Source organism: Rhinoderma darwinii, chromosome 1 (genome assembly GCF_050947455.1).
Source record: "Rhinoderma darwinii isolate aRhiDar2 chromosome 1, aRhiDar2.hap1, whole genome shotgun sequence".
NCBI classification, from domain to species: domain Eukaryota; kingdom Metazoa; phylum Chordata; class Amphibia; order Anura; family Rhinodermatidae; genus Rhinoderma; species Rhinoderma darwinii.
In genome coordinates this window covers 470,674,438-470,962,795 of record NC_134687.1, presented here as the reverse complement: position 1 = coordinate 470,962,795, position 288,358 = coordinate 470,674,438, and positions in this window count along the sequence as shown.

Below are 288,358 nucleotides of genomic sequence, written 5' to 3'. Positions count from 1 at the left end.
CGTGGCAGACCCATTGTTTCAGGCATTAACAATTTAACTCAAAATGTGAGTACTTATGTTGATCAGGTGTTGCGCCCCTTTGTCTTAAGTCTTACATCATATGTACGTGACACCATGGATGTCTTGAAACAGATTGATGGTATTTCTCTGGAGAAAGATACAATCCTGGCTAGTTTGGATGTTGAGGCCTTGTATTCATCCATACCTCACAAATGTGGCTATAAAGCGATTGAGTACTATTTGGGATCAAGAGGTACACAGTTTGCTGCTCATAACCAATTTGTTTTGCAGTTATTACAGTTTGTTCTTGAAAAAAATATATTTATATTTGAAGATAAGATCTTTCATCAGCAATGTGGAACTGCAATGGGGAGTCCCGCTGCTCCCACCTATGCAAATCTATTTCTTGGCTGGTGGGAGGAGACAATTGTTTTTGGTGACAAATTTGTAAATTGGACTTCATCCGTTGGACTGTGGATTAGATATATTGATGACGTGCTTATTCTCTGGAACTCTTCAGTAGACGAGTTCCATAAGTTCGTAGCAGCCCTCAATAAAAATGATGTAGGACTTAGGTTTACATGTGAGATCAGTGAGAATGAACTGTCCTTTCTAGACTTGAAAATTATAAAAACGGAAGGAGGTACAATTCGCACAAAGGTACATCGGAAAGAGACAGCAACAAATAGTTTTTTGCAATGGAATAGCTGTCATCCTTATTCCCTCAAACGTGGCATTCCGAAGGGCCAATTTATGAGAGTACGTAGGAACTGTAGCTCTATGGGTGATTTTGAGTGCCAGGCCCAGGAACTCAAAACAAGATTGAAGGATAGAGGTTTCCCCAAGAGTGTTATTAGAAAGGCCTATGAGGGAGCTAGGGATGCAGATAGGCAATGTCTTCTGGTCCCTAAAAAACGGAAAGAGGAACAAGTTACCAGACTCATAGGCACCTATGACTCAAAACAGAATGACATTATGCAGATACTGAATAGGTATTGGCGTATTCTCAGTTCTGATATAGATCTAGCAGATCAGATCACACAGAGGCCTTCTGTCACGTATCGGAGAGGGAAAAATATAAGGGACAGAGTCATGCACAGCTGTTTTGACCCCATTTCACCTAGGGGTACTTGGCTGGATAGACAAACACCAGGCACTTTTAGATGCGGTGGTTGTAAAGCCTGTGATTTCATTCTTAAAGGAAATAGCTTTACCAGTGTTGTCACCCAAAAACAATACAATATTCGGGACTACGTCAATTGCAAGACAGCTGGAGTAGTCTACCTTATTACATGCCCATGCCCCCTAAATTATGTGGGTAAAACAGCACGACAACTTCGTCGTCGTATTAGGGAGCATATTGGAGACATTATTCATGGTAGGGACACTCCAATATCCAAGCACGTGCATGCAAAACACCAAGGCCAGGCAGCAGTGTTAAAATTTCAAGCAATTGAACTTGTCAGACCCCCCAAGAGAGGAGGGGACTGGGATAACCTGATTCTACGGAAGGAAGCGCAGTGGATCCATAGACTGGAATGCATACAACCACTAGGTCTAAATGAGCAGACTAACTATACATGTTTTATTTAAAATGTGTGATACCATCCCCCTATAGGTGTTTTACCTTGGGGTGGGTGAGTGTTTATCTGCATTTGTGCATTACTTATTTGAGATGGCTATACTTGTTAGCCAACATACTAAGAGATCGTTTTGTCAGTTTTTCTAAGGAACAGGGACCTCAGCAATTTCTTCCACCTCATATGTGTCTTTTTTTCTTGAGTTGCTTTGTGAGGTTGCCCACTTGCGGTGGTACACTGTGCCGCAAGATATACTTACAATATATTATCTTTTAGCGCTTACCTCCTCGTGTTTGGCAGTCCGGGCGACACGTCCTTGGCTTCCACTGCGCCTGCGCGTTCGGCTTGATGCGGCCGATGATGACCCCTGGCTGTCAGCTGACGGCGGGGGGTCACATGGGCAGGTGTCACGAATCGAGAGGGTGTTGTGATTGGTCAATTCATGTTTTGCCGCCGTACACGATGGGTGGAGTTTAGCGTTTATAGTAACCTAGCGCCTGCTATGGAGTATGCCGTTGACATCGATACGTGCATCTTCCCGTGACGCACAGCGGAATATCCGCTGTTGAAATACTAATATCGCTGGTGATGAGGCCAGAGTTACCAAGATACGGACCCCTGAGGATGAGTATCTGAAACGCGTAGGGTCGTTTAATGTTTAAGGAACGTGTGCATTGGGGACAATATATTGTGTGAAACCCAGCGTTAGGAGATCCGTAATTGTCGGACACCTATGCTATAATTAGGGCTTGTACTACTGTTGTGCCCTGGGTATATGCTGATTCCTACAAATATCGTTTATACACAGAGATATAGGTATCATAATAACTCAGTGTTTCCTTGTTTAATACATTTTTTAAATTTTCACGGTGGGGCTTATGTCACAGTGGTGTGTTACCCCTGTTTTTAAACTAGTTACTATTAAAGATATCTTTTTACTCAGTTGTCAATTCAGTGAACCTTATAATTTAAATTCTTTATATTGTGGGAGCACAATTAGATTCTATCTAACTATACAGTGAAACTATATTTAATCTATACAGTCAATAATTTTGTTTTATCTGGGTATGGCAGCCTTTGCACTCTCAGATTTAAACACAGAAGGGTGGATGAGTGAGGCTAAAAGTGTTTTCTCTGAATGTGAACTGGTGTATACAGTTCAGGGTGCGTCTCTTAAATCTACCTTTAAAAACCTTAATAGATTGCATAAAGATTATACGAGAAGTTGGTGGGAGATCCAGAGTCTGGAAAATTATTTAAAGAACAAGATAGTTCCCAGAGGCCTCAGGGTCCCCATTGTCCCAGCATTAAGATTAAGAACTGCTAATATAAAAGAAAGGTGGGAACAGGAGATTACAGGGAGTTCACTTAGGCTTATGCAGATTTTGGTAGAGGAGGAAAAAATTCAGTTCGACTTTATTAGTGCTGAGCTTAAAAAAGAGATTGAGGCAGTTAAAACCCTGGTAGATACCCCTGGTTTTGATAAACGGGATAAAATCCTTCAACAAACCTTAGAGAGATTTACCAATCATCTTAAGGAACGCAAACACTTCCAATTCCAGAGAGATCTACAGGAATTTAGGGAGAAAAAAGCGTATGATTTTGTCCATACACAACAACAACAATATCAACAGACCAATAGGGGGACGAGGGAATCTGACCCTTCCACATCAGAGAGTGAAACCACAGACTCTGAAAGAGTGGGCCCATTTTTCGGTGGTAGCGGTGGGAAACAAAAGTTTAGGGGAGGAGCTAGAGGTAGAAATAGAGGCCGTGGTAGAGCCTCTTCTAATAGTGGCAATAATTTTTTAGCCAACAATCCTCCCATTTCCCGCTATATGCTGAGGGGACAAAAGGATTAATGAAGGGAAAAAATATGGATAGACTACAAATCATTAACCTATCTGAATACAATTTGAGCGCATCAGAGAACACATTATTAGAGAAAGGACTTTCCTTTGTCCCCACAGTTAAATTTGACTCTTTCTCGTGGATAAAAGATCTTAATTTATTTGCTCGCAAACTCAAATGGATTAAATTTTTCAAACATCATAATAGAAAAAAATGTATGGAACTAGGGTTGGAAGAGTCTGATATGGAAGGCCTTGTAGCCTTAGAGGGGTTATTAGAGGAATCTGGAAGAGCTCCAGGTCTAGGTCCCTTTACCAACCTAAAAATGAAGAGTAGAAAGCTGCCACCTATAGGAGATTTTACCAATGTGGATTTATTTGTGGATATGGTGGGAGATGAGATCAAAAATCTTAGTCAGGATAGTAGGGGCATGGATAACAATTTGTCCTGGTCCGAACGATTAGCTCTGACCACTCTAGAGAAAAAACAGAACATCGTGTTAAAAGCATCTGATAAGGGTGGTAACATTGTGGTCATGAGTAGGGATGATTATAAAAAAATGTGTGAGGACATATTGTTTAACCATAATTGTTACACCATTTTAAAGGATAACCCCACAGCACTATTCAAGAAGGAGTTGCTGAGCATTCTGAGTGATGCAAAGAGCAGATCCTTGATTAGTGCAGGAGAGTTTGGGTTCCTGTACCCACAATTTCCTGTTATGGCGTGTTTCTATAGCCTGCCCAAAATCCACAAAGGGTATCCTCCCTTACGTGGCAGACCCATTGTTTCAGGCATTAACAATTTAACTCAAAATGTGAGTACTTATGTTGATCAGGTGTTGCGCCCCTTTGTCTTAAGTCTTACATCATATGTACGTGACACCATGGATGTCTTGAAACAGATTGATGGTATTTCTCTGGAGAAAGATACAATCCTGGCTAGTTTGGATGTTGAGGCCTTGTATTCATCCATACCTCACAAATGTGGCTATAAAGCGATTGAGTACTATTTGGGATCAAGAGGTACACAGTTTGCTGCTCATAACCAATTTGTTTTGCAGTTATTACAGTTTGTTCTTGAAAAAAATATATTTATATTTGAAGATAAGATCTTTCATCAGCAATGTGGAACTGCAATGGGGAGTCCCGCTGCTCCCACCTATGCAAATCTATTTCTTGGCTGGTGGGAGGAGACAATTGTTTTTGGTGACAAATTTGTAAATTGGACTTCATCCGTTGGACTGTGGATTAGATATATTGATGACGTGCTTATTCTCTGGAACTCTTCAGTAGACGAGTTCCATAAGTTCGTAGCAGCCCTCAATAAAAATGATGTAGGACTTAGGTTTACATGTGAGATCAGTGAGAATGAACTGTCCTTTCTAGACTTGAAAATTATAAAAACGGAAGGAGGTACAATTCGCACAAAGGTACATCGGAAAGAGACAGCAACAAATAGTTTTTTGCAATGGAATAGCTGTCATCCTTATTCCCTCAAACGTGGCATTCCGAAGGGCCAATTTATGAGAGTACGTAGGAACTGTAGCTCTATGGGTGATTTTGAGTGCCAGGCCCAGGAACTCAAAACAAGATTGAAGGATAGAGGTTTCCCCAAGAGTGTTATTAGAAAGGCCTATGAGGGAGCTAGGGATGCAGATAGGCAATGTCTTCTGGTCCCTAAAAAACGGAAAGAGGAACAAGTTACCAGACTCATAGGCACCTATGACTCAAAACAGAATGACATTATGCAGATACTGAATAGGTATTGGCGTATTCTCAGTTCTGATATAGATCTAGCAGATCAGATCACACAGAGGCCTTCTGTCACGTATCGGAGAGGGAAAAATATAAGGGACAGAGTCATGCACAGCTGTTTTGACCCCATTTCACCTAGGGGTACTTGGCTGGATAGACAAACACCAGGCACTTTTAGATGCGGTGGTTGTAAAGCCTGTGATTTCATTCTTAAAGGAAATAGCTTTACCAGTGTTGTCACCCAAAAACAATACAATATTCGGGACTACGTCAATTGCAAGACAGCTGGAGTAGTCTACCTTATTACATGCCCATGCCCCCTAAATTATGTGGGTAAAACAGCACGACAACTTCGTCGTCGTATTAGGGAGCATATTGGAGACATTATTCATGGTAGGGACACTCCAATATCCAAGCACGTGCATGCAAAACACCAAGGCCAGGCAGCAGTGTTAAAATTTCAAGCAATTGAACTTGTCAGACCCCCCAAGAGAGGAGGGGACTGGGATAACCTGATTCTACGGAAGGAAGCGCAGTGGATCCATAGACTGGAATGCATACAACCACTAGGTCTAAATGAGCAGACTAACTATACATGTTTTATTTAAAATGTGTGATACCATCCCCCTATAGGTGTTTTACCTTGGGGTGGGTGAGTGTTTATCTGCATTTGTGCATTACTTATTTGAGATGGCTATACTTGTTAGCCAACATACTAAGAGATCGTTTTGTCAGTTTTTCTAAGGAACAGGGACCTCAGCAATTTCTTCCACCTCATATGTGTCTTTTTTTCTTGAGTTGCTTTGTGAGGTTGCCCACTTGCGGTGGTACACTGTGCCGCAAGATATACTTACAATATATTATCTTTTAGCGCTTACCTCCTCGTGTTTGGCAGTCCGGGCGACACGTCCTTGGCTTCCACTGCGCCTGCGCGTTCGGCTTGATGCGGCCGATGATGACCCCTGGCTGTCAGCTGACGGCGGGGGGTCACATGGGCAGGTGTCACGAATCGAGAGGGTGTTGTGATTGGTCAATTCATGTTTTGCCGCCGTACACGATGGGTGGAGTTTAGCGTTTATAGTAACCTAGCGCCTGCTATGGAGTATGCCGTTGACATCGATACGTGCATCTTCCCGTGACGCACAGCGGAATATCCGCTGTTGAAATACTAATATCGCTGGTGATGAGGCCAGAGTTACCAAGATACGGACCCCTGAGGATGAGTATCTGAAACGCGTAGGGTCGTTTAATGTTTAAGGAACGTGTGCATTGGGGACAATATATTGTGTGAAACCCAGCGTTAGGAGATCCGTAATTGTCGGACACCTATGCTATAATTAGGGCTTGTACTACTGTTGTGCCCTGGGTATATGCTGATTCCTACAAATATCGTTTATACACAGAGATATAGGTATCATAATAACTCAGTGTTTCCTTGTTTAATACATTTTTTAAATTTTCACGGTGGGGCTTATGTCACAGTGGTGTGTTACCCCTGTTTTTAAACTAGTTACTATTAAAGATATCTTTTTACTCAGTTGTCAATTCAGTGAACCTTATAATTTAAATTCTTTATATTGTGGGAGCACAATTAGATTCTATCTAACTATACAGTGAAACCCCAGTAGATAGTGCCCACATAGCCCCTTGTAGATAGTTACCCCCATAGAGCCTCTGTAGATGGTCCCCTACATAGAAGCCCCTGTAGATAGTGCCCCACATACAACCCTCTGTAGATAGTGCCCACATATGGACTCCAGAGCTGAAAGGCAATAGTGCTGCCCTACATATAGCTTCCCCTATAGATAGTGCACCACATATAGCCCACCCTGTAGACAGTGCCGTACATCTAGCCCCCTGTACATAGTACCCTACAAATAGCTCCCCCTATAGATAGTGCACAACATATAGCCCACCTCTGTAGATAGTGCCTCACATATAGCTCCCCCTGTATATAGTGTCCCACATATAGCCCACCCCTGTAGACCATGCCCTACATATAGCCCCCTGTAGATAGTGCCACACAGGTAACCCACCCCTGTATATAGTGTCCCACATATAGCCCACCCCTATAGATAGTTCCCTAAAAATAGCTCCCCTATAGATAGTGCTCCACATAAAGCCCACCCCTGTATATAGTGTCCCACATACAGCCCTCCACAGTAGATAGTAGTAAGTTACAGCACAGCGTGATCTCGCGAGAGCACACTTTGCTTTGAGTACAGCTGGACATGAATGAAAAGAAGTGTCAGCGTCATACTCTTCTCTTTACAACGCCCACTTGGTCAAAAGTAAAAAAGCGCCCAGTTGGGCATTTAGAACAAATTAGCATAAAACGAAAAATCGTCATAACTCGGTCAAAAATACAAGTTTTTAAAAAAACAAAAAAAAACAACAACTGTTGTTATCTACATTACAGCGCCTATCAGATTAGGTAGGAGATAGGGCACTTATTAACCACTGACAGAGCCTCTTTAAAATGGATATCCAAGCTAAAGTAAAAATCACTATAATGTTTATTATTGTATTTGTTGGTCAGCCCCACTATTCAGTAGAGATGTTCAAACAGAAAGCTGCTCAAAACTTAAACTGTTGCCAGATAAAATTTTAGTGAACAAAAATATTGTGATATTAAATATGCATATGTGAAAATGGCTTTTAAGTGAAAGTCTTCAGATGGAGATTTCATCTTTTGATTTAGGGTGTTAATGGACCAATCTTGTCCTGAACCCATCACTCTGCTAACAATAAGGTACTTCATCCCAAGGTACATGACTAATGCAGTAAACATTTCACGTTTCTAAAATGTAAAATCTCCCATGCTACTACCTGTTAAATTGAGGCATCCAATAAAAACAGCACAATAGAAAACCAGCAATCTGCCAACTGTAAAAATTATTGAAAAAGTGATTTTTTTTTTGCGCTATTATCACCTCTAAATATAGGTTACAGCACTTAGTACCATTAATCTTTAGTACAGAATCCAATCATACACATCGCATTAAAAACTGGAATGAGAGCTATAACTTTGGGAAATAAAGTTATATATAAAGAACACACGCTATACCGGTTCTATAGGTGGAACTTTTGTCCTCCGTTGGGCTGGTATATGTTAGTGTAACACAAAAAAAGAGGATAGAATACATTAGTTAACTACACTTTTCCATCTAATCCGCCACTGCATATATGGACATTGATGTCAGGAGCTTTGTGATGCCGGAGTTCCCGACTAGAACACTTCCGATGCTTTGGCCAGGAACTCCGGTATTGAAAGCTCCTGATATCACTGTCCATATATGGACAGTGACATCAGGAACTTCCCCAGGCCTGAGATCCCTGGCCAGAGCACTTCCAACACTCTGACAGGGGACTCACTGTCCAAATATGAATTGTTACGTGAGGGGCTTCTCCAAAACTGGAGTCCCTGGCAACAGCACTTCTGATGCATCGCAAAGCATTGCAAAGCATCACAAAGCTCCTGTTCAAATATGGACAGTGACATCCCTGTACACAGCACTTCAGGCAGTGCTCTTCTCAAGGGTTTGGGCAACGTATCCCATTGTGCATATGCTGTCAGAAGTCCCTGACGTATACCGCTGAAGGAAGGAAAAAACGTAGTGTGAAAGGGTCTTACTTCCAAAGAGCTTAAATTATTTTAAACATTTTCAAAATAAAAGCTTAAAAATAAACACATACATTTTTATTGTATAATGAAGATTTGCAGCTTATCAATGTGATAAAAAGGTTTAACAGAATTAATATGTAGGGTCATTTTGCCACAAGCAGGTTTTATATGCTGACAGAAAAATACCTTGATGAAGCTGCTTCTATTCCCACCTATATATATGTGCAGCCAAATTTTCCCTTATAATGTTACCTTTTTCTTGTCCAAATAAGACAGCCAATTTATGATTCGCTCTTTCTTGCAGAAAATCAAATCCACCCCATCTCAATTCTCAGCTGACAGCAAGGATGAAACCTCCACGGTCCTCTGATTTTCTGGCTATGTTCACACTTATTAATAATCTTTTTAAATTTGATGACAAATACAAGCACTTATGTAGTCCTAGGGCTAAATTCATGAGATACTTTTAAGTGTAAAATAACAGCTGGGAAGAGGCACACAGCAGCTGTTAATATAAATAATTTACAGTTAATTGGTTATAAGAGAATTCTCAAATCTGTCATAGAAAGCAGTTGTGCAATAGGAAGATCATGTCATAAACAATAATAGGAGAGAAAAGATATGACATTTTCATTCCATTGTAGACAGTGTTGTCAATGTTTTGTTTTATCCTTATGTCTAAATATGCTTCCTAAGCAGCTATCATTGTGTAGGCAATCCTTGCAAAGCAGGCCAAGCCTGGGAGAGGAATGGGGTAATTGCTATTTCTTATTGGTTTTCATTTTGCAATGTTGCCCAAGGAACTTTAAGGTTGCATATATGCTTCTAAGACCCTCTAAGAGGTTCAGTTTTTAGTGACCCTTGACCCTGACATGGGACTCCATCCAAGGATGGAGCAATGATGGAGACAGGAAAAGTACAGTTCAATGAAAAAATACTTTTACAACAGTGGTACTTAGCATAGTGGTTACAGGGTTGGCAGTTGTAGTCTCTGAAGGGCACTTATGTTGGCAGTTCCAGTATTTGAAGGGCACTTAGCTTGGCAGCTACAGTCTCTAATAGGCACCTAGCTTTGTGACTACAGTCTCTGAAGGGTACTGAGCTTGGAGGTTACAGTCTCTGGTCTTTGGTCAAACTTACAGGCAGGGATGACAAGGCCTTTAACTGCTCTTGTTACAGAATTCACGCCGGAAGGAGTCTAAAACCACACACAGGGCCTTTTCAGGACATGGAGCACAGTTTTCAGCAGACCCAAGTTATACAGCAGTCCGGTTAGAGTCAAGATGCTGGAGGAGAGCCGAAACTACTCAACAGAACATACAGGGTCTGCCCTTTCAGCAGCGAATGCTAGCACAACCCAATCATATTTACAGATCTCTACTTGCTTTCTGCCACACTGTAAGTCCTGTGAATTACTTCATATGAACCTGACAGACTCTCACTGTATGCTCTCCATTACTGTAAGTCCTGTGAATTACTTCATATGTACCTGACAGACTCTCACTGTATGCTCCCCATCACACTAGACAACGAGTCGACCCGAAACACCTCCCTTATAATTTGGCTCCACAATTGCATGGAACCCGTGTGGCACCAAGCTTCTGTGTCCACACACATTACCAAAAAATGAACATAGCGAGACAGGTCTCAACAGTCCTGTTTATTTCACCCTTAGCAACGTTTCAGCTATAACTAGAGCCTTTTCTCACATTCTCGACCAGAAACCTCACCAGCCCACTGTACCCGCCTGTAAATAGGGCAAACATCACAACACATTTTAAGGGCACAATACATGTTAGAACATGGCACACTGCAACATGACAGACCGGTTAACTTCACTGAGATATTAACAGCACATGTGCACAACAACATGAGAACAGTTCAAGTGCATTACTGTGTAAGGGATTCCAAACAATGTCCAAGTTCACTTTTCTGAAAGTACCCCTTACAGCCTCATGCACACAAGTGTATTATGGCTCCGTTCAACCTAAGAGATGTACAAACCTGTAATACAGCACCTATAGACCCCTATGGGTCTGTTTCAGTATTTTCCCCTTTAAGTATTGCTAGTTACCCCTAGATGCTGCAGGGACGTGTGCTTCCATACAGCTTCCGTGCAAATGACTCTACTGTATGCACAGGGACTTAGACAAAAGGGGTTAGTATTATCAACAGAAATCGTTATTTTCGGTGTGGGGTGCGGTTGAGATGGAAGAAATATGACAAGCTCTGTTTTGATCATGTCGATAATGAGGACGACATAAGAGAGAAAACAGCCTAAAGGAACAGGGTGTCGGGTGTAGGGTATCAATACTGGGAAATCAAAGTTAGATTTGATTGTTATCAGCAAATACGTAACATTGAAACCTATTTAACTGATGAGTTAGCCAGGACTGTAGCTGTAGATAGAAAAAAGGAAAGGACCAAGGATAAGGATAATTTAAAGTCACTGTCATTTCAACAAACTTTCTATAAAGCAATAGTACAAGCAATAATAAGAAACGTTGCAATATATCTTATTACAGAAAAAGGCCTTTTTTTCCTCTTATCATTCACTTCTTCTGCTCCTCCTTCCTTTTTATCAATATACAATACAATGAATACAGAGAATACAATGCTGTCCATAGAAGTCTAGGGATAGTGTGGGGATGTCAAAGCGAGCAGCTGCAAAGAGAAATGCATAGACACACAAAGATGCTGCTGCTGCATCTAGTATGTGTTCTACTGTCTTACCCCAGTGCTGAATCCAAAACGATACTGCTACTTGCGCTAGCTGTCTGCCTTCTTGTAATCTTCTGTCCACCCCCTGTTGTCAAGAAAAATCCATCCCTAGTTACAGACGGACTGCAAAAAGTGGGAGTGTGTCACTTCATTGCCTGCCCATGCAAGTCTATGGAGAGGGTAAAGGGGAGCAGGAGGAGGGAGCAGAGAGAGAAAGACACACTGCCAATACAAGTTTATGGAGAGGGGACAGAGGAGCAGGAGCAGAGTGAAAAAGACACACACAGACTTGCTTCAGCTTCTGGTAAGTGCTGGATTCTTAGCTACACTTCTCATTACTGCTGTATATTCTCCTCCATGCTGCTGCAGCTTCTAAATATATGTGATACGTAGTGATAGGACAGCAGGATTCTCCTCTTCTATAAGTATAGAAGATATGATAACCGTTAGGCTCCACCCAGTAACTCAGAGACAACTGAGAACTAGAGATAGAGCCGACAGAGGGGAAAACTGCTATTGCCACATACAAGTCATATAATGGCAAGAAATTGTGTTATTCCTCATGTACACACATATGACAGCTTATTCTAAAAAGTCATATGAAAAGTTAGGTACGTTTTACGCTGAAATAATTAAGAATAAAATATTAACAGGAATTAATCTTTAAAAAAAAATTTGTGGTCACCTGATTGATTAATCCTTTACAGCATCAAACCTTGACAACATGATGTGTATGTCATTCACCATTGTCTTTGCTCAAATTTTGAGAAAATTGCATTACATTTGCTCTGTGCTCCATCAAGCACTCTTAGGCTATGTTCACACGGGGTATTTTGCCGAGTTTTTTGACGCGGAAACCGCGTCGCAAAACTCGGCAGAAACGGCCCGAGAACGCCTCCCATTGATTTCAATGGGAGGCGTCGGCGTCTTTTTCCCGCGAGCAGTAAAACTGCCTCGCGGGAAAAAGAAGCGACATGCCCTATCTTCGGGCGCTTCCGCCTCCGACCTCCCATTGACTTCAATGGGAGGCAGGAGAAAGCGTATATATCTCGCTGTTTTATGCCCGCGGCGTTCAATGGCCGCGGGCGAAAAACGGCGCGATAATTGCCGCGAAAATCGGCGTGCAGGGAGAGGAATATCTGCCTCAAAGTTCCAAACGGAATTTTGAGGCAGATATTCCTCCCCCAAAATACTCCGTGTGAACATAGCCTTATAATTCTCATATCATATTGAATTTATTTTTGTTTCTGGTAAAGTGGTTCAGCAGGAAAGCAGAACAAAATTAAATACTTCACTTGTGTAGCTTAAAAGTGAAAGACAGCCCCTGAAATCAAATATGGGGCTGTCAAACATTTAAAGTTTGCAATAGCTACCTAACCTAACAAGTGCTGGAAGAACAAGTACTTTGTGTATTTATATCTTATATTGAAACATTAGATCTACTCATTTAACCCCTTAATGGCCGGCCTATTTTAATTAAAGAGGCTCTGTCACCAGATTATAAGTGCCCTATCTCCTACATAATCTGATTGGCGATGTAATGTAGATAACAACAGTTGTTTTTATTTTGAAAAGCGATAATTTTTGATCAAGTTATGAGCAATTTTAAATTTATGCTAATTCGTTTCTTAATAGACAACTGGGCGTGTTTTTACTTTTGACCAAGTGGGTGTTGTACAGAGAAGTGTATGACGCTGACCAATCAGTGACCAATCAGCGTCATACACTTCCCTCCATTCATGTCCATTTGTACTCACAGCACAGCGTGATTTCGTGAGATCACGCTGTGTTGTCACATAAACCCACATTAACTTACTGAAGTGTCTTGAGAGTGACTAGATATTGCCTCCAGCCAGGATGCGATGTCTATTCACACTCCCGACACTTCGGTAAAGTTTTTGTTGTTCACAGCGTGATCTCGTGAGATCACGCTCTGCTGTGATTAAGTCCCACACAAACTTTACCGAAGTGTCAGGAGTGTGAATAGACATTGTGTCCTGGCTGGAGTTGATGTCTATTCACTCTCAGGACACTTCAGTAAAGTTAATGTGGGTGTATGTGACAGGTCAGCGTCATAAACTTATCTTTACAAGGCGCACTTGGTCAAAAGGTAAAAAGTTGTCTATTAAGTAACTAATTAGCATAAATCTAAAATTGTTCATAACTTGCTCAAAAATCATAATTTTTCAAAATAAAAACCACTGTTATTATCTACATTGCAGCGCCGATCAGATTATGTAGGAAATAGGGCACTTATAATCTGGTGACAGATCCTCTTTAATGACCAAGCTATTTTTTGCATTTTCCCATAGCTATGACTTTTTTATTTTTGCATCGACATAGCTGTATAATGTCTTTTTTTTTTGCAGGACAAGTTATACTTTTTAATAGCACCGTTTTGGGGTACATATAATAATTTTTGACCAACGCCCATCAAAAATGATCGTTTTTCAAAATAAAAACCACTGTTGTTATCTACATTGCAGCGCCAATCAGATTATGTAGGAGCAGGCATCCACTACAGGCAGACCTGGGGGCCTTTTTTAGGCCCCTGGCTGACATAGAAACCATTGGCACCCTGCGATTGCAGGGTGCCGATGGGGTGAGAGAGGGAGCACCCTCCCTCCAAAACCACTTGGATGCGGCGCTCGCTATTGAGCGCCACATCTAAGGGGTTAAACGGGTGAGATCGATGTTAAAATTTATCCCACCCGTTAGAGCAGGTGTCCGGCTGTCTTCAGACCACCTGACACCCGATCTAGCCGGAACAGGACTCCCGTGCCGGGCTTATGTCAGAGCGCCGGGAAAAGGCGGCGCTCTGGCATAAGTACCCTTAACGGCCGCCGTGACAATATTGGCGGTCGTTAAGGGGTCACAAGGAGAAAATGAATTAAATGTTCCCCTCCACCACCCGCAACCTGGTTCATACAAACAGTCTCTAGACAAGTGGTGACCAAATAGTAGATTTTGATTTAACCGTAAACCTCAGAGCAGGGATCAGTAGATAACCAGACTATTGCCTCTTCATAGCTTTGTGTTTCAGTTTGTCAGTCACCACCCTTTTCTAGTGAAATACTCGTTGGTAAATTTTGCAGGGACTTGTGAGTTTTGACCAGTTCTATTAGCTAGTCCAGGTCTCACACATTTCCTAACTGTAACTCTATACACTCTAGCACAGGTCAGGGCTAGGTAAGGGTCTTCACATCAGTGTTGACCTTCCTTTTGGCTTTCCGTTCATCTATTCCGTCAGAGAAGCAGACAAGTGGAAAGTATAGTTTCCGTTTGCATTACCATTGATTTTAATAGTATTTTTTTCGCGTTCAGTTTGTATCAGTTTGCCTCCGTTCTGCTCGGTTCCTGTTTTCTTCAAGGAAACAATAGTGCAGCACACTACGCTATTGTTTCAGTGAATAAAATAGAAACCTAGCGTAACGGAGGCAATCTGAAACCAAAGAAAATACCATTGAAATCAAACGCAAACAATACTTTCTGCTTGTCTTTCCGTTCATCTTTTCCTCTGATGAAACAGAAGAAAGGAAAGCCAAACAGAAGCCCCACACTGATGTAAACAGGCACTAATAAACATATATATGTATATATACACTACCGTTCAAAAGTTTAGGGTCACTTAGAAATTTCCTTATTTTTGAAAGAAAAGCACAGTTTTTTTCAATGAAGATAACATCAAATTAATCAGAAATACACTCATTACTTTGTTAATGTGCTAAATGACTATTCTAGCTGCAAACGTCTGGTTTTTAATGCAATATCTACATAGGTGTATAGAGGCCCATTTCCAGCAACCATCACTCCAGTGTTTTAATGGTTCATTGTGTTTGCTAACTGTGTTAGAAGGCTAATGGATGATTTGAAAACCCTTGTGCAATTATGTTAGCACCGCTGTAAACAGTTTTGCTGTTTAGAGGAGCTATAAAACTGACCTTCCTTTGAGCTAGTTGAGAATCTGGAGCATTACATTTGTGGGTTCGATTAAACTCTCAAAATGGCTAGAAAAAGAGAGCTTTCATGTGAAACTCGACAGTCTATCCTTGTTCTTAGAAATGAAGGCTATTCCATGCGAGAAAGTGCCAAGAAACTGAAGATTTCCTACAACGGTGTGTACTACTCCCTTCAGAGGACAGCACAAACAGTCTCTAACCAGAGTAGAAAGAGAAGTGGGAGGCCCCGCTGCACAACTGAGCAACAAGACAAGTACATTAGAGTCTCTAGTTTGAGAAATAGACGCCTCACAGGTCCTCAACTGGCAGCTTCATTAAATAGTACCCGCAAAACGCCGGTGTCAACGTCAACAGTGAAGTGGCAACTCCGGGATGCTGGCCTTCAGGGCAGAGTGGCAAAGAAAAAGCCATATCTGAGACTGGCTAATAAAAGGAAAAGATTAATATGGCAAAAGCACACAGACATTGGACAGAGGAAGATTGGAAAAAAGTGTTATGGACAGACGAATTTAAGTTTGAGGTGTTTGGATCACACAGAAGAACATTTGTGAGACGCAGAACAACTGAAAAGATGCTGGAAGAGTGCCTGACGCCATCTGTCAAGCATGGTGGAGGTAATGTGATGGTCTGGGGTTGCTTTGGTGCTGGTAAAGTGGGAGATTTGTACAAGGTAAAAGGGATTTTGAATAAGGAAGGCTATCACTCCATTTTGCAACGCCATGCCATACCCTGTGGACAGCGCTTGATTGGAGCCAATTTCATCCTACAACAGGACAATGACCCAAAGCACACCTCCAAATTATGCAAGAATTATTTAGGGAAGAAGCAGGCAGCTGGTATTCTATCTGTAATGGAGTGGCCAGCGCAGTCACCAGATCTCAGCCCCATAGAGCTGTTGTGGGAGCAGCTTGACCGTATGGTACGCAAGAAGTGTCCATCAAGCCAATCCAACATGTGGGAGGGCCTTGTGGAAGCATGGGGTGAAATTTCTCCCGATTACCTCAGCAAATTAACAGCTAGAATGCCAAAGGTCTGCAATGCTGTAATTGCTGCAAATTGAGCATTCTTTGACGAAAAGCAAAGTTTGAAGGAGAAAATTATTATTTCAAATAAAAATCATTATTTCTAACCTTGTCAATGTCTTGACTATATTTTCTAGTCATTTTGCAACTCATTTGATAAATATAAGTGTGAGTTTTCATGGAAAACACAAAATTGTCTGGGTGACCCCAAACTTTTGAGCGGTAGTGTTTATATATATATATATATATATATATATATATATATATATATATATATATACTGCATATATAAAGACATGATTATTAAGTCAGTGCAATAAGTAACTAACTGTGGCTGCTATCACCATTGCGTGAACATTGGGGCACAGGGGCGTAGCTAAAGGCTCATGGGCTCCGATGCAAACATTCTTACTGGGCCCCCCCCCCGCAAACTCCTCATGGCCGACGGTCCGCAGCTTTCAGCTGCATCGGTGGGTCTCCTAAGTGACCCAACAATGCAGCACTAGCAGCCGGGGCGTCACTAAGGCTGGGTTCACACACCCTATTTACGGACGTAATTCTGGCGTTTTAGCATTGAATTACGTCCGAAAATGTGGCTCAAAAGCGTCGGCAAACATCTGCCCATTCATTTGAATGGGTCTTACGATGTTGTGTGCCGACGGTCATTTTTTTTTACGCGCCGCTGTCAAAAGGCGGCGCGTAAAAAAGACGCCCACGTCAAAGAAGTGCCTGTCACTTCTTCAGACGTAAATGGAGCCGTTTTCCATGGACTCCATAGAAAAACAGCACCGTAATTTCAGCCGTAACAGACGCTGCCGTGTGAACATACCCTCAGGGCTTAAAATGTCAGGGATATAGCCCCAATACATATGTGTCCGCCCAAAAAAAAGTGTGTATATGAGACAGCTTAGCATATCTATAGCACTACGACCCTACTATGGATAGGATTAGATGCAGTGGCTCAGCAGACAGTATCACACATGATAGGATTAGATACAGTGGCTCAGCAGACAGTACCACACATGATAGGATTAGATACAGTGGCTCAGCAGACAGTACCACACATGATAGGATTAGATACAGTGGCTCAGCAGACAGTACCACACATGATAGGATTAGATACAGTGGCTCAGCAGACAGTACCACACATGATAGGATTAGATATAGTGGCTCAGAAGGCAGTATCACACATGATAGGATTAGATACAGTGGCTCAGCAGACAGTATCACACATGATCGGATTAGATATAGGGCCCAGCAGACAGTATCACACAAGATACGATTAGATACAGGACCCAGCAGACAGTATCACACATGATTGGATTAGATACACAGCTCAGCAGACAGTATCACACATGATTGGATTAGATACAGGGCCCAGCTCGCTGTCATTGCGTCTCCAGCGCTGGACCCAGGATAGGTAAGAATAATAATTTTGTTTCTTTATGTGTTACTGATTATTTTTGTGTGTTTGTGTTTTTTTTACAGGTTCGGTTGTTGGACTTCGGATTCGAGGACTTCAATGACAGCGTTTTTTTTATTCTCAATAAAATGGTTAATGAGGGTTGTGTTTTTTTATTTCAATAAAATATTTTTTCTATGTGCTTGTATCTTTTTAAACTTTATTATCACCACCTTAGTAATGGCCGCTGGCTGATTGACAACCTCCATTGCTAAGGCGAGGCTTAGTGTTAGCCGGTGCAGAGGCTACACTAACCCCCATTATTACCCCGGTACCCACCGCCACCAGGAGTACTGGGAAGAGCCGGGTACGAACCAGTACCCGTCCATCTGTAGTGACGGGCAGGCAGCGGGGTGGCCGCAGGCTGGTAGTATTAGGCTGGGGAAGGCCAAAAACAGTGGCCCTTCCCACCCTTGTAATGCTGCCTGCTGCTGCTGTGTTGTATCTGGCTGGTTATGAAAATTGGGGGGGACCCCACATCGTTCTTTCCAATTATTTATTTTTTTATTTTTTTTTAAATGACGTGGGGTCCCCCCCATTTTTCATAACCAGCCATATACAATAAAGCAGCAGCAGCCTAGCATCACCAGGGTAGGAAGGGCCACTGTTTTTGGCCTTTCCCCTCCTGATAATACCAACCTGCGGCCACCCCAGTGGCCGACCATCACTACAGATGGTCAGGTACTGGATCGTACCCGGTTCTTCCCAGCACCCCTGGTGGCGGTGGGTACCGGGGTAATAAAGGGGGTTAGTGTTAGCCTCTGCACCGGCTAACACTAAGCCCCACCTTAGCAATGGATGCTGTCAATCAGCCGGCCGGCAATTACTAAGGCGGTAGTAATATAGTTTAAAAAAAAACACAAAGACATAGAAAAAATATTTTATTGAAATAAAAAAAAAAACACACAGCCCTCATTAACAATTTTATTGATAATTTAAAAAAAGCTGTCATCGAAGTAGTCCTGGAATCCGCCGTAGTCTAACGACCGAACCTGTAAGAAAACACACAAGAAATGATTAGTAACACGTGTGTTAGGCTTAGATACAGGGCCCATGTGTGATACTGTCTGTGGGACCCTGTATCTAAGTCTACCACAACGTAGGCTTATATACAGGGTCCAGCAGACAGTAATCTTATACAGTATAAGATTACTGTGTGCTGGGGCCCTGTATCTAAACCTACAGTGTGGTAGGCTTAGATACAGGGCCCAGCAGACAGGATCACACATGGGCCATGTATCTAAGCCTACCATGTGATTGGCTTAGATACAGGGCCCAGCAGACAGGATCACACAATCTGTGATCCTGTCTCATGGGCCCCCTAAGCCTGCTACATCGTAGGCTTAGGGGTTGTACAGTCCTAAACATTGATGGCATATCCTCAGGATAGGCCATCAATAGCTGATGTGTCTCCCGGGACCCGCCAATCAGCTGTTTTGAAGGGGCCGCAGCACTCGTACGAGAGCTGCTTCCCCTTCATTTCACTACTCGCCCACACTGTGAATCGCCGACACGGATTCACAGTGTGACCGGAATGAAGTGACAGGAATGAAGGGGAGCAGCTCTCATACGAGTGCTGCGGCCCCTTCAAAACAGCTGATTGGCGTGTCCCGGGAGTCGGACCCCGCCAGTCAGGGCTAACCTTACCTTCTTCTTCAGCCGCGGCGGGAGTTCTGTCGTCTCGATGCTGTGCGCGGCGCATAGCGCTGTGACGTCATGCGCTGCGCACAGCGCTTGACGTCAGGACCTCCGCTGCGATCCGGAACCAGGAAGGTAAGTAAAGTATGTTACTATAGTAACAGGGGCCCGCGGCCCGAGTTACTATAGTAACTTTTTATTGATGTGGTGCGGGGGGGAGCCGTGGGCCCCCTGGCTTCGGGGCCCGGTCGCAATTGCGACCGCTGCGACCCCTATAGCTACGCCAGTGTTGGGGCATCTGAAATAGGGGCTTGCAAAAAAGAATTATTGCAGCAGTATCATCTGCTGACCACCTGTCCCTGGTTTCTTGTAGGTCACCAAGATCAGGTTCCACAATAATAGACTCTATACTAGAAAAGTTTGCAAACTTTTGTTACTGGGTCTTTTAAGGGCTGAATTACATCAGCCCTGTTAAAGGTAAAACATTTTTTATTTTTTTTAGTTAAACAGTTAGTGTATAAGTGATTAAACATTGTTCTAAATTTTTTAATTTTTTCACGAGTCAGGAAATATTATAAATTATATTCTATATTTCCCAGTGCTGGTCACTAGATCGAGCAATTCCCAAAATTGCAGCATTGGCATGTGGTAAAGCAACCACATTGCTTTATGCTGCAAAATTTGAGAATACACACTCGCTCTAGTGAGCTCACAGAATCCCCCCTCCTTCATCCTGGCTAGTGCCAGGAGAAAGGAGGGGATTGAACGGTCAAACCTCCTACACTGTGTGTCGCCATTTTTTGAGCTAACACACAGTGTAGTAGGTTTACATACAGTAGTAATCACACACTAAAACATGTACATACACAGACCTAACTTACCTGCTCCTACCGCCGCCGCTCCCTCCGGTCCGTCCGCTCTGTCTGCTACCGCCGCTCCAAGTGCACAAGTCCAGAAGCCGTGACCGGAAGTAGTAATCTTACTGTCCGCCCGCGGCTTCCGGTCCACAGGAAAATGGCGCCGGACGTCGCACAGTTCAACTTGGACTGTGTGGGAGCGGCGCATGCGCCGTTCCCACACAGACGGCGTACAGCATAGTGGATGGAACGGGCCCTGTTCGCATTCACTATGGGGCTGTATGTGCCGTATTCCATTTCTGTATGTGTCGTTAATCGACACATACAGAGATGGAAAAAAAAATGGCAGCCCCCATAGACAAGAAAAAGTTAAAAAATAAAAAAAAGTAAAACACAAACACACAAATATTATTATTTTTTTTTTAATAAAACACTAAAAGCAAATTGATATAAAAATATTTTTTTTCGCAACACTCGTCCTTTAAGTGTTGGTCATTCCTCCAGTGCAGAGTCTTGTGCATATGTGCCCCAGAATAAAGAAATAGCAACTGATATCACTTACATTGCATACATCTTGCAAAATCATTTGGCTTTCCAAAGTGTGGAGAGTATGGGAGGCAGTACGTAGAGCTCCCAAGTCTTCTTAGGGAAATTAAATTCTGTCTCATGGCCAATATACTAGAATAATGATAATTGAAAGTGACTTAACCAACTAATTTAGTTTGTGGGATGTAGAAAAACTATGTTAAGACAGTGATTAACAAAAGTGAACCGGACTATTGAATGAGTAATATTTTACAAAAATAGTCCTTTGGCATATCTATGGCCATGAGGAGAAGAGGCAATTGTTCCAGCACTACCCATATAGCAGTAAAACACGCGTTTCATGTTCTCTGATGTCCCCCTTCAGTTTGACATAATGTTCACTGACATCCAGTTACAAAAACTAGACAGAGAATGACTGATCATCAGTTTTCACACATACTGCAAGCATCAGAACAACAAACAGCGTAAGCAGTACAGTGCAGAGAAACACTTCAATGCTCCTTGACCAACTCGTAACCCCTTTCAAGACTTTGTAACATCAGACAACAGTGTGCAAGAATAATAAATCAAACCGGTGACTTGTCTCTGCACTGTTTTCTGCTTAGATAAGCAGATTTTCTAGCTTCTTGTTTCTTAAAAACATTTAAAACACTGGCTTAGCTGGTTTAGTCCTAACTGACGAAGAGGGATATTACTGGCAATAAGATAAGGAGAGGGTAGATTGACTACCAGATTTTTGTGAACAGCATCTATCATGATATTGTAGAAAAATTGATGCGTGTACATTCATTTATATAAAATGTATCTTTATTAAAAATCATGAATTTCAATAAAGATTAATTTTATATAAATTAATGTACACGCATCAATTTTTCTATATTTTTGTATATGTATCCCGATGCGGTTGGATTTAACCCTCAGGTCACCCCTACAGAATTCAGTGACTAATTTTTGACATAAAGGTACGTGGGGAAATTGACCTCTGCTTTTTTTTCAATTTTAATTATCATGATATTGGTACATTTATTCTTCATAAACAGTATTTTTTTTTGTGGGTACATATCTAAAAAAGGGGATTAGAGCTTAGATTTTTGCTTGGTTGAATTGCAGAATATAAATATTTTTTATTTTTTTTTAGATACAGTAGGTGCAGTTCTTGACGTATGATAAATTCTAAACACATTTACAGTACATTAGCAATAAGTTGACAATTGAGTTGCTAAATTTGGATGATTATAAAGTAGTCTTTTCATGTATATCTTTCTATCAAATAAATGCATAAACATAGCAGCAATACAGAAAAGGCAGACCGTTCCTGTAGAGTTGTAACTTGAAGCTCTAAGGCCCCAATACAAAAATTTTAACAGGGCCCCCCGCCACCTACCATGTGCCACTTATAGTACTGAGGTTGTGTTATGTGGCAGAGGGGTCTTTGGACTGCTACCTCTGAACCCCCTACAGCTATGTTCCTGAGTTTCTGAGACAATACAAGCCTTATTACATATACATATAGCACTATACCTTCAGATATAACAGGTTTTACTTGACCATTGCACTGTTACTTAATTGCATCATAATATCTCAGTGCTCTGCTACACTTTAAGCCACACTAGCCTAAACTCCCTATCTTCAGTAGATTATGAATATACACATTGTCTTTGCAAACTTAGTTTTTAAAACTCTTTAGGAAATTTGGGAAAGGGCTCCTACTTTTTGAGGAACTAATACACTTTGTTGCATTAGAGCCTTGAAAATGTCAAAAAGTTGTTTTTAGTCCTCTTCTTTTTTTATATATATATTGCTTACATTCGGCCATGTTTGCATCTGGATAGTCAGCAAATCAATACCAGGTCTGGGTTAATATCATAAGCTGTTACACTGAGGGGTTTAATGTTCTGTATCTGCTACCAGTGCTGTGTTAGTATGTTTCACTTTTTTCTCCGGAGCTATTAATCCTTGGCCTATTTCCGCTGGTGTTATCTCCCAATACACAATCTCCTACAGACACCCATGCTATATCAGTAAATCTCATTGACTTTTATTACTCACTAAAGAACAGGTTTTGACAGCAATGTATTGTGAAAAAGTTTTGTGGTTTATGGAGCATTTTATTTACTGTATTTGTTGTTTTTTTTACAATCCAAAAGGTATTCTTAGTTGTCAAAGTGTATTACAAAATATGATGGGGTATTTGGGCGTAACACCTTAATGACCATGAAATGGTAAGCAAATCCAATGTACTGTATTAAAAAAAACTAAAAAAAAAACACAAAAGGTGAGAAGAGCAATGTCTGCTATGGAAATATTTTTTGTCATAATGGATCCTTTTAGTAGATAAAACATAGGAACTGCCTCTGAACAGTGAGGTGGTATTAAAGCACAGTTGTAGAAACCATAGCTACTCTAAGAAGCTCCATCAGATCCTTCTCCATTGGATTTAGTGAGGGGTGAACAAGCATCAGATCTCTAATATACTGTATGTGCCCTGTGTCTGGACGCAAACAGATGGTGACTGGTGACAAGACTTTCCTGCTACTTCTGCATATCTGTCAGGGTGCATCACTTATTCGGAAATCGCCTTGTACGCTCAGAGAACATCTCTGATCTCAGTTCCATATGTAATTGTACAATGTGTATAAGTACTAAAAACTTTTTACTATATCCTCTTCTTAGATGCCTCTTAGACGCCACTGTGGATGATTCAGTCCTCAGTGGTGGAGTCTACCCCCCCACCCCTACTAATTCAGACGAGGGCTCTAAGCCAAAAAGCGCATCGAAGTGGACACAGTTCTTGTGGTGTAATCAACATGGGTATGTACATCTACAACGAGTGTTTGACTTCATGATAGTGGGTATCAGATTTTTGCACTGTGGTACTTTATAATCCGGTTTAACTCTCTGGTAATTTGGGGAAATTATATTAAGCATATAAATTTGGAATATAATACATGTACACCACTCATTGGCATCCCTGTTTGTTATTGTAGAACTAATTTATTTAACCCCTTAACCCCTCAAGGACAGAGCCATTTTTCATTTTTTTATTTTCGTTTTTCACGTCAATAGAGTGGTGTGAAGGCTTATTATTTGCGAGAGGAGTTGTAGTTTCTTATGGCACCATTTAAAGTACGATATAATGTACTGGGAAACAGAAAAAAAATATTTGTGGGCTGAAATTGAAAAAAACTGCGATTCCTACATTGTTTTTCGGTTTTCGTTTTTACGTCTTTCACCGTGCAGTAAATACGACAACTGAAATATATTCTGCGGGTCAATAAGATTACGTCGATAGCAATTTTTATATCGTTTTTTTAAAATATATTACAACTTTTAAAAAGAAAAAACCTTTTTGTTAAAAAAATAATTGTTTTGTTTCACCACATTCTGAGAGCCAATACGTTTTTATTTTTCCGTGGATTGAGCGGTGTGCGGGCGAGCTGTAGTTTCTATTGGTACCATTTTTTGGTATGTACAACTTTTTGATCACTTTTTATTAAAATACTTTTGCGAGCTAAAGTGGCCAAAAATCTGCGATTTTGGCGGTTTCAATTGTTTGTCTTTTACTGCGTTCACTGTGTGAGTTAGATATATTGTAATATTTCAGACTTTTACGGACGCAGCAATACCAATTTTGTTTATTTTTTATATTACTTTAGAGGAAAAATGGGAAAAGGGGGGTTTTTTGAACTTTTAATATTTTTTTATTTTTTTTGACTACTAACAACTATATTAAACTTTTTTTTTTACACCATTTACTACTCCTCCTTGGGGACTTGAACCAGCCTATTGTTAGATCGCTGGTTCAATATACTGCAATACTAATGTATTGCAGTATACCGTGATTTTCACAGGCTTCTGTTAAGCCGTGCCAGAGACACGGTTTAACAGAGGCAGACAAAAGGCAGACCTGGGGGCCTTCATTAGGCCCCCGGGCTGCCATGACAACCACCGATCACGGTGTGGGGGCGCCGATGAGCTGTCGGGGGGGGGGGGCGCCCCCTCTCTATAACGCCTCAGTTGCTGCGGTCGCGATTGCCCGCAGCACTTGAGGGGTTTAACGGTCAGGAACAGCACGATCGCTGTTCCCGGCTGTTTGTCCGGGTTGTCAGCTGTAAAACACAGCTGATACCCGCAGGGTATGGAGGGCGCTCAGCCCGTGAGCGCCCTCCATACTTCCCCATGACACTTATCACGTGCATGTTCGTGATAATGCGTCAAGGGGTTAAAGTCCAAGCGATTTTTGGATTTTTGATTTTCGCTTAACACTCTCCGCGTTCTATGAGTCATAGCTTTTTTATTTTTCCATCAATAGAGCGGTGTGATGGCTAGTTTTTTGTGGGAGGAGATGTAGTTTTTATTGGTACCATTTAAAGTACCATATAATGTACTGGGAAACTGATAAAAAATTCTATATGGGGTGGAATTGGAAAAAACTGTAATTTCTCCATTTTCTTTTGTTTTTTGTTTTTATGTCTTTCACCGAGCGGTAAAAACGACATATTAACTTTATTCTGCTGGTCAATACAATTTCAGGGATACCAAATTTATATAGGCTTTTTTTTACGAAGAAAAACTATTTGTTAGAAAAAAAAATGTTTTGTTGCCATAATCTGAAAGCCATATTTTTTTTATTTTTTGTCGATTGAGTGGTGTGAGGTCTTATATTTTGCGGCATGAGCTGTGGTTTTTATTGGTACCATTTTTTTAGTACATACGACTTTTTGATCAGTTTTTATAAAAAAAAAATTCACAGCTAAGTTGACCAAAAAAATATCGATTCTGGCGTTTTATATTTATTTTTTTAAGGCGTTTACCGTGCACATTAAATACTGTTATATTGTAATAGATCAGACTTTTACGGATGAAGCAATAGCAATATTGTTTATTTTTTTTATTTTTTTACATTACTTCACAGGAAAAAAGGGAAAAGGGTTTTTTACTACTAAAAACGTTATTTAACTTTTTTTTTACACATTTTATTAGTGCCGCTAGAGGACTTGAACCAGCAATCGTTGGATCGCTGGTACAATACATTGCAATACTAATGTATTGCAGTGTACTGTCATTTTTACAGGCTTCTGTTAAGCCCTGCCACAGGCCACAGGCAGGGCTTAACAGAAGCAGAGTGAAGGCAGTCCTGAGGGCCTTCAATAGGCCCCTGGTCTGCCATGGCAACCATTGGCACCCCACGCGTCATATGGGGGCCGAAGAGCCGTCGGAGGGGGTCGCTCCCTCTTTATAACGCCTCAGATGCTGCGGCAGCGATTGACCGCAGAATTTGAGGGGTTAAACGGCCAGGAAAAGCGCAATACACAGCTGACACCCACAGCGTATGGAGCGGGCTCAGCCCACAAACATCATACGTAGTGGAGCATTATTCCCCCTCCACTAAGCTTTAAAGTTGGCACAATGCAGTCAGGCAGGTGACGTTCTCCTGGCATTCACCAAACCCAGACTCGATCATCAGACTGGCAGATAGAGAAGAGTGATTTATTACTCCACAGAACGTGTTTCCACTGCTCCAGTGTCCAGTGGTGACGTGCTTTACACCACTCCATATGACACTTGGCATTGTGCTTGCTGATGCAAGACTTTCTTGCAGCTGCTTGACTATGGAAACTCATGCCATGAAGCTGAGTTGCTGTGGTTCATAAATGCTTCTACTTTGCAATAATATCACTCACAGTTGATCGTAAATAAATAGGAGGGAATAAATTTAACAAACCGCAACAGTGACATCCTATTACAGTACCACGCTCAAATTCAGTGAGCTCTTTAGAACGACCCATTCTTTCCCAATTTTTTGTAATGTCAGACTGCATGGCTAGGTGATGGATTTTATAGACCTGTGGCAATGGGACCGAATCAAACACCTAAATTCAATGATTAAGATGTATGTCCCAATACATATGTCCATATAGTGTAAGCTTCTGTACTTGCATTTCTCACATATACAGTACTTTGATTTTTGTAGTTTTAGGTTGTCAATGTTGGCTTGCACTTATAAGTTATAACTAATAAAAAGATATGTTAAAATAACAATAAAAAAAATCAGATTTGACAAATATGTGCTTTTATAGTATATATTATGCCTTTAGTGCAATTTGTGTGAGACAGTTCACTGGAATTTATGATAACATACCACAGCCCCCCCCCCCCAAATAAGTAAAGAATATTTTATAACTGTCAATTTATATTATTCAAGACTAGTAAGTGTATGTCAAGCTTCATGTCGCAAGGGTCTGCAGCCTCAGTCTCTTTGTCTCCTTCTCAGCCTACAAGTCTGCTCTCTATTTGATAATATCACCTTATTCTCTAGGCTCTTTTCCCTTCTCTCTCAGGCCCCATGCACATGACCTTAAATCACCCGTAATTACGGACCGCAATTACGGTCCGTAATTACGGGCCCATTCAGTTCTATTGGCCATGGACACCTTTCCGTATCGCTATGGATGGGTGTCTGTGCCGTAGAACTGTGCTGGGAATTATGGAGAGTGTCCGTTTTTTTGTGTTTTACGGGCTGTGCTTCCATGCTTTGTATGAGGGCACGGCCCGAAAATGCGGGCGGCCATCAGCAGCCAGCCGTGCCCACAATCATAGGCTCTGATTACGGGCACGGCCGTGTGCATGTGGCCTCAGTCCATGTGTTAATTTCTTAATCCATTCTACTTCCTATTTGGTAAAATTATACCACTTGTACCAGTAGAAAGACAAGCAGAGCCCATATTGTCTGGGATTGGCTACGTGCCCATGCAAAGGAGCTGTAGTTATAGGGTGATATCATTAACCCTTTAGTGACCAGCCTATTTTTGAACTTAATGGTCAAACAATTATTTCATGTTTTTTTGTCTCCACATTTTAAAAGCCATAGCTATCTTTTTTTGTTTTTATGTAGACATGTGAGGGCTTATTTTTAGCAGGACAAGATATATAATGTCACCATCAAGGGGTGCATTTAATTATTATATTAAAATGTATTTACTATTTTTTTTTTTGGGGGGGGGGGGGATGGATTACAAAGCAGCCATTCATTATGCTTTTGTTTTTTGCATTTTAAATTTAAGATTCACTACTTTTGCACCAAAAATACTTGTATCCGTTTTTTGTTTTGCCATATTCTAAGAGCCATATCATTTTTTTGTTCAGTTGACGTAGCTTTATAAAGGCTTGTTTTTTGTGGGATGGGACAACTTGTAGTTTTTTATTGGTTCCATATGACTTTTTGAACGCTTTTTATTGCAATTTTTTAAAAGGAAGGATGAACAGAAAACAGCAGTTCTGCCATTGTTTTTTATTTAAATATTTTTTAAGTTATGTTTTTTTTGTAAGTCAATGCATTAGTCTTGTGCGTTATATAACGTAATAGTTTTATAGTTCGGGTCGTTACAGAGGGGGCGATAATAATTATGTGGAGATTTTTACCTTTTATTTTCCATAATAAAGCATTTTGTAAGGAGAAAATAAGTTGTTTTTTTTAGTTTTTTTTTACTTGAGATTTTTTCTTTTTTTATTAGAAAGATTCTTCCTCTATTTCTTACTCCTTTTTTTTCCCCTTATGGGACTTCACTAGCAGTTGCTAGTGACTGCAGCATCTAAGAGGTTAAATGTCTGTCATCGATTCCAAGCTACTCTAGCAGGCCCCAGGAAAAGATGGGGCTGTGGCATAAGTACCCTTAATGACCGCCGTAATAAAGCGTATTGGCAATCATTAAGAATAATCTTAACAAGGCTTTACCTAGATATTTCTTATTACAATGTCTACAGCAATCAGTAGAGTTTACAGCCTGAAAATAGCATTTAAAAACCAGGTAAGATAGATTTTAGATTTAAAAAAAATGAAAAAAAAATAAAAATCATATAACCAGTGACACACTGTTCTATTAATTATATTTTATAATGTCAAAAAGCACAGTGGTCATTTCAATAAAGCATTTTGTGCATACCTATCAGGTTATTCAGATTGTATAGAAATAAAATGTTGTATCTACTGAGTCTAAGGTTATGTTAACACGCCCTATTTACGGACAAAATTCAGGCGTTTTTCGCTAGGAATTACGGTTGAATAAACGGCTCCAAACCGTCGGCAAACATCTGCATTCAATGGGCCTTACAGTGTTCTGTGCAGACGGGCTTTTTTTTACGCGCCGTCTTTTGACAGCCTCCTCAAAGAAGTGCATGTCACTTCTTGGGACGTAATTGGAGCCGTTTTTCATTGACTCCATTGAAAAACAGCTCCAATTACGTCCGTAATGGACGTCGCGAAAAATGCCTGCACTTGAAAAAACTTCTGAAATTCAGGAGCTGTTTTTGCCTGAAAACAGCTCTGTAATTTCAGACGTATTTTACATTTGCGTGTGAACATACCCTTAGGGTATATGCACACAACCTCTTTTCAGACGTAATGGAGGCGTTTTACGCCTTGAATTACGCCTGAAAAGATGGCTCCAATACATAGGCAAACATCTGCCCATTGCTTGCAATGGGTCTTACGATGTTCTGTGCAGACGAGCTGTTATTTTAGGCGTCGCTGTCAAAATACGGCGCATAAAGTGAAGTGCAGGACACTTCTTGGGACGTTTTTGGAGCCGTTTTCTCATAGACTCTATTGAAAACAGCTCCAAAAACGGCCTTAAAAATGCAGCGAAAACGCAGCGAAAAACGCGAGTTGCTCAGAAAACGTCTGAAAATCAGGAGCTGTTTTACCTTGAAAACAGCTCCGTATTTTCAGACGGATTTTGTTAATCGTGTGAACATACCCTTACAGACAGACATATAGGTATATAGATAGAACACATAGTTTGATGGATAGACAGATAGACAGACAGATAGATAGATAGATAGATAGATAGATAGATAGATAGATAGATAGATAGATAGATAGATAGATAGATAGATAGATAGATAGATAGATAGATTTAAAAACAAGCTATCTACTGTAGGCAATTAAGCAGATAACTGCTGAAGATAACAGGTTCTGTATCTAGACTTTAAGTGAAAATGCTGAAATGAATCCATCAAAGATGACAGGTTGTACACATACCAAAGATGAAGGAATCAGCCTTGTACAAAGGTTTAAACTACTCAAAAAAATCCATGCATCAATCAGAATTAATTAGGACAAGAGACACGGTATTACTAGACAAGACTGATGTGATCTACTATGTGCAATGAAAAACTTTTCTAAGAAAAGTGCTGTAAAAAGGAGAAAATTCAAATTGAACTTTTCCAGCATGTTTGTGTTACAAATCCATTTTACAATTTGAATGACCTTCTTGTACGAGTTATTTTTAAAGGTCATTTTCTTCCCATCACCGACATTTCCATCACAGGATTATAATTTGGCAAAAAATTCACTCTTCTTCTATACACCTGATCATTTTAGTAAGAGCTCATATTATCAGTCAATATAGAATTCCTTCCTTTCCATTACACATCTTAGGCTGGGTTCACTCTCTGTGTTTTTGTTGCGTTTTTAACAAAAACAATTTAGCTCTTTTTGTTTTGGTAGATAAAAGTTATCTCCCCACGGCATTTGATAAAAAATGTGTAATACATTTTATTAACTTCTGTTTGCTGTTATTTCCATTTCTTAAAGGGGTTTCCCTGCCTTAAATATTTATGGTATATAAATTATGACATGTCCGTTAGGAGGGGGTCCCACTTTTAAGAACCCCATCTATTGTGAGAATGGGTGTCCAAGCAGAGACTGAATGGAGGGGTGTAAGGGTACGTGCATGGCTCTCTACATTGAAGTCTATAGGATTTAGAGAAATAGCTGAGCAAGCTTTTAAGCGACCTACTGGGAGTGACATAGTTAATTCTCCATCACAGAATCTAAAGAATACTGCCTTTTGAGAGACTCTTTATATTAAAAATAATAAGCTATCTATGAAATGATGAGGGGGTCCTTGAGTGCTTTCACAGTCTCAGTGATACAATCAGCTGAACTGTCATATTGTTTTGTTACTCGCTAGTCTGGGTTCCTTGCAATATTTTGTATATATCTGTGTTCTTAAGAGAGCTAAAAAAATTTGAGCTGCACTATTAATACAACACATTTATAACCCCATAAGAATACTATATTAACCCCTCACATTATAAAAAATCCCTTAAGTGAAGGAACAATGGCTCACATGCGCTTTATTGTGATCATGGGGGCACAGAAACTATGGCAAAGAGATCAACAGCGGGAGTCCGGCGGTGATTCATAGCCAAGCTTCTGCTGTCCTCATGTAGCGACCGGTACATCTAAGGTGTCTGACAGAGGCATGGGGCTCCCTCAGTCAGCCCAATCATGCTCCACGATGAGATCGTGAAGCGCCGATGGGTAACCCTGGCAGTGAGGACCTAACAAAGTCCCCCAGGCCTGCCATAAGCATCTGCCTATTAGGTCTATTAGGTCTCATAGTTTGCCTATCAGTGTAACACAACAATCAAGCAAATGCTGTCTCAAGTCCCTTACGGGAACAAAAAACGTTAGAATAAAGTTTAATAAAGTTTAGCAAAAAAAAATGTTTCCCCCCCCCAAAAAAAAACACCTTTTTTCATTAAAAATTATTTAAAAAAAAATAGATCACCATTTAAAAAAATAAGTATTTAGTTTAGCAACCATCGAAACAGCCTGTAGAATAGAGATAAAGTATTATATATACCACATGGCACTTGAAAAAAAAATGGCAGATTTACTATCCTCCAAGGATGGAGGATGAGGAGGAAGAGCAGAGAAGTGGCGCATGCTGTTGCATTGCAAGAAAGATGGACATATGGGGGGAAGAAGAGACCGAAGGGAGCGCTATTATAAGGCTGTAAGTACTATAACTTTGCAAATAATTATTTATTACAGGGTTTCAAAATAAAATATGCTTGAAATACGGTGTTTCATTAGGTTTAATATAAAATTATTCGTAGGATAACGCCTTTTAGTAAGTTACCTGACATTCTATTTCCAACATAACATTCAAAAAAAATAATGAAACAAAGCAAAATTGATTTGCTGTTGGACATTTAAGACATAAATTAAAAATAAGAAAATAATGATAAAGTGTAAACTTATGAAGTGACTGAGAGCATTTTATAGACTTAAGGACAAATCATCATAAGCTCAATTACATTTAAACTAACACAAATCGAGTTCAATGTATACGTAAATCTATATATGTACAGTGAAATTGCTACAAAAGGCCACCCCTTTGTGAAGACCACTCCTTTATCTAGACCAGATTTTTTTTGACAGATTTCAGTTCCATCATACCCATGTTATTGGCCATCTTCTTTGAGAGGACTACCCCTCTAGAAGAACATTTTTCAATGCAAATTTGGGTGGTCGTTTCACTGTATGTATGTTCATGAAATTTTATGATATAATGGGGCCTGGAAAGTGCCCAAAGCAGTACTAGTTAATTTAAGCTACCACAGTGAATGTGGCATGATCATTATGGTATTTTATTTAAAGAGAATATCTTTAATTGTATGTGTGTATTTATTGTTATTTCATTACTAAGATTTAAAGAGGCTCTGTCACCAGATTTTGCAACCCCTGCAAACGCTGATGCTGCTGCAGAATCAACTGTAGCCTCTGGTGCCGATGTGGCCGACACGATGCAGGACCTGTGAGTGACGTCACAGATCTGCACTGTCAGAAGCTGGGCGTTCTGAAGAGAAGTGGATGATGCTTCTCTTCAGAGCGCCCAGCTAGTAAAAGTATTAAAAACGCCCCGATGTACGCACATAATACACGCCCACTTGGACTTTTACTTTTAAACACACCCACTTGGACTTTTGCAAGCCTCATTTGCATAACTACAAAAATGGTCATAACTTGGCCAAAAATGCTCGTTTTTTAAAAATAAAAACGTTACTGTAATCTACATTGCAGCGCCTATCTGCTGCAATAGCAGATAGGGGTTGCAAAATCTGGTGACAGAGCCTCTTTAAGTATATAGAGGAGAAATAATGGCTCTCATTTATTAAAACTGTCTAACCGAAAAGCTGTCGTTGTTGATCATAAGGGTATGTTCACACGCAGTGGTTTCAGACATAATTTGGGCCGTTTACGCCTCGAATTACGAGTGAAAAAGCGGCACCATTACGCCTCCTTCCATCTGCCCATTGCTTGCAATGGGATTTACGGTGTTCTGTTCCCACGAGACGTAATTTTACTCGTCGTTTTCAAAATACGACGTGTAAAAAGATGTCGCGTCAAAAGAAGTGCAGGTCATTTCTTGGGACGTTTTTGGAGCCGTTCTTCATTGACTGCAAGAACGGCCGTAAAATATGCGGTGAAAAACGTGAGTTGCTACAAAAACGTCTGAAAATCAGGAGCTGCTTTCGCTTGAAAACAGCTCCGTATTTTCAGACGTTTTTGAGTTTGCGTGTGAACAAAAGAGAATTCAGCCTACATATGTCCCAATGTGTTTGCTCTTTTTATGTTATAGCTATTTTCTCTTATTTGTTAAAACTTCCTCACTTTGTTATCTGTAAGGACAGTACAGCCGGGTGTGTGCTTCATGGCATATTAAATGAATGCAAGTTAAGGGGGTTTTATACTGGGCGATTTATAGGGCAGACAATCATTCATAGAACGCTCGTTGCCAATAATTGCCCTGTGTAAACAGGGGAATGATCAGCAGATGAACGAGCAAACGCTCGTTCATCTGCTGATCGTATCGTTTTAAAAAAGTTAAATATTATCGTTGTCGGCAGCACATCTCCCAGGGAGACGTGCTGTCAACATGATAATAACGCATCGAACGAGCGATCGGAGTAACGACTGCTCGTCCCCATCCATAGCTCCTTGTGACAGGAGAAAACGAGCGCTGATCAATGATGTTTCGTTGATCAGTGCTCGCTGCACCAGCCGATTATCGGCCGGGATTATCGGCCGGTGTAATAGGGCCTTTATTTGACAGAGAAATGTCATAGACTATTATACTCTCCAGGAAGTGATAAAGTACTGATAAGGGAGCAGCATACAGATCCTTATCTGTATGTATAGGGCTGATATTCTGCCCTAGATGAGCCCCCAACAGTACAATAGAGCAGTCATTAAGTCCCCTGCCCTCTCTTGATCTGACCATGTCCCGTTCTACACAGCAAAGCCGTGAACTCCAGAAAGCAGGAAATACTGGTTATTGTGTGTGCACTAGTGAGCAGTGCGAAAAGTTAAAAAAACAACCCAAAGATGTGTTTATAATAAAAACCTGATTAAAAATGTAACTCATATCTAGCTAAGTTAATTAAATGAAATGTCACAAATGTAACCTGTTGTTATACATTTACAATAGATAATCCGGTAGACATGCATATGAGTTTTTCCTAGCAGAAGAGTCAGTGAACACGTTTGCCATCTTGTTTCATAGGTCAAAGTATGCTGTAACGAACATTAGGACATCCTATTTCCATTTTGCTTTGTGTTCAAGAAACAATTATCTAACACTACGTATAAACAGATGAATATATTCCTAATTTGTCATTTTTAATTGGCGATCAGCTGTGCGTAATTACATGTATCTGATATGTAATTTCATAACCAATTATGCTGCCTAGGGATTTTTTTTTATCACATTGTAATTTAATATATGTAAGTACGTTATCAGGAAATTCTGAAAGACAGTAGTATAACAATCTTAATTTAAATTGCTAGATAAAACTGTAGCGGTTTTCTTAATAAGCAATGTAATGTAAATTAAAACACTTTCTAGTAATAATGCCTCAACATAAATTCAAATGGGAAAAAGTAATTTCGCTCATGACATCATCATTTTCTTTTGTAAATTCCTGAAAATGTGAAATGTATATAAATAACCTAATAGTAATCCCACAGATGTTTAACACCTCCAGCATTTCTCAGTTACCAACAGGAAAACAGGACAATATAACATCACATCGAGGGAGACATGTGTAGGTGAACGGACATGCGGTCGGAAGCCCCCCATCCCGTTACTCAGCCTTTCCAATGCTGTCTGATACTCCGTCCGATGCTTGCCTGCTGTTGCGCAACTAGCAGGGACCTCGGCCGCCTGGTAATACATGCCTGTGTATAGCATCTGATGCCAGCTCCCTCCTACAGACACTCCACACCGCATGTTGTATATAGTTGCTGCAGCTCAGCTCCGCAACTTAAGCTAGCCAGCTGATTCTACATGCTGTCAGCTGCTTAGTCAGCAGTTCCCAGCTTATTTAAAATTATTTAAAATTCAGTTACCCCTGCATCCTCCAAAACCTCCTCTTGTCATTCACTTGTCCCTTATCCTCACCCTCACCTTCATCCTCTATGCTTTTTAAAAAAAAGTATTACCTCTTGTAAAAGGGGCAAGAAACTGACAAATCCAACCTTGAAAAATTCCAGGATTTCAGGATTCAAGACCAGGACTCGTTGAGAGTGTTCAGTGTGTATAATCCTGTGTGTATAACTAGTGAAGTGTTCTCAGGTCAAGCGTTCCTGTATTTCCCTGTTTTTGTGTGAAGTCTTATTTGGAATTGGGACTTAGTATTATTTGGTGTTGTTTACAATTGTTATATACTTGAATTCGACATGCCTCCAAAAAAACAGGACAAGGACAGTGCTCATATAAATAAAATATATAGTGGGGTTCTGGGGGCAAAATGGCACCATCTAAGATGGATAAGTTCTTATTATCCCCCACCCATCTGTCCTGCAGAGTTATACAGAGTAACATGGATGAGCATTACATTCTAGCAGAAGAGGAGTCAGGGACTGCGCATGGAGAGGGTGAGAGCCTTGGCACTTTGTCTGAGACCCCAACCATTAAAGCAATTTTGCAGACAGTTAAAAATCTGGAGAGGTCAATGGCGGGATTGACTGTTCATATAGGGGGAGTACAGGCGGACATGAGTCTTATCAAACATGACTTGTCGAAGTTAAGAGAGAGGATGGAAGAAGCAAAGGAAAGGGTTTCCACTCTTGAAGATACTGTGATTAAGTAGGAAATCGAAGGTCGCTGTCCTGGAGAAAGATGTTAGAGATTCTGTCAATAAGCTGGTAGACTTGGAGGATAGATCCAGGAGAGCGAATATTTGCTGAATGGGATTACCTTAAGGGATAGAGGGGGGAAATGGCCGTGGCTATATCACCAATTGGTTGTTGGAGATGTTTGGGGAGGCCGCCCTGTCAAAAGCTTTTGCAGTGGAAAGGGCTCATAGACTCCCGTTTACACCCAGGGCTATAGGCCAGGCCCCAAGACCTATCCTGGTCAAGTTATTATGTGGAGGAGACATCATTTTGAGAAATGCATGTTCAAGGGAGGATATCGTAGTAAACGGAGCCCAGATAATGCTCTTCCGGTTACTCATTGGCCACCTCTAAAAACAGGTTTAAGCTTGTGGAAATTAAGAAACGCTTGAGAAAAGCAGAGTTACAGTACTCTTTGCTATTTCCAGCAAAGCTACAGGTGATTCATGTGGGCAGAACCTGTTTTTTCTTTTCTTCTAAAGAGGCAAATATTTAACCCCTTAGGGGCCAGCTTATTTTAGGACCTAATGACAAAGCAATTTTTTTCGATTTTCTATAGTCGCATTCAAAGAGCTATAATTTTTTTCTTTTTCCGTAGACATAGCTGTATGAGGACTTGTTTTTTTGTGGGATTAGTTGTACTTTTTAATGGCACCATTTTGGGGTACGTTTTTTGATTAACTTTTATTAACATTTTTTTGGGGGGAATAGAAAAAAAAACCTGAAATTCTACCATTGTTTTATGCGTTTTAAATTGACGCCGTTCACTGTGCGGCGTAAATAACACATTACCTTTATTCTATGGGTCGGTACGATTACGGCGATACCACATATGTATAGGTTTTTTATGTTTTACGACTTTTGCAGAATGAAAACCCTTTTGAGCTAAAGTTATTCGTTTTTGCATCGTCGCTTTCCACGAGCCGTAATTTCTTTATTTTTCTGTCAATGTAGTGATTGTTTGGGCTTGTGTTTTAGCAGGACGAGACATTGTTTTGATTGGTACTTTTTTGGGGCACATGGGACTTATTGATTAACTTTTATTATGACTCTTTTGGGGGGCAACGGAAAAAAAAGAGCAATTTCGCCATGGTTTTTTGCGTTTTTTTTTATGGTGTTCACCTTGCGGTTTAAATTACATATTAACTTTATTGTTTGAGTCATTACGGTCGTGGCAATACCATATATGTGTACTTTTATTTATTTTTTACACTTTTACTAAATAAAACCACTTTTTATGGGAAAAAAAAATTACTGTCATTTTTATTAATTTTTATTTCACATTTATTACTTATTTTTTTAGTCCCACTAGGGGACTTTACTATGCAATCTTCAGATCGCTGCTATAATGCTTTGGTATACTTAGTATACCAGAGCATTATTGCCTGTCAGTGTAAACCATTCCTGCTAAATGTGAACTCCAAAAGCGAAATGGTGCTCCATCCCTTTTAAGCCCTGCTGTGTGTCCAAACAGCCGTTTATGACCACATGTGGGGTATTGTTTTACTCGGGAGAAATTGCTTTACAAATTTGGTGGTGCTTTTTCTCCTTTAGTCCTTGTGGAAATGAGAAAAAATTAGCTAAACCTACATTTTCTTTGACAAAATGTAGATTTTTATTTTCAGGGCCTAATTCCAATAATTTCTGCAAAAAACCTGTGGGGTCAAAACGATCACTATACCCCTAGATAATTTCCTCAATGGGTTTAGTTTCCAAAATGGGGTCACTTGTGGGGGGTTTCCACTGTTTTCTCCCCTCAGGGGCTTTGTAAATGTGACATGGCCTCCGCAAACCATTCCTGCTAAATGTGAACTCCAAAAGCCAAATGGTGCTCCATCCCTTCTAAGCCCTGCCGTGTGTCCAAACAGCCGTTTATTACCACATGTGGGGTATTGTTTTACTCGGGAGAAATTGCTTTACATATTTGGTGGTGCTTTTTCTCCTTTACTCCTAGTGGAGAATGAGAAAAAAAAATCGCTACACCTACATTTTCTTTGACAAAATGTAGATTTTAATTTTCATGGCCTACTTCCAATAATTTCTGTAAAAAACCTGTGCGTCAAAATGCTCACTATACCCCTAGATAATTTCCTTGAGGTGTGTAGTTTCCCAAATGGGGTCACTTTTGGGGGATTTCCACTATTTTGGCACCGCAAGTGCCCTTTAAACCTGACATGGTGCCTAAAATATATTATAATAAAAATAAGGCCCCAAAATCCACTAGGTGCTCCTTTGCTTCTGAGGCCAGTGCTTCAGTCCAGTAGCACGCTAGGGCCACATGTGGGATATTTTCTAAAACTGCAGAATCTGGGCAATAAATATTGAGTTGCATTTCTCTGGTAAAACTTTCTGTGTTATAAAGAAAATTGGATTAAAAATTAATTTCTGCAAAAAAATATGAAATTTGTAAATTTCACCCCTACTTTGCTTTAATTCCTGTGAAAAGTCTAAAGGGTTAAGAACTTTTCTAAATGCTGTTTAGAATACTTTGAGGGGTGACGTTTTTAAAATGCAGTGTTTTTTTGGGGGTTTCTAATATATAAGGCCTTCAAAGCCACTTCACAACTGAACTGGCCCCTGTAAAAATAGCCTTTTGAAATTTTCTTGAAAATGTGAGAAATTGCTGCTAAAGTTCAAAGCCTTGTAACGTCCTAGAAAAGTAAAAGGATGCTCAAAGAACAATGCCAATCTAAAGAAGACATATGGGTTATGTTAGTTAGCAACAATTTTGTGTGTTATAACTGCCTGTCTTACAAGTAGAAACATTTAAGTTGAAAGAAATGCTAATTTTTGCAATTTTTCGCAAAATTTTGGTGTTTTTCACATTTAAATACTGTACATATCGAGCAAATTTTGCCAGTAACATAAAGTCCAATGTGTCATGAGAAAATATTCTCAGAATTGCTTGGATAGGTAAAAGCATTTCAACGTTATTACCACATAAACTGAAACATGTCAGATTTGAAAAATGTGGCTCTGTCAGGAAGGTCAAAAGTGGCTAAAGAGGGAAGGGGTTAAAGGGGAGGTACACATATTTTTAAAATAAATGGAGAGGATGGATTGATCAATTAGATCCTGGGGATTGAATTATTGCTGTAAGGCCCCATGTATTATATTGGAAACATTGTTTTTTCCATGAAAAGGTGTTTTGTTTTCCTTTTTTCTTTTTTTTTTCTCTTCCTCTTCTTCTTGTTCGCCAGGCTGGGAAGGGTTCGGTGGGTGCTACATTGATTGTGTATTTTTTGTATTATTAAATTATGTTAATGAAAAAATATGAAAACAATAAAAAGATTTTATAAAAAAAAACAAAAAAACATCACATCAAAATCTTATAATTTTGTCTTCCCATAACAAACAATCAGTAACGTGTGCGCTAGGATTAAAGCTTTGTGCCAATTGTTAGGTGTGAGTGAGGTTCCAAGGTCCTACTCCCATGACCGCTAGAAGACAGGTGTAATGGCACAATTTTAATCTATGAGGAGACGCTGCACTGTGAAAAGCAGGCAAGTCGGAGGGGAGGACTGCAACAATAGTTATTCAAATGGAGTGCAAGACCAACAGAGGTCCTACATGGAGCACAGAAAGCCAAAATAAGGCGTAATTGTCCATATGAAAGTCACAATAGATACCTCCCCGTATAGATGTTTTTAAGAGAGGCTAAATTCGGGAGTGTACAGTTATCAGAAAGTACCTGTTGCTTAGTGGAGACAAAAATGGGACATATACAGCGCTCCCCTAGGGTAATAACGTTTGGACCGTGGGTGCAATGGTTAAATGGTGATACATAAAGGCTCACCTAATGAGGTTGTGCTGGATGGTCGGCACAACTCAACTTTTTCGCATATCGGATCTCAAGAACCTCTGTACACTGTTTTGCTGGTCTCTGGAGCTGACTCTGGGTATCTGTTCCCTGGAGAAAGGGAACCTTCGAGCGTCCAGTAATTGTAGAGTGGCGAAAAAATTAAATAAAGCTCCTTCGTGGGGCGCTCCCGTTGGCGAGATGTGCACAATTTGCATTGACCGAGAATAGGCTTTTTACTTATTATTTGTCATCAGGCTTAAGCCTGATGAAGACCTAGGTCCTAGGTCGAAACGTATAGCATGTTGTACTAGTGTTTGTTATTTTTATTTTTTTATTCATTTGAAACAAACAAAGTAAAAAGCCTATTCTGCGTCATCGCAAATTGTGCACATCTCACCAACGGGAGCGCCCGACATAGGAGCTTTATTTCCTTTTTTCTCCACTCTACAGAAAGTACCTGTGTGAGTTGTGTGTGATGTTTAGAGGACCATACCAAAAACTTATCGCTGATAGAACTCCAACGATGTAAAGGGGCCTTGGTGTGTGAATATGGAGATGAAAGAAATGAAACGGTCCCAAAGCGTCAGAAAGTGTATGATTTGGATCTTTCCATCCATTAGAGAGAAGTCAAAGATTTCTCCAACCCAACTCATTGAAGGATATCCCATAAGTGGAAGAAGACAATCTCCCGCACACTCAACACCGTTTGGCAATATAAAGACAGGATGCCTTGCTACCACAACAATTTGGGCTGGAGGAGTGGATGAGAATCCAGCATTTACAGGGACCCGGAGGCGTAGCTAGCATGGGGCCAGGGGGCGGTGATCCCAGGCCCACTGAGATGGTGGGGCTCAGGGCTGGCTCCCCATCGGTGGCATGTTTTGGTGTCAACTGTATCTGCGTCTTCAGGACGCAGATACAGTTGAATTCAATGCTGGAGCACGGAGCCGTCAGCTCCCTGCTCCAGCATTCATTGTGGAACGCTTGCCATGAGCCACTCAGTGCAGACAAGCGCGATGCAGTGATGTCATTGCGTCTGTCTGTGCTGCACAGACCGGAGGAGCAGAGGGATCTCCTGCACTTGTCATGGAAATGGGGTTAGGTGAGTATTTAATGTTTTATTAGGCACTACGGGGCCATTATATTGTAAAGGGGCAGCTATGGGTGAATTATACTCTTTGGGGACAGGTGTGGGGGCCTTATACTGGCTGAGGGGGAATTATACTGGCTGGGGGGGCAGCTGTAGGGACATTATGATGGCTGTGGAGGCATTATACTGGCTTTTGGGGCATTGTACTGAATATGGGGGATAACTATGAAGGCATTATACTGTGTGGGGGACAGCTATGGGGCATTATACTGTGTGAGGGGCATTATACTGTTTGAGGGGCATTATAGGGTCATTATCTTGTGTGGGGGAAGCTATGGGGGCATTATACTGTGTAGAGGGAACTATAGGGGCATTATAAAGTGTGGGCAGCTTTAGGGGCATTAGTCTGTGTGGGGGCAGCTATAAAGGCATGAAACTGTGCAGGGGCAGCTATATGGGAATTATACGGTGTGGGGTCCACTATAGAGGCATTATACTGTATGGGGGAGAAATTGGGGCATTATTATGTGTGGGGGCAGCTATGGGGCATTATTTTATGTGAGGGCCATGAAAGGGGCATTATACTGTGGGGGCAGCTATGTGGGCATTTTTCTGTGTGGGGGCTGCTATAAGGGCATTATACTGTGTCGGAGGCACTATATGGGCATTATTCTGTGTGGGGGCCACTATGGGGGCATTATACGTTGTGGGGGCCACTATAGGGGCATTATACTGCGTGGGTCATCTATGGGGCATTATTCTGTGTGGGGCAGATATGGGGGAATTTTACTGTGTGGGGTAGCTATGGGGGCGTTATTCTGTGTGGGAGGCACTGTAGTGGCATTATACTGTGTGAGGCCACTATAGAAGCATTATACTGTGTGGGAGACACCATAGGGGCATTATACTGCGTGGGTCATCTATGGGGCGTTATTCTGTGTGGGGGCAGATATGTGGAATTATACTGTGTGGAAGCAACTATGGGAGCATTATTATGTGTGGGAGGCACTGTAGGGGCATTATACTGTGTCGTGGCCACTATAGGGGAATTATACTGTGTGGGGGACACTATAGGGGCATTATACTGTGTGGGGCAGCTATGAGGGCGTTATTCTGTGTGGAGGCTGCCATGGGGGCATTATACTGTGTGGGGGCCACTATGGGTGCATTATACTGTGTGGGAGGCACTATAAGGGTATTATACTGTGTCAGGAGGCACTATAGGGGCATTATACTGTGTGGGGCAGCTATGGGGGACGTTATTCTGTGTGGGGGCCGTTATGGGGACATTATTTTGTGGCACTATAGAGGCATTATACTGTGTGGAGAGGCACTATAGGGGCATTATACTGTATGAGGGCCACTATAGTGTGATTATACTGTGTGGGTACCACTAGAGGGGCATTATACTGTGTGGTGGCCACTATAGGGGCATTATACTGTGTGGGGAGGCACTATAGGGGATTATACTGTGTGGGGAGGCACTATAGGGGCATTATACTGTGTGGGGATGCACTATACTGTGAATGGAAGTTATGTAAACAGTGCAGCAGTCACGTAAATGATGTAGCTTGCTATGCTACACTATTTCCGTAACACTCTTTCACTTCTATGTAAGTTTACAGAAACAGTAGCACAGCAAACTACGCTATTAACAAAAGCCTAACCTAACCTTGCCAGATGCGCCTCTGAAGTTGCAAACATGCGTTAGAGAAGCCCACTGGGTTGGGGCCCACTCAGATCTTTTTCACCCCCCCCCCCTCTATGCTAAAACCCTAGCTACATCTCAGGGACCCAAATAACTCGGTTGACTAAAAATTAGAAAAAATCTGATTGGTACGTGTATAAGGACAGTTTGAAAAACATACAGAAAGTGAGGCAACACATCCATTTTTATAGCATTGATGCGGCCAAACTAAGATAAATGCTTTTTGTGATAATTGATCCTATATCATTTGTTGTAAGACAAGGACATAATTGAAGGAAAAGAGGTTAGTCAATTGAGTAGGGATTTAGAAACCCAGAAATACAAGAGGTGTGTCTGTCTACTAAATGGGAAAGAACATGAAAGGTTCTAACTCTCTGCAGTTAAATGATATGTCATAGTTCATCATAAAGAGAATTCGTCACATTGAACAGTTGTTCAATCTACTGGCAGGCCGTTATAGAGTAGGAGGAGTTGAACAGATTGATTGATATCAAGTTTTATGGGAAAAGATTCAGTATAACTTGTAATTTATTCATTTAAATCCATGCTCACAGATAGACAGTTATTTCGGTATACATACACATACAAGGAAGGATGTCAATCATTGAGTAGCACCACCCATTGGACTCTTTAGCCCAGACTGAACAGGGACTTATATAAACAAATTACAAATTATACTGAATCTTTTCCCACAAAACTTTATATCAATTTGCTTACTTACTTATCCATTTTTCTCAAAATCCCGCAAGACAGAGGGAAGTGTGAGGATTGGTCACATAGAAAAACAGGTCGTTTGTGTAGAATGCCAACTTGTACATCTGGGAGCCCAAAGTAATACTGCAGACCTTGGGTTTCCTCCTCAAGCGTATTATTACATGTTCCATCATGATGATGTACAACAATGGGGAAGCCAAGGCCCGCGTGCCAGGCAGGAAGGAAGTCGAGGATATACTAGAAGTATGTGGGAGGGCCTCGAGCCACGGTCTGACAAAAACCTGTGGATACTGCTGATTCTGGAGGCTGCAGACAGCCAGGTAAGTGTCTGGAAGGATTTCTGTCCCTTCTTGGTGCCCATCGAGTAGGTGCAAGATAGCTAATGCAAGGTGAGCCAGGGGAAGTAGGTGCTCTTAGCAGGCACGTCCGCTTGGTGCCATAACCAGGCAATGCCCTTTTGCACTTAATCCTTTTTGACATTAGCTATAAGCAAAAATGCTGCCTAGGTTTTTTTTTTTAGAGACTAGCCAATCACATTAGATGAATTATTGAAAATCTATCCGTACACAGTCCAAACTTGGATGCATTATTTACATGTCTTTGCAGTTGAATATTCATATGAAATCTGTGGTTGGCAAATCCAATATGACCTTATGAACAAAAAAAAATGTGTATGTTATTCGATGGAGAGATAGATTACATAGATAGATAGATAGATAGATAGATAGATAGATAGATAGATAGATAGATAGATAGATAGATAGATAGATAGATAGATAGATAGATAGATAGATAGATAGATAGATAGATAGATAGATAGGTGATAGATTGATACTAAAGAAAATTGAGAAATGGATTTAAGAACACAAAACTGATTTTGTCTTGGAAAGCCTTTGGTTACACATTAGTTTAGCCGCCCTAAAACACTATTTTTCCAAGAGAAACAGAAAATCCCAATATTATTTTTCCATCAGAGAAGCATTAAGAATTAAATATGCAAATTAATTTATAAAGCTTCTGTACAAATTTGTCCTTGCAGACTCCCTTTGAGATAAGACGAAATGTGTCTGATTTAATTCCACACTTCATTTAATAGAGATTTTTATTCCAAACAATTACCTTAGTGTTTCTGTAAATTAACAATTCTTAGTCCATGTATTTCTTCTTTTTGACCTGGACTATGGTTGACATAGTCTCTTAAATACATTTATTTATTAATAGATATTGGTTACATTTTTTTATTTTCTTACAATCAACATAATCACATTTGGAGGGGCTAATCGGAAAAATTTTAGTTTTTCAGATTACTTTCGCACCCTGGTGGTCAAGGACAGTAAACGGTTTAATGTCAGTTTCCCTGGTGGTTCATGATAGTGAAGGGGTTAATTTCAGGATGCCCGGTGGCCTAGAGCAGCGAATGGGCTAATCTTTAATACCTGGTGTTCAGTGGTTTTCTCATTCTTCCAAGCCCGATTGTTGCACTGATCATAGTGATCAGTACAAGGTAGGGAGACCCAAGGCTGTGCCGCAGTAAGGGTATGTTCACACGCTGAGTCAAAAACGTCTGAAAATACGGAGCTGTTTTCAAGGGAAAACAGCTCCTGATTTTCAGACGTTTTTTAAGCCACTCGCGATTTTCGCTGGATTTTTCGCTGTGTTTTTTATGGCCGTTTTTGGAGCTGTTTTCCATAGAGTCAATGAAAAACGGCTCCAGAAACGTCCCAAGAAGTAACCTGCACTTCTTTTTCATGGCCACGTAAAAAAAACGGCCCGTCGGAACAGAACGCCGTTTTTCCCATTAAAATCAATGGGCAGAAGTTTGGAGGCGTTCTGCTTCCGATTTTCAGCCGTTTTTCGGGCGTTTATGGCACGAAAAATGGCCGAAAATAGGCCGTGTGAACATACCCTAACTGACCAGCCACACAGTTCTCTCTGTGATAGGGCAGAGCACTTTAGGAGCGCTCCGCCCGATCATTATGGGAGGGGCTCGGGGGGCGGTGCAGTAGCAAACTTTATCAGTGCGGGGTAACTTCTAGGTCGTTCTTGATGAGCACTTGTGCTGCGTAACATATGACGTCCTGGCTTCATCATACACCTACAGATGCAGAAATACAAACAGCTAATGAAAATCAATTCACTCATTTGTTTATTTTATTTGACATAAAGTGTTAGTCGGTGGTAGTGCTCCTACTATCTTCAAATATTCAAATTAATTATTATTTTTATAGAAATTGACGGCATAGTTTGTGGTAAAAAAACCATAATTATCAACATTTCTCCTAAAGTCCGTAGCTGAGGACACTCGCGAGATCACGCTGTGCTGTGTGAGTAAGTCCCACAGAAACTTTACCGAAGTGTCGGGAGTGTGAATAGACATCGCGTCCTGGCTGGAGGCAATGTCTATTCACTCTCAAGACACTTCAGTAAACTTAAAGTAGGTGTATGTGACAGCACAGCGTGATCTCGCGAGATCACGCTGTGCTGAGTACAAATGGACATGAATGGAGAGAAGTGTATGACGCTGATGCATCATACACTTCTCTTTACAACGACCACTTGGTAAAAAGGTGAAAAACGCCCAGTTGTATGTTAAGAAACTAATTAGCATAAATGTAAAATTGCTCATAACTTGCTTAAAAATGATCTTTTTTCAAAATAAAAACCACTGTTGTTATCTACATTACAGCGCCGAGCACATTATGTAGGCGATAGGGCACTTATAATGTGGTGACAGAGCCTCTTTAAGGACCAGGCCAATTTTTTCAAATCTGACATGTGTCATTTTATGCGGCAATAACTTTGAAATTCTTTTATGTATCCAAGCGATTCTGAGATTGTTTTCTCATAACACATTGTACTTTATGTTAGTGGTAAAATTTGGTTGATACATTCAGTGTTTAATTGCGAAAAATTCAAAATTCAGAGAAAATTTGCAAAAATTAGCATTTTTCTTTAATTTAAATGTATTTACTTGTAAGACATATAGTAATACCACACAAAATAGTTACTAGTTAACATTTACCATATGTCTACTTTATGTTGGCATCGTCTTTTAAAAGTTTTTTTTCTTTTTCTAGGATGTTGCAAGTCTTAGAACTTTAGCAGCAATTTCTCACATTTTCAAGAATATTTCCAAGCCTTATTTTTTTAGGGACTAGTTAAGTTCTGAAGTGGCTTTGAGGGGCCTATATATTAGAAACCCCTCATATATCGCCCCATTTTATAAACTGCACACCACAAAGTATTCAAAACAGCATTTAGAAAGTTTCTTAACTCATTAGGCGTTTCACAGGTATCAAAGCAATGTGGAGGTGAAACTTACAAAATTATTTTTTTTTAATGAAATTTCATATTAATCAATTTTTTTTTGTAACAGAGAAGGTTTTATCAGAGAAACACATCTCAATATTTATTGCACCGATTCTGCAGTTTTTATTAATATCCCACATGTGGCCCTAGTGTGGTACTTGGTAATGGACTGAAGCACAGGCCTCAGAAGCAAAGGAGCACCTAGTGGATTTTGGGGCCTCCTTTTTATTGGAAAATATTTTAGGCACAATGTCAGGTTTGAAGAGGTCTTATCATGCCAAAACAATAGAAATACCCCCAAAAAGACATTTGGCAAGCCACATCCCTCAAGGAATTTATCGAGGGGTATAAGGAGCATTTTGACCCCACAGGTTTTTTGCTGAATTTAGTGGAATGAGGCAGTGAAAATAAAAATCTAAGCTTTTTTTCAAATAAAACGTAGACATTTTTAACTTTTACAAGGAATAAAGGAGAAAAAGCACCACAATATTTGAAAAGCAATTTCTCCTGATTATAACAACACCCCATATGTGGTAATAAGCCACTGTTTGGATATACGACAGAGCTCAGAATGGAAGGAGCGCCATTTGGCTTCTGGAGTTCAAGTTTTTCTGGATTGATTTTTGAGTGCCATGTCACATTTGCAAAGCCCCTGAGGGACCAAAACTGTTTAAACCCCCCGAAAGTGACCCCATTTGGGAAACTACACCCCTTAAGGAATTTATCTAGAGGTATATTGAGTGTTTTTACCCTACAGGTTTTTTTTACAGAATTTATTGGAATTTGGCCATGAAATTGAAAATCAAATTTTGTTTGTAATAAAATTTCGTTTTAGCTCAGATTTTTTCATTTTCACAATAGTTAAAGGAGAAAAAGCACCCCAACAATTGTAAAGCAAACTCTTATGAGCACGGCAGTAACCAATATGTGGTAATAAACTGCTGTTTGGACACACTAAGAAAGGAAGGAGCGCCATTTGACTTTTGAAGCTCAAGTTTTGCTGGAATGGTTTTTGGGTGCCATGTCGCATTTGCAAAGTCCCTGAGGGACCAAAACAGTGCAAACCTCCAAAAAAGTGACCCCACTTGGGAAACTACACCCCTCAAAACAATTATCTAGAGGTATAGTGAGCATTTGGACCCCACTGTTTTTATGCTGAATTTATTGGAATTAGGCAGTGAAAATGAAAATTTTAATTTTTTCCACTAAAATGTTGCATTTTTTAATTTTCACAAGGAATAAAGGCAAAAAAGCACCACAACACTTGTTAAGCAATTTCTTCAGAGTACGGCAATACTCCATATGTGGTCATAATCTGCTCTTTGGACACACGACAGGGCTTAGAATGGCAGGAGTGCTACTTGGCATGCAGATTTTGCCTGATTGTTATTTAGGTGCCATGTCGCATTTACAGTGCCCCTGAGGTACCAGTACAGTAGAAACCCTTGAGAAGTGACTCCATTTTTGAAACTACACCTCTCAGGGCATTCATCTAGGGGTGTAGTGAGCATTTTGACTCCACAGGTGTTTCATTGATTTTATTAGAATATGAAAATGAAGTGAAAATGATAATGATAATTTCCACTGATATGCCATTTTAGTGTCTAATATGTTGTGCCCAGTTTGTGCCACTGCAGACAAATACCTCATAAACTGTTAAGCGGGTTCTCTGGGTATGGCGATGCGATATATGTGGACGTAAACTGCTGTTTGGGAACACCATAGGGCTCAGAAGGGAAGGAGAGCCATTTGTCTTTTGGAGGGCAGATTTTGATTGGTAAGGGTATGTGCACATGACCAATTTTCAGGCGTAATGGAGGCGTTTTATGCCTCGAATTACGCCTGAAAAGACGGCTCCAATACGTCGGCAAACATCTGCCTATTGCTTGCAATGGGTCTTACGATGTTTTGTGCAGATGAGCTGTCATTTTACGCGTCGCTGTCAAAATACGGCACGCAAAATGACGGCTCGTCAAAAGAAGTGCAGGACACTTCTTGGGACGTTTTTTGGAGCCGTTTTCTCATAGACTCTATTGAAAACAGCTCCAAAAATGCTCGTAAAAAACACAGCGAAAACGCAGCGAAAAACGCAGCGAAATGCGCGAGTTGCTCAAAAAACGTCTGAAAATCAGGGACTGTTTTCCGTTGAAAACAGCTCCGTATTTTGAGACGTTTATGACTCTGCGTGTGAACATACCCTAATAGTTCTGTTCAGGGTTTTAATGGTATTTCAGTTTATAATGTGGGGACATATGTAAGCGTGGCAGAGTACATCAGGGCATAATAAGAGGGTATAATAATGTGGTAAATAAATAATAATCCAGAGATGTGTGGCCAGTGTCGCAGTGATAAATGATGCCCAATCATATCGCCATATACTGAGAGACAGAACTTTTTTATTTTTTCTCCAACAGAGCTGTGTGAGGGCTCATTTGCTGTGGGACAATCTGTAGGCAAGCAAAGAGACCAAAAACCAGCAATTCTGACAATGTTTTTTATTTTATTTTTTTTACGGCGTTCACCGTGGGCTATAAATGACATTTTACTTTATTCTGCTGGTCAATACGATTACGGCAATACCAATTTTATATGGTTTTTTTGTTTTACAGCATATGCACAATAAAATCACTTTAAAAAAAAACAAAAAAACAAAAAACATTTATTTTTTGTGTCACCATATTCTGAAGGCCATAAATTTTTTATTTTTCCATCAAAAAAGATGTGGGAGGGCTTGTTTTTTGAGGGACGGGCTGTAGTTTATATTGGTACAATTTTAGGGTACATGCAACTTTTTGATCACTTTTTATTCTGTTTTGGGAGGGGTGGTGACCAAAAGACAGCGATACTGGAGTTGTTTTTATTAATTTTTTTTTTACGATGTTCACATTGTGGGAAAAATAACAAGATATTTTTATAGTTTGGGTCGTTACGGACGCGGCGATACCAACTATGTGTACTTTTTTTATTAATGTTTTCCGTTTTTTCCTATAATAAAAGACTTATAATGGTAAAAAAGCAGTTATTTGTTTTTTAAACTTTAAACTTTTATTTATTTACTTTTTTACAACATTTGTATTAACTTTTTTTTGTCCCACTACGGGAACTGAAGGCATGAAGCCCTGATCACTATTCTAATACACTGCACCACCCATAGAGTGCAGTGTATTAGATCTGTCAGTTATTCACTGACAGCAAGCCTATTAGGCTTTGCCTCCGGACGGGGCCTAATAGGCTTCCGTACTAGGCAGACATAGCAACCATGGGTACCCCTGCAGGTGCCGGTCATTGCCATAACAACCATCCACAACCACGCGTGTGCGATCTAACCACCTACATGCAGCGATCACTTTTGATTGCTATATCTAAAAGGTTAATTGGCCAGATTGGAGGCTAGCTCCCATACTAGCAATTAGAGCAGGGTGTCAGCTTTGACAAACAGCTGACAGCCGCGGCTGATGGCGCAGACTCAGCTTCTGAGCCTGCGCCATTTTTTTGGCCCTGTCTATCTGGCCATAGACCTACAATAGCTCTCAACCACAACTAAGGTAAAACATATGGAGTTATATAGCTCCCCTTAAATTTAATGTGAGAAATTTAAATTGGTATGCAATGAGTAGTAGTAGTGGCGGTATTAGAAGTGCCTAAAAATATTATTGTATTCTATGATGAGAAGTAGCAGTAAGAGACACCCTTCAAGGTTTCCAAACTGGCAAATGCACAGCTGTTTTTAGGTTATCAGTCAATTTATGTAATATATGCATACAATATCATATTGGCAAATTACTGTATAGCCAATTGCTATGTGGGTGTTTCTGAAATTGTGTATTATAACATAGTAACATACACCATATGGCCAAAAGTATGTAGATACACTCCTAATTATTGAGTTCAGGTGTTTCATCCACACCCGTTGCAAACAGGTGCATAAAATCAAGCACACAGCAATGCAATCTCCATGGACAAACATTGGTAGTAGTATAAATTGTACAAAATAACTCATTGACTTCAAACGTAAAAAACTCATAGGCTTTAACCTTTGCCTCAAGTCAGTTTGTGAAATTCCTAATCTGCTAAATCTGCCCTGGTCAACTACAGAATGGGTCATGAAAAAGAGAATCTTGATTTCCTTGTGTGGTTTGTACAGAATTATGTACTTATCAGTAACAGGAGATGCTGGAAGTGGTTTACGCCAGTGGCTAAGCAAAGTTGTCCCTGTCTTATGTTTAGGAACACCTGCCTTTCGGCTGATCACCATAGGGGCGTTTAAAGGGGCCGCCTGGGCCCAAAGCTCCCGGGGTGCCCATGCCTTCCCAAAGAGTAAAAGCATGTTGCAGTCTTGTCCCATTTTTTTGCGGCATAGATTGCGGCAAAGCTGCTTTGTGTCTGCAAAAGGACAGGCAGACATAAGGTCAGATGACCATGTGGGCAGGTCCTGAAACAAGAAAGTAGAGCAGCAAGACTTCATATAAAAGCGCATGAGCTGCTATGTGTAAATATATGGGGTCTGATCTGGGGTCTGTATTTAGGGGGCCTGGTCTGGGGTCTGTATTAGTTTAGGGGTCTGTATTTAGGGTGTCAAGTCTGGGGTCTTTATTAGCCTGAGGCCTGTATTAGTTTAAGGGGTCAGGCTTGGGGTCTGTATTAGTTTAGGTGGTCAGTTCTGGGGGTCTTCATTTAAGGGTCTCGTCCGGGGTCTGTATTAAGGGGGTATGGTCTGGGGCCTGTATTTGTTTAGGGTGGTCTGGTTTGGTGACTAATAATTTAGAAGGTCTGGGTATGTATGTGTTCTAGGGTCTGGTCTGGTGTCACAGTTTTTTGGTCTGAGTTAATGTATGGAGCTGGGGTCTGAATTTACTTAGGGGTCTGATCTGCAATCTGGAATAATTTAGGAGTCTGGTTTGGAGTCTAAAATAACTTAGCGATCTTGTCTGTGCTATGGAACAGTTTAGGGCGTTTGGTGTCTGAATTTTTGTGTTGCTATAGAGACTGGAAATGGCTGCAGAAGCGCATAGGAAAGAGGTCTGGGCAGGTAACTCTGCAGTCATCAGAAAAGGTCACCATAACTGTCTGTGTCAGGTGGAGAAGAAAAGAAAAGAGACTGACAGGTAGGAAGGAAGGAAGGCAGCAGACTACACATACAGTGAAGGAAATAAGTATTTGATCTCTTGCTGATTATGTAAGTTTGCCCACTGTCAAAGTCATGAACAGTCTAGAATTTTTAGGCTAGGTTAATTTTACCAGTGAGAGATAGATTATATATATATTAAAAAAAAAAAAGAAAATCACATAGTCAAAATTATATATATTTATTTGCATTGTGCACAGAGAAATAAGTATTTGATCCCCTACCAACCATTAAGAGTTCAGCCTCCTCCAGACCAGTTACACGCTCCAAATCAACTTGGTGCCTGCATTAAAGACAGCTGTCTTACATGGTCACCTGTATAAAAGACTCCTGTCCACAGACTCAATTAATCAGTCTGACTCTAACCCCTACAACATGGGCACGACCAAAGAGCTTTCTAAGGATGTCAGGGACAAGATCATAGACCTGCACAAGGCTGGAATAGGCTACAAAACCATAAGTAAGACGCTGGGTGTGAAGGAGACAACTGTTGGTGCAATAGTAAGAAATTGGAAGACATGCAAAATGACTGTCAATCGACATCGATCTGGGGCTCCATGCAAAATCTCACCTCGTGGGGTATCCTTGATCCTGAGGAAGGTGAGAGCTCAGCCGAAAACTACACGGGGGGAACTTGTTAATGATCTCAAGGCAGCTGGGACCACAGTCACCAAGAAAACCATTGGTAACACATTACGCCGTAATGGATTAAAATCCTGCAGTGCCCGCAAGGTCCCCCTGCTCAAGAAGGCACATGTACAGGCCCGTCTGAAGTTTGCAAATGAACATCTGGATGATTCTGAGAGTGATTGGGAGAAGGTGCTGTGGTCAGATGAGACTAAAATTGAGCTCTTTGGCATTAACTCAATTCGCCGTGTTTGGAGGAAGAGAAATGCTGCCTATGACCCAAAGAACACCGTCCCCACTGTCAAGCATGGAGGTGGAAACATTATGTTTTGGAGTGTTTCTCTGCTCTAGGGCACAGGCCTACTTCACCGCATCAATGGGAGAATGGATGGAGCCATGTACCGTCAAATCCTGAGTGACAACCTCCTTCCCTCCACCAGGACATTAAAAATGGCTTGTGGCTGGGTCTTCCAGCATGACAATGACCCGAAACATACAGCCAAGACAACAAAGGAGTGGCTCAAAAAGAAGCACATTAAGGTCATGGAGTGGCCTAGCCAGTCTCCAGACCTTAATCCCATCGAAAACTTATGGAGGGAGCTGAAGATCCGAGTTGCCAAGCGACAGCCTCGAAATCTTAATGATTTACAGATGATCTGCAAAGAGAAGTGGGCCAAAATTCCATCTAACATGTGTGCAAACCTCATCATCAACTACAAAAAACGTCTGACTGCTGTGCTTGCCAACAAGGGTTTTGCCACCAAGTATTAAGTCTTGTTTGCCAAAGGGATCAAATACTTATTTCTCTGTGCACAATGCAAATAAATATATATAATTTTGACTATGTGATTTTCTGTTTTTTTTTAAATATAATCTATCTCTCACTGCTAAAATTAACCTAGCCTAAAAATTCTAGACTGTTCATGTCTTTGACGGTGGGCAAACTTACAAAATCAGCAAGGGATCAAATACTTATTTCTTTCACTGTAGGTCAGGGAGGACACACAAAAAAGGTGTACGGCACACACACATACAGGAGGAAGAGATCAGGCACCGACAAACACTAACAGGGCTGACTAAGGCTAGGTTCACACAACAGTTTTGCATCTGGTTGATAGATACTATTTCTTTTTTTGGGGATTGGTAAGGTGAGACCTAGATATTCTCTAATAGGAATGTTACAGCAAAGATGGTATAAAACTGTTCTTGCAGCAATGTAACTTATTTTCAGACCGGCACTTAGGGCACACCGCCAAACGATAACTTCATATCTTTCCAATGTTGGAGGCACTTGTTTAGACACGGCTCAGGCAGGTGTATATGGCTGCTTTATTATTGCACTATGGCTGCAAATGTCTAACTGCTTTACTTGCTTTATGTGGGCAGTACTCTTGCTCGTACCCACCACTGCTCACACGATCAGGAACACACACAGTGGAGAGACTCCTGCCTACCACCTAAAACTCGCTCCAGGATCTCTGTCAGAGGCCCAATGACGTGTTGCCACTTTCCAGCAGCTCCAGGTGCCACAGTGCCCACTGTAGATAGTCCCCATGTAGATAGTACCAGTGCCCACATAGATAGTGCCCACTGTAGATAGGGCCAGCTACTAAATAATAGCAACACCCACAAAATAATTATAAATTCAATTAAAAAGTTTAATTAATTAATTTAAATTAATTTAAGAGTACATATAAAAAATGGAAAGTGCAAGTGCTACACAATGTAAGCCATAGGACTCGAGTTAAGTATAAAGTACAAAATGCATACAATATGTAATATCAGGATAGGGAGACAGACAGGTGAGCCCTAATCTACCCGCCACTCAGTCCCTGCCTACTTGCACAGCCCGTCCTAGACGACGGCGTACAACTCGGCTACGGTCCCTACGCTCAATATGTGCACGACAGACAAATAAGACAAGGGAACACAAAAACAAAGGAATGTGGGGCAGTTGCCCATGGCAACACTGTGAGCAACAGAGTAGTGGACGAGCCGAGTCAAACCAGGAATGTACGTGGTAACAAATGCAAAGCAGGAGAATAGTTAGTCAAGCCAGGGTCAATATGAAGCAGAGGTCAATGGTAACAGCAGGAACAGCAGAGCCAGGAAACAAGAGAATCACAGGCAAAGGACAAGCAGCAAATGAAGGTATAAGTGGACCAAGGGCGGGAGCTAGAACCGTCTGGACAGGCTGCGATAAGCTCTCCCACTCCTCAGCCTACCAGCCTGAGTGGTAGCAGATCGAGTTACTCTAGCAGACCTAGGAGCAGATGCAGACTGATTAACCACGAGCGTCGACACAGAAGCTGTGTCAGGCAAATCCTTCACACAATAAGTCCTAGATACAAAATACCTAGCTACAGGAGAAGCGGCACATACAAACCAAGAGGTAACACACACCCTGACACGTGTTTCGCCCTACTTCTTCTGGAGGGCATGGTGCCTACAACAAAATTTTGTGGAGGAGGGACAAATGTCTAGAGCTGTTTTTCAGGGTATGGGCTTAGTCCCTTATTTCCAGTGAAGGGTAATATTAATGAAAGAGAGGGTTCTGCATGAGATTACAGACATCCCTAGGTTATAGTTAGGTAGTTGGCAGGAGTTTTTTCTACCGGTATCAGGGCAGACTAGGTAGTCTGCCCGGTGATAACTGTCATTGGGCCACAGCTGTGGCCTATGTGACAATTAAAGAGGCTCTGTCACCACATTATAAGTGGCCTATCTTGTACATAATCTGATCGGCATTGTAATATATATTACAGTAGTGTTTTTTATTTAGAAAAACAATATTTTTTTACGGAGTTATGACCTATCTTAGTTTTATGCTAATGAGTTTCTCAATGGACAACTGGGCGTCTTTTACTATATGGCCAAGTGGGCGTTGTACAGAGGAGTGTATGACGCCTTTTTAAGCTGAATGGGCACAAATTCCCACAGACACACTTCAAAATCTTGTGAAAAGCCTCCCAAGAAAAATGGAGGCTGTTATGGCTGCAAATGGGGGCCCAACTCCATATTCACGCCCAAGGTAAAAAAAAATATCTAAAGAATGTTATGGCTATAACTCACCAGCTGGCAGTATTGCGCGTGCTTGGTGTATTGTTAGATTGAACATGATTTAATAAACCTAAATATATATATCTTCAGGGCCATTTGGCCTCTGTCATTGATGTGCTTAAATGACAGTTACTGTTAAATGCTGTTAGGGCAATAGAGAATGGTATTTGCTTGTGGAGTGTATTGAATATTTTTCAACTGCTATAGTTTTTATCAAAAGACAAAACCGTGGAGAGAACTCATTACCCCCTGACGTTTTAATGCTTTCATCTGGTGGAGAGCAAATGCATGTGAATATGTAAGAGATTCAAATAGCATTTCCAGGCATTCAAATAGCCGTGTTACAAAGGAATAACTTTATTGTTTGCCACAATGAAAGCAAAGTTTGTCATAGAAGAGAAACAGATTGTAATGGCTCCTCTACTGAGGATGGTCTAAATAGTGAGCTGTCAGTGTATTCTATAAGAAGAGAATAACTGGAAAATGTGGTTAAAGAGAAGACAAATGCCTTTCCCAGAAATATTACAACTCCTTTTTTTTTTAACAGTACTAGTTAAAAGCTTTTGTGCAAAAGTCTATTCTATTTATAGAAACATCCTCACAATGTTGGTAACCCCTATCAATTAAGAAAGAAAAGCTACAAAGTTGGAGTGTATAGTGCAAGGGAAGAGTGGAGGGGATAGACTAGAAGGGATCAGCATCTATTCCCTGTCTAGATGTCCCTTCTCTTTGTTAGGCTCTGTTCACACCATGTTTTTGCGTCCTGTTGAACGGTACTCTTTTTTTTCTTTTTCAAGATTGGAAAAAATATACCTTTAAAACAGAATGCACCAAGATGCCTATCCAGTTGCATCCTGTTGCCATTGACGTCTTTTGTACAAAAAACAGATTCTGTCTGGGACCTGCATCATTTTTGTCCATTCGCATCCTGTTTTATTGGTAAATTTGACTGTAAAATGTGGGGACAGCAAGTCTTAAAAGGGACTTTACGTTATTTTATTGTATTTTGGACCCTTAGTGACATTGTACCCCTGCGGATGTCATAATCTGTGCTCTGTGCCTTTACCTGTGTGCTGTTGCGTCTATGTTATGTTTTTCCCCCTAGGGAGCGTTGCAGTGGTCAGTCTGGCCACTGTCCTGTATTTAATTTGTATTGTGTTGCACTGTAACATTTTGGTTGTTCATTTGCAGGTATGGCAAATGATGGTTAGCTTGCTGGCTTCTAAAGTTGTTTGGCCGCTTTGCCGCAGTGTAAGGCTATGTTCACACGGGGTATTTTGCCGAGTTTTTTTACGCGGAAACCGCGTCGCAAAACTCGGCAGAAACGGCCCGAGAACGCCTCCCATTGATTTCAATGGGAGGCGTCGGCGTCTTTTTCCCGCGAGCAGTAAAACTGCCTCGCGGGAAAAAGAAGCGACATGCCCTATCTTCGGGCGCTTCCGCCTCCGACCTCCCATTGACTTCAATGGGAGGCAGGGGAAAGCGTATATCTCGCTGTTTTATGCCCGCGGCGCTCAATGGCCGCGGGCGAAAAACGGCGCGATAATTGCCGCAAAAATCGGCGCGCAGGGAGAGGAATATCTGCTTCAATGTTCCAAACGGAATTTTGAGGCAGATATTCCTCCCCCAAAATACTCCGTGTGAACATAGCAGAGCTGTGGGGGAAGTGATGGCCCGTCGAGATCCTGGAGCGAGTTGTGGGTGGTAGGCAGGAGTTTCCCCACCGTGTGTGTTCCTGATCGTGTGAGCAGTGGTGGTTTCAGGCAAGAGGACTGACATTTGCAGCCTACTTGGCCTTAATTGCATGACCAACCCCTCTACCACGGAGAGGAGCGCTTGGTCTTGTGTGCCATAGTGCAACAGTAAATCAGTCATTATATATACCTGCCAGAGCTTTGCCTCCCACATTGGGAAGATCAGAAGATACCGTGTGGCTGTGTGCCCTTAGCGCCGGTCTGAAAATAAACATTGCTACAAAAACTCTTGTTTTATACCATCTTTGCCACGACATTCCTCTGAGGGCATATACCATTTAGGCCTAATCTTACCAGACCAACAGAAAAAAAAAAAAGTAGTGCCTTTCAACCGGATGCAAAAACTCAGTGTGAACCTAGCCTTAGTCAGCCATTTTAATGTTTGTCTGTGCCTGTCCTCTTCCTCCTGTATGTGTGTGCTATGCCCCTTGTTGGTGTGTCCTCCTTGTCCTCTGTGTAGTCTGCTGCTTCCTTACTACCTGTCAGCTGGGAGAGCTGTATTCAGTAAGCCATGGTTAACTTGTAGCTCCGCCGAACACTTGTACACGTCAGTTGGCTTCTATGGAAACGGGGGTTCCCTTCACCCAGCTAGAAGGAGCAGTGTGTGTTCATCAGCCTGGGCTCACTCTGAACACAAGTTCTCTCCACCGCAGCGTAAGTAAAGAATAAGAGGGAGCTGCGAGCGCAGAGTGGGAAGTTGCGTGAGTTGGCTTAAAATCCTGCTATAATGCCAGAATTAGGGTAGGCCACAGGTCGCTCTACAAAAAAAGATTCTGTGACAGAAAAGTGATTAAGACAAAAGAGCTGTCTCCCCTAAATCTGCCGCTGATCCCTAGGGTCACTCTATGGGACTGCTTGAGATAGGGACTGACAAGAAGATCTGTGAGTGTTCTGTAAAAAAGGGGTTAGCAAAGTAAGAGAACAATCCTATTACCCTGCTCCTTCATGTGAATTTGGGATGAAGCGGTCTTGTTATCCAATTATGCAGTGAAATGTTGTCCGTTACTTTGACATTAGCGTCCCTAAAAGGGACACTGTTCTCCTCTAATCTATTAAAAGGGGTATTCCACTTTCAGCAATGAATGTTATTTTTTTCTTAATAAAAAGTATATTGAATTCAGTAGGAACATTCATTGTTCACATCCTCTGTCCATGGTCGTGTAAAGGACACACAGGTGCAGGGCTCACTACAGTTACATTATGTATATTAATCACAGCTGTGTCTTCTAACTATCCCAGCACCTGTGTGTCCATCACATGAGCATGGACAAAATTTTATCCACTGGAAGTAAATAGTGAATGTTCCTTCTGAATAACAACAAGCAGAGATCTTGAAAACCATGGGGAATTAATACAGAAAATATATCGGAGAATTGCATAATTTTTAATTATACAAAAACTAACATTAACCCCTTCCGGACTGCCATACGGCTATATACGTTCCAACTGCCGATGCCCCGTGCAGTTGTCAAGTATATAAATGTTGGCAGCCTGGAACGGGTTTTAACCCCTTCCCGCTCCGGGACGTACTATTAGGTCATGGCAGCTGTATCGTTCGCGCTCCATGACTGAATAGTACGTCTCGGGAGTAACGGCCATTTCGGCCGTCCTCCCGACACATACAGGAGCTGTGACAGCTGCTGTCTTGTTCAGCAGCTGTCACAGCTCCTACAGCGGGGACCGATCGCTGTGTCCCCGCTGATTAAACCCTTAAAAGCCGCGTTCTATAGAGATCGCAGCTTTTTAGGGGTTAAGCTGCCATCGTCGGCCTGCTACGCGATAGCGGCCGGCGATGGTGACTATGGCAACTGGACACCAAACAATGGCGTCCGGCTATGACAACGTCAGGACCCACTATGCTTGCTGTCAGTGAGTAGCTGACAGTTCTAATACACTGCACTACGCATGTAGTGCAGTGTGTTAGAATTGCGATCAGGGCCTCCTGCCCTCAAGTCCCCTAGTGGGACAAGGTAATACAGTAAAAAAAAAGAAGTTGTGTAAAAATAAGAAAATAAAAGTTTTAAAAGTATTAAAAGTAAAAATCCCCCTTTTTCCCTTATCTGTCCTTTATTATTAATAAAAATATATAAACAAACAAATAAACTGTACATAATTGGTATCGCCGCGTCCGTAACGGCCTGAACTACAAAATTATTTTGTTATTTATCCCACACGGTGAACGCCGTAAAGGAAAATAATAATAAACCGAACCACAATCACAATTGTTTGGTCACTTCACCTCCCAAAAAATGGAATAAAAAGAGATCAAAAAGTCGCATGTACTACATGTACTACAGTTCGTTACGCAAAAAATAAGTCCTCGCACGGCTTTATTGATTGAAAAATAAAAACGTTATGGCTCTTAGAATAAGGCAACACAAAAAGTAAATGATTGTTTACAAAACGTATTTTATTGTGCAAACGCCATAAGACATAAAAAAAAACTATAAACATCTGGTATCGCCATAATCGTATCGCCCCGCAGAATAAAGTGAATATGTCATTTATAGCGCACGGTGAACGCTGTAAAAAAAAAAGAATAAAAAACAATAGTAGAATTGCTGTTTATTAGTCACCACGCCACCTAAAAATAGAATAAAAACTGATCAAAAAGCCGCATGCACCCCAAGAAAACTACAATGCATTCCTCAAGGGGTCTAGTTTCCAAATTGGGGTCACTTTTGGGGGTTCCCAATGTTTTGGCACCACAAGACCTCTTCAAACCGGACATGGTGCCTAATAAAAAAGAGGCCTCAAAATCCACTAGGTGCTCCCTTGCTTTGGAGGCCGGTGCTTCAGTCCATTACCGCACTAGGGCCACATGTGGGATATTTCTCTAAACTGCAGAATCTGGGCAATACGTATTAAGTTGCGTTTCTCTGATAAATCCTTTTGTGTTATAAAAAAAATGGTATAAAGAGGATTTTCTGACAAAAAAAAAAAATGTAAATTTCACCTCTACTTTGCTCTAAATTTCTGTGAAACACCTAAAGGGTTCATAAACTTTCTAAATGCTGTTGTGAATACTTTGAGGGGTCTAGTTTCTAAAATGGCGTATTTGATAGGGGTTTCTAATATATGGGCCCCTCAAAGCAACTTCAGAACTGAACTGGAACCTAAAAAAACAAATAAATGAGGCAATACTTCGCTTCTTACATTATACTGATAATGAGCCGTGCCCACCCCGAGATGACCCCAGTTTTGACCGTTTGTATAAACGGAGACCCCTATTAGACCATTCCAGTGCCCGGTTTTCCCAAGCATTCACCCCCGAGAAGTGTATTTCTATTGATGAGTCCCTGGTACATTTTAAAGGGAGGGTTCAATTCTGCGAGTACCTGCCGGGTAAGAGGGCAAGGTATGGCGTGAAGATGTATAAGCTGCGAGAGTGCATCCGGGTATACCTACAGGTTTAGGCTATATGAAGGAAAGGCCACCCCCAAACCAGACTGCATCCTGGACTACAATAGGTACATGGGAGGTGTGGACTTGTCAGATCAAATCCTGAAGCCCTACAGTGCCATGCGGTGTGGTATAAGAAGCTGGCCGGGCACATCATACAGATGGCATTGTACAATGCGTACGTGCTACGTCGATGTGCAGGCCAGACGGGAACTTTCCTGGAATTTCAAGAGGTGATTATCAAGAACCTAATCTTTAGGGACCAAGAAGGGGGGGCACCCAGTACTTCTGGAAGCGGGGCCACACACATCGTACCAAGGCGGCGGAAAAAAGTCCAAAAGAGGTGCAAAGTCTGCTATAAGGGATAACACAATATATCAATGTGACACGTGTCCCGAATAACCAGAGCTCTGTATGAAAGTCAGTTTTAAAATTTATCATACATCCCTTGGTTTATAATTTACCCCAATTTTACTTACCCTGATGCACTCCGCACAGCTTATCCCCCCTCGTCTTTCCCCTCTGAGCCCTGCTGTGTGTCCAGGCAGCTGATAACAGCCACATGTAGGGTATTGCCATACCCGGGAGAACGCACATTACAGTTTATGGGGTGTAGGTCTCTGGTCAAAATGCTCACTACACCTCTAGATGAATGCCTTAAGGGTGTAGTTATTAAAACGGGGTCACTTCTTGCGGGTTTCAACTGTACTGGTACCTCAGGTGCTTCTGCATACATGACTTCGCACTAGAAAATCCCCAGTAGGCCAAATGGTGGTCCTTTCCTTCTGAACCCTCCCATGGGCCCAAACGGCAGTTTATCACAACAAATGGGGTATTGCGGCACTCAGAACAAATTGCGCAACAGAATGGGGTATTTTGTTTCTTGTGAAAATAAGAAATTTTCAGCCAAAACTACATATTATTTGAAAAAAATAATTTTGTTTTCATTCCCAGCCCAATTCAAATAAGTTCTGTGAAAAAACTATGGGGTCAAAATGGTCACAACACCCATAAATGAATTCCTTGAGGGGTGTAGTTTCCAAAATGGGGTCATTTATATTTGGTTTCTATTGCTTTGATACCTCTGGCGACATGCCACCCGAAAACCAATCCAGCAAAATCTGGACTCCAAAGAACACACAGCGCTCCTTTCCTTCTGAGCCCTCCCATAGGCCCAAACGGCAGTTTATCACCACAAATGGGGTATTGCCGCACTCAGGACAAATTGGGCAACAAAATGGAGTATTTTATTTCTTGTGAAAATAAGAATTTTTGAGCTAAAATGACATATTATAGGAAAAAAATATATATTTTTTTAATTCCCAGCCCAATTCAAATAAGTTCTGTGAAGAAACTATGGAGTCTAAAAGGTCACATTACCCATAAATGAATTCCTTGAGGGGTATAGTTTCCAAAATGGGGTCACTCCTGATGGGTTTCCGTTGCTTTGATACCTCTGGGGCTCTGCAAATGCGACATGGCACCCGAAAACCAAACCAGCAAAATCTGTACTCCAAAGAACACACAGCGCTCCTTCCCTTCTGAGGCCTCCCATGGGCCCAAACGGCAGTTTATTGCCACAAATGGGGTATTGCTGCACTCAGGAGAAATTGGGCAACAAAATTGAGTATTTTGTTCCCTGTGAAAATAAGAAATTTTGATAAAAAATTACATCTTATTGGAAAAAATGTCATTTTTTTAATGTCACAGCCCAATTGAAATAGGTGCTGTGAAAAAACTGTGTGGTGAAAATGCTAACAACAACCATAAATGAATTCCTTGAGGCGTGTAGTTTCCAAAATGGGGTCACTTTTGGTGGGTTTCCATTGCTTTGATACCTCTGAGGCTCTGCAAATGCGACATGGCACCCGAAAACCAATCCAGCAAAATCTGGACTCCAACAAACATATAGCGCTCCTTTCCTTCTGAGCCCTCCCATGGGCCCAAACGGCAGTTTATCACCACAAATGGGGTATTGCCACACTAAGGACAAATTGGGCAACAAAATGGGGTATTTTTTCCCTGTGAAAATAAGAAATTATGATCACAAATGACATTTTATTGGAAAAAAATGACATTTTTTTTCATTTCACAGCCCAATTCAAATACGTGCTGTGAAAAAACTGTGCGGTCAAAATGGTAACAACAACCATAAATGAATTCCTTGAGGGGTGTAGTTTCCAAAATGGGGTTTCTATTGGGGGATTCCTACTGTTTTGGCACCTCAACACCTCTTCAAACCTGGCATGCTGCCTAAAATATATTCTAATAAAAAAGAGGACTTAAAATGCACTAGGTGCTTCTTTGCTTCTAGGGCTTGTGTTTTAGTCCACGAGCGCAGTAGGGCCACTTGTGGGACATTTCTAAAAACTGCAGAATCTGGACAATACATATTTAGTAGTGTTTCTCTGGTAAAACCTTCTGTGTTACAGAAAAAAAATGAATAAAATTGAAATTCAGCAAGAAAAATGAAATGTGCAAATTTCATCTCCACTTTGCTTTAATTCCTGTGAAATGCCTGAAGGGTTAAAAAACGTTCTAAATGCTGTTTTGAATACTTTGAGGGGTCTAGTTTTTAAAATGGGGTGTTTTATCAGAGTTTCTAATACATAGGCCCCACAAAGCCACTTCAGAACTCAAGAGGTACCTTAAAAAAAAGGCTTTTGACATTTTCTTAAAAATATGAGAAATTGCTGTTTATGTTCTAAGCTTTGTAACGTCCAAGAAAAATAAAATAATGTTCAAAAAACGATGCCAATCTAAAGTAGACATATGGGAAATGTGAACTAGTAACTATTTTGGGTGGTATAACCGTCTGTTTTACAAGCAGATGCATTTCAATTCTGAAAAATGCAATTTTTTCAAAAGTTTCTCTAAATTTTGCAATTTTTCACCAATAAACACTGAATATATCGACCAAATTTTACCACGAACATGAAGCCCAATTTGTCACGAGAAAACAATCTCAGAATCGCTTGGGTAGGTTTAAGCATTCCGACGTTATTACCACATAAAGTGAAATATGTCAGATTTGAAAAATGGGCTCTGAGCCTTAAGGCCAAAACTAGGCTGCGTCCTTAAGGGGTTAATGAGTGCAGTGCTGATTAATTGTAAGCAGCGCTGCACTCTCATGTCTGCCGGGGCTTTGAGAGTGCACCCCCCCCTGTAGATAGCGCCACACACAACCTCCTGTACATAGCGCCACCTAAGCTCCCTCTAGGTGTGGAATCCCCTGCCAGAGCACTCTGGCCGGGTATTCCGCTCCTAGAAAGAGCCCCCAATGTCTCTTCATCCCTCCTGTAGATAGCGCCACCCCCTGTAAATAGCAATCCCCCTGCAGATAGCATCGTTGCCCCCTCCCCTGTACATAGCGCCAGCTAAGCTCAGGAACTCTTTCTAGGAGCGGAATCCCCAGCCGATGCCCTGGGCGGGGATTCCGCTACTGGAGAAACCCCTGGCATCACTATCCATATATGGACAGTGACGTAAGGGGCTACTCCTGGAGCGGAATCCCCGGCAAGCGTGCTGCCGATGCTCTGGCAGGGGATTCCGCTCTTAGAGGATTCCGCTTCTTAGAGGAAGTCCCTGATGTCACTGTCTATATATGGACAGAGACATCAGGGGCTCCCTCTAGGAGAGATTCCGCTCCTACAGGGAGCTACAGTGGTGCTATCTACAGGAAGGGGGTGCCATTTACGGCGCAGTGCTATCTACAGGGGGAGTAGCGCTATCTGAAAGGGTGGTGCCACTATCTGCAGGAGGGTAGCACTATCTACAGGGGGGATGTTGCTATCTACAGGGGGGATGGTGCTAACTACAGGATGGTGGCGCTAACTACAGGGGGAATGGTGCTATCTACAGGGGGGATGGTGCTATCTACACGGGGGATGGTGCTAACTACAGGAAGGTGGCGCTAACTACAGGGGGGATGGTCCTATCTACAGGAGGTGGCGCTATCTCCAGGGGGTGGCACTATCTACAGGGGGTGTGGTGGAGCTATCTGCAGGGGAGTGGTGCTACCTACAGTGGGATAGTGCTGTCTACAGAGGGGATGGTGCTATTTACAGCGGGTGGCGCTAACTACAGGAGAGATGGTGCTATCTACAGGAGTGATGGTTCTATCTACAGGGAGTGGTGCTTACTACAGGGGGGGATGGTGCTATCTACAGGAGAAATGGTGCTATCTACAGGGGGTGGCACTATCTGCAGGGGGAGGCACTATCTACAGGGGTGTGGTGCTATCTACAGGAGGGATGTTATATACAGGGGGTGTGGCACTATCTACATGGGCACTGTGCGCGGCACTATGTGGGCACTATCTACAGTGGAAACTGTAGCACTATGTGGGCACTGTGGCACTATTTACAGTAGGCACTATCAATGTTGGCACTGGCACTATCTACAGTGGGAAATGTGGCACTATCTACATGGGCACTGTGGTGTTTTCAGGTGGCTGGGACGAAAACCCCATACAAATAAAATTCATCAATTTTTTTAATGTCCATGAAAAACGGATGGCAAATGGCGGTTAAAAATGGTCAGACAGCTGGGAAATGGATTCAAATTTTGAGACACATTGATGCAAAACAGCCATGAAAAACCTGACAGATGATCTGTTGTTAACTGCCCTTTTTTTCCCACGTCGTGTGTGTATATAGCCTTACAGCCCTCCTCACTCTACTCACAGTGATCCAGGGAGTGACAGAAAGAGAAGAAGGCTAATTGTTAAAGAGCTGTACAGCGTGTGTGTGTATATATATATATATATATATATATAAATATCTATATATATATATATATATATATATATATATATATTAGTGATTTGTCTGCTCATAATACAAATTAAAAATGGAATTAATTAAACTAATCTAGAAAATTAAAGACTCATAAGTCATGTAAAGGACGAAGTAAAAAAAAATTGTGATATTCAAAGCAATATTATCGTTTAAAGAAGTGTATATAAGAAATGGAAAATTTGACCTGGACACAGGTGCATCAATGACCCTTGGTCATGAAAGGTTTAATTTGCTAAAACCGAACAACCCTATTAAGACTTTATGCAGGCTCTGTTTTCAAGGAAACAGTTCCTTAATCTCAGGGTACATATTTGGTGGGACATTTGTTATTATGCCATGAAAGGTAGTGATGCAACAACCACTAGGATTCACGGAAGCGCTGTTTGATCCTACGAGGCGACTGGTGCACCTCCATTGTAAGCTGTGTGAACCATAGCGGCACAGGTTAGGTTATGTTATGTAGCCTACAGTCATTGTGCTGCACTCTGACATGTTGAGACTTATCTGGGGTAAAGGTCTCCAACTCTGGCATAAGGGCTACTATTACCACTGTTGATGGGCACCTGGTATTCAGGGTCAGGATTAAATTATAGGTCATGCAGTGGTTGTTTGTGCTATTGTCTACATTTAGTATTATACATACAGTATGTGATATCACGTCATGATGTTATTGCTGTGCACTTAAATGTAATGTGCTCAATATTTGATCTTTGGTCACACTTGCAGAAAGAGGTGACACTTGCAGGATATACACGGCACGCAGCACTCTCCCCGACAGACGCAAGTAATTCAGCAGTCCGGCTATTGTCAAGGTGCTGGAAGAGGTTCGCAACCGCCCAGCAGGATACACTGGGTCGCTGCATTTTCAGTGACTAATACTAGCACAGCTCAATCCTCTCCAAAGACCTCCCCCAGATCTCAGCTACGTCAGTCTTTTGCGGGGCGAGCTGTAGTTTTCACCGATATCATTTTGGGGCACATGCGACTTTTTGATCACTCTTTATTTCTTTTTTTTGGAGAGCTAAGGTGACCAAAAAACAGCAATTTGCATGTTTTATATTTTTTTTTTTTACGTCGTTCACCAAGCGGGTTAAATAATGCTATATTGTGATAGTTATGACTTTTACGGATGCGGCGATACCAGTTATGTTAACTTTAATTTTTTTTTACATTGCTTTAACCCCTTCCCGCTCCTTGACGTACTATTACGTCATGGTAGCTGTATCGTTCGCGCTCCATGCCGTAATAGTACGTCTCGGGAGTAAAGGCCGTTTCGGCCGTCCTCCCGACACATACAGGAGCTGTGACGCTGCTGTCTTGTTCAGCAGCTGTCACAGCTCCTACAGCGGGGACCGATCGCTGTGTCCCCGCTGATTAACCCCTTAAAAGCCGCGTTCTATAGAGATCGCGGCTTTTTAGGGGTTAAGCTGCCATCGCCGGCCTGCTACGCGATAGCGGCCGGCGATGGTGACTATGGCAACCGGACACCAAACAATGGCGTCCGGCTATGCCATAGACGGAAGCCTAGTGGGTCCTGACAACGTCAGGACCCACTATGCTTGCTGTCAGTGAGTAGCTGACAGTTCTAATACTCTGCACTACGCATGTAGTGCAGTGTATTAGAATAGCGATCAGAGCCTCCTGCCCTCATGTCCCCTAGTGGGACAAAGTAATAAAGTGAAAAAAAAGTTACAAAAAGATGTGTAAAAATAAGAAAATAAAAGTTTTAAAAGTAATAAAAGTAAAAATCCCCCCTTTTCCCTTATCAGTCCTTTATTATTAATAAAAATATATAAACAAACAAATAAACTATACATAATTGGTATCGCCGCGTCCGTAACGGCCTGAACTACAAAATTATTTCATTATTTATCCCGCACGGTGAACGCCGTAAAATAAAATAATAATAAACCGAACCACAATCACAATTCTTTGGTCACTTCACCTCCCAAAAAATGGAATAAAAAGAGATCAAAAAGTCGCATGTACCTAAAAATGGTACTGATCGAAACTACAGTTCGATATGCAAAAAATAAGTCCTCGCACGGCTTTATTGATTGAAAAATAAAAAAGTTCTGGCTCTTAGAATAAGGTAACACAAAAAGTGAATGATTGTTTACAAAACGTATTTTATTGTGCAAACGCCATAAGACATAAAAAAAAACTATAAACATCTGGTATCGCCGTAATCGTATCGCCACGCAGAATAAAGTGAATATGTAATTTATAGCGCACGGTGAACGCTGTAAAAAAAAACGAAAAAAAAAACAATAGTACAATTGCTGTTTTTTAGTCACCACGCCACCTAAAAATAGAATAAAAACTGATCAAAAAGCCGCATGCACCCCAAGAAAACTACAATGGATTCCTCAAGGGGTCTAGTTTCCAAATTGGGGTCACTTTTGGGGGGTTCCCAATGTTTTGGCACCACAAGACCTCTTCAAACCGGACATAGTGCCTAATAAAAAAGAGGCCTCAAAATCCACCAGGTTCTCCTTTGCTTCGGAGGCCAGTGCTTCAGTCCATTACCGCCCAAGGGCCACATGTGGGATATTTCTCTAAACTGCAGAATCTGGGCAATAAGTATTAAGTTGCGTTTCTCTGATAAATCCTTTTGTGTTATAAAAAAAATGGTATAAAGAGGATTTTCTGACAAAAAAAAAATGTAAATTTCACCTCAACTTTGCTCTAAATTTTTGTGAAACACCTAAAGGGTTCATAAACTTTCTACATGCTGTTGTGAATACTTTGAGGGGTCTAGTTTCTAAAATGGGGTATTTGATAGGGGTTTCTAATATATGGGCCCCTCAAAGCAACTTCAGAACTGAACTGGAACCTAAAAAAATAAATAAATGAGGCAATACTTCGCTTCTTACATTATACTGATAATGAGCCGTGCCCACCCCGAGATGACCCCAGTTTTGACCGTTTGTATAAACGGAGACCCCTATTAGACCGTTCCAGTGCCCGGTTTTCCCAAGCATACACCCCCGAGAAGTGTATTTCTATTGATGAGTCCCTGGTACATTTTAAAGGGAGGGTTCAATTCCGCGAGTACCTGCCGGGTAAGAGGGCAAGGTATGGCGTGAAGATGTATAAGCTGTGAGAGTGCATCAGGGTATACCTACAGGTTTAGGATATATGAAGGAAAGGCCACCCCCAAACCAGACTGCATCCTGGACTACAATAGGTACATGGGAGGGATGGACTTGTAAGATCAAGCCCTGAAGCCCTACAGCGCCATGCGGTGTGGTATAAGAAGCTGGCCGGGAACATCATATAGATGGCTTTGTACAATGCGTACGTGCTACGTCGATGTGCAGGCCAGACGGGAACTTTCCTGGAATTTCAAGAGGTGATTATCAAGAACCTAATCTTTAGGGACCAAGAAGGGGGGGCACCCAGTACTTCTGGAAGCGAGCCCACACGCATCGTACCAGGGCAACACTTTCCAGGGGAAGTTCCCCAAACTGGCAAGAAGGGAAAAAGTCAAAAGAGGTGCAAAGTCTGCTATAAGAGGGGGATAAGGGAGGACACAATATATCAATGTGACATGTGTCCCGAATAACCAGAGCTCTGTATGAAAGTGTTTTAAAATTTATCATACATCCCTTGGTTTATAATTTACCCCAATTTTACTTACCCTGATGCACTCCGCACAGCTTATCCCCCCTCGTCTTTCCCCTCTGAGCCCTGCTGTGTGCCCAGGCAGCTGATAACAGCCACATGTAGGGTATTGCCATACCCGGGAGAACCCACATTACAGTTTATGGGGTGTAGGTCTCCGGTCAAAATGGTCACTACACCTCTAGATGAATGCCTTAAGGGTGTAGTTTTTAAAACGGGGTCACTTCTTGCGGGTTTCAACTGTACTGGTACCTCAGGGGCTTCTGCATACATGACTTCGCACTAGAAAATCCCGAGTAGGCCAAATGGTGTTCCTTTCCTTCTGAGCCCTCCCATGGGCCCAAACGGCAGTTTATCACAACAAATGGGGTATTGCGGCACTCAGAACAAATTGCGCAACAGAATGGGGTATTTTGTTTCTTGTGAAAATAAGAAATTTTCAGCCAAAACTACATATTATTTGACAAAAATAATTTTGTTTTCATTCCCAGCCCAATTCAAATAAGTTCTGTGAAGAAACTATGGGGTCTAAATGGTCACATTACCCATAAATGAATTCCTTGAGGGGTGTAGTTTCCAAAATGGGGTCACTTCTGGTGGGTTTCCATTGCTTTGATACCTCTGGGGCTCTGCAAATGTGACATGGCACCCGAAAACCAATCCAACAAAATCTGTACTCCAAAGAACACACAGCGCTCCTTCCCTTCTGAGGCCTCCCATGGGCCCAAACGGCAGTTTATCACCACAAATGGGGTATTGCCGCACTCAGGACAAATTGGGCAACACAATTGAGTATTTTATTTCTTGTGAAAATAAGAATTTTTGAGCTAAAATGACATATTATTGGAAAAAATATATATTTTTTAAATTCCCAGCCCAATTCAAATAAGTTCTGTGAAGAAACTATGGGGTCTAAATGGTCACATTACCCATAAATGAATTCCTTGAGGGGTGTAGTTTCCAAAATGGGGTCACTTCTGGTGGGGTTCCATTGCTTTGATACCTCTGGGGCTCTGCAAATGCGACATGGCACACGAAAACCAAACCAGCAAAATCTGTACTCCAAAGAACACACAGCGCTCCTTCCCTTCTGAGGCCTCCCATGGGCCCAAACGGCAGTTTATTGCCACAAATGGGGTATTGATGCACTCAGGAGAAATTGGGCAACAAAATTGAGTATTTTGTTCCCTGTGAAAATAAGAAATTTTGGTAAAAAATTACATCTTATTGGAAAAAATGACATTTTTTTAATGTCACAGCCCAATTGAAATAGGTGCTGTGAAAAAACTGTGCGGTCAAAATGCTAACAACAACCATAAATGAATTCCTTGAGGGGTGTAGTTTCCAAAATGGGGTCACTTTTGGTGGGTTTCCATTGCTTTGATACCTCTGAGGCTCTGCAAATGCGACATGGCACCCGAAAACCAATCCAACAAAATCTGGACTCCAACAAACATATAGCGCTCCTTTCCTTCTGAGCCCTCCCATGGGCCCAAACGGCAGTTTATCACCACAAATGGGGTACTGCCACACTAAGGACAAATTGGGCAACAAAATGGGGTATTTTGTTCCCTGTGAAAATAAGAAATTTTGATCACAAATGACATTTTATTGGAAAAAATGACATTTTTTTCATTTCAGAGCCCAATTCAAATACGTGCTGTGAAAAAAATGTGCGGTCAAAATGGTAACAACAACCCTAAATGAATTCCTTGAGGGGTGTAGTTTACAAAATGGGGTCACTATTGGGGGATTCCTACTGTTTTGACACCTCAACACCTCTTCAAACCTGGCATGCTGCCTAAAATATATTCTAATAAAAAAGAGGACTCAAAATGCACTAGGTGCTTCTTTGCTTCTAGGGCTTGTCTTTTAGTCCACGAGCGCAGTAGGGCCACATGTGGGACATTTCTAAAAACTGCAGAATCTGGAAAATACATATTTAGTAGTGTTTCTCTGGTAAAACCTTCTGTGTTACAGAAAAAAAAATGAATAAAATTGAAATTCAGCAAGAAAAATGAAATTTGCAAATTTCACCTCCACTTTGCTTTAATTCCTGTGAAATGCCTGAAGGGTTAAAAAACTTTATAACTGCTGTTTTGAATACTTTGAGGGGTCTAGTTTTTAAAATGGGGTGTTTTATCAGGGTTTCTAATACATAGGCCCCACAAAGCGACTTCAGAACTCAAGAGGTACCTTAAAAAAAAGGCTTTTGACATTTTCTTAAAAATATGAGAAATTGCTGTTTATGTTCTAAGCCTTGTAACGTACAAGAAAAATAAAAGAATGTTCAAAAAACGATGCCAATCTAAAGTAGACATATGGGAAATGTGAACTAGTAACTATTTTGGGTGGTATAACCGTCTGTTTTACAAGCAGATGCATTTAAATTCTGAAAAATGCAATTTTTTCAAAATTTTCTCTAAATTTTGCAATTTTTCACCAATAAACACTGAATATATCGACCAAATTTTACCACGAACATTAAGCCCAATGTGTCACGAGAAAACAATCTCAGAATCGCTTGGGTAGGTTTAAGCATTCCGACGTTATTACCACATAAAGTGAAATATGTCAGATTTGAAAAATGGGCTCTGAGCCTTAAGGCCAAAACTAGGCTGCGTCCTTAAGGGGTTAAGGAAAAAATGGGAAAAGGTTTTTTTTTTTTACTTTTAATATTTAATTTTTTTTGGAACATTATAAAAATCTTTATTTAACAGTTTTTTACTTTCTTTATTAGTCCCCCTAGGGAACTTGAAACAGCGATCGTTGGATCGCTTGCATGATATACTGCAATACTAATGTATTGCAGTATTTCGTGATTCTGACAGTCTCCTTTGAAGCACTGCCGGAGGCAATACAAAGATGGCAGACCTGGGGACCTTCATTAGGTCCCTAAGTTACCATAATAACCATCGTCACCAGCCGATCCCGTCACAGGGGGAGCGCAATGTCTTGTTCGAGGGGGTGCCCCCGTGATTCAAAGAATTTAACCCATTAGTGACCGCCAATATGCCTTTTCACGGCGGCCACTAACGGGCTTTATTCTGATACATATGCCTTTTTACGGCACTGCATCAGGATAAAGTAAACAGAGCAGGGAGCCGTCAAATCTCTCTGCTCTCAGCTGCTAGAGGCAGCTGAGGGCTGGGGGCGTCCCTGCTCTGCCGTGTGAGATCGATATTAGTATCGATCTGACCCGTTTAACCCCTCAGATGCGGTGCACAATAGCGTGCACCGCATCTGAGTGGTTTTGGAGAGAGGGAGGGAGCTCCCTCTCATCCCACTGACACCCGGCGATACGATCGCCGAGTGTCTGTGTCTCCAATGGCAGCCGGGGGCCTAATAAAGGCCCCCAGGTCTGCCTGGAGCGAATGCCTGCTAGATCATGCCGGAGGCATGACCTAGCAGATGCCTTTCCGTTTTAAACGGACAGGCAGTAATACACTGCAATACAAAAGTATTACAGTGTATTATAATAGCGATCGGAGAATCGCATATTAAAGTTAAAAAAGTTAAAAAAGTTTAATAAAGTTAATTTAAAAAAAAAAGGCCCCCAGGTCTGCCTGGAGCGAATGCCTGCTAGATCATGCCGGAGGCATGACCTAGCAGATGCCTTTCCGTTTTAAACGGACAGGCAGTAATACACTGCAATACAAAAGTATTACAGTGTATTATAATAGCGATCGGAGAATCGCATATTAAAGTTAAAAAAGTTAAAAAAGTTTAATAAAGTTAATTTTAAAAAAAAAGAGAAAAAAAATGAAAAACCCACCTTTTCCCCTTACAAAATGCTTTACTATTAAAAAACCAAAATAAAGTAAAAAAGTTACACATATTTGGTATCGCCACGTCCGTAACGACCCCGACTATAAATCTATTACATTATTTAACCCGCACAGTGAACGCCGTAAAAAATTTAATAAAAAATGTGATAAAAAGTGATCAAAAAGTCGCATCTACGCCAAAATGGTACCAATAAAAACTACAAGTCTTCCCGCAAAAAAAAAGCCCTCATACAACTGCATCGGCGGAACAATAAAAAAGTTATGGCTTTTCAAATATGGAGACACAAAAACAAATAATTTTGAAAAAAAAGTGTTTTTACTGTGTAAAAAACACAAAAATGATACAAATTTGGTATCGTTGCAATCGTAACAATCCGCTGAATAAAGTTATTGTGTTATTTATATCACACGGTAAACGGCGTAGATTTAAGACGCAAAAAAGTGTGGCAAAATTTCAGGTTTTTTTCTATTCCACCCCAAAAAAAAGTTAATAAAAGGTAATCAATAAGTAATATGTACCTCAAAATGCTGCTATTAAAAAATACAACTTGTCCCGCAAAAAACAAGACCTTATACAGCTATGTCGACGCAAAAATAAAAAGATTATAGCTCTTGGAATGCGACGATGGAAAAACGTAAAAAATGGCTTGGTCATTAAGGTTTAAAATAGGCTGGTCATTAAGGGGTTAAATGCAGTGCTCGCGATAGCCCATGGCATTTAAGGTGTTTTTTTATTCCGCCCGTTGCAGTGAGGTGTCGGCTGTATAACACAGCCGTCACCCGCTGAGTGTGGAGCGAGCTCAGCCCGTAAGGCCGCTCCATACTTCCCTTTAACGGCTGCCACGTACCAGTACGTGACATGTCATTAAGGGGTTAATTGTACAATACTTGTAAAAGCAAAAGAATATTAGTAACATCCTAACACAATGCAAAAACACAGTTCATGTGCAAAGCAACAACAGTCAGCTTGAGTCAGCTTGAGTGCACTAGTGTGTAAGGAGCGCTAGTCAGCTCTATTATTTTGACTTAACTGTTTGGCCATTTTACATAGTTATAATGAGCAGTATGATGAATGTTGTATTTCCAGGAGAAATTCTTTTAAAATGAAACTATTTACAATTCTGCAATCTCATTCTTTTCAAGAAACTTTCAGTTATGACTGTAAAGGATCTGCCAGGCACAGCTTCTGTGTCAACGTCCATAGGTAATCATTCTGCACCTGCTTCTATGTCTGTGAGACTGACTCCATCTTCCACGACTCAGGATGGCAGGCTTAGGAGTGGGAGAGCCTATCACAGCCTGGCCAGACGGAGCTAGCTCCCGCCCTCTGTCCATTTATACCTGCCTTTCCTGTTCCTCCTTGCTTGTGATTCTTCTTGTTTGGTTGTTTGGTTTCCTGGCCCTGCTGCAGCTTCTTGAACTATTTGTCCCTGCTTCATACTGACCCTGGCTTACTGACTACTCTCCTGCTCTGCGTTTGGTACCTCGTACACTCCTGGTTTGACTCGTCTTGTTCACTACTCTTCTGCTCTGCGTTTGGTACCTCGTACACTCCTGGTTTGACTCGGCTCGTTCACCACTCTTGTTGCTCACGGTGTTGCCGTGGGCAACTGCCCCATTTCCCTTGCTTCTGTGTACCCGTGTCTGTTTATCCGTCCTGCACTTATTGAGCGTAGGGACTGTCGCTCAGTTGTACCCCGTTGCCTAGGGCGGGTCGTTGCAAGTAGGCAGGGACTGAGTGGCGGGTAGATTTGGGCTCACTTGTCTGTTTCCCTACCCCCTTTCATTACATAATCACAAGCCCATATACCTAGTCTACCCTGGTCCCTGACACTACTATGGACCCCCTTGAGACCCTGGCTCAGCAAATGCAGGGTCTCTCCCTACAGGTCCAGGCCCTGGCTCAGAGGGTCAACCAGCCTGATGCTACTATGGTAGTGCCCCTCACCTCACCTCTTGAACCCCACCTCAAGTTGCCTGACCGGTTCTCAGGGGACCGGAAGACTTTTCTCTCCTTTCGGGAAAGTTGTAGGCTCTATTTTCGCTTAAAGCCCCACTCCTCAGGTTCTGAGAGCCAGCGGGTGGGTATAATTATGTCCCGGCTCCAGGACGGGCCCCAAGAATGGGCCTTCTCCTTGGCTCCTGACGCCCCTGAACTTTCCTCTGTTGATCTTTTCTTTTCTGCTCTCGGACTCATTTATGACGAGACTGACAGGACTGCCTTTGCCGAGAGTCAGCTGGTGACCTTACGTCAGGGTAAGAGACCTGTTGAGGAGTATTGTTCTGACTTTAGGAAGTGGTGCTTAGCTTCTCGGTGGAATGACCCTGCCTTAAGGTGCCAGTTTAGGTTGGGTCTGTCGAACGCCCTGAAAGACCTGCTAGTTAGCTATCCCTCTTCTGACTCCCTAGCTCAGGTTATGGCTTTAGCGGTATGACTTGACCGACGTCTCAGGGAACGTCAACTTGAATGTTTTTGTGTTTTCTCCTCTGACTCCCCCATGATGCCTCTCGAGATTCCGTTGCTTCGTTCTTCCACGGAAGACTCGGCGGTACCTATGCAACGCGGGGCCTCCGTGTCCCCCCAACAACGTAGAGAGTTCAGCAGGAAGAATGGTCTCTGCTTCTATTGTGGGGAATACAAGCATCAAGTGAACAACTGTCCTAGGCGTAGGAATAAGCAGCCGGAAAACTTCCGCGCCTAAGTGATCATCGGGGAGGTCACTTGGGTGCACAGGTATCTCCCGTAAATATGAAACGTAATAAAATCTTGCTTCCCTTTCAGGTCTCTTTTGGTCGTAGGTCTGCTACCGGCAGTGCCTTCAAGGATTCAGGGTCTTCTGCTAATATCATGTCTGTGGAATTTGCTATGTCTCTAGCTATGCCTTTGATTGATTTGCCTAAACCAGTCCCTGTAGTGGGTATCGACTCCACTCCTCTTGCTAATGGTTATTTTACACAGCATACCCCTGTTTTTGAACTCCTTGTTGGCTCCATGCATTTGGAGCAGTGCTCTGTACTGTTGATGCAGGGATTATCGTCCGATTTGGTTTTAGGCCTTCCCTGGTTGCAGTTGCATAATCCCACGTTTGACTGGAATACTGGGGATCTTACCAAATGGGGTAGTGAATGCTTGACGTCATGTTTTTCTGTTAATTCTATTTCTCCCCCTGAGGAGGTGAACACGCTACCTGAGTTTGTTCAGGACTTCGCTGATGTTTTCTCTAAGGAGGCCTCCGAAGTGTTACCTCCTCATAGAGAATACGATTGCACTATCGATTTGGTACCAGGAGCTAAGCTCCCTAAGGGTAGGATATTTAATCTGTCTTGTCCCGAACGTGAAGCCATGAGAGAGTATATCCAGGAATGCCTGGCCAAGGGTTACATTCGCCCCTCTACTTCTCCGGTAGGTGCTGGATTCTTCTTCATAGGGAAGAAGGATGGTGGTCTTAGGCCATGCATTGACTACCGTAACTTGAATAAGGTCACTGTAAGGAACCAGTATCCCCTTCCTTTGATTCCTGATCTCTTTAATCAGGTTCAGGGGGCCCAATGGTTCTCTAAGTTTGATCTACAGGGGGCGTAAAACCTTATCCGCATCAAAGAGGGGGATGAGTGGAAGACTGCGTTTAACACGCCCGAAGGTCATTTCGAATACCTCATCATGCCCTTTGGGATGTGTAATGCTCCCGCGGTCTTCCAGAATTTCATAAATTAGATTTTAAGAGATTACCTGGGGGTATTTCTGGTAGTGTAGCTTGATGACATACTGGTGTTTTCCAAGGACTGGTCCTCCCACATTGAGCACGTCAGGAAGGTGCTCCAGGTCCTTCGGGAAAACAAACTGTTTGCGAAGACCGAAAAATGTGTGTTTGGGGTGCAGGAGATACCATTTTTGGGTCAAATCCTCACTCCTCATGAATTCCGCATGGACCCCGCCAAGGTCCAGGCTGTGGCGGAATGGGTCCAACCTGCCTCCCTGAAGGCGTTACAGTGCTTCCTGGGGTTCGCTAATTATTACAGGAGATTTATCGATAACTTCTCGGTCATCGCTAAGCCTCTTACGGCTCTCAATCGCAAAGGTGCTGATCTCCTCCACTGGCCTCCTGAGGCTGTCCAGGCTTTTGAGATCCTTAAAAAGTGCTTTATCTCGGCCCCGGGGCTGGTTCAGCCCAACCAAATGGAGCCATTTATCGTGGAGGTTGACGCGTCCGAGGTGGGAGTGGGGGCTGTCTTGTCCCAGGGTACCAGGTCCCTCACCCATCTCCGTCCCTGTGCCTACTTCTCCAGGAAGTTTTCGCCCAATGAGAGTAACTATGATATTGGCAACCGCGAACTCTTAGCCATTAAATGGGCATTTGAAGAGTGGCGCCACTTCCTGGAGGGGGCTAGGCACCAGGTAACGGTCCTTACCGACCACAAGAATCTGGTTTTCCTAGAATCTGCCCGGAGGCTAAACCCGAGACAAGCTTGATGGGCGTTATTTTTTACCAGATTCAACTTTTTCGTTACCTATAGGGCTGGGTCTAAAAATATTAAGGCTGATGCACTGTCGCGTAGCTTCATGGCCAGCCCTCCTTCGGAGGAAGATCCTGCTAGTATTTTGCCTCCAGGTATAATCATTTCCTCTATTGATTCTGATTTAGTCTCCGAAATTGCGGCTGATCAAGGTTCAGCTCCCAGGAACCTTCCTGAGAACAAGCTGTTTGTTCCCCTGCAATTCCGGCTAAGGGTACTTAGGGAAAATCATGACTCCGCACTATCTGGTCATCCAGGCATCCTGGGTACCAAGTACCTCATTGCCAGAAACTATTGGTGGCCTGGGTTGCCTAAAGACGTTAAGGCCTACGTCGCCGCTTGTGAAGTTTGTGCTAGGTCCAAGACTCCCAGGTCCCGACCAGCGGGCTTACTACGTTTTTTGCCCATTCCCCAGAGACCTTGGACCCATATCTCCATGGATTTCATCACCGATTTGCCTCCATCTCAAGGCAAGTCGGTGGTGTGGGTTGTAGTAGACCGCTTCAGTAAGATATGCCACTTTGTGCCCCTCAAGAAACTACCCAATGCTAAGACGTTAGCTACCTTGTTTGTGAAACACATCCTGCGTCTCCATGGGGTCCCTGTCAATATTGTTTCTGACAGAGGGGTACAATTTGTTTAATTGTTTTGGAGAGCCTTCTGTAAAAAGTTGGAGATTGATCTGTCCTTCTCCTCTGCCTTCCATCCTGAAACTAATAGCCAAACTGAGAGGACTAATAAGTCTCTAGAACAATATTTAAGGTGTTTTATCTCTGACTGTCAATATGATTGGGTCTCATTCATTCCCCTCGCCAAATTTTCCCTTAATAACCGGGTCAGTAACTCGTCAGGGGTCTCCCCCTTTTTCTGTAATTTTGGGTTTAATCCACGGTTCTCCTCCGTTTCACCTGGTAGTTCCAACAATCCCGAGGTAGAGGTCGTTCATCGGGAACTGTGCACAGTCTGGGCCCAGGTTCAGAAGAACCTAGAGGTGTCCCAGAGCATACAAAAAACTCAGGCAGATAGAAGACGTTCTGCTAACCCCTTGTTTATGGTCAGGGATCTGGTGTGGCTATCGTCTAAGAACTTGCGCCTTAATGTTCCGTCCAAGAAGTTTGCTCCCCGGTTTATAGGGCCGTACAAGGTCATTGAAGTCCTCAATCCTGTCTCCTTCCGACTGGAGTTGCGCCCATCTTTTCGAGTACACGACGTGTTTCATGCCTCCTTCCTTAAACGCTGCTCCCCGTCCTTGGCTCCCTCGAGGAAACCTCCTGTCCCCGTTCTCACCCCTGAGGGGGTAGAATTCGAGGTGGCCAAGATTGTGGACAGCAAGATGGTCCAAGGCTCCCTCCAGTACCTGGTCCATTGGAGAGGATACGGGCCTGAGGAGAGGACTTGGGTACCCGCCCGGGATGTTCACGCTGGGGTATTGGTCAGGAGGTTCCACCTTCGTTTTCCCAATAAACCAGGTCCACCTAGAAAGGGTCCGGTGGCCCCTCATAAAAGGGGGGGGGTACTGTAAAGGATCTGCCAGGCACAGCTTCTGTGTCAACGCCCATAGGTAATCAGTCTGCACCTGCTTCTATGTCTGTGAGACTGACTCCATCTTCCACCACTCAGGATGGCAGGCTTAGGAGTGGGAGAGCCTATCACAGCCTGGCCAGATGGAGCTAGTTCCCGCCCTCTATCTATTTATACCTGCCTTTCCTGTTCCTCCTTGCTTGTGATTCTTCTTGTTTGGTTTCCTGGCCCTACTGCAGCTTCTTGAACTATTTGTCCCTGCTTCATACTGACCCTGGCTTACTGACTACTCTCCTGCTCTGCGTTTGGTACCTCGTACACTCCTGGTTTGACTCGTCTTGTTCACTACTCTCCTGCTCTGCGTTTGGTACCTCGTACACTCCTGGTTTGACTCGGCTCGTTTACCACTCTTGTTGCTCACGGTGTTGCCGTGGGCAACCGCCCCATTTCCCTTGCTTCTGTGTACCCTTGTCTGTTTGTCCGTCCTGCACTTATTGAGCGCAGGGACTGTCGCCCAGTTGTACCCCGTCGCCTAGGGCGGGTCGTTGCAAGTAGGCAGGGACTGAGTGGCGGGTAGATTAGGGCTCACTTGTCTGTTTCCCTACCCCCTTTCATTACAATGACACTGTGAGACCAATGTTATCAAACTTTGTAATGCTATCCATTTATGTAGTGATCCTTTAGGGTAAGGCCACACGGGCCATCGTTGACGCGTTTTTTTTCCTCTTGAAAACCGCATGCGGTCAACTGCAAGCGTTTTTTGTCTCTGTAATGCTGCAGTTCTGTTGCGTTTTTAAAGGAAATAATTGATGGACGTAGTTTTCACCCGTGTTGAAGTTTGTTAGGTGCTTCCTGTATATAGTTCATTACAATGCATTTCAGAACTGTTAGCAAAAACACAAGCGGCTAAGCTACAACTTTGCAGCGCGGTAATTAACTGCATGCGGTCGGACATTATGAAGGTGCGATCAACCGCACAAAGAACACATTGTTATAGAATAGCAGCAGTCTGTCCATAACAAAAATTTCCCCATTGACTTCTATTGAAAAATCATTTGTTGCAGTTTAAAAACGCAACATAAATGCAACGTGGCCGCACCGTGCGGCCTTACCCTTAAAGAGTACCTAAACTTTCAGGTAACTTTCAGAATAAGCCGTCATATGTGTGTACATGAGGAATAAGACTATTTCTGGCCATTATATGATTTGTATCCTGCATTAATTTTTGAATTTTTCCCCTTTACGGGTTTTATCTTAAAATTTTCAGATATATCATAGATAGAAAGGAATGGATATTTATAAATTTGACTTCCTTATTAATGCCCCAGGAAGAAAATCAGCCCAATTTAGTTTTTACCTTGAACTGGTAAATCAATTCTTTCATCTTATATATATGAGCAAATAGTTTAATATTCCCTTCTCCAATAATATTCCAAGAGTCGAAGGAGCCTGATTCACTACAAACCTTTAATCTGGAGAACTAGTCCTTCCATCTGTAATCTTGATACTCTCCTTGTCCAACTCAGATTACCCCCCTTGCACGCAAGACTTTGTATGTAAAGATTTACAAAGCTCTTTATTCTCAAGATTTCATTTTTACTGTAGAGAACTGCTTGCTGATACTTAGCAGCATTTTGCTGTGCAAATATCAACAGATGGTCTGAAATTGCCTGAGTCTTTTTATGATCAAAACCAATTAAAACTGATTTTGTTAGTAAAATAAAGCTGTTAGAATGTCAAATAAAACTATAAATTGCAGAAATGCACAGCACAATCTAGTAAAGTCACAGCACACAAGAATATTATGCAGTAATTTGTATTGTATGGTGTATTAACCATGGAGTAAGAATTATAGTGGGTGCATTACATCACTGGTAAATATAAAACAAAGCTGCTGCCCCACTCAGTAGGCGCAAATTGTGATAAGAAGGTGAAGAGTATATCTATTTTTAGTGACTCCTTTTTAATGCTAGTATATGGACTCGCAAGACAATGATACCCTTTACTTAGATTGCGAGCCTTCGTATCTTACCAAAATTTCCACAAAAAACTGATGTTTATCCTTTTCTTTATTATCATTTTTGCAGTCTGGCCTTGTGATGTTGTGGGGAGAATGGGGTGTCGTTACTTTGGCTGCTTTCACACATCCATGTTTTTCTGTCTTTAATACAGTTAATATTAAAAATTAAAGCTGGTACTTGAACTTGCCCATGTGTCAGTAAGGCTACATTTTCACTGCATTCTGTTTACCTTCTGTGGGACCATTTGAAATGTATGTTTGCAAATCTATGCCTATACAGTTGCCTTCGTCTGCCATTGACTGCAATTCAAAAAAATATACGTACATATGCTTTTTGGTTACAGTTTTATTGAAAAAGCACAGTCAGCTTCACTTTTCAATAAAGTTGGGGCTACGAAATTCCAAAATTTGCTGGCTAAACATATGCTTAAAGGAAGTAAAAACGCTATAAACTTGTCTGCGTACACGTCAGGAGATTTTCCCAGGATATATGTTTACAGTACACAACAGGCATGGTATAAATCAAGCATTAGTATGGCCTCTATTTTCAGAGACATAAAGGAATTTTGATCCCCCTTTCTATTACAAATATAGGATGTTCTCCATGCTCGGCTGGCGGGTGCCAAAGATTTCCTCTGCTTGTACGCACAGTCCCTGCTACAGGATCGGAACCCGATGCTGTGTGTGATGTCACTCTCCCTGGGCCTTAAGAGGAACTGCTCCAGTGTTGCAGTGATTGGTTATCAGCTTTAGTGGACATTTTTTTGGTATATTTTCCTGTTATTTTTACGTGACTTTTGTCTTGAGCCTGCTTAATACTTATCCCTGCCTCAACCTCTGCCCTGAACCTAACTTTGTCTCCTGATACCAATTGTTGGACCCGCCTGTTGCAGACCCAGATTTGTTTGACCATGAAATGGATAACACCTGCTATCTACAGTCCGATCGTCTATTGGGGGACTATGGGAATCTTACCGGAAAGTCTGCACCTCCTTGAAGAGCAGGGGAATGCTTAAACTCCACAACACAGGTCTGGCTGCACCAACTTAAAAAGGTTTTCCAACTTATTGAAAGAAGTGGCCAAAGAAAAAAAAAAAAGCATTACTTACCTCACAGATCCCCCGTTGTTCCAGTGCTGCCGCTCTGGTCCTCCCTGTTGCTGTTTATTGACACGGATGCAGCGATGACGTTCCAATATGCCCACGTGATCGCTGCAGCCAATCACTGGCTTCAGCAGTCCTGTGCCGTATACCCACTGAGACCAGTGATTAGCTGCAGCGATCACGTGGGTGTACAAACACATCATCTGCAACCATGTCAATAAACAGGGATGGGGGATCACCAGAGTGACGCTGACAGAAAGAGTAACTATATGCCTGCACTGACTTTGCGAACAGGTGTTTTTCGGGGTGTTGATTATTTGCTTTTATTTTTCCAATTGTATTGATGGTGTGTCTTTAATTTACTTTTTTTTTTTTAAAGTTTGGTACAGTGGAAATGACTGGTTGTTAGGTATGTGCTGACTGGCAATCTAATTGAAAAGATTGTGGTTGTTTGGCCATAAATCTTTAGCAACCTGTGTGTCTTATATTACTTTTAGCAGTGTGCTTATAAAACATTCAGGGAAAAGCAACTTTGCAACAGTCCCTATTCCATGATGTGATATCAATTAGATGTTTTTTTTTCATTATCATTTTTATAGGGATACACTCTTTAAGATCTCCCAAAGATGTTAAATGTTTTTTTAAATGTAGAATGAAAATAATGTTTTATGGCATCTAACTAAAATAAAAAAATATGTATATATTTATAGTCTACATTTTTATATTGTATATTTCTGATCATAACTACAAAGTTTTAGCCCTTTTTAAATTCACTATTGCTGACATTTAATCACCACCAATTACTTTAAATTTGACACTGACACAAACTCTATTGGATACTGACATACCGTTTCTATAGATACATACATCCTTGCAAAAAGGACATTTTGTCTGAAAATCATCCAAACATTTATTACAAATCATTTTTTTGCAAATGACTATTAAAAACATTTTAAGAAAATGCGTTCATTTTATTTCATATGCTTCCACAATAAGTAATTAGCAATCGGTGAAACAGAACCAAAGAAATAACTCAAATCTCTTTGTTACTTGTTTACTTAAGGGAAAGAGAAGGAAGGCAAACAGATTCTTGACAGCAGAGGGAACAAATATAATGACTACTCAACTCAAAGCAACCCTCTATAGCTAGTTACTAGTCCTGTCGCACACGTGCCCTAAAATGAACTCCAGTCTCTTAAAGGGATTGTTCAGTCACGTGTACAGTAAATAAAATTTAGTCTTTGTAAAAGATGTGGTACTTGTTAATATACTCACTATTTGTAAGACATCTGCTTGTGATCAGTGAATGTAAATATTATTTCAGTTTAGACTCAAAAACAAACCTGATATAGGCTTGTTCACTCAGATATAGGGGCTTCTTGCAATCTTTTCATTCTCTAACAGCAGGAATAAATCTTGAATAGGGTAAAGAACTAGACACAAAGTTTATTAGACAGTTTCCAAACTTTTCCTTATGATCAAGCTATATTAGGATAAGCCTGTAAAACCATTTACCATAACCACAGTACTAAGCATTTTTGCTACACAATCTGGTGACCAATATCAGCTTACGTGGGCAGTAGCTTATGGGAGTGACTGATGGATATTGTTGAAAATGTCTTTCCCTTGCTCCTAAGGGCATGGCCAGACGTGGCGGAATTCTGCAGACACTGTCCGCATCAATGCCGCACATAATCTGCATTGCAGATTCTGTTGCGGCTTTGCCTAAATTGTGCATTAAATTGATGTGGATTAGCCGTTGCGTATTCAGGTGAAGAGTACTTCCCTTCTCTCTATCAGTGCAGGATAAAAAGAAGGGGCAGCCCTTTCCCTAGTAAAAGTAAAAGAAATTCATACTTACCTGGCCATTGTCTTGGTGACGCGTCCCTCTTTCGACATCCAGCCCAACTTCCCTGGATGACGCAGCAGTCCATTTGACCGCTGCAGCCTGTGATTGGCCTGTGATTGGCTGCAGCAGTCACATGGACTGAAACGTCATCCCGGGAGGCCGGACTGGAGGAAGAAGCAGGGAGTTCTCAGTAAGTATGAACTTCTATTTTCTTTACACGTTGATCTATATTGTGATCGGTAGTCACTGTCCAGGGTGCTGAAACAGTTACTGCCAAACGTTTAATTCTTTCAGCACCCTGGACAGTGACTATCTCCTGACGTCGCCTAGCAACGCTCCCGTAATTACGGGTGCACACAGTAGCAGACTTCTATGGGCCTGCCCGTGCCGTAATCATGGCCCGTGATTACGGGCGTTTTGACGTTCGTGTGCATGGGGCCTCAGTCTGGCTATAGACCTAGAAATACATAGGTCCAGCCAGAATGAAGAAATATCCTGTTCGGAAAACCAATAAGCAACGCAACACACATAACATCTGCGGATTTCATTGCAGAATTTTGAATCTCCATTGAAGTCGATGGAGAAATTCCGCAATAAGTCCGCAACAAGTCCGCTACACGTCCGCAACAGCCAGTGTATGCTGCGGACACCAAATTCCGCACCGCATCCTATGGTCCGCAGCGGAGTTTTCCGCAACGTGTGCACGAACCTAACTGAAAAGGTGTGGAAACCAACGGAGAAAATGTCCGCTGCAGATTTCCGAGGCGGACTGGCCGCAGCGTAATTCCAGAGCAATTCCGCCACGTCTGGCCATGCCCTAATTCATACCAATGCAATCACAAATATTAACCCCTTTAGGACACAGCCTGTTTTGGACACAGATGATTTTTTCAAATCTGACATGTGTCACTTTATGTGGTAATATCTCCGGAATGCTTTTACCTATCCAAGCGATTCTGAGATTGTTTTCTCGTGACATATTGTATTTTATGTTAGTGAAAAAATGTAGTCGATAAATTCAATATTTATTTGTGAAAAACTTCAAATTTTAGCAAAAACATTTTTCTAAATTTAAATGTATTTGCTTGTAAAACAGATAGTAATACCACACAAAATAGTTACTAGTTAACATCCCCCATATGTCTACTTTATGTTTGCATCATTTTTTTCACGTACTTTTATTTTTCTAGGACGTTACGAGGCTTAGAATTTTAGCAGCGATTTCTCATATTTTCAATAAAATTTCAAAAGGCAATTTTTTCAGGGACCAGTTCAGTTCTGAAGTGGCTTTGAGGGCCTTATATATTAGAAAGTCCCCATAAATCACCCCATTTTGAAAACTGCACCCCTCAAGGTATTCAAAACCACATTCAGAAAGTATTTTAACACTTTAGGCGTTTCACAGGAATTAAGGCAAAGTAGAGGTGAAATTTACACATTTCATTTTTTTGGCCGAAATTCATTTGTAATACAGATTTTTTTTTAACACAGAAGGTTTTACCAGAGAAACGCAACTCAATATTTATTGCCCAGATTCTGCAGATTTTAGAAATATCCAACATGTGGCCCTAGTGTCCTAATGGACTGAAACACAGGCCGCAGAAGCAAAGGAACACCTAGTGGATTTTGGGGCCTCCTTTTTTTAGGAATATATTTTAGGCACCATGTCAGGTTTGAGGAGGTCTTGTGGTACCTAAACAGTCGAAACCCCCAAAAAGTTACCCCATTTTGGAAACTACATCTCTCAAGGCATTTTTCTAGGGGTATAGTTAGCATTTTGACCCCACAGTTTTTTTTGCAGAATTTAGTGGAATTAGTCTGTGAAGATGAAAATCACCTATTTTTCTGTGGAAACATAGAATATTTCATTTTTACAAGTAATAAAGGAGAAAAAGCCGCCCAACATTTGTAAAGCAATTTCTCCCGATTACGGCAATACCCCATATGTGGTCATAAACTGATGTTTGGACCCACAGCAGGGCTCAGGAGGCAAGGAGCGCCTTTTGGATTTTGGAGCGCAGATCTTGCTGGATTGGTTTTCAGTGCCATGTCGGGTTTGCAAGGGACCAAAACAGTGGAAACTCCCTAAAAGTGACCCTATTTTGGAATCTACACCCCTCAAGGAATTTTTCTAGGGGTATAGTGAGCATTTTGGCCCCTCAGGATCTTTTTTAGAGCTAAGGTGAAAAAAAAACAGCGATTTTGGCGCTTTAAAGTCTTTATTTATTACAGCGTTCACCGTGCGCAATAAATTACGGTTTAATTTATTCTGCCGGTCGGTACGATTACGCCGATACCATATGTGTAGAGTTTTTTTCAAGTTTTGCAGCGTTTGCACAATAAAATTAAGTTTCTATAAAATAATTTATTTTCTGAGACACGCTATTCTGAGCCGTAAGTTTTTTATTTTTTCGTCAAAAAAGCTGTGGGAGGTCTTGTTTTGAGGCCTCCTTTTTATTAGGCACCATGTCCGGTTTGAAAAGGTCTTGTGGTGCCAAAACAGTGGAAACTCCGCAAAAGTGAACCTATTTGGCAAACTACACCCCTCAAGGAACTTATCAAGGAGTTTAGTGGGCATTTAGATCCCACAGGTTTTTTGCTGTAGTTTGTGGAATTAAGCTGTGAAATTGAAAATTACATTTTTCCGGTAAAATGTACACATTTTTAATTTTGACAAGTAATAAATGAGAAAAAACACCCCAACATTTGTAAAGCAGTTTCTTCCAATTACAGCAATACCCCATATGTGACCATAAACTGCTGGGTGGACAATTGGCAAAGCTCAGACATGCAGGAGCGCTATTTGACTTGTAGATTTTGCTGGATTGATTTCTGGGCGCCATGTCGCATTTGCAGAGCTTCTGAGGTACCAGTACAGGGGAAACCTCTTTAAAGTGATCCCATTTTTGAAACTAGACCCCTTGAGGAATTCATTGTAGTTTTCATGGGTTGCATGCGACTTCTTGTAAAGGTTTTTATTCTATTTTTTAAGAGGCATGGTGACTAAAAAACAGCAATTCTACTATTGTTTTTTAATCCTGTTTTTTACAGCGTTCAGAGTGTGCTATAAATGACATATTCACTTTATTCTGCGGGCCGATACGATTATGGTGATACCATATGTTTATAGTTGTTTTTTTATGTCTTATGGCGTTTGCACAAAAATATACTTTTTATAAAAAATCATTTACTTTTTGTATTGCCATATTCTAAGAACCATAACTTTATTATTTTTCCATCAAGAAAGCCGTGTCAGGGCTTGTTTTTTGCATTACGAACTGTAGTTTCGATCAGTACTATTTTTACATGCGACTTTTTGATCTCTTTTTATTTTCATTTTTTTGGGAGCTGAAGTGACCAAAAAAATTGTGATTCTGGTATGGTTTATTATTATTTTCTTTCATGGCGTTCACCATGCAGGATAGATAACTAAATACTTTTGTAGTTCAGGCCTTTACAGATGTGGCGATCCCAATTATGTACAGTTAGTTTATTTATTTTTTTAATAATAAGGACTGATAAGGGAAAAAGGGGGATTTTTACTTTTAGTACTTTAAAACTTGTATTTTTTTATTTTTACACTACTTTTTTTTTTACTTTTTTACTTTGTCCCACTAGGGAACTTGAGGGCAGGAGGCCCTGATCGCAATTCTAATACACTGCACTACATGCGTAGTGCAGAGTATTAGAGCTGTCAGCTACTCGCTGACAGCAAGCATAGTGGGTCCTGACTTTGTCAGGACCCAACTAGGCGTCCGTAGATGGCGTAGCCAGAGTCCATCATTAGGTTACCATAGTAGCCATCACCGCCCACTATCATGTATCGGGCCGTCGATGGCTATTGAACGCGGCTTCTAAGGGGTTAATCGGTGGAGACCACCGCGATCGGTCCCTGCACACTGAGCTGTGATAGCCTGCTGTTGGAAACAGCAGCTATCACAGCTCATGAACGCGCCCGGCACGAACGACGCAGTGTTTCATCCATGACATCCTATTATGTAATGGAGCGCGAACCATGCAGTTACCATGACATAATAGTATGTCCTGGAGTGTTAAGGGTTTAAGTTATGACTAATTCAGCTCTGCCACATATAATAACATTTGACAACATTTTCAAACAGAAAGGTTTAAAGAGAGAACCTGTCAGTACTCTACAATTTTACCATGAAATAAAAATGCCGGGGCACCTTTTATTTAACTCTGCCTTTTGTCATTCCTCTTTTATTTTTCCTGGAAATGTAAGAATAAGTTAACCACTTGATATTACCATTCCCCTTGTTAATAGGATGTGTCCATACAATGTGTGACATGGCACTGATTGGACAGTGTCAGAGTGTGTAGGGACATGCCCAGTTGAAAAGGGAAATGGTAACAACCAGTTGTCAATTTATTCATACATTTCGAGGAGGAATAACAGAGAAACGGTACAAACTAGAATTATAACAAAAGATGCTACAGAATTGTTCTTGGGAACGGGTGCAAGTATTTTCTATAACAGACATGGCAGGAGAGATGGCAAGTCCTCTTTAATAAGAGCATACTGTACATTTCTATGTTGGTTAAGTGGACTTTTAGGGTTCAAGGCGCATGAATTGGCAAAGATTACAAATTCGTTTTTTTTAAATATTTTAGGGGTTGAATCGCAAATACCCCAATTTCCCTGTTTGACTCTCTGATGTCTTCTAGGACTGCATCCAACTTGGGGTGCCGTGTTTATTCAGACCAAATTAAATTGGACAGCTAATTCAATAGAATTGGCCCTAAAATTAATAGCAGGAAATTTGCACATATTTAGATATGACACAAATATCTAAGATGAACATTATTGCAATTGTTCTGGGAGAGTAGGAGTGGAGTGTGTCACATAAATACTGCAATAGTGTTGGGACTGGATAGTGGAACTGGAATATTTAACACAGTAATGTTTTGAAGAGTAACAGCAGGGTTCTAGTGTTTTTGTGGGCAATGGCAGAATCTTGTGGTGTGGGAGAATTAGTCAGAACAGGAGATATTTCCAGTCACATAAAATGACATATGTCTCAGTCAGGCAATGTATGTAACTGTGAAGAGGAGAATAATATAGATTTATGAGCATATTTGTAGTCATAGTTTTCTAACCCAATGTAGTAGTAGCATTATTTGATTGCTTTTTGTAGAGTAACCATTAAATCATTAAACATTAGGTTATGTTCACACGCAAACTCAAAATACGTCTGAAACTACGGGGCTGTTTTAAGGTGAAAACAGCTCCTGAATTTCCGACGTAATTGCAAGTAGTTGCGTTTTTCGCAGCGTCCATTACGGACGTAATTGGAGCTGTTTTTCAATGAAGTCAATGAAAAACGGCTCCAAAAACGTCCAAAGAAGTGATATGCACTTCTTTGACGCGGGCGTATTTTTACGCGCCGTCTTTTGACAGCGATGCGTAAAATTACACCTCGTCTGAACAGAACATCGTAAAACCCATTGCAAGCAATGGGCAGATGTTTGAAGACGTAATGGAGCCGTCTTTTCAGGCATAATTCGAGGCGTAAAATGCCTGAAATACGTCTGAAAATAGGTTGTGTGAACATAACCTCAAAGTACTATTGTAAAGTTTCCCTCCATATATCTATAGGCAAAAAATATTAGCTGCTCATGGATATTGCAGACCTTTCTATCAAAACGGGACATAATAGAAGTAAAGCTAGAAGGATCATTTTTATCATACAACAGTATTCTTCTATTCTTGGAAGATCTTCTGGGCGAGTGTATTAGATTTTTTTATATGTGATAGGTTATGGAAAATGTGTGCAACACCTTAAAAAAAACATAAAACCCTTTTGTCAACTTATGCTTTCCCTAAAAGTTGCCAACTTGGTCCTCAAACAAATGAACTTCATAGGCCGCATAGAAAAGGCTAGATTATTCATGAGGCATAGAAGGCTTGTGTCTACAGACTGCATAGATACATGTGGTATTTTCTTAAACTTCTACAGAAAATGGTACCGATACTGGGGTTAGCTTAGGTGCAGTGAAATGAGTATATCAATGGGACTGTTGTCGGCAGTCTACTGCATTATAAACACAACCTTAGGAAAGTAACCTTAAAAATAAGCATACAGCATTCGTATCAAGAAAGAAAAGATTACCTTCATATGTCTCGAGAGAAGGCCCAATCTCAAATTAAGGACTTTGCAAAATCCTTGACATGTCAGTTGCATGTCTTTGCCAAAGTTTTACCAGTCACATTTGTCGATGGTGAAAAATGTTAAAACTGAGGGTTCAAAACACACTCTGTACAGACATAAGTTACTGTTCACTGACCCTCTACTGAGATTTGTCTTCCTTTAGCACCAGATGAGTACATTCCGAAGCAAATTCTTAAGGGTTTGTGTAACATTCATGGCCGCGGACCGTCAGGTTTACTCACCCCCTGACGGCTGCAGCCATGGTCCTGTGAGCGCTGGCCCACATCTCCTCCTCACGAGACGCCAGCACTCACTTCCGCTTCGCTCTGCTGTGTCCCGTAGGGTGCATGCGCACGCTCGTACCCGTTCTTAAAGGGCCATCGCGCGCACCTGAATCTGTTAATTAATTAGCCCATGATCCTGGACTATAAGAAGGGATCTGCCCCTTTCTGCCTTGCCTGAGCTTTGTTTTCATTACCTATGTTCGTCTATGCAAATAGTCCCTTAAGTGTCTTCCAGTTCCCAGTGTTCCCGTTCCTGCTTTCTGTAACCTGTATCCCATGTTATCCTGGTGCTGTATAGTATTGGAGTCATGCTGCGCTGAGTCTACGCCTGCTCCGCTACACCAAGCCTGGTGTCTGCCTGCTGCCTAAGTCCCGTCTGAGTCTGTCCAGCTACCGTCTTAAAGTTACCACAGGTACACCTATTGAACTATAGACTTTGTCCTGTGTCCTGTTGATCAGGTGCCATACAGTCAAGGCTGTACAGCACAGTGGGTACAGTTTGGATATACTTAAGCAATTATTTTGTACCAGGAGCAAGGGATATGCAAGTGATATTGTGACATGCAAGTGGGGCTGCCTTTGCAAAACTTTCTGAACCCTGCAGGGACTAGACTTCATTATGATATCAGAACATAGGCTAACCAGATGATTATTTTATCCTTCTGTGGAAGCCTGCCTTTTACTTTTATGGCTCAAAGATAAAATTTACGGCAAACACATTTTCTGGCGTATTAAAATGTGTCTAGTATACGTTTATGATTGCACATTGTAATTGTTCCAATTTGCCGCTAAGGTTTACAAAAAAAAACAATTGTTGCCTATTCAATAATAACAACAACACTGCTAATAAATTATGAATTAATACATCTCTATGACTGAGTCAGCCTTAACTTCTTAACTAAATGAGAAAAAAATAGCAATTCCTGTTTTATACAGAAATATCTAGATTAATGAATGAAACTGTGAAATTATTCTCTTTTATCATCGTTTGACATCGACCCAATTAGCAGTAAGAGACTGCTGTAACTGATAAATGAGGTCTTATACCCTGCTCTAAAATGGAATGGAATGAAGAGCGATATGCAGCCTGAGAAGTCATAAGCCCATTTACTTAGTACAGTTTGACACTAAAATGGTTTTAAATGCATTCATTTAATAAATTTCATCTTTTGTTTGGATCTCTTCTGAATGTAAATTAGAACATCCTTATAGCTAAGCTTTGGTTTGGTGCCACTTAAAAATTAATGTTAGACACCTACATTATCAACAGTTTCCTAGTAGAATGTCTTTTTTTTAAAATTACTCCCTTAGGCTATGTTCACACGGAGTATTTTGGGGGAGGAATATCTGCCTCAAAGCTCCAAACGGAATTTTGAGGCAGATATTCCTCCCCCAAAATACTCCGTGTGAATAGCAATGATCGCGCCGTTTTTCTCCCGCGGCCATTGAGCGCCGCGGGCAGAAAACACGCTTTCTCCTGCCTCCCATTGAAGTCAATGGGAGGTCGGAGGCGGAAGCGCCCGAAGATAGGGCATGTCGCTTCTTTTTCCCGCGAGGCAGTTTTACTGCTCGCGGGAAAAAGACGCCGACGCCTCCCATTGAAATCAATGGGAGGCGTTCTCGGGCCGTTTCTGCCGAGTTTTGCGACGCGGTTTCCGCGTCAAAAAACTCGGCAAAAGACCCCGTGTGAACATAGCCTTAGGGCTGTTTTACACGAACGTGTAATACGTCCGTGCAACGCGCGTTCTTTTCACGTGCGTCGCACGGACCTATGTTAGTCTATGGGGCAGTGCAGACGGTCGGTGAATTTTGCGCAGCGTAAGTCCGCTGCGTAAAACTCACGACTAGTCCTATATTTCTGCGTTTTTCGCGCATTACGCACCCATTGAAGTCAATGGGTGCGTGAAAATCACGCATGCCACACGAAGGTACCGCCGTGTGACGTGCGTAATTCCCGCAACAGCAGGCAAACTATTATTGCAAATAGAAAAGCACCACGTGCTTTTCTGGTAACAAACATCCAAACAGAGTGTCATAATGATGACGGCTGCGCGAAAAGCACGCAGCCGCGCACCATATGATCATGACACACAAAGCTGTTAAGTGCCTTTTGCGCACACAAAACGCTGCGTTTTTTGCGTGCGCAAATTGCACATGCTCGTGTAAATCCGTCCTTAGAAATAGCGATTCCATTTAATAAACCTACAAAGCTATGCACAATTCAAACTCCCTGCTGCTGCCCGATGACTATATCAGAGGCATAGTTTATAGGCTGTGTAAACCTTTGAGCTGCTTTTTTTGAATTTTTATAAACAGGTCATTCAGTGTGTTTGGTGTAACTTTTTAATTAGCCTTTATTAATAATTTGTTTTACTTTTTGAGATACAGCTGCTCTGTATTCTCTATACAGATCAGCTGTATCGTTGCTATTATCTGAATCAGTGACAGGATCCACCTGTAATCTCTCACATCTAAGTTGTGAAGTTAGATGTGATAGATAATAGGTGGTTCGTGCGTGTCAGAGAAACGCAGGACCCGCTGTCAATGATCCCATCAGTCCCGCGGACCTAGCTGGAACAGGCTTTATTGCTACATACAGCTGCTCTGTAAAGACTAATTATAAAGTTACACCAAAGACACTGAATGACCTGTTTATTAAAAAAAATAAAAATAAATGCCCATCAAAGGTGTACATTAAAGTTCTTCTCCCTGACCAAAGTATTTACTTGGACCCATGGGCCAACGTAGGTTTTTCAAAGGAGGATTCCCAGGGGCTGGATATCACCAAACAATACTCAATAAAATTTCAAAAACTACACCCAGACAATACCACACAGTACCCAGAAGAAAGGTGCCAAACAATTCCCTGATAAATCATGACATAAGAAAAAGGTACACATAGTGTCCTGATGAATAGTGGTATATAGTGCGTATAACCGTACAGTGCCCATAATTGCCATACAGTCAGAGGCATAACTTGACTTTCTTAGCTCTGATGTAAAAAGTGCAGCAGGGATGCTCAATTTTACATGAACTTTAGGGTCAGTTCACACGTTGCGTAAATACTGCGGATTTTCCGCAACAGAATTCATTGTGGAAAATCCGCAGCAAATACTGTAGCAGCAAAGTGGATGAGATAAAACAAATCTCATCCTTACACTGCGTAAATACTGAGCAGAAAAAACGCTCGGAAATTGACCTGCGGTGCGGAATGTCAACTGTATTTGCGTAAACATTGCCTATTTGTTGCGGGTTTTTCCCATCTAATTCAATGGGGAGGTAAAACCCACAAGAAATACCAGATGTGTTCTTTGCGGCGTGTTCGCAGCCATTCCGCCGCAAAAATCGCAACTCAGAATTTTTTTTTTTATACTTAGGCCTCATGCACACGACCGTATTTTTTCCCACCCGTAAATACTGGCGTAAATACGGGTCCGGTGTCACACGTATTCGACCCGTTTTGCACCAGTATTTACGAACCCGTGCCCGTCAATATGGGTCCGGTGTCACCCGTATTCCACCCGTATTTACGGGCACGTTTTTGGCGGCAAAATAGCACTGCACTAATCGGCAGCCCCTTCTCTCTATCAGTGCAGGATAGAGAGAAGGGACAGCCCTTTCTGTAATAAAAGTTAAAGAAATTCATACTTACCGGCCGTTGTCTTGGTGACGCGTCCCTCTCTTCACATCCAGCCCGACATCCCTGGATGACGCGGCAGTCCATGTGACCGCTGCAGCCTGTGATTGACCTGTGATTGGCTGCAGCGGTCACATGGCCTGAAACGTCATCCAGGACGTCGGGCCGGATGTCGAGAGGGACGCGCCACCAAGGCAACGGGCGGGAGACCGGACTGGAGGAAGCAGGAAGTTCTCGGTAAGTATGAACGTCTTTTATTTTTATTTTTTACAGGTTTATACTGATCGGTAGTCACTGTCCAGGGTGCTGAAAGAGTTACTGCCGATCAGTTAACTCTTTCAGCTCCCTGGACAGTGACTATTTACTGACGTCGCTTAGCAACGCTGCCGTAATTACGGGTGCACACATGTAGCCACCCGTCATTACGAGAGCTCCATAGACTTCTATGGACTGTCCGTGCCGTTATTACGGCCTGAAATAGGACATGTTCTATCTTTTTCAACGGCACGGGCACCTTCCCGTGAGAAAACGGGAAGGAACCGTCGCCAATAGAAGTCTATGAGCCCGTTATTACGGGTCGTAATTACGACCCGTAATAACGGGAGTTTTTACGGTCGTGTGCATGAGGCCTTACAAAGGAGTCTGTGTTTCTTCCCCCAGGCCGGCTTCCTCAGATGACGTTTCATCCCATGTGACCGCTGCAGTCAATCACAGGCTGTAGCAGCTGTCACATGGGATGAAACATCATCCCAGGAGGCCGGCCTGGATGACGTCAGAGGGCCGACCTCCTGGAATGATGCTTCATCCCATGTGACCACCGCTACAGCCAATCACAGGCTGTAGTAGTCTCCTAGGATGAATTGTCATCCCAGGAGGCCGCCCGGCTAAGTGCTGCAGTTTTTCACAGTGGACATTCAGGGCAAAAAACTGCAGCATAGTTTGGTGCTGTTTTTCACCCGGAATTTTCTGCGGCGCACAGGGCGGATATGCTGCGTAATTTTGCGCAGTGTACCGCCCCATGTGAACTCAGCCTTATAGTACTGGTTTTCTCTTATGTGACCGAGGAACCATTGGGCCAACTAAAGCATCAGTTCCCAAATGCAACTGCAAAACTTTCTACCGCATATAATTATTCTTCTTAAAATACTTAGTGATGTTACTGCACAGGAATAATTCTTACAGTTATGTCCATGATATACCACCACAGTACAGGGATAATGAGCACAGTGGTGTGATAGAACATGAATAATAAATGCAGTGATGTTACAAGACAGAGATAATAAACAATGATGTCACAGAACATTTATAAGAAGATAGTGATGTCACAGCACATAATTTTAATGGCCAAAATAAAGTGACAGAAATTATAGTCAAAGTAATGTCTCTGTGCATGGATAATAAACACTATGAAGTCATAGGATAGTGTAATTGCACAAGGTTACTCACAGTATGGTAATAATGCACACAGTGATGCCACAGAACAGGGATGATAAGGATAATGATGTCACAGCACATGAGTAATGGCCAAACTGATGTAACAGCACAATTAATAAATGTCACACTGATGTCACAGTGACGAACAATGCATACAATGCTTATGGTCACAGTGTAGGATTATACAGAAATAATGCATACAATTAAGTCAGAGAACAGGGATTCTAAACAGTTATGTCACAGATAATGGTTGAAGAGCATAGTGATGTCACAGCTTAGAGATAATAAACTCTGCATCATAACTAATTACATCATGCTATAGGAACTATAGAAGAATAACAGAAACAAGTATTTACAAAAAGTAAACACTGCTTCTGTTCTATGTTGAATGGGGGCCTATGGATCCCCAGCAACAGGACCAAGAGGTTGCTACCTCTGCAGCAGCTACTTTATCAAGATATTTGTAATAATAATTTCCCTAATATAATATTAAGGAGCCCATACCAACATAGATAGTGAGTTGAAAAAAAATATATCTATCCATTGAGTTCAACATTTTATACTTACAAATCAAAGTTAATACTGAAATTGACCAAAAAAACGCTATCCTTACTGACCCCCTGTTATCAATCGGAAAAATCTCTGGCCTAACATTTTTCTGATACTCCAGGAAAAACCTGAAAAACAGCTAGTACAGCCTGAGGTTTCACTCAGGGCCAATTCTAGCTTTTTTGCTGCCTGAGGCGAAAATATAAATGGCTCCCCCAAATTTTGATTAACATCCCCCTGTTCTTCATCACTATCAGCCTCCTCCAACTCTTGCGATGAAGCCGAGCAGAGTACACTTCGCGTGCCCATGGAGAACAAGGCAATGGCGCCTCCGAGAAAGTTGGAGGAGACTGGTAGTGATGTAGAACAGCCAGGAAAATGTCAATCAAGCATGGAAAGGTGGATTTGTAGTTAGGACTATGTCTGTAGTTAGGATAGCTGCACTGCCCCATGACCTTCAACCCCTTAAGGACACAGCCTGTTTTCGCCTTATGGACCAGGCCATTCTTTTCAAAACTGACATGTGTCACTTTATGTGGTAACAACTTTGGAATGCTTGGAAGATAAATAGTACCACACAAAATAGTTACTAGTTCACATACCCCATATGTCTACTTTATGTTGGCATCGTTTTTTGAACGTTCTTTTATTTTTCTAGAACATTATAACTAGGCTTAGAACTTTAGCAGCAATTCCTCACATTTTCAATAAAATTTTAAAAAGCTATTTTTTTAGGGACCAGTTCAGTTCTAAAGTAACTTTGAGGGCACTATATATTAGAAACCCCGAATAAATCTGGCAATTTTGAAAACTGCAGCCCTCAAAGTATTAAAAACAGCTTTTAGAAAGTTTATTAATCAGTTAGCTGCTTCATAGGAATTACAGCAGATTGGAGGTGAAATTTAATTTTTTTGCAGAAAATCAGTTTTAATCCATTTTTTTGTAACACAGAAGGTTTTACCAGAAAAATGCTACTCAATATTTATTGCCCAGGTTCTGCAGTTTTTAGAAATAATGGTAATGAACTAAATAGTGGTAATGAACTGAAACACAGGCCCCAGAAGCAAAGGAGCACTTTGGATTTTGAACCTCCTTTTTATTAGAATATATTTTAGGCACCATGTCAGGTTTGAAGAGGTGGAAACCCCCCAAAAGTGACCCCATTCTGGAAACTACATTTATCTAGGGGTATAGTGAGCATTTTGACTTAACAGGTTTTTTGCATAAATTATTGGAAGTAGGCGAAGAAAATGAAAATCCAATTTTTTTTTTCTCGATAAAATGTAGGTTTAGCTAACTTTTTCTCATTTCCACAAGAGCTAAAGGAGAAAAAGCACCCCAACATTTGTAGAGCAGTTTCTCCTGAGTAAAGCAATACCCCATATGTGGTCATAAACGGCTGTTTGCACACGTGCTAGGGCTGAGAAGTTAAAGAGCGCCATTTGACTTTTGGAGCTCAAATTTAGCTGGAATAGTTTTCGGGTGCCATGTCGCATTTGCAAAGCCCCTGAGGAGACAAAACAGTGGAAACCCCCCAAAAGTGACCGCATTTAGGAAACTACAACCCTCAATGAACTTATCTAAGGGTATAGTTAGCATTTTGACGCAACAGATTTTTTGCATAAATTTTAGAAAATCTACATTTTTTCAATAAAATGTAGGTTTAGCTATTTGTTTTTTCACTTCCACATAAACTAAAACAGAAAAAGCACTGCAACATTTGAAGAGCAGTTTCTCCTGAGTAAAACAATACCCCATATGTTGTCATAGACGGCTGTTTTGACACACGGCAGGGCTCAGAAGGGAAAAAGCGCCTTTTGGCTTTTGGAGCACAAATTTAGCTGAAATAGTTTGCAGAGGCCATGTCGCATTTGCAAAGTCCCTGAGGTGACAAATCAGTGGAAACTCCCCAAAAGTGACCCCATTTAGGAAACTACACGTCCCACATCCTCCTGTAGCAACGCAGGCTTGGTCTCTTCTGACCAAGTCTGCTGGCGTGGAATGACGCAAGCGGTGCGATGACATAGCCAACTATGCTATTCATTCTGTCGAAACGACAGAACCCTTGCACAACTGAGACAAACGGAAACCATTAGCACCGGATCCGTCGCCATTGAAATTATTGGTGATGGAAACCTTTAGTTTCCGTTTGTGTGAGTCAGGGTCCCGTTCCGACAGAAAAGCTCAGACGGAACATCGGAACGGGAACCTGGCGCAGAGGTAAAGGAAGCCTAATACCAGTAGCCCTGTATATTGTGTTTCTCAAAGAACTACTAACCCTTTAATTATACCTATAGAGGTATTGTATTGCATTTCCTTATCTGAAAGAAGTGACTTTGTGCACACTGTCAGGTTCGTAAATGTCATGTTATCAGTAAAGTTAATGGTAATTTTCATATCTCCCTAAGGGCATGTTCAGACGTGGCGGAATTCTGCAGACACTGTCCGCATCAATGCCGCACATAACCTGCGTTGCAGATTCCGTTGCGCCTTTGCCTAAAATGTGAAGTAAAATGCAGCGGATTAGTCGTTGCGGATTCAGATGAAGAGTACTTCCTGCTCTCTTTTAAAACATTCCATCTCAGTCTGGCTATAGACCTCGAAACACATAGGTCCAGCCAGAATGATGAAATATTATGTTCGCTAAAGCAATCCACAACGCAACACACATAACATCTGCGGATTTCAACGCATAATTTTGCAACGCCATTGAAGTCAATGGAGAAATTCCACCACAAGTACGCATCAAGTCCGCAACAGCCAGTGTATGCTACGGACATCAAATTCCGCACCGCAGCCTATGGTCCGCAGCGGAGTTGTTCGCAATGTCTGCACGAAGATAACTAAAAAGGTGTGGAAACCAATGGACAGACTGTCCGCTGCGGATTTCCAGTACGGACTGTCCGCAGCGGAATTCCACAGCAATTCCGCCACGTGTGAACGTGCCCTTAGCCTTCTCTTCTAAATAAATAAATTTATTTGTGATAGGTTTCTTTATAGCTTAGATCTTACATACCCCTTTTTAATTTGGTTACCATTTTTGAATCTTTTTTTACAGCTCCCTGTCATCCCTGCAATAGCACATGTGTGTTAGCTGTAGTGCATATATCATAGTAGTGCATATATCATATTGCTAGTAGTAGCACATACTGTATATAATAATGCCAGCTGGTATATAACTGGTATATAACAGTACTGGCTATAGTTTATATATAGCAATTTCATGCATTTACAATACTAAAGCATAATTTGCAGTACCGTATTTTCCGGACTATAAGGCGCACATAAAATGCTGAGAATTTCTCAGAAATAGAAAGTGCGCCTTATAATCCGGTGCGCCTTATATATGAACCCGACAGTAAAGAGAGGGGTTCATACAGGATCCTTTACCTCTATCGTGGGCGGCAGGGGTCGGCGGCGGCATACCACAGCACACACCATGCTCCTCCCCCCCGTGCGCCTATGAATTTATTCTTCACTTGGGGGTTATGCCACTATGTGCCAGTGGATCGTGGATGCCTGGAAGAATGTATCAGTCTCCAGTGTCATCCGAGCTTTCAGGAAGGCTGGAATCACCACTGAAGAGCCTAGCAGCAGCAACGAGACCGACTCGGATAATGAAGAGGAGGACCCCATGCTTGATGCCGAAATCGCCCAACTGTTCAACTCCGACACTGAAGATGACGGATTTGATGGATTTCTGGTGGAGGAATGAACTGAAAAAGTACGGTAAGGGTATGTGCACACACACTAATTACGTCCGTAATTGACGGACGTATTTCGGCCGCAAGTCCCGGACCGAACAGTGCAAGGAGCCGGGCTCCTAGCATCATACTTATGTACGATGCTAGAAGTCCCTGCCTCGCTGCAGGACAACTGTCCCGTACTGTAAACATGATTATACTACGGGACAGTTGTCCTGCAGCAAGGCAGGGACTCCTAGCGTCGTACATAAGTATGATGCTAGGAGCCCGGCTCCTTGCACTGTGTTCGGTCCGGGACTTGCGGCCGAAATACGTCCGTCAATTACGGACGTAATTAGTGTGTGTGCACATACCCTAAACGTTTTGATTTGCAATTACAGCTGAACCAGTTGCAAGTTATTGTTAAAAAGTGTAATAAATTTTGACTTGCAGTCTGAGCAATGGTTTATTTAACGGTAATGTGCTGCGCCTTATAATCCAGTGCGCCTTATATATGAAACATGATTGCTTATAAGGCGCTCATAGAAAGTGCGCCTTATAATCCGGTGCGCCTTATAGTCCGGAAAATACGGTACATAAATAGCATAATTATATACAATAGTGTAATAATAAAGCACATATAATAACACAAGCTATATTACATAAATATCAATATTATTTAAAGCATATACATAACAATATCAGCTGTATGGCATATATTGAGCCATACTGCATAATATGACAGTAGCGGCCTATACATGATACATAGAAGCTGCATCTTAAAAAGTAAAAACAAAAATGTAATTAAATTCAATAAAAAAAGTTGCTGGAAATCACCTAAAACATTGTTTCATTTAAAAAAAATTGAGTTCAAAGGTGTACAAAGCCTTTAACCTCTAGTGACTAGCCTACTTTGGGCCTTAATGACAGAGCGATTTTTTCAGTTCTTTCATTGTCGCATTTCAACTCCCATATCTTTTTTATTTTTCCATGAACATAGCCAAGTGAGAGCTCGTTTTTTGCGTGACAAGTTTAAGTTTTAATTGTGACCATTTTAAGATTCATATAATTTATTAATTTACTTTTATTAACTTTTATTAACTTTTTTGGGGATTATGGAAAAAAACAGAAATGTCCCCATTTCTTTTTGGCGTCTTGCCATCTACCGTGTAGTAATAATAACTTCCAATATTGTTTTTTATTTTATTTTTTTTACAGCCTTCACCGCGCGGGTTAAATAACGTAATAGTTTTATAGTTCAGATTGTTTCAGATGCGGTAATACCAATTATGTATAGCTTTTTTTACTTGGGATTTTTCATTTATTAAACTATTATTTCATTAACTTTATTAAAATATTTGTAACCTTTTTTTACTTCCACTATGGAACTTTAATATGCGATAATTTTAACGCTTTAATAATACACTGCCATATTTCAATATGGCAGTGTATTGTACCTGTCAGTGTAAAACTGACAGGCATTCGATTAGGCCCTGTCAAAGGCAATAGGCATATATTAAAGGCAGATCTAGGGGCCTTTGTAAGGCCCCCGGCTGAAATAAAAACCAGCGGCAAACCACGATTTCGCCGCAGGGATGCTGATGGGGTGACAGAGGGAGCCACCTCCCTCTGAAACCACTTAGACGCCGCTGTTGCTATTGACTGTGGCATCTAAGGGGGAAATTGGTGGGATTAAAGAAAACTTCAACCCCACCCGTTAGAGCAAGAGCCCAGCTGTCTTTAGAAAGCCCAAAACCTGCTCCCATGCTGGCTCATGTCACCTTTTAATGGCGTTGTGGCATAAGTACTCTTAATGACCGCTGTGAAAAGGCGTATGGGCGGTCATTAAGGGGTTAAACTACAATTCTTTTTTGTGTCATGGGTGCTATGGTGACATCAGTGTTGTACAATTTTTGGACATAGACATATAAAGGGTAAAAGCAAAATAACACTGCATAATTAAACAGTTATGGCGTATATTTATTACGAAAATTGCTTACTGCCTCGACCACAATAAAGGTTTAAATACACTATTTGGTATCTGGCATTCTTTGAGAGCTAAATTATATTGCCCATAAAAGTTCCTATGAGTCAATGCAGTAGTGTTAACTTTCATATAGCAATGTATAATTCAGCTGTTGTCCAAATAAAAAAAAAAGTATCACAACCCACAGAGAATCCAATTTCTTCAAGATTAATACGGTTACTAAAACTCAATACTGTTTTCTTCTTCCAATCATGTCCAGAAATAAAATATCTCAGACACCAGCTGATTGAAATGAGGATAATTTGACCCTGGTGGGAGTTGCAATTTGTGCTCTAGTTTTATGAGCCTGTAACACTTAAAGTGAAATTTAATACTTATAGTTTTAGAAGGGCCTAGATTGATTATTCGCTACCAACATTTATGCAGTCAAATAGATGGCCAAAGTACCCTGCACAGCACAATTGCTTAAAAATAAGTTGCCATTCTGGTTACCACTATACAGTACACAGTATTAGGCGAAATTCCCACGAACGTGTGCGTTTTGCTTGCGCAAAAAACGCTGCGTTTTTTGCGCGTTGCAGTTCCATGTGTCATAAGTGTTTGGTGCGTGGCTGCGTGATTTTCGCGCATATGGCATCATTATGACACTGTTTTTATGTTAAGGCTGGGTTCACACGACCTATTTTCAGACGTAAACGAGGCGTATTATGCCTCGTTTTACGTCTGAAAATAGGGCTGCAATACGTCGGCAAACATCTGCCCATTAATTTGAATGGGTTTGCCGACGTACTGTGCAGACGACCTGTCATTTACGCGTCGTCGTTTGACAGCTGTCAAACGACGACGCATAAATTGACTGCCTCGGCAAAGAAGTGCAGGGCACTTCTTTGCCACGTAATTTGAGCTGTTCTTCATTGAACTCAATGAAGCACAGCTCAAGATTTACGAGCGTCTCAGGCGCCTCGTAAATTACGAGGAGGAGCATTTACGTGTGAAACGAGGCAGCTGTAAACAGTCTGTCTTTTCACACGTAAATGCCTCTCATCGTGTGAACATACCCTTAGGCTGGGTTCATACGACCTATTTTCAGACGTAAACGAGGCGTATTATGCCTCGTTTTACGTCTGAAAATAGGGCTACAATACGTCGGCAAACATCTGCCCATTCATTTGAATGGGTTTGCCGATGTACTGTGCAGACGACCTGTAATTTACGCGTCGTCGTTTGACAGCTGTCAAACGACGACGCATAAATTGACTGCCTCGGCAAAGAAGTGCAGGACACTTCTTGGGACGCTTTTGGAGCCGTTTTCTCATAGAGGGTATGTGCACACACACTAATTACGTCCGTAATTGACTGACGTATTTCGGCCGCAAGTCCCGGACCGAACACAGTGCAGGGAGCCGGGCTCCTAGCATCATACTTATGTACGATGCTAGGAGTCCCTGCCTCGCTGCAGGACAACTGTCCCGTACTGTAATCATGTTTTCAGTATGGGACAGTAGTTCCACGGAGAGGCAGGGACTCCTAGCATCGTACATAAGTATGATGCTAGGAGCCCGGCTCCCTGCACTGTGTTCGGTCCGGTACTTGCGGCCGAAATACGTCCGTCAATTACGGACGTAATTAGTGTGTGTGCACATACCCAGACTCTATTGAAAACAGCTCCAAAAACGGCCGAAAAAACGGCATGAAAACGCTGCGAAAAACGCTGCGAAAGACGTGAGTTGCTCAAAAAACGTCTGAAAATCAGGTGCTGTTTTCCCTTGAAAACAGCTCCGTATTTTCAGACGTTTTTGGCTCAGCGTGTGAACATACCCTGAGAAACAAAAATGAAGGAGGTGCTTTTATTTTTCCCTTCATGTCTTGAACAACTGTTTCGCGAATCACGCGCAGCAGACGTAAGTGCACCCATTGACTTCATTGGGTGCGTGATGCGCAAAAAACGCAGAAGTATAGGACATGTCGTGAAAAACACGGAATCTCTGAATGTCCCCATTGCCTTACATAGGTCCGTGCGACGCGAGTGATTTAGCCTTATATGAACTGCAATATTTTCTTAGCGAGGAATAAAAAAGAATATGATTAATTACCCAAAAATTTTCCTAAATTCTATGCTGCTTTTCAGAAATACAAATAATCTTAAAATCGATAATATTTTAACCCCTTTCCACCGCAGCCATTTTTCGGATTTACACCTACCAAAAGCCATAATTTTTTTATTTTTCCATCAATATGGCCGTATGAAGGCATGTTTTTGAGTTGCAGATTTACAAGGCATCATTTATTGTACCATATAATGTGGTGGGAAACTGGAAAAATTTCTTTGTGGGGTGTAATGGGAAAAAAACAGTAATTCATCTATTTTTTGGGGGGTTTCTTTTTTACGGCGTTCACCATGCAGTAAAATGGCATGTTAAGTTCATTCTGCGGGTTAATACAATTAGGGTGATACTAAATTTATATTGTTTTTTTTTTATGTTTTACAACTTTTACAATGAAAAAACTGATTGTTAAAAATAAAATTTGTGTTTTGTCGCCATATTCTGAAAGCCATAACTTTTTTTCCTCAACTGAGCAGTATGAAGGCTTATTTTTTGCGGGCAAAGAACAGCGATTCTGCCGTTTTCATCTTTTGTTTTTTACGATGTTCACCGTGCAGGTTAAATAATGTTATAAATAAATAATAAATAATGTTATATTGTAATAGTTCAGACTTTTATAGACGCAGCGATACAAAATATGTTATTTTTTTTTACATTGTGCTTTTTGTTTTAATTTTTCATATTTTTATTTTTTATACAGTATGTATTACAAAAACTTTATTTAACTGTATTTAACTTTTTTCTACTGGTCCCCCTACGGGATTTGAACTTGGATTGCTTGCATGATTTACGGCAATACTAATATATTGCAGTACATCATTATATTGACGGTCTCCTGGCAGGACTTCATAGGATTACAAAGATGGCAGACCTGGGTGCCTTCATCAGGCAACAGACTGCCATGCCAACTATCGACACCTTGCAATCGCATAGCGGGGCGTGGGCAATGGCAGTTCAGAGCGTGCCGTCCCCCTCTTTCTAACCAACTAAGGGGATCCCACTCGTTACACTGAAGTGTTGGCTGTTACACGCATTCGACACACTCATTTTAAAGAGCGTGCTCAGCCTGTGAGCCTGCTTGATACTCCCCCACTTGACCTGCGCCGTAAATATACGCCGGATGTCGGGAAGTGCTTAAGCATTAAATAAAACTTCAATGTGTGGTCAAGGTGGGATAGAATTTTCTTTATTATGTACAATACTGCTATGTCCGGGTATCTCCTCATAGTCATTCTAATTCTAATTTATACAGGACTGAAATGGAACAGGGTTTGCATCACCCTTAGTTGTCTACATAATTTCATAACCTCTTAGAATTACTGTTACATCATATCCTATAGTATCTTAATGTTAGCATTAAAGAACAATTTCCCAGAGCATAGCTTAAAGACCTGAAATTTTGACCTACCCCAGATCATTCTTACCACAATACAAAGCCCCATAATACTGCCATACACAGCCCATCTTATACTGTTGTACATAATTAACTTAATATAACCATAGATATGTTAAATAATACAACATAGCTGTCAACAGTCCCGAATTTGCCCAGACTGTCCCATATATACTGAGACACTCCCGGCAAATTACTGTCCCGGGACGTGTCCCAGCAACTGCTACATCCAATTGTATGTGCGTCCTCAGGACGTTATCCACAGGAAGCAGTGCGTGGCATTATCTACTGGGGGTAGTATGGAGAACCATCTAAAAAGGGCACTGAGTGTGGCACTATCTACACTGGTTTTTACGTCACCAGTAGTGGTACGCACATATCACCAAACCCTAGTGATAAAGTGAGACATCACGCACCCTAGGGGATGGTGCAGAGCGGGCATAAATGCTGGCTTCCCCTAGGAGGGAGGCGCTGGCCAAGATACAGAGGTTCTGTGGTCACGGCCGTCGACGTGTGAGTGACCGCGACCACAGACGTTACATGTATCTCTCTCACTCCCTCTCTCTGTATGTATATATATATATATATATATATTTATATATATATTTATATACATATATAGATAGATTGTAACGTCTGTGGTCTCTGAGCACGAACTCCTTCCATCCGGTCGACGCCCTTCTCTCCAGAGATGTCTGCACATGCGGCCGTCCTGTTCCCCAGTGACCACCAGGGTGCGCTCGCGAGCTCAGTAAGCCTTCGAGCGCACGCTGGTGTGAGATTGAGCTGATTGCTTCCAGAGCACCCTGGACTATAAGAAGGGCTCTGCCCCTTCCTATCTTGCCTGAACATTGTTCTCGTTATCCTAGTATGTCTGTGCAAATGGTCTCCAAGTGTTTTCCAGCTCCCAGTGTTTCCCGTTCCTGCTACCTGTAATCTGTATCATGTGCTATCCTGGTCAAGTGCCGTGTTGAGCTGTATTCGTGCTGTGCTGTGTTTCACGCCTGTCCTGCTACACCACGCGTGACACCTGCCTGCTGCCTAGTCCCAGCCGAGCCTGTCTTGCTACTGTCTGAGTTACCACAGGTACACTATACAAACTATAGACTGTGAACTGTGTCCTGTTGGCCAGCTGCCATACCATCAAGGCGGTACGGCCCAGTGAGTACACGTACCCCGCGTGACAGTAGGCTAAGGCCATGGACCCCGCTGGTCGATCCAAGACCATGACGACGTCACAGGAGATGCAAGCGGATATGCTAGACCTCCGGTCTCGACAGGACAAACTCCTCCAGGCATTGAACATTATTGCACATCAGCTGGAGGTGCAAACTGCCATTCCTCCTACTACACCTCCTGGCAGTATAGATCCTCCAGCTACACCTCCTGGCAGTGCTGACCCCTGATTTTCTTTGCCGCTTCCTGACCGCTATGATGGAGACATGAAGACCCGCCTTGGATTTTTAAACCAGTGCCAGATCCACTTTAGCCTGTATGCAAGGGCATTTTCAGCTGACGGCGCAAGGGTCGATTTCATCATCTCTCTCCTCACTGGCAGGGCTCTTGCATGGACGAACCCTATCTGGGAGAGACAAGGACCAGAAACCCGTGACTTCCAGGGGTTCCTATGGACATTTCGCACGGTGTTTGAGGAGCCTGGACGAGTCTCATCTGCGGCCGCCTCCTTGCTGAACCTACACCAGGGGGAAACCTCCGTGGGCGAGTACGCCATCCACTTCTGCACCCTGGCGGGAGAATTGTTGTGGAACAATGAGGCCCTGGTGGCTACATTCTGGCAGGGACTGTCTCCTGAGATTAAGGACGAGCTTGCCGCCCAAGATCTACCATCTCCCCTGGATGACCTCATCATTCTGGCCGCACGGATTGATATAAGGATCCGAGAACGGTTCCAAGAAACTCGTCAGGAGGGACTACTCCCTAGCCCGGTTCCTACTTTGCAGCAACCCCTGTTGTCCTCAGATGCTGATCCTCCAAAAGAGTCTGTGAGGACGGATCAGTTTAAGCTGTCTACCCAAGAGAGACAACGCAGATGCACCTCGGGACTCTGTCTACATTGCGGCCTCGGAGGCCTTTGTGTGCGTCTGTGCCCCCAAAAGCCTTTGGTGGTTGGTGGGAGAGACAACCCTGGGCAAAACAGGACTTTTGTCTAAATTGTCCATTCCATTGACCATAGTGTCCGGCGAAAAAATGCACCAGGTTTCTGCTTATCTGGACTCTGGATCCACTGCTAATTTCATTCGAAGAGACCTGGTGGATCTTCTCCAATTTCACACAACCCCTTTGGAGAGGCCTTGGATGGTTGCATCTGTGAATGGGCTACCTCTGCCAGACCCGGTTGTAGCTGTGACCAAGCCACTGAGGCTCCAAGTGGGAGCCCTCCATTCCGAGCTCCTCTCGTTCTTTGTCCTGGCTTAAGCCGTTGACCCTGTGCTGCTGGCACTGACTTGGCTCCGACTACATGCCCCAGTCCTGGACTGGAATTCTAGAGAGGTTCTCCAGAGGGGTTCCGAGTGTCTCAACCGCTGCCTGGTGCAGGTTAATCGAGCCGGTCTCCTCTGTCTCGGTCCTTGGCAGGATTGTCTTGTCATTATTCCACGTTCCCGGATGTCTTCAGCAAGAAAAAGGCGGAGACGCTGCCCCCACACCGGGCGTATGACTGTCCTATCGAGCTGATTCCTGGTGCATCTCTTCCCCGTGGTAGGGTATGTCCTCTTTCCTTGCCAGAGACTCAGTCCATGTCCGCTTATATTAAGGAGAACCTGGAGAGGGGATTCATATGGTAGTCCTCCTCTCCGGCAGGAGCCAGGTTCTTCTTCGTCAAAAAAAAGGATGGTTCTGTGCGGCCCAGCATCGATTACCGGGGTCTCAACCAGATCACAGTAAAAAACAGATATCTGTAATGATAGGGGTAGGGAAACGGACAAGTGAGCCCTAATCTACTCGCCACTCTGTCCCTGCCTACTTGCAACGACCCGCCCTAGGCGACGGAGTACAACTGGGCGGCAGTCCCTACGCTCAGTAAGTGCACGAGACAAACAGACAAGGGTACACAAAGCTAAGGGAAATGGGGCAGTTGCCCACGGAAACACCATGAGCAACAAGAGAGGTGAACGAGCCGAGTCAAACCAGGAGTGTACGAGGTACCAAACGCAGAGCAGGAGAGTAGTCAGTAAGCCGGGGTCAATATGGAGCAGGATCAAATAGTCAGGAGCTGTAGCTGGGCCAGGAAACCACACGAGAAGAATCACAAGCACTGGAGGAACAGGAAAGGCAGGTATAAATAGACAGAGGGCGGGAGCTAGCTGAGTCTGGCCAGGCTGCAATAGGCTCTCCCACTCCTAAGCCTGCCAGCCTGAGTGGTGGAAGCTGGAGTCAGTCTCAGAGACATACTCTCAGGTGCCGACTGATTACCTATGGGCATTAACCCCGCTGTGCCTGGCAGATCCATTACAGTACCCCCCCTTTTATGAGGGGCCACCGGACCCTTTCTGAGTGGACCTGGTTTATTGGGGAAACGAAGGTGGAACTTCCTGACCAATACCCCAGCGTGAACATCCCGGGCGGGTACCCAAGTCCTCTCCTCAGGCCCGTATCCTCTCCAATGGACCAGGTACTGGAGGGAGCCTTGGGCCATCTTGCTGTCCACAATCTTGGCCACCTCGAATTCCACCCCCTCAGGGGTGAGAACGGGAACAGGAGGTCTCCTCGAGGGAGCCAAGGACGGGGAGCAGCGTTTAAGGAGGGAGGCATGAAACACGTCGTGTATTCGAAAAGATGGGGGCAACTCCAGTCGGAAGGAGACCGGATTGAGGACTTCAATGACCTTATACGGCCCAATAAACCGGGGAGCAAATTTCTTGGACGGGACCTTAAGGCGCAGGTTCCTAGACGATAACCACACCAGATCCCCGACCATAAACAAGGGGTTAGCAGAACGTCTTCTATCAGCCTGAGTTTTTTGTACGCTCTGGGACGCCTCTAGGTTCTTCTGAACCTGGGCCCAGACTGTGCACAGTTCCCGATGAACGACTTCTACCTCGGGATTGTTGGAACTACCAGGTGAAACGGAGGAGAACCGTGGATTAAACCCAAAATTACAGAAAAAGGGGGAGACCCCTGAGTTACTGACCCGGTTATTGAGGGAAAATTCGGCGAGGGGAATGAATGAGACCCAATCATATCGACAGTCAGAGATAAAACACCTTAAATATTGTTCTAGAGATTGATTAGTCCTCTCAGTTTGGCCATTAGTTTCAGGATGGAAGGCAGAGGAGAAGGACAGATCAATCTCCAACTTTTTACAGAAGGCTCTCCAAAACAATGAAACAAATTGTACCCCTCTGTCAGAAACAATATTGACAGGGACCCCATGGAGACGCAGGATGTGTTTGACAAACAAGGTAGCTAACGTCTTGGCATTGGGTAGTTTCTTGAGGGGCACAAAGTGGCACATCTTACTGAAGCGGTCTACTACAACCCACACCACCGACTTGCCTTGAGATGGAAGCAAATCGGTGATAAAATCCATGGAGATATGGGTTCAAGGTCTCTGGGGAATGGGCAAAGAACGTAGTAAGCCCGCTGGTTGGGACCTTGGAGTCTTGGACCTTGCACAAACCTCACAAGCGGCGACGTAGGCCTTAACGTCTTTAGGCAACCCGGGCCACCAATAGTTTCTGGCAATGAGGTGCTTGGTACCCAGGACGCCAGGATGACCTGATAGTGCGGAGTCATGGTTTTCCCTAAGTACCCTTAGCCGGAATTGCAGGGGAACAAACAGCTTGTCTTCAGGAAGGTTCCCGGGAGCTGAACCTTGATCAGCAGCGATTTCTGAGACTAAATCAGAATCAATAGAAGAAATGATTATACCAGGAGGCAGAATACAAGCAGGATCTTCCTCCGAAGGGGGGCTGGCCATGAGGCTATGCGACAGAGCATCGGCCTTAATATTTTTAGACCCAGCACTATAGGTAACCAAAAAGTTGAATCTGGTAAAAAATAGCGCCCATCGAGCTTGTCTCGAGTTTAGCCTCAGGGCAGATTCTAGGAAAACCAGATTCTTGTGGTCGGTAAGGACCGTTACCTGGTGCCTAGCCCCCTCCAGGAAGTGGCGCCACTCTTCAAATGCCCATTTAATGGCTAAGAGTTCGTGGTTGCCAATATCGTAGTTACTCTCAGTGGGCGAAAACTTCCTGGAGAAGTAGGCACAGGGACGGAGATGGGTGAGGGACCTGGTACCCTGGGACAAGACAGCCCCCACTCCCACCTCGGATGCGTCAACTTCCACGATAAATGGCTCCATTTGGTTGGGCTGAACCAGCACCGGGGCCGAGATAAAGCACTTCTTAAGGACCTCAAAAGCCTGGACAGCCTCAGCAGGCCAGTGGAGGAGATCAGCACCTTTGCGAGTGGTCCGTAAGAGGCTTAGCGATGACCGAGAAGTTAGCAATAAATCTCCTGTAATAATTAGCGAACCCCAAGAAACACTGTAACGCCTTCAGGGAGGCAGGTTGGACCCATTCCGCCACAGCCTGGACATTGGCGGGGTCCATGCGGAATTCATGAGGAGTGAGGATTTGACCCAAAAATGGTATCTCCTGTAACCCAACCCCACATTTTTCGGTTTTCGCAAACAGTTTGTTTTCCCGAAGGACCTGGAGCACCTTCCTGACATGCTCAATGTGGGAGGACAGGTCCTTGGAAAACACCAGTATGTCATCAAGGTACACTACAAGAAAAACCCCCAGGTAATCCCTTAAAATTTCATTTATGAAATTCTGGAAGACCGCAAGAGCATTACACAACCCAAAGGGCATGACGAGGTATTCGAAATGACCTTCGGGCGTGTTAAACGCAGTCTTCCACTCATCCCCCTCTTTGATGCGGATAAAGTTATACGCCCCCCGCAGATCAAACTTAGAGAACCATTGGGCCCTCTGAACCTGATTAAAGAGATCAGGAATCAAAGGAAGGGGATACTGGTTCCTTACAGTGACCTTATTCAAGTTACGGTAGTCAATGCATGGCCTAAGACCACCATCCTTCTTCCCTACGAAGAAGAAGCCAGCACCTACCGGAGAAGTAGAGGGGCGAATGTAACCCTTGGTCAGGAATTCCTGGATATACTCTCTCATGGCTTTACGTTCGGGACAAGAAAGATTAAATATCCTACCCTTAGGGAGCTTAGCACCTGGTACCAATTAGATAGCGCAATCGTATTCTCTATGAGGAGGTAACACTTCGGAGGCCTCCTTAGAGAAAACATCAGCAAAGTCCTGCACAAACTCAGGTAGCGTGTTCACCACCTCAGGGGGAGAAATAGAATTAACAGCAAAACATGACATCAAGCATTCATTACCCCATTTGGTAAGCTCCCCAGTATTCCAGTCAAACGTGGGATTATGCAACTGCAACCAGGGAAGGCCTAAAACTCAATCGGACGATAATCCCTGCATCAACAGTACAGAGCACTGCTCCAAATGCATGGAGCCAACAAGGAGTTCAAAAACAGGGGTATGCTGTGTAAAATAACCATTAGCAAGAGGAGTGGAGTCGATACCCACTACCGGAACAGGTTTTGGCAAATCAATCAAAGGCATAGCTAGAGACATAGCAAATTCCACAAACATGATATTAGTAGAAGACCCTGAATCCACGAAGGCACTGCCGGTAGCAGACCTACCACCAAAAGAGACCTGAAAGGGAAGCAAGATCTTATTACGTTTCATATTTACGGGAAATACCTGTGCGCCCAAGTGACCTCCCCGATGATCACTTAGGCGCGGAACTTTTCCAGCTGCTTATTCTTACGCCTAGGACAGGTGTTCACTTGATGCTTGTCATCCCCACAATAGAAGCAGAGACCATTCTTCCTGTGGAACTCTCTACGTTGTTGGGGGGACACGGAGGCCCCGAGTTGCATAGGTACCTCCGAGTCTTCCGTGGAAGAGCGAAGCAACGGGACCTCGGGAGGCATCATGGGGGAGTCAGAGGGGAAAACACAAAAACGTTCAAGTTGTCGTTCCCTGAGACGTCGGTCAAGTCGTACCGCTAAAGCCATAACCTGGTCTAGGGAGTCAGAAGAGGGATAGCTAACTAGCAGGTCTTTCAGGGCGTTCGACAGACCCAACCTAAACTGGCACCTTAAGGCAGTGTCATTCCACCGAGAAGCTACGCACCACTTCCTAAAGTCAGAGCAATATTCCTCAACAGGTCTCTTACCCTGACGTAAGGTCACCAGCTGACTCTGGGCAAAGGCAGTCCTGTCAGTCTCGTCATAAATGAGTCCGAGAGCAGAAAATAAATTATCAACGGAGGAAAGTTCAGGGGCGTCAGGAGCCAAGGAGAAGGCCCACTCTTGGGGCCCTTCCTGGAGCCGGGACATAATTATACCCACCCGCTGGCTCTCAGAACCTGAGGAGTGAGGCTTTAAGCGAAAGTAAAGCCTACAAGTCTCCCGAAAGGAGAGAAAAGTCCTCCGGTCCCCTGAGAACCGGTCTGGCAACTTGAGGTGGGGTTCAAGGGGTGAGGTGAGGGGCACTACCATGGTAGTGTCAGGCTGGTTGACCCTCTGAGCCAGGGCCTGGACCTGTAGGGAGAGACCCTGCATTTGCTGGGCCAGGGTCTCAAGGGGGTCCATAGTAGAGACAGGGACCAGGGTAGACTAGGTAACGGGCTTGCGATTATGTAATGATAGGGGTAGGGAAACGGACAAGTGAGCCCTAATCTACCCGCCACTCTGTCCCTGCCTACTTGCAACGACCCGCCCTAGGCGACAGGGTATAACTGGGCGGCGGTCCCTACGCTCAGTAAGTGCACAAGACAAACAGACAAGGGTACACAAAGCTAAGGGAAATGGGGCAGTTGCACACGGAAACACCGTGAGCAACAAGAGAGATGAACGAGCCGAGTCAAACCAGGAGTGTACGAGGTACCAAACGCAGAGCAGGAGAGTAGTCAGTAAGCCGGGGTCAATATGGAGCAGTATCAAATAGTCAGGAGCTGTAGCTGGGCCAGGAAACCACACGAGAAGAATCACAAGCACTGGAGGAACAGGAAAGGCAGGTATAAATAGACAGAGGGCGGGAGCTAGCTGAGTCTGGCCAGGCTGCGATAGGCTCTCCCTCTCCTAAGCCTGCCAGCCTGAGTGGTGGAAGCTGGAGTCAGTCTCAGAGACATACTCTCAGGTGCCGACTGATTACCTATGGGCGTTAACACCGCTGTGCCTGGCAGATCCTTTACAATATCCTTTGCCATTGATCTCTGAACTGTTGGATCGCATACGAGGAGCCAACATTTTTTCTAAGCTAAACCTGCGGAGGGCTTATAACCTAATCCGGATTCGCCAGGGTGAAGAATGGAAGATGGCATTTAACACCCGTGACGGACACTATGAATATCTGGTAATGCCCTTCGACCTGTGTAACGCTCCCGTGGTCTTCCAAGAGTACGTTAATGACATCTTCCGTGACTTCCTCTATGTTTGTGTTGTGGTCTATCTTGATTTTTTCTCCAGATCCAATGATTCATCAGAGACATGTCCATCAAGTTTTGCTACGATTAAGGGAGAATCGCCCGTACGCCAAGTTGGAGAAGTGCGTGTTTGAGAAAGATGCTCTACCCTTCCTGGGCTACATCATCTCGAATCAGGGTCTCAAGATGGATCCTGAAAAGGTAAAGGCCGTCCTGAAATGGCCACGCCCTCAAGGCCTGAAGGCCATACAGAGCTTCCTGGGATTCATCAATTTCTACAGACAGTTCATTCCAAACTTTTCCTCACTAACATCTCCTATTTCTAACCTCACCAAGAAAGGCATGAATGCCAAGGTGTGGACTCTAGAAGCGGAGGCCACATTTAATAGCCTGAAGAGTGCCTTCACGTCAGCCTCTATCCTCCATCATCCAGATGTTTCTCGACAGTTCTCGTTGGAGGTGGATGCCTCCTCTGTCGGTGCTGGTACATTCCTGTTCCAGAGAGGTTCCAAGGGCAAGTCAACGGTATGTGGCTATTACCCCAAGCTCTTCTCTTCTGCAGAACGCAACTGCTCGATTGGGGATCGGGAGTTACTGGCCATCAAATTGGCTCTGGAGGAGTGGAGACATCTTTTAGAGGGCGCAGTTCATCCCATCTTGATATTCACAGACCACAAGACCTCACTTATCTGCAGACGGCCCAACGACTGAATCCCCATCAGGCTAGGTGGTCACTGTTCTTTGCCTGGTTCCAGTTTGAGTTCCACTACCGTCCGGCCGACAAGACTGTGAGGGCCGATGCCTTGTCCAGGTCGTTCGAGACAGAGGACACTATGGAGTCTCCACAGAATATTATTAATCCATCCTGCATCATCCCTGTCAACCCTCTGTGTGTTAGAGACATTCCAACGGGGAGGACTTTTGTGCATCTGGCAGACAGAAGAGGAATCCTCCGCTGGGGACACAATTCCAAACTGGCAGGTCTCGCGGGTGTCCATAAGACCAGAGACTTCATCGCTCGTCAGTTCTGGTGGCCCACTCTGCCCAAAGACATCACGGACTTTGTCTCCTCCTGCACGGTGTGCGCAGCAAATAAAGTTGCCCACTCCAAACCGGCGGACCTGTTTCACCCGCTGCCTGGGCCCGATGCCCCCTGGCAACATATTGCTATGGACTTTGTCACGAACCGGCCTCCCTCTGCGGGATGCAGTGTGGTCTGGGTGGTGGTGGACCGATTTTAGAGAGGATCAATCAAATCATGGAGAACTACCTACGACATTTCATCTCCAAGCAGCATGATGACTGGGAGCAGCTTCTTCCTTGGGCCGAGTTCTCATAAAATAATCATACTAGAAAGTCCACGAGTAATACACCATTCTTCATAGTTTACGGCCAACACCCACGTCTCCCGCTTCCGGTGTCCGTTATGTCCGAAGTCCCCGCAGCTGATTCTGCTTTTAGGGACTTCCTGCGGATCTGGCACCAGACCCGATCCTCTGCTGGTGGTGGACGGCATGAAACGTAAGGCAGACACAAGGTGAAGAGAACCTCCCCAGTTTTCTCCAGGTACCAAGGTCTGGCTGTCCTCCAGAAATTTCCGACTGAGTGTGCCATCTGACAAGTATGCTCCCAGGTTCCTCGGACCTTTCGAGATCTTGCAACAAATTAAAGCGGTCTCCTACAAGCTTTGGCTGCGTCCTAGCCTCTGGATTCCCAACTCCTTTTACATTTCTCTCCTGAAACCTGTGGTCCTGAACCGCTACTCTAAGACTCTTAGCCGTGCAGTTGCCCCCAGCGTTTCTTCCGAGATATTTGAGGTTAAGGAGATCCTGGACACTAAAAAAGTAAAAGGAAGAACCTTTTATGTAGTAGATTGGAGGGGGTTTGGTCCAGAAGAGAGGTCCTGGGAGCCAGAAGAGAATCTCAACGCTCCTACCCTCATTAAGAAGTTTCTCTCTCGTTCTGGTCCCAAGAGGAGGGGGTGTAAGAGGGGGGATACTGTAATGTTTGTGGTCGCTGACCACAAACTCCTTCCATCCGGTTGACGCCCTTCTCTCTAGAGATGTCTGCACATGCATTCGTCCAGTTCCACAGTGACCACCAGGGTACGCTCGCGAGCTCGGTCAGCCTTGGAGCGCACACTGGTGTGAGATTGAGCTGATTGCTTCCAGAGCACCCTGGACAATAAGAAGGGATCTGACCCTTCCTATCTTGCCTGAGCCTTGTTGTCGTTATCCTAGTATGTCTATGCAAATGGTCTCCTAGTGTTTTCCAGTTCCCAGTATTCCCCGTTCCTGCTACCTGTAATCTGTATCATGTGCTATCCTGGTCAAGTGCCGTGTTGAGCTGAAGTCGTGATGTGCTGTGTTCCACGCCTGTCCTGCTACACCACGCCTGGCACCTGCCTGCTGCCTAGACCCAGCCGAACCTGTCTTGCTACTGTCTGAGTTACCACAGGTACACTATAGGAACTATAGACTGTGACCTGTGTCCTGTTGGCTAGCTGCCATACCATCAAGGCGGTATGGCCCAGTGGGTCCACATACCCCTCAAGACTACCGTTCAAAAGTTTGGGGTCACGCAGACAATTTTGTGTTTTCCATGAAAACTCACACTTATATTTATCAAATGAGTTGCAAATGACTAGAAAATATAGTCAAGACATTGACAAGGTTAGAAATAATGATTTTTATTTGAAATAATAATTTTCTCCTTCAAACTTTGCTTTCGTCAAAGAATGCTCCATTTGCAGCAATTACAGCATTGCAGACCTTTGGCATTCTAGCTGTTAATTTTCTGAGGTAATCGGGAGAAATTTCACTCCATGCTTCCAGAAGGCCCTCCCACAAGTTGGATTGGCTTGATGGGCACTTCTTGCGTACCATACGGTCAAGCTGCTCCCACAACAGCTCTATGGGGTTGAGATCTGGTGACTGCGCTGGCCACTCCATTACAGATAGAATACCAGCTGCCTGCTTCTTCTCTAAATAGTTCTTGCATAATTTAGAGGTGTGCTTTGGGTCATTGTCCTGTTGTAGGATGAAATTGGCTCCAATCAAGCGCTGTCCACAGGGTATGGCATGGCGTTGCAAAATGGAGTGATAGCCTTCCTTATTCAAAATCCCTTTTACCTTGTACAAATCTCCCACTTTACCAGCACCAAAGCAACCCCAGACGATCACATTACCTCCACCATGCTTGACAGATGGCGTCAGGTACTCTTCCAGCATCTTTTCAGTTGTTCTGCGTCTCACAAATGTTCTGCTGTGTGATCCAAACACCTCAAACTTCGATTTGTCTGTCCATAACACTTTTTTCGAATTTTCCTGTCCAATGTCTGTGTGCTTTTGCCCATATTAATCTTTTCCTTTTATTAGCCAGTCTCAGATATGGCTTTTTCTTTGCCACTCTGCCCTGAAGACCAGCATCCCGGAGTCGCCTCCTCACTGTAGATGTTGACACTGGCGTTTTTGCGGGTACTATTTAATGAAGCTGCCAGTTGAGGACCTGTGAGGCGTCTATTTCTCAAACTAGAGACTCTAATGTACTTGTCTTGTTGCTCAGTTGTGCAGCGGGGCCTCCCACTTCTCTTTCTACTCTGGTTAGAGCCTGTGTGTGCTGTCCTCTGAAGGGAGTAGTACACACCGTTGTAGGAAATCTTCCGTTTCTTGGCAATTTCTCGCATGGAATAGCCTTCATTTCTAAGAACAAGAATAGACTGTCGAGTTTCACATGAAAGCTCTCTTTTTCTAGCCATTTTGAGAGTTTTTGAGAGTTTAATCGAACCCAAAAATGTAATGCTCCAGATTCTCAACTAGCTCAAAAGAAGGTCAGATTTATAGCTCCTCTAAACAGCAAAACTGTTTACAGCGGTGCTAACATAATTGCACAAAGGTTTTCAAGTGTTTTCTAATCATCCATTAGCCTTCTAACACAGTTAGCAAACACAATGTACCATTAGAAAACTGGAGTGATGGTTGCTGGAAATGGGCCTCTATACACCTATGTAGATATTGCATTAAAAACCAGATGTTTGCAGCTAGAATAGTCATTTAGCACATTAACAATGTATAGAGTGTATTTCTGATTATTTTAATTTTATCTTCATTGAAAAAAACTGTGCTTTTCTTTCAAAAATAAGGACATTTCTAAGTGACCCTAAACTTTTGAATGGTAGTGTATATGTCACGGTCACAGGGTATGTGGACCCACTAGGCCGCTCCGCCGTAGCGGGGAGGTAGCTGACCAGGTCACAGTCTACACGAACGTGAATAGCAGATAGCAATGCTTGGGTACCTGAACTAGTCCAGACGGTGGCTGTGGCTTCAGCACGGATGGAGGCCGATGTGGCAGGTAGCGCCAGACATGGCAGGCAGTATCCGATGTAGCAGAAGATACTGGACATGGCAGAAGACACTGGATGTGGCAGATGACAATGGATGTGGCAGAAGACACTGGACGTGGCAGAAGACACTGGACGTGGCAAACGACACTGGACGTGGCAAACGATAGCAGGTGCAGTAGACACGAATCCAACACTGGTAGGCACAGGAACAAGAACAATACGGGATACAGGAACGGGTAATAGGGAATAGGTAACAACTGGAACGGGGAAACACTAATGGAACATTTGCGAGACAGACTGGGACAGACTAACAACGCTCAGGCAAGGATCAGAAGGCCTGGAGCTTTCTTATAGACCAGGAAATCATGGCAGTTCATGATAATGACCATTTCCTTTGTGCGCGGGCACGAGCGTGCGCGCGCACCCTACAGGACACATCAGAACGGGGCGGAAGTGAGCACTGGCGTCTCCTAGGAAGGAGATGAGGACCAGCGCTCACGGATCCATGGCTGCGGGCGTCGGGAGGTGAGTAAACCCGACGGCCCGCGGCCATGGACGCTGCAGTATCCTCCCGCTTACGCCCCCTCTTCTTGGGGCCAGAGCGAAAGAGGAACTTTTTAATAAGAGCAGGAGCACTGAGGTTCTCTTCTGGCTCCCAGGACCTCTCCTCAGGACCAAACCCTCTCCAGTCCATTAAATAGAAAGTCCTTCCTCCTACCCTTTTGTAGTTCAGGATCTCCTTTACCTCGAATACATCAGAAGGACCGCTGGGAGCAACTGTGGAACTAGAAGTCTAGCTGAAGCAGTTCAGGACCACTGGTTTCAGGAGGGACACATGGAAGAAGTTGGGGATTCTGAGGGTAGGAGGCAGCCGCAGCTTATAGGAGACAGGGTTGATTTGTTGCAGAATCTCGAAAGGACCAAGGAACCTGGGAGCAAACTTGCATGAAGGCACCTTCAAGCGAATGTTCCGAGAGGACAGCCAGACTTTAGTCCCCGGAAGATCCTGAGGCGGCTCTCTTCTCCTAGTATCTGCCTTTCGCTTCATGAGATCTACCGCCAGCAAAATAGAGGACCGGGTCTGTTGCCAGATTTGCAGGAAGTCCCCATATGCAGAGTCAGCAGCGGGTACCAGAGATGAAGTCGACACAGGAAGAGGGACTCTAGGATGTTGACTGTATACAATGTGAAATGGAGTGGAAGTGGTGGACTCACTTGTGTGGTTGTTGTATGAGAACTCGGCCCATGGAAGAAGCTGTACCCAGTTATCGTGCTGTGAAGAGATGAAGTGGCGGAGATAATTCTCCATGATCTGGTTGATCCTCTCAACTTGCCCATTGGACTGGGGGTGGTAGGCTGAGGAAAAGTCCAAACTCACCTACAGGAGTTTACAGAGGGCTCTCCAGAACTTGGAGGTAAACTGAACCCCCCTGGTCGGACACAATGTGAAGAGGCAAGCCATGCAAGTGAAAGATGTGTTGAATGAAGAGACTCGCCAGTCCAGGAGCAGAAGGTAGGCCGGTCAGCGGGATAAAATGTGCCATCTTAGAGAACCGATCCACCACCACCCAGATGGTGTTGCATCCTGCTGAGAGAGGAAGGTCTGTGATAAAGTCCATTGCAATGTGCTGCCAAGGGGCATTGGGTACAGGCAGAGGTTGAAGCAGGCCAGCAGGTTCGGAGTGAGAAACTTTGTTAGAGGCACACACCGTGCAAGAAGAGACAAAGTCCAGAACATCTTTAGGTAGCGTGGGCCACCAGAAGTGACGAGCAATCAGGTCTTGGGTTTTACGGACACCAACGTTCCCACCCAGTTTAGAACTGTGTCCCCAGCGGAGAATTCTTCTCCTGTCTGCCAACCGAACAAAAGTTCTCCCTGGAGGGATGTCTCTAATCTGCAGCGGATTAGCGGTGACAACGCAGGACGGGTCTATGATAGTCCTAAAGGGACTCCACCGTGTCTTCCGTCTCAAAAGATCTGGACAGGGCATCGGCCCTCACATTCTTGTTAGCGGGACGGTAGTGGAGCAGAAACTGGAAATGGGGGAAGAACAGCGACCACCTGGCTTGACGAGGATTCAGTCTTTGAGCGGACTAAAGGTAGGTAAGGTTCTTGTGGTCGGTGTAGATCAAGATGGGGTGAGCTGCACCTTCTTGAAAATGTCTCCACTCCTCCAGAGCCAATTTGATGGCCAGTAGCTCCCGATCTCCAATAGAGTAATTGCGCTCAGCAGAAGAAAAAAGTCTTGAATAGTAGCCACATACTACTGCCTTTCCTTTGGAGCTCCTCTGGAACAGAAGTGCACCTGCACCAAAAGAGGAAGCATCCACTTCCAGTGAGAACTGCCGAGATACGTCAGGGTGATGGAGGATCGAAGCTGAAGTGAAGGCTTTCTTGAGGCTAATGCATGCGGACTCTGCCTCTGGAGTCCACAACTTGGCGTTCACACCCTTCTTGGTAAGGGTAGAGATGGGAGCCGTCAGAGATGAAAAGTTTGGAATAAACTGCCGGTAGAAATTGGCGAATCCCAGGAACCGTTGTATGGCCCTTATGCCTTGAGGACGTGGCCACTCCAGGACAGACTTTAGTTTCTCATGGTCCATCTTAAGACCTTGATCCGAGATGACGTAGCCCAGGAAGGGCAAAGACTTCTTTTCAAAGACGCACTACTCCAACTTGGCATATAAGCGATTCTCTCTTAGTCGCAGAAGAACTTGACGGACATGCCTCCGATGGGTCATCGGATCTGGGGAGAAAATCAAAATATCATCGAGATAAACAACAACACAGACATAGAGGAGATCTCGGAAAATATCATTGTCAAATTCCTGAAATACTGTGGGAACGTTACACAGTCCGAAGGGCATCACTAAGTATTCGTAGTGCCCATCGTGGGTGTTAAATGCCATCTTCCATTCACCCCGGCGAATCCAGATTAGATTATAAGCCCCCCGCAGATCTAGCTTGGAAAAAATTTTGGCTCCTCGTATGCGATCAAACAGTTCAGATATAAGTGGCAACAGGTATTTGTTCTTGACCGTGATCTGGTTGAGACCACGGTAGTCAATGCAGGGTCAAAGAGATCCATCTCTCTTTTTAACAAAGAAGCCTGCCCCAGCCAGGGAGGAAGATTTTCGTATAAAACCCCTCTCCAAGTTCTCCTTGATATAGGCTGACAGAGATAAAGTCTCTGGCAAGGAGAGAGGATATACTCGTCCACGGGGAAGAGAAGCATTAGGAACCAGTTCAATGGGACAGTCATAATTCCGATGTGGAGGCAACGTCTCAGCCCCTCGATTGCAGAAGACATCTGCAAAACTGGCATACTGAGATGGTAGACCGGAGAGTGATTGAGGCAGAGGCAGCATAACAGGACGAACTTGTGACAGGCAATGGCTATGGCATCTGGAACCCCATTGAAGAATCTCTATGGAATTCCAGTCAAGGACCGGGGTGTGTAGGCGGAGCCATGGCAGACCCAGCAGGATAGGATTGATAGCCTTAGGTAGTACCAGGAAGGTGATCTGCTCTGAGTGAAGAGCTCCGACCTGTAGTGTCAATGGCTCCGTGATGAGCATTATTGGATCGGGCAATGGTAGACCATTCACAGAGGCAACAGCCAGGGGTCTCTCCAGATAGACTGTGGGTAGGCGTAAACGATCCACTAGATCCTGCTGGATGAAATTAGCAGCCGCTCCAGAATCAAGATAGGCGGAGGAAGGATTTGACATTTCTCCGGAGACGATGGCCACAGGAATCGATAATCTGGAAGAGGTTTTAACGTTTGGAGACGTTCCACGTAGAGTTGCCTCTCCAACCAACCCTAGGTACTGGAGTTTCCCGGTTTCTGTGGGCATTGGCGCACAAAATGACCCTTAAGGCCACAATACATACATAGTCCAGGGTAGCGTCTGTGCTGCTTCTCCTGTTCAGATAACCGGACTCTGTCTACCTGCATGGGTTATTCAGGGAGCGCACTAGGGGAAGACAATAGTGGTCTCTGGACCGGGGGTGCTGGTCTGTGGGCCCTGCTCTCCTGTTAAACCTCTTGAGTGCGCTCCCGTATTCTCATATCAACCCGGGTGGCTAACAGGATGAGGGCATCCAAGGTAGAAGGAAGGTCGCGGGCCGCCAGTTCATCCTTGATGTGAGAGGACAGTCCCTGCCAAAAGGTTGCGACCAGTGCCTCATTGTTCCATGCCAGCTCGGCTGCTAGGGTACGGAAGGAAATAGCATACTCCCCTAATGTGGAGCCCTCTTGCTTGAGGGTCAACAGAGTGGCTGCGGCAGAGGATGTTCGACACGGCTCCTTAAACACGGCACGAAAGGACTGCAGGAACAAGGCTAGGTCCAAGGATACAGGTCCTTGTCGCTCCAAGATTGGGTTCGCCCATGCGAGGACCTTGCCAGCGAGGAGGGAGATAATAAACGCCACTTTGGCCTCCTCGGAGGGGAAGAGATGAGGCCGCAGCCTAAAATGAACCGTGCATTGATTAAGAAATCCTCTACATGCTCTGGGATCACCGTCGTAGCGAGGAGGAAGAGGAAGAGGAACTGTGGATCCGAAACAAACAGGAGGAGCAACGGGCAGTGGCACAGGAGGAAGAACCGGGGGTGGAACAGTGAGTAGATCCAGGCGGACCAGGATAGAATTCACAGCCTCAAGGAGTTGATCCTGACGTGTGCGTAGGTCATGCCTCTCTGTCTGTATCTTCTGGACTGCGGTCTTGGGCTGGCCAGCGGGTTCCATGGCCTGAGCGTACTGTCACGGTCACAGGGTATGTGGACCTACTAGGCCGCTCCGCCGTAGCGGGGAGGCAGCTGACCAGGTCACAGTCTACACGAAAGTCAAAAGCAGATAGCAATGCTTGGGCACCTGAACTAGTCCAGATGGTGGCTGTGGTTTCAGCACGGATGGAGGCCAGTGCGGCAGGTAGTGCCAGATGTGGCGGGCAGTATCCGATGTAGCAGAAGATACTGGATGTGGCAGAAGACACTGGACGTGGCAGAAGACACTGGACGTGGCAGAAGACACTGGACGTGACAAACGACACTGCATGTGGCAAACGACACTGGACATGGCAAATGATAGCAGGTGCAGTAGACACGACTCCAACACTGGTAGGCACAGGAGAAAGAACAATACGGGATACAGGAACGGGTAACAGGGCACGGGTAACAACTGGAATGGGGAAACACTAAGGGACCATTTCCGAGACATACTGGGATAGACTAAGAACGCACAGGCAAGGATCAGAAGGCCTGGGGCCTTCTTATAGACCAGGAAATCATGGCAGTTGATGATGATGACAATTTCCTTTGTGCACGCACTGGCCCTTTAAGGCCGGGCACAAGCGTGCGTGCGCACCCTACGGGACACAGCAGAACGAAGGCGGAAGTGAGCGCTGGTGTCTCCTAGGAAGGAGATGGGGACCAGCGCTCACGGATCCACGGCTGCGGGCTTCGGGAGGTGAATAAACACGACGGCCCGCGGCCATGGACGCTACAATATATATATACAGTGAAGGAAATAAGTATTTGATCCCTTGCTGATTTTGTAAGTTTGCCCACTGTCAAAGACATGAACAGTCTAGAATTTTTAGGCTAGGTTAATTTTACCAGTGAGAGATATTATATATATATAAAAAAAAAAAAAAGAAATTCACATAGTCAAAATTATATATATTTATTTGCATTGTGCACAGAGAAATAAGTATTTGATCTCCTAGCAACCATTAAGAGTTCAGCCTCCTCCAGACCAGTTACACGCTCCAAATCAACTTGGTCCCTGCATTAAAGACAGCTGTCTTAAATGGTCACCTGTATAAAAGACTCCTGTCCACACACTCAATTAATCAGTCTGACTCTAACCTCTACAACATGGGCAAGACCAAAGAGCTTTCTAAGGATGTCAGGGACAAGATCATAGACCTGCACAAGGCTGGAATGGGCTACAAAACCATAAGTAAGACGCTGGGTGAGAAGGAGACAACTGTTGGTGCAATAGTAAGAAAATGGAAGACATACAAAATGACTGTCAATCGACATCGATCTGGGGCTCCATGCAAAATCTCACCTCGTGGGGTATCCTTGATCCTGAGGAAGGTGAGAGCTCAGCCGAAAACGACATGGGGGGAACTTGTTAATGATCTCAAGGCAGCTGGGACCACAGTCACCAAGAAAACCATTGGTAACACATTACGCCGTAATGGATTAAAATCCTGCAGTGCCCGCAAGGTCCCCCTGCTCAGGAAGGCACATGTACAGGCCCAATGATGAATACCTATACGAGTATAGACCATTGGCATGCGCCAAACAATAATGCGTCCACACAAATCTAAAGCAAATATCAATACCTATACCAGACTGTGAAGACTACTAGTATATCCAGAAAATGAAACACGCATAGCACAAGTCATGTAACATGACAATATAAAATAAACTTTATTGAAATATACATAACACATTGGCCATCAAAATATAAAAACAATATAGCACACAGTTAAAAAGGAGAGTATGGAGGAGCTGCGTGAATAATCCAATATATATGCTACCATACTATAAACATCCTGTGATGTGGTAACAAATGCAGATATCTATAGAAAAGATAATCATATAGATCAAGTATTTGGACAACAGAAGCACATAAATATATTTAGCACCTAACAGAAGAGCACACAATTGTGCATACATATAAGAGTATACAGCTAAAGCTCCACGTTGCACCCAAAACAAAGACCATGCTTTATAAATAAAGGATATTGCACAAACCCATGGACTGCATGATAGGAAGCACGCAGGAACACTCCACACTGACCGCCCCCGACGCACGTTTCGCCATCAGCTTTCTCAAGGGGTACTGACTGATGGGATAGTGGTTGTTTTAAATATAAAATGCAGAGGGAGGGGACTACACGAATAGCCAAACACTAAGCAGTGTTCACAGCATATGGAGATCTGCAATCACAGATCAAATTACACCTACCATGCTGCAGGCACCATTAGGCTATGTTCACACGGGGTATTTTGCAGGAGGAATATCTGCCTCAAAACTCCGTCTGCCTCAGACTTCCAAACGGAGTTTTGAGGCAGATATTCCTCCTGCAAAATACCCCGTGTGAACATAGCCTAATGGTGCCTGCAGCATGGTAGGTGTAATTTGATCTGTGATTGCAGCTCTCCATATGCTGTGAACACTGCTTAGTGTTTGGCTATTCGTGTAGTCCCCTCCCTCTGCATTTTATATTTAAAACAAATCCTGCAAATTCAACAAATTACCATTTTAGTTCTCTTTACAACCTTTAAAATGTTTTGATATCTGTTGTGCATAATAATTTGATGCAGTGCTTTTTGAGTTTTTTACTTCTAAAAAAAAAATCTGTTATCATTAGGAGATTTGTTCAATAAAATTTGCATTATACTCCAACGGTTGATGGCTTGAAGATTATACTGACTGTCATTTGCATCGACTATTTAGGAAAATCAGCAAAAAATAACATTTGCATAATAATTTTGAATGCGGTGTATAAAGGAAGGACTTAAAGTGTGTCACGTTGGGTACGTGGACCCACTGGGCCGTACCGCCTTAACGGTATGGCAGCTGGCCAACAGGACACAGGTCAAAGTCTATAGTTCGTATAAGTGTACCTGTGGTAGCTTCAGACTGTAGCGAAGCAGGCTCGGAAGGCACTTTGGCAGCAGGCAGACACCAGGCCTGGTGTAACAGGACAGGCGTGGTACACAGCACAGAACGACTCCAACTCAATACGGCACTTGACCAGGATAGCATGGGATACAGGTTACAGGTAGCAGGAACGGGAAACACTGAGAAATGGAAGACACTAGGTGACCATTTTCAGAGACAAACTAGGGTAACGACAACAAAGCTCAGGCAATGCAGGAAGGGGCTGGGCCCCTCTTATAGTCCAGGGTGCTCATGGGCTAATTTGGAACTTTAACTCAGGTGCGCGCGCTGGCCCATTAAGAGCGGGAACGAGCATGCGCACGCACCCTATGTGACCCGGCTGAGAGAAGCGGAAGTGAGCGCTGGCGTCTCCTGAGGAGGAGATGGCGGACAGCACTCACAGACCCATGGCTGTGGCCGTCAGGAGGAGAGTGAGCCTGACGGCCCGTGGCCATGGGCTTGACAACGTATCTCCTTTTCTGGATATAATTCTGGTTCTGCCTTATAAAATGCATGCAATATCTGCATCAAATCTTCACCGCATGAACAAGCCCTAAAGTTTGCTCCCAAGTTTAGCCCTATGGCAAATCCGTTGCCAACACAGTGGGTCCACACCCTCCTCTGTATGCCCTGTGACAGTCATTACTTCTACGGGTCTCGTGCACTGTTTAAAATTTTGCACCCAGTACTCTGGACTATGGAGGATTTATTAGTAGCAGACTGTAATTTTCCTTAGCCCTGAAATATTAGATCAGGGCTTTCTAGCATACTAAATAGTAAGAAGATATGAGGTTGAGGGGTGCGGTAGAGATGGAGGACCAAGTCTGGGAAATGTGGCTTGGCTCAGAAAGGAAGGACTAAGAATGGCCTAAATGGACAAAGGCCTACCGAGTCCAGAATGCTTTAGTGCTGCCAGCCTCCATCACAGTTTCCCTGGGAGTTATGTGTCCTCTTGGTCTCCGGGGGAAGGTACAAGGTACAGAGTATAACTAGTCCTCTTACCGGAGTCAAGGTAAAAAGGTGGGCTGTGGTTGGTCTCAGTAATTGCGGAGTTTGGAGAGTGTCAGCTGCGTGATCACGATGTCAGCTTTAGGCCACCGCACCAGTCGCGGAATTGACCCCAACGATAGATCGATTGCAAGTGGGTGTCAAGCGGCCAGAAACACTGTAAAGCTAGAGGACTGGCCAGTTACTTCCCTCAGGGGATCTTTTGCAGATGGTTAAAGAAGTGTGCTGTTGTTGCTGCAGAATTCAACTGTTTTCTGTGGCTTCTGTTGAGTAATAAGCCACAATGTGAGTCTTGCCCTTGGAGCAGCAATTTCATCTCAAAATGTTCCTGGTGATCCCAGCGGTATGATGGGACCAAAATTATCAGAATCTGGTTTGTGGATGGGGATGTTTGCTGCAGATTTGACCACTGTAGACAGAGTATTATGCCAGTGCTGCCGCTCTTAATTCAGCCATGAAGTAGAAAACGTAACGCCACATTTTTATACAATGTCAGAAGTACTGATTCCATAAGACAAAACGTATACAGACTTATAGTATACTGTACTCACAATCTTCTATTGGCGGCTTAAGCCATTGGAACTCCATGTGCCACAATACAGGGTCCATACACATGGCTTTGCCACATGCATGAGCCCTAACTACTTTTTTATTCCAATACTATTTACATGTTTTAAGTTTAGAATATCTTTAAACAAATAAGCTCATTAGGTCAATGTTATGTCTAAATGTTTGGAAATCATAGAAAATTTAACAGCTCATTTCAACTTCTCCAGACTGTTTTAGAGATGGTGGAAAATTACATCAAAAGAAAACCACAAACAACACTTATGGAAATGGGTGTCATTGTAATAAAGACATAAAGAGCAGAGGAGAAGTAGTTCATTCGGGCAGTCAATTAAGGACCTTTAATGGTATACAGATGTTAAAAAGATATGCATATGGATGTAGGTATAATTATTGCTCTTCTGTCCATTAAAGGGGCAAAGCTTGAGTCTTTTGCTGCAAAGATAATTTTCACTCACGTTTAATGGAAACCAATCAGTGCGACTAAGAAGGAAAAAGCATGAAATGTAGACTCTTGTCTTTGATAAGTCACACTAAGGTCATATGCAGATGCTAATTACAGTGCTCGAAGGGTTTTATGTCCCTGGATAGTAAAATAACAGTTGTATTACTGTAGAACTTGTCCTCAACTGACACTTGGTCTTACACTCCTCTACAAAAACAATTGTGTAGCTCTTAACCTATTGAAAGCCCTTGCTGATTTGAATAAAAACTGTAGTGACAAAATATATTATAAGATCCATTCCACTCTAATAATATATTCACAATGTACTGTCATTTATTCAAGGCAAAACTTTAATCTAGCCAGAACACAGAATTTCATGACCATCGAAACAGGTATTTAGGTTTTTGGTTTAATAGTTGCTATTTTCAATATGTGTATGTGTAGGCTAATTTGCATTTTTGAAGACTTAATTTAAATGTAATGTTTGCAAACTCTAGATGCGTATGGGAGGTCACAAATTCTCATTTACACATGTAATAATAATAATAATCTTTATTTATATAGCGCCAACATATTACGCAGCACTTTACAATTTAGAGAGAACATGAAACAGACAATATCAGACATTACATAGTGACAAAGCTAATTTACAATTCAGACAGGAGGAGTGAGGACACTGCTCGCAAGAGCTTACAATCTATGAGGAAATAATGGAGACAAAAAGTGTAAAAGTGTTTGTTCAGTATAATGGTCCAGCCATTTTTTATACACCTGGGGTGGTACACGTAAAGCTGTATGAGCCGGTCACCAGCCAGTATCCGAGTATGACGATTTGTTTGATTTGTTTCCCTGTAAAGCAAAAACTGTCTACAATTGCCTATGGGGTTTCGTTTTTCAAGATCAAATAAATGGATTTGTGAAAGATCATACTTAGGCCTTATTCACACGAACGTGTATTACATCCATGATACGCGCGTGAAAATCTCGCGCGTCGCACGGACCTATGTTAGTCAATGGGGCCGTTCAAACAGTCCGTGATTTTCACGCAGCGTACGTCCGCTGCATAAAACCTTACGACATGTCCTATACTTGGCTGTTTTTCGCACATCACGCACCCATTGAAGTCAATGGGTGCGTGAAAATCAAGCAGGGCACACGGAAGCACTTCCGTGTGACGCGCGTGATTCGCGCAACAGTAGATAAAGAAATTAAGGAAAAAATAAAAGCGCTTCCTTCATTTCTTTTTCTAAACTTCAAAACCGCGTGTCATAAGCATGGCATATGCATGAAAATCACGCAGCCACGCAGCACATACTGATGACACACGCAACTGTAATGCGCAAAAAACGCAGCGTTTATGCACGCGCAAAATGCACGCGTTCGTGTGAATAAGGCCTTAATGACATGTCTATCTACTACCTAAGTAACTATGTTGTGGCAGTCAATGGCACATATATACACCTATATGGGTTTACAGTTGTATATATCTGGGACATATATTCAGCAAAACATTTAAAATAGTCCTACTAAGCATAATGCCTGAATGGGGTGTGAACCTTGTGTTGACATAAAAAATTAACATTTAATAAAATAATGTAAATATTTAATGTAAAAATAAGGAAAAACTATTAAGTTAATTTTATCTAAGGATTTGATCTGATTATTCTGGCAACATTTGTCCAGGAGGTTTTGTTTTGGACCAAATGTAATATTTGCCGTCATTTATTTTACATTATTAATCTAAAGGCAATTTTTACTTTTTTCTTCTCATTTAGTGTACATTTCAATAGCCAAAAAATATCACCTATTCATACATATATTCTGTAAAACAAATGATGTGCACAACTTGCCTTTCTGACGTTTCTGATCCTATACTGATGTTTCTTCTCCTGTGTTTTGATAACTATGCCACTGACCTCAAAAACGCAACAAAAAAGGCCACAGACCAGAGCATTGTGTAAGTAGGCATTTAAATATTTCACCATAGACTTTAAACTAACACCTGGCTACAGAATGCTAGCCCAAAACAAATGCGCACATAAATGCTGCATATAACGGCACCAAAAAACGCTGCATAACGCTGTGTGTGAAATCGGTCTTAGAAAAATACTTTGAACACCTTAACCCGTTAGTGACCGCCCATAGGCGTTTTTACGGCCGCCACTAACGGGCTTTATTCCGATGCAATAGCCTTTTTACAGAGTTACATCGGAATAAAGTAATAGAGCAGGGAGCCGTTAAATCTCCCTGCTCTCAGCTACCAGAGGTAGCTGAGGGCTTGGGGTATCCCTGCTCTAACGGGCGAGATCTATATCAGTATCGATCTCACCTGTTTTACTCCTCAGAGAGAGGGAGGGAGCTCCCTCTCATCCCTTCGGCAACCGCCGGGTGTTGGTGTCTTCTATGGCAGACGGGGGGCCTAATAAAGGCCCCAAGGTCTGCCTGTAGTGTATGCCTGCTAGGTCATGCCAGAGGCATGGTTTAGCAGATGCCTGTCCATTTTAAACCAAAAGTATTGCAGTGTATTATAAATGCGATTGGAGTATCGCATAGTGAAGTCCCCTAGTGGGACTAGTAAAAAAGTAAAAAAAAAATTTAATAAAGTAAAAAAAAAAAAACAATAAGTGGAAAAAAAATTAACTTTCTCCCCTTACAAAAAGTTTTATTATTAAAAAAACAAAATAAAATAAAAAAAGCTACAAATATTTCATATCGCCACGTCCGTAACGACCCCAACTATAAAGTTATTCCATTATTTAACCCGCACGGTGAACGTCGTAAGAAATAAAATAAAAATAATGCAAAAATTGCTGTTTTCTTTGAATCTTACCTTAAAAAAATGTGATAAAAAGTGATCAAAAAGTCACATCTACTCCAAAATGGTGCCAATAAAAACTACAAGTCGTCCCACAAAAAAAAACCCTCATACAACCGCATCGGCGAAAAAATAAAAAAGTTATGGCTCTTCAAATATGGAGACACAAAAACAAAGAATTTTGAAAAAAATGTGTTTTTACTGTGTTAAAGTAGTAAAACATAAAAAAATCTAAATCAATTTGGTATCATTGCAATCACATGAACCCGCTGAATAAATTTATTGTGTTATTTATACCACACGGTAAACAACGTAAACTTAGGACGCAAGAAAGTGTGGCGAAATTGCTGTTTTATTTCTATTCCCCACCCAAAAAAGTTAATAAAAATGAATCAATAAATTCCATGTAACCCAAAATGATGCTGTTAAAAATTACAACTTGTCCCCGCAAAAAACAAGACCTTATACAGCTATGTCGACTCAAAATTAAAAAAGTTATAGCTCTTTGAATGAGACGGTGGAGAAACTTAAAAAATAGCTTGGTCATTAAGGAACTAAGGGGTTAATAAGGGAAAAGAGAAATAGCGGAGTTTCTTTTTCTTTTTTTTTTGTTTACTTACATTGTCTTAACCCCTTAACCCCTTAATGACAAGCCTATTTTAGACCTTAAAGAGGCTCTGTCACCAGATTTTGCAACCCCTATCTCCTATTGCAGCAGATCGGCGCTGCAATGGAGATAAGAGTAACGTTTTGTTTTTTTTAAAAACGAGCATTTTTGGCCAAGTTATGGCCATTTTTATATTTATGTAAATGAGGCTTTCTAAAGTACAACTGGGCGTGTTTACAGTTAAAGAACAACTCGGCGTATATTATGTGTGTTACATCTGGGCGTGTTTACTTCTTTTACTAGCTGGGCGTTCTGACGAGAAGTATCATCCACTTGTCTTCACAACGCCCAGCTTCTGGCAGTGCAGACACACAGCGTGTTCTCGAGAGATCACGCTGTGACGTCACTCACTTCCTGCCCCAGGTCCTGCATCATGTCGGCCACATTGGCACCAGAGGCTACAGTTGATTCTGCAGCAGCATCAGCGTTTGCAGGTAAGTAGCTACATCGACTTACCTGCAAACGCTGATGCTGCTGCAGAATCAACTGTAGCCTCTGGTGCCGATGTGGCCGACACGATGCAGGACGTGGGGCAGGAAGTGAGTGACGTCACAGCGTGATCTCTCGAGAACACGTTGTGTGTCTGCACTGCCAGAAGCTGGGCGTTGTGAAGACAAGTGGATGATACTTCTCTTCTCAACGCCCAGCTAGTAAAATAAGTAAACACGCCCAGATGTAACACACATAATACACGCCCAGTTGTACTTTAACTGTAAACACGCCCAGTTGTACTTTAGAAAGCCTAATTTACATAAATATAAAAATGGCCATAACTTGGCCAAAAATGCTCGTTTAAAAAAAAAAAAAAAAACGTTACTCTTATCTCCATTGCAGCGCCTATCTGCTGCAATAGGAGATAGGGGTTGCAAAATCTGGTGACAGAGCCTCTTTAATGACCAGGCTATTTTTTACGTTTTTCAATCGTCGCATTCCAAGAGCTATAACTCTTTTATTTTGGCGTCGACATAGCTGTATAAGGTCTTGTTTTTTGCGGGACAAGTTGTATTTTTTAATAGCACCATTTTGAGGGACATATTATTTATTGATTAACTTTTCTTAACTTTTTTTGGGGGGGAAGAGAAAAAAATCTGAAATTTCGCCACTCTTTTTTGCGTCCTAAATCTACGCCGTTTACCGTGTGGTATAAATAACACAATACATTTATTCAGAGGGTTGTTACGATTGCAACGATACCAAATTTGTATAGTTTTTGTATGTTTTACTAATTTTACACAGTAAAAACGCTTTTTTTTTCAAAATTATTTGTTTTTGCGTCTCCATATTTGAAGAGTCGTAACGTTTTTATTTATTTTTTTGCGGGACGACTTGTAGTTTTTCTTGTTACCATTTTGTAGTAGATGCGACTTTTTGATCACTTTTTAATCAAATTTTTTTAAAGTCAGGATTCACAGAAAACAGCAATTTTTCTGTCGTTTTTAATTTAATTTTTTACGGCGTTCACCATGCGGGTTAAGTAATGTAATAGCTTTAAATTCGGGGTCGTTACGGACGCGGCGATACCAAATATGTGTAACTTTTTTACTTTATTTTGGTTTTTTAATAGTAAAGCAGTTTGTAAGGGGAAAAAGTGGGTTTTTCATCACATTTTTTTTTTATTAACTTTATTAAACTTTTTTTTTTACTTTTTCATTAGTCCCACTAGGGGACTTTAATATGCGATTCTTCGACCGCTATTATAATACACTGCAATACTTCTGTATTGCAGTGTATTATGCCTGTCCGTTTAAAACGGACAGGCATCTGCTAGGTCATGCCTGCGGCATGATCTAGCAGGCATTCATTACTGGCAGACCTGGGGGCCTTTATTAGGCCCCCGGCGGCAATTAGAGACACTGACACTCGGCGATCATATCGCCGGGTGTCGGTGGGAGAGAGAGGGAGCTCCCTCCCTCTCTCCAAAACCACTCAGATGCGGTGCTCGCTATTGCGCACCGCATCTGAGGGGTTAAACGGGTGAGATTGATACTAATATCGATCTCACCCGGCAGAGCAGGGATGCCCCCAGCCCTTAGCTGCCTCTGGCAGCTGAGAACAGGGAGATTTGACAGCTCCCTGCTCTGTTTACTTATTCCGATGCCGCGACGTAAAAAGTCTATGGCATCGGAATAAGGCCCGTTAGTGACCGACGTAAAAACACGATGGGTCACTAATGGGTTAAGGAAATTTTTTGATTTTTCCTTTTCGCTTTTCACTTCCCGCCTTCTAAGAGCCATAACATTTTTATTTTTCCGTCAATAGAGTGGTGTGAGAGCTTATATTTTGCAGGAGGAGTTGTAGTTTGTATTGGTAGGGTATGTTCACACGGCCTATTTACGGACGTAAATCGGGCATTTTTGCACCGAATTACGCCCGAAAATAGCGCCTCAATAGCGCTGACAAACATCTGCCCATTGAAAGCAATGGGCAGACGTTTGTCTGTTCACACGAGGCGTATATTTACGCGCCGCTGTCAAAAGACGGCGCGTAAATAGACGCCCGCGTCAAAGAAGTGACCTGTCACTTCTTTGGCCGTAATTAGAGCCGTTATTCATTGACTCCAATGAATAGCAGCGCTAATTACGGCCGTAATTGACGCGGCGTTCAAGCGCCTGCACATGCCGGTACGGCTGAAATTACGGGGATGTTTTCAGGCTGAAACATCCCCGTAATTTCAGCCGTAACGGACGCCCTCGTGTGAACATACCCGTAGCATTTCAATTACCATATAATGTACTTGAAAGCTGAAAAAAAAAATATTTGCGGGCTGAAATTGGAAAAAACTGATTCCTCCATTATTTTTTGGGTTCCGTTTTTACCTTTTTCACCGTGTGGTAAAAGCAACAACTTAATTTTATTCTATTATTGACTCAATACAATTACGGAGTTATCAAAATTATATAGATCTTTTTATATTTTACTACTTTAAAAAAACAAAAATGTTTGTTAAAAAAAAAATAGTTTTGTTTCACCACATTCTGAGAGCTATAACTTTTTTATTGTTCCGTGCAATGAGCGGTGTTAGGGGTTTTTTTTTTGCAGGAGGAGCTGTAGTTTTTATTAGTACCATTTGTTGGTACATACAGACTTTTTCATCACTGTTTATTACATATTTTGGAGAGCTAAGGTGACCAAAAAAACATAGATTTTGGTGCTTTACATTTATATTTTATACGGCGTTCACCATGCGCGTCAATAAATGCTATATTGTGATAGTTCAGACTTTTACGGACACAGCAATACCAATTTTGTTTACTTTTTTTATTTTTAAGAGGAAAAATGGGAAAAGGGTGTTTTTTTGAAGTTTTTTTTTCACTACTAAAAACTTTATTTCACTTCTCTTTACACATTTTATAAGTCCCCCTAGGGGACTTGAACCAGCGATCGTTAGATCACTGGTACAATATACTGCAATACTAATGTATTGCAGTATATCGGCACTTTTACAGGCATCTGTTAAACCCTGCCACAGGCCACAGGCCACAGGCAGGGCTTAACAGAGGCAGAGTGAAGGCAGCCCTCAGGGCCTTCATTAGGCCCCTGGGCTGCCATAATAACCATCGCCACCCCCCAATCTCATTGCGGGGGGATGACAAGCTTCTGTAGGGGGCCGACCCCTCTTTTCAATGCCTCTGATGCTGTGGTCACGTTTAACTGCAGCATTTGAGGGGTTAAACAGGCAGGAACAGCTCAATCGCTGCTCCTGGCTTTTATTCGTAGGTGTCGGCTGTACAGCCGACACCCGCAGCATACGGAGCGCGCTCCATACTTCTCCCCCTGCACCAAGACGTGCTGGTGCATCCTGGTGCGGTAAGGGGTTAAAGAGGATCTGTCACCAGTTTTTAACTTGCTTATCTCCTACCTAATCTAATAGGTGCTTTGATGTAGATAAAAAAAACAGACACGTTTATTATTGAGCAAGTTATGAACATTTTTCGATTTATGCACATTTTTTCCTAAATTTCTAAATAAACTGGGCGTTTTTTTTAATATTCACCATGTGGGCGTTGTTTAGATAAGTGTATGACGCTGACCAATCCGCATCATACACTTCTCTTTATTCCAGCCCAGCTTGATTTACAGCACAGCGTGATCTGAAGGACCTGAGGGAGGAAGTCACATTCACTCGCAAGGGTTGTGAATCAAGCTGGGCTGGAATGAAGAGAAGCGTATGACGCTGATTGGCCAGTGTCATACACTTTTCTATACAACGCCCACTTGGAGAATAGAAAAAAAACGCCCAGTTGAGCATTTAGAAAAAAATAGCATAAATAACAGTAGTTCTCTACATCAAAGCGCCTATTAGATTAGGTAGGAAATATGCAAGTTATAAACTGGTGACAGAGCCTCTTAATGTATCATGTGGAACGCGATCACTTCTGCAAAAAGTTGATGGCTCATTTTTTACTGCGTAAATTGCAGACAAATTATCTGAGACACATAGTTAAAGAAGAGAAGACTGAAATATTCTGTTCTTTAGAAGGAAATACTAATGCATTCTAAGTGTGATAGTTCTCTTTACTTTACACATAATTGTTCATGATTAGAGGGGAGGCAGAGACCGTGTAAAGAAAAATTCTTACAACTGTTCTCCTCTTGCAACCTGGTCTTTTAAGTGCAGATGATGTGCCTAGGATAAGTTAGTTCCCGTATTACACATCCAAATTTGCAATATGCTATTGTTATGTCTAAATGACCATGTGAGATCTGCATACTATAATGATAAGTAATACAAGAGGAGCAAGGGGTTTTCTGAAGTATTTAAAAAATTGGCCAAGGTAGGAGGCATCCAAAAAAATAAAAAGAGCCATTACTCACCTCACAAATGCCCGTCATTCTAGCACTGCCCCTCTATTCCTCCCCGCCACTGTTTATTGACACAGCTGCAACGATGATGTGCCCGTATACCAACATGATCGCAGCAGCCAGGCACTGGCCTCAGCGATCCTGTGCCGTATGCCCACTGAGACCAGTGATTGGCTGCTGCGATCACGTGGGTATACAAGCATATCATCGCAGGAGCTATGTCAACACACAGCGGCGAGGAAGAACGGAAGTGGTGACGCTGGTACGATGGGGATCCGTGAGGTAAGCATCCCTTTTTTTTTGCATCCCTCCTACCCTGGTGAATTTTTTAAATAACTCTGAAATCCCCTTCAAGGGGATTACACGAGCGTGTGCGTTTTGCGCACGCAAAAAATGTGGCGTTTTGCGTGCGCAAAAGGCACTTAACAGCTCTGTGTGTCAGCAGCATATGATGAGTGGCTGCGTGATTTTCGCGCAGCCGCCATCATTATGACACTCCGTTTGGATGTTTGTAAACATGGTGCTTTTCTGTTTACATTCAGAGTTTGACAGCTGTTGCGCGAATCACTCTGTTCGCACGGAAGAGCTTCCGTGTGACCTGCATGATTTTCACGCACCCATTGACTTCAATGGGTGCGTGATGTGCGAACAGCGCACAAATATAGGACATGTCGTGAGTTTTCTTCAGCGGACTCACGCTGAGCAAAACTCACGGACTGTCTGCATGCCCCCATAGACTTACATAGGTCCGTACGACACACGTGAAAAGCGCGCGCGTATATCACGCTCGTGTAAACGAGGCCTAATACACAGGCAACTGGAAAAAATAACTACATGACTTGCTCAAACTATTCCTCTACCTCCTACTGTTAAACAGTAATATATACAAGTCTGTAAGTAAAGCATGGACTTACAGTGGATTTAACTAGGCTTTTTTGATTCTGATCAACAGAAAGACATTTATGGTCACTTAGCACATTTATAAAATACAAAATAGAATAAAAAAATATTTATTCAAATGAGGTGTGGCAGAAATAACAGCCTCGAGTCTTTGTGAGCAGGTCTCTATAAACCCATGTGGACACTAGTTCTCCCCCAACCTCTATAATCCTGCATAATGACTGTGCGTGATCAGCTATTTGCCTAAACACAAATTCTCAATTGGACTTGGCCACTCCATAAGGCCTCGTTTACACGAGCGTGATATACGTGCGTGCGACGCGCGTGCTTTTCACGCGTGTCGTACGCACCAATATTAGTCTATGGGGGCATGCAGATAGTCTGTGAGTTTTGCTCAGCGTGAGTCACGACATGTCCTATCTTTGTGCGCTGTTCGCGCATCACGCACCCATTGAAGTCAATGGGTGCATGAAAACCACGCATGCCGCACGGAAGCACTTCCGTGCGAACTGCGTGATTTGCGCAACAGCTGTCAAACTCTGAATGTAAACAGAAAAGCACCACGTGCTTTTCAGTTTACAAACATCCAAACGGAGTGTCATAATGATGGCGGCTGCGCGAAAATCTCGCAGCCGCGCATCATACGCTGATGACACATGGAGCTGTTAAGTGCCTTTTGCGCACGCAAAACGCCGCGTTTTTTGCATGCGCAATACGCACACGCCCGTGTAAATGAGGCCTAACAATAATGTTGTTGCATTCAACCATTTTCTATAGAGCTTTGGAGTTGTGTGTGGATATGCTCTCTTGCAGAAAATTAAATCTCCTCTAAAATATATGTTCTCTTAAAGCGGCTCTGTCACCAGATTATAAATTCCCTATCTCCTACATAATCTGATCGGCGCTGGAATGTAGATAACAGCAGTGGTTTTTATTTTGAAAAACGTTCATTTTTGAGCAAGTTATGAGCAATTTTAGATTTCGTTTCTTAATGCCCAACTGGGTGTGTTTTTACTTTTGACCAAGTGGGTGTTGCAAAGAAGTGTGTAATGCAGCTCATCCCGATTTAGGTAAATAAGGGCACATTCAGACGTGGCGGAATTGCTGTGGAATTCCGCTGCGGACAGTCTGCAGTGCAAATCCTTAGCAGACACTTTGTCCATTGGTATCCACGCCTTTTTGGTTATCTTCGTGCAGACGTTGCGGGAAAACTCAGCTGCGGACCATAGGCTGCAGTGTCTGCACTGTCTGTTGCGGTGAAGAAGCGGAATTTCACTGCGTATTTCAACCTTTGCAATGCAAAAACTGAAGTCTGTGGCAAGTCCACTGTGATATCTGCAATGTCTGAATTACCTGTCAAATATACAAATGTTGGTGCAGATTCGTTGTGTAATTGCCCCAAATCTGCACCAACATTTGCAGAGGAAAAATTCTGTCACATCTGAACTGCCCTAAGACTCCTTTCACACTACTGTTATAGTATGTTTAGCTTTCTTCCGTTGGAGGAAGAGATGAACGAGAGTCCAAACGGAAAGCATCACTTCCTTGAGAATTACAATTTATTTCAATGGTAATTCTTTTGTTTCAGTTGCTTTCCGTTTGCCCTCATCGCTAGGTATCCATTTTTTTACACGGAAGCAAAAGTGCTGCAGACTACACTTTTGCTTCCGTCAAAAAATGGAAACTTGGCGAACGGAGTCAAACGGAAAGCATCTGAAACAAAAGAATTACCATTGAAATAAATAGTAATTCTAACGGAAGTGATGCTTTCCGATTGGACTCTCGTTCATTTCTTCGGCCAACGGAAGAAAACTAAACGTACTATAACGTTAGTGTGAACATAGACTATGACACATCCTATGGACAAAATGGTGTGGTTTCTGGAAGAAAAAAAGCAGATAATTTCTTCAAATCCTGCCAAACTCCTTTAATGGTGGATGGTTTGGTCTTTTGGTCTTTCAATAGACAAAAAGCTCATTCTGAAAATTCAGGGTGTCCCACATACATTATTGGCAGGTGGCACCCAATATGTAATATGCATTTTTTTTCCACATTAGATACCTTTCCACATTGGATTCTGTTTGCTATTTTCCTATAAAACTGGGGCAAATGTTTTAGGCACAGTTTCTCCCATTTCAGCAATGAAAACTTATTTATTAATTTAAATTTAATACACTACACAGAAGTTAAAAGCATTTAAAATAGGCATAAAGAATGCCATACAAAAATCACTGGGAGGGGGGGACCACCGTGATAAGTGGCAAACAAATTGAAATCCCCACTCACTCACCTAAACCCCTAGAACAGACGTTCAATGCATGAAGTAATAGTAGAAAAGATATGAGTGTTGCATCAAATAAGCATCAGATCAGCATGTCCTGTTCTTGAACCGTAAGGGGAGAAGGGGATAGAAAGCCCCACGCGTATCGCCACCAAATGGCTTCCTCAGGGGTTAGTTTACATATGGACATGTAGTGCTATTATATAGAGTAATGAATAAATGGTAATTATGAGTGCAATAGTATGCACCCTAGGGCGCACTTACCTCACTTCCTACTCCATGTGAACAGGTGTGATGACTGAATAGCCCTCCTCTCGTGCGCAGCGCGCATGCGCTGAAGCCCACACCATGTGCACCTGATGGCGGCCCCGGCGCTAGCCGTCCTGCCGGGCGCACCTCGCGCATTAAAAGACTATTCTGTAAGTGGTTACCAATAAAGCCAATAATGTCAACATTTATATTGATAAATGTTCTTGACTAAGGGTGGGAATACACGGTGCGGCAGCCGTGGAATGCCAAAACCACGCCCACATGTGGTGGAGAATGGGCACACGATTTTGCTGGTAATACCACGATTTTTCTGGCTAAATCGTGCACCCATTCATCACTCATGTGAGAGTGGTTTCGGCCACCTGCAGCTGCTGAGCTGTGTGTTCTCACCCTTATACTTTCAGTTTAATTGTCGTTTAAGAATTAATGACAATTAGAGCAAATCCAATATGTATTTCTCTCAAATCACTTCTCCACCATGCACTGTTTCTGAAAGGGTATCTTAGAACTAGACTAGATGAGCCAAATTTATCACATTGGCTCAATCTGATTGATTAATTTGGTGCATCTTTAGACACCTTTGTGGAACTTTATACCACCTCCTGATTGATTTGAGCTAAAATGTTGCCGTAATGTAGCGCTAAGCCATACCCCTTTACACTAGGTCATGCCCTTTTCCTGTAAGCCCCACCCCTATTGGTGAACAAGTCACAACAAATGTCTAAAACAGTTAATAAATGTGGAGCACGACATGTGTGCCAGAATTCTGGTCAATTTGAGGCAGAATTTGGTCGCATTATAATGTTTTTAATGTTGTAGCTCTTTATTACCTGGGTGCAGCGATATTGGAGGCACAAACTTCCTTCCTTTTATTGTCTATATATACAGTTTAGCTGTGTGTGCGGGTGTGCGAGCGTGGGTGTGTGTGTGTGTGTGTGTGTGTGTGTGTGTGTGCGTGTGTGCATGCGTGCGTGCGTGCGCTTTAGGGTAGCTAAAATGAATTGCAGTTAACTGAAAGAGAAGTGGCATAAATGATTACAGTCTTCAGGAAGTGATGGATTAAAGCCTCCTCTCAAGAGACAAGATAGTGACAGTTGAGATGCATAAAGAGCCTTATCTGTGTGTATGGTATACAGTGTTGCTTTCCTGCCTTATCTAGGCCCCCAGCTATACAATTGAGCTGTTGCTAAATCATCCACCCTCAAATGACAATATTCGTTCTGTCCCAGTCTATACAGCAAAGCTAATAACAAATTGCAAAACAAATAATGACCTTCAGAAAACAGTGTCAGACTATTGTGACCGTTCTAGTGGCTCTAAAGTGAAAACAGGAATATTTCAATATTTATTTTAATATGGATAACCACATAAAAAAACAAAGAATGTAAAAAATATGTTCATAATAAAATACCTAACTTAAATAATGTGCCATTTTCTGACTACATTCCATTTAATATTGTTGTCCTATCCATATTATCGTCAAATACGGTACATGACAAATGACAAAACCATATGGATGCTCACTGATTTTTTGAGGGAATCCTGTCAATATGTGTGTGTGGCCAGAAAACATATTTTGCAGTTGAGACTCTGTTTTTGGGATAACATGTTAGTTTGCAGGAGGTGTTAGATGGGAATAATCTGAACACATATTTTTCATTCCACACAGTTTAAACTGAGCTTTAATTATGAAAAATAAACCGTCAACACAGATGACAAGTGCACACAACTGTTATATGCCGAAAGCAAAATGTTCAATGAAGTTGCCATCTTAGAACAAACAATGCTTTTTAGCCTGGTTACACGTAATTTTAAGCACTTATAAATGAGTAGAACAATTAAGAAGCTGCACGTCTTAATATAATATGCCTAGTTAGTTTTCTCCTTTATGCTAGTCATTTTCCAAATAAGAAAATGACTAGCTGTATGTATTTAAGAGTATTGGGTCCAACATACTTTATAGAAATGGTATTTTTAATATATGCATAATTATTTAGCTAAAAATACCATTTCTATATAAGTATGATGCTTAAAGGGGTATTCCAGGACTATCTAATGGCTATTTACCTCAAGTTACCAATCAAACACACTTTATAATTTACTTAAGTTTCAGACAATGCCCTGATTTCCCATTCGCGTCGCTGGTCACGTGACGCCGACCCTCTGTGAAATTTACACTTCCGGTGATATCCCGTCAATAGTCTGCAACAGCTTCCTTTCGGCATCCAATTACATCAAAGCAGCCGCGGACCAGGAATCATGTATACAAATACACGTAACATGTAACAAATACTGGAAGCAATCCTGGGCAACGAGGATCGACAGGAAAATTAACTAAACTGGAGAAAGGTATTTGGGGGGACTACTTGAAAAATTTGTAGTGCGGCCAGACCTTTTCAAAATGTGTGCTGTAGTTTCAGAAAACCCCTTTAATATAGGATAACTATTCCTGTTGCCTTGTAGTTTTTTTTAAATTTTGTATGCATCTTATGTATATTTAAAATACCGTAACTTATATTGATGTTTGTCTTGTTAGCTAGGTCAGATACTCAAAACCAGGCCATGTGAACTATTGCAATATGTCGCCAGGGGGCATCAGGCACAGGCAGTGGTTGAAGCAGACCAGCTGGTCTGGAGTGGGCAACTTTATTTGCTGCGCACACCGTACAGGAGGAGACAAAATCTGTGACGTCTTTGGGCAGCGTGGTCCACCAGAACTGACGGGCAATTAGGTCTCAGGTTTTACGGGCATCCGCGTGACCTGCCAGCTTGGAACTGTGTCCCCAGCGAAGGATTCTTCCCCTGTCTGCCAAACGTACAAAGGTCCTTCCCGGAGGAATATTTCTAACTTGCAGAGGGTTGACAGAGATGATGCAGGAAGGGTCAATGATATTCTGTGGGGACTCCACAATGTCCTCTGTCTCAAACAACCTAGACAAGGCATTGGTCCTCACATTCTTGTCAGCAGGTCGGTAGTGGAGCTCAAACTGGAACCGAGCGAAGAACAGCGACCACCTGGCTTGACAAGGATTCAGCCGTTGAGCCGTCTGAAGATAGGTGAGGTGCTTGTGGTCTGTGAAGACCAGGATTGGATGAGCTGCACCTTCTAGTAAGTGTCTCCACTTCTGCAGGGCTAGCTTGATGGCCAGTAACTCCCGATCCCCAATCGAGTAGTTGCGCTCTGCGGGAGAAAAAAAGCTTAGAGTAATAGCCACATACCACAGTCTTGCCTTTGGAACCTCTCTGGAACAGAAGTGCGCCAGCACCAACAGAGGAGGCGTCCACCTCCAATCAAAACTGTAGGGACACATAAGGATGATGAAGGATTGAGGATGATGTGAAGGCTTTCTTTAAAGAGGCTCTGTCACCAGATTAGAAGTGTCCTATCTCCTACATAATCTGATCGGCGCTGGAATGTAGATAAAAGCAGTGGTTTTTATTTTGAAAAACGATCATTTTTGAGCAAGTTATGAGCAATTTTAGATTTAGTTTCTTAATGCCCAACTGGGTGTGTTTTTACTTTTAAGCAAGTGGGTGTTGTGAAGAAGTGTATGACGCTGACCAATCAGTGACGAATCAGCGTTATACACTTCTCATTGTTCCAGCCCAGCATGATCCACAGCACAGTGAGATTGTGCAGTGAAAGAAGCCGGACTGGAACAATGAGAAGTGCAGGACACTGATTGGTAAGTGTCATACACTTCTTTACAACACCCACTTGGTCAAAAGTAAAAACACGCCCAGTTGGGCATTAAGAAACTAAATCTAAAATTGCTCATAACTTGCTCAAAAATGATCGTTTTTCAAAATAAAAACCACTGCTGTTATCAGATTATGTAGGAGATAGGACACTTAAGTCGATGTAGCTACTTACCTGCAAACGCTGATGCTGCTGCAGAATCAACTGTAGCCTCTGGTGCCGATGTGTCCTCGCTCGTCTGACACGATGCAGGACCTGTGAGTGACGTCACAGCGTGATCTCTCGAGAACACGGCTGTGTCTGCACTGCCAGAAGCTGGGCGTTCTGAAGAGAAGTGGATGATACTTCTCGTCAGAACGCCCAGCTAGTAAAAGAAGTAAAAACGCCCCGATGTACGCACATAATACACGCCCAGTTGTACTTTTACTTTTCAACACGCCCAGTTGTACTTTTGCAAGCCTCATTTGCATAAATACAAAAATGGTCATAACTTGGCCAAAAATGCTCGTTTTTTAAAAATAAAAACGTTACTGTAATCTACATTGCAGCACCTATCTGCTGCAATAGCAGATAGGGGTTGCAAAATCTGGTGACAGAGCCTCTTTAAGCTCTTGAACGTTGCCTCTGCTTCTGGAGTCCACACCTTGGTATTCATGCCCTTTTTGGTGAGGATAGAGATTGGGCTGTCAGTGAAGAGAAGTTGGGAATGAACAGCCGGTAGAAGTTGGCGAATCCCAGGAAGCGTTGTATGGCCCTCAAGCCTTGAGGGCGTGGCCATTCCAGGACCACCTTTACCTTCTCAGTATCCATTTTGAGGACCTGATCGGAGATGATATAGCCCAGGAAGGGTAGAGTCTTTCTTTCGAACACGCACTTCTGCAGCTTGGCATATAGGTGATTCTCCCTTAATCGAAGCAGAACTTGGCGGACATGTCTCTGATGAGTTACTGGATCTGGGGGAAAACATAAAAATGTCATCGAGATACACCACAACACAGACATAGAGGAGATCACGGAAAATGTCATTGACGAATTCTTGAAAAACTGCGGCTGCGTTACACAGGCTGAAGGGCATAACCAGGTATTCGTAGTGCCCATTACGTGTATTAAATGCAGTCTTTCACTCGTCACCCTGAAAAATCCGGATTAGATTGTAGGCCCCCCGCAGGTCTAGTTTGGAAAACAAAATTGGCCCCCGTATGCGATCAAACAGTTCGGACATTAATCCTTTCACGCCGCAGCCCTTTTTCAGATTTTCATTTTCGTTTTTCCTCCCCACATTCCAAAAGCCATAACACCTTTATTTTTCCATCGATATAGTACTATGAGGGCTTGATTTTTGTGGGACGAGTTGTAGTTTTTTGTAGCCCCATTTACTTTGCCAAATAATGTACTAGGAAACGGGAAAAAAATTATTTGTGGGGTAGAAAATGAAAAAAACACCAATTCCTCCATGGTTTTTTGCGCACCATTTTTACGAAATTCACTGTGCAATTAAAAAAATATGTTAATTTTATTCTATGGGTCAATATGATTACGCTGATACCAAATATATGTAGTTTCTTCTATATTTTACTACTTTTACAAGTAAAAACCAAAGTGTAAAAAATAAAATTTATTTTGTTTCGCCAAATTCCGAGAGCCGTAACTTTTTTATTTTTCCGTCGATTAAGTGGTATAAGGGCTTATGTTTTGCGGGTTAAGCTGTAGTTTTTAATAATATTATTTTGGTGTACATGTGGCGGTTTGATCACTTTTTATTTCATTTTTTGTGGGAGATTAGGTGAACAAAAAATAGGGATTCCGGCGTTTACAATGGTTTTTTTTTACGGTGTTCACCGTGCGGGTTAAATAATGATATATTGTGATAGTTCAGACTTTTACGGATGCGGTGATACCAATTATGTTTATTTATTACATTTTTTACTATGCTCTAGGGGGAAAATGGGAAAAGGTTTTTTTTTTTTACTTTTAATTTATTTATTTTTTTACAAACAAAATACATTTTATGTAACTCATTTTTACTTTTTTATTAGTCCCCCTAGGGGACTTCAACCAGCGATCGTTATATCGCTTGCACGATATACTGCAATACTAATGTATTGCAGTATATCGTGATTCTGACAGTCTCCTATGGAGCCCTGCCGGAGGCAGAGCTTCATAGGAGTACAAAGATGGGGGACCTGGGGGAGTTCGTCAGACCCCCAGGCAGCCGTGTCAACCAACGGCTCCCCCCGATCTCGCCGCGGGGGGGCCGTTGGAACGTTACAGTGGGTCGCCCCCCTGTTTTTAGTAATTTAAATGCCGTGATCTCTATTGAAAGCGGCATTTAACGGGTTAAACAAGCGGGATCGCGCTAAAACGGAATCCCGCTCGGAACCAGGAAGTGTCGGCTGTAACACACAGCCGACACACTCGCTCTATGGAGCGGACTCAGCCTGTGAGCCCGCTCCATATTCCCCCACCCGGCGTGCGCCGTATATATACAGCGGATATTGGGAAGAGATTAAAGGCAATGGGTGTCTGTTCTTTACCGTGATCTGGTTGAGACCACGGTAGTCAATGCAGGGTTGTAGGGATCCGTCTTTCTTTTTGACAAAGAAAAACCAGGCCCCAGCCGGGGATGAGGATTTGCATATGAAGCCCCTCTCTAGGTTCTCCTTAATATAGGCAGACATTGACTGGGTTTCAGGTAAGGAGAGAGGGTATACTCTACCGCGAGGAGGGGACGAATCAGGAACTAAGTCAATAGCACAATTATACGCTCAATGTGGTGGCAACGTCTCTGCCTCCTTCTTGTCTAAGACATCTGAGAACTGAGAGAAGCAAGAGGGCAACCCTGCCAATGACTGATGCGGAGGAGGCTGAAGCAAATGGATATGCCCAAGACAGCGCTTGGGACCCCACTGGAGAACCTCTACGAAATTCCAATCAAGGACTGGGGCATGTAGACGGAGCCAAGGCAAACCCAGCAGCATGGACAAACAGGGAGATGAGCTCAGAGTGAAGGCCTCCCACTTGAAGCCTCAGCGACTTGGTCACAGACAATATTGGGTCGGGCAGCGGCAGTCCATCTACTGAGGCAAGGATTAATGGCTTCTCCAGAAGGGTAGTGGGCAAGTAAAGAAGATCCACAAGGTGTTTGCATATAAAATTGGCCGCAGAGCCAGAGTCCAGATAGGCAGAGACCAGATGGGGCCTCTCGCCAGTGACAATGGTCACAGGGATGAACAGCTTGGAGGAGCTCTATCAAATGCTGTGTCGCCCAGGGTTGTCTCTCCATCCAATCCTAGGCATCTGAGTTTTTTGGCTTCTGGGGACACAGACACAGACACATGACATGGCCAGTGAGGCCGCAATATAGACAGAGTCCAGAAGTGCGCTGTTTTTCCTGGACAGATCGTTTGAGCCGATCTACTTGCATTGTGACCTCGGATGGAGCAGCAGATGAAGACAAGAGGGGTTGCTGTAAGTTGGGAGCCAATCTAGGAAGCCTTCTCTCCTAACGAACCTCTTGGGATCTCCCTCTGAGCCTCATGTCCACCCGGGTAGCAAGTAAAATTAGGTCGTCCAAGATAGGTGGTAGATTCAAAAATACAGAAAAAGAAAGACAAAGTCCAGGAATATTCAAGGCACTCTTTAGGGATAAGAGAATATGATATATTTATTTTATTCTAAATTAATTTAATTTATTGTAGAAAAAAGAGAATTTTTTGCAATACTACAGGTTCTAAAACAATTCCATATAGATACAGAAGCTATTCAAAAAGAAAAAAACAAAAAATATTTTCCAAAACATACCAGGCACTCTTTGGGATAAGAATAATTTTATATAAATTTTTATTAAATTCCATATAAAAATATATTTTAAAGATTTTTCATATATAAATATATCTCTTTCCTCTTTTATCCATAATACAAAGATTTTTTATAGGAAAAGAAAAGGGTTTGAGAAAACACATTTGTTTCAAACTAGATGTACATAATTTAAAAAAAAAAAAAAAAAAAAAAAATGTCTCCTGGCCAGGATACCAACACAGACTTTTATAACATTACTGCCATTAATTTATCCCCCTCTAAACACAATGACATGTCATGATGAGATATCTAGGTAATAGGTGTTCTATACATAAGCCAAAATCAGACCCATATAAGAACCGGTTCTGAAGATTTTTTTATCCAGACACCATTGGTCTCCGTTCACACTTGCGCTTTTTTCTTTTTACTCCTTCTTTTCTAATTTTGGTCCGAAACCAACAGAAACAGTTCCTCTTGTGTGATAGCAATGCAATTGTATATAAGGAGTTAAATATTCATCTTTAAATCTTCCTATACTCGGGGGCAGCCGAGATTTCACCCAAAGGTGAGCAAGTTTAAGCAATGGAGCACGCTCCTACATTTAAGAGTCGGAATCCTGCTATGCTGGTATCCACGTTAAATTTTTATTCAGACACCATTGGTCTCAGTTCACACTTGCAGTTTTTGCTTTTTCCTCCTTCTTTTAGAATTTTGGTCCGAAACCAACAGGAGCAGTTCCTCTTATATAATAGCCATGCAAATATAGATAAAGAGTTGAATACTCATCTTTATGTTGATCTCGCAACTCAAGGTGGACTGAAAGTTCACTCTTTTTCACTATGTTCCTCCTCCTGGAGCAATTGTAGAGTTAAGGCAGATTTTAAAAAAATATATCAATCGCGTTTTTCACCCCTTCAATCCCATCCCCTGAGAACCGGTCGGGCAACTTGAGGTGGGGTTCAGGAGGTGAGGTGAGGGGAACTACCAAGGTAGCATCAGGCTGGTTGACACTCTGAGCCAGGGCCTGGACCTGTAGGGAGAAACCCTGCATTTGCTGAGCCAGGGTCTCAAGGGGGTCCATAGTGGTGTCAGGGACCAGGGTAGACTAGGTATGGGCTTGTGATTATGTAACGACAGGGGTAGGGAAACAAACAAGTGAGTCCTAATCTACCCGCCACTCTGTCCCTGCCTACTTGCAATGACCCGCCCTAGGCGACGGGGTACAACTGGGCGGCGGTTCCTACGTTCAGTAAGTGCATGAGACAAACATACAAGGGAATACAAAGCAAAGGGAAAGGGGCAGTTGCCCACGGTAACACCGTGAGCAACCAGAGTGGTGAATGAGCCAAGTCAAACCAGGAGCGCACGAGGTACCAAACGCAGAGCAGGAGAGTAGTCAGTAAGCCAGGGTCAGTATGGAGCAGGATCAAATAGTTAGGAGCTGTAGCTGAGCCAGGAAACCACACGAGGAGAATCACAAGCAAAGGAGGAACAGGAAAGGCAGGTATAAATAGACAGAGGGCGGGAGCTAGCTCCGTCTGGCCAGGTTTCGATAGGCTCTCCCACTCCTAAGCCTGCCATCCTGAGTGGTGGAAGTTGGAATCAGTCTCAGAGACGTAGATTCAGTTGCAGACTGATTACCTATGGGAGTTAACCCCGAAGCTGTGCCTGGCAGATCCTTTACAATAAGTGAACATATATACGATATTACGAGGGGGAATTGAAAAATCCATTGGCTGCACACTTTAAAATCCACCATAAACAATCACCATCTGGATTAAAATTTATAGGGATTTATCGGTTGTCTAGCGATAGGAGAGGTGGGGATCGAAACCGTCTATTCCTACAAAAAGAAACTATGTGGATTTGTACCTTGGATACATTATCCCCTAAGGGTCTATACAATGAAATCAAATTTAATATGTTCCTTTGAATATGTTAATCGCAATAGAGGCACAGACATCTTCCCGTGATGGCTGCATATCGGTGTTCTGGGGCATCTTTGTGCATCCATTTCCATTTAAAACGTACCTTTTCCTTCTGGATAATTAACTTATTTTCTCTACTTCCCTAAAAAAAATTCTCTAAATAAAATTCTATTGTTTATGATCAACAAGAATATCTAGGACTCCAAGTTTGGGACCCATTCAGATAGAGGTGCTTTTCAGTGCAGCTTTTGGATCTGCTCCGGGCTGGTGTGGACCCCCACAAACCCAGTGGAATTGCGGAAGTTTTGGGGGTTATTTTTAAGTTTTGGTCTCATAAAAAAGCTCAGTATTAGAGACTATTGGACCCCTGATATTTAATATAATACCTCCCTTTACCGCACAGTAATGACAAGGATGCGACTCGAAGACATCCTGAAATTCCTGCATTACAATAACAATAGTCCCTGCCCACCCCCAGAGGACCCAAGTTTTGATAGGCTTTATAAAATAAGACCATTAATTGGCCACTACTCCCAATTTTTTTCCCAAGTTTATACCCCCAAACAAAATATTTCGGTGGATGAATCACTAGTCAGCTACAAGGGAAGACTGCACTTCAGGCAGTATCTACCCAATAAAAGAGCCCGGTACGGCATAAAACTCTACAAGCTATGTGAAAGTGCCACCGGTTACACCTACTCTTTTAGGGTCTATGAGGGAAAAGACTCCCATATAGATCCCCCAGAATGCCCCCCTTCCTAGGAATTAGTGGAAAGATCGTATGGGATCTTATCCATCCTTTACTTGGCAAAGAATATCATCTTTATCTGGACAACTCTTACAATTGTGTCCCATTGTTAAAAGTTCTCTCGTCCAGATCCACCTTGGCGTGTGGAACAATCCGCAAAAATCAGAAGGGCCTCCCCAAAACTTTGCTGGGTCAGATCCTAAAATTAGGAGAGAGCAGAGCTGTCTGCAGCGATGATCTGCTCCTCCGGAAGTATAAGGATAAAAGGGACATCCTTATACTGACCAGCATTCATGACAGCAGAGGCAGCCTTGTCCCTGTACGCGGATCCACCACCCAAAACCATATTGTGTACAGGAGTACAACAAATATATGGGTGGCATTGACCTGTCTGACCAGGTTATAAAACCATACAGCGCCATGCGCAAGACCAAGGTATGGTATAAAAAGCTGTCTGTGCATCTTACACAGATGACTTTATACAACGCCTTTGTCCTCTACAGATACGCTGGCAGTGGGGATACGTTCCTGCAATTTCAGGAAAAGGTTATCAAGTCCCTGATATTTGGTGACCAGGAAGGGGAGGGCACTTCATCCGGTTCTTCCATCAGCAGGATAATTCCCGGTCAGCATTTCCCCACAGAAATCCCCCCCACTGAAAAAAACCAGAAGCCCCCAAAAAAATGCTGTGTGTGCGCCAAGCGAGGCATTCGTAAGGACACCACATACCATTGCGAGACATGTCCCACAAATCCCGGCCTGTGCATGAAACAATGTTTCAAAATATATCATACCTCCTTGGATTTTTAATTCATTTATTCTTCATTCACCTTTTCTGTCCCCCATATTGGCCATGACCCATCATTATTTTTTTTTTTGCAGACCAGCACCATTTAAAATTTGATCATTTAAAATTAGTAAAAAAACACCTAAAACAAAACAAAAAATTCTCACTATACCAAGGATCCGAGGGAGTGTCTTTATCACCGAGGTTGCAAATCTGAGTGAGAGGAATAAATCCAGATGAGATTGGTTGTCTCAGCAAATCTTTTTTTGCTGAGGCCTTTGATTTATTTTTTGGGCTGGATTTTATGGAATGGTGGGTAGGTTGGTAGTGGGACCTGCCATTCCCTCTCCCTCCATTGCGGGTTTTCCAGGTTGTCCTCCTTATTTACTAAAATTAAAGTATTTCTTATTATACCCCTAGATGAATACCTAGAAGGTTGTCACTTCACAAATTAAAAATTCTCACTATACCCGTAGATGAATACTGTGAAGGATTTGCCTGGCACAGCTTCTGTGTCAACGCCCATGGTTAATCAGCCGGCATCTGTTCCTAGGTCTGCTAGAGTGACTTTATCTGCTACCACTCAGGCTGGTAGGCTGAGGAGTGGGAGAGCCTATCGCAGCCTATCCAGACGGTTCTAGCTCCCGCCCTTGGTCTACTTATACCTTCATTTGCTGCTTGTCCTTTGCCTGTGATTCTCTTGTTTTCTGGCTCTGATGTTCCTGCTGTTACCATTGACCTTTGCTTTATATTGACCCTGGCTTGACTGACTATTCTCCTGCTCTGCATTGGTTACCACGTACACTCCTAGTTTGACTCGGCTCGTTCACTACTCTGTTGCTCACGGTGTTGCCGTGGGCAACTGCCCCACTTCCCTTTGCTTTTGTGTACCCTTGTCTTGTTTGTCTGTCGTGCACATATTGAGCGTATGGACCGTCACCCAGTTGTACGCCATCGCCTAGGACAGGCTGTACAAGTAGGGAGGGACTGAGTGGCGGGTAGATTAGAGCTCACCTGTCTGGCTCCCTATCCTGACATTACATAATCACAGGCCCTCCTTTCGAGAAAGTTGTCTTCCGGTCCCCTGAGAACCGGTCAGGCAAATTGAGGTGGTGTGGGTTGTAGTAGACCGCTTCAGTAAGATGTGCCACCTTGAGGGGCACAAAGTGGCACATTTTACTGAAGCGGTCTACTACAACCCACACCACAGTCTTGCGGTCTTGTGGTCGGTAAGGAACGTTACCTCGTGCCTAGCACCTCATTTCTAGAACCTATTGGTGGCCTGGGATGCTTAAAGACCTTAAGGCCTACGTCGCCGCTTGTGAAATTTGTGCTAGGTCCAAGACTCCCAGGTCCCGACCAGCGGGCTTACTATGTTCTTTGCCCATTCCCCAGAGATCTTGGACCCATATCTCCATGGATTTTATCACCGATCTGCCTTCATCCCAAGCCAAGATGGTGGTGTGGGTTGTAGTAGACCGCTTTAGTAAGATGTGCCACTTTGTGCCCCTCAAGAAACTACCCAATGCTAAGACGTTAGATACCTTGTTTGTCAAACACATCTTGTGTCTCCATGGGGTTCCTGTCAATATTGTTTCTGACAGAGAGGTACAGTTTGTTTCATTGTTTTGGAGGGCTTTCTGTAAGAAGTTGGAGATTGATCTGTCCTTCTCCTCGGCCTATCGCAGCCTGGCCAGACGGTTCTAGCTCCCGCCCTTGGTCTACTTATACCTTCATTTGCTGCTTGTCCTTTGCCTGTGATTCTCTTATTTTCTGGCTCTGCTGTACCTGCTGTTACCATTGACCTCTGCTTCATATTGACCCTGGCTTGACTGACTATTCTCCTGCTCTGCATTGGTTACCACGTACACTCCTGGTTTGACTCGGCTCCTTCACTACTCTGTTGCACACGGTGTTGCCGTGGGCAACTGCCCCACTTCCCTTTGCTTTTGTGTACCCTTGTCTTGTTTGCCTGTCGTGCACATATTGAGCGTAGGGACCGTCGCCCAGTTGTACGCCATCGTCTAGGACGGGCTGTGCAAGTAGGCAGGGGCGGGTAGATTAGGACTCACCTGTCTGTCTCCCTATCCTGACATTACAAATACCTTGAAAGGTATTCTTTGTTACATTACAATCGAAATCTTCTCACTATACCGCTAGATGAATTCTTTGAGGGGTTTAGTTTCCTAAATGGGGCAACTTTTCTGGGTTTCTAATGTTTTGACACCCCAGAACCTCTGTTTTCATGACACAGGGCAGAAAATGCCATCGTAGTAGGCCTCAGATGTTGCATGGTGCTCTTTACATTCTGAGCCCCGCCACGTGCTCAAACAGCAGTTTATCTCCACAAATGGGGTATTCAGGAGAAATTGCATAACAAACTGTGGGTGCGTTTTCTCCTTTAACCCCTTGTGAAAATTATGAATTTGGGGCTAAAGCAACATTTTCTTTGAAAAAACTAAATTTTATTATATTACTGCCCAGTGTATGAAACACCTGTGGGGTCAAAATGCTCACTATACCACTTGAAAAATTCCTTGAGTGGTGTAGTTTCCAAAATGGAGTCACTTTTGGGGGGGTTTCCACTGCACTGGTACCTTTACAAATGCGACATGGTGCAGAGAAGTCAATACAGCACTCCAAAAGCTAAATGGCATGCATTTCTTTCCGAGTCCTGCCTCTTGCCCAAACAGCAGTTTATGACCACATGTTTGGTATTTCCGTACTCTGGAGAAGTTGCTTTACAAATGTTGGGGTGCTTTTCCTCAATTATTTGTTGAAAAAAATAAAAATTTATTGGAAAATAATGTCATTTTTCATTTTCACTGCCCAATTCTAATGAAATCTATGAAACACCTGTGGGGTCAAAATGCTCACTACACCCCTAGATAAATTCCTCAAGGGGTGTGGTTTCCTAAATGGAGTCACTTTTGGGGGGTTTCCACTGTACTGGTACCTTAGGAGCTTTACAAATGTTACATGGTGCAGAGAAACGAATCGAGCAAAATCAGTGCTCCAAAAGCTAAATGCCGTGCCTTGCCTTCCGAGTCCTGCCGCTTGCCCAAACAGCAGTTTATGACCACATGTTTGGTATTTCCGTACTCTGGAGAAGTTGCTTTACAAATGTTGGCGTGCTTTTCCTCATTTATTTGTTGAAAAAAATAAAAATTTTGAGGTAAATCTACATCTTATTGGAAAATAATGTAATTTTTCATTTTCACTGCCCAATTCTAATGAAATCTATGAAACACCTGTGGGGTCAAAATGATCACTACACCACTAGATGAATTCCTAAAGTGGTATAGTTTCCAAAATGGGGTCTTTTTTGGGGTGTTTCCTTTATTTTTGCACCACAAGACCTCTTCTTACCTGACATGGTGCCTGAAATATAATTTAAGAAAAGGAAGGCCCAAAAATCCTCTAGGTACTCCTTTGCTTCTGGGGCTTTTGTTTCAGTCCAGTAGCACACTAGGGCCACATGTGGGATATTTCTAAAAACTTCAGAACCAGGGAAATAAATATTCTGTTGTGTTTCTCTGGTAAAAAAAACTTCAGTATTACAGGAAAAATTGATTAAAATGGAATTTCTGCAAAAAAAAAAAATGAAATTTGCAAATTTCAATTCCACGTTACTTTAATTCCTGTGAAACGCATAAAGTGTTAAGAAACTTTCTAAATGCTGTTTTGAATACTTTAAGGGGTGCAGTTTTTAAAATGGGGTGATTTGTGGGGGTTCCTAATATATAAGGCCCTCAAAGCCGCTTCAGAACTGAACTGGTCCATAAAAAAATAGGCTTTTGAAATTTTCTTTAAGTACAGTAAAAAATAGTGTAGTACCGTGTTAGCCAGAGACAATATGAAATGTTAAATACTTTTGTGTCAAAAAAGACAAAAGTATAATAGGTATGATACCTTTATTGGCTAACCATAAAAGTTCTATATGCAAGCTTTCAGAGCACAGAGGCCCCTTCTTCAGGCAGTTTACAAATGAATGACTTAGAAAAAAGCACAACATTTAGATGTTACACAAAGACAATTAGTACATGAGGTGATACATCATTAGGATAAGCCGGGGCAATAAAACTGAGGTTATAGGGGTGATGACTTAGGAGTTAAGGCATCTGGAGTCAGTCTGATGGGGGACGTGACGTGTGTCCATGTAGTGGCTCATAAATCCTGGTGTTAGATTGAGGCCTTGTGTCAATGACTGGAATTTTCTTTAAAAATTTGAGAAATTGCTGCTAAACTTATAAGCCTTGTAAAGTCCTAGAAAAATAAAAGGATGTTCAAAAAATGATTCCAATTTAAAGTAGGCATATGGGAATTGTTAGCTAGTAACTATTTTGTGTTGTATAACTATCTGTCTTACAAGCAGATACATTTGAATTTAGAAAATGCTAATTTTTTGCACATTTTCTCTAAATTTTGGTGTTTTTCACACAAAAATATTGAATATATCGGCCAAATTTTTTCACTAACTTAAAGTACAATATGTCACGAGAAAACATTCTCAGAATCACTTGGATAGGTAAAAGCATTCCCAAGTTATTACCACATATAGTAACAAATGTCAGATTTAAAAAAATGAGGCTCTGTCATATGGTCCAAAAGTGGCTGCGTCCTTAAGGGGTTAAACAGTTTAACCTTTCTATTAAGAATGTATTGGGGGAGGAAAATAAAGGAGGAATAAAAAGAAACATGTGTAAATTTAAGAAATTGCTTTTCTAGTAAAAGACTGATTGCAGTCTTTATGACATTTTATAAAAATCTGGGACATGTTCCCTTTAAGTCAGGCACTATAAAGATGCCACATTTCTTTGACAAGTTTGGAATAGCTCTGAGGAAATCCCGATTAGGGAAGAAACGCGTCAGCTGAACTGCTAATTAGATGCTTTGAGCAGGTAGTGACGTCAACCCTGCCTAAGCAACTAGGATGTGGTGGATATGCCACATGGAAAGAGCATGATATGATCCAAAACGCTTTTCTGACCTTGTTCACCCCGTATTTGGAGGTTTGTTTGTTGGGATTCATTTCCCGAGAAACCCTTGAGGTGCACCAGATGGAGATGGACTAGACCGGGCCGTGTCCAAAGAATTTGAAGGATTAAAACCATCTGCCATAGGTTTTTCTCCGCTTTGTAAGCAGCCTGAAAGGAAAAGCACTACCTGGGAGTGTCAGAAAATGCAGTTTGGAACCATACTCAGGATCAGATGAGTACATTTGGATACTTCTTGCACTTTTGTATTTTATACCTGTACCTTGTTTAAAGGTTGGTTGGTTCTGTGCCACAGTGACTTCTTGAAATTATTTTTGGTGGTATCAAAATCAAATCACAAGTGTGAACGAAATGAAGCACTTGGTGTTATAACCTCTATTTGAGTGAGGACTGACCATGCCGATCTACGATCATAAGAATCTACCTTTAAGATGTGAATGAAGGGTTATAATAATTTTTCGTATCGGAGTGAACAAATGTGAATTTGCTCTTTGCATTAACTTATTTCTGTTCCATATATATATCAACATATGAAATTTATCGCATTCTTGATCGGTGCGCTGTCTTATGTATCTATATGTAATTGTTGTAGAACCTGGCCATGTAACATGCTCTGCTTTTATTATAATATTTAAAACTTATTTGAAAAAGTATTACTAGTATTGCAAAAAATTCTCTTTTTTCTACAATAAATTAAATTAAATTAATTCAGAATAAAATAAATATATAATATTCTCTTATCCCTGAAGAGTGCCTTGAATATTCCTGGACTTTGTCTTTATTTTTTCTTTTTCTGTATTTTTGAATATTACGTGTGTCCAGGAATGGCACCGTGCAATATATATATTGCATTTTTTTAGGGAATTCTATTGGATAAATAACCGCTGCGTTTTTGTGTAGTTTTTAGATCACGAGCAGCTAGTTCGCCCCTGATCTCGGGCGACAGACCATACCAGAAGGAAGCTACTAACGCCTCGTTGTTCCAGGACAGCTCTCCTACCAGGGTCCGGAACTGGATGGTGTACTCGTCCACGGAGGTGTCCTCCTGGTGAAAGTTCAGCATAGAAGTAGCTGCCGACGAGAGTCATCCAGGCTCCTCGAACACAATGTGGAATAAGTGCACGAACCCCTGGAAGTCTCGGAGTCGGGTCCCTTTCGTTCCCAAATTGGGTTCGCCCACGCTAGTGCCTTGTCGGCAAGTAGAGAAATAATGAAGGTGTTCCTGGAACCGTCTGAAGGAAATGCTCTGACGTGCAGGGTGATGTGGATATGACACTGGTTGAGAAATCCCCTGCACGCGTGTGCGTCTCCATGGAAACGAGGTGGCAGTGGCAGCGAGAACCAAGGATCAGAACCGCTGCTGCCAGGAGGTGTAGCAGGAGGATCAGTTGGAGAAGCTGGAACAGGAGCAGAGAAGGAAGCAGCTAGCGCCCCTAGCTGTAGTGCCATGCAGTCTACTGCCACAAGAAGTTGATCCTGTCGTGTTCCCAGGTCCTGCAGGTCTGCTTGCATGGCTTGGGAGGGTGACAGGCCCTTGAATTGACCAGCGGGGTCCATGGCCTGAGCGTACTGTCACGGCGTGGGGTGTGGACCCACTGGGCCGTACCGCGTAGCGGGATAGCAGCTGGCCAAATAGTCTATAGTCCAATGCAATGTCTATAGTCCAGAAAGGGTACCTGAGGCAATGTAGACAATAGCGGTAGATTCAGGCTAAGATGAGGCTCCGATAGTAGACAGACACCTGGCGGAGTGCGACACAATAGATGCAGCGGAAGGCACAACACGACTCCAACTCTTGATGGCACAGAGGCACGGTGGTACGGGATACAGGGTACAGGCAGCAGGAACGGGTAACACTGGGAACTGGGAAACACTAGGAGACTATTTTCAATTACCAACTTTAGGTAACACAGCAACGCTCAGGCAAGGATCGAGGGGGCAGAGCCCCTTTTATATTCCCGAAGCATTCTGGGCTGATTGCAGTATTCTGCAACTGTGCGCGTACTGGCCCTTTAAGGACGTACACGCGCGGGCGCGGCCGCCATGCGGGAGACAATGTCCAGACCAGGAAGTGAGTGCCAGCATCTCTCAGGAGGGAGATGCCGCCGGGAATTCACTCGTCCACGGCCGCGTTCGTCAGAGGGTAAGTCAGGACGACGGTCCGCAGCCATAGACGTTACACAGGGTATTTGTTCTCTGATGTTTCTCATCTGACATGCAAACGTCCATCCGTTTGATGAAGCAGAAAACGTGACTCATCGGGGAAGGCAACCCTTTGCCAATCATCGGTGGTCCAATTCCGATACTGCTGTGCAAATTCAAGTCTTTTTTTCAGATGCACCTTTGTTAGCATAGGAGATGTGACCATCTGTTTGCTTCGGAGCCTCATATGAAGTAGGGCCTCGGCGAAGTCCTGTTTTAGATACACGTCTTCTAGCCCCCTGGTTGGGGGCTGCTCCACTGTAGCGTGCAGTTCGGCCTTCGCACACATTCGTAGCTGACATTCACCTCTCACATTAATGGCACATAATGCCCTGCAGATTACATGTTGGTTATTTTTCCCAATGGTGCAATTTGTCCACTCAAGATACACTTTCACCAAAGCAGCATGCGAACAGTTCACAAACTGTGCTGTTTGAGAACTACTGTCACTCTTGGCTCGAAAGCCAATAATCATCGCCCCCCCCCCCTTGTAGATAGTGCCAAACACCCCCCCCCCCACCTGTAGATAGTTCCAAACACCAGACCTCATACTGGTACACTCCCCTCCTAGTAGATAGTGCCACACCCCAACTTGTAGAGAGTGCCACACACCCCCATTGTAGATAAAGCAACACAGCCCCCTCTTGAAGATAGTGCCACACACACAACCCTGTAGAAAATGCTACACCCTTCCCCTTCCCTGTAGATAGTGCCATTGGGGCTCCCTCTAGGAGTGGAATCCCTAGCCAGAGTGTTTCTGACGCTTTGGCCAGGGATTCCTTTCCTGGAAGAGCCCCTGATGTTACTTTCTATATATGGAAAGTAACATCAGGGGCTACCAGAGAGTCGGCAACACTCTGGCTGGTCATTCAGCTCCTGACCTCACTGTCCATATAAGGATAGTGACGTAAGGGGCTTCTCCAGGAGCGGAATCCCTGGCCAGAGCGTCGGCAACACTTTGGCTGGGGATTCTGCTCCAGGAGGAGCCCCTGTCGTCACTGTACATATATGGACAGTGACGTCAGGGGCTACCTCTAGGAGCGGAATCCTTGGCCAGAGCATCAGCAACGCTCGGGCCAGTGATTTCACTCCTGGAGGAGCCCATGATGTCACTGTCCATATATGGATAGTGATCTCAGGGGCTTCTCCAGGAGTGGAATCCCCGGCCAGAGCATCGGCAATGCTTTGGACGGGGATTCCGCTCCAGGAGGAGCCTATGACGTCCCTGTCCATATATGGACGGGGACGTCAGGGGCTCCCTATAGGAGCGGATACCCGACCAGAGTATTGTTGCCCCGCCTACCTTCCCCACCTAGTTGCAACTGGGGAACATGCCCTGCCTGCCCCCCCTAACTATACCCCTGATGGTATCCTCTCTCAGTGTGGTGGTGGTGGTGGTGAAGATCTGTGCTGGTGCTGCGTGTTGTTTCATCTTTGGTATAAGGCATTATACCTCATAGTTAATTTGTCTCTATAATATTTTAATAGTACCTATTAACCTCTTGCCGCGCTGTTCAGCAATAGTACAACGGGATCGAGAGTACATTCCCGCACACCAAAGTACTATTGCGGTGCTTTCATAAACTGTCACTGTAAGTGACAGAGCGGTGACAGAACAATGATGGCAACTGATGGAGACAATCGATGTGATTGGTCTGTCAGTTCTGACAGGCCAATCACAGCCCTTTGCAATAAAAATGTTAACAAACTGTCACATATATTGACAGAAAAGGTACAAAACAGTGATGGCTGTCATAAACAGCTGACCATCTCTGTCATCAGCCAGGGGACCAATCAGTTCTGACAGAACAATCACAGTATTATTTAGTAAATATAAGCTGGCTAGATACAGTCACCAGCTCTGATCTACTCGGTGTGTGACAGAAATCTGAGGTGATTAGAGCTGTGTTGCCTGAAGAGCCTATAAAGTGAAGAAAAACATACAGTTATTCACTACTGTGTGCCATCCATCACCCTTGGATCCCTCCTATTTTCTTTAGCTGTCCATCTGGTTTATATGGCCATGTACAATTATTTTGTACTTTTTAAGCAAGCTGGCAATCAAGAAACTTATCCTGGTTACCAAGACAAAGTACTAAAATGACTTATCTAAGAAAATATAATTAAAAATTCTATCACCACCAGCTTTGTATGCATTCCTACAAAACAAACTGTCGGGTCAGAATGACCACTACACCCCTTGATAAATGCTTTGAGGAGTGTATTTTCCAAAATGGGGTTACTACTCAGGGCTTTTTATTATTTTTATTTTACCTAGGAACCTCTGCAATTGTTGGTCAGTGCAGTGCACAGTCACAAAATGACACCTAAAAATGTACATAGTGCTCTTTCAATCCTGAGTCCTGTCATATGTTCAAGCAAAAGAAGAAAAGTTGTATGTCCAGTCACCTCAAAGACTTTGCAAATGTGACATGGTGCCCAAAAGCCATTTCATTTAAATCTGTGCTTCAAAAGCCAAATGGCGCTCCTTACCTTCTCAGCCCTGCCATGTGCCCAAATAGCAGTTAATGACCACATATGGAGTATTGCCAAACTCAGGCGAAATCTCGTAACAAATTGTGAGGTGCTGTTTCTCGTATTACCCCCATGAAAAAGAAAAATATTAAACTCAACTTACATATTTTTTGAAAAAAAATTAATTTGTCATTTTCACAGTAAAATTCTATTCAATTCTATGAAACACCTATGGGGTCAAAATGGTTGCAACACACCTACAGATTTAGCCGTCTTTAGCTTGAATTTTAACACATTAAATAAACAGCGGCTAGATCCCTTATCTTTACTTTTTAAATGACTTTTCAATGGATTTTGTTATGTGATATCACGCTGCAGCAAGTTATCAGAGTCAAGTTAAAGATGGCTTCATCCCTAAATGAATTCCTTGAGGGGTGTAGTTTCCTAAATGGGGAAACTTTTGGGGGGTTTTCACTGTTTTGGAAATGCAAATGCAACATGGCGCCACAAACAATTCCAGCAAAATTTTATTGGAAAAAGTGTGGATTTTAATTTTTACGGTCTATCTTCAATAAATTCAGCAAAAAACCTGTGATGTACAAATGCTCACTATTCCCCTAGATAAATTCCTTGAGTGGTGTAGTTTGCAAAATGGGGTCACTTTTGGGAGTTTTCCATTGTTTTGGTCCCTCAGGAGCTTTGCAAATGTGATATGGTGTCGCAAACAATTACCGCAAAATTTTAGCTCCAAAAGCCAAATGGCGCTAATTCCCTTCTAAGCCCTGCTGCATGTCCAAACAGAGGTTTATGACCACATATGGCATTATGCTGTGCTCAGGAGACTTTGCTTTATAAATGTTGGGAAAAATTTAGATTTTCATTTTTACAGACTAATTCCAATAAATTCAGTGAAAAGCCTGTGGGATCAAAATGCTCACTATGTTCATAGATAAATTCCTTGAGGGGTGTATTTTACCAAATGGGGTCACTTTTGTGAGGTCTCTACTGTTTTGGTCCCTCAGGCGCTTTGCAAATTTGACATGGCCCCCAAAAGCCATCCCAGCAAAATTTGAGCTCCAAAGCCAAATGGTGCTCCTTCCCCTCTGAGCCCTGACGTGCATCCAAACAGCTGTTTATTACCACATAAGGGGTATTGCCGTAAGCAGGAGAAATTGCTTTACAAATGTTGTGCTTTTTCTCCTTTTTTCCTTGAAAAAATTTAAAATGTCTATGTTTTTTTGACAAAAAAACATAGACATTTTTAATTTTTACAAGCCTATTTGCACTAAATTCAACAAAACAACTGTGGGGTCAAAATGCTCACTAAACCACTAGATAAATTCCTTGATGGGTGTAGTTTTCCAAATGGGGTCACTTTTGAGGGGTTTCCACTGTTTTGGTATCACAAGACCTCTTCAAACCGACATGGTGCCTAAAATATATTCTAAAAAAAAAGGAGGCCCCAAAGTCTACTAGGTGCTTCTTCAATTCTAAGGCCTGTGATTCAGTCCAGTAGCAGACTGGGGCCACATGTGGGATATTTCTAAAAGCTGCAAAATCTTGAGTTGCAGTTCTCTGGTAAAACCTTCTGTGTTACAGAAAACATGGATTACAAATGAATTTCTGCAAAAAAACTACTAACATAAAGTACAATGTGTCACGAGAATAGAATCTCAGAATTGCATAGAAAAATAAAAGCATTCCAAAGTTATTATCACATAAAGTAACACGTCAGATTTGAAAAAATCAGCTGTGTCAAAAAGGCCAAAGCAGGCTGTGTCCTTTACCACTTCCGGATCGCCCATAGACTATAAACATCCGGGCAGTCCTCAATTAACTCTGCAGGGCCGTTAGCAGGTTTGCCGCTCCCTGGCGGCCTTTAGCTCCGTGATATAGCTGTCTCTAGACAGCTATATCATGGAAATTTAACCAGAGACCACTGTCATGTGATCGTTGTGACAGTTTGTGACATTGCTCTGAACAGCATCGCTTACGCGCCGACTATGAGGAGCTTCTTGATACAGCTGTCTAGAGACAACTGATATCACGGAGCTTTCCCCACCAGTGTGGTCTCCGGTCATGTGATCACTGTGACAGCGTGTCACAGCGATAACATTGCTCATCCCAGCAGCGCTTAGTGCGCCGACGGTAAGGCGCTCAGCTATGTGAACGCTGTGACAGCCTGTCACATCGATCACATGCGTGCCGACGGTAAGGAGCTCCATGATGTAGCTGTCTAGACAGCTGTATCACCAAGCTTCGGAGTGGACTCTGGTCAGGTGATCGCTGTGACACAGCGATCACCAGTTGAATCTTCTCCCTCTCTGGCAGACTGCCAGAAAGGCAGAAGAATAATGTAATGTAAAAAAAAAACAACACACACACAAACACACACACTTTTTTTTTTTCAATACATTTCTTTTCAATAAATACATTTTTCTATCTGCTACGCGGCGACTTTGGCTACGCACGACACAGGTCAACCAGCCAAAGATCGCTATGACCCATAGCCTACATTGCATGTAATAAAAGTCAATGTGGTTGTGTCGCAACGTGCAAGTTGCCACGACATGACAGTTGCAAGAAATCCAAACTGTCATGTCGCAGTAACTTGCAGGTCGCAACGCGACCACATTGACTTTCATTACTTGCGGTGTAGGCTATGGGACATAGCGATCTTTAATCAGACAACCTGTACAAGGAGTATTTTGCAGGTAGAAAGAAAATCTGTGTAATGATGGGGGTAGGGAAACGGACAAGTGAGCACTAATCTACCCGCCACTCTGTCCCTGCCTACTTGCAACAACCTGCCCTAGGCGACGGGGTACAACTGGGCGGCGGTCCCTACGCTCAGTAAGTGCACGAGACAAACAGACAAGGGTAGACAAAGCTAAGGGAAATGGGGCAGTTGCCCACGGCAACACCGTGAGCAACAAGAGTGGTGAACGAGCCGAGTCAAACCAGGAGTGAACGAAGTACCAAACGCAGAGCAGGAGAGTAGTCAGTAAGCCAGGGTCAGTATGGAGCAGGATCAAATAGTAGAAGCTGTAGCTGGGCCAGGAAACCACACGAGAAGAATCACAAGCAAAGGAGGAACAGGAAAGGCAGGTATAAATAGACAGAGGGCGGGAGCTAGCTCCGTCTGGCCAGGCTGCGATAGGCTCTCCCGCTCCTAAGCCTGCCATCCTGAGTGGTGGAAGATGGAGTCAGTCTCAGAGACATAGACTCAGGTGCAGACTGATTACCTATGGGCGTATACACAGAAGTTGTGCCTGGCAGATCCTTTACAGTCTGCCTCAAAATTTCTGAAGGAATGCACTTTTTTGCCGTGTTTTTCGTCTGAGGCCATAGAGTAACGCAGGCTTAAAATGCTTTTTCTGCCTCCCAGCCGCCTGGGAAAAAACAACAATTTCGGCTGTATATTCACACTGTGTGAATTGGGCCTTAGGGGGATGTTAGATGTGGCGGATTCACTGCAAATTTTACCTGCGGATTTGCGCAGGCAAAGTCTGCAGCGGATTACAGTACAAAGCAATTAGATGAGATTTTACAAAACTCATCTGCATGCTGCAGACATTTTACACGGCAGATTTTCAAATCTTTGATATGTCGTTATACCTTGGGGTCTGCTTTCCATAAAATAATTATTTTTGGGGTGTCAAAGGGGTTTTCCAGTCCACAAAAATTGATAGCCTATCCTCAGGATAAGGCCCTATTCACACGACAGGGTTTCCCGACCGTGTGATAGCCGTTCAAAAAACGTCCGTCACACGGCCGCAGTAGGAACAATAGACCCCAAATGGGACTATTCACACGACCGGGCCATAAAAAATGGGACATGCCCTATTTTTGGATGTTCTCACCGTCCCCATAGAAGTCTATGGGGTTGGGTAATGCACGACCATCATTTGAACGAGTTCCGAGTGACGGCCGTGTCTTCCATCGCTCTCTCTCTCTCTCTCCTCCGCAAAGTGCATGTGAGGAGGAGGAGGAGGGTATTTTGTTGCTCCCTGTAGGAGCGGAATCCCCAATCTCCGGCCACAGCTTCGGCAACACTGTGGCCGGGGATTGGGGATTCCGCTCCAGGAGAAGTCCCTGACATCACTGTCCATATATGGACACAGTGACGTCAAGAACTTCTAAAACGGAATCCCCAGCGCTGTGGCCAGGGATTACGCTTCAGGAAAAGTCCCTGCCTTCACAGTCCATATATGGACACAGTAATGTCAGGGACTTCTGAAGCGGAATCCCCACCACTGTGGCCGGGAATCCCGATCCAGGAGAAGTCCCTCACTTCACTGTCCATATATGGACAGTGGAGTGAGGGACTTCTCCTGGAGCCGTCCCCTACAGGAAGGTAGGGGGAGGGTGCTGTCTATGGGGGGTGACTATGTACAAGGGGGCTGTGTAGCACTACCTACAGGGGGGGGGGCTGTGTGGCATTACCTGCAGGGGGGCTGTGTGGCATTACCTACAGGGGGCTGTGTGGCACTACCTATAGGGGGGGCTGTGTGGCACTACCTACAGGGGGGACTGTGGGGCACTACCTACAGCGAGGCTGTGACAGTATCTACAGAGGGCAGTGTGTGGCATTATCTACAGAGGGAAGTGTGTGGCAAAAAATGTACAAATGAAATTCATCCGATTTTAAAACGGACAGGGAAAAAACAGATGCAAGACGGGTCAAAATCAGCCGTTCAAAACGGAAACACGGCCCAGAACGGATGCAAAACGGATGCAAAACGCCCGGGAAAAACTGCAGTTTTTATCGGCCGACACTCGGACCCTGTTGTGTGAATAGAGCCTTAGCCATCAATATCTGATTGGTGGTGACCTGATCAGCTGTTTGGAAGGGGCCGCGAATCTTGTACCATTGTCGCTTCCACTTAATTTCCTTTACTGCTCGCACTGTGAATCGAGGACACACTTGTAGCGGCGGTTCACAGTATTACAGTATACACTTGAATGGGAAAAGGCTGTAATATTGTGAACCACTGCTACAAGTGTATTTGCGATTCACAGAGTGAACAGTAAAGCAAATGAAGTGGAAGCAGCGCTCGTATAAGCACTGTGGCCCCTTCAAAACAGCCGATCGACGAGGATGCCGGGTGTCGGTCCCTGACCGATCAGATATTCATGGCCTATCCTGAGGATAGGCCATCAGTTTTTGTGGACTGGAAACGCCACAACATCTGTAATGGTCGTATGGTGTCAGCGAACCAGCTTTGGAATTTTTTTCTCTAAAAGGCCGTTTGCGCACCATTCTTTGTAAGCGCCACCTTGTGCCCAGTGTGTAAGAAATGCACACATATTTGGTATCGTTGAAGTTTGTAGAAGTTGCCAAATATGTATTCAGGTGTGTTTACCCAGTGGCATGCACCAGATGTAAAAAAAAATCACCTAAAATCACAGATTCATATTTTTTCCAACTTTATTTTCCTTTTTTCCTTCCATATTTTTAAAAAAAGTTAAATATAGCTATTATTTTTTTTTACACAATATGGAAGCCCAATATGTTCTGAAAAAAACAAGACCAAATGCATGTGGGTTGTAAAAATAATAGAACAACAATTTGCTTTTAAATTGGCACATGGCTAAAACTTAAAAATGGGCCTGGTCAGGAAGGGGTGTAAAGCTCCTGGTCAGTAAGTGGTTAAAGAGTTAAAAGTTATAATTTATCAAATTTCATCATTTGATACATTAAAAAAGTCGCACGGGCTGCATTCTTAGTGACATGTCTAGTTTTTGCAGTCTCTTACATAGGATTGTTTTTGCAGTCGTATGTTAAGAAATGCCCTTAACCTGGACCTCAAAAGGAACAAGGTTTATGCAAACGTTTTGTTAAACGATTTGTGATTTAGATGTTGGTATGCATAATATTAATGACTGAAAGAAGACTCCAGTTTATAAACAGATATAACCAAAACTTTAGTTTTTCAATAACACAAACTTTTAACATGTCAATTGAAAGCAATAGCTTGCGGTCACTCACATGCGATGATTAATTAGTTTACATGCAAAAACAGAGCATGTAAACAAACCCTCGTTGTCAGTTATAGACACCCATAATACAACAGCATTTAATGTCTGCCTTGAGAACTGAAGACTCAAACTTCTGTAGTTCAACGGAACTAATCCTAAATGACCATATGACCCTATGGTAATCTAAGTTTGGTTCAGTAGAACTGTGAGGAGTCCGGGGTGTTGTGACCGTAATATGGGAGTTAAAATGTGTCCGTATTACAGCAATCCCAGCGGTCAGGCCCACATCAATAACCCATTGATGTAATATCTTTGATATATCCCATCAATGTTTAGGCCTTGTTCACACAGTGCACATTTGCTGCCGATTTTGCGTGCACTTTTTAAGGCCAAAACCAGAATTGGATTCAGGAGACAATAGAAATGGGCCCTGCTTTGTTTCTTTTACATCACTGCGAGATTCTAATCTCAGCGTACAAACGTTCACTTCTTCGACATCTCGTTGCTGCTGCTAAGATGTGTATACCATTGTTGTGGAAACAACCTAGATCTCCTCCCATTTCACTATGGTTATCTAGTGTCAATGACCTGATCACCATGGAAGACCTGTCGTCTTCTTTTTCGGATGATCAGAATTGATTTTAAAATGACCTGGCATCTCTGGATTGATTTCCAGAATTCTGCTGAATATAGTGCTCTCTATAGCTGAGGTGTTTACTTTTGCAGAGATGTGGTGCCCTGACTGATTTCTTCCCCCTTTCCTTTCTCCTCACCCCATGTTCTTTTCTTTTCCTTTTCTTATCTCTTTTTTCTCTTTCATCTTCTTCTCTCTGTGCTTTGAGAGGTGTTTGATGCAGGACTTTAAGCTTAATGTCTTCTTGCATGATACGGTTTTTAACAGTTTTTGTCTTCATTCTGTAAAACGTTGGCATGTTACTTTCAAATTGGCGGATTGACGTCCTGCACTTTTGTAACCACCTTTGCCTTCAATTTTTCTAATAATTCCTAATAAAGACAGAATTTACAAAAAAAAAAAAAGAATTGGATCCAGGAGAGCAGACCTATAAGGCCTTTCAGTATATATTTCTCCTGTTTAGGTTCCATTTTTGGTATTGGCTTAAAAACACATGCATAATCTGCAGCAAATCTGCACTGTGTGAATAAGGCCTTAGGCTCATACAACTATTTTAACGAGAAAAAAAAAACAGGAAAGAAAATGTTAACTATTTTTGAATATTTTTATTTAATTCCTTGTTTGTCTGCTCAATAATATAATTAAAGACAACAAAATGTACCACACTGATGTGCATGAGGCGAGCATTTTAGTTTTGTTTAATCCTTTCTTTATAAGTGACACTTGTTATTTCCTTTCAAACAAACCTAATCAAGAGACAACAATCTACATTTCCCTTAAACATCACAAAATGGATCAAAGTCATGAATAATCCAGAAGCTAATTAATTGGAATTGAGTTATTTTAATTACCAGTTACACAGTTAATAAAATAAATAAATACATAAAAATATAAAAGAGCTGGTAGAAAAACAAAGTTAATCATTATTTGCCTCACTATTTTAAAACTGCTTTAAAATATATACTACTGCTTTGAAGTTCTATTTTAATTTACATGCAAAGTATCAAAAAGCAAGATGGTATAAAAAAGCTTCTGGCGCCTGATAATGCAACAGTGTTGTCAGATTTGATTAGAATATCATTTCAGTCACTTGTTTTCAGCTTTGGATCTTTCAAGCTTTTCAAACTTTCCACCCACTTGTACATAGTCCCTTCCGTTTCTGGAAATAGATTATGCTTAATGTCAATCACACTTTCAACAAGTTCTTTTTTTTTCTAAGAAATTGATTATTTGTAACTCCTTTACTATCAAGCCTTGTCTCAACCGGATATAATGGATGTGGTTCTGAGATCACACAGAGACAGAATTTTACTGGACTGCATGTTTCACCTACAGCACCCCCTTTTCCAGGTACTACATTTAGGTTCTTGGTACTCTGTTGGCCTGTGTTGTGTGTTGTGGTTAAGTAGTTAGATCTCTGGATGGCATATTCAGAAACCAGAGAGACGAAAGGCAAAAGAGCATCTGCTTGCCATAGCAATAGGTATTGTAGTCAACTAGCAGGGTCAAAACTATACATACCTATACAGCACCAAAGGGAGAAGAAGAAACATGGTCACAATTCAACCCAGGGTAATGTATGGAGTAGTGAGAAGCCAAATGCGGTACATCCGGCTCAAACCTTAACGTTGTTAAAAAAAACTTGCTGTGAATGGAAAACGTAGAAGGTGTCAGCCCAATTCAGGTAGACAAGGTTTAAATAGGTAATGTAGTCAGCCAATCCGAGTCAAACACATGTAATAGCAAGAACAGACAATCCAAATGAAATGAGCTTAGATTAGAAAAGCATCACCATAACTGGCAACAGGGAAGGAAACAGGAGCACCTTCTAGTGTCATTGGTTTAGAGGCCATGTGGACTGCGCATGCACCACCCAGCATCCCGGCCGGCCCTGCCTCAGAGATTAGAGTGTGCAGGACAGGAGGACGTCTCTGGAACTCGGCAAGGTAAGTTTGGTACTGGCGATATCAGCTGATCACCGAGAGTTTTTAGTAGCTGGTGAATTCACCAGCTACTCAAAACTCTCGGTGATCAGCTGATATCGCCAGTCAAAGATACACATGTCCCCTGCAGCGCCCACCACAGGGGAAAAGAAGTATTACATAAATGAATAGGTGATAATAAAATACATGGCCACATCAAGTTTTCCAGATTGGGAGCTTCTCTTTATAATGGGACAACCCTCTTTAAGCATTCCATGACAGCAGACCTACTGTATACTGTAGCATGTGACTTGCTATTATGTTTACATGAAAAGCCTGCAAGAAATGTATCATTTTCTTCACAGTTACCATATATGTAATTTCAAAAACTTAGTTTTATTTCAAACACATTTATGATTTTAATGGGAAATACACTGTGTAGTTCATACAAGATGTATTTTTCACCCCACGGAATGAAAAAATGCAGCTTAAAAATATGCTTCAAAGCCATCTTTACTCTTTTTTACTATTTTTTTGTGTATTGTGTATTTTGGCACTTAAAAAACTGCTCATATTATGTGCTAAAATACCCTTGAAATATGCCTGCAAGCAGCTTCCCATTGATTTCAATGTGAAATACGCTGTGTAATTCATACAAGGTGTATTTTTATGCCGCTGAATTAAAAACCGTTGTGCAAAAATAAGCCTCGTAAAAAAGAAGTGACGTCACTTCTTGAAGCATTTTTCGAGCTGATTTTTTCCATTGAAGTCTTTCAAATTGACGCTTTAAAAAAAAAAAAGAACGCTCTAAAAATACGCCTCAACTACACTTGAAAAACGCTTTCAAAATTAGCTAGTAAAACACCTGGATTTCAGAGGCTGTTTTCTCTTGAAATCATCCTCATATTTTTCAGCCTGTAACATATGCCATGGAAACAGCCTTTGGCAATCCAAAGCGGGTGGAAATTAGGTCAATAGGTTTTCTCTTAAATACTGGACAAGCACATCTACAGATGTTTAACAGTTTTTTATTATATTTTCTGTATTTTTTTCTTAATTTATTGGTATAAAGGTGAATGTAAACAGGACAGGAGAATGAAGTTGTATGGGAATGACCTCTCCTCCGATAAAGAATGACAGCAGCATGGGAGTGGAGAATAGGTAAGCGCGTTATATTATAAGGGCTTTCTAATTGAATTATACATGATACAAATACAAACTATAAATCTTTATAGATACGGTCCCAATTTAAATTAAGTTAATTCAGATGAACAATTTTTACTTTTTATGCATAATGGCCGTGACTACAGCTGTTGCCCCATTGATAGTCTATAATCATCTGAAATAGTTGCATCCAGGATAATTATATTATTTAGCATTTGGAAATATGCATTCCATTATTCCACCTTCTTTTAATCCTGTTTTTTATGTTAGCAATGGACACTTTGTGTCTCCCTTATGTCCTCATAGATTGTAAGCTCTTGCGAGCAGGGTCTTCACTCCTCAGGTTTGAATTGTAAATGAACTTTGTCACTATGTAATGTCTGATATTGTTTGTTTCATGTCCCCTCTAAATTGTAAAGTGCTGCGTAATATGTTGGCGCTATATAAATAAAGATTATTATTATTATTATTACCTATGTAACAGAAAAAATGGACTAGAGCAAGAAGAAGTCCTTGTTTTTTTTTTAGACTTACAAATTAATGTATTTTTTTATGTGACAATTAATATATGATTTAGTGGTTGACTATATCCTAGATGAAAAGAAATGTTCCATGCATTTCTGTTATTTTGTTTGTCTACTTTCTTCTATTGAGAAGTCAAACAGAAGCTTTTGACGGCTACTAATTATTAGGGTGCCTTGCAGAATAATTGTGATATTTTTATGGCTCATGTGACATGCAGTTTGAATAGGATATCACTTATGTAATCAAAACAAATGTGCAAGTTTAGATTGCAATTAACAAGACAATTGTATAATTAATGACTGCGTGCATAAATGAGCAGTTACAGCTAAGGAACTAATAATATGGCAGCAGTATCGGTATAACTATAATAATGTTCAGTTTAATTTTATAGCCATCCTCAATAATATTATAAAAGTAAGTTGTCATGAAAATCACTTTGTTTTTTTTAGATACATGTATTGCTAGGTCTGGCAAGTCATGTGATCAATCTGGGATCAACTTTGGGATATTTTTGTTTTGTTTCCAATATTTTTATCGAATATTTTTACTTAAGTAAAAGTACCATACAATACAATTACATGTAAAGTTCAAGCAATATAAAGTGCATCATGAGGTTTACAGAAGCCATGAAAATATAGTGGTAACAGTAAGTTTAGCAGGAAACAATAGTTTTTTTTCTAAATAGGAACTTTGGGCTAGTTTAATATTGATAAAACATTTTTGTTACAGATAAAACCTGGTGGATTCCCTCTTTATCTACACAAAGAGAAGTTATGCAATAATATGAATGACTTCTCAGAGCCAAGGTTAAAATAAACCATCCATAAATATAGTCAAGTTGTCCTATAATGCTGCTCACCCATACTTTAGTGTAAGGCCTCATGGACACAGCCGTATTATAGTTGCGTAAAACCTCTGATTTGTATGCAGCCATAATACTTCACCTATAGAAGTCTATGAAACCCTACTGTATCTACATATGCCTTGAATTTCATATGGAGGCATACAAAGGTTTTTTTCTGTCAGATTCCACATGAATCTAAAAAAAAAATTGTCCCCTGTTAAATCAGATGCCATATTACGGAGGTATTCTGCCATTGATTCTAGGGGAGAATACCTCCATAATTCGGCAGCACAAAGAGTGCCCGCAGCTCCCAGGTACGGGACCATGAGGACTCGATGTTAATTCTTAAAGGGGTATTCCCAACTTATGGATATGCCATAAATGTCTAAGTTGGAAATACTAAGTGTAGTGCATAAGACCTAATGGGTATTTCATGCATGGAAAGAATTCACAAACACAAAACCTTACAAGATATATTTATACTTCGTAAGATCTCTTATTTCTACTGAACCTATGGAAGCCAGTTAGATCCCAAAGGTGTATTTACGTTTTTCTCTTTTTAACCTCGTTTTAACTTCTTTTTATACCATTATACTGATCTGTATCAGGAGGAAAGGCCACATCTTGAGCAGATATTTCACAGTGTGGGAAAAAGGCATGTCAAACCATTGCCCAGGTCTAAGATCCTGACTTCATTTTCTAACTTCCTTAGAGGTTATGAAATTTCTTACATCGTATGTGTGATGTTGGGTACGTGGACGCACTGGGACGTTACGCCTTGATGGTATGGCAGCTGTCCAACAGGACACAGGTCACAGTCCATAGTTCGTATAGTGTACCTGTGGTAGCTCGGACAATAGTTAGACAGGCTCAGCTGGGACTAGGCAGCAGGCAGGCACCAGGCGTGGTATACAGCACATCATGACTTCAGCTCAACACAGCACTTGACCAGGATAGCACGGGATACAGGTTACAGGTAGCAGGAACGGGAAACACTGGGGACTGGGAAACACTAGGAGACCATTTGCTTAGACAAACTTAAGGTAAGACAACAAAGCTCAGGCAAGGCAGGAAGGGACTGGGCCCCTCTTATAGTCCAGGGTGCTCTTGGGCTAATTCTGACATTAACTCAGGTGCGCGCGCTGGCCCTTTAAGAGTGGGCACGAGCGTGCGGGCGCACCCTACAGGACCCGGCCGAGGTAAGCGGAAGTGAGCACTGGCGTCTCCTGAGGAGGAAGCTGGGGCCAGCGCTCGCAGATCCATGGCTGCAGCCGTCAGGAGGTGAGTGAGCTTGATGGCCCGCGGCCATGGGCATGACAGTATCTCCCCTCTTACGCCCCATCCTCTTGGGGCCAGAGCGACAGAGAAACTTCTTCAGAAGGGTAGGAGCATTGAGGTTCTCCTCTAGCTACCAGGTCCTCTCTTCAGGACCAAACCCCTTTCAATCCACCAAATAAAAAGTTCTTCCTCTTACTCTCTTGGGGTCTCCTTAACCACCGAAGGGGTCTGAAGGACCGCTGGAGGCAACCGCAGGGCTAGGAGTCTTGGTATAGCGGTTCAGAACCACCGGCTTCAGGAGGGAGACATAGAAGGAGTTGGGGATCTTGAGGGTAGGAAGCAGCCAAAGCTTGTAGGCGACAGGGTTGATCTGCTGTAGGATCTCAAAGGGTCCGAGGAACCTGGGAGCAAATTTGTATGATGGCACCCTCAGTCGGATATTCCTAGAGGACAGCCAGACCTTCGTGCCAGGGAGAAATTGAGGAGGTTCTGCCAGTAGGATGGAGGATCGAGTCTGCTACCAGATCTGCAGGAAGTCCCTAAAATCAGAATCAGCTGCTGGTACCTCGGACATAACGGGCACCGGGAGAGGAATTCGAGGGTGATGGTCGTAGACAATGAAGAATGGTGTATTCCTTGTGGACTTGCTAGTGTGATTGTTATACGAGAACTCAGCCAGTGTCACCATATTCTGAGAGCCATAACTTTTTTATTTTTCTGCCAAAAAAGCTGTGGGAGGGCTTGCTTTTTGCGGGACGGGCTGTAGTTTTTAATGGTAGAATTTTGGGGTATGTGCAACTTTTAGATCCCTTTCTCTATTCTGTTTTGGGAGGGGTAGTGTCTATCAAACAGCGATTCTGGAATAGTTTTTTATTTTATTTTTTTACGGTGTTCACCGTGCGGGTAAAATAGCATGATATTTTTATAGTTTGGGTCGTTACGGACACGGTAATACCACATATGTGTACTTTTTTTTAATGTTTTCCCTTTTTTCCTATAATAAAAGACTTATTATGGGAAAAAAGGCTGTTATAGTGTTTTTTAACATGAAACTTTTGTTTTTTTTAACTTTTTTACAACATTTTTATTAACTTGTTTTAACTTTTTTTTCGTCCCACTAGGGGACAGGCATGAAGCCCTGATAACTATTCTAATACACTGCACTACCTACATAGTGCAGTGTATTAGAGTTGTCAGCTATTCCCCGACAGCAAGCCTATTGGGCTTCGCCTCCCAGCGGGGCCTAGTAGGCTTCCATACTAGGAGGTGATTGTTAGTCTACAGTTGCCATAGTAACCATCGGAACCCCCGCGGGTGTCGATGGTTGCCATTAGCAACCATAGGGTGCGATCTAATCACCTAGATGCAGCGATAGCTGCACCTAAGGTGTTAATCGGCCAGATCGGAGCCTAGCTCCGGTCCTGGCCGTTAGAGCAGGATGTCAGCTGTGACAAACAGCTGACACCAGCGCCCGTGGCAACCATCATGGTTGCCGACAGACTAGAAGACACTTAGATGCAGCGATCGCTTTGATCGATGCATCTAAAGAGTTAATCAGCCGGATCGGAGCCTAGCTCCGGTCATGGTCGTTACAGCGGGGTGTCGGACAGCCAATTACCGGCGGTGAGGGCGCTGGCTCAGCTTCTGAGCCAGCGCCATAACATACGCCTTCTCATGGAGCTGTGATTGGTCAGTCTGCTGTGACTGACCAATAACAGCAATCGCCGGCCGGGGACCGCTGTGATTAGTCCCCTGCCATCTTACTGTGCTGATCAACTGTCATAAACAGTTGACGGCACAGTTCTGTAACCCTGTCCTTCGACAGGGTGACAGCTTTTATCCAGGACGCACTGGTACGTCCCGGTGCCGTAAAGCAATGCAATACAGGACATACCGGTGCGTCCTGGTGCGGTAAGGGGTTAAAATAAGGGGCTTGTTTCCCCCTGAAGAACCTCAAGAGGATCTGACAATAAACTGCTTCTAATGAAACTAATGCCCCTTTCCCACAACATTTATGTTCATAGAGGGTTAAAGAGGATTTGTCACTAGTTTATTAATGCCCTATCTCCTAACTAATCTGATGGGTGCTGTGATGCTGATAAATAGAGTGTAAATTGTGTTTCAGAAGGTTTATTATTTGCAAAGTTATGAGCATTTTTCGAAATATGATAATTTGGCTATACTTGCCAAATGGGAGGTTACTATTTATTTTCACTCTGGGCGGTGTAATGTATGATGCTGTCCAATCAGAGTCATACAGTTCTCCTCTTCCCAGCCAAGCAACACAGTGTGATCATTTAGTATACAGCTTCCATTCCCAACTGTGTTTTCAACTGGTGATACCTCTGGTTGTTTCACAGCTAGAACTGCAATACGATATGAAAGATTAGAAGCTCATCTTTCATATGCCACCAGCACCACCATTCTAGGTGGTCCACAGCCGGAGATATGGCTATATGATTTATCCCCCTTCCCTCCAGCCTCAGTCTCTCACACTGTGTGAAGCAGCTTCATGCTGATAGGACAGTGTCAGTGGCTGTGAGGTAGCTCCACCTCAGGAGAATCGTTGGTGTTGACACCCACTTATCTAGTATAGCCTAATTTGCATATTTAGAAAAAAAGCTTATAACTTTTAAAATAATAAACTTTTGGGACGCAATTTTCAGTAGCGTTATCAGTGTGACAGTGCCTATTAGATTAGCTAAGAGATAGGGAATTACCAAACAAGTGACGGATCCTCTTTAAGGCATTTATTTTTATATTAAACTGTATGTCATTCAGTTTAATGTGTCTGCTATTGACTTTATTTACTAAAAATGTCTTTTTTTTTGTAGTATTAAATATCAACATATGCCAAAAGGGCACTTTTTTAGTATACATGGGGCCCATACAACCATATTGATGCATCACACTATACGTTTGGATAAACATAGTGTGAAATGAGACTTATTAGTAAAGCGCTTTTCTAAATATATTTCATTATTAGATAAGAAAATCATCTAAAATTATAAATAAATAAATATAACAGAACCTACCATAGCCTCATAATATGTGCCAAATCTATCAAAGATGTGTGCCATTTTTGGTCTCAAAATATTAGTGTATATTATGCAAGTTAGTGTACAGAAGAGAAAAAAGTGTCTAACAAGTCCAGCGAGTTGTTCCAAATATATCATGGCATGTGCACTATTTTAAAGAGGCTCTGTCACCACATTATAAGTGCCCTGTCTCCTACATAAGGAGATCGGCACTGTAATGTAGGTAACAACAGTGTTTTTTATTTAGAAAAACAATCTATTTTCACCAAGTTATGAGCGATTTTAGCTTTATGCTAATGAGTTTCTTAATGCCCAACTGGGCGTGTTTTTACTTTAGACCAAGTGGTCGTTATACAGAGGAGTGTATGACACTGACCAATCAGCATCATACACTTCTCTCCATTCATTTACTCAGCGCATATGGATCCTGCGTTGTTCACTATGTGCTGTCACATACTCACACATTAACGTTATTGAAGTGTCTTGACAGTGAACAGACATTCCTTTCAGCCAGGACGCGATCTCTATTCACAATCCTGACACTTCGGTAACGTTTGTGTGGTACTTACAGCACAGCAAGCGTAATCTCGTGAGATCACGCTTTGCTGTGCTGTAAGTCCCACACAAACGTTACCGAAGTGTCGACATTGTGAATAGACATCACGTTCTGGCTGCAGGTGATGTCTATTCACTGTCAAGACACTTCAGTAATGTTAATGTGTGAGTATGTGACAGCACATAGTGAACAACGCAGGATCACTATGCGCTGAGTACAAGAATGGAGAGAAATGTATGATGCTGATTGGTCAGCGTCATACACTTCTCTCCACAATGCCCACTTGGTCATAAGTAAAAACACGCCCAGTTGGGCATTAAGAAACCCATTAGCATAAAGCTAAAATCGCTCATAACTTGGTGAAAATAGATTGTTTTTCTAAATAAAAAAACGCTGCTGTCACCTACATTATAGCGCCGATCTCCTTATGTAGGAGATAGGGCACTTATAATATGGTGACAGAGCCTCTTTAAGCCATTTGGCACAATTTATTTTCACAAATTTCTACATATAAACACTTTTAAAATTTTTCTAGATCTCAGCTAAAATCTAAAAGTATTCTGAAACACAGTTAAGTTTTTATTCCTGTTTTCCTAGCTGCTCTGGAAAAATGACAAATGAACACTGGTTGCTGTGAGAAACAAGAAAAACTTATCTCAGACCATTCAATGGTGTATGGGTCTGTATAAAATGTATGGGATGCATAAACTATTAAGGAGCATATTTGATAAGAGGAAAAGCTAAATTTTTCTATCATTTTTCTACACTTGTTCATAGCGCCACCTCTAAATTGAAAAACAAGTAAGTGTTTTATAGTCCATCAAACCCTATACATTTAATACATTTAAATTAAACAAAATAGAGAATTACGGATCTTTATCTTGACTCTGATAACTTGCTGCATTGTGATATCACACAACAAAAGCCATTAAAAAGTAATTGAAAGGGTAAAGATAAAGGATCTTGCCACTGTGTATTTAATGCTTTCTCTCATAATTCTGGTTGAGTATTTGCTGGTGTCTTGGTATGACGGTGGGCTTCTGGGAATGCTGTGTCTGTTAAAAAAAAGTCCCACTTCTGGAGACTGGGTGTAATGGACATGGGTATATTTTATGCTAATAGACTTTATAAAAATGTAGCTAGATTAAGTTTTTTGTCATTATTTATATATGAACTCAAGCTAGCAGAAAATATGGAGAGGCCAACAGCTTCAACACTGGAGTACAGATTGAGCATCTTAAAGGGAATGTGTTGCCAGCAAAACATGTATTTTTTTTTTTAGATAAACAATTAGTGTATAGGTGATTAAACATTGTTCTAATTTTTTTTATTTTTTTCAAGAGTCAGGAAATATTATAAAATAGATTCTAATTTATAATATTTCCCAGTGCTGGTCACTAGATGGAGCTATTCCCAAAATTGCAGCATTGCATGTGGTAAAGCAACCACATTGCTTTTTGCTGCAAAATTGGGAAAAACTCACTTGCTCTAGTGAGCTCTGAGAATCCCCCCTCCTTTATCCTGGCTAGTGCCGGGATAAACGAGGGGTTTGAACGGTCTAACCTCCTACACTGTGTGTCGCCATTTTTTGCGCTAACACACAGTGTAGTAGGTTTACATACACTAGTAAACACACACTAAAACACGTACATACACAGAAATCACTTACCTGCTCCAGTCGCCGCCGCTCCCTCCGGTCCGTCCGCTCCGCCTGCTGCCGCTGCTCCATGTGCACAAGTCCGGAAGCCGCGACCGGAAGTAGTAATCTTACTGTCCGGCCGCGACTTCCGGTCCACAGGAAAATGGCGCCGGACGGCGCGCATTTCAACTTGGACTGTGTGGGAGCGGCGCATGCGCCGTTCACACAGACGGCGTACACCATAGTGACTGCGAATGGGCCCCATTAGCAGTCCCTATGGGACTGTGGCTGGCGTATTCCATGTCTGTAGGTGTCGTTAATCGACACATACAGAAATGGAAAAAAAAATGGCAGCCCCCATAGGGAAGAAAAAGTGTAAAAATAGAAAAAAGTAACACACAAACACACAAATAAATAAAAACGTTTTTAATAAAACACTAACATAAAACTGACATGAAAAAAAAATTTTGGGTGACACTGTTCCTTTAAATTTGTAGCTTTTTTTTTTTTTTTTTTTACAAATTTCATAAATATGCCATTTTTGAATATTAAATTTTTTTAAAGGCAGCTCTGTAGCATTACTGTCTGTATTTTCTAAAGATATGCAGGTAAATACTGTATGAAATATTATATTTTAAACTCTTATTTAGTTATTTGTTGACCAAGTTATGTGAAAACAAAATTAGCCTCTTTCCATGATTCCCACTCCAGGCAATTCACTTGTAAATATTGCTTTAGTCCCTCAAATATATATGCATATATCAACATCTTGGCCAGTATTTATCAAGCTTTTTTGTGTGCTGGAATAATATATATATATATATATATATATATATATATACATACACATACACAGATTTTTTATTATATTATCGGTATTATCAGTATCGAGTATGGGCGCCATGCACAGAAATACAAGCACTTACACGCATTGACATGCTATCAATGAGGTTATTAATGGTTGTCTGACAAATGTTAAAGGGAATGTGTCGCAAATTAAACCTTTTTTTTTAAGTGTCGTTACTTATTTTTATCATATATTTTTACGTTTTTTGCTGTATTTTTTTTTCTTCCATATGGTGGAAAGTATTAAAAATCAAATAATAATTTGACATGTTTTCCTATGTTGGCCACCAGGGGGGAGCACTTCCCAGAATTACAGCAAGGTGAATAAGGCAAAGCAACCTGACTCACAGCTGCTGTAAATGTGGGAGGGAATCTCACCCCCCCCCCTCCCACAAGCCAGGAAAAGGTGTCTTCAAATTGCTAAGCAGTGTCCGGCAGCCATTTTGGGTGTGTTATAGGACACACCAAAAGGCTAAGGGTATTAAGGGTATGTTCACACGCTCACTAAACAAAGGGAAAACAGCTCATGATTTTCAGCCATTTTTTAATCAAACTCGCGTTTTTTAACGGCCGTTTTTGGAGCTGTTTTTCTATAAAGTCAATGAAAATCGGCTCCAAAAACGTCCCAAGAAGTGATGCGCACTTCATTTTGGTGGGCGTCTTTTTACGTGCCGGTTTTGGAAAACGACCACGTAAAAAACGCCCTGTCGGAACAGAATGCCGTATTTCCCATTGAAACCAATGGGCAGATGCTTGTAGGCGTTCTGCTTCCGATTTTTCAGCTGTAAACATTGTGTGTGGCCTTACCCTTAGGGCTTATTCAAACGAACGGGCTATACGTCCGTGCAACGCGCGTTGCACAGACCTATATTAGTCTATGGGGCCGTGCAGACAGGTGCGTGATTTTCATGCATCGTGAGTCCGCTGCGTAAAAGTCACGACATGTCCGTTCTTTGAGCGTTTTTCGCGCATCACGCACCCATTGAAGTCAATGGGTGCGTGAAAACTACGCATGTCGCACGGAAGCACTTCCGTGGGACGCGCGTGATTCGCGCAACAGCGGTGAAAAGGATGAATGAAAACAGAAAAGCACCACGTGCTTTTCTGTTTACAAACATCCAAATGGAGTGTCATAATGATGGCGGCTGCGCAAAAATCACGCAGCCACGCATCATACGCTGCTGACACTCGGAGCTGTTAAGTGGATTTTGCGCGCGCAAAACGCCGCGTTTTTTGCGTGTGCAAAAAGCACACGCTCGTGTGAATCCTGCCTTAGGCCGGGTTTACACGAGCGTGTGCGTTTTGCGCACGCAAAAAATGCTGCGTTTTTCATGCGCAAAAGCCACTTATCAGCTCCGTGTGGCAGCCCCGTATGATGCGCGGCTGTGTGATTTTCGCGCAGCGGCCATCATTATGACACTCCGTTTGGATGTTTGTAAACAGAAAAGCACGTGGTGCTTTTCTTTTTTCATTCATCCCTTTCACCGCTGTTGCGCGAATCATGCGCGTCCCATGGAAGTGCTTCCGTGTGGTGCGCGTGGTTTTCACGCACCCATTGACTTCAATGGGTGCGTGATGCGCGAAAAACGCTCAAAGAACGGACATGTCGTGACTTTTTACGCAGCGGACTCACGCTGCGCAAAAAACACGGACTGTCTGCACGGCCCCATAGACTAATATAGGTCCCTGCGACGTGCGTGAAAATCACGTGCGTCGCACGGACGTATAACACGCTCGTGTAAATGAGCCCTTAGAATGATGAAAATGAAGTGAATGACTTTTCAGTTGACCGGTTCACACGCCGTGTATTTGATACGGTTTTTTTTTGCACATTTTATGTGCAAAAAACCACATTAAAAAAAACGCTTGATTACACTTGATTTTGCGTGTTTGGGGGGATTTGTGTGTGTGTGGGGGGTGCTCGCCGCTGATTCTTCAAAACAGCTGATAAGCGGCTATGAAATATCAGCGGCGCCCGTGCACACTCCGCTCTGCCACACACACACGGGAAATGTCTTAAAGGGGTTGTTCAGGAAAACATGGTGCCGCACCTGTCCTCAGGTCGTGTGTGGTATTACAGCTCTGTCCCATTCACTTCAATGGAGGTGAACTGCAATACCAGACACAACCTGAGGACAGGTTCGGCGCTGTGTCTCCAATCCGGGCACTCCTTCTGTCCTGAGATGACCCGACGGGGGAGGCGGGTGTCAAAGCCACCCACCGCCATCACTGCAGACAGAACCACACAACTATGGCATGAGGGTAGGGCTTGTCCTGAGTGCACTGTCTCTTGTTATGGACAGATTTATAGTCACATGAACCCCATCTGATGAACCGGTAACCTAGATCCGATCACATGACAGTGGGGGTCACCAAAAACCCTGTGCACCCTTCAGCCCGTCCATCCAGACCTTTCCTGGTTATATCTGCTTCTGGGGAAGCTGGATGACCACCATTACCCCCTCCTACTGGAGTGTGTTTGGGGATGTGACTAATGAACCTCTCACACTCCAGTAGGAGGGGTAATGGTGGTCACCCAGCTTTCCCAGACCCCTGAACGATAAATCTCTCTAGTTGTGCTGAGACTGAGTCCTTCATCCAGGGGGGGGCGTTAGGGGGGTCCCGTCGGGGGAGGGGGGCGTTGGGGGGGGTCCCGTGGGGGGGGGCATTGGGGGGGGCCCGTCGGGGGGGGGGGCGTTAGAGGGGGGCCGTTAGGGGTGGGGACCCATCGGGGGGGCCGTTAGGGGTGGGGGCCTATCGGGGGGGGGGCCGTTAGGGGGGGACCATCAGGGGGGGGCCTGTCGGGGGTCACGAGATCGGGGGTCTGTGAGATAGAGAGTGGGACAGACAGAGACACACATCTTACCTGCAGTGCAGCTGGTCTTCATGATGGCGCCTGCTGTCTCCCTGCAAACAGCTGCTCTGCTCTGTGTGACTCTGACCTGCGTCTGCGCAGTACAGAGCCAGAGAGCAGAGTCAATGGAAAGGCTCCCGTTCATTGACTCCTATGCCCTGTAGCTTCCGTATTCCATCTCAGTATGTGTCGTTAATCGACACATACAGAGATGAAAAACAAAATGGCAGCCCCCATAGAGAAGTAAAAGTTAGAAAAAAGAAAAAAGTAAAACACAAACACACAAATAAATAAAATGTATTTTAATAACATACTAAAAGCAATATTATATAAAAAATAATTTTTCCGCGACACCCGTCCTTTAAGCCACGCTGAAAGCACTTGGGCATGCAAAGCTCCCTATGCAATTGCCGACCAATGATGTCCCAGATGTGCTCAATGGGAGACAAGTCCGGAGACGCTGCAGGTCATGTTAGCATGTTTAGGCCACGCAGGCTGCTCACAGTAGCACGAGCAACATGCGGCTCCACGTTGAAAAGCAGCTTCTGAGACACTTTGGAGAATTGGCCGTTCCACTTTTTACTCAACCAAATCAATGTAATGCCAAGCTGTTAGTGTACCTAAAATGAAGACTAGCCTCCTTTGCGGTCTTGCTATGCACCATGATAGCCTTCGACAGCGGTGGCCTGTGGGCAAAGGAACACCTGTAGAAAAGACATCTAGCTGGTAGACCAATGTAGTGCAAACACATTCTGATGGTTTGTGTCGACACTAGTTGCCGCCCTATGCTTAGGATGTGACGTCCAAGTTCTCTTGTACTATAGAATAGATCACTAGGTGCAATTCTTCCAATCAGACGATCCGTCCGTGCAGAGGTTCATCTGCGCACACCTCTTGCGGTCATTCCCGTTCGTTGTCACCCTCTAAACCTCCGGGGCTCGCAACGTTGAACAGTGCTGACATCTTAGTGTAGGAACATAGCGATCTGCCGGAGTGATAAACCAAGGTCTCTCAGTTCAATGATTCTGTCCCTCTCAGTTTACGAGAAGTGGCACGTCGACAGACAGGAGGCATCGCGCAGTCATCCCACACCACTTGATACAATTTTTGAGGTTTCATGTGGCTAAAAATGTTTGCTTTCAACCTAGCTTTTATGCAATTTCAATGTTGAGGAGTGTGTATATGTGTGTGTATATATATATATATATATATATATATATATATATGTAAGATTTATAAATTCATCATCTAACGTGACATTGTTGTGCTTAGGTAAAATAAACAAAAGAAAGAGGATAAGCTTGCAGTTCATTGACATTTATTTCAACAGCATGTATAAAGTCAACCGGCTACAAGATGAATGTACAAATCTCTCAATAAAACTTATGTTAAAAATAAACATCCATTCTGCAAATATTTTATATATCCTCTACAGCACTAGCTGTAAAGGCCCATGTGTAAAATCAATCTAAATGGTCATTGCTTTATTGAAGAAGTATAAAAATGATACATTGGAGCAGTAAATGTGCTTTGAAGGCCAAGTAGACCCTTATTAATCAAGGTCAAAGGTGATACCAGTAGACATCTGTTGTCCTACCTTCTGCCACTTATTTGTGTATATTCAATCTCCTTCATGACCTTTTCTGTCAGATGTTAAGTAGTAATGTACATTGGTTTAACCTGAAAACTATTGTAAAAGGACATCTATATGTAATTTTCATATCTATTCAATAAATGGAAAATAGGAAAGGATCTATTTCCAAATGTGTTGATAAAGATGCCCCTTCTTCATTCAATGACCCCTGGGAACCTTAATAAAGCCAACACCACATGTATGTAGAATTTTATAGACACTGTTTACTTGTTGACAGCACAATATAAACACTCTTTTATATCCTGTCAAGTGGGTATCAAATATACAACTTCTACCATGATCTAAGATAACATAGTCTTTCCCCTTGTACTACTTTCACTTAAACTCTCCTCCATTGCTTTTAGGTGATATATTAAATCTATTTCTATTACCTGCCACAGTTATTCAGTTTGACATGAAACACAAATAATGTACTATAAATTAGTTGATAAGTCATGAAGAAGCATCAGGAATATACTGTTATCTGCAACCACAGATGCTTACATTTTGATGAATACTAAATATTCCCTGTATTAACTATTCATATTCATAGTGGTATTAGCCTTTGTCTCCCATGGGCAGTGGCGGATTAAGTAGACCATGGGCCCTGGGCTGTTACCCAAACTTGGGCCCCCCTTCCTCACCGCCGCCCTGCCGCGCCGTAACTATTTTTAACACTACCTTTTTGGGCAAGCATTAACAGTGTTACGATTTCCCTTGTCACAGCGCGGTGTCCCTACATACTGACAGTATCACACTGTGCAGGGACACAACCTCCTGACAAGGGGAATTGTCTATCAGTCCTGGACTGCAGAAAGACTTTTTGTGAAATACAAGGATTCCTATAATAAAAATGTCAGGAGAGGTGACAGATTCTCTATAAATCTAGTGACTCACAGGTGACGACGTCTCAGATTCTAGTAGTTTTTTTCCTCTTTTCTTCTCCATCCGGTCCAGCGCTCATGACGACTTCTCCCGGCCATGACTCATTTCTGCAGAATTTGCCACTCAGACGTCTCCTCACTTTTCCAACATTTCCACACCTATAAACGAAAATAAAGTTATCATGGTGCCACATACTGTACCCCTAAATATAATAGCACCAAACACTGCGCCTGAATATAATAATACCACACACTGTAAAACACCACATACACACAGCCCCCTGTACATAGTGCCACACACAGCCCCTGTAGATATTACACACCCCCATAGATATCGCCATACACAGCCCCCTCTATATATCACACATCCCCCCCCATAGAGAGCGTTACACACAGCCCCCTATATAGTGCCAAACAGCCCCCCTGTAGAGAGCGCCACACAGCCCTCCCCCTTGTAAATAGCACCAAAAAGCCCCCCCTATAAAGAGCGCCACACACATACCACTGTGGATAGCACTACACAGCCCCCCCCTTGTATATAGTGGCACACAGCGCTCCCCCTTGTATATAGTGGCACACAGCGCTCCCCCTTGTATATAGTGGCACACAGCGCTCCCCCTTGTATATAGTGGCACACAGCGCTCCCCCTTGTATATAGTGGCACACAGCGCTCCCCCTTGTATATAGTGGCACACAGCGCTCCCCCTTGTATATAGTGGCACACAGCGCTCCCCCTTGTATATAGTGGCACACAGCGCTCCCCCTTGTATATAGTGGCACACAGCGCTCCCCCTTGTATATAGTGGCACACAGCGCTCCCCCTTGTATATAGTGCCACAAGGTTATGTACACATTTAAAAACTTTATATTATAATATATATATATATATATTATAATATAAAGTATGTGTGTGATTGATTGATTTCATTAAAAAATATTTTCACTTTTTGAGATACAGCTGCTTTGTATCCTGTATCCGTCAGGTCAGCAGGACTGACAGGATCAGTGACACGCAGGATCCACCTCAAATCTATCACATCTAAGATTATAATTTAGCGCAGGGCCCGTTTCACTGATCCCGTCAGTCCTGCTGACCTGACGGATACAGGATACAAAGCAGCTGTAGCTCAAAAAGTGAAAATATTTTTTAATAAAACGGAATTACAAGTTGCACCAAACACACATTTTTATAAAAAAATAAAAAAAAACGACGTGATTTTTGCGACGTTTTTTCCGTAGACAATTGCTATTTTAGAATTTTTATTCATAAAGTTTGAAAATAATAGTAAAAAAATAAGCTTTTTTACGTTTCAGCTATTTTTTTTGGTAATAACAGTTTTACCCTAAAATAGACCTTTTATTTGTAATCGTCATTGTTTACCGTAAATTTTAATATATTACATGTCTATATTAGGGTAATTGGGTCAACGCTAGCGTTACAACAATGTTTGGCGGGGGGGGGGAACGTTTTTATTTTGGGGTGGGTATTTTATGTGTATTTATTATTTCTTTTTTTTTTGCACTTTACTTTACTATTTTTTTATTACTATGGTCTGTCCCCCAAAGGTCAAAGAAGACTTTGGGGAACTTTATATATATTTTTTCTTTATTTTACACCAGGTTTTTCCACTGTAACTGGGGCTGCACAGCAGCCCCAGTTACAGGGGAAATCAGCCCTCTCATAGTGACGATTGTCACTAATAGGGCTGTGCTGGGTCTAGTTAGACCCAGCAACAGTCTGTCACTAACGGCACCCGGTGATCATGTGACCAGTCACATGATCACCGGGAGGAATAGAGACAGCGCCGCTGCTGCTGTCTCTATTCCTATACACAGCGTTCATTGAACGCTGTGTAAGAAGACATCGGAGAAGACAGAAGCAGCGAAAGCTGCTTCTATCCTCTCCTCAGGGTCCCCGGCAGTCACTGACAGCCGGAGACCCGACATTCAGCTGCCCGATCGCGCGGGCAGCAAGTTAAAACCCGAGCCGTAGAAAGTCTATGGCTCGGGTTTTAAGGACCCATCCCTGACCGCTGGCCGTAAAAATACAGCCAGCGGTCGGGAACCAGTTGGGTAGGAGGATAACTAACCTCAGCGCCGGTGACCGCCCGGCTCTTCTCTTCTCTTGCAGCTTTGGAGTAACAGAACAGCCGTCCGTCGCTGTTCTGTTACTCAATGGCGCACTTGTCAGGGAGGCGTGTCCTACCCCTTTCCCGGCCAATTCCCTGCTCCTCCCCTCCTCATCTTCGGAAGTTAGCAGCGCTAGCGCGCTGAATAGGTTTGGAAGATGTGCGGTTCGGGCTGCCATGGGCCCCCTGGGAGCCTCGGGCCCCGGGCGGCCGCCCGAATCGCCCATATGATAATCCGCCACTGCCCATGGGGGTGTACTATTGTCCAATGCATTCCCATGTGAAGGCTTAAACCAAGACATATTTTAATATTACACACTAGACAATCAGAAGGTGTACAATACTGTGAAAAATAATATGCAAATTATTTATTCCTACTGCGGCCTAGTAGCTCTCAATCACACACACTTTCATTCATTAGCTTTTTGTAATCTGTTTTACATCATACACATCGGAAAAACCTAAAGATTATGGATTATAGTTATCCGAGAAGTGGATCTTTAAGCTGCAATTTGGTTCGATTCTGGCTAAACTGCAGTGCAGGATCTCCCCATACTTGCCCCTAGAATTCCGGCAAGGGGGTATGCTTTTTTTCAATGGTATTTTCAGGTTGTGGTCCCCAGAGTAGTCACCACTGTAGGATTGCAGAACCAAAACAGAATCAGGGTAGAAGTGAATCCAGAAGTCATCAATGAGAGAGCGATCAGGATGTGACAAACCAGAGGAAACAATAAAACGTAATCTAGAAGATGGTGTCTGGGGTGAACACCAGGAGGTTGAACAACAAGTACCAGGTGACATATCGTAGGTTAGGGTCAAAGTCAAGTTTAAAATAAAAGTAATAAGCTTAGACAGATTGTACCCTTTTCACAAGCAAAGGTATCCAGTCTGATCATCAAAGCAGCCACATGTGATGTTATCATAGCAGGCGTGTCATCAAGGAAACCAATCTGCAGGCCACACAATGGTATTAAAATTTAAGCAATGAGAGAATTTTGTTTTATTTGAGATGTTTAGATACTTTTTGTGAAGTTTATAATGATAAAAAAACAAAGACATGTTCATGGAAACAAATAGCACAAATTGAACCAGGGTCTTGTTATGGTAAAATAAATTGTAATATTAAAACGACAACTGTGGGGAATAAATCAGTGAACTAACAAGTGTAGAGGCAAGACAAATGGTATATAACAAAATAAAATGTAAAATGTCAGTAATAAATTGAGGTTCAAACAACATTACTGTCACGGCTGTGGGTATGTGGATCCACTGGGCCACTCTGCCGTAACGGAGCAGTAGCTGGTCTGATGAAAGTCAATCACAGTCTCTAAAACGAGAGTACCTGGAAGCTGATTGTGCCGGATAATCGGAAGCTGACTTGTGCTGGATAATCGGGAGCTGTCTTGTGCCAGATAATCGAGAGCTGACTTGTGCTGGATAATCGGAAGCTGGCTTGTGATGGATATTTGGAAGCTGGCTTGTGCTGGACAACAGGACTTGTTTCGGATACAGGACACAAATACTGAAGGCGTCACAGACACAGGACTTTGCAAGGACACCAGACATGGATACTGAAGTCGTCACAGACATTGGACTGGACACGGACATGGATACTGAAGTCGTCACAATACAGGACTTGGCACAGAAATCAGACACGGATACTGAAGTCGTCACGGACACTGGACTTGACCACGAATATGGATACTGGATATAGGATACAAGATACAGGATAAGGCATAGATGATACAGGATAACGCTTGGGAACCTTTGCAGACTGACACAGGGTTAGACACAACATTGCTCAGGCAATGAGGAAGTGGGCAGAGTTCTTTTTAAAGTCCCGGGTGTGCTGGGATTGAAAAGGGGTGAAGATTCTGGTGCGCGCGCACCTTACAGGCATCGGTCCGAGGAGAGAGCAGTGTGCGCCGGCGTCTCTGGGAAAGGAAATACCAGCAAGGATTCAGTGTCCTGCGGTCACTGCTGCCAGTGATTGGACATTGCTAGAGGTCAGCGACCTCAGGCATTACAACTACCACATGGAAGTATGCTTTATGCGTGAGGTTTTGTGTATTGTTTAACCCCTTAACGACATGCCACGTACATGTACGTGGCAGCTGTTAAGGGTAAGTATGGAGCGGACTCACGGGATCAACTTTATTGGCCAGTTTGTGGAAAACCCGACTAGAGGATCTGGCCATTTCTAATAATGCAGAGCTTGTTGGGAATGTCAATGTTCGTGAAAACCTCGGTAACAGTGATCACAATATAGTTATATTTTACATACACTATAAAAAACAAACACAGGCTGGGAAGGCAAAACCACTTAATTTTAAGAAGGCCAATTTCCCCAGGATGAGGGCTGCAATTCAGGATATAGACTGGGAAGAACGAATGTCAAATAGTGGTACAAATGATAAATGGGAGATTTTCAAATCTACTTTGTATAATTATAGTGCAAAATTTATTCCTATAGGTTACAAGTATGTACGACTAAAATTAAACCCCACACCTTCTGTAAAAAGGGCAATACATGACAAAAAAAAGGGCATTTGAAAAATACAAATTTGAGGGTACAGCCCTAGCCTTTGTAAAATATAAAGAGATTAATAAAATCTGTAAAAAGGTAATAAAATCAGCAAAAATACAAAATGAAAGGCAGGTGGCCAAGGATAGTAAAACAAATCCCCAAAAAATCTTCAAGTATATAAATGCAAAAAAGCCAAGGTCTGAACATGTAGGACTCCTAGATAGTGGTAATGGGGAGTTGGTCACAGGGGATCAAGAGAAGGCAGAGTTACTAAATGGGTCCTTCAGCTCTGTATATACAACAGAAGACAGAGCAGCTGATGCAGCTGGTGTGAGTGTTGTTAATATATCAGTTGATATACTGAATTGGATGAATGTAGATATGGTGCAAGCTAAATTAAATAAAATAAACGTACACAAGGCCCCGGGACCAGATGGGTTACACCCTAGAGTTCTTAAGAAGCTTAGTTCAGTTATTTCTGTCCCCCTCTTCATAATATTTAGGGATTCTCTAGTGACTCGTATAGTGCCAAGGGACTGGCGCAGGGCAAATGTGGTGCCTAGTTTCAAAAAGGGTTCTAGGTCTTCCCCGGGTAATTATAGACCAGTAAGCTTAACATCCATTGTGGGGAAGATGATTGAGGGGCTATTGAGGGACTATATACAGGATTATGTGACAAAAAATAGTATTATAAGTAACAGCCAGCACGGTTTTACTAAGGACAGAAGTTGTCAAACTAACCTGATTTGTTTTTATGAAGAGGTGAGCAGAAGCCTAGACAGAGGGGTCGCTGTGGATATAGTGTTTTTGGACTTTGAAAAGGCATTTGACACTGTCCTTCATAGACATCTAATGGGTAAATTAAGGACTATAGGTTTAGAAAGTAGAGTTTGTAATTGGATTGAGAATTGGCTCAAGGACCGTATCCAGAGGGTTGTGGTCAATGGTTCCTACTCTGAATGGTCCCCGGTTATATGTGGTGTACCCCAGGGTTCAGTGCTGGGACCACTATTATTCAACTTATTTATTAATGATATAGAGGATGGGATTAATACCACTATTTCGATTTTTGCAGATGACACCAAGCTATGTAATAATGTTCAGACTATGGAAGATGTTCGTGAATTGCAAGCTGATTTGAGCACACTAAGTGTTTGGGCGTCCACTTGGCAAATTAAGTTTAATGTAGATAATTGTAAAGTTATGCACCTGGGTATCAACAACCTGCATGGATCAAATGTCCTAGTGGGAGCTACACTGGGGGAGTTACTTGTTGAGAAGGATCTGGGTGCACTTGTAAATCATAAACGAAATAACAGCATGCAATGTCAATCAGCTGTTTCAAGGGCCAGCAGGATATTGTCGTGTATTAAAAGAGGCATGGACTCACAGAACAGGGATGGAATATTACCACTTTACAAATCACTAGAGAGGCCTCATCTAGAATATGCAGTTTAGTTCTGGGCTCCAGTTCATAGAAAGGATGCCCTGGAGTTGGAAAAAATACAAAGAAGAGCAACGAAGCTAATAAGGGGCATGGAGAATCTAAGTTATGAGGAAAGATTAAAAGAACTAAACCTATTTAGCCTTGAAAAAAGACGACTAAGGGGGGACATGATTAACTTATATAAATATATGAATGACACATACAAAAAATATGGTGAAATCCCGTTCCATGTAAAACCCCCTCAAAAAACAAGCAGGCACTCCCTCCGTCTGGAAAAAGAAAGGTTCAACCTGCAGAGACGACAAGACTTCTTTACTGTGAGAACGGTGAATTTATGGAATAGTCTACCGCAGGAGCTGGTCACAGCAGGGACAGTAGATGGCTTTAAAAAAGGCTTAGATAATTTCCTAGAACAAAAAAATATTAGCTCCTATGTGTAGAAATGTTTAACTTCCCCTTTCACATCCCTTGGTTGAATTTGATGGACATGTGTCTTTTTTCAACCGTACAAACTATGTAACTATGTAACTTGCTCCATGCTTGCAGGTGACGGCTGTGTAATATAGCTGACGCCTCACTGCAGTGGGCAGAATCAAAGATCACTTTGATTTCACCCATTTAACCCCTAAGATGTGGCAGTTAATTGCGACCGCGGCATCTACAGCATTAGAAAAAAGGGGAGGCCATCTCCGACGTCCCGTTGTGCCCCCCCCCACCCCCCACGATCACTGATGGTCGTCATGGCAGACCGGGGGACTAATGAAGGCGTTATTCAGTTGAAAGTATGTCAAATCGACCATGATAAACTACCATTTTTCACGGCCGATTTGCAGCCGTGCGGGACTCGTTTTCACGGATCTCTCATAGACTTGAGTCTATTGAGGGATCCGTTAAAACGGACAAAAATAGAACACGTCCTATTTTTTCACGGGCCTTTCGCATAGTCCGTTAAAACAACGGCTGTGCGAACAGCCCCATAGAAATACAGCCATGTGATGGCCGTTGAAATAACGACCATCACACAGATGATTTACACGTTCGTCTGAATAAGGCCTAACAAACATGATATGCTTCAAAACTTATGCATTGCACTATATCTTGTAAGCGATCCAATGACTAATAAAAAAGTAAAAACAAATAAAGTTTTTTTAGGTTACAAAAAATAAAAAAGAATATTGAAAAGTCAAAAATCCCCCCTTTTCCCATTTTTCCCTAAAGTAATGTTAAAAAAAATAAAAGTTAACATAACTGCTATTGCCACCTCCGTAAAAGTCCAAACCATTATAATGTTATTTAAGCCGCTCAGTGAACGGCGTAAAAAAAATGAAAGGATGTAAGACACCAATTGCTGTTTTTTGGTCACTTTAGCTTCCCAAATAAATGGAATAAAAAGGATCAAAAACTTGCATCTACCCAAAAATTGTACCAATAAATACTACAGCTTGCCTCGTAAAAAAAAATAAGCCATCACATCGCTCAATCAACAGAAAAATAAAAAAAGTTATGGCTCTCAAAATATGGCGACAAATATTTATATATTTTTAATGAAAGTTGAATAACATAAAAAAACATAAATTTGGTATCGCCGTAATCGTTTAAACCTGTAGAATAAAGTAAACATGTAGTTTTTGCTGCCTGAAGTTTAGATAACTGTTCACGGCAACTGTTTTAAAATGTGTTCTGGTGACGAAGTTATGCATACCATCAGTACTAATATTCAAGTCGAGAAAATCAATTGTTATTGCTGAAAATGTGTAAGTAAAGGATAATCCAAAGTTGTTGGCATTTAGAGATTCAATAAAAGAGAAGGCTTCTGCCTCACTGCCGTCCCATATGAAGAAGAGATCGTCAATAAAACGTCTGTACATCAAGATATTGTTACGAGGGTGGTCCCCTAAAATGTGCTTATCCTCAAACTTCACCATGTAGAGGTTCGTGTAGGCTGGTGCAAACCTGGAGCCCATAGCACATCCACGTAATTGGTTATAAAAATTATTATTAAAGGAAAATGAATTATGCCTTAAAATGAAATTCATACAGTTGATTAAAAATGCCACCTGTGCTTGAGGTATAAGTGGGTTAGAGGTAAGAAATCCTTTGATGGTCTCTTTACCTTTATCATGAGGAATGTTGGTATAGAGGACTGTTACATCAGCTGTTAGAAATTTTACAGTAGTTATGACATGTTTTGTTTGAAGATCCCACAAGTCTCTAATTAATTGTGTGGAATCCTTGAGGTAAGAAGGTAAATTCAGTACAAATGGCTGTAAGTGCAAATCGATGAGGTGGGATAAATTGCTTGTAAGGGATCCAATCCCTGAGATTATAGGGCGACCGGGGGGATTTGTGGAAGATTTGTGTATTTTGGGGAGATGATATATGAATGGCATGGTCGGGAATGGAACTAGTAGGAAGCTCCTTTCTTTTTTGGAAATCAAACCACCACTAAAGGCATCTTCGATTAATGATCTATATTCAACAATGTAGAGAGGTAGTGGGTTAATAGTAAGTTTTTCATAAAATTCAACATCTGATAATAGTCTCATTTAGTTATTCATTTTTGACTTGTATGACTATTCCACCACCTTTATCAGCAGATCGAATCACAATCTGGTGGTTGTTTACTAAGGATTTGATGGCTCTTCTTTAACCCCTTCCCGACATTTGACGTACATGTACGTCATGGAAAGTACTGACTTCCCGCATCTTGCCGTACATGTACGTCAAACGTTTGGCACCGGCTCAGAAGCTGAGCCGGTCCCATCATCACCGGATCTCAGCTGTATCTTACAGCTGACATCCGACTGTAACGGCGGGGACCGAAATTAGCTTCGATCCCCGCCATTAACCCCTTAAGTGCAGCGCTCAAACGCGATCGCTGCACTTAAGGTGTTTGCAGCTCATCGGAACCCCAGTAATGAAATTGCCGGGGTTCCGGTGGCTGCAATGGCAACCGGAGGCCTAATACTGGCCTCCCGGTCTGCCTAGCACCGAAGCCGGTCAAGATCCGCCCGGCGGCGGAGCCTGATCGGCTTCCGTAGCTGCCGGCAAGATGGCGCCGGGTCAGGAGCTGATCCGGCGTCATCAGCGGTGGAAGTCAGCTGTACTGTACAGCTGACATCCACCTGTAACGGCAGGAACCGGAGCTAGCTCCGATCCCTGCCATTAACCCCTTCGATGCAGCAATCGAAAGCGATTGCTGCATCGTAGCGGTTACAAGCAGATCGCCAGCCCTGACAGGCAATCGGGACTGGCGACTGCTGTTATGGCAACAGGAGACACAATGGTCTCCTGCTCTGCCATTACGGAAGCCGATTTAGGCCCCGCCGGGAGGCGAAGCCTAAACGGCTTGCTGTCAGTGAATGACTGACAGATCTAATACATTGCACTACATAGGTAGTGCAATGTATTAGAAAAAAAAAAATCTGACCGTTGGACCTTCAAGTCCCCTAGTGGGACTTGAGAAAAAGTGTAAAAAAAGTATAAAAAAGTGTAAAAAAAAGTGCAAAAAATAAAAGTTTGAAAACAATAAAAGTTTCAAGTAATCAAATAACACACAATCCCCCTTTTACTCTTATCAAGTCCTTTATTATTGAAAAATAATAATAAACCATATGTATTTGGTATCGCCACGACCGTAACGACCGGAGGTATCAAAATATTATATTATTTATTGCACGCGGTGAACAGCGTAAAAAAAACCCGTAAAAAACGTTACCAGAGTTTCTGTTTTTTAGTCACTTTGCCCTACAAATATTACAATAAAAAGTGATCAAAAAGTCGCACGTATCCAAAAATGGTACCTATAAAAACTATAGCTCGTCCCGCAAAAAACAAGCCCTCATACAACTCCGTCGACAAAAAAATTAAAACGTTATGGTTCTCACAACTTGGCGACAGAAAAAATACATTCTTTTTACAAAAGTAATTTTATTGTGCAAAAAGTTGTAAAACATAAAAAAGTTCTATAAATGAGGTATCGCCGGAATCGTACTGACCCGCAGAATAAAGGTAACATGTAGTTTATAATGCGTGGTGAACTCTGTATAAAAAAAAAACAAAAAAAGCTGTGCCAGAATTGCGTTTTTTGGTTTACCTGGCATCCCAAAAAATAGGATAAAAGGTGATCAAAAAGTCACATGTACCCCAAAATGGTACCAATAATAACTACAGCTCGTCCCGCAACAAACCAGCCCTCATACCGCTACGTCTATGAAAAATAAAATTAGTTATGGCTCCAATAAGTCAGGAAATAAAAAAATATGCAGTTGTGCCCGAGGAGAACATTTCTTCTGTTTCAAGAGGCGATTTATCAAGGACCTAAAATTAGGGAACCAGGAAGGGAGGGCCCAATCATATCCGATGGAAGCGACGGTGCCCGTATTATACCAGGATAATACTTTCCCAGCAAAATTCCCCAAACTACAAAGGCGCGGAGTGTGGACCAAAAGGGGGATAAGAAATGACACCATTTATCAGTGCGACACCGGCCTGTGCAGAAAGGATTGCTTCACAGCGTAACACACATCTATGGATTATTTTTATTTTTTTATACCACCTGACTATGCCCCTTATATACTCCGCCCCGCTTACATGTACCCCCACATTATAAAACACCAGCAATACTCAAACAAATATAGTACCAAGCAAAATCCGCTCTCCAAAAGCCAAATGGTGCTCCCTCGGCCCTGAACCCTACAGCGTGCCCAAACAGCAGTTTCCTTCAACATATATGGCACCGTCATACCCGTGAGAACCCTTTTAACAATTTTTGTGGTGTGTGTCTCCAGCGTCATAAGCTGGGCATGACATATTTGCCACTGAATGGCATATCTAGGGAAAAATATAAATTTTTAATTTGCACCATCCGCAGCGCATTCATTTATGGAAAAGACCTGTGGGGTGAAAATGCTCACTACACCCCTTAATAAATGCCTTGAGGGGTGCAGTTCCATAATGGGGTCACTTATCAGGGGTTTCTTTTTATTATTTCACATCTGAGCCTCTGCAGTTGTGAACCAATACTTTGTAAATCGCCAAATTAGGCCTCCACTCCGCATGGTACTCTTCACTTCTGAGCCCTGTCATATGTCCAGACAAAAGATTAGGGCCACATGTAGGGTGTTTCTAAAACCGGGAAACACCGCATAATAATTAGAGAGCTGTCTTGTTATGGTGGCACAAGCCGGGCACCACATATTGGCATATCTATGGAAAAAAATCCCATTTTCACTCTGCAACATTGAGCGCACACTAATTTCTACAAAACACCTGCAGGGTTAAAATGCTTACTACACCCCTTGGTAAATGCATTGAGGGGTGTAGTTTACAAAATGGGGTCACTTCTGGGGGGTTTCCACTGTTTTGGGCCCACAGGTGCCCAGAAACCAATCCAGCAACATCTGCACTCCAAATGGCGGTCCTTCCCTTCTGAGCCCTGCCGTTTGCCCAAACAGCAGTTTATGACCACATATGGGGTATTGCCGTACTCGGGAGAAATAGCTTTACAAATGTTGGGTTCTTTTTTTCCTTTATTTGTTGAGAAAATGAAAAAAATTTGCGCTAAAGCTACGTCTTATTGAAGAAAAAGGACTGTTTTTATTTTCACTGCCTAATTCTAATAAATTCTATGAAACATCTGTGGGGTCAAAATGCTCACTACACCCCTAGATGCATTCTTCAAGAGGTGTAGTTTCCTAAATGGAGTCCCTTTTTGGGCGTTTTCATTGTTTTGTCCCCTCAGGGGCTTTGCAAATGTGACCTGGCCTCCGCAAATCATTCCTGCTAAATGTGATCTCAAAAAGTCAAATAGTGCTCTTTCCCTTCTAAGCCCTGCCGTGTGTCCAAACAGCCGTTTATTACCACATGTGGGGTATTGTTTTACTCGGGAGAAATTGCTTTACAAATTTTGTGGTGCTTTTTCTCCTTTAGTCCTTCTGGAAATGAGAAAAAATTAGCTAAACCTACATTTTCTTTGAAAAAATGTAGATTATTATTTTCAGGGCCTAATTCCAATAATTTCTGCAAAAAAACTGTGGTGTCAAATCGCTCACTATACCCCTAGATAATTTCCTCAATGGGTGTTGTTTCCAAAATGGGGTCACTTGTGGGGGGTTTCCACTGTTTTGTCCCCTCAGGGGCTTTGTAAATGTAACATGGCCTCCGCAAACCATTCCTGCTAAATTTGAGTTCCAAAAGCCAAATGGCGCTCTTTCCCTTCTCAGCCTCGCCGTGTGTCCAAACAGCCGTTTATTACCACATGTGGGGTACTGTTTTACTCGGGAGAAATTTCTTTACAAATTTTATGGTGATTTTTCTCCTTTAGTCCTTGTGGAAATGAAAAAAAATTAGCTAAACCTACATTTTATTTGAAAAAATGTAGATTTTCATTTTCACAGCCTACTTGCAAAAATTTCTGCAAAAAACCTGTGGGGTCAAAATGCTCACTATACCCCTAGATAATTTCCTCAAGGGGTATAGTTTCCAAAATGGGGTCACTTGTTTGGGGTTTTCACTGTTTTGTCCCCTCAGGGGCTTTGTAAATGTGACATGGCCTCCGCAAACCATTCCTGCTAAATGTGAACTCCAAAAGCCAAATGGCGCTCTTTCCCTTCTCAGCCACGCCGTGTCTCCAAACAACCGTTTATTACCACATGTGAGGTATTGTTTTACTCGGGAGAAATTGCTTTACAAATTTTGCGGTGCTTTTTCTCCTTTAGTCCTTGTGGAAATGAGAAAAAAAATCGCTAAACCTACATTTTCTTTGAAGAAATGTTGATTTTAATTTTCACGGCCTACTTCCAATAATTTCTGTAAAAAACCTGTGCGGTGAAAATGCTCACTACACCCCTAGATAATTTCCTTGAGGTGTCTAGTTTCCCAGATGGGGTCACTTTTGGGGGATTTTGACTGTTTTGGCACCGCAAGAGCCCTTCAAACCTGACATGGTGCCTAAAATATATTCTAACAAAAATAAGGCCCCAAAATCCACTAGGTGCTCCTTTGCTTCTGAGGCCGGTGTTTCAGTCCAGTAGCACGCTACGGCCACATGTGGGATATTTCCTAAAACTGCAAAAACTGGGCAACAAATATTGAGTTGCATTTCTCTGGTAAAACCTTCTGTGTTATAAAAAAAATTGTATTAAAAATGTATTTCTGCAGAAAAATATGAAATTTGTAAATTTCACCTCTACTTTGCTTTAATTCCTGTGAAATGTTTAAAGGGTTAAGACATTTTCTAAATGCTGTTTTGAATACTTTGAGGGGTGAAGTTTTTAAAATGGGGTGACTTTTTTGGGGTTTCTAATATATAAGGCCCTCAAAACCACTTCACAACTGAACTGGCCCCTGTAAAAATAGCCTTTTGAAATTTTCTTGAAAATGTGAGAAATTGCTGCTAAAGTTCTAAGCCTTGTGAGGTCATAGAAAAATAAAAGGATGTTCAAAAAACGATGCCAATCTAAAGTAGACATATGGGGGATGTTAATTAGCAACAATTTTGTGTATTATAACTGCCTGTCTTACAAGCAGATACATTTAAATTGAGAAAAATGCTAATTTTTGCAATTTTTCGCTAAATTTTGGTGTTTTTCACAATTAAATACTGAACATATCGAGCAAATTTTGCCAGTAACATAAAGTCCAATGTGTCACGAGAAAACAATCTCAGAATCGCTTGGATAGGTGAAAGCATTCCGGAGTTATTACCACATAAAGTGACACATGTCAGATTTGAAAAATGAGGCTCTGTCAGGAAGGTCAAAAGTGGCTAAAGAGGGAAGGGGTTAAGCAGGATTTAAGTTCTCATGAAAATTAATTGGTCTTTCGATGGTTCTGAAGTCATTGCTAACAAGGGTAGAAAAGGTCTCAAGAAAAGACTCCCGGTGGTGTATAGGGTAATAATTAGTCTTGGGAGCTACACAGGTGGGGGTAAAGGGTTAGTGGTAGTAATAGGTAATGTTAATGCAGGTGATATAGAAAAATATGCCTGCAATTCTCTTATGTAAAAGAATTGTGTCCTGGTATTTTTTAGTGATAAGGGAATTACATTCACAGTAAGGCCTCATGCACACGAACATATTTTTTTCCTTTCGTAAATACTGGCGTAAATACGGGTCCTTGGTCACACGTATTCGACCCGTATTGCACCAGTATTTACGGACCCGTGCCCGTAAATACGGGTCCGGTGTCACCAGTATTCCACCCGTATTTATAAGCACGTTTTCGATGCAAAATTGCACTGCACTAATCGGCAGCCCTTCTCTCTATCAGTGCAGGATAGAGAGAAGGGACAGCCCTTTCCATAGTAAAAGTAAAAGAAATTCATACTTACCTTGGTGATGTGTCCCTCTTTCGACATCCAGCCCGACTTCCCTGGATGACGCGGCAGTCCATGTGACCGCTGCAGCCTGTGATTGGCCTGTGATTGGCTGCAGCGGTCACATGGGCTGTAACGTCATCCCAGGAGGCCGGACTGAAGGAAGAAACAGGGAGTTCTGGGTAAGTATGAACGTCTTTTTTTTTTGTTACAGGTTGATCTATATTGTGATCGGTAGCTACTGTCCAGGGTGCTGAAAGAGGTACTGCCGATTGTTTAACTCTTTCAGCACCCTGGACAGACCTAGCAACGCTCCCGTAATTACGGGTGCACACACTTAGTCACCCGTAATTACGGGAGCCCCATAGACTTCTTTGGGCCTGCCCGTGCGTAATTACGGCCTAAAATAGGACATGTTCTATATTTTTCAACGGCCCGGGCACCTTTCCGTAAGCATACGGGAAGGTACCCGTGGCCAATAGAAGTCTGTGGGCCCGTAATTACGGCCCGTGATTGCAGGCGTTTTTACGTTCGTGTGCATGGGGCCTAAGGGTATGTTCACAAGCTGAGTCAAAAATATTTCAAAATACGGAGCTGTTTTCAAGAGAAAACAGCTCCTGATTTTCAGAAGTTTTTTGTGCCACTCGCGATTTGCGCTGCGTTTTTCGCAGCATTATTTACGGCCATTTTTGGAGCTTTTTTCAATAGAGTCTATGGAAAACAGCTCCAAAAATGTCCCAAGAAGTGTCCTGCACTTTACGCGTAAAAAAACGCAGCGAAAACCGCTCCGTTAGAACAGAACGCCGTTTTCCCAATGAAATCAATGGGCAGATGTTTGGAGGCGTTCTGCTTCCGATTTTTTGGCCGTTTTTCAAAAAACGGACGAAAATAGGCCGTGTGACCATACCCTAATTCCTTAATTACGCCTAAAAATAAGAAAATCGTGAATCAAATCAAAAATCATCCATAGGGTTGTCAAAAATCTAGATTTTATTTTTGGGAAAAATCGCCCAGCCCTACACACAGTAATAACGGAGCACAAATAATGTAGTAGATGTTACCTGCAGTCGTATGCAACACCACAGATAACACAGTGATAACTCTCTGAGTACAGATCATGTAGTAGATGTTACCTGCAGTTCTATGTAACACCACAGATAACACATTGATAACTTTCTGAGTACAGATAATGTAGTTATGTTACCTGCAGTCCGATGTGAAACCGCTGATAATACAGTCATAACTCTCTGAGTAAAGATAATGTAGATGTTACCTGCAGTCCTATGTATTACCACAGATAACACAGTGATCACTCTCTGAGTACAGATAATGTAGTAGATGTTACCTGCAGTCCTATGTAAGACTACAGATAACACGGTGATAATTCTCTGAGTACAGATAATGTAGATATTACCTGCAGTCCTATATAACACCGCATATAACACACAGTGATAACTCTGAGTACAGATAATGTAGTAGAAATATATACACATACAGATACAGTGGCGTAGTTAAAGGCTCATGAGCCCTGGTGCAAGAATTCAGCTTGGCCCCCCTACCCCTTCCCAACATCACCAGACCCCTGCACACGTCTATGCCCAGCCGCCTTTCACGACAGACCCCATGAATGCCTCCACAGTATAATGCCCTTGATAGCTGCCCACACAATATAATGCCCCATAGATATCCCCACAGTATAATGCCCGCCATAGCCGCCCCCAAAGTATATTTCCACTCATAGCTGCCTCATACAGTATAATGTCCCCATACAGCATAATGCACTCCCTACAATATAATGCCCCCATACAGTATAATGCGCCTCATCGATGCCGCATACAATATAATGCCCCCATAGCTTCGCCATGCACTATAATGTCCCATACAGTATAATGCCCCCATAGCTGCCCCATACAGTATAAGGCCCCCCATACAGTATAATGCCCCCATAGCTGTCCCATACAGTATAATGCCCCATACAGTATAATGCCCCCTAAAGCTGTCCCATACAGTATAATGCCCCCATAGCTGTCCCATACAGTATAATGCCCCCCAAAGCTGTCCCATACAGTATAATGCACCCCATATAGTAGAATGCCCCCTCAGCAACTACCATATGAGCCCCCCTCCCATACCCAGTATAATGCCCCCATATGTACGTACCTAATAGAAAAATAATAACATAATTACTTACCTATCCCCGTTCCCACGACGGGTGGAGAATCCTTCTCCTCCAGTCTGTGCTGTGAGTGACTCGGCTCAGACAGGCGCGATAACATCACTACATCACGCCTGCCTGCGCCGCTCCAGCATTGCACTGAACTGAGTTCTGAGGACGCAAATACAGTTGGAAGCGCGGTCAGCGTTGTGTGGCAACCGTTGCGACCCCTATAGCTATGCCACTGTACAGATACATATATAGGCACTTAGACAAACAAATACACAAACACAAAGACACACATACACACATACTCAAACTTATACACACACAAACACAGAGACACACAGACAAATAGAGGCACAAACAACAGACAGACTGAGCACTCACATCTCCTTCCTCACAGGCTTCTTGCAGGCCAGACTGTAGGTGGAGCTAACTGTGCCTCGGACACCACGTCCTTGCCAAATATATATATGATGGGGCAAAACAGTAGAGCACAAAATACTGAGTGTCTGAGTGTCTTCAAATCTAGTATAATGCTTTCTTCTCAATGGTGCAAAAGTAACTTAGGAGTAGAAAAAAATGTGAAATTCTAACAGCCATTTATTTCTTTCTATCTATCAATGCTGGAATATCTGATGAAATATTCCCTATGGCTTCATTGATTTCAGGAGGAGTATTACACACATCCGTCTCCACATAAGGACTTGATGTGACAGCAACCAAGAAATATTCGATGTGGATTAATCTGAAATGAATCTAAGCCTGACAGATAATTTAACATCTTTCACCATGTGATAGTGCAGCAAAAATTGGTTGAGTTTATAAAAATAAGTAAGTGAAGTGCGATCGGCTGCAGAAATATAGTTTTCCATATAGATATACCTCTATGAAGACAAGTTCTATTATGGGGCCAGTGAGAATAAAGAACATAATTTTAATGCCGAGCCTAAAAGTATTTCCATCTTTGGGTGAGATGCTTAGCTACCCTGCTTTTCCCTAATGTTCCAGTAGCTTATATCTTCCACTTATACTTCTCAGCTTAACTGCATAGTGATATGTCTAGGGACAGACACAGTCCTTTATGCATCAAATGAGCATAAGGACATGTTCACACGTGGCAGAGTTTTTCCGCTGCAAATGTTGGTGCAGATTTGGGGCAATTACGCAACGAATCTGCACCAATATTTGCATATTTGACAGGTAATTCAGATGTTGCAGAAAACACAGCGGACTTGCCACAGATTTCAGTTTTTGCATTGCAAAGGCTGAAATCCGCAGTGAAATTCTGCTTCTTCTCCGCAACAGACAGTGCATGCTGCGGAGGGAAAATTCTGCACCGCAGCCTATGGTCCGCAGCGGAGTTTTCCGCAATGTCTGAACTAACTTGCCTAAAAATGTATTGAAACAAATGTAAAAAACGGCCGCTGGAGAATTCCACTGCGGACTGTCCACAGCGGAATTCCACAGCGATTCCGCCACGTGTGACCATGCCCTTATAGTGTTATAAGTCAGTTAATCAGAGGCATAAGTGGAAAAAACAACCCAACACTTGAATAATCCAGCAAAAATGTGTGGTCTCTTATTAAAACATTTTAAAAATCATAGTTACAACTGAAGAAAAGCAGTTTAAGCATTTTAGATACAAATGTTCCTTGATATACAACCCTTGTGAACGTAAACAGTCCACTGAACATGGTTCATTGAATGTGGGCACACTCAAAAATGCTACAATCAGTCAAGTTCACCTCTAGCAATGCTACATACAGCATAAATCCTGACATTTCTGTGTCATTGCACAATAATGTACTGTAATTATGCTTAGTGAAGCTATCAAACAATAAAAGTGCCCTCATTTTTATTTATGTAGCTACTATACAGTAGGACCTCATCCTATACAGAAGCTTTTGGAGGAAGGTGGTGGACTTAAGTGTAGCTTATGAATATTGGCTCCATTTTTTTTGTCTTCAAACTGTATTGTGAATGCCAGTCACTGAATACAATTTGACTTTTCCAGGGAACAGATATGGTCATGTCCAAGGACTCATGCACATAATCATATTATCCACAAGGCACAGACCTGTAACACAGTGCCCAGCCCATCTATACCTCCATGTGCTTATGATTTTACATGGAAGAACATAAAGGTCTTTTCTCACGGATTATGTATGAATGCATTTGGAAAAAAAAAGTTGTGACAAGCTCCATTGCTTGCTGTATTATAGAGATATTCTCCTCTAGTAACATTGTTACCAGAGGAGAATATGGTGCCTTATGAAGGCACCGCACATGGAATGCTACATGTCCATACTAAAGCGATGTCATGTGCTTGGATATTACATTACGGTCCACATGTGAAAAGCTTTCAGTGCGACAAATTCTATATATTTTATAAATATTTTACAAATTCACAATAGCTTGTGAATAGCAGAAAGTTTGGAAATGGCTGAAATTTTTAGGAAACCACCATTGATAACAGCTGCCATCATATCATAATAATATCATTTTTTTTTCTCACTGTCATAATAGACATTTACAGCTAGTTATATGTCTATAGGACAGGCATTTATCAATAGTTCTATGCCAGTTATCTGGCGTAGTAAAGTCACAAATGGCCCAAAAGTCTCAATTTGCGCAAACAAAATTAGACTTTAGGAGCAATTGCGCCGCACATGCCACTTTACCAAAAAGTAGTCAAGCTGAGTAAAAGTAAATTTATTCCAGAAGTATAGCAAAAATCTACGCCAGCTTGTAGCCAGGGTAGAATAACCTTTCTGGCACATGGACTACTAGAAATGCACATCATTTATTAAAAGCCGTGCACCTGGAAATAAATTAGACACATTTTACGCCAACCAATTTTACTTTTATACTGATGTGTTAAACGCTAGTGTAAGTAAATCTCCCCCAATGTGTAATGATATCAAGATCTGTAGTTGAACCTCTTTATTTTTAAACCAAGAACTCCAAAATGTTGAATCTTTGTCGTAAAAAAAGTAAATAGGATTCAATTTAACTGTTTCCATGAGGGATCCTGAAAATCCACAGATACTATTTGTCTATTCTGCCATAGGGCTATAATCGCCTTACACCATGTTCACAGAGCTTGTACGTATTACAGAGATATTCTCCCCTAAAGGCAATGCTATCAGATATGCAATAACTGATGGATCATGCCACGGAATCAGACATAAAAAACATCCATAAACGCTGTGAGTGCCGTTTTATGAGTCTGTACCAATAGTAGTCTGGTCACATGCATGAGCCCTTTGGGCTATATTGGTGCTTTACATTTAGAAGAGGCCATTTTTAATATCTCAACAAAAGTCCAATTTTATATATGGACCAATTTGTTCCAAGCACACTGGGCCTCATTTATCAAAACTGTCTAACAGAAAAACTGGCCTTGTTTTCCTTGACTACCAATCAGAGCTCAGATTTGATTTTTCTACCGCACTTTAAAAAAATTAAAGCTGAGCTCTGATAGGTTGCAATAAAAAACTAGACCAGTTTTTTTGCTACACATTGGGTAAGATTTATTATTGCCGTCTAAGATTTAGACAGCGTAAACTTAGACTAGACACTCAGAATTTATCACGGGGGTGCATGCTGAATAATATATTAGGCGCACCTTTCTAGACATGTTAGACATTCTCTTCCTTATACCACCTCTCAGTTGGCTTAGTTTACGTTTATTTGCACCACATTTTAAGTCATGCCCCTTTTCACTTAGCCATTCCCCCTTTAAAACACTTTTGATGTAAACATCTGTTGTTTTTGGAGCAAGTCTAAAAATTTAAATGACATAATGCGCCATCAATGTCTCACATTTATCTGCATTTTATGACAAGGTTTAGGTGCAATCACATTAGTAAAACTCCCCTATTGTTGATAAATGAAGACCGATATTGTCTACCCGAAACACTGGCCTTGTTGCCCATAGAAACCAGTCATAGCTCAGCTGATTTCAGGTGGCTATTTTTGTGGCTAATATTTATCTTCTGATGCACTCCTGACCCAATACCCTGATACAAGAGAATATATCGGTTTAATGCATATATAACAATTGCAGAATAATAATATAGTTCAGTTCTATCCTTTGTCTTGGTGGGTGCGTATACACTGATAGATAAGAATCATGGAGTGATCTTAGTTAGTGTTGTGGAGAAGGAGTCTTAAAAGCAATTGTTCTGCCCTCGGTCGCTGACCGCCGGCACGTCCCAATTACCGGCAGCCACGACCGCAGGACTATATCTTCATGTCGGCGTCTCCATCCTCAGAATCGCCGACACACACGGCTGCAGTGCTCTCATGTGTCCTGTAGGGTGCGCGTGCGCTCACTCCTGGCCTTAAAGGGCCAGCGTGTGCACCTGTCTAAAGTTTCCCAATCAACCCAGTAACACTCTGGACTTTAAAAAGGGGTCTGCCCTTCCGCTCCTTGCATGAGCATTGTAAGTCTTCCTGTGTGCGTCTATGCAACTGGTCCCTTAGTTGTATCTTGCTCCCGTTTCCTGCTTACCATATACTGTATCCTGTTGCTGTGTTTCGTTCCTGTTCCTAAGCCTGTTGTTGGAGTCATGTGTGCCTCATCTGCCACATCTGGTGTCATCTGCCACGCCAAGCATCACGCCTGCTACTCCGAGCATCTGCCTGAGAGCATCTGCTACTCTGAGGTATTCTTGCCCGAGAGACTGTTATTGATTATTGTTTGGCCAGCTACTTCTCCGCTAGTAGGTCCACATACCCCACAGCCGTGACCAGTGTTCCCTATAAGGTGTGCAGCTGCTCGACTACGCACCTTCCACAGTCCGACCTGCTCACTAAAGTTTAAAGTACGCGCACTGTCACGGGTGGCGGGCAGATGCAGTGGCGTCGCTACCACCGGAGGGGGCTCCGGTGCTAGCGATAGCCACATTCACTTGTGTGTGCATCCTCAGGACGCAAATACAAATGAATACTATAGGCTGCAGGCCTAACGTGGCCTGCAGCCTACATGGTGCTGGGAAGACTCCCTGCGTAGGCTGGCTTGATGACGTCACATCATCACGTTGATCTGTGCATGCGTCCCACCCCAAGAGGCAGTGTAGTACTCCGTCTGTCGCGGGAGCGGAGCAAGGTAAGCACAATCTTTTTTTTTTTGAGGGGGCTGTATGGTAATATACAGTGAATTGCTGTGTGGCAGTATATGCAAAGGGAGTGGGGTGCTATGTAGCACTATATACAAGGGGAGCGGGATTGCTGTGTGGCAGTATATACATTGGGGGATTGCTGTGTGGTAATATACAGGGGGGGAATTGCTGTGTGGCAGTATATACAAGGGAGAGGGGTGCTGTGTAGCACTATATACAAGGGGAGGGGGGATTGCGGTGTGGCAGTATATACACGGGGGGGAGAATTGCTGTGTGGTAATATACTGGGGGGGATTGCTGTGTAGCACTATATACAAGGGGAAGGGGGGCTGTGTAGCACTATATACAGGGGGGGATCGCTGTGTAGCACCATATACAAGGAGAGGGGGGATTGCTGTGTGGTAGTATATACAAGGGGAGGGAGGCTGTGTGGCAGTATATACAGGGGGAGGAAGGGGGAGGAAGGATTTTATGTGTGACAGTATATACAAGGGGAGAGGGCTGTATGACAGTATATACAAGGGGAAGGGTATTTCTGTGTAAGAGTATATACAAGGGAAGGGGGATTGCTGTGTGACAGTATATACAAAGGGAGGGGGGCTGTGTGGCAGTATATACAAGGGGAACGGGATTGCTGTGTAGCAGTATATACAAGGGAGGGGGATTGCTGTGTTGCAGTATATACAAGTGAAGGGGGGATTGCTGTGTGGTAGTTTATAAAAAGGGAGTGGGGATTGTTGTGTGGCAGTACATACAAGTGGACGGGGGATTGCTGTGTGGCAGTTTATACAAGGGGGCTTATGGCATTATCTACAGGGGGCTTTGTGGCATTATCTACAGGGGGACTGTGTGGCACTATCTACAGGGGGCTGCATGGCGCTATCTACATGGGGGAGCATGTGGCACTATCTACAGGGGGGCTGTGTGCCGCTATCTACAGAGGAGGCTGTGTGTGGCAGCATCTACAGGGAGGGGGTGTGACGCTATCTACAGGTGGTCTGTGTGGCGTTATCTACAGCCCGCTGTTTGGCTCCATCTACAGGAACAGTGGTGTAGGAGAGGAATTCTTTCATTGATGCCTATAACTGTTTCTACTGGTGGACTTGTAATAGCACAGTATGTAAAAAAGTTATTAAAACTAATTTAAAATAAGTTTTCTTATTCTCTTATTTAGTACGCTATATTAGCGTTTACTAGGGGTATTACTTTTGTTCATCAGATCGCCCACCATTGATGGAGACTTGCCCTGCTCCTTAACTGCTCCGCTCAGGAGCTGCCAAGACTTAGAGGGAACATTGGCTGTGACATATGGAAATGGTTTTTGATAATAATCTGAAGGAAGAAATGACAGGTTTATATGATTAGAAAAAGCGAGAAAGGAGTAACCCCACGGCATTGTGCTGAGTTTAATAACATAGAGTTCACAAATATGACACTTGAAGTAAGTGAAGTCATGTTATTCCTTTATCATTATTTTATAATTGGTATTTCACAAATTGTATACTGTACTGATATTCTAAATCACTGCATGTGGTGATAGAGTCCCCATATAATATATACTTTTCATTGTATTAATACTGGTTACATTCAGTACAGGATTTATTCATGCAGACCGACGTCACTCCCAACAGTTTCTGATATGCTTTGAGATTACAGAACTTGTTAATGCATACTTTCCATTGAAATTTTATCACTATAGTAATTTCTAATTTTTTACCTTTGGAAATAATGGCATGTTACCAATAACATTCCAGCTGCTGCACAAAGCCTTTAATTGAAATATGTGTAATATAAATAATTCTGACACACTGCATGAGGTTAACAATGAAGGTGTGATTCTTCCGTGGCCCGGGTTTTCAGCAAAAAAGGTGCCGTGTTTGTATCATCTTTCATTCACTATGTAATATTTCAGGGACATGCTAGCTGCTGGTCCTGTAAGAATGTAATTGAGAAATAATTAGCTTTATGAATTGCTTTTTCTCTAGCATTTCTGCACCATAAATCATTGGCTAAGCCACAGATATAACGCTCTCATTGTATTGAAGTATGAAATAGTAAGGGTATGTTCACACGCTGAGCCAAAAACGTCTGAAAATACGGAGCTGTTTTCAACGGAAAACAGCACCTGATTTTCAGACGTTTTTTGAGCAACTCACGTTTTTCGCTGCGTTTTTCGCGACGTTTTCGCGCCGTTTTTTCGGCCGTTTTTGGAGCTGTTTTCAATACAGTCTATGAGAAAACGGCTCCAAAAACGTCCCAAGAAGTGTCCTGCACTTCTTTTGACGAGGCTGTAATTTTACGCGTCGTCTTTTGACAGCTGTCAAACGACGACGCGTAAATTACAGGTCGTCGGCACAGTACGTCGGCAAACCCATTCAAATGAATGGGCAGATGTTTGCCGACATATTGGAGCCGTATTTTCAGGCGTAAATCGAGGCATAATACGCCTCGTTTACGCCTGAAAATAGGTCGTGTGAACGCAGCCTAAAGGAGTATTGAGCCATTTAGTCACCCATTCTGCAAAAATCTGAATTAACACAACTTATAGTGTACCTCCACCCAGGGCTTGCCTTAGGGGTGTGTGACCTGTGCCATTACACAGAGCACATCACTTAAGCAGGTGGAAGGGGGCGCTGCGCTGGCTCCCTTCCCCTGCTTGTTTCTTCACTCAGTGGCGTCGCTACCGCTGTAGCAGCCAAAGCGGCTGCTAGCGGCGACACAGGGCATGAGGGCGCCAGTGCTGTCCATAGGGACGGGCCCCCCCCCATGGCCAGCGGCGCTGCTAGCAGCCTACAGCGGTAGCGACGCCACTACAGCAGAGCAGGTATGTACCTCCCTGCTCTGCAATCTACTAGCACCACTCTAGCTGCCTGAAGGAGCGAAGTCCCCGTGTGGCCGGGGATTCCGCTCCTGGACGGAGCACTTGATGTTACTGTCCATATATGGACAGTAACATCAGGGGCAACTCCTGAAGTGGAAACCCCATTAACAGCGTTGCCGACGCTGTGACCGCGAATTCCCCTCTAGGAGAAGCCCTAGACGTCACTGTCCATAAATGGACAGAGACATCAGGGGCCTCTCCTGGAGTGGAATCCCCAATGGTGTGACTGGGGATTCCACTCCAGGAGAAGCCAGTGACGTCACTGTCCACAAATGGACACAGACGACAGGGGCTTCTCCTGGAGTGGAATCCCCGATCACAGCGTCGGCAACGCTGTGGACAAGGATTCCGCTTCAGGAGTTGCCCCTGATGTCACTGTCCATATATGGACAGAGACATCAAGCGGAGTGCTCCAGGAGCAGAATCCCCGGCCACACGGGGGAGCTACAATGGCACTATTTACAGGAAGGTGGGGGATGCTATCTACAAGGGGGATGTGGGCTGTGTGGCACTACCTATAAGGGGGCTGTGTGGAACTACCTACAAGGGGGCTGTGTGGCACTACCTACCAGGGGGCTGTGTGGCACTACCTAGTGGGGGCTGATGGTCATTTTACTGTGAGTGGGGGGCTGATGGTCTTCAAGTGGTTTCCACCTCTGAGCTCCAATTGAAATTAATAGGAAGCAGAAAATACCTCCAGCGCTCGTTTGGTGCTTTTTTGCCTGCGTCTTTTGCATTAACTTGAACGGCTTAAAAAACGCAAAAAAAAAAGGTCAAACAATGATGTCTATTCCTGAAGAAATTTTGAGGCAGATTTTTTTTGCCTTACAAAAAACGCTGTGTGAACATACCCTACGAGTGTAGTGCTTGTTTTTAGCCTTTCTCAAAACAATTTTTGTTAGGGGTGCCCTGAGGAAATTTTATTTTCCAGCGGTGCATCGAGTTCGACAAGGTCTGGAAAAACTGTACTAGGCTACAGGATCACGCCGGCCTACGCAAGGATCCTGTGGAGCAGCTCAGGTCGTCCTGGGAACGAGGCCTAGGTGAGTACAATTTTTTGTTGGGTGATTATGGCACTGTCTACAAGGAGGAGGTGGGGGATTATGGCATAATCTACAGAGGGGCACTATCTACAAGGGGGGGCTGTGTGTGGCAACCAGGGTAGAGGGTCATTATACTGTCTGGGGGCCACTAAGCGGACATTATACGGTGTAGGAGCACTATAGGGGGCAATAAACTGTGTGTGGCACTTAGGGGTCATAATACTGTGTGGGCACAATTAGAGGACAAAATACTATGTCCTTGAAGGAGTTATAATATATTATATTATTAAATACTATTATTATACTCTATGGGGCACTAAAGGGGCATTATACTGTGTGGTGGCACTATATAGGGCATTATACTGTGGGGGGCAATATACTTTTTTTATGGGACATTTTTTTTATGATGGGGTGGGGTGCCGAAAGATAATTTCGCACAGGGCGCCATCTATCCTAAAGCCGGCCCTGCGCTCCACCTAAACTGCCTTCTTTTTCTGTAAGGATACGTGTATCAGCAAGCAAAAGAATATAGGAATACCTTGGAAGGTGACAGTAAAATTGGGAATCTAGCCATAGGGGATACAGAGACAGCAGAAGTAAGTGGGATATGATAGCAGGGGGGACCTATAGGTCTCTAATGCTACATAAGAGAACAGCAGCACTATATGACGGAGATGCTGAAGCACAATGACTAATTATGATGTTTGCACAGTAATGTGATGTTCTCACACAGTAATGTGATGTTCTCAGTAATGATCTCACTATACAAATGAATACTTGATAATTTTTATATTTTGAATGAATCATATGTAGCTTGATGTAATCAAATATGGCAGAAAATGTAGGTGGTGGGCCAAGGGGTAGATTTGTACCAGCGTCCAAACGGTTTAAAGGGAAGCTCCACCTTTGCAACTAATTTCCTTTTAATGCCCTAATGCATCACAAATAAAAAAATTTATGAACTTTGCAATTACAGTAATGTAGCAACAGACTACAAACAAACTCTGTATAGTCTGCAGTTATACTCCCATCTGTCTCCTGTATCTTGCTTACCTACCAAATTTATGTTAGTAACAAATAGGGAAGTATGATTACAGGAAGGTGGGGGGATGCTATCGTTTTAAATGACAGTTTACATCGTAATCTCGCGAGATTAGGTTTGCCTTGCTGGAAATCTCACAGAAAAGATTCAGAAGTGTCAGGATTCTGAATACACATCACGTCCTCACTGGAGGTAATGTATGTTCATTGTCAGGACACTGCAGTAATGTTAGTGTTTGTATATGTAGCTGCAGATAGCGATATAGCTATATCGCTAGTGCAGTGTAAATAAATGGAGAGGAGTGCATGATGCTGATTGGTCAGCGTCATATACTCCTCTGTACAACGCCCACTTGGTCTAACGTAAAAACACGCCCACTTGTGCATTAACAAACGAATTAGCATTAAGTTAAAAATCGCTCATAAAGTGGTAAAAATAGATCATTTTTGTAAATAAAAACCACTGCTGTCACCTACATTACAGCACCGATCTCCTTATGTAGGAGATAGGGCACTTATAATGTTGTGACAGAGCCTCTTTAAGGAATCAGCCTTCACAAGGTTTGTTTGTAGAGACATATAGTTCTCCATAGCATCTGTAGATATAAAATTATAATAGATTTTTAATTGAAGCTAACTGCAAAGTTGATTTATTTTTTATTTTATAGATGCATTGGTACAATACAACATGGTCATGAAGATACACCTTCCCTTAAAGGGGTTTTCCCATAAAAGACATTTATGACATATCTACAGGATATGTCAGATAAATTCGGGTCCCACCTCTGGGACCTGCACCTATCTCTAGAACAGGGCCCCCTAAACCCCGTTCCACACTTTTCTACTCCCTCTGCCTCCCCGGCCACTTCCTCCAGCGTAGCTCGCTGAGTTACACTGTTTCCGTAACTCCCATAGTAGTGAATGGCAGTTACGTAAGCATGGTAGCATGAGAGTTATGCTGTTTCTGTAACTACCATTCAGTTCTATGGGCCTTACGGAAACAGCGTAGCTCAGGGAACTACGCTGTTTCCTAATCATGTTCGGAATTCACCTGCTCCTGCCGCAACACAGAACAGGATTTTTGGGGGCCCCATTCTAGAGATAGGTGCGGGTCCCAGAGGTGGGTCCTGCATCTATCTGACATCCTGCAGATATGTCATAAATGTCTCTCATGGGAAAACCCCTTTAAACCATTGCATGTCTGGCAACCTTTAGGGCACATTCACACGTGGCAGAATTGCTGTTGAATTCCACTGCGGACAGTCCGCAGTGGAATTCTGCAGCAGCCGTTTTTTACATTTGTTTTTATACATTTTTAGGAAACTTAGTTCAGACATTATAGAAAATAACTGTGCGGAAATTAGGCTGCGGTGTAGAATTTTCCCTACGCAGCATGCTCATTACATTGTGGAGAAGAAGCGGAATTTCTTTGCGGATTTCAGCCTTTGCAATGCAAAAACTGAAATCTGTGGCAAGTCTGCTGTGATATCTGCAACGTCGGAATTACCGTCAAATATGCAAATGTTGGTGAAGATTGGTTGCGTAATTGCCCCAAGTCTGCACTAACATTTGCGTCTGAAGAATTCCACCACGTCTGAACGTGCCCTAAGGCTGGGTTCACACGAGCATGTTACATCCGTAATGGACGGAACGTATTTCGGTTGCAAGTCCCGGACAGAACACACTGCAGGGAGCCGGGCTCCTAGCATCATAGTTATGTACAATGCTAGGAGTCCCTGCCTCGCTGCAGGACAACTGTCCCGTACTATAATCATGTTTTGAGTACGGGACAGTAGTTCCACGGAAAGGCAGGGACTCCTAGCATCGTACATAACTATGATGCTAGGAGCCCGGCTCCCTGCAGTGTGTTCGGTCCGGGACTTGCGGCCGAAATATGTTCCGTCCATTACGGACGTAACATGCTCGTGTAAACCCAGCCTAACACTAAAAACAGCACCAACACCCACTTGTTCTAAGGGCGGATTTACACGAGCGTGTGCGTTTTGCACACGCAAAAAACACTGCATTTTGCGTGCGCGAAAGGCATTTAACAGCTCCGTGTGTCATCACATAGGATGTGCGGCTGCGTGATTTTCTCGCAGCCGCCATCATTATGACACTCTGTTTGGATGTTTGTAAACAGAAAAGCACGTGGTGCTTTTCTGTTTGCAAACATACTTTTGACTGCTGTTGCGCGAATAACGTGCGTCCCACGGAAGTGCTTCCGTGTGGTGCGCGTGATTTTCACGCACCCATTGACTTCAAAGGTTGCGTGATGCGCGAAAAACACAGAAATATAGGACCTGTCATGAGTTTTTCGCAGCGGACTCACGCTGCACAAAAAATCACTGACAGTCCGCACTGCCCCATAGACTAGCATAGGTCCGTGCGACGCACGTGAAAATCATGCACGTTGCACGGACGTATTACACGTTCATGTAAATCCGCCCTTAGGATGATTGAGATTTCCAGCTGTAAGATTCCAACCAATCTACATTTTATAACATGTGATAGATATATATAAAACTAATGTTCTTAGAAAGTTTAAATATTCAGCTGACATATTATGGTAATTTGTAAATCAAAGACTACTGAAACACATGAAAAAGTTAATATTTTACACAATTAACCTTAAAGTGTATCATTTCACAGTCCAAATATAAATTAATTACTTACATATTGCTCACCACAGGGGCGTAGCTAAGGGGGGGGGCAGGCGGGGCACGTGCCCCGGGCGCAGCTTAGAGGGGGGCGCCAGCGCCACCTCCTCCTGCACTATAATTGTACCTGTGTCGCAAGGACACAGGTACAATTAGAAGCAATGAATGACCGGGCACGTTCCGTGCCCGGCCATTCAGCGCCTTTCCACGAATGAAGCAACTGGTACCTTTTGTACCAGTGAAGCTTCCGTCGATGAAAGACGCTGACTGACTGACAGGGAAAGTCATCCTGCCCAGCCAATCAGCGCCTTTCATAGACGCTGTGTTCAACCCCCTGGAGACCTGCGCAGAAGAGCGCAGGTCTCCATGGCTGCCGGACGGCGTGGGAGCGGGAATAAGGTGAGTTTGAATATTTTTTATTTTTTTTTAACTGTAATAGACGTGTGTGTCTGTATCTGCGGGGGGGGGGGGGCTATATCTACAGGGGGCCTATATCTACAGGGTGTCGGCTATATACAGGGGGACTATATCTACAGGGGGGCTATATACTGGGGTGGGCTATCTACAGGGGGACCATATCTACAGGGGGTGGGCTATATACAGGTGGACTATATCTACAGGGGGGCTATCTACAGGGGGACCATATCTACAGGGGGTGGGCTATATACAGGTGGACTATATCTACAGGGGTGGGCTATATACAGGGGGACTGTATCTACAGGGGGGCTATATACTGGGGTGGGCTATCTACAGGGGGACCATGTCTACAGGGGGTGGGCTATTTACAGGTGGACTATATCTACAGGGGGTGGGCTATATACAGGGGGACTATATCTACAGGGGGGCTATATACTGGGGTGGGCTATCTATGGAGCACCATATACAGGGGTGGGCTATAGCTACAGGGGGGCTATATAGTATATAGCCCCCTGTAGATATAGCCCACCCCTGTAGATATAGCCCACCCCTGTAGATATAGCCCACCCCTGTAGATATAGCCCCCCTGTAGATATAGCCCACCCCTGTATATAGCCCACCCCTGTATATAGCCCAGCCCTGTAGATATAGCCCACCCCTGTAGATATAGCCCACCCCTGTAGATATAGCCCCCTGTAGATATAGCCCACCCCTGTATATAGCCCACCCCTGTATATAGCCCACCCCTGTAGATATAGCCCACCCCTGTAGATATAGCCCACCCCTGTAGATATAGCCCACCCCTGTAGATATAGCCCACACCTGTGTATAGCCCAGCCCTGTAGATATGGTCCCCCTGTAGATATGGTCCCCCTGTAGATATGGTCCCCCTGTAGATAGCCCACCCCTGTAGATATAGCCCACCCCTGTGTATAGCCCAGCCCTGTAGATATGGTCCCCCTGTAGATATGGTCCCCCTGTAGATAGCCCACCCCTGTAGATATAGTCCCCCTGTAGATATAGTCCCCCTGTAGATATAGCCCACTCCTGTATATATTCCCCCTGTAGATATAGCCCACCCCTGTATATAGTATCCCACAAATAGCTCCCCCTATAGTGGTCCACAGAAAGCCCACCCCTGTATATAGCCCCCTTGTACATATAGTCCACCCGTGTATATAGTGCTCTACAGATAGCCCACCCATCTAGTGGAGCACTATATACAGGGGTGGACTATATGTACAAGGGGGGCTATATACAGGGGTGGGCTATCTGTGAAACACTATATACAGGGGTGGACTATATGTGGAGCACTATATACAGGGGTGGGCTATATCTACAGGGGGGCTACATACATGGTTGGGCTATCTGTAGAGTACTATATACAGGGGTGGGCTATATCTAGAGGGGGCTATATACAGGGGTGGGCTATCTGTAGAGCACTATAGGGAGCGTTATTTGTGGGACACTATATACAGGGGTGGTCTATATGGGGGCACTATCTACAGGGGCTCTATGGCAGGCACTATCTACAGGGGGCACAGTGTAATATATACACGAGAGAAAGGAGTCAAATACTATTGAACCATAAAAAGCCAATTGTATAGAAAATTACTAATTTTATTGGACAATACAAAAATACATGGTTAAAATACAGACTACAAATCAAATCACTGCATATCTCCACAGTAGGAGACAATATGACACCCCTTCAAAAAGCAATCTACGCGAAACGCGCGTTGGGTTTTTCTCCATACCTGGGAGCTGTTACATCCGAGGAGCCACATGGGTTAGTAACCTATTTAGCCTTACTACTAACTGATGTTTTGTTATGCTAGTTGCTTGGTTATTTGTACACTTAAGTGATGTTTTGGACAGGCTATGTCTACTATTCTGTCCTCTGAACAATTATTAAATGGGTATAGATCAGACTAAATTGTAGTCACTACCTATGTCATCCTCCACTATCTTTTACAACAACACATTATATTGGGGATACTAACAAAACTTTTTTGACATGAATAGATATATACTCTGTTAGCCTTTGTCGTACTCTTATAATGTATTTACTCTAGAGCAAAATGATGATAACCTTCTTCGGGAATTTTCCCATTTCTATGCACATATAAACTACTATTGTGGCTCCATATTGTCTCCTACTGTGGAGATATGCAGTGATTTGATTTGTAGTCTGTATTTTAACCATGTATCTTTGTATTGTCCAATAAAATTTGTAATTTTCTATACAATTGGCTTTTTATGGTTCAATAGTATTTGACTCCTTTCTCTCGTGTATATATTAAATGGTATTTGGAGTTTCTATTCCGACATTGGGGAGCTTAGAAATCCGCACTTGCTGGCAGCTTAACCCATATTACGTTATAGTCCCATGAGACACTTGTTTATAATAGGGGGCACAGTGTGTGTGTGTGTGTGTGTGTGTGTGTGTGTGTGACACGGTGTATGGTGCTATTATAATTAGAGGTGCAGTGTATGGCGCTATTATATTTAGGGGCGTAGTGTGTGGTATAATGATAACTTTATATTTATTTATAGGTGCAGAAATGTTGGAAAAGTGAGAAGCTGAAGACATGTGAGCGGCAAACTGCAGAAATGGGCTGTGACCGGGAGAAGCCACCATAGAGGTCTGGACCAGATGGAGAAAAAGAACTAGAATCTGAGACGTCACCGGTGAGTCACTTAATGTAAATGTTTATTCTGCCTCTAATTAGCACTGTAGTCACTGTATGATCTGCAGCGAGATGATGGGTGGTGTGATTATGATAGGATTTATTTTTTGTGAAACGGCATCTCCCAGCATATCCTTATCATTGTTCGGGCCATGCTGGGAGCTGTAGTTTTACGCCATACACACCTATACGGCAGGGGTTGCACTAAATTGAGCTGTATTTGTGCTGGTGCTGTATTTATGGACTGAGCTTGGTTCTGGTGTTGTGTATAGAACCATATTGCTTGTGAAATGTACAAATGTTTTTATGCTCGCGTTTCATAAAAATAAATGACACGTCGATTGGTAGAGAAAACAAACACGGCGAGGGGGAAGGAGATGTCGGGAAAGAGGTTGGTGGGGGGGGGGGGGATTGCCAAACTGAATCTTTGCCCCGGGTGCTGGAGAACCTAGCTACGCCTCTGCTCACCATCATGAGTGTCCCATATCTAATTGTAACAGCAATAACCTGCATATACATGGGACACAAAAAACATACTGTTTTCTCGGAACTTGCATTCTTTATTGATCATACATGATAAAAATGACAAAATATCAATTGCACACCTCCTACGCAGAACACCCAATCGAAATGCAGAAGAACAAGGCAACGCACGAGATATACACATACACACACATTATATATATATATATATATATATATATATATATATATAAAATCAATATATGGTGAATGATATTAATAAAAAACTTCTGTTAAATACACAACTAGCAAAAACGTGAAAAATAATATAAAAGCGGGCTGCAAATATCAGTCCAAAAAGAAAAATTAAATAGTGTATGAAAATATACAAAGATTAAAGCCGCAGTTATTCAAAAGATAGATTAAGGAGTTATGGTGTAAACTTTATGTTCATCTACAATCACAATAAAATATGTACATGTAATACAGGTATGACAACGGAGCAGGTTATATAAGGAGTCCCCAACAACTTTATAAATGTTCACATCAAAATATATACTTTACCACTCAACATTTCCAGAAAAAGCCAAATTAAGCCGGTTTCATATAGAAAAAATGAATGTTCACTTGAAGTAGATGCACTGATGGAAAAAGGGTATAACAAGTATTCACATGGTGAAGCGAGGCCAGTAGTTCTCCCACTCACCTCTCCTGTTACCAATCAATAAGGTCTGTGCGGTGGGAAAAGTCCACAAATCCAGGGGATATTTGCAGGCAAACCTGATTAGACCAATAAAGACTGCGCACAGATTTTATTTGATGAGCTTTTTTTTGCAAGAGTTTATCTTGTAAGTATGAAAAAGTATCTTTTCTTTTATGAAAACAGTATACAGTATCACACTATTGCAGTCTTTCCAAAGTAATCCGCTACATGTGGAACCAGCCTTAGGCCCCATTCACACTAATGTGTTTTTGCGGCCGCAATTCACCCGCAAATCTGCGGTGAATTGCGGACCCATTAATTTCTATGGGCCCATGCACACGACCATGGTTTCCATGGTCTGTGCATTGGCCGAAAACCCGTTTTCGGTCCAGGCTAATTGAAATCAATGTGTGCACGCTCCATGATTTGCGGGCGGCCCGCGGAGTGTCATCGGTACCACAATCACGGGCTGTGCAAACAAGCTACGGTCGTTTGCATGAGGCCTTACAGTTGACTGGAGCAGATATAGCAAATCATACATTTCACAAACTGAGTCGTAGCAAAGGTGGCATCCTATGACAGTGCCATGTTTAAAAAGGAAAAAAAGAAAAAACAGAGTCTGCGGCACACTTACTATTCTCATAGCATCTCTAAGGGCAAATCCGGATGCCCAGTCGCAATGTCAAGGAATCCCTATTGGACCACAAACCGCAAAGCCCAGAAGAAGGGCTTATTCAGACAAACGGGGTATACGTCCGTGAAAATCACGCGCGTCGCACGTACCTATATTAGTCCATGGGGCCGTGCAGACAGTTGCGTGATTTTTATGCAGCGTGAGTCCGCTGCGAAAAAGTCACGACATGTCCGTTCTTTGTGCGTATTTCGCGCATCACGCACCCATTGAAGTCAATGGGTGCGTGAAAATCACGCGCACCACACGGAAGCACTTCCGTGGGACGAGCGTGATTCGCGCAACAGCTGTCAAACTATGAATGAAAACAGAAAAGCACCACGTGCTTTTCTGTTTACAAACATCCAAACGGAGTGTCATAATGATGGCGGCTGCGCGAAAATCACGCAGCCGCGCATCATACGGGGCTGACACACGGAGCTGTTAAGTGCCTTTTGCGCACGCAAAACGCCACATTTTTTGCGTGCGCAAAATGCACACGCTCGTGTGAATCCGGCCGAAGGGTGATAGTATCTAACCAGGTGTAAAATCATTCAAGTGATTTTTTATTAGTCCATCATAACAAAAATGCAATGTTTCGTCCCACACAGGGATCGAGACATTGCTTGAAAGAGTCCACTTTTATGGGAAGTCATGCTGGACTAATAAAAGTGCCGTCTTTAAAGTTAGTGAGCTCTTCAGTGCATGCCATGCTACTAGCAATACTTGTCTTGGTTAAAATATAGAGTACATAATAAACCTTGAAGTTTAGATAATGGTGTTTTATCATAATTGGCTACATTACTATATACATTGACTATGCACTCACAACATGACACATGAAAAAATACAGAGATTTTCATATTTTTTTTAATTATTGACCAGTGTATCTAAAATCTAGATCTAAAATCTGTCCACTGTCAATACATTAAGATATTTTCTAACACTGCTTCATTTTAGATGCATTCGAGCAGGGCTGCACAACCTTGTCAGATTGTACCACTCACAAGGGCAGCAATACAACTTAAAGGGGTTGTGAAGGATTTCAGTCTAATATATTTTGAGCCATTGATTTCCACGACAGGGTATTCTCATTTAAAACATTTACAGCTCCAGCCACATAGTGCCCCATAATAGTGCAACCACACAGTGCCCCCCCATAGCAGTGTCAGAAAATACAGTGCCCCACATATTAGTGCAGCCACACAGTGTCCCACCATATGATTGCCATACCTTGCAGCCCTGCATTTGAGCAATTAAGCAATTGGTTTACAAACATTTACATAAATTTAAGACTAAACTGTCATAGAAAAGTTAATATATAAGATTTACAAACTTTGCTAATATTGACTTTAGGACTGCAAACTGACAGTCAGGTTTTCCGACATTACACAGCTAATGGATACTGGGTAATTTTAATTAATTTTTTTAGCAATCAGCGTTGACTGTAAATGGGTTCTCAACCTAACGAACTCTCCCAAATACATATTACAAAATCACTTAAAAAATGTCATTTGGAGAATTAAAAGCTTTTGACTAAATGAAAGTCACATTAGTCTGGGTAAGGTTTACACAAAAGGGGCAAATGTCAAAGACAGGAAAGCTAAAAAGAAAATGTTAGCTTCAAAGACTTTTCACTGTACCTCAAAAACGCTTGTGGAAAAAACTCAATTTAAAAAAAAGACAATAAAACTTTTGTAAAAAAAAAATGACATAAAAAACACTTTCAAATGCAGGCTTTTTTTTTTTGCATGTGCTTGAAAATGCCACAAGAAAAAACCCTGTGTGAAGGAGGCCTTAGGCTATGTTCACACAGGGTATTTTGCCGAGTTTTTTGACGCGGAAACCGCGTCGCAAAACTCGGCAAAAACGGCCCGAAAATGCCTCCCATTGATTTCAATGGGAGGCGTCGGCATCTTTTTCCCGCGAGCAGTAAAACTGCCTCGCGGAAAAAAGATGCGACATGCCCTATCTTCGGGCGCTTCCGCCTCTGACCTCCCATTGACTTCAATGGGAGGCAGAGAAAGCGTATTTCGCGCTGTTTTATGCCCGCGGCGCTCAATGGCCGCGGGCGAAAAACGACGCGAAAATCGCTGCGAAAATCGGCGTGCAGGGAGAGGAATATCTGCCTCAAACTTCCAAACGGAATTTTGAGGCAGATATTCCTCCTGCAAAATACCCCGTGTGAACATAGCCTTACACAGGTTTTTTGAAGCAAAAACAATTACTACAAGACAAGGGAATTGTTTTTAATAGAGCAGACAAGATAAGTGGGTTATCACATAGATACTTCTTGAGCATAGGATATTATATTTAATTTCAAGCAGTTATTGATTTCATCAAAGAAGGATGAGAATGGGATAAAATAGGCCCAAATTTATGGAAACACATTAATATTCCAATGATTTTTATTATCTTGTTTCAGCAAGAAACAAGTCTTTTGAACTTTCAAGTCCAATATAATTTTTTTGGAACACTGAAGAATAAAGAGATATTAACTCTCTCCAAAGCAGATCTTAATTTAGCATTTAAGAAATAAAAACAAAAATTATAAATGACCATATGTATAAATTATATGAGTTACAATTTTCCTTCATCTGGTGTGCTTAAAAAGGCATAATATGCTTAAAGGGCTTTTCCTGACAGAAAAAGACACTAGGAGATGCCATCAATTCCTAAGTGCTGGCAACCCCATGATTCTTAGAATAAAAAGCTGCTGTGCCCACAGTGCCGCTCCCGTCCACCTGGCTGCAGGTAACTGCAGCGATATGCAAAGAAACTGCCATAGGAGCTTCTGCTACTTCATTATTGGGATTGTTGGGCTCTCAAAGGTTAGACTCCACTGATTATGAAGTAATGGCATATCCTAGCAACAGGGGTCGCGGCAGTCACAATTGCGACTGGGCCGCAGCCCCCCCACACCGCATCTAGAAAAATGAACTATAGTAACTGGGGCCTATGTTAGAAAATACACGTGCCCCTGTTACTATAATAATAACAGTACATTTACCCTCATTCTCGAGCGCAGCGGAAGTCCTGACGTCTTCTCGCGTCATGACGTCACGAAGCTGGATGGTGTCGGGACATCCACTGCACCTTGAGCCGAAGAGGAGGGTAAGTGTAACATTACTGCCTACTGGGGTCCTGTAGCTAAGCCTGCCTTGTGGTAGGCTTAGATACAGGGTATAAAAGACAGTATCGCACATGGACCCTGTATCTAAGCCTACCACATGGTGGGCTTAGATACATGACCATGTATGATACTGTCTGATGGGACCCGTATCTAAGCCTACCACATTGTAGGCTTAGATACAGGGCCCCAGCAGACAGTTATCTTACACTGTATAAGATTACTGTCTGCTGGGGCCCTGTATCTAAGCCTAACATGTGGTAGGCTTAGATACAGGGTCCAACAGACAATATCACACATAAGCCTTGTATCTAAGCCTACCACATAGTAGGTTTAGATACATGGCCATGTATGATACCTACATTGTAGGCTTAGATACAGGGACCCAGCAGACAGTAATGTTGTACTGTATAAGATTACTGTCTGCTGGGGCCCTGTATCTAAGCCTAACATCTGGTTGGCTTAGATACAGGGCCCATCCGACAGGATCGCACATGGTGTAATCCTGTCTGCTGGGCCATGTATCTAAGTCTACCACATGGAAGGCTTAGATACATGGTCCATGTGTGATCCTGTCTGATGGGCCCTGTATCTAAGCCTACCACATAGTAGGCTTAGATACAGGGCCCCAGCAGACAGTAATCTTATACAGTATAAGATTACTGTCTGCTGGGGTCTTGTATCTAAGCCTGCCTTGTGGTAGGCTTAGATAAGGCTGTATCTAGGCCTACCACTTTTGTTACTAATGTTTTTTTTTGTGTTTGTGTTTTATACAGGTTCGGTCATTGGACTACTTCGGATTTGAGGACTACTTTGATGATGGCTTTTTTTATTTTCAATAAAATGGTTAACGAAGTTTGTGTGTTTTTTTTTTATTTAAAAAAAATATTTCTTTCTCTTAGGGCGGGTTCACACGTGGCGGAATTTCACTGAAATTCCGCTGCGGACACTCCGCAGCGTTAATCCGCAGCGGTGCCGTTTGTCCATTGACTTACACTTTAATTTAGCAGTGTTCGTTTAGACTAGGCGTAAAATTCCGCTGCGGAGCATAGGCTGCGGAGCGGAATTTGGTGTCCGCAGCATGCTCTGTCTGTTGCGGAGCAGTGGCGGACTCATGGCGGAATTTCTCCATTGACTTCAATGGAGAGTCAAAATTCCGCAATGAAGTCCGCAGATCTTATGTGTGCTGCGGAGCGTATTGTTTTTACTACCATGACATTTCTTCATTCTGGCTGGACCTATGTATTTCTAGGTCTACAGCCAGACTGAGGAAGTCAATGGGGCTCCCGTAATGACGGGAGCGTTGCTAGGAGACGTCTGTAAATAGTCACTGTCCAGGGTGCTGAAAGAGTTACGCGATCGGCAGTAACTGTTTCTGCACCCGGGACAGTGACTACCGATCTCAATATACATGTATCTGTAAAAAAATATATAAGTTCATACTTACCGAGAACTCCCTGCGTCTGTCTCCAGTCCGGCCTCCCAGGATGACGTTTCAGTCTAAGTGACGGCTGCAGCCAATCACAGGCCAAGCACAGGCTGCAGCGGTCGCATGGACTGGAGCGTCATCCAGGGAGGTCGGGCTGGATGCCGAAAGAGGGACGCGTCACCAAGACAACGGGCGGTAAGTATGAATTTCTTTGACTTTCACTAGGGAAAGTGCTGTCCCTTCTCTCTATCCTGCACTGAATAGGGAGAAGGGAAGCACTTTTCCTGCAGTCCGCAGCGGCCAGTCCGCATCAATTTTCTGCACATTTTGTGCAGATCCGCAGCAGAATCTGCAACGCAGATTCTGTGCGGCATTGATGCGGACAGTTGCGGAGGAAATCCGCCACGTGTGGTCATGCCCTTAAACTTATTACGATTGCCTTATTAATGGGCGCTGGCTGATTGACAGTGTCCATTTCTAAGGCGGGGCTTAGTGTTAGCCGGTGCAGAGGCTAACACTAACCCCCCAATATTACCCCGGTACCCACCACCAGGGGTACTGGGAAGAGCCAGGTACGATCCAGTACCCGACCATCTGTAGTGAAGGTCAGACACTCGGGCCATCACTAGAGATGGTCGGGTACTGGATCTTACTGAGCTCTTCCCAGTACCCCTGGTGGCGGTGGGTACCGGGGTAATAATGGGGGGTTAGTGCTAGCCTTTTCACCGGCTAACATTAAGCCCTGCCTTAGAAATGGACGTTGTCAATTAGCCAGAGGCCATTACTAAGGCTTGTAGTAATAAAGTTTAAAAAAATACAAGGACATAGAAAAAATATTTTATTTAACTTTAAAAAAATACACAACAGTAATTAACCATTTTATTGAGAATAAAAAAGCTGCAATCGAAGTAGTCCTCGAATCCGACTTAGTCCAACATCCGAACCTGTAAAAAAAAAAAAACACACCCAAATTTTTTTTAACACATACAAAACCACAGCAATTCTTATACTTACCTTTCCTGGGTCCAGCGCTGGAGCTGCAATGTCAGCGAGCTGGGCCCTATATCTAACCATGTCATGTGTGATACTGTCTACTGAGCCAATGTATCCAATCCTATCCATAGCTATAGGATCAGAGTGCTATAGATATGCTGTCATATATATATATATATATATATATATATATACATATATATATATATATATATATATATACATATATGTATACACATACACTACCGTTCAAAAGTTTGGGGTCACCCAGACAATTTTGTGTTTTTCATGAAAACTCACACTTATATTTATCAAATGAGTTGCAAAATGACTAGAAAATATAGTCAAGACATTGACAAGGTTAGAAATAATGATTTTTATTTCAAATAATAATTTTCTCCTTCAAACTTTGCTTTTGTCAAAGAATGCTCCATTTGCAGCAATTACAGCATTGCAGACCTTTGGCATTCTAGCTGTTAATTTGCTGAGGTAATCGGGAGAAATTTCACCCCATGCTTCCAGAAGCCCCTCCCACAAGTTGGATTGGCTTGATGGGCGCTTCTTGCGTAGCATACGGTCAAGCTGCTCCCACAACAGCTCTATGGGGTTGAGATGTGGTGACTGCGCTGGCCACTCCATTACAGATAGAATACCAGCTGCCTGCTTCTTCCCTAAATAGTTCTTGCATAATTTGGAGGTGTGCTTTGGGTCATTGTCCTGTTGTAGGATGAAATTGGCTCCAATCAAGCGCTGTCCACAGGGTATGTCATGGCGTTGCAAAATGGAGTGATAGCCTTCCTTATTCAAAATCCCTTTTACCTTGTACAAATCTCCCACTTTACCAGCACCAAAGCAACCCCAGACCATCACATTACCTCCACCATGCTTGGCAGATGGCGTCAGGCACTCTTCCAGCATCTTTTCAGTTGTTCTGCGTCTCACAAATGTTCTTCTGTGTGATCCAAACACCTCAAACTTCGATTCGTCAGTCCATAACATTTTTTTCCAATCTTCCTCTGTCCAATGTCTGTGTGCTTTTGCCCATATTAATCTTTTCCTTTTATTAGCCAGTCTCAGATATGGCTTTTTCTTTGCCACTCTGCCCTGAAGGCCAGCATCCTGGAATCGCCTCTTCACTGTAGACGTTGACACTGGCGTTTTGCGGGTACTATTAAGCTGCCAGTTGAGGACCTGTAAGGCGTCTATTTCTCAAACTAGAGACTCTAATGTACTTGTATTGTTGCTCAGTTGTGCAGCGGGGCCTCCGACTTCTCTTTCTACTCTGGTTAGAGCCTGTGTGTGCTGTCCTCTGAAGGGAGTAGTACACACCGTTGTAGAAAATCTTCAGTTTCTTGGCAATTTCCCGCATGGAATAGCCTTAATTTCTAAGAACAAGAATAGACTGTCGAGTTTCACTTGAAAGCTCTCTTTTTCTAGCCATTTTGAGAGTTTAATCGAACCCACAGATGTAATGCTCCAGATTCTCAACTAGCTCAAAGGAAGGTCAGTTTTATAGCTCCCCTAAACAGCAAAACTGTTTACAGCGGTGCTAACATAATTGCACACGGGTTTTCAAGTGTTTTCTAATCATCCATTAACCTTCTAACACAGTTAGCAAACACAATGTACCATTAGAACACTGGAGTGATGGTTGCTGGAAATGGGCCTCTATAAACCTATGTAGATATTGCATTAAAAACCAGACGTTTGCAGCTAGAATAGTCATTTAGCACATTAATGTATAGAGTGTATTTCTGATTAATTTAATGTTATCTTCATTGAAAAAAAACTGTGCTTTTCTTTCAAAAATAAGGACATTTCTAAGTGACCCTAAACTTTTGAACGGTAGTGTATATGTATACATACATATATATACATACACTCACACACATTTTTTGGGGGGCTTGAACATATGTTAGTACAAGGATACTTTCCTGTATCTGAGTCTATCATGTGTGATACTGTCTGCTGGGGCCATGTATCTAAGCCTATCATGTATGATACTGTCTGCTGAGACAAGGTGGATATGTGGGACTACCTACAGTGGACTGCATGGCACGGTCTACAAGGCGGATGTATGGCAGGGGGACTGTGTGTAGAACTATACAGGGGGGTTTTGACACTATATACAGGGGGCATTGTGTGGGGAACTCTCTACAGGTATCTTTGATTAGAGCCCCGAGACATAACTTTGCTTGGGGTCCCAGAAATGCCAAATTTGCCCCTGAATGTTAGCACAAGGATGCTTACTGCTGGGGCCCTGTATCTAAGGCTGCATTCACTTGAGCGTAACAGATTTACGTGCGGAAAAAACTCCCGTAAATCTGTCTGTGTGCATTGCATTTTTGCATCAGTGTGCTTTGTGTGTGGCATGTGTTTTTCACACACTTGCAATCACTTTTTTTTTTCAGTGTAATTGATGCATAAAACACGGACAGCACACGGATGTCGGCGGCTAGGTGCGTGAAAACGCACCAATATAGAACACGCAGTGAGTTTCACGCAACAGACACTCGCTGTGTGAAAACTCACGCATGTGTGAATAGCTCTATTGATATCAATGGGGTCATGTGCTGTGCGTTGTTTCAACGCACAGCACACGGATGAGAATAACGCTCGTCTGAATGAGCCCTAAGTCTATCATGTGTGATAGTGTCTGCTGGGGCCATGTATCTAAGCCTATCATGTGTGATACTGTCTGCTAAGACAATGCATCCAATTCTATCCAGCGGTGTAGCTATAGGAGCCTCAGTCTTATAGATATGGTATCTCCGATATTTATGTAAAAATATATTTATTTTTCGTGTGTGGGGGGGGGGGGTAAATATACGTCTAGGGCCTGTGCCCCTGATCTATTAAGACCCTAGCAACGCCGCTGCCTAGCAATATATCATCACTTAAGCAGATTCGATCACATAAACAAGTTTGAGAGAATAAAAAGGAGGGGGTCAATACAGTTTCCATCTAAAAGCCTAAGGAAAGAGGCCACGATATGACAGTATTCAGCCATGCAATAAATTGGGACTGGTAGAAAAATAGTTTGCCTGTTTTATAGGCATTAGGTAATAGGAATTTTCATATACAGTACATATTGTCATTAAAGGGGTTGTCCGCTGTGGACAATCCCTTTTTGTTAGACTGGTCCACTGACAACAAGTTGATCACAGGGCATCCGGCTGCCTAAACCCCTAAAAAATGAAGATGTCCAGGAACATGTATTTCTTTAGAGCACAGGGAAAATTAAACATTGCACAGTTCCCACTTAAACCAAGGGCAGCACGGTGGCTCAGCGGTTAGCACTTTACTTACAGCTCTGAGGTCCTGGAGTTGAATCCAACCGGGGGCGACACCTGCACAGAGTTTGTATTTTCTGCCTGCTTTTGCGTGGGTTTACTCCCACACTCGAAAAAAACCTAAAAATAAAATGAATACAGATAAGGAATTTAGATTGTGATCCCCACTGGGGACAGTGAATGACGACAACTTCCGTACAGAATATGATGGCGCTATATAAGCAACATAAATAAACCACTTTTCTTCAATTATAATTGAAAACATCCTTAAAAATTCATTTTACTCCTGATGCAATTCACATCTTATAAAAGAACCATAACCTTTGCTTATTTTATGGTCCCAATAATGTGTACAATAATTGATGTTAATTACAGTAATTGAAGGCTGTAAAGAACAAAGAAATGTATCATGTTTTATGAAATATTCAATGGCTACGTTACATTAGTAAATGAATCGTCGTTTGTTTCTTGTCAGATCTTATTATACCCCGATGAAGACTTTGATCAGGGTATTTAATTAGATCAACCTTCTCTCAGCAAGTAACACAAACTCCGAGGCACCTACAATCATCAGATAACAGACTTAATTCATGCAATTTCATTGATCTGAGAGTTTCCTTTTAAGTATTCATTGTACATTAAAAATAGATGCTTGTGTATGGGGCTGCTACAAACACAACACTTCACCTTTAATCTGAAAATTTACAAAGCAAAGCCCTAGTTTGGTGATTTACTTGTTTTTACTCTTTTTAGTAAATGGATTCATGGTTTTAACAACTGTAAAAAACGACTAATATTTCTCCTGTTTATTGTTTTATATTTCACTCTAAACAGTATAGCATTGTGTTTTTTATGCTAATAGAGTATATCAAGGTATTCAATTTAGTGACACAAAACTACAAACCACTTTTGTGAGGAAGTATTAGGCTGGGTTCACACGTGGCGGAATTTCACTTGAATTCCGCTGCGGACACTCCGCAGCGTTAATCCGCAGCGGAGCCCTTTCTCCATTGACTTCCACTTTAATTTAGAAGTGTTCGTTTAGACGTTGAGTAAAATTCCGCTGCGGAGCATAGGCTGCGGAGCGGAATTTGGTGTCCGCAGCATGCTCTGTCGGTTGCGGAGCAGTGGCGGACTGGTTGCAGACTCATGGCGAAATTTCTCCATTGACTTCAATGGAGATTCTAAATTTCGCAATGAGGTCCGCAGCTGTCATGCACATGTTATGTGTGCTGCGGATGCGTCTTGCTTTTTTAACATGACATTTCTTCATTCTGGCTGGACCTATGTATTTCTAGGTCTACAGCCAGACTGAGGAAGTCAATGGGGCTCCCGGAATTACGGGAGCGTTGCTAGGAGACATCAGTAAATAGTCACTGTCCAGGGTGCTGAAAGAGTTAAGCGATCGGCAGTAACTGTTTCTGCACCCTGGACAGTGACTACCGATTCCAATATACAGCAACCTGTAAAAAAATAGAAGTTCATACTTACCGAGAACTCCCTGCTTCTGTCTCCAGTCCGGCTTCCCAGGATGACGTTTCAGTCTAAGTGACGGCTGCAGCCAATCACAGGCTGCAGCGGTCACATGGACTGCCGCGTCATCCAGGGAGGTCGGGCTGGATGCCGAAAGAGGGACGCGTCACCAAGACAACGGCCGGTAAGTATGAAATTCGTTTATTTTCACTAGGGAAAGTGCTGTCCCTTCTCTCTATCCTGCACTGATAGAGAGAAGGAAAGCACTTTGACCGCAGTCCGCAGCAGCTAGTCCGCATCAATTTACTGCACATTTTGGGCAACGCAGATTCTTTGCGGCATTGATGCGGACAGTTGCGGAGGAAATCCGCCACGTGGGGGCATTCCCATATACTGAGAGCGGTTGCTGTATCTCTTGCCCCTATCCCCCTTTTAGGTCTAATATAGGAAATAACAGATCATTCCAAATTGTGAGCAGGAATTGTAGTTAGGGCATGCCCAGACGTGGCAGAGTTCTTCCGCCACTGTCCGCATCAATGCCGCACAGAACCTGCGCTGCAGATTCTGTTGCGGTTTTGCCCAAAATGTGAATTAAATTGATGCGGACTAGCCGTTGCGTATTGAGGGGAAGAGGGCTTCCCTTCTCTCTATCAGTGCAGGATAGAGAGAAGGGACAGCCCTTTCCCTAGTAAAAGTAAAAGAAATTCATACTTACCCGGCCGTTGTCTTGGTGATGCGTCCCTCTTTCGCCATCCAGCTGACCTCCCTGGATGACGCGGCAGTCCATGTAACCGCTGCAGCCTGTGATTGGCTGCAGCCCTCACTTGGACTGAAACGTCATCCTGGGAGGCCGGACTGGAGGAAGAAGCAGGGAGTTCTCGGTAATTATGAACTTCTATTTTTTTTACAGGTTGATGTATATTGTGATCGGAAGTCACTGTCCAGGGTGGTGAAACAGTTACTGCCGTTTGCTTAACTCTTTCAGCACCCTGGACAGTGACTATTTACTGACGTCGCCTAGCAACGCTCCCGTAATTACGGGTGCACACACGTAGTCACCCGTAATTACGGGTGCACACACGTAGTCACCCGTAATTACGGGAGCCCCATTGACTTCCTCAGTCTGGCTGTAGACCTAGAAATACATAGGTCCAGCCACAATGAAGAAATGTCATGTTAGTAAAACCAATACGCTCCGCAGCACACATAATATCTGCGGACTTCATTGCGGAATTTTGACTCTCCATTGAAGTCAATGGAGAAATTCTGCAATGAGTCCGCAACAAGTCCGCTACACGTCCGCAACAGTCAGTGTATGCTGCGGACACCAAATTCCGCACCACAGCCTATGCTCCGCAGCGGAATTGTCCGCAAAGTGTAAACTAACCCTACTAAAAAGCTGTGGAAGGCAATGGAGAAACGTGTACGCTGCGGATTTCCGCTGCAGACTGTCCGCAGCGGAATTCCAGAGCAATTCCGCCACATCTGGTCATGCCCTAATAGATACATATCTTAGGCACAGGAGAGGCTGCAGACTGCGCCACGTACAGCAGCATGAATGCCCCAGGCGGTGCACAAACTAAAGCCCACTGCAAGAAACGACAAAGATGGATAATTGTACATCATAATAATATCTTGTTATTCATTCTGAGACCTTTTTACTCCTGGGTTAATAATTATTGCTATAATTTGCTATAACAGCAGAGCTTATTATAATCAGGATGATGAAGTTTGGGAATCCTAAACGCTGTTGAAAATATACTTTTTCCTGTAACCAGTGTAAAGGTTACTGTGGATAGTAGAACATTGTAAAGAAAATGATAAAAAAATTAGCTGCAAACCCACCTTAAATTATGTAGTACTAGAACAGTAGTGAACAGCACAAGTATTCCTCAGGTTATAAATTGCTTTTTCAATAACTGCTTGTTCCTTGCATAGCATACCTGACTGTTAACTCCTAGGAGAAATATAGTGTTTTTTATTTTATTTTTAGCACATAATTCTTTAGTCAGCGTTACAATGTGAAGACTCGACACATTTTGAATGTAACACATTTCTCAGAACTTAACAAGTCAGTTGTGTATGTTGCCAAGAAAGAAAAGTGTTTTAGAGAGAACAACATTCATTTTTAGGTAAGTAAAGGGTTATCTATTCACTTTGGTTGTATTCTCTCCAAGGACACTTATTTACCTCGTATCATATAGCATGGTGAGAAAAAAAGAGAAAGCAGGCCTGAGTTAGCGAGTGGCCCCTTGGAAGATCAGAGACAGAAGAAGTAAGGGAAATCAATACGTGTGATTGCTATCCTCTATCCAGTGGAAAAGTGTTGGTGAGGGACATTATTCATCTCTGCTGGTGAAAATTGGATTATAAGTGTTGTTGAAGCAGAAAGGGGATTTTGATTGCTAAGTAAGTCCCCGTGCTCAGTGTTGAGCAGACTACTGAGAGATTTTTAATTTTATACATGCGGCTTTGGGCAACACAGGGTACAGCCTTCTTACTGCAATACAGGCAAAGAACTCATCACGAAATAACCTCCGTATTGAATTTAACACAGATCTGCAGTTTCTTTAATGATTTGCAGTAACCGTGAGATAGAAGTCTCTGTTGTGTTTAATCGGATATAAATGGCTCAGTGGATTTTTGGTTTACTTTTGTAAATAACACAGCTAGGATGATAAACATGTCATGTGGGAGTTGGATGTCCCCTGGTTTAGATAACCATCAAGCAAGTCTGACTGCTTGGACATTGTCTTACGAGCACAGGCTTTGGACGCTGTTGAGTAAATGAAAGGTTAAAAAAGGAATCAGATTCAAAAATGGATATTTTGGTTACTAAATCTGTAAAGCAGGCTGCCTTTTTAGAAAGTTGTCATCTCCCAATTTTCATAGCTGAGGAATCAAAAACAGTATTTGGCCCAGTTAATACTCTTCTGGTCTGGGGCAGCGATTTTGACTTTTTCAGTTTTGGAGGTACGTCCTGATACAGTACTCAACCTGATCCTACATATTTGGTCTAACATATGATATTATGATGCAAGAACATGCCTTGTCATGGTTATCCAACCTCCACCAATGGTTTGTTTTCTCCAAGTGTAACATTCTGCAATGGAATAATATTCCCCCCTGCTGGACAGAGATACAGTGAAGTGGCTTAAAAGACATCTGGTAACTTGAACTTTATTATCTCTTTAAAAAGTAAAATTGTTACAAGCCAAACTGTCAAGAAATTGGTAGGTTTTATATGGCAATAAAGGATGCTTCTAAATGCCTTTACATTTTTGTGCTCCAGTGATATCGATTTGAACCTCTCATTGTGAATTTGGCACTAAATGTAAATATAGTTATATCAATTTTTTTTTTATAATATCGTTTTTATTCAGTTTTTTAATTGTACAAATAAAATAAAGGAAGATAAAGGAAATCACAAAAACAATTGAACAACACAATCAGTTGCTGAGAATTTACAGTGATCTGCAGTCTATCTAATGTACCTTTCAATTGTTCACATAAGTACAACACTGCGAATGTGACAGGTCATGTCACCTGATCTATTTCTTCATTTGAACAATGTTTCATAATAAATAGTTTACATTTTTTACGCATTGGGAACACAGAGTTGTGACCATTGCTTAAGTTAGGCATGCTTGGACATCACTAGAATAAAGTGTAACACTAAAGGGGGAATTAATAGCGACTAGTTCCATCCATTCTTTAGTCTCATCCCAAATGTTAAAAAGGACCAATGGAGGAGTAAAGTGTATCGAGAGATTCCATACCCCTTTTACCAAATCTCGCACCATTACTCAAAATATTTGAAATTGTGGGCATAACCACAGACTAGGATATGGGTCTATTTTTGGAGTACCACATTTGGGGCAGAAGGTTAATCTGTCTTACTTGGGAAGCGCACGAGATAAGTCAAAAGCAAATATTGCTCTATGCATAATTTTGAATTGGGATTTGTTCCATTTTTTATTATAATAGCTTTACGAACTGAGGCCCAACCTTGAATAATTTTGTCTTTAGCCTCTTGATCATGAAGCAGTCGATTTTTGATGTAAAAGTTAGGGTAACCCTCTAGCAGTGCACTCCTCATCTGGCTGTGTAATACTGAAATTAAAGGGATTCGTATGGAAGCACCAATAATAGAGTCAAATTTATTCTGCACCCCTTCCTTCACGACATCCTGTAATTGCATGAAAAAGTGTTTGATTTGAGAATATTGGAAGATATATGTCAATTCATTTAAATAAAGTGCACCATCTTGGTTCACACTCATGAAGTAGAAGGACTATTGTTTGTATCTCTTTGTGCCGCCATATTTTAAACAATTTACTATCCCTACCTTGTTGAAACCCTGGATAGGAAGGTGTTTTGAATGATAAACATTACTTTTCATAACCGCTTTTCTGGTGACAATAGTATTGCGTAATAACACGGAGCATTTTACTTTATTTGGTGTTGAGTTACAAATGCGTTGTGCAATAATGACCCCATATTCATACAATAATGGTAATAATAATGAGGAATTCTTAGATAAATTCCTCATTATTCTTACCATTATTGTGTGATTTATCTGGATGTCAGCAGAGCTAGATTTCTCCCTGCGTTTTTACCTCCTTTTATCCGATAATTGCAGTGACACTTGATGTCCACCGGTTTGGGGATAGCTGCATCTGATAATTTGACTCGCTCTCTGCCTACAACAGTGTTGTACCTGTATTTGTACAACAACAAGGTGAGTGGCATTACCTTAATTTGCCATAAACTCCTTACAAATCTGATCTGCACGATGTGGCGCTTTGTGTCAATTTTTTTCTTTTAGATTTGCCTACTGGCTATCATGTCTTCTATACATTGCACACAAAGAAGAGGAGAATCCTGCTCTCCTATCTCGATGGAGCAGCACGGAGGAGATTATACAGCAGTACAGACCAGTGTGGCTGAGAATCCAGCGATGGGATGAGAAATAACACTTACCAGGAAGCTGCAGCACGTCCATCTATGTCTTTCTCACTCTGTCCCTGCTCACCTTCTCCTCTCAATAAACTTGTATGGGCTGTGTGCCTGTGTCTTTTTCTCTCTGCTCCCTCCTGCTGCTCCCCCACCCCTCTCTAAAGACTTGTTTTGGAAGGCAGTAAGGAGACACACCCTCCTTCTGCAGTTCATCTGTAACTAGGGACAATACTGTCCACCCAACAGGGGGTGGACAGCAGATTACAGGAAGGGAGACACCTTGTTATGGAATCACCAGTTGAGCAATTCCCAGGGTGGAAGTTTATGGAACTGCTAGGTGATAAATTCCCCAAAGGCTGCTGGAGACTGTCAGGAATGAGCATGCAAATAAATCCGCAAACACAAATCCTTCTCAACTCTGATCAACACAATCTAAGGCTACTCTATGGTTTTTGCCAGAGCCCACCGCAAGGCAGGTTGGACTTTGCAGCATAGAACCCAGGTTGTTTTAACAGAGTTCAGTGTTGGATAAGAGGTGTAATGCTGGCTATACCAGAACAGATAACAAGACAGCCTAAGGATAAACAGAAAGTCCAAATCACAAAGCTAGTGGATGTCAGGGATTGCCGAGGTCAAAACCAGCCAGGAGCAGAAAATCCAAATCAGTAAGCAAAGGGTAATCCAGAGACAAGCTGATGTCCAGTTCCAAAAAGTGCAAACAGTTAAACGTACAGGGTATAGTCAGTAGCTTGATCAAACACATGGAAGCAAGGAAAATCACAAGCAAAGACAACAGAACAAACCCAGATTTAAATATTCCACCCTTCAATCTGATAGGTAGAAAGATGGAGGAGTGGAATAGGCTCAATAACTAAAACCAGAACCGCCAGAAGCTAGATTAGTAGTCATGGTAATCTTAAAGGGACGGACGTTTCCTAACACACCTAGTGTTTATTACGTCACACAGAATTTGTATAAATAAAACAACTACATTTTAACAGTAAGTCATTTACAAAGTTGTTCTATATCTGGTATACTATTAGACTAGCATAAGCTGTTTGAAAAGTTAGTGCCCATTTAACTAAGTGGCACCTACCCATCAAAAATAATGGTAAACTGTGTCAATATTGTAGTTCTTTCAATTTATTTTTTTAATTAGTGGGGGAAAATTTAGCCTATAGAGTGATGTAGGATCAGCTCCATCCAATCTTTATCCTAAAATAGGTTATATGAGAAAGAGGAACAGATACTCCACGGGTCTCATTCACAGATCTGCCACTAGGTTACCTCAGGTACAACAGCTCGCATTTTCATATATTCATTTCAAAACCTGAATATAGCCTGAAACTTCTTATTAGGACAAGCACTTTAGCTAGCTATTCCCCCGGGTCTAGCCATAAACAGAATGTTGTCAAACAATGCTGTACGCAGTACCTGCTTCCTGATTAAAATCCCTTAAAAAGTATTAGGGCCAGATGATAACTAAGATATGGAATCTAGGGCAACATTTTTTTGAACAAGCAGGAGGTACAGGGGCAGCCTTGACACATCCCCTTTTAAAAAGGGATAGGAGAGGACAGAAAACTAGGAGAATAAACTTGTGCTTTAGGAGTGCATAGTCTGGATAAATAAGTACAGAAAGGGCCTGTAAACTACACGATATCCAAAACTTTGTATAACCAACCTCATTGTACATTATCCAATACCTATCGGAATTAATTGTTAGCAATGCAGGCATTTACCCTTTCTTTGGGACACAGTATAACCTATCCAGTACAATCTGCACCTTTCTGATGTTAAAGGGGTTTCTCAGGAGTCGGACCCTGACCCATCAGCTATTGATGGCCTATCCTGAGGATAGGCCATCAATTTTTAGTGGCTGGAAAACCCCTTTAAGGTTAGCGGTGTAAAGCATGATAATACATGAATAATATATTTAACTGTTTCTGAAAAATCCCACTTTCATGCAATGACATGGGTTTTCCCATGCAGCAAAGCCTATTTCATATCAAAGAAGACATTAAGGTGTAAGACGAGTAATGCAATTAGGGGATTTGCTGACTTAGCTGGAACCAAACAGAATAAAAATAAATATGAATAATTGTGGGAAAATCAATGTAAAATGTGCTGTAGGTTTAAAGGCCGGAAGGAAGGATTTCAAGAGCTTAGAGTTCAGCTTTTCATTCTTATTCCTCTCATTTTTTTTGTTTGATTCTGGAGCTTTTCATTCTCAACTAGGATTATGTTCGGCCAAGAACCTTTTTGTAGCAAACATGCCGCAGAACTACAGTAGCGTATTACTATATATTTATCTGTGACAATGTAGGTATTGCAGCAGGTCCTTCAATTGTCTTCATTTCGTTCTCATGTTAAAAAGTCTGTTTAGCTCTGTTATATCTCCTCTCTATTTCATATCGGGACAGCCACAATGGTGGACATTATAGTTCATATTCTCAGGTTCCAGAATGGCAAACCAGTGAAGTTATAGAGCAGGGAACAGAGGACTTATCAATGTGAAACAGAGCAGATTTTATATTCAGACGTCTGGGAAAGCTGGGTGACAACTTTTGTAATATCAGTTATAAGTTGTCTTTCCCAAAGACTAGACGGGTATACGGAATTTGTGTCATCTAGAGGACAATTTAAGTGAATTTAATGGTCTGTGGATGCTACATACTCCCATCACAAAGTTATCAGTGATACAGTGATACCGTTTTTGAGTTTAACATTCCGTATTGTGTTTCAGTGATTGCTAAAAAGATTAGTTGACGTATCATATATGAAGTACTGATGAAATATGTCACTTAGGCCTTATTCCCACGAACGTGTCAGTTTTGCGTCCACAAAAAACGGACACGTTTGTCATGCGTTGCAGTTCTGTGTGGCATCCGTGTGTGTTCCGTGTGGCATCAGTTGGTGATGTCACAGTTGGTGCACATTTCTTTATTTATTTTTTACTTCAATTCTTATAAACTTGTGCGTGAGTGACAGCACAGGGATGTGAGTCCGTGTGCTGGCCGTGATTTCCACGCACCCATTCACTTCAATGGGTGCGTGATGCACCAAAAACGCACAAGAATAGGACATGCAATGAGTTTCACGTAACGGAAACACGCTGCGTGAAAAACACTGCATGTCTAAATTGCCCCATTGAATTACATAGGTCCATGTGATGTCCGTATTACACGTTCGTGTGAATAAGGCCTTAGATTATTAGGGTATGTTCACGCATAAAAGAACACAGCATATCCAGCCCAAAAAACGACCCAAATAGTGGTGCAATTTTTTAACCGAAATGTCCGCTGCAGCAAAATGCACGTAGAAAAAAAAAGTTTCATACTTAACTATAACCATGGTGATGCGTCCCTCTGACATCCTGCAGTTCGGCCTCCTGGGATGACGTTTCATGCCATTTGACCGCTGTAGCCCGTGATTGGCTGCATCAGTAACATGGGATGAAACATCATTCCAGGAGGCAGGCCTGGATAAGGAAGCACAGAATTCTGGGTAAGTATAAGATTTTTTTTTTTTCTGAGTTCCGATTTTTTGAGGATTCGCAGCTTTTCCGCTGCAAAAAAAAACAACTTAACCTCCCCATTGAATTCAATGGGAAAAACCTGCATAAAAAAGCAGTGATTATGAAAATAGATTTGACATGCTGCGGGTTAAAAAACCACACTGGTCAATTTCTGAGCAGTTTTTCCGCTTATCATTTGTTCAAATCTCATCCACACTGCTGCTATTGTATTATACTGCTGATTTTCCGCAACTAAATCTGTTCCGGAAAACCCGCAGTATTTCTGCTACGTGTGAAGCCGGTCTTAAAATGGAGGGGATTAATGGCTTAATGTGAGAGACAGATTTTAAATGTAAATACAGAATTTTCCATATAGACTAAAAAGAAAACAAAAAACTGCAAATTCTGCTATTATTCATAGAAATAAAAAAACAAAAAAAACAAAAAAACACCCTTGTTTTGGGGGCACAGAGCGATAGATGAGGGAATTGTATTATGTCATTATTATTTCTCTTCATTTATTCTAGAGGTCTAGCTTCTTCCATATTTGGACTTTGTCAACTACTCCAATTAAAATTCATGGGTATTGTCCAGGACTCAAAGAAAAGTATACAAAATATTTCTGTGTGCATGAAAAGCATTCACCTATGTACATATAGACCTCTCAACATTGTTCCAATTACTTTCTATAAACCATACACAGGATACGGTATAAGCCTTAAAAATGCACCCAATATATGTGTAGATCAATGGTGTTACCCTCACAGATGTTCCCAAGTTCTATGTAAAGGCTCAATTATTTAATTTGTCATTTAACGGTTGCTTTGTGGATTAATGATACTTATTATGGGCCTCATGTATCCAAATCTAACAGAAAATTGTCTTTGCATCTCATACCAACCAGTGCTTAGCTTTCATTTAGTAAAGGGTCACTATCATTTAAAAGTGAAGTTGTGATTCTTGGGGTTGAGATGCTGAGATCCCCACCAATCACTAGATTAATCAATTGGTTATGTGCTGTGCCTATTTGATAACTTTTCTCCATGTACGAGCAATACATGTAAGGCTGGATTCACACGAACGTGGCGTTTTTGCGGACGCAAAAACGCTGCGTTTTGCGCGCGCAAAAATCACTTGCCAGCTCCGTGTGTCATCCGTGTATGACACAGATGAGGCTAGCCGACGCCCGTCACTGTCCAAGGTGCTGAAAGAGCTAACTGATCGGCAGTAACTGTTTCAGCACCCTCGACAGTGAATTCCGATCACCATATCTAAAAACCTGTTAAAAAAAAAAGAGGTTCGTACTTACCGAGAACTTCCCGGCCGTTGCCTTGGTGACGCGTCCTTGGTGACGCGCCTCTCTTGACATCTGGCCCCACCTCCCTGGATGACGCGGCAGTCCATGTGACCGCTGCAGCCTGTGCTTGGCCTGTGATTGGCTGCAGCTGTCACTTGGACTGAATTGTCATCCCGGGAGGTCAGACTGGAGGAAGAAGCCGGGAGTTATCGGTAAGTTAGAACTTTTTTTTTTTTAACACGTTCGGTTGTCCGGGTTCGCTCTTCTCAAAGACACTCCGTTTGGATGTTTGTAAACAGAAAAGCACGTGGTACTTTTCTGTTTACATTCATCCTTTTGACAGCTGTTGCGCGAATCACGCAGTTCGCACGGAAGTGCTTCCGTGCGGCATGCATGGTTTTCACGCACCCATTGACTTCAATGGGTGCGTGATGCGTTGAAAACGCTGAATCAACGGACATGTCGTGAGTTTTTTGCAACGGACCAACGCAGCGCAAAACTCACGCACATGTCTGCACGGCCCCATAGACTAATATAAGTCCGTGCAACGCGCGTGAAAATCACGCGCGTTGCACGCGCGTATTTCCCGTTCGTCTGAATAAAGCCTAAGAGGAATTCTGCCCCTTTCTAGCACACAGTCGGGGGTCTCAGCTCTTTTAATAAAATAAAGTAACCTGCTAAACGGATCTGAAACATATAAAGATGCACTGTGAATGGTTGCCATTGGCAATAAGGCCAGTTTTTCTGAAAGGCCCTGTTCACACGGCGCACGTTGGATTTAGGCTTTCCATTGAAATGTGAAAGTGCGCCGTTAGTGCATACAACCGTTTTTATGCCCACGTGTTTAACAACGCATTGCGTAAAAAGAGAAGCCTCAGGTCAGTTCTTCGGTGCATAAAATGCACATAATTGCAATAGCAAATGGGAGTCCTAATAATGCACCAAAAAAACACGCACAAAAACGCCTGTAGTTTAAAAAGCGCTTTACAAAAACTTTAGCATTTGACACATTTACACGCCGGGTTTTCTGAGCGCCGTGTGAACAAGGGCTTAGGCGGTTTTGATAAATGAGGCCCATTGAGCTAAGATAATGCAATAGGCTTACCTGCATTTGCTGTATACACATGCAAGACATTTAAAAATGAGTAAAGAAGCGGACAAGTCAAAATAATAACTAAAGTCTACCTGTAATAGACAATCTTGAGTGGAGCATGCTGCTCACTGAGCAAGCAGTTAGTGGAGTAGATCTGGAGGGTGAAGACATGCGTCAGCAGGACCAGGCAAGTAGCTGGGTTAATGAAGTTAGGGGCAGTAGAAAGGGGTCAAAGAAAAGGAAGGCCAATCCTGTTTCTGATTTTCCAAGCAAAATTGCCAAGTTGGGTGATGATGCGATAGTGTCGGTCTCAGAAATGGCATCCCTAGTAGATACTGATCTCCCTAACAGCCGGGAGAACAGCCCAGCTAGTAGTCGGTTGGATGGTAATGCAGGTAAGGCAAGACAATTGGTAGTTGTAGGGGATTCTATAATCAGGAAGACGGATAGAATAATTTGTCAACCGAATGGTTTGCTGTCTCCCTGGTGCCAGGGTTCGGCATGTGGTGGAACGAGTAAATAAAGTACTAGGAGGGGCTGTTGATGATCCAGCTGTCATGGTCCATGTGAGAGCCAATGACAGAATAAATGGTAGGTGGAGGAGCCTTAAGAATAATTTTAAAGAAATAGGCTACAAGCTGAAGGGAAGGACCTCCAAGGTAGTTTTCTCAGGAATATTGCCTGTGCCATGCGCATCACAGGAAAGACAGCTGGAGCTCAGGAAGTTAAATGCATGGCTTAAAGAGGCTCTTTCACCAGATTAGAAGTAGCCTATATTGTACATGATGTGATCGGCGCTGTAATGTAGATTACAGCAGTGTTTTTATTTAGAAAAATGATCATTTTTGACGGAGTTATGACCTATATTAACTTTATGCTAATGAGTTTCTCAATAGACAACTGGGCGTGTTTTACTTTTTGACCAAGTGGGCGTTGTGGAGAGAAGTGTATGACGCTGACCAATCAGTGACAGATCATACACTTCTCTCCATGCATTTACACTGCAGATAGCGATATAGCTATATCGCTATGTGCAGCCGCATAAACACACTATAACGTTACTGCAGTGTCCTGACAATGAATATACAGGGTGGGCCATTTATATGCATACACCTAAATAAAATGGGAATGGTTGGTGATATTAACTTCCTGTTTGTGGCACATTAGTATATAGGAGGGGGGAAACTTTTCAAGCTGGGTGTTGACCATGGCGGCCATTTTGAAGTCGACCATTTTGTATCCAACTTTAGTTTTTTCAATGGGAAGAGGGTCATGTGACACATCAAACTTATCGAGAATTTCACAAGAAAAACAATGGTGTACTTGGTTTTAACGTTACTTTATTCTTTCATGAGTTATTTACACGTTTCTGACCACTTATAAAATGTGTTCAAAGTGCTGCCCATTGTGTTGGATTGTCAATGCAACCCTCTTCTCCCACTCTTCACACACTGATAGCAACACCGCAGAAGAAATGCCTCCCAATCTGACCCCCTTAGACTTTTATCTTTGGGGTCATCTGAAGGCAATTGTCTATGCTGTGAAGATACGAGATGTGCAGCAACTGAAACTACGGATACTGGAAGCCTGTGCTAGCATTTCTTCTGCGGTGTTGCTATCAGTGTGTGAAAAGTGGGAGAAGAGGGTTGCATTGACAATCCAACACAATGGGCAGCACTTTGAACACATTTTATAAGTGGTCAGAAACTTGTAAATAACTCATGAAAGAATAAAGTAACGTTAAAACCAAGTACACCATTGTTTTTCTTGTGAAATTCTCAATAAGTTTGATGTGTCACATGACCCTCTTCCCATTGAAAAAACTAAAGTGGATACAAAATGGCCAACTTCAAAATGGCCGCCATGGTCAACACCCAGTTTGAAAAGTTTTCCCCCTCCCATATACTAATGTGCCGCAAACAGGAAGTTAATATCACCAACCATTCCCATTTTATTTAGGTGTATCCATATAAATGGCCCACCCTGTACATTACCTCCAGCCAGGACGTGATGTGTATTCAGAATCCTGACCACTTCTCTGTGAGTTACAGCATAGCAGGCGTAGTCTCGCGAGATTACGCTGTAAACTGTCATTTACAACGAGATCTCGCTGTGCTGTGCTGTAGTCTCACAGAGACGCTTCAGAAGTGGCCAGGATTCTGAATACACATCACATCCTGGCTGGAGGTAATTTATATTCATTGTCAGGACACTGCAGTAATGTTAGTGTTTGTGTATAACGCCCACTTGGTTAAAAAGTAAAACACGCCCAGTTGTCCATTGAGAAACTCATTAGCATAAAGCTAATATAGGTCATAACTCCGTCAAAAATGATAGTTTTTCGAAATAAAAAACACTGCTGTAATCTACATTAAAGCGCCAATCACATCATGTACAATATAGGGAATTTATAATCTGGTGACAGAGCCTCTTTAAGTCTTGTTGTAGAGGAGAAGGCTTTGGGTTCCTAGAGCACTGGGCTGACTTTTCATTGGGGTACAAACTGTATTCTGCAGATGATTAGTCTAAATGGAAGGGGGTCCGCTGTGCTGGGGGAGAGAATTCTAGCTGGGGTTGCGGAGTATTTAAACTAGGGCTGAGGAGGGAGGCCAATGTAGAAAATAAAAAGGTAGTTAGGTTAGATAGAGGTCAGACTAAATTGGTGGGGGGAGAAACAGACTGTGGGGAGAGGACCAGACAAGAGGATAAGGAGATCCTTTTGTTACAAAACAGCAATGAAAACAAAAATGCCCAAATAATGTCAAATAATCACATTTCTGATACTGAAAATTAAAAATTAAAAGGCAAGTTAATGAGGCTCTGTCACCAGATTATAAATTCCCTATCTCCTACATAATCTGATCATGGCTGTAATGTAGATAACAACAGTGGTTTTTATTTTGGAAAACGATCATTTTTGACCAAGTTATAAACAATTTTAAATTTATGCTAATTAGTTTCTTAACCCCTATCTGCACGAGGATGTAAATGTCTGTCGTTGCGGGAGGTTACTTCCCGCACGAGGACGTACAGTTACTGAGTTTTTCCGGGTGCACACTGTCGGCGACAGTGTGCACCGGGTATCGGGAGGTCAGCTGTCGCCGACAGCTGACACTCCCCTCTTGCCGGCCAGCGGTCCTTTGCCGCTTATTTCGGCGAATTAACCCCTTAAATTCGGCGATCGGTTGCAATCGCCGAATTTTAGGGGTTTCTAGCATATCGGCAGACCCCGGTCCGAAATCGCGGGGTCTGCCGATAGTTAGTATGGCAAGCGGAAGCCAAACAATGGAAGTACGCCATGGACGGAAGCCCATCAGGACCAACCTTCGGCTGGTCCTGATAGGCTTCCTGTCAGAGTGCCAGGAAGTCACTGTGTCGTTCCCGATGCACACTGTCGGCGTCAAGGTGTGCATCGGGAATTTGGAGATCAGCTGTCCCCGACAGCTGACACTCCAGTGTTGCCGATCAGCGGCTAATCGCCGCTGATTTCGGCAATTAACCCGTTACATGCGGGGCTCGATTGCGGTCTCCGCATGTAGCGGGTTTGTAGCGCATCAGCAGCCCCCATGCAATCGTGGGGGCTTCTGATGCTTGTGATGGCACCCGGGGGCCAGACAACGGCCCCCGGGTCTGCCATGTATGTCAGCCTATGAGGATCAGCCTCTGCTGATCCTCGTAGACCAACTGTCAGAGTGACTGTGACGTCACACTGACAGCTGGAATACATTACACTACCTAGGTAGTGTAATGTATTCTAACAGCGATCAGAGCTGTAGGTCAAAAAGATAAAGTGTAAAAAGTTAAAAAAAAGTTAATAAACAAAAATATAAAGTGTAAAAAGTAAAAAAAAATTTAATAAAAATGTTTTATAAAAGTGTAAAAATAAAAGGTTTTGTTTTCCTATAATAAGTCATTTATTATAGGGAAAAAATGAAAACATTAAAAAAAAGTACACATATTTGGTATCACCGTGTTCGTAACGACCCAAACTATGAAACTATAATGTTCATTTTTCCGCACGGTGATCGCCGCAAACAAAATAAGCGGAAAACTGTCAGCATCGCTATTTTTTGGTCACCACCCCTCCCAAGATATAGAATAAAAAGTGATCAAAAAGTCGCATTTACCCCAAAATGGTACCAATAAAAACTACAACCCGTCCCGCAAAAAACAAGACCTCCCACAGCTTTTTTGACAAAAAAATAATAGCAAGCAAAATGGGGGAGCTGGAGGCCTTGGTACTGGAGGAACATATTGATATAGTTGTTGTTGCTGAAACATGGCTGGGCTCTTCACATGACTGGGCTGTAAATCTACAGAGTTTTACACTGTTTCGGAAAGACAGGACAAATAGGAAAGGCGTGGTGTATGTCTGTATGTCAGAAGTAATATGAAGGCGAGTGTGAAAGAGACACTAGTGGGTGAAAATTGTGAGGAGGTTGAAACATTGTGGGTGGAATTACAAAGGGAAGTAAACACTGAAAAAATTACTTTTGGTGTAATCTATAGAACCCCCCCAACATAACTGAGGAGATAGAAGGTCAAATTTATAAACAAATGGAGCGGGCTGTACTGGCTGGTACTGTAGTGATAATGGGATATTTTAATTACCGAGATATTAATTGGGGTTATGGTTCGGCTCCAACTGCAAAGGGGAGAAATTTCCTCAACCAGTTGCAGGAAAATTTTAAGGGCCAGTTTGTGGAAGACACGACTAGAGGTGAAGCTCTGTTGGATCTGGTCATTTCTAATATTGCAGAGCTTGTTGGGAATGTCAATGTTCGTGAAAACCTTGGTAACAGTGATCACAATATAGTTACATTTTACCTATACTGTAAAAAACAAACGCAGGCTAGGAGGGCAAAAGCACTTAATTTTAAGAAGGCTGATTTCTCCAGGATGAGGGCTGCAATTCAGGATATAGACTGGGAAGAACTAATGTCAAATAATGGTACAAATAATTATAGTGCAAAATGTATTCCTATAGGTAACAAGTATTAATGACTAAAATAAAACCCCATATGGCTTACACCTTCTGTAAAAAGGGCAATACATGACAAAAAAAGGGCATTTGAAAAATACAAATCTGAGGGTATAGCTGTAGCCTTTGTAAATTATAAAGAGCTTAATAAAATCTGTAAAAAGGTAATAAAATCAGCAAAAATATAAAATGAAAGGCAGGTGTCCAAGGATAGTAATACAAATCCCCAAAAATTCTTCAAGTGTATAAATGCAAAAAAGCCATGGTCTGAACATGTAGGACCCCTAAATAGTGGTAATGGGGAGTTGGTCACAGGGGATCAAGAGAAGGCAGAGTTACTAAATGGGTTCTTTAGCTCTGTATATACAAAAGTAGAAAGAGCAGCTGATGTAGCCGATGCCAGTGCTGTTAATATATCAGTTGATATACTGAATTGGCTGAATGTAGATATGGTCCAAGCTAAATAAAATAAAATAAATGTACACAAGCGACAGCCAAATGCATGCATTAGCACTGAATGGCCTGGCATGTTACCGCGTCCGACCATTCAGCGCATTACAATGACGCTGATTGGCTAGCGGCGTGATGTCGTCATCGCGCCGCTTCCATGCTTGAAAGGCGCTGATTGACGGGGCAAGTTATTCTGCCCCGCCAATTAGCGTAATTGGATCTGCATCACCAGTGTGGGAACGGGATCATGTGAGTATGTCAAGTTTTTTGTTTTTTTTCCCTCTTAAAACTATTAATGGCATTATCTATAGTGGGGGCTCTATCTACAGGGGAGTCATCTATATGTGGGACACTATATATAGGGGGGTCTGTATGTGGGCATGTGGGGCACAATCTACAAGGGGGTTCTATATGTGGGCCACTATATACAGGGGGGTCTATATGTGGGCCACTATCTACAGGGGGGTCTATATGTGGGGATGTGGGGCACTATCTACAGGGTGGTCTATATGTGGGGCACTATATACAGGGGGAGCTATATGTGAGACACTATACAGGGGTGGGCTATATGTAAAGCACTATCTATAGAGGAGCTATTTTTTAGAGCACTTTCTATAGGGGTGGCTAATACGTGGAGCACTATCTATAGGGGAAGCCATATGTAGGGCAGCACGGTGGCTCAGTGGTTAGCACTATTGCCTTGCAGCTCTGGAGTGCATATGTGGGCACTATCTACAGGGGCTTCTATGTAGGTCGCTATCTACAGTGGCTCTATGGGGGTCACTTTCTACAGGCGGCTATGGGGGCACTATCTACAGGGGGCACGGTGTGTGTGTGTGTGTGTGTGTGTGTGTGTGTGTGTGCGTGTGCGTGACAGTGTATGGTACTATTATAATCAGGGACACAGTGTATGGCTCTTTTATAGTTAGAGGTGCAGTGGATGCTGCTTTATTATATTTAGAGGTGTTGAGAATTTTAACTTCGTTTATAGGTGCAGAAATGTTTTAAAAGTGAGAAGCTGAAGACATTTGTGTGGAAAACTGCAGAAATGGGTCATGGCCGTTAGAAATCCATCATAGATGTCTGGACCGGAGGGAGAAGACAATAACTAGAATCTGAGACGTCACCGGTGAGTCACTTAATGTAAATGTTTAATCTGTCTCTAATCAGCACTGTAGTGACTGTATGATCTGCAGCGAGATGATTATGATATGATTTTTTTTGTGAAACAGCATCTCCCAGCATATCCTTACCATTGTTCGGGCCATGCTGGGAGCTTTAGTTTTACGCCGTACAAACCTATACAGCAGGGGTTGCACTAAATTGAGCTGTATTTGTTCTGGTGTTGTATATATGTACTGAGCTTTGTTCTAAAACTGTACGTAGTACTGTGCTTGGTTTTGGTGCTGTATATGCGTATGAGATTGGTTTTGGTGCTGTGTATATATGTAATGAGTTTGGTTCTGGGGATGAATTTATGTACTGAGGTTTGTTCTGGTGCTGTATTTATGTACTGAGCTTGGTTCAGGTGCTGTCTATATGTACTTAGCTTCGTTCTAGTGCTGTATTTATCTACTGAGGTTGGTTCTGGTGCGGTATATATGTATTGAGATTGGCTCTCGTGCCGTATATATGTATGAGCTTGGTTCTAGTGCTGTATTTATGTACTGAGGTTGGTTCTGGTGCTTTATATATGTATAAGCTTGGCTCTCGTGCCGTATACATGTATGAGCTTGGTTCTAGTGCTGTATATATGTCAGAGCTTGGTTCTAGCTCTATATTTATGTATTGAGCTTGGTTCTATTGCTGTATTTATGTACTGAGCTTGGTTGTAGTACTGTATATATGTCAGAGCTTGATTCTGGATCTGTAATTATATAGGATATATTTATAATAACAAAATTGCAGGGCAGATGGAATTGTTCTCAATTCATTGTATATTTCATGGGAACCTGTCTGGTAGTTTTAACCCCTTGAACCGCCACCATGAGGTAATACATGACCTGACAATATTTCCAAACATCCCCTTGTATGTATTTTTCAGATGCAGCAAAATTCTTAAAATCCACAAACGTCACACACTATATGCTAATTACTCATTAGAGGGTCATGGGGCGGTGCCACTATCCTGAAGAGTCACATAGTCCTGCCTCGAAACCCACCTTTCCATGTTTGAGTGACATCTCCCTGGCTGATACAGCTTTCTCGGATGCGTCATTGCCTTGTGGCACTATACACAAGGGGGCTGTGTGGCACTATACACAAGATGGGTTGTGTTGCACTATACACAAAGGGGGGCTGTGTGGCACTATACACAAGGGGGAGCTGTATGGCACTATACACAAGGGGGAGCTGTGTGGCACTATACACTTGGGGGAGCTGTGTGGCACTATACATAAGGGGCAGCTGTGTGGCACTATACACAAGGGGGAACTGTATGGCACTATTTACAAGGGGGAGGGCTGTGACTCTATCTACAGGGGTCTGTGTGTGGCACTTTCTATTAAGGGGGGCTGTGTGGCACTATATACAGTGGGAGCTGTATAGCGCTGTATACAGTGGGGGCTTTATGGCGATATCTACAGGGGGCTGTATGGCACTATCTACAAGGGGGTGGTGGGGGCGCTATCTACAAATGGGGTGTGACACTGTCTATAGGCGGGGCTATATAGCACTGTCTACAGGGGGCTGTATGGCACATTCTACAGGGGGCACTATTTATAAGGGGGGCTGCTTGTGGCACCCAGGGGGGCCCCGTTCAAGAGTTTGCTATGGGGCCCAGTCTTTCCTAGTTACGCCCCTGTGTGGTATCACATCACAGGATAGAGGTCTTGTCACAGGTAGGTACAGGTGACACGAGGGAGGGCAAATACACAAGCACAGCAGCAGATCCAACACAGTAACCAGGGGGCAATACCTGGAGCACTGATACCAAGATCTCAAGGCAAGAGGCAACAGACTGGACAGGGCCCCATTCAGGAAGAATACATGATCCTCAAGCCAAGACTGATGGGACAGACAGGGTTTAAATAGCTTAATGTCCAACTGGGCGTTGTTTTACTTTTTACCAAGTGGGCGTTGTAAAGGCAAGTGTATGACGCTTACCAATCATCGTGGCTGGAGGCGATGTCTATTCAAATTAAAAACCACTGTTGTTATCTACATAACAGCACCTATCAGATTATGTAGGAGATAGGGAACTTATAAATTGGTGACAGAGCCTATTTAACCCCTTAAGGACACAGCCTAGTTTGGGCCTTAAGGCTCAGAGCCCATTTTTCAAATCTGACATATTTCACTTTATGTGGTAAAAACGTAGAAATGCTTAAACCTATACAAGCGATTCTGAGATTGTTATTTTTCCGTGAGACATTGGGCTTTATGTTAGTAAATTTCTGTTAGTGGTAAAATTTGGTCGATATAGTCAGTGTTTATTTGTGAAAAATTGCAAAATGTAGAAAAAAAAATTGTAAAAATTGCATTTTTAGGAATTTAAATTCATCTGCTTGTAAACCAGATTGTAATACCACCCAAAATAGTTACTAGTTCACATTTCCCATATGTCTACTTTAGATTGGCATCGTTTTTTGAACATTATTTTATTTTTCTTGGACGTTACAAGGCTTAGAACATAAATAGCAATTTCTCATATTTTTAAGCCTTTTTTTTAAGGTACCTGTTCAGTTCGGAAGTGGCTTTGAGGGGCCTATGTATTAGAAACCCCCATAAAACACCCCATTTTAAAAACTAGACACCTCAAAGTATTCAAAACAGCATTTAGAACGTTTTTAACCCTTTAGGCATTTCACAGGAATTAAAGCAAAGTGGAGGTGAAATTTGCAAATTTAATTTTTCTTGCTGAATTTAAATTTTTTACATTTTTTTCTGTAACACAGAAGGATTTACCAGAGAAACACTACTAAATATGTATTTTCCAGATTCTGCCGTTTTTAGAAATGTCCCACATGTGGCTCTAGTGTGCTCGTGGACTAAAACACAAGCTCCAGAAGCAAAGAAGTTCCTAGTGCATTTTGGGCCCCTTTTTTATTAGAATATATTTTAGGCAGCATTTCAGGTTTAAAGAGGTGATGAGGTGCCAAAACAGTAGAAATTACCTCAAAGTGACATTTTGGAAACTATACCCCTCAAGGAATTCATTTATGGTTGTTGTTACCATTTTTGACCCCACAGTTTTTACACAGCACGTATTTGAATTGGGCTGTGAAATTTAAAAAATGACATTTTTTCCAATAAGATGTAATTTTTGATAAAATTTATTATTTTCACAGGGAACAAAATACCCCATTTGTGGCGATAAACTGCCGTTTGAGCCCATGGGAGGTCTCAGAATGAAAGGAGCGCTATGTGTTCTTTGGAGTCCAGATTTTGCTGGATTGGTTTTCGGGTACCATGTCGCATTTGCAGAGCCCCAGAGGTATCTGAAGCAATGGAAACCCACCAGAAGTGACACCATTTTGGAAACTACACCCCTAAAGTAATTCATTTATTGGTGTTGTGACCATTTATACCCCACAGTTTTTCATAGAATTTATTTGAATTGGGCTGGGTATTAAGAAAAATTAGATTTTTTCCAATAAGATGTAGTTTTGGCTCGAAAATTTCTTATTTTTGCAAGGAATAAAATACTCAATTTTGTTGCCTAAGTTGTCCTGAGTGCAGCAATACCCCATTTGTGGTGATAAACTGTAATTTGGGCCTATGGGAGGGCTCAGATGGAAAGGAGCGCTATGTGTTCTTTGGAGTACAGATTTTGCTGGATTGGTGTTCGGGTGCCATGTCGCATTTGCAAAGCCCCAGAGGTATTAAAGTAATGGAAACCCACCAGAAGTGACCCCATTTTGGAAACTACACCCCTCAAGGAATTCATTTATGGGCGTTGTGACCATTTATACCCCACAGTTTTTTCACAGAATTTATTTGAATTGGGCTGGGAATTAAGAAAAATTTGAGTTTTTTTCCAATAAGATGTAGTTTTGGCTCAAAACTTCTAATTTTCACAAGGAATAAAATACCCAATTTTATTGCCCAATTTGTTCTGAGTGCGGCAATACCCCATTTGTGGTGATAAACTGCCATTTGGGCCAATGTGAGAGCTCAGAAGGACAGGACCACCATTTGGCCTACTGGGGATTTTCTGGTGTGAAGTCATATATGCAGAAGCCCCTGAGGTACCAGTACAGTTGAAGCCCCCGAGAAGTGACCCCGTTAGGCATTCATCTAGAGTTGTAGTGAGCATTTTGACCGGAGACATACACCCCATAAGCTGTAATGTGGGTTCTCCCGGGTATGGAAATACCCTACATGTGGCTGTTAACAGCTGCCTGGGCACACAGCAGGGCTCAGAAGGGAAAGATGAGGGGGATAGGCTGTGTGGAGTGCATCAGGGTAAGTAAAACTGGGGCAGATTAAAAATCAAGGGATGTATGTACATTTTAAAGCACTTTCATACAAAGCTCTGTTTTTTCGGGACATAGATATATTGTGTCCTTCCTTATAGCAGACTTTGCACCTCTTTTGACTTTCCCTTTTTGCCAGTTTGGGGAAATTCTCCTGGAAAGTGTTGCCCTGGTACGATGCGTGTCGCCTCGCTTCCAGAAGTACTGGGTGCCCCCCCCTTCTTGGTCCCTAAATTTTAGGTTCTTGATAACACCTCTTGAAATTCCAGGAAAGTTCCCCTTCGGCCTGCACATCGACGTAGCACGTATGCATTGTACAATGCCATCTGTATGATGTGCACGGCCAGATTCTTATACCACACCGCATGGCACTATAGACCTTCAGGACTTGACCTGACAAGTCCACCCCTCCCATGTACCTATTGTAGTCCAGGATGTAGTCTGGTTTGGGGGTCTCTGTACTGGTACCTCGTACAGGTACATGGGTACTGCTGTGGCCATGTATTGTTGTCAATACAAGGACATCTCTCTTGTCCTTGTACTTGACACACAATATGTTGCTGCTAGAATGTGCCCTGCTCTCACCCCTTCTGAGTGTTTGCCCAAGCATGTCTTAGGGAGGCCTCTCAGATTTCTTCTAGCAGTGCTGCATGCCGCAGTACTTCTGCAAGCGAGGCACTTGAAGAGTGGGAAGCTGGTATAAAAATTATCCAGGTGAGGTGGTAACCCTAATCCAGCAGTGGGTGCACCAAATCCCACACAATTTTTGCATTAACTCCCAGTAAGGGGGGGGGGCATTTTGGGGGCTAAATACTGGTTTCGTTCCCTTCATATATCCTAAATTTGTAAGTATACCCTGATGCACTCTCGCACAGCTTATACATCTTCACGCCAAACCTTGTCCTCTTACTCGGCAGGTACTGGCGGAATTGAAGCCTCCCTTTAAAATGTACCAGGGACTCATCAACAGAAATACACTTCTCAGGGGGTGTATGCTTGAGCAAACCGGGCACTGAAATGGTCTAATAGGGGTCTCCGTTTATACAAACGGTCAAAACTGGGGTCACCTCGGGTGGCCAATGCTCATTTTTATTATAATGTAAGAACCAAAGTATTGCCTCATTTTTATTTTTTTTAGGTTCCAGTTCAGTTCTGAAGTTGCTTTGAGGGGCCTATATATTAGAAACCCCTATCAAACAACCCCATTTTAGAAAATAGACCCCTCAAAGTATTCACAACAGCATTTAAAAAGTTTATTAACCCTTTAGGTGTTTCACAGGAATTAAAAGCAAAGTAGAGGTGAAATTTACATATTTATTTTTTTGGTCAGAAAATCCTTTTTATTCCATTTTTTTCTGTAAAACAGAAGGTTTTACCAGAGAAACGCAACTCAATACTTATTGCCCTGATTCTGCCGTTTTGAGAAATATCCCACATGTGGCCCTAGTGTGATAAAGGATTGAGCACCGGCCTCGGAAGCAAAGGAGCACCTAGCGGATTTTGAGGCCTCCTTTTTATTAGGCACCATGTCCGGTTTGAAGAGGTCTTGTGGTGCTAAAACAGTGGAAACCCCCCAAAAGTGACCCTATTTTTATTCTATTTTTAAGAGGCGTGGTGACGAAAAAACAGCAATTCTACTATTGTTTTTTATTCTATTTTTTTTAAAGCGTTCACCGTGCGCTATAAATGACATATTCACTTTATTCTGCGTGGCGATACGATTACGGCGATACCAGATGTTTATAGTTTTTTTTATGTCTTATGGTGTTTGCACAATAAAATACTTTTAGTAAAAAATCATTTACTTTTCGTGTTACCTTATTCTAAGAGCCATAACTTTTTTATTTTTCCATCAAGAAAGCCGTGTGAGGACTTGTTTTTCAGTACCATTTTTAGGTACCAGCGACTTTTTGTTCTCTTTTTATTGCATTTTTTGGGAGGTGAAGTGACCAAACAATTGTGATTCTGGTACGGTTTATTATTATTACATTTTGTACACCGCGCTGGATAAATAACGAAATAATTTTGTAGTTCAGGCCATTACGGACGTAATGTATAGTTTATTATTAGAGATGAGCGAACCGGGACAACCGAACCCGGTTTCGGTCCGAACTTCCGGTAAAGTTCGGTTCGCAGCGAATCCGAACTTCACCGGGTTCGGCCGAACCCGTTTTGACCGAACCCGGTCAAAAACATTATACAAATCGGCAGCCACTTATCTCTATCAATCACTGATAGAGAAAAGAGGCTGCTGATTAAAAATAAAATAAAAAGCATTTCATACGTACCCGGTCGTTGTCTTGTTGACGAGTCCCTCTTCTTCCTCCAGTCCGACCTTTTCTGACGCGGCAGCCTGTGATTGGCTGCAGAGGCCTCTGCAGCCTGTGATTGGCTGCAGAGGCCGCGGCAGCCTGTGATTGGCTGCAGCGCTCACATGGGCTGCATCGTCATCAAGGAATGTCGGGCCGGATGTCGAGAGGGACGCGTCACCAAGGCAACGGCCAGGAGACCGGACTGGAGGAAGCAGAAAGTTCTCGGTAAGTATGAACGTCTTTTTTTTTACAGGTACTGTGATCGGTAGTCACTGTCCAGGGTACTGAAACAGTTACTGCCGATCAGTTAACTCTTTCAACACCCTGGACAGTGACTATTTAGGGTATGTGCACACACACTAATTACGTCCGTAAATGACGGACGTATTTCGGCCGCAAGTACCGGACCGAACACAGTGCAGGGAGCCGGGCTCCTAGCATCATAGTTATGTACGATGCTAGGAGTCCCTGCCTCTCTGCAGGACAACTGTCCCGTACTGTAATCATGTTTTCAGTACGGGACAGTAGTTCCACGGAGAGGCAGGGACTCCTAGCATCGTACATAAGTATGACACTAGGAGCCCGGCTCCCTGCAGGGTGTTCGGTCCGGTACTTGCGGCCGAAATACGTCCGTCAATTACGGACGTAATTAGTGTGTGTGCACATACCCTTACTGACGTCGCCTAGCAACGCTGCCGTAATGACGGGTGCACACATGTAGCCACCCGTCATTACGGGGCCTCATGCACACGACCATAAAAACACCCGTTATCACGGGTCGTAATTACGACCCGAAATAGCGGGCCCATAGACTTCTGTTAGCCACGGGTACCTTCCCGTTTTCTCACGGGAAGGTGCCCGTGCCGTTAAAAAGATAGAACATGTTCTATTTATAATTACGACTCGTAACTACGAGCACGGCCGGCCGGCCACGGGCAGCCGGCCGCTTTTGCGAACCGTGCTGTCATTATAATTATAGCAGCACGGCCCGTAAAATAGAAAAATAGAACATGTTCTATTTTTTTAACGGCACGGGCACCTTCCCGTGAGAATACGGAAAGGTACCCGTGGGTAACAGAAGTCTATGAGCCCGTTATTGCGGGTCGTAATTACGACCCGCAATAACGGGTGTTTTTACGGTCGTGTGCATGATGGGAGCACGGCTCGGAAAAACGAACGGCTGCCCGTGCTCATCTCCTGAAATAATCTGTGCTGCCTTAAACTCTGTGGACAGGTCAGGATCCGGTTTCTTTTAAATGCTGCTAGGGAACCCGCTCGATCCACTATATAAGGCTACGCTACAGTGCAGCATTTAAAAGAAACAGGATCCTGACCTGTCCACAGAGTTTAAGGCAGCACAGAGTATTTCAGGAGATGAGCGTGCAGATTCAGTGCTGTTGTGAACTCTGCTCTTACCATTACGTAGCTCTCAGTCTGTTATCTCTCCTCCACTCCTGTCCTCAAGAACACCTTCACATGATTGGCAAGTCACCACGTAATGGTAAGAGCAGAGTTCACAGCAGCACAGAGTATTTCAGGAGATGAGCGTGCGGATCTTGTGCGTGGTGGTGACTTGCCAATCATGTGAACGTGTTATAGAGGACAGGAGTGGAGGAGATGTAACAGACTGAGCTACGTAATGGTAAGAACAGAGTTCTCAGCAGCACAGAGTATTTCAGGAGAGGAGCGTGCAGATTCAGTGCTGCTGTGAACTCTGCTCTTACCATTACGTAGCTCAGTCTGTTACCTCTCCTCCACTCCTGTCCTCAATAACACCTTCACATGATTGGCAAGTCACCACCCCGCACAAGATCCGCACGCTCATCTCCTGAAATACTCTGTGCTGCTGTGAACTCTGCTCTTACCATTACGTGGTGACTTGCCAATCATGTGAAGGTGTTCTGGAGGACAGGAGTGGAGGAGAGGTAACAGACTGAGAGCTACGTAATGGTAAGAGCAGAGTTCGCAGCAGCACTGAATCTGCACGCTCATCTCCTGAAATACTCTGTGCTGCCTTAAACTCTATGGACAGGTCAGGATCCTGTTTCTTTTAAATGCTGCACTGTAGCGCAGCCTTATATAGTGGATCGAGCGGGTTCCCCAGCAGCATTTAAAAGAAACCGTGTTTGTGTATATATGTGTGTTTGGGTATGTGACTTTGTCTGTTTTTGTTTTTATATGTGTGTGTGTATATATGGGTGTGTTTGTGTATATGTGTTTTGTGTATATGTTTGTGTATATATGGGTGTATTTGTGTATATGTTTGTGTGTAGATGTTTGTGTGTGTTTTTGTATATGTGTATATGTGTGTATATGGGTGTGTGTTTGTGTGTATATATGGGTGTGTTTGTGTATATGTGTTTGTGGATATGTGTGTTTGGGTATGTGTGTTTGGGTATGTGTGTTTTTGTTTGTATATGTGTTTGTGTATATGTGTTCGTGTATGTGTGTATAACTGTGTGTGTGTGTGTTTGGATATGTGTGTTTTTGTTTGTATATGTGTGAGTTCGTGTATATGTGTGTGTTTGTCTGTTTATGTGTGTGTATATCTTGTTGTGTTTGTGTATATATGTGTGTGTCTGTGTATGGTTGTTTGTTTGTGTGTGCGTGTATATATGTGTGTAGGTGAGTAGAAGTATTGGTATTGTTCACATTGATAACTGTTTTTTTATGTTGTTGCAGATTTTGATGTACCGATTGGACTACATCTTCGATTCGTTGGACTACTGCGTAGATCTGCGTTTTTTCAAATTTTAATAAAATGGTTAACGAGGGTTTTGTTGGGGATTTCTTATTTCAATAAAAAAGAATTGTCTTTGTGTTTTTTTTTCAAACTTTATTAGTGCCTAGATAATGGCAGTTGGCTGATTGACAGCGTCCATTATTAAGGCGGGGCTTAGTGTTAGCCGGTGCAGAGGCTAGCACTAACCACCCATTATTACCCCGGTACCCACCACCACCAGGGGTGCCGGGAAGAGCTTGGTACGATCCAGTACCCGACCATCTGTTGTGATGGTCGGGTACTGGGGCGGCCGTAGGCTGGTATTATGAGGCTGGGAAGGGCCAAAATCAGTGGACCTTCCCACCCTTGTAATGCTAGGCTGCTGCTGCTGTGTTGTATCGGGCTGGTTATAAAAATGGGGGGGACCCCCACGTCGTTTTTTTTTTGGAATTTAACAAATTTAGCAATAGACGGGTCCCCCACATTTTTAATAACCAGCCATATACAAGGCCGCAGCAGTCTGGCATTACATGGGTGGGAAGGGCCACTGGTTTTGTCCATTCCCAGGCTAATAACACTGTGTTGTATGTGGCTGGTTATGATAAATTGGGTGGAACCCCATGTCTTTTTAAAAAAAAAAATGTAAATAAATAAATAATTTAAAAAAATGACGTGGGGTCCCCCCCACTTTTATAACCAGCCAGACACAACACAGCAGCAGCAGCCTGGCATTACAAGGGTGGGAAGGTCCACTGTTTTTGGCCCTTCCCAGCCTCATAATACCAGCCTGCGGCCGCCCCAGAGCCCGACCATCACAACAGATGGTCGGGTACTGGATCGTACCTGGCTCTTCCCGGCACCCCTGGTGGTTTTGGGTACCGGGGTAATAATGGTGGTTAGTGTTAGCCTCTGCACCGGCTAACACTAAGCCTCGCATTAGTAATGGATGTTGTCACTCAGACAGCGGCCATTACTAAAGTGGTAATAATAAAACTTGAAAAGAAAAAGACAAAGATATAGATAAAATATTTTATTGAAATAAAGCACCCCCAAAACAACCCTCATTAACCATTTTATTGTAGAAAAAAAAAAGCGTCATCTAAGTAGTCCTCGAAACCGACGTAGTCCAAACACCAAACCTGTAAAAAAAAATAATAATGAAATAAAACATGTCGTAGGCTTAGATTCAGTTTAATGTGTGATACTGACTGTTATACCATGTATAGAAGCCTGCCGTGAAGTTGACTTAGATACAGGGCGCCAGCAGACAGTATCATACATGGCCATACATACATATATACAAACATACATACAAGCATGCACATATATACATGCAAATATACATACATGCAAACATACACACATATACATGCAAACTATCATACATACATACACACACACATGAAAACATACATACATACAAACAAACATGCAAAGATACATACATACATATATACAAGCATGCACAAATATACATGCAAACATAAATACATGCAAACATAATTACATACATGCACATATATATAAACATACATGCAAACATACATGCAAAAATAAAAACATGCAAACATACATACATGCACATATATACATACATACATGACAACATACATACAAACATACATGACAACATACATACATGCAAACATACATACATGCAAACATACATACACACATGCAAACATATATACATGCAAATATACATACAAACATGCACATGTATATATACATGCCAACATACATGCAAACATACATGCACATATATACATACATACATGACAACATACATACATGCAAATATACATACATACACACATGCACATATATACATACATGCCAACATACATGCACATATATACATACATGACAACATACATACATACATGACAACATACATACATATATATATATATATATATACACACACATGCAAATATACATACAAACATGCATACATACATGCAAACATACATTCATGCAAACACACATACATGCAAACATACATACATACATACAAATATACATACACACATGCACATATATACATACATGACAACATACATACATACATGACAACATACATGCAAAAATACATACATGCAAACATACATGCAAATATATACATGCAAATATACATACAAACATGCACATATATACATACATGCCAACATACATGCACAGATATACATACATACATGACAACATACATACATGCCAACATACATACATACATACATACATACATGCCAACATACATACATGACAACATACATACATACATACATGCCAACATACATACATGCCAACATACATGACAACCTACATACATGACAACATACATACATATATATATATATATACACACATGCAAATATACATACAAACATGCATACATACATGCAAACATACATTCATGCAAACACACATACATGCAAACATACATACATACATACAAATATACATACACACATGCACATATATACATACATGACAACATACATACATACATGACAACATACATGCAAAAATACATACATGCAAACATACATGCAAATATATACATGCAAATATACATACAAACATGCACATATATACATACATGCCAACATACATGCACAGATATACATACATACATGACAACATACATACATGCCAACATACATACATACATACATGCCAACATACATACATGACAACATACATACATACATGACAACATACATACATGACAACATACATACATACATACATACATGCCAACATACATACATGCCAACATACATGACAACATACATACATGACAACATACATACATACATACATGCCAACATACATACATGCCAACATACATACATGCCAACATACATACATGCCAACATACATACATACATACATGCCAACATACATACATGCCAACATACATACATGCCAACATACATACATACATACATACATACATACATACATACATACATGCCAACATACATACATACATACATACATACATACATACATACATACATACATACATGCCAAAAAATAATAATAATACGTTCATACTTACTTTCCTCCTGTCCGGCCTCCAGCGATGACGTTTCATTCATGTCGCCGCTGCAGCCTGTGATTGGCTGCAGAGGCGGTCACGTGGGATGAAGCGTCATCCTGACGTGCGTGACCGCCACTACAGCCTGTGATTGGCTGCAGCGGCGAAAGGGATGAAACGTCATCGCTGGAGGCCGGACAGGAGGAAAGTAAGTACGAACGTATAATTTTTATTTTTTTATTACATTTAAATGGTATTTTCCGCGCGCCGAGCATGTACTGTGAAGGTTGCTGAAAGAGTTAGTGCAGCCCATTAACTCTATCAGCACCCTGGACAGTAGCATGCTCGGCGCACGTAAGTGACAGGTTCGGTCAGAACTAGTTCGGTCCGAACCGAACTTTTTTGTGAAATTCGGCGAACTAGCCGAACCGAACTTTTGATAAGTTCGCTCATCTCTATTTATTATGTATAGTTTATTTGTTTATTTATTTTTATTAATAATAAAGGACAGATAAGGGAAAAAGGGGGATTTTTACTTTTATTACTTTTAAAACTTTTATTTTCTTATTTTTACACAACTTTTTTTTACTTGATTATTTTGTCCCGCTAGGGGACTTGAGGGCAAGAGGCCCTGATCGCATTTCTAATATACTGCACTACATGCGTAGTGCAGTGTATTAGAGCTGTCAGCAACTCACTGACAGCAAGCATAGTGGGTCCTGACTTTGTCAGGACCCACTAGGCTTCCGTAGATGGCATAGCCGGACGCCATTTTTAGCTGGACACCTATCATGTAGCAGGCCGTCGATGGCGGTTTAACCCCTAAGAAGCCACGATCGCTATTGAACACGGCTTTTAAGGGGTTAATCAGCTGGGACACAGCGATCGGTCCCCACTATAGGAGCTGCGGCAACTGCTGTACGAGACAGCAGCTGTCACAGCTCCTGTATGTGTCGGGAATATGGCCAAAATGGCCGTTCCTCCCGTGACGTACTATTCCGTCATGGAGCGCAAACGCTATGGTTACCTTGACAGAATAGTACGTCACTGAGCGCGAAGGGGTTAAATACAGCTTAATTTAGTGCAACCCCTGCCATATACTGTAGGTTTTTATGGTGTAAGGCGTCATGCAGACGACCGTAGTCATGTGCACGTCTGTGATTTTCGGGCCGGACGGCCGCGGTGTGTCACCCGCGGGCCGTGCACATGGCCGCGTGCATTCATTTCTAGGCACCTGGGCCATGCATGAACCGTGGAAACCACGGTGGTGTGCATGGGACCATAGAAATTAATGGGGCAGCAATTCTCCCGTGGATTTTCGGGGGAATTGCAGCCGCAAAATCACGTTCGTGTGCATGGGGCCTAAAACTACAGCTCCCAGCATGGCCTGAACAATTCACGTCTCACGCCTCCTGAGGAAGAACTTTTCAGAAGCACGCGTCGAGGCGGCCTGTGTGTACACTGGTTTTCCCTGTCTTTGTCTTTTACTGGTAAGTCCCGTCCGTTGACGAACACGCTTTATTAATTCTGACTTACTGGTTTTTCTTTGGATGATTACACACTGATTGTGTGTTTCTTAGAGTCACTGTGTTTCTGCTCTTACTTAGCTTCATTTTTCTTGCTCTCCTGGAGTTATACATGCTTTTCCTATATCACTGAGAGTCAATGGTGTTACTTATGGTATTGAGAGTGCTCATGATTTGTTGGTATTCACATCTATAGGAATTTGTATAGTTTCTAGATTTTTTTTCTAGTGACACTCGGCTCTTTGTTTGTATTCATCTGTGTTCTTGATTCTGTACTTTTAATGAATTTAATAAAATATATCTCTTAAGTGTACAAGTAATTTTTTTTCTAGTGGCCATTTCACTCTTAAGGAGCTTTCGTTTGGTGTAATATGGTAAGGATATGCTAGCACTTGCTGTTTCACGAAAAAAAAAATCATACCACCCATCATCTCACTGCAGATTTCACAGTGACTACAGTACTGATTAGAGTCAGAATAAATATTTTCATTTAGTGACTCAGGTAATGTCTTCCCAGATTTTAATTGTTCTTTTTCTCTTTTCTTCTCCATCCTGTCTAGACCTCTATGATGACTTCTCCCGGCCCCAAGCCATTTCTGCAGTTTGCCGCTGAGATGTCTTCAGCTTAACTTTTCAAACATTTCTGCACCTATAAACGAAGATAAAATTCTCATGTTGCCATCCCCTAAATATAATTGTACTATACACTGCACCTCTTAATATAATAGCGCCATACACTGTGTCCCTGATTATAGTAGCACCATACACTGTGTCCCTCCCCACACAGTGCCCCCAGTAGATATTACCCCCCTTATAGAGCCCCCCGTAGATAGTGCCCCCTTATAGAGCCACCTCTAGACAGTGCCCCACATAGAGCCCACTGTAGACAGTGCTCCACATAGAGACCCCTGTAGACAGTGCCCCACATATAGCCCTCCTGTAGATAGTGCCCCACATATAGCCCCCCTGTAGATAGTGCCCTACATATAGCACCCCTTTTAGATAGTGCCCACATATAGCCCCCCTGTAGATAGAGCTCCCCCTGTAGATAATGCCACTCACACTTTTATGTGAAAAAAAACTTTGCATACTCACCTGATCCCGTTCGGCGCTGTCCTCTTGCAATGCAGGCTTGCTCTCTTCTGAGCAGGTCTGCTGGGGCTGAACGATGCAAGCGGCGCGATGAGGTCATTGTGCCGCCTGCGACGTTAAAAGGAGCTAAAAGGCAGGGCAAGTAAATTTGCCTTGCCAATTAGCGCCTCCTTTCAACTACGCAAGTGGCGCAAGGATGTCATTGCGCCAATAGCGTCTTTGAAAGGTGCTGATTAACAGGGTGCCTTGGTATTCAGTGGCCAAATATCAGTGTCGTCTGCACGCCGGGAGACACGATACAGTACTTTTCACTGTAGTCCGGCATAAATATTCTCTACTGTGATATATAGAAACTGGGCTTTGTTACACAGTACATAATAGTAGTGCCCAGTTACATATAATCCAATCCAATCCAATCTGTGACCTCTGAGGACGCACCCTTTAATCAATTTGGGTGTTGAAACACGTAGGACCCCTATTCATCACATTTATTTATTTATTTATTATTATTTTTTTATTACAATATTACACAGTTATGACACTTTCATACATACATATTTATTTTTTACCATCCATTCACACCCTAGCACTACACTGACACTCATTTATCGCACACCTTTGAGCACTTAGTTCGCCACTCCCCTCAAGACCAGTGGGAGGGGCTATCACTATTTAATGCACACACCTTCTGCAGCATTCTTTGACCCGTCTGCGTCCTGATGGGAACGGGTTTTCACCCACCCACCTACCTAGTAAGTATGGCCTTTTTTGTGGTTTTTGATGATATCTATGTCCCATTTTTTCTGTTTGTGTTTTTAAATTAGGAACGAAAAGTTCTGGTTAGGGACTCGCAGGGCACTGGGGACCCTTGACGTTGGGTTGCGAGCTTTGCGTATTTTGGCCAAAATAACAACTAATACCCCATGTTTCATGGATATTTCTTACTATGTATACTACACTTTTTTTCAGGACGCAGCCGGGTCTTATATGCTGGGAGGGCATGATGTGCTGGCGTTTGGTTTGGAATGCAGAGCAGCCCGCTTTAGCAAACACTAGCGGCGTTACAAATAGGCTGTTATTCGGCAAGATACGCCATGCCTGACGACCAGCACATTATCCCTCCACGTATTACACATAGTACTGACACCCCATGTACTATTCACAGCACTGACCCCTATTCATCACATTTATTTATTTATTTATTATTATTTTTTTATTACAATATTACACAGTTATGACACTTTCATACATACATATTTATTTTTTACCATCCATTCACACCCTAGCACTACACTGACACTCATTTATCGCACACCTTTGAGCACTTAGTTCGCCACTCCCCTCAAGACCAGTGGGAGGGGCTATCACTATTTAATGCACACACCTTCTGCAGCATTCTTTGACCCGTCTGCGTCCTGATAGGAACGGGTTTTCACCCACCCACCTACCTAGTAAGTATGGCCTTTTTTGTGGTTTTTGATGAAATCTATGTCCCATTTTTTCTGTTTGTGTTTTGAAACACGTAGGGACACGCATTTTATAGGACACACATTGTTTTTCTCAGTTAGACAACATAGTGGCAGTTTCTGAGCTAGATTTTTTGAATTGGAGCAGGATTGATATTAATTGATGTAAATTGAGCTTCTGCTCTTCTCTATTCCCGTGCTCTAATTAGTCTGAGAAAATTGCTTTAGCCTGATGCCAGTCATTTTGGCATTCAATTTCAACGTACATATAAGTCAAATTTAATTTTAATCGTTATTTCAGGCAGTATTTTTTTGATTTCCCATTCAGCGATGCAAGTGGCGCGATGGCGCCATCGCGCCGCATCGGTCATTAAAAGGCACTGAATAGCAGGGCACGTAATGTGCCCTGCTATTCAGCGCTTACATATACAGTGGTTATTCATGTAATCCTATAGACGCAGATACAATTATAGTGCAGGAGGGGATGGGACTGGGATGCTGGAGGGGATGGGATGGAAACTCATCTTGCTTCATGGACGATGCGGCCCTGTATATATAATGAGAATAAAGTGCAAGTGCATTTAAACAAGAAGGCAATTTTTTTCAAATATAAGTCTGTAACATTATTTAATCAATTAAGGACTATTATAAAATATGCGTCATATATATATATATATATATATATATATATATATATATATATATATATATATACAGTGAAGGAAATAAGTATTTGATCCCTTGCTGATTTTGTAAGTTTGCCCACTGTCAAAGACATGAACATTCTAGAATTTTTAGGCTAGGTTAATTTTACCAGTGAGAGATAGATTATATAAAAAAAAATCACATTGTCAAAATTATATATATTTATTTGCATTGTGCACAGAGAAATAAGTATTTGATCCCTTTGGCAAACAAGACTTAATACTTGGTGGCAAAACCCATATTGGCACGCACAGCAGTCAGACATTTTTAGTAGTTGATGATGAGGTTTGCACACATGTTAGATGGAATTTTGGCCCACTCCTCTTTGCAGATCATCTGTAAATCATTAAGATTTCGAGGCTGTCGCTTGGCAACTCGGATCTTCAGCTCCCTCCATAAGTTTTCGATGGGATTAAGGTCTGGAGACTGGCTAGGCCACTCCATGACCTTAATGTGCTTCTTTTTGAGCCACTCCTTTGTTGCCTTGGCTGTATGTTTCGGGTCATTGTCGTGCTGGAAGACCCAGCCATGAGCCATTTTTAATGTCCTGGTGGAGGGAAGGAGGTTGTCACTCAGGATTTGACAGTACATGGCTCCATCCATTCTCCCATTGATGCGGTGAAGTAGTCCTGTGCCCTTAGCAGAGAAACACCCCCAAAACATAATGTTTCCACCTCCATGCTTGACAGTGGGTACGGTGTTCTTTGGGTCATAGGCAGCATTTCTCTTCCTCCAAAAACGGCGAGTTGAGTTAATGCCAAAGAGCTCAATTTTAGTCTCATCTGACCACAGCACCTTCTCCCAATCACTCTCAGAATCATCCAGATGTTCATTTGAAAACTTCAGACGGGCCTGTACATGTGCCTTCTTGAGCAGGGGGACCTTGCGGGCACTGCAGGATTTTAATCCATTACGGCGTAATGTGTTACCAATGGTTTTCTTGGTGACTGTGGTCCCAGCTGCCTTGAGATCATTAACAAGTTTCCCCCGTGTAGTTTTCGGCTGAGCTCTCACCTTCCCCCAGGATCAAGGATACCCCACGAGGTGAGATTTTGCATGGAGCCCCAGATCGATGTCGATTGACAGTCATTTTTTGTATGTCTTCCATTTTCTTACTATTGCACCAACAGTTGTCTCCTACTCACCCAGCGTCTTACTTATGGTTTTGTAGCCCATTCCAGCCTTGTGCAGGTCTATGATCTTGTCCCTGACATCCTTAGAAAGCTCTTTGGTCTTGCCCATGTTGTAGAGGTTAGAGTCAGACTGATTAATTGAGTCTGTGGACAGGAGTCTTTTATACAGGTGACCATGTAAGACAGCTGTCTTTAATGCAGGCACCAAGTTGATTTGGAGCGTGTAACTGGTATGGAGGAGGCTGAACTCTTAATGGTTGGTAGGGGATCAAATACTTATTTCTCTGTGCACAATGCAAATAAATATATATAATTTTGACAATGTGATTTTCTTATTTTTTTTTTATATAATCTATCTCTCACTGGTAAAATTAACCTAGCCTAAAAATTCTAGACTGTTCATGACTTTGACAGTGGGCAAACTTACAAAATCAGCAAGGGATCAAATACTTATTTCCTCCACTGTATATATATATGCACCTCTATCATCACATCAACCTATATGCTGTTAATAAAAAAAATCACCCAATTCAAGAAGATATTGACAAATATTGGCAATCATATAGATGTAAATGTCATTAACCAACGAATACATATGTAACATTACAGTAACCAATATAAAATGCCAAAATATGCTAGATTAAATAGTAAAACTGCCCACAGTACAGATGTTTTTTATTTTGACTTGATAGTAGCAATATACTGCACAAACCACATTAATTTCTGTGATTATTGGTCAAATTAATAAGTTGTCGATCCTAGACATCCAGTCCAAACAGTGGGAGAGAAAGCCAGGTCCACTTCTTCAAGAGCAATGGTACTCATGGTCGCACAAAATGTTACCAAAACAGTATCCTTGAAGAAACCGGGACCGTCGCTCTGACTTACCCCTCGACGGCCACGGCCATGGACGTGTGAGTCCTAGGCGGCATCTCCCTCCTGAGAGACGCTGGCACACACTTCCGTTTCGCTATGCTGGGTCCCATAAGGCCAGTGCGCGCAAGTGTAAAAAATCACTAATTAGCCCATGATCACCCTCGACCATAAAAAGGGCTCTGCCCTATCACTCATTGCCTGAGCGTTGTTGTGTTTACCCATGTTAGTTTTAGCAAATGGTCCCTTAGTGTTATCCTGTTCCCGTTGTTTCTGTGCTCTGCTACCTGTCTCCTGTGCTATATTTGTTCCTGTGCCTTAGAGTGTTGGAGTCATGTTGTGCCACCTGTCACGCCTGCTCTTATACACCACGTCTGGTGTCATCTGTCTTCAAGCGCATCTGTGCCTAGCCTCTGCTACTGTCTGGACTATAAAAGGTACTCTTGTACTAGGACTGCTGCTTGGCCAGCTGCTACTCCGCTACAGCGGTGCGGCCTAGTGGGTCCACATACCCACGGATCTTGACAGGCACTAATCACCAATTAAGGCCATGCTTTATTGCCATATGCATCTTTCAATATCCAACACACACTTATCTAGACTAAAAATATAATTAATATTAGACTACTGAGAGCAGTACTTATGTATGAAATCAGAGCGCACAGTAAAGATTCAGAAAATCAAAGCAAATGTCAAAGAACACCAGCAAATACCTATTTCTCGTTAAGTCTATAAGGGGACATGGTTTTAAGCCCCTACAGTCAACTTGTGCCAATTTAGGCTTGATATTCTTTCCCCTCAAGCCTAATTGTACAAGATCAATACTTTTTACTTGCAAGTCCATTTACTTACCTGGATGATGTTCACGAAAGCGCCTTGGTATAGGTTTTGACTTTCTCAGATTATTAGTATCAGTGGATTTTATTTGCATTGCTCCCTTAATGTCCCTAGCATGTTCAAGAATGTGAATTCATAATTCCCTGGAAGTGAGGCCAAGATCCTACAGTTGATTGCATATACTATTTAATACTCATTTCTACCGTAGAACGACTGAATTTATCAGTTTTGATCATAAAACGACATGCCGAACAGTAAACGCAGTCCCATGTTGGACTATAATGATAAAAAATGAAACATTTTGTGGGTGTAATATAGTGACTGTGTATCAATAGGTTACATAAAGTTTTACTTCGTTTTTCTGTCAGTTGCAGTTGGTCTGGAAATAGCCTAACTAGCTCTGGATCCTGTTTTAATACAGGTAAGAATTGCCTGTAAATATGCATAATCTCATCCCATCTTATATGATAGACAGTAAGCAAATGAACATAATCATCATCTTGTTTGCTTTTAGTCGGAATCAACAATTGATTTCTATTTTCTGCCACGCCTCTCTCATAGCCCTTTCTAATGTCAGCGTATCTGTATCCATGATTTAGGAATCTTTTCTAGATCACTTGACTGTCTCTCAAATTCTTCCAGTTGGTCGCAGATTCTTCTGGTATGAACGAGCTGGCCAGTAGAAATTGCCCGTATAGTGTAAGCAGGATTTGCTGATTTTGCATGTAGCAGAGAATTGACAATAGTTTTCTTACGATATGCTTTGATATGCAACCTACCTGTCTCACCAACAAAGATCTTAAAGTCCAGAAAATTGATGTTATCTTGACGTATCACATGAGTCAATTTGATATTTAAGTTATCATGTAACTACAGTATGTCAAAAAGGTATCAAGAAAGGCTTTTTAACTTGTAATATGAAGAGCAAATTATTTCTAAACCTTTTCGAGGAAATTACAGATCCGGATTCTGCCATGCAATACGACTGAACCAAATGTTGTTTCCATAGGCCCACAAATAAATTGGCATATGACGGAACACACATTACGCTCATGGCCACACCTCTGGTTTGTAATAAGTATCTATCTTTAAAGATGAATAAATTATGGTTCAATAGAAATTTAATTAATATAAAAAAAAATTTCAAGTAATTCTGCCTCCAATACACGCATATTAAGAAAAAAAATTCTAACAACGGAGAGGCCATGTGAATGGTCAATACCGGTATAGAACAACTCTATGTCACAAGATACCAGATACATCAGGTTTAAGAACTATTTCCTTCAAATGCTGTAGCACTTCTCCTGAGTCTCTTATGTAGGAGGGTAACTCCATGACACAAGGCCTCCAATAGTAATCAAGGAATCTACAAACTGGTTTACACATACTCCCCGCACTGATCCTGGTGGATTCAAGATATCTTTATGAATGTTAAGTAATACAGTTAAAGATGAGCAAATTTCCCAAAATTCGTTTCGGGGGCCGATTCTGTCAAATCAGCTGTCCAATTCGATTTGGTCTGAATAAATTTGTCGCGAGTCGCAAGTGCCCCAATTACCATGTCTGACCCTTTGATGTCCTCTAGGACTGTATACAAGTTAGATACAGTCCTAGAATACATCAGAGAGTCAAACAGGGCAATTGGGGCACTTGCAATTCCACCCCTAAAAAAATAATAAAAAAATACCACACTCATCTCCCCTGGTCTTCCTTAGCGACTGGTCCCTACCAGCCTCTTGAGATAACGTAGTTTTGTTCCATGTGACCGCTTGCTGTAGCTCGTGATTTGTTGCTGCAGTCACATTGGATAGAACAACATCACATTAGGAGGCCTGCAGCTACTGCAGACCAGGGAAATATGGTATTTTTTTTTACCTCTTCTTTTAAAACCCCTTTAGGACACAGCCTGTTTTGGCCTTGTGGACACAGATGATTTTTTCAAATCTGACATGTGTCAATTTATGTGTTAATAACTCCGGAATGCTTTTACCTATCCAAGCGATTCTGAGATTATTTTCTCGTGACATGTTGTACTTTATGTTAGTGAAAAAATTTGGTCGATAAATTCAATATTTATTTGTGAAAAACTTCAAATTTTAGCAAAAATTTGCATTTTTCTAAATTTAAATGTATTTGCTTGTAAAACAGATAGTAATACCACACAAAATAGTTACTAGTTAACATCTCCCATATGTCTACTATTTGTTTGCATAGTTTTTTTCACATCCTTTTATTTTTCTAGGACGTTACAAGGCTTAGAATTTTAGCAGCAATTTCTCATATTTTCAAGAAAATTTCAATAGGCCATTTTTTCAGGTACCAGTTCAGTTCTGAAGTGGCTTTGAGGGCCTTCTATATTAGAAAATTCCTATAAATCACCCCATTTTGAAAACTGCACCCCTCAAGGTATTCAAAACCACAATCACAAAGTATTTTAACCCTTTAGGGAATTAAGGCAAAAGTAGAGGTGAAATTTACAAATTTTTCCCGAAATTCATTTGTAATAAAAAAAAATCTGTAACACAGAAGGTTTTACCAGAGAAATGCAACTCAATATTTATTGCCCAGATTCTGAAGTTTTTAGAAATATCCAACATGTGGCCCTAGTGTCCTAATGGACTGAAACACAGGCCTCAGAAGCAAAGGAGCACCTAGTGGATTTTTGGGCCTCCTTTGTTTAGGAATATATTTTAGGCACCATGTCAGGTTTGAAGAGGTCTTGTGGTACCTAAACAGTCAAAACCCCCCAAAAGTGACCCCATTTTGGAAACTACACCCCTCAAGGCATTTTTCTAGGGGTATAGTTAGCATTTTGACCCCACAGGATCCTTTTTAGAGCTAAGGTGACCAAAAAACAGCGATTTTGGCGCTTTAAATTCTTTATTTCTTACAGCGTTCACCGTGCGCAATAAATTACGTTTTATTTTCTTCTGCGGGTCAGTACAATTACGGCGATACCATATGTGTATAGTTTTTTTTACGTTTTGCAGCGTTTGCACATTAAAATTACATTTCTATATAAAAAATTATTTTCTGAGACACCCTATTCTGAGCCGAAACTCTTTTAATTTTTAGTAAAAAAAACTGTGGGAGGTCTTGTTTTTTGCGGGACGGGTTGTAGTTTTTATTGGTACTATTTTGGTGTAAATGCAAGTTTTTGATCACTTTTTATTCTATATCTTGGGAGGGGTGGTGACCAAAAAATAGCGATGCTGACATAGTTTTCCGTTTATTTTGTTTGCGGCGTTCACCGTGCAGAAAAAATAACATTATAGTTTCATAGTTTGGGTCGTTATGAACACGGCGATACCAAATATGTGTACTTTTTTTAACGTTATCATTTTTTTCCTATAATAAATTACTTATTATCGGAAAACAAAAACTTTTATTTTTACACTTTTATAAAACATTTTTATTAACTTTTTTTTTACTTTTTTCACTTTATTTTTTTACCTGTAGCTCTGATCGCTGCTAGAATACATTACACTACCTAGGTAGTGTAATGTATTCCAACTGTCAGTGTGACGTCACCAGTGGCGGATTAAGTAGACTATAGGCCCTGGGCTGTTACACAAACTTGGGCCCCCCTTCTCCCCCGCCACGCCGTAACACTACCTTTTGTGCAAGCATTAACAAATAGGTGTTACGATTCCCCTTGTCAAAGGGCTGTGGCCCTTCATACTGATATTTTCCAACCATCGCCGAGAGTATCACACTGTGCAGGGACACATCCTCCTGACAAGGGGAATGGTAACACGCATGTGTCTATCAGTCCTGGACTGCACAAAGACTTTTTGTGAAACACAAGGATTTCCTATAATAAACATGACAGGAGAGGTGACAGATTCTCTATAAATCTAGTGACTCACAGGTGACGACTTCTCAGATTCTGGTAACTTTTTTCCTCTTTTCTTCTCCATCCGGTCCAGATTTCATGATGACTTCTCCCGGCCATAACCCATTTCTGCTGAATTTGCCACTTAGATGTCTTCTGTTTCTCACTTTTCCAACATTTCTACACCTATAAACGAAAATAAAATTATCATGGTGCCACACACTGTGCCTCTAAATATAATAGCACCATATACTGTGCCCCTGAATATAATTGTCAAACACTGTAAAGTAAAGCACCACATGCACAAAGGCCGCAGTAGATAGCGTCACACACAAAGCCCCTGTAGATAGCGTCACACACATACACCTGTCGATAGCGTCACACACACATTCCCCTGTAGATAGCACCACAAACATCCCCCTGTAGATCGCGCCACACACAGCCCCCCTGTAGATAGCGTCACACACACATCCCCCTGTAGATAGCACCACACACATCCCCCTGTAGATAGCACCACACACATCCCCCTGTAGATAGCGCTACACACACAGCCCCTGTAGATAGTGCCACACACATACCCCTGTAGATAGCATCACACACGCAGCCCCCCTGTAGATAGCGTCACACACACATCCCCTGTAGATAGCGTCGCACACACATCCCTTTGTAGATAGCATTACACACACAGCCCCTGTAGATAGCGTCACACACACAGCCCCTGTAGATAGCATCACACACACAGCCCCTGTAGATAGCGTCACACACACAGGCCCTGTAGATAGTGCCACATCCAGCCCCTGTAGATAGTGCCACACCCAGCCCCTGTAGATAGCGTCACACACACATCCCCCTGTAGATAGCGTCACACACACATCCCCCTGTAGATAGCATCTCATAGACATCCCCCTGTAGATAGCGTCACACACACATCCCCCTGTAGATAGCATCAGACACACATCCCCCTGTAGATAGCAACACACACAATTCTCCCTTTAGATAGCGTCACACACACAGCCCCTGTAGATAGCGCCACACACACGTCCCCTGTAGATAGCGCCACATACACAGCCCCAGTAGATAGCGCCACACACAATTCCCCCTTTAGATAGCGTCTCACACACATCCCCCTGTAGATAGCATCACACACACATCCCCCTGTAGATAGTGTCACACACACATCCCCCTGTAGATAGCGTCTCACACACATTCCCCTGTAGATAGCGTCACACACACATCCCCCTGTAGATAGCATCACACACACATCCCCCTGTAGATAGCACCACACACAATTCCCCCTTTAGATAGCGTCACATACACATCCCCCTGTAGATAGCGTCGCACACACATCCTCCTGTAGATAGCATCACACACATCCCCCTGTAGATAGCGTCACACACACATCCCCCTGTAGATAGCATCACACACATCCCCCTGTAGATAGTGCCACACACAACAGTGATGAAGGGAGAGATGAAGAGAGGGAGGGAGTGATGATGGGAGGGAGTGAGTGAGTGATGAAGGGAAGGGGTAATGGAGGGATGAATTGATGAAGAGATGGAGGGAGGGATGAAGAGATGGAGGGAGGGATGAAGAGATGGAGGGAGGGATGAAGGGATGGGGGTTTGGAAAAGCACTCACCAGCCTGGAGCTCTGTGTAAAGACCTGACTGGTGGGGGGGGGCCTTCTCCCCTGCGGATATTTTGCTTCTTCACTGTGGTAGAAAGACCTGATTGGTGGGCGGGGTCACATGGGCATGACGTAATCTAAGGTCCTTTAGCCTTCTATTCGGAGCACATTTATGTAGAGAGTTGTAACTTTCACTATCGCAGCTAAGCCCGCCCCGAAGTGCTCTCCCTGCACCTTCTCCCCATCTCTGCAGCGACAGTTACCAGCGCAAGTGCGCTGCATAGTTTTTAAGATTATGTGCAGTTCGGGCAGACATGGGCCCCCTGGGTGCCTTGGGCCCCGGGCGGTCGCCCCAACCACCCATATGATGATCCGCCATTGGACTTCACAGTCACTCTGATAGTAAGTCTACGAGGACCAGCCAGAGGGTGGTCCTCAAAGGCTTCCATACATGGCAGACCCGGAGGCCGGTGCCTGACCTCCGGATGCCATCACAAGCATCAGCAACCCCCACAATTGCATGGGGGCTGCTGATGTGCTACAAACCCCCTAAATGTGGCGATCGCAATAGAGCACCACATTTAACGGGTTAATTGCCAAAATCAGCGGGCGGCGATGAGCCGCTGATCGGCAACACTGGAGTGTCAGCTGTCGGGGACAGCTGATCTCCCAGTTCCCGAGGCACACCTTGTCACCGACGCCGACAGTGTGCATCGGGAACGACACAGTGACTTCCTGTCACTCTGACAGAAAGCCTATCAGGACCAGCCGAAGGTTGGTCCTGATGGGCTTCCGTCCATGGCAGACCCGGAAGCCATTGTTTGGCTTCCGTTTGCCATGCTAACTATCGGCAAATCCCGTGATTTCGGACCGGGTCTGCCGATATGCTAGAAACCCCTAAAATTCGGCGATTGCAACCGATCGCCAAATTTAAGGAGTTAATTCGCCAAAATCAGCAGCAAAGGACCGCTGGCCGGCAAGAGTGGAGTGTCAGCTGTCGGCGGCAGCTGACGTCCTTGTTCCCGGTGCACAGTATCGCCAACAGTGTGCACGGGAAACAACTCAGTAACTATACGTCCTCGTGCGGGAAGTAACCTCCCGCGACGACGTATAGTAACTTACTCGTGCGGGTAGGGGTTAAATGCATAAATTAACAATGGACAGAATTATTCAGTAACAGTATGGTGGTATTATTTAGTCACTATGAGGTCACAGTGTGGAGGTATTATTCCTTAACAGTATGGTGGCATTATTCAGTCACTATGTGGTGGTAATATTTGTCTTTTAATTCAGAAACAGAATGGTGGTATTATTGAATCATTATGTGGTTGTAATATGTGATTTTGGTGTGGTGGTATTTATTATCCCTTGTAGAGTGGTTTCATTGGTACTTTGGCCTTTATGTACTCAGTTTTATTCAGTAATAGTATGGTGATACTATATTGAGGTGATCAAGGAAGTCTTAAATATATGACTGGAGCCAATGGAAGTCAACATTTCTGATTGACAGATTATGTGAGCCAATATATATGCTATTTATATTATATATATGATATTTATATGATATTGGTCTGAGTGCTCATTCTAGTACCATATCTGTGGGTTTGATATTTGATACATTTTGGGATACTGAGAACGGTACATCAATTTTTTTGCACTAGGACTGATTTGCGGGATTATATAATTTGTGTTGTTTTGTATAGGCTCCTTAAACATGTCCATGAGCCCTAAGGTAGTGATAGGCAGCTGGTATCTTGCTTGGTAGGCATTGGAAATTACTCGCAGTTCTGGGATCAGTTGGGGCTTTGGTGGCGAAAAGGAAATTGTGTACCAGAGACCGTGTCAAACTCATAACTCTTCTTTTTGAAGTCCTAGCCAGTGGCTGTCTGCACTGTGTCTTTGTGCCCTCATTAGTGGTTTTTTTTTCCTTCTCTGTGGAGGACTTAATAGATGTAATTTTTATAACAGGCAGTTGTTGGCTGTCAGCACTGCATCTGTATTGTTGTGCTCTTTAGGGAAATAAATACAATTTATTTTTGTAACAGGCAGCTGATGGCTGTCTGCAGTGTGTGTCTGCTCCACATTTGTGGGGTATTCTCCTCTGTAGGGGATTAAATTAAAAACTAAAAATTTAGACATACTCGTAGAGAAATCTTCTGTAAATATTGTTATTGAAAGAGGAATGTAACATAATTAGGGTGTTCATATATGTTAAATTGGTGAAAGGAACCCTGCCTCGCTCAACCCTTCCACAAATAAAGTGACAACCCATTCTGCCATGCCGAAGAGTTTTTTTTTTGTGGAGGACACTGGCAGTAGGCAGGCTAGCATCTGCATGTCAAACTGGCTGAGTATGGGGCAACAGTATAGTCTGTGGACCAAGACTTTAAACTTAGATCATATGAAGCATGATATGTTCCTATCAGTTCGCGCAATGATGAGCGTACAATGGCCGTCAGCATGCTTCTTGTCTAAAAAGAAGTGCAGCATGTTTGCTTCTATCGATTGGCGCAATGATGATGAGTCAAAGATTGGTTACAGCATGTCTTATTCTCTTGGCTAAAGGTACATGTAGCATATCTGTTGTTATTAGTAGGGGCAATTATTTCTTATAACAGGTCTCCGCCAAAAAGAAGCTATCTGTTTTGGATAATTCCAACTTGTTAGAAGGGTCCTTTGACAATAAGCAGATCACAAAGTGTCTTCCTGCTGGCACCCCCAGCGATCAGCTGTAATGTGTTAAAGAAACCTGGCAGTGAGTGTTCCGTTTTTTCTGCAGCGCCACCACTTGGAAAATTAAGAATTAAACCGTTTTCCTTTAGTTCAACTGGTTCTCTGTGTAATGCAGGACAGAACAGGTTGCCATGAGATGAAAATCCTGAAGAGAAGATCCCATCTATTAATTCAGAATTCCATAATAGGGTATATGAAAATGGGTTCTCCAAACTAGCCCTATTAGAGAGATACTGTAGTGGTGTGCTTGTGTTATCCAAGGAGAGTCAGAGGAGGCAAAGATTGCTGCCTTGTACCACCACCTACAATGTTCGCAATAGCAACTGAAGTACCACTGCTGGCACCAACGCAACGATTAGCAGCACAAAGTGCAGCCCAAGGGACCTGTGGACTAAAAGTGACCTGTTCCAGTTTTCATGCAGCTGTACTAGCATGGGGGAGCCGGATGGCTTTTTGGAGATATTTGTCTGAATTCCAAACCAAGGCATGATGACGGTATTGCATGGCTATAGTATCCAAATACATAATTTACCTGTTTGCTCAGCCTGCAGTTTACCACAGACAGGCTGCCTGATGAGGTGAATAAAACGTATATTCAATTGTACAACTTATATAACTAGGGGAGAAAAAGTATCAATATAAAATCATATATTCATTTAGGTTCTAATTTTGCGGTGAATAGCAATGGACAACTGAAATCACTGTGTCATGCCCATGGCCGCGGGCCGTCAGGCTCACTCACCTCCTGACGGCCGCAGCCATGGATCTGCGAGCGCTGGACCCAGCCACCTCCTCAGGAGACGCCAGCGCTCACTTCCGCTTACCTCGGCCGGGTCCCGTAGGGTGCACGCGCACGTTCGTGCCCGCTCTTAAAGGGCCAGCGCGCGCACCTGAGTTAAGGTCAAAATTAGCCCATGAGCACCCTGGACTATAAGAGGGGCCCAGCCCCTTCCTGTCTTGCCTGCACCTTGTTGTCTTACCTTAAGTTTGTCTAAGAAAATGGTCTCCTAGTGGTTCCCAGTGTTTCCCGTTCCTGCTACCTTTAACTTGTATCCCGTACTATCCTGGTCAAGTGCCGTGTTGAGCTGAAGTCGTGCTGTGCTGTATACCACGCCTGGTGCCTGCCTGCTGCCTTGTCCCAGCCGAGCCGGTCTTACTACTATACGAGCTACCACAGGTACACTATACGAACTATAGACTGTGACCTGTGTCTTGTTGGCCAGCTGCCATACCGTCAAGGCGGTGCAGGCTAGTGGGTCCACGTACCCAACGTGACACACTGAAACAATAAAAAAATCATATTTTTACAATTTTGTTTAAATCTGTAAATAAATATCATATAGTGACACATTGTTTAAAAGAAAACTTACTGGAATGAATTGATATATTGGAAAGTTTTCTATTTTCACTGACATAAATTCAATCGAGTTTGATAACTCAGAAGTTAGAGTGGGCAGGTTGTATCTGATGGGTTGCAAGGAAAACAGTCCTGTGCAAGTAGGAATTAAAGGAAAAAGCTGTGAAAATTAAATTTTGATATATCCAGGGGCATAGCTATAGGGGGTGCAGAAGTAGCAGTTGCACCCAGGCTCAGGAGCATGAGGGCCCCTCAGCCCATCAGCCACATAAGACATCAGTATTATAAATTATATATGGTAGGTGGGGGCCCTGTTATGGATTTTGCACTGGGGCCCTGGAGCTTCAAGTTACGCCTCTGGATATATTATATCTCTATCTATCTATCTATCTATCTATCTATCTATCTATCTATCTATCTATCTATCTATCTATCTATCTATCTATCTATCTATCTATCTATCTATCTATCTATCTATCTATCTATCTATCTATCTATCTATCTATCTATCTATCTATCTATCTATCTATATCAGAATTGTAGAACAAGTACAAGCACCAGGACTTACTTACTTTGAGTAAGGTGGAGAGATGTTGGTTTAATCCCCAAAAATATATATATATATTAGTATATAAGAGATACTCATCCACTTAACATGGACAGATAGTAGTCAAATGTACAATAAATAAAACTCAAAAAAGTGAACCATGTGCACAAATTTATATTAATTCCTAAATATATTAAATAGGGGGAGGACAGAGGCCAATCATATATTTAAATACTGTCCACCTACTTTGAAGTCCTGGTGCTGTTACTTGTTTTACAACTCATTTCAAGTGCAAGTAACTGATTCATACTTATTTTTGGTAATGTGCACATTATGTGAATTGTGCTGTGTTTTCTTCCTTTTTTGGTGTCGATATATATATATATATATATATATATATATATATATATATATATATATATATAGATATGAGAAGGACGTATTAGGGATAAATAAATTGTGACTTTGGTTGGAGATTGACTGTGCCAATAATGAACTCCCAAGTTGTCTACTAATTCTGCCATTTGCATTAAAACAATAACCTCCCACTTCTTTATTTTATTGGAACATACTGTCAATTTGTATAATTACTAGTGCCGAGAAAAAGGAAGCAGTTGCCCCTAGTAACCATTTAGATTATTCTGGAGTAGCAACATAAACAATGAGATCTGGTTGCTGCAACGGGCAACTGCGCCCCCTTCCTTTGCACTTGTTTTATACATGAGGTCCTCTGTTCGTAAAAAGGATAATAAATTCCAGTAACATGTCTTAGTTAGCTCTAGAAAGAAACTGTATATGATGTTACTGCATACATACATATATATATATATATATATATATATATATATATATATATATAAAGGCTTGCTTTCTTGATCAGGGTATATTATGCCTCACACTGGAGTATTTACTAAAGAAGTAAGTAAGTAAGTAAGTAAGTAAGTAAGTAAGTAACTAAGTAATCTATTTCTGGATTAAATAAGAAGAATAAATAGAGACTCAACGCGGTTTTCAAACCAATGATGCATGCATAGCAAAGCTCAATATAAAATACTCTCTCCTATTGCCATCTTATATTGTGATATTGATGTAAAATACAGGCCCATTTCAGTTTTTTCACTATCTTTACTTCTGGACCCATTCCCTCGACTGACTAAATAAAAGTAAGGCGATGTTGTAAGGAATTAATATCTCAATTATTCATCTACTTATGAGAACGTCTGTGATAGAATACAAAATATGCAGAATATTTTTCCCCAGACGCAAGCCTGCATCTTCTGTGACATATGATATTCTGCAACCTGTGATTCGTTACTTGGACACCATCCAATTCCACAAAGGTCTCCTGGTTACCTTATGGCAAAGCACAGATAAAGCAGAATAGTCAGGCTTCGTCAGCCTGTTCATGCCACTTAACATTTTCTTTCCTATCCGAGTAGCATATTTGTATCTCCTTCCTATTCATCATTTTCTTGAATACGATGTCACACTGCATTTTATTTCGTGCTTTTCATGGTAACGTGTTTATATAAGAAGTGCACAGGCATACCACATTTTATATTTCTAAATAAGAAGGTTTCTCAACAAGCTACTGTACAATATTATTGAAGTAAGTAAGACGTAGGGGTGAAGCCTGTCTGCCGAGCTGGAAAGATGCGCTTGCAGAGGAGCTCCGACACAACCTGACCTCAAAAACCTTAAAAATCCTGTTGGAATCCTGTCTGCAGTAGATGAAGATCATCCATATAGAAACTCCGAAAGCCAGCTTACCCCTATAAATCCTTGCCACTGCGACAGCAGATCCTGGTTTGCAGAGCCCTGTGGATACAATTTTGTCTCTTCCCCTACTCTCAGATTGGGGCAAACGCTGATCGTATTATTTCTGCAGCAGAAAATATTATCGTTGTCTGCAGCACAGCTCCCTGTGTAAAGAAGGAGACGCGATGCCGACATGATAGAAATGTATGGGGACGAGCGATCGGAGTAACGAGCGCTTGTCCTCATACATTGCTCCTTGTGAAAGGAGCAAACGAGAGCTGATCAACGAGCTGTATCATTGATCGGCCCTCACTGTTACGGCCAGTGTAAAAGGACCCATAGCGTGGTGGAAGACACCATTGCTCTTATGCCACAAGATGTACGGGACCTCAAGCGAATATACAACTAACTAATTGCTAAGTTTGACGATCAAGAGAACGGTCCAATTTGAGATTTGTGGAACTCCCTTTGGGAGCTGAGGGACACACTCCTGAATCTTTTTCAGAAACATGGCTTGAGGACACCTTTTTTTGTTTTTAACTGAAAAAAAGCAAGATAAATTACAATACAAAGTCTGAGTAACTCACATTGGACAGTGGTTAAGTGACATTTGACTAGTCATATACATTGCACACAATTCCGTACCCATACAATATAGAGGCTTTATACCTTTGTATTAAACCTTAGAAATTATATACATTATTTTATCCATTTAGAGCCACGTCTTCAATATAATTTCCATATGACTTATACAGTACATCTTGTTTGGAAATCATATGGATAACTTTGGTTGCAAAAAAATGTTCTCCAACATTTGTAGTGAAATGTGCACATAGAATCTTAACTGCAACAACCCCTCCTAGAGCTCCACCTCATACCTTTATAACTAAAGTGCTGAATTACAGGGATCGACACACCATCCTTCGACTGACAAGGGAACTAGGTAATATCTCTATGCAAATCACACATATCTCTGTATATCCCTGTATATTCTATGCACCCATCCAAACTTCTGGTGGCCCATACAATACAGTACAAATGTTTGAAACCCCTGAAGATGTCAAGGACTGGGGACTAAAGCACTGCATAGAGGACGCGAACAAGCTGAGTAGATTTTTCACTTTTCTAGAGTTCTATTATTGCATCTATTAACATTCTGCAATTCTTCTATAGTCCTTAAATGGCTAGTGTTGACATTTCAAGTCTTATAGTGGGTATGAGGGGACTCGCTGAACAATATATTACCTTTATTATTGTTATGGTCTGGTTCCTTCAATACTCAAATAACTACCCGTGTAGCCCAATACGCCTTTAGCACCCTGATTTATCCGCGACTTTAGTTAGGGTTGATGGTACTCAACTGGCCCCAGGAATTCGGTGCCTTTAGCTAGTCCTGTGGTTGAATATGGGAAGCAGACAAATGATTGGAAGGTTGGAGACACAGTTGCTATAGGTAGCAACAGAAAATGTCTAAAACACGTACCAAGATATTCATGTAACACAGTTGAGAAGTTCAGGGATTGGGTTGGCTGAAGAGTCGAGCACAGGAGTAGTAGTCGGGAGGGTCATCTGGCAATCCAGGGTTCAGCAACAGTGATGTAGCAGAACTCGATACATGGTACTAGAGTAATAGTCAGAAGGGTAATCAGGCAATTTCTTTCTTTCTTTCTTTCTTTCTTTCTTTCTTTCTTTCTTTCTTTCTTTCTTTCTTTCTTTCTTTCTTTCTTTCTTTCTTTCTTTCTTTCTTTCTTTCTTTCTCCATATATATTTTGGTGGCCATAATCGACATACAGGCAACTATTTGCCTTCTGTTTTATTGGTTATCCTGCACCCACATACTAGTCCTTCTCAATGAATTAGAATATCATCAAAAAGTTTATTTATTTCAGTAATTCAATTCAAAAAGTGAAACTCATATATTATTATTATTATTATTATTATTATTATTATTATTATTATGATTCATTACACACAGAGTGATCTATTTCCAGCATTTTTTTCTTTTAATGTTGATGAATTTGGCTAACAGTTAATGAAAACACAAAATTTAGTGTCTCAGAAAATTAGAAGATTAAATAAGCTCAAATTCAAAAATGATTTTTAATACCAAAAGATTGGCCTACTGAAACGAATGTACAGTACATACACTCAATACTTGGTCGTGGGTCCTTTTGCATGAATTACTGCATCAATGCGGCGTGGCATGGAGGCGATCAGCCTGTGGCACTGCTGAGGTGGTATGGAAGCCCAGGTTGCTTTGATAGCGGCCTTCAACTCGTCTGCATTGTTGGGTCTGGTGTCTCATCTTCCTCTTGACAAAACCCCATAGATTCTCTATGGGGTTTAGGTCAGGCGAGTTTGCTGGCCAATCAAGCACAGTGATATTAAATCAGGTATTGGTACTTTTGGCAGTGTGGGCAGGTGCCAAGTCCTGCTGGAAAAAGAAATCAGCATCTCCATAAAGCTTGTCAGCAGAGGGAAGCATGAAGTGCTCTAAAATTTCCTGGTAGATGGCTGCGTTGACTCTGGACTTGATATAACAACGTGGACCAACACCAGCAGATGACATGGCTTCCCAAACCATCACCGACTGTGGAAACTTCACAGTGGGCGGGGTTGTCAGTACTCTCAGTGGGCGGAGTTGTCAGTACTTTTAGTGAGTGGGGGGGAGGGGGGTTGAGGCCAGTACTAAGCTTTGCTATGGGGCCCAAGGATTTCTGTCTATGCCTCTGGCTCTAGTCTCAGGCATCATTCTCGGGACATTATTGGCCTTCAAGAAACCCATCGCATAGGTACTGTAACATAAGCCCTAAAAAGACTATAGATAGGCTGAACATATCATTCGACCTTTTCTAGCATGTCCAGAGGTGTGTCTATACTTATAAGCGGGGAAACTCCACTTTGATTTTAAAACTGACACTAGAGAGCTCTATGGATACATTCCATAATTATATAGGTGACCCCTATACTACTCCTGCTCCAACTCCCTTAGCTAAATAGCTATAGTAGACTAATATAACTGACTCATGGCTTTACCTTCACCCCACTCATTGTATGTATACATGTGTTTCCTCCACTCATATGGTTTTTATTCCGCAATTACGTATGTAGCCATCTTTAACTTGATTCTGATAACGTGCTTCTGATATCACACAACAAAAGCCAATGAAAAGTCATTGAAATAGTCAAGTTAAGGGATCTAGCCATTTTTTATTTAATGCATTAAAAGTCAAGATAAAGACTTCTATTGGTATCCTCTAATGTGCTCCCCTGTTTAATAGCAGCACCTTTCAGCTCATATTTAGTTTTGGATCATTCCACAGGGATTTTGGATTTAAGATAGGGAATTCAGCCACTGTCCCGGGGTTGGAAATTATACCCTTACTCCTTGCTCCATTTGCATCCTGAAAATCATGCCATTTACACCGATTTTGATTTATTTTTTTACGACATAATCAAGGTACAGCTGATACTCTTGTAATCTGGTAAACCTTCAAGGAATCCAGGCTCATATTATGGGTAATCTAACATTTAGTGTAAACACCATTAAGCGTGGCATGCATCACTACACTGTATTAACTGAACAAGCGGACATGAAGGCAGTGGAGGCCTATGATATGTCCTTGTCGCTACTCCCTTTACACTTCCTGCAATGTCAGGCATCAGTGACTAGTTCACATGTAGAATCGGCAAACAGAAAAGTGTTAAAAAAAGTTAGGAAGATAAAGATCTTTATAATAAGAATGATTTAGTACTAAAGTCTGTAATATATGAGTATCATGTTATTTCAATGTGGGTTGAACAGTTCTTAATATGGAGACCAGTGTTCAATGACTTGCAAAATCTGCCTACAAGAAAAATAGTTACACTATATGGTCAAAAGAAAGCGGAGACCCCTCCTAATTATTGAGTTAATTTGTTCAGAAAAACCTATTGCAAACAGGGGCATAAAATGAAGCACATAGCCATGTAATTGCCATAGACAAACATTTGTAGTAGTAATGGTCGTACTATACCAATTGTCCATCATTTGGAGAAATGTGGATTTTTGTTTCTCATAAATGTCAAATGAGTCTGTGAGAAAACAAAATGTTGGCTTTCAGCATCGCATGGCATGTTACACAGATCTTTTCCTCTAGAAGCATATTTTCAGGATGCAGCCAGTTCTAGTGCTGGGGGAAAATGGTATGGCAGTATAATGGAAGGTGCTGGGCAGCCCACCCTGTCTAATATTATGGGCGTGACTAATAGGCTGTATGCCAGCATGGTGCACTACATGTAACCATGTGACTGACATTCTTACAAAAGCTACATAGAGGGAGAATACACAGGAGATTACACATGGATATCTTTTCAGGATGCAGCCAGGTCTAGTGCTGGGGGAGAGTGATTTGTCAATATATTGGAAGGTGCTGGGCAGCCCGTTCTGTCTAATATTATGGGTGTGACTAATAGGCTGTATGCCAGCATGGTGAACTACATGTAACCGTGTGACTGACATTCTTATAGAAGCTACATAGATGGAGAATACACAGGAGATTACACATGGATATCTTTTCAGGATGCAGCCAGGTCTAGTGCTGGGGGAGAGTGATTTGTCAGTATATTGGAAGGTGCTGGGCAGCCCGTCTTGTCTAATATTATGGGCGTGACTTATAGGCTGTATGCCAGCATGGTGCACTACATGTAACCATGTGACTGACATTCTTATAAAAGCTACATAGAGGGAGAATACACAGGAGATTACACATGGATATCTTTTCAGGATGCAGCCAGGTTTAGTGCTGGGGGAGAATGGTATGTCAGTATATTGGAAGGTGCTGGGCAGCCCGCCCTGTCTAATATTATGGGCGTGACTAATAGGCTGTATGCCAGCATGGTGCACTACATGCACCCATGTGACTGACATTCTTATAAAAGCTACATAGAGGGAGAATACACAGGAGATTACACATGGATATCTTTTCAGGATGCAGCCAGGTCTAGTGCTGGGGGAGAATGGTATGTCAGTATATTGGAAGGTGCTGGGCAGCCCGCCCTGTCTAATATTATGGGCGTGACTAATAGGCTGTATGCCAGCATGGTGCACTACATGCACCCATGTGACTGACATTCTTATAAAAGCTACATAGAGGGAGAATACACAGGAGATTACACATGGATATCTTTTCAGGATGCAGCCAGGTCTAGTGCTGTGGGAGAGTGATTTTCAGTATATTGGAAGGTGCTGGGCAGCCCGTCTTGTCTAATATTATGGGGGTGACTAATAGACTGTATGCCAGCATGGTGCACTACATGTAACCATGTGACTGGCATTCTTATAAAAGCTACATAGAGGGAGAATACACAGGAGATTACACATGGATATCTTTTCAGGATGCAGCCAGGTCTAGTGCTGGGGGAGAGTGATTTGTCATTATATTGGAAGATGCTGGGCAGCCCGCCTTGTCTAATATTATGGGTGTGACTAATAGGGTGTATGCCAGCATGGTGCACTACATGTAACTATGTGACTGACATTCTTATAAAAGCTACATAGAGGGAGAATACACAGGAGATTACACATGGATATCTTTTCAGGATGCAGCCAGGTCTAGTGCTGGGGGAGAACGGTTTGTCAGTATATTGGAAGGTCCTGGGCAGCCCGCCTTGTCTTATATTATGGGCGTGACTAATAGGCTGTATGCCAGCATGGTGCACTACATGCACCCATGTGACTGACATTCTTATAAAAGCTACATAGAGGGAGAATACACAGGAGATTGCACATGGATATCTTTTCAGGATGCAGCCAGGTCTAGTGCTGGGGGAGAATGGTATGTCAGTATATTGGAAGGTGCTGGGCAGCCCGCCTTGTCTAATATTATGGGCGTGACTAATAGGCTGTATGCCAGCATGGTGCACTACATGTAACCATGTGACTGGCATTCTTATAAAAGCTACAAAGAGTGAGAATACATAGGAGATTACACATGGATATCTTTTCCAGATGCAGACTGTTCTAGTGCTGGGGGAGAATGGTATGTCAGTATACTGGAAGGTACTGGGCAGCCCGCCTTGTCTAATATTATGGGCATGACTAATAGGCTGTATGCCAGCATGGTGCACTAATTGTAACCATTTGACTGATATTCTTATAGAAGCTATATCTGTGTGCAATGATAATACTAAGCAGGCACCCCCCCTAATGAATAGTAGGCATGTGAGTGAGTGTTCATCAGTATATTGCACATGTGTGATCTCCCTCTATGTAGCATTGTGGTTTTATTTTGTTATTGCCATTGCAAAAAAAATTGTATTCTCTAGAAAAGTTGCCAATATGGGTTCTTATTTTTAAAGTTTAATAAATGTACTTGAGATCAGACTTGAAATTCAAAATCCCCAGGGAATCTAGTTTCAAGTTTTAGCATCCACAGAGTCTATTGATTCAGTAGAATTTTATGCCAGTCCCCTTGCTTATAATACAATAGTATCCCCATTATGGATGTTTAGAAAGTGTCTGAATGCCCCGGACAAATTATGTTTTCCTGGACTATGGATATCCTATAGGTGTCCAATAATGCATTTTCTAAGGTCTCTGGTAGTGCAACCCACATACTGTCAGTTGCATATGTCGCAATACTAATATGGTGGTATTGTGCATGTAAGAGCACAAATCACACCTACAGTACCACATCTATATGAGCCCTTGGTAGTTAAAGGGAATGTGTCGCTAGAAATTTTATTTTTTTCAGTTAAACAGTTAGTATTTAAGTGATTAAACATTGTTTCAATTTATAACATTTCCATGTGCTGGTCACTAGAGGGAGCAATTCCAAAAATTACAGCATTGCAATGTGGTAAAGCAACCTCATTGCTTTATGCTGCAAATTTGGAGTAGACACACACGCTCTAGTGAGCTCACACAATCTCCCCTCCCTTATCCTGGCTAGTGCCAGGAGAAGGAGGTGGTTGAATCTTCTAATCCTCCTACACTGTGCATTCGCTCAGAAAATGGCGGCACACAGTGTAGGAGGATAAGATACAGTGGTAATCAGACAGTATAACACCTGCTCCTTCCGCCGCTGCTGCCTCCGATCCTACTCCTCGCGTCTTCGCTGCCTGGAACATATGTCCGGAAGCCACGACCGGAAGTAGTCATCTTACTGTCCGGCCGCGGCTTCCGGTCCACATGAAAATGGTGCCGGATGTCGCTCCGCCGAAGACCTTCCTTTTGGACTGTGTGGGAGAGGTGCATGCGCCGTTCCCACACAGACGACGTACACTATAGTGAATGGAACGGCTTCCGTATACATTCTCTATGGGGATGTACAGTGAAGGAAATAAGTATTTGATCCCTTGCTGATTTTGTAAGTTTGCCCTCTGTCAAAGACATGAACAGTCTAGAATTTTTAGGCTAGGTTAATTTTACCAGTGAGAGATAGATTATATTAAAAAAAAAAAAGAAAATCACATAGTCAAAATTATATATATTTATTTGCATTGTGCACAGAGAAATAAGTATTTGATCCCCTACCAACCATTAAGAGTTCAGCCTCCTCCAGACGAGTTACACGCTCCAAATCAACTTGGTGCCTGCATTAAAGACAGCTGTCTTAAATGGTCACCTGTATAAAAGACTCCTGTCCACAGACTCAATTAATCAGTCTGACTCTAACCTCGACAACATGGGCAAGACCAAAGAGCTTTCTAAGGATGTCAGGGACAAGATCATAGACCTGCACAAGGCTGGAATGGGCTACAAAACCATAAGGTTGACGCTGGGTGAGAAGGAGACAACTGTTGGTGCAATAGTAAGAAAATGGAAGACATACAAAATGACTGTCAATCGACATCGATCTGGGTCTCCATGCAAAATCTCACCTCGTGGAGTATCCTTGATCCTGAGGAAGGTGAGAGCTCAGCTGAAAACTACACGGGGGGAACTTGTTAATGATCTCAAGGCAGCTGGGACCACAGTCACCAAGAAAACCATTGGTAACACATTACGCCGTAATGGATTAAAATCCTGCAGTGCCCGCAAGGTCCCCCTGCTCAAGAAGGCACATGTACAGGCCCGTCTGAAGTTTGAAAATGAACATCTGGATGATTCTGAGGGTGATTGGGAGAAGGTGCTGTGGTCAGATGAGACTAAAATTGAGCTCTTTGGCATTAACTCAACTTGCCGTGTTCGGAGGAAGAGAAATGCTGCCTATGACCCAAAGAACACCGTCCCCACTGTCAAGCATGGAGATGGAAACATTATGTTTTGGGGGTGTTTCTCTGCTAAGGGCACAGGACTACTTCACCGCATCAATGGGAGAATGGATGGAGCCATGTACCGTCAAATCCTGAGTGACAACCTCCTTCCCTCCACTAGGACATTAAAAATGGCTCGTGGCTGGGTCTTCCAGCACGACAATGACCCGAAACATACAGCCAAGGCAACAAAGGAGTGGCTCAAAAAGAAGCACATTAAGGTCATGGAGTGGCCTAGCCAGTCTCCAGACCTTAATCCCATCGAAAACTTATGGAGGGAGCTGAAGATCCGAGTTGCCAAGCGACAGCCTCAAAATCTTAATGATTTACAGATGATCTGCAAAGAGGAGTGGGCCAAAATTCCATCTAACATGTGTGTAAACCTCATCATCAACTACAAAAAATATCTGACTGCTGTGCTTGCCAACAAGGGTTTTGCCACCAAGTATTAAGTCTTGTTTGCCAAAGGGATCAAATACTTATTTCTCTGTGCACAATGCAAATAAATATATATAATTTTGACAATGTGATTTTCAGTTTTTTTTTTATATAATCTATCTCTCACTGGCAAAATTAACCTAGCCTAAAAATTAAAACTGTTCATGTCTTTGACAGTAGGCAAACTTACAAAATCAGCAAGGGATCAAATACTTATTTCCTTCACTGTATGTGCCGTATTCCATCTCTGTATGTGTCGTTAATCGACACATACAGAGATGAAAAACAAAATGACAGCCCCCATAGTGAAGTAAAAGTAAGAAAAAAGTAAAACACAAAAACACAAATAAATAAAAACATTTTAATAACATACTAAAAACAAATTTATATATATAAAAAAAAAAATTTGCGACACCTTCCCTTTAATGACTAATCCTTGTGCAAAACTGGTATAAATCTATTGATAATATCAACTATTTGGTAGAAATTTGCACTATATGATGTAGAAAAAAAACCTTTTTTTATAGTACTTTGTTTTTTGCAGGTGTAAAAATATTCCTCTCTGGTTTTGGAGTTTTTTTTATTTATTTTGCGCAATGCAAAGTAAAATATAGGATAGTGCCTATTCATGTATTCAACTTCCTTATTATTCATGATCCCCAAATATAAACCTTCATTAAGTAATCTAGACAATCAATCCTTGAATAGAATGGCAGGGTCATAAGTCTACGATAGATATTTCCATTATTAAGCATTTTTATAGCTTTAAGTTTAGAATGGCCAAATCTCCTTTATCTGAATTCCGGATCAAAACTACCGTATTTTCCGGACTATAAGGCGCACCGGATTATAAGGCGCACTTTCTATGAGCGCCTTATAAGCAATCATGTTTCATATATAAGGCGCACTGGATTATAAGGCGCAGCACATTACCGTTAAATAAACCATTGCTCAGACTGCAAGTCAAAATTTATTACACTTTTTAACAATAACTTGCAACTGGTTCAGCTGTAATTGCAAATCAAAACGTTTAGGGTATGTGCACACACACTAATTACGTCCGTAATTGACGGACGTATTTCGGCCGCAAGTCCCGGACCGAACACAGTGCAAGGAGCCGGGCTCCTAGCATCATACTTATGTACGACGCTAGGAGTCCCTGCCTTGCTGCAGGACAACTGTCCCGTAGTATAATCATGTTTACAGTACGGGACAGTTGTCCTGCAGCGAGGCAGGGACTTCTAGCATCGTACATAAGTATGATGCTAGGAGCCCGGCTCCTTGCACTGTTCGGTCCGGGACTTGCGGCCGAAATACGTCCGTCAATTACGGACGTAATTAGTGTGTGTGCACATACCCTTACCGTACTTTTTCAGTTCATTCCTCCACCAGAAATCCATCAAATCCGTCATCTTCAGTGTCGGAGTTGAACAGTTGGGCGATTTCGGCATCAAGCATGGGGTCCTCCTCTTCATTATCCGAGTCGGTCTCGTTGCTGCTGCTAGGCTCTTCAGTGGTGATTCCAGCCTTCCTGAAAGCTCGGATGACACTGGAGACTGATACATTCTTCCAGGCATCCACGATCCACTGGCACATAGTGGCATAACTCGCACGGCGTTGCCTCCCTGTTTTGGTGAATGTGTGGTCACCTTCTGTCATCCAATGCTCCCATGCAGCTCGCAATTTAACTTTAAATGACCTGTTGATGCTGATATCTAGCGGCTGGAGCTCTTTGGTTAATCCACCAGGGATGACAGCAAGCTCCGAATTAGTTTTCTTCACTTGGGCTTTGACAGTATCGGTCAAGTGGGCGCGCATCGAGTCACAGACCAATAGGGATGGGGATTTGTGAAAAAAGCCACCCGGTCTCTTGACGTAGACCTCCCTCAGCCACTCACTCATCTTCTCCTCATCCATCCAGCCCTTTGGGTTAGCCTTAATGATGACACCAGCAGGAAAATTTTCTTTAGGCAAAGTCTTCCTCTTGAAAATTACCATGGGTGGTAGTTTCTGGCCATTAGCCTGACAAGCGAGAACTACAGTGAAAGATGACT